Consider the following 288,358-nt stretch of genomic DNA (forward strand, 5'->3'; position numbering starts at 1 on the left):
TTTGTTTTTTTGACTGTTTCCTTTGCTGTGCAGAAGCTTTTGATTTTGATGAAGTCCCAAAAGTTCATTTTCGCTTTCGTTTCCTTTGCCTTTGGAGACATATCTTGAAAGAAGTTGCTGTGGCTGATATCGAAGAGGTTACTGCCTATGTTCTCCTCTAGGATTCTGATGGATTCCTGTCTCACGTTGAGGTCTTTTATCCATTTTGAGTTTATCTTTGTGTACGGTGTAAGAGAATGGTCGAGTTTCATTCTTGTACATATAGCTGTCCAGTTTTCCCAGCACCATTTATTGAAGAGACTGTCTTTTTTCCACTGTATATTTTTTCCTGTTTTGTCGAAAATTAATTGACCATAGAGTTGAGGGTCCATATCTGGGCTCTCTACTCTGTTCCACTGGTCTATGTGTCTGTTGTTATGCCAGTACCATGCTGTCTTGCTGATCACAGCTTTGTAGGAAAGCTTGAAATCAGGTAACGTGATGCCCCCCATTTTATTTTTGTTTTTCCAACATTTCTTTACTGATTCAGGGTCTCTTCTGATTCCATACAAATTTTTGGATTATTTGCTCCAGCTCTTTGAAGAATACCGGTGGAATTTTGATCGGAATGGCATTAAAAGTATAGATTGCTCTAGGCAGTATAGACATTTTAACAATGTTTATTTTTCTGATCCAAGAGCATGGAATGGTCTTTCATCTTTTTGTGTCTTCTTCAATTTCTTTCATGAGTGTTCTGTAGTTCCTTGAGTACAGATCCTTTACCTCATTGGTTAGGTTTATTCCCTGGTATCTTATGTTTCTTGGTGCTATAGTCAATGGAATTGATTCTCTAATTTCCCATTCTGTATTTTCATTGTTAGTGTATAAGAAAGCCACTGACTTCTGCACATTGACTTTGTATCCTGCCACATTGCTGAATTGCTGTATGAGTTCTAGTAGTTTGGGGCTGGAGTCTTTTGGGTTTTCCATATAAAGAATCATGTCATCTGTGAAGAGAGAGAGTTTGACCACTTCATTGCCAATTTGGATACCTTTTATTTCTCTTTGTTGTCTGATTACTGTTGCTAGGACTTCTACTACTATCTTGAACCAGGAGATCAAAGAAGAACTGAAACAATTCATGGAAACCAATGAGAATGAAGACACTTCAGTCCAAAACCTATGGGATACAGCAAAGGCTGTCCTAAGGGGGAAACATATAGCCATCCAAGACTCCCTCAAAAAAATTGAAAAATCCAAAATACACCAGCTGTCTCTACACCTTAAAGAACTGGAGAATCAACAACAAATCAAACCAACTCCACACATAAGAAGGGAAATAATCAAGATTAGAGCTGAGATCAATGAGGTAGAAACCAGAGATACAGTAGAACGTATCATTGAAACTAGAAGCTGGTTTTTTGAAAGAATCAATAAGATCGATAAACCATTGGCCACACTAATCCAAAAGAAAAGAGAGAAAGCCTAAATTCATAAAATTATGAATGAAAAGGGAGAGATCACAACTAACACCAAGGAAGTAGAAACAATAATCAGAAGTTATTATCACAGTTATATGCCAATAAGCTTAGCAACCTAGATGAAATGGATGCATTCCTGGAAAACTATAAACTCCCAAAATTGAACCAGGAAGAAATCGACAACCTGAATAGACCAATAACTAGTAATGCGATTGAAGCAGTGATCAAAAACCTCCCAAAAAACAAGAACCCAGGACCTGACGGATTCCCTGGGGAATTCTACCAAACTTTCAAAGAAGAAATAACACCTATTCTCCTGAAGCTGTTTCAAAAAATTGAAGCAGAAGGAAAACTTCCAGACTCTTTCTATGAAGCCAGCATTACCCTGATCCCTAGGCAAAGACCCTACCAAAAAGGAGAATTTCAGACCAATATCACTGATGAATATGGATGCTAAGATTCTCAACAAGATCCTAGCCAACAGGATCCAACAGCACATTAAAAATATTATCCATCATGGCCAGGTGGGACTCTTCCCTGGGCTACAAGGATTGTTCAACATTTGCGAATCAATCAATGTGATACAACAAATTAATATGAGAAGAGAGAAGAACCACATGGTCCTCTCAATTGATGCATAAAAAGCATTAGACAAAATCCAGCATCCGTTCCTGATTAAAACTCTTCAAAGTATAGGGATAGAGGGAACATTCCTGAACCTCATCAAATCTATCTATGAAAGACCCACAGGAAATATCATCCTCAATGGGAAAAAGCTTGCAGCCTTCCCTTTGAGATCAGGAACAAGACAAGGATGCCCACTTTCATCACTCTTGTTCAACATTCAGGTTGTTTTAAATTTTCTTTTCATAGGCCTTTATTCATATGAGTATTAGCACTTTGAATACCCTTTTGTTTAAAGTGCCTTTTCAAATCTTTGCCCATTTTTAAATTAAATTGTCTATATTTTTCTTATTTTTTGACATTTATCTAACTTATATTTTATCTTTTTCTATTGTCTTATCCTCTGTTCCTTATATCTTTTGTCTCTGTACTTACAGAGACAATTGCTTTGCTAATGGTTTTTAATTCATGAAGATAAATTTGATTATAATTTTCTTCTCTACCAGTGTAATACAAATATTTTTTTTATTTGTAATCTTTCCCATATCTTCAATCATCTGTTGTGGTCATTGTTTTTACTCATAGTAATTTGTGAAGGACCTGTTGTGGGTCTTCTCTATTTATCACTCACATTTGTATAAATCAGTTCTTCCTGGACCAGCTAAAAGCAGTCAGTTGATTGAAAACATCATCTGATTTTAAGGGTTTCTATGAAACAGGGTTTTGTGGATGCAAATGTAAATTTTTAGCCTTAACTTCTTCCCAGACCACCAAGATTGACACCTGTGATCCCACTGTGAGCCTCTCTTCTTAAAATTGTCTCATGAACAGACAATTTCCTACATAAGAGCTCAATTATTTCAAATTCTGACAAGTGGAAATCAAGTATATTCCTGCTTCTAGATCATGCACACAGTGCCTGTTGTTACAAACAAGGGTTTGTTAGTTTTGTACTTAAAGTCCTAGCACACACACATAGGGAAGTGCTCTGATTTGGCTTTTTCTGAGCACCATATTTGAATCTTCCTACACCTTTGTTATGCTGTAATTGTTTAGCCTATTTGTGGTGTGAGTTTTTAGGTGTATCTTAACTCCATCAAAGACTGTGGTTATCCTTCTATTTCTTATTGTCCTAGCTTTCATGAATACAAAATAGACTAATAATATCAACTTTACATCATTTTTTTTAAAGTCAGAAGTGCATCAAAGGTTTAAATATTAGTGATATGCTCAAATTTGTCTTTTTTGTTTGTTTGTTTGTTTGTTTGGTAGTAGGATGGGAAAGGAGAGAGAGAATCTTAAGCAGACTCCACACCTAGTGTGAATCACCTTCCAGGGCTCTGTCTCACAGCTCTGAGATCATGACCTGAGCCAAAATCAAGAGTGAGATGCTTAACTGACTATGCCACCCAGATTCCCCTCAAATTTGCATTTTAATAGTATTTACAAGGAGGTACATGAAAAATGAAGACAAAGTAATGGCCAGTTAAGAATCAGTGTCAGTACTCATGTCAGTTGATAATACTTTGTGGAGCTGAGCTATCACAGACAGCAATATTTAGATTGAAGAATCAATAGAAATTGAAGGACAATTTTATGTGGGACAGAAGAATTGAAAGGAAAAAAATTTTCATGCTCATAGCATATCAGAAGAATCTAGATTTTTTTCCCCATTTTATGGTATTTCGATCAGAGCTCAGAGTATATTTCCATGTATACTCTATAGTCTTCTAAAACATGTGCATATCTCCTGATAAGATGTCATTACTAGCTAGGACTTGAGATATTCCAATAAAGACAATAATTCCTTCCTCAGAATTCCTGAAAGATCAATGATTCTCCCTCCATCTCTGGAATACTCCAACAGCGTAACTACTTAAGTCGATCTCACCTCCATACTTACACCACATTAACACTTATATGTGCAGACATTCCATTTAAAACATAAAGTTTTATCCCATCTCATAAAGATAGATGGGTCAATGCATAGATAAAGCAATGGGAAATAGATCAAAGAGCTCTATAAATGAAAAGTGTGGACAAAGGTTATTTTAAAATTAATTATGATGCTGAGAATGATGGAATAAAAGGACCAGATATATATTGTTGCCTGAAATAATTGAAAATTAAAAATGAATACACAAACAAAATAAATAATATGATAGTTTTCAAGTTACTTCTCAGGCAACATAAAACAGTGATCCTTAATAAAAGGAAAACAAGGGCACCTGGGTGGCTCAATCATTAAATGTCTGCATTTGGCTCAGGTCATAATCCCAGAGTCTGGGATCTAGCCCCACATCAGGCTCCCTGCTTGTTAGGAAGCCTGCATCTCCCTCTCTCACTTCCCCAGCTTGTGTTCCTTCTATCGCTGTCTCGCTCTCTCTGTCAAATAAATAAATAAAATCTTAAGAAGAAGAAGAAGAAGAAGAAGAAGAAGAAGAAGAAGAAGAAGAAGAAGAAGAAGAAGAAAAATAAATTAGTTCAGCCCCAATTTACAACCTTGAGAACTTTTCTAGTCTGATGCAGAGGGGAATCCAGGCAGAGCACAACACAGTTTCCCTAAATTGAAGGGATGGACCTGATATTCTGGAGAGATCAAGGCAGCTAGAGTTTGCAGGACAGAGCCACGAAGAGAGAGCTGTACAGACACAACTTACAAACCTTACAAAGATCTTGTTCCCTATTCAGCAGAGCTCACCAAATGCATGTGAGGAATATCAGAAGCCAGAAAAAAACAATCAGAGAGAATTACAGGAGAACCAGGCTCCCACCCAAGACTGAGAAGAGTCTGCCATAGCCCAGAGTAAATTCTGGGCTATGATTCATAATTCACTCAGCAGTAGGCAGAGTACACACAGGTTCTCACCTTGGTGATGGGGAAAAATTCGCTCTACATTAAATGCTGTTCTGTTCCATCCCACCTAACAAATCATAAAAATAAGACATAAAAAGATCAAACTGTTTCTACAATAACTATGTCTTGGGACAAAGCTCAGGAATATTTACAGAAATACAAAAACAAACATCTAACACTTACCTGGCAGGGTAAAATTCAGAATGGCTCACATCATTTCTAAGATTACCGAGTGTGCAAAAACAAACAAGCAATTAAAACAGGAAAAAATGACTCAAGTGAGAAAAATTAACCAATCACAACTTAAAACTGACAAAGATATTAGAAATAGCAGAAAAGGAGATTTAAATTATTCTAACTGAATTCCAGGTTTGCAAAAAGGTAGAAAGATACATGAAAAATATTAAAAAATCCATATGAAATCTCTACAGATGAAAATCACAATGACAAAGATGAAAAAAAATACTTTGAAAAGGTTTAATGAAAGTTTCAATATTGCAAGGGAAAAATAAAAGATTAGTGAAGTCTAAGACATAGCAACAGAAACTAATCAAAAGGAAATACAGAGAGATAAAACATCAAAAACTGAAACTATTTCCAGTAAGTTCTGTAGTCACATCAAGTATTATGATATATATGGAAGGAAAAGGCAGAAAAAACAAGAAAATTATTTGAACTGGTTCTTCCAAATATGATGAAAGCTATAAAGATTTAAGAAACTCAATAAACTCCAAACATGAGAACATGAAGAAATCATAATCAAATTGCTGAGAACCAGTGATAAAAAATAAAAAAGAAGCCAGAACAAAAAAAAAGCACATTATACACATAGAAACAAAGAGAAGAAAGACACACTTCTCATTGGGAACTGCAATGAAGAATAACAGCTCCCCAAAGACTTCCATACCCTTATCTCCAAAACCTATGAATATATCCCTTTACAGTGACAAAAGAGGCTTTGCAGATGTGATTAATGTTAAGGTCTTAAGATGGTGAGAATATCCCGGTTTATCCAGGTTGGCCCAGTCTAATTGCATGAATTCTTACAATCAGAGAAAACTTCCTGGCTATAATTGGAGATATGAAGTGAAGACTTTAACCTCCTTTGCTAGTTTTGAAAGGAAGGTGGAAGACTACAAATGAAGGAATGCAGCAACTTCTAGTAGTTAAAAGAAGAGCTCTCAGTTCAGAGCCAGCAAAAAACAAACAAAGCAAAACCAAAAAAAAAAAAAAAAAAACAGTGACTCTGGCCCCCACCAACTACCACAAAGAACTTAATTTTACAAACAACCCCAAAGAGCAGCAAACTCTTTCCTAGAGCCTCCAGGCAGTAAAAAAAAAAATTTGCTGACACCTTGATTTTAGCTTGGTAAAACCATCAGAGTTATGATTGACAGACAGAACTATAAAATAATAAGTCCGTATTGTTTGAAGTCCAGACATTATTCTATTTGTTATGACAACAATATGAAACTGATACAGAAACAGTGTAAGTGAGAAGAGAGGAAAGCACTGTATTCAAAGTAATAAAAGAGAGGAAACACTATCAACATAGATTAATTCAATACCTGACAGAACGTTTCAAAAATGAACATGAAACAGATATGTTCAGAGCATTCCATCTTAAAGCAACAGAATACACATTCTTCTTGAATGCACATGGAACATTCTCCAGAATAGATCACATACTGGGTGACAAATCAGATCTCAACCTGTACCAAATGATTGAGATCATTCCATGCATATTTTCACGCCACAATGCTTTGAACTTTGGACTCAATCACAAGAGGAAATTTGGAAAGAACTCAAGTACATGAAGGTTAAACAGCATCCTACTAAAGAATGAATAAGCCAGGAAATTAAAAAAGAATTAAAAAAAATAGAAACAAATGAAAATGAAAACACATCTGTTCAAAATCTTTTGAAATGTAGCAAAGGTGGCCCTAAGAGGGAAGTACATGACAATACAAACCTTTCTCAAAAAACACGAAAGGTCTCAAATACACAATCTAACCCTACATCTAAAAGAACTGGAGAAAGGACAGCAAATAAAGCCTAAACCCAGCAGGAAAAGAGAAATAATAAATCTTAGAGAGAAATCAATGAATTAGAAACCAAAAGAACAGTAGAAAAGATCTAGGAACTGTTTCTTTGAAAGAATTAATAAGATTGATAAACACCTAGCCAGACTTATCAAAGAGTAAAGAAAGAGAACCCAAATAAATAAAATCATGAATGAAAGAGAAGAGATCACAACCAACACCAAAGAAACAAACAATTACAAGAACATATTATAAGCAAATATATGCCAACAAATTAGGCAATCTGGAAGAAATGAATATATTCCTAGAGATGTATAAACTACCAAAACTGAAACAGGAAGATATAGAGAACCTGAACAGACCCATAATCAGTAAGGAAATTGAAGCAGTAATCCAAAATCTCCCCAAACCCCCCAACACTTGTTTCCTGTCTTGTTAATTTTGGTCATTCTAACGGGTGTACGGTGGTATCTCATTGTGATTTTGATTTGTATTTCCCTGATGGCTAGTGATATTGAACATTTTTTTCATGTGTCTGTTGGCCATATGTATGTCCTCTTTGGAGAAGTATCTTTTTGACTGGAATATTTGTTTTGGGGAGGTTGAGTTTGAGAAGTTCTTTATTATAGACCTTGGATACCAGCCCTTTATCTGTCCTGTCATTGCCTTATATCTTCTTCCATTCTGTAGACTGCTTCTTAGTTTTTTTTACTGTGTTTGCTGTGCAAAAGCTTTTTATCTTGATGAAATCCCAAAAGTTCATTTTTGCTTCCCATATCAAAAGAAGTTGCTTCAGCAATGTCAAAGAGGTTATTGCCTACGCTCTTCTCTAGGACTGATGGGTTCCTATCTCCCATTGAGATCTTCCATCCATTTTGAGTTTGTCTTTGTGTATGGTGTAAAAGAATGGTCTAGTTTCATTCTTCTGCATGTGGTTGTCCAGTTTTCCCAGCACCATTTATTGAAGAGACTGTCTTTTCTCCATTGGATGTTCTTTCCAGTTTTGTCGATGGTTACTGGAGCATAGAGTTGAGGTTTCATTTCTGTGCTCTCTATTCTGTTTCATTGATCTATGTGCCTGGTTTTGTTCCAGTACCATAATGTCTTGATGACTATGGCTTTGTAATAGAGTTTGAAGTCAAACATTGTGATGCCACCAGCTACGGTTTTCTTTTTCAACATTCCTCTCGCAATTCTGGGTCTTTTCTGATACCATACAAAATTTAGGATTGTTTGTTCCAGCTCCGTGAAAAATGATGGAATTTTGACAGGGATTGAATTGAAAGTATAAATTTCTCTGGGCATCATAGACATCATAGTCATGTTTATTCTTCTAATCCATGAATATGAAATATTTTTCCATCTCTTTGTGTCTTCCACAATTTCCTTCATAAATGTTCTGCAGCTTCTAGAGTATAGGTCCTTTATCTCTTTGATTGTGTTTATTCCTAGGTATCTTGTGGTTTTTGAAGCTATTGCTGAGGTTGTGGAGAAAAGGCAATCCTCTTACACTGTTTGTGGGAATGCAAGCTGGTACACCCACTCTAGAAGACAGTATGGAAGTTCCTCAAGACGTTAAAAATAGAGTTACCCTCCAACCCAGTGACTGCACTGCTAGATATTTACCCCCAAAATACAGATGCAGTGAAAAGAAGGAGAACATACACCCTAATGTTCATAGCAACAACATCCACAATAGTCAAACTGTGGAAGGAACCAAGATGCCCTACAACAGATGAATGGATAAAGAAGATGTAGTACATTTATACAATAGAATATTAGTCAGCCATCAGAGGGGATAAATACCGATCATTTGAATCAATATGGTTGGAACTGAAGGGGATGATGCTAAGTGAAATAAGTCAAGCATGGTTTCATTCATGTGGAATATAAGGAATAGCATGAAGGACTATGGGGGCAGGGAAGGAAAACTGAATAGGAAGAGGTCAGAGAGGGAGGGACGCCTGGGTGGCTCAGTTGGTTAAGCAGCTGCCTTCGGCTCAGGTCATGATCCCAGGGTCCTGGGATCGAGTCCCACATCAGGCTCCTTGCTCGGCAGAGAGCCTGCTTCTCCCTCTGCCTCTGCCTGCCGCTCTGTCTGCCTGTGCTCGCTCGCTCTCTCTCCCTCTGTCTCTGACAAATAAATAAAATCTTTAAAAATAAAAAAAAAAAAGAAGTCAGAGAGGGAGACAAATCATGAGAGACTCTGGACCCCAGTAAACAAACTGAGGGTTACAAAAGGGAGGGAATGGGGGCATGGGGTAACCTGGTGATGAGTATTAAGGAGGGCACATGTTGCGATGAGCACTGGGTGTAATATGCAACTAATGAATTGTTGAACACTACAACAAAAACTTAAGATGTACTATATGTTGGCTAAGTGAATATAATAATAATAATTTTAAAAATCTCCCAACAGATCATTCCCTGCATATTTTCAGACCACAATGCTCTAAAGCTAGAACTCAACCACAAAAGGAAGTTTGGAAAGAACCCAAATACATGGAGACTAAACAGTATCCTTCTAAAGAATGAATGGGTCAACCGGGAAATTAAAGAAGAATTGAAAAAAATCATGGAAACAAATGATAATGAAAATACAACGGTTCAAAATCTGTGGGACACAATAAAGGCAGTCCTGAGAGGAAAATATATAGCGGTACAAGCCTTTCTCAAGAAACAAGAAAGGTCTCAGGTACACAACCTAACCCTACACCTAAAGGAGCTGGAGAAAGAACAAGAAAGAAACCCTAAGCCCAGCAGGAGAAGAGAAATCATAAAGATCAGAGCAGAAATCAATGAAATAGAAACCAAAAAAACAATAGAAAAAATCAACGAAAGTAGGAGCTGGTTCTTTGAAAGAATTAATAAAATTGATAAACCCCTGGCCCGACTTATCAAAAAGAAAAGAGAAAGGACCCAAATAAATAAAATCATGAATGAAAGAGGAGAGATCACAACTAACACCAAAGAAATACAAACTATTATAAGAACATACTATGAGCAACTCTACGGCAATAAATTTGACAATCTGGAAGAAATGGATGCATTCCTAGAAACATATAAACTACCACAACTGAACCAGGAAGAAATAGAAAGCCTGAACAGACCCATAACCAGTAAGGAGATTGAAACAGTCATTAAAAATCTCCAAACAAACAAAAGCCCAGGGCCAGATGGCTTCCCGGGGGAATTCTACCAAACATTTAAAGAAGAACTAATTCCTATTCTCCTGAAACTGTTCCAAAAAATAGAAATGGAAGGAAAACTTCCAAACTCATTTTATGAGGCCAGCATCACCTTGATCCCAAAACCAGACAAGGATCCCACCAAAAAAGAGAGCTATAGACCGATATCCTTGATGAACACAGATGCGAAAATACTCAACAAAATACTAGCCAATAGGATTCAACAGTACATTAAAAAGATTATTCACCACGACCAAGTGGGATTTATTCCAGGGCTGCAAGGTTGGTTCAACATCCGCAAATCAGTCAATGTGATACAACACATCAATAAAAGAAAGAACAAGAACCATATGATACTTTCAATAGATGCTGAAAAAGCATTTGACAAAGTACAGCATCCCTTCCTGATCAAAACTCTTCAAAGTGTAGGGATAGAGGGCACATACCTCAATATCATCAAAGCCATCTATGAAAAACCCACCGCAAATATCATTCTCAATGGAGAAAAACTGAAAGCTTTTCCACTAAGGTCAGGAACACGGCAGGGATGTCCATTATCACCACTGCTATTCAACATAGTACTAGAGGTCCTAGCCTCAGCAATCAGACAACAAAAGGAAATTAAAGGCATCCAAATCGGCAAAGAAGAAGTCAAATTATCACTCTTCGCAGATGATATGATACTATATGTGGAAAACCCAAAAGACTCCACTCCAAAACTGCTAGAACTTATACAGGAATTCAGTAAAGTGTCAGGATATAAAATCAATGCACAGAAATCAGTTGCATTTCTCTACACCAACAGCAAGACAGAAGAAAGAGATATTAAGGAGTCAATCCCATTTACAATTGCATCCAAAACCATAAGATACCTAGGAATAAACCTAACCAAAGAGACACAGAATCTATACTCAGAAAACTATAAAGTACTCATGAAAGAAATTGAGGAAGACACAAAGAAATGGAAAAATGTTCCATGCTCCTGGATTGGAAGAATAAATATTGTGAAAATGTCTATGCTACCTAAAGCAATCTACACATTTAATGCAATTCCTATCAAAGTACCATCCATCTTTTTCAAAGAAATGGAACAAATAATGTTAAAATTTATATGGAACCAGAAAAGACCTCGAATAGCCAAAGGGATATTGAAAAAAAAAGCCAACGTTGGTGGCATCACAATTCCGGACTTCAAGCTCTATTACAAAGCTGTCATCATCAAGACAGCATGGTACTGGCACAAAAACAGACCCATAGATCAATGGAACAGAATAGAGAGCCCAGAAATAGACCCTCAAATCTATGGTCAACTCATCTTCGACAAAGCAGGAAAGAATGTCCAATGGAAAAAAGACAGCCTCTTCAATAAATGGTGCTGGGAAAATTGGACAGCCACATGCAGAAAAATGAAATTGGACCATTTCCTTACACCACACACAAAAATAGACTCAAAATGGATGAAGGACCTCAATGTGCGAAAGGAATCCATCAAAATCCTTGAGGAGAACACAGGCAGCAACCTCTTCGACCTCTGCCGCAGCAACATCTTCCTAGGAACAACGCAAAAGGCAAGGGAAGCAAGGGAAAAAATGAACTATTGGGATTTCATCAAGATCAAAAGCTTTTGCACAGCAAAGGAAACAGTTAACAAAATCAAAAGACAACTGACAGAATGGGAGAAGATATTTGCAAACGACATATCAGATAAAGGACTAGTGTCCAGAATCTATAAAGAACTTAGCAAACTCAACACCCAAAGAACAAATAATCCAATCAAGAAATGGGCAGAGGACATGAACAGACATTTCTGCAAAGAAGACATCCAGATGGCCAACAGACACATGAAAAAGTGCTCCATATCACTCGGCATCAGGGAAATACAAATCAAAACCACAATGAGATATCACCTCACACCAGTCCGAATGGCTAAAATCAACAAGTCAGGAAATGACAGATGCTGGCGAGGATGTGGAGAAAGGGGAACCCTCCTACACTGTTGGTGGGAATGCAAGCTGGTGCAGCCACTCTGGAAAACAGCATGGAGGTTCCTCAGAATGTTGAAAATAGAACTGCCCTATGACCCAGCAATTGCACTATTGGGTATTTACCCTAAAGATACAAATGTAGTGATCCAAAGGGGCACATGCACCCGAATGTTTATAGCAGCAATGTCCACAATAGCCAAACTATGGAAAGAACCTAGATGTCCATCCACAGATGAATGGATCAAGAAGATGTGGTATATATACACAATGGAATACTATGCAGCCATCAAAAGAAATGAAATCTTGCCATTTGCGACAACATGGATGGAACTAGAGCGTATCATGCTTAGCGAAATAAGTCAAGCAGAGAAAGACAACTATCATATGATCTCCCTGATATGAGGAAGTGGTGATGCAACATGGAGGCTTAAGTGGGTAGGAGAAGAATCAATGAAACAAGATGGGATTGGGAGGGAGACAAACCATAAGTGACTCTTAATCTCACAAAACAAACTGAGGGCTGCTGGGGGGAGGGGGTTTGGGAGAAGGCGGTGGGATTATGGACATTGGGGAGGGTATGTGCTTTGGTGAGTGCTGTGAAGTGTGTAAACCTGGTGATTCACAGACCTGTACCCCTGGGGATAAAAATATAAGTTTATAAAAAAAAAAAAAAAAAGAAAAAAAAGAAAGGACAAATACCCAACTTTTGTAGCAGCATGGACGGGACTGGAAGAGATTATTATGCTGAGTGAAATAAGTCAAGCAGAGAGAGTCAATTATCATATGGTTTCACTTATTTGTGGAGCATAACAAATAGCATGGAGGACATGGGGAGTTAGAGAGGAGAAGGGAGTTGGGGGAAATTGGAAGGGGAGGTGAACCATGAGAGACTATGGACTCTGAAAAACAATCTGAGGATTTTGAAGGGGTGGGGGGTGGGAGTTTGGGGTACTAGGTGGTGGGTATTATAAAGGGCACGAATTGCATGGAGCACTGGGTGTGGTGAAAAATAATGAATACTGTTATGCTGAAAATAAAAAATAAATTAAATTTAAAAAAAAAAAAAATCTCCCAACAAACAAAACTACAGGGCCAGATGATTTTCCAGAGGAATGCTATGAAACATTTAAAGAAGAATTCATACTTATTCTTTTGAAGCTGTTTCAAAAAAATAAAAATGAAAGAAAAACTTCTAAACTCTTTCCTGAGGCCAACATTACCTTTATCCCCAAACCAGACAAAGACCCCAAAAAAACAAGAATTACAAACCAATATCCCTAATGAAAATGGATACAAAAATTCTTACCAAGATACTTGCTAATAGGACCAAAGAGTACGTTAAAAGTATTATTCACCACAACCAAGTGGGATTTATTCCTGGGCTACAATGGTGGCTCAACATCTACAAGGCAATCAATGTGATACACTACATTAATAAAAGAAAGGACAAGAACCATATGATCTTCTCAATAGATGCAGAAAAAGCATTTGACAAAGTACAGCATGCTTTATGGATTAAAACTCTTCATAGTGTAGGGATAGAGGGAACAGACCTCCATATCATAAAAGCCATCTACAAAAAGCCCATGGTGAATACCATTCTTTTTTTTTTTAAATTTCAGCACAACAGTATTCATTACTTTTGCACCACACCCAGTGCTCCATGCAATCCATGCCCTCTATAATACGTACCAGCTGGTACCCGAACCTCCTACCCCCCACCCCTTCAAAACCTTCAGATTGTTTTTCAGAGTCCATAGTCTCTCATGGTTCATCTCCCCTTCCAATTCCCCCCAACACTCTTCTCCTCTCTAACTCCCCATGTCCTCCATGCTATTTGTTATGCTCCACAAATAAGTGGAACCATATGATAATTGACTTTCTCTGCTTGACTTATTTCACCAGCATAATCTCTTCCAGTCCTGTCCATGTTGCTACAAAAGTATTCGTCCTTTCTGATGGAGGCATAATACTCTGTAGTGTATATGGACCACATCTTCCTTATCCATTAGTCCATTCAAGAACATCTTGGTTCTTTCCACAGTTTGGGGACCGTGGCCATTGCTCCTATAAACATTGGGGTACAGATGGCCCTTCTTTTCACAACATCTGTATCTTTGCGGTAAATACCCAGGAGTGCAAGTGCAGGGTCATAGGGATGTTCTATTTATAAGTCCTTGAGGAATCTCCACACTGTTCTCCAAAGAGGCTGCACCAACTTGTATTCCCACCAACAGTGGAAGAGGGTTCCCCTTTCTCCACATCCCCTCCAACACATGTTGTTTCCTGTCTTGCTAATTTTGGCCATTCTAACTGGTGTAAGGTGATATCTCAATGTGGTTTTAATTTGAATCTCCCTGAGGGGTAGTGATGATGAACATTCTTTCATGTGTCTGATAGCCATTTGTATGTCTTGATTGGAGAAGGGTCTGTTCATATCTTCTGCCCATTTTTTGATATGATTGCCTGTTTTGTGTGTGTTGAGTTTGAGGAGTTCTTTATAGATCCTGGATATCAACCTTTTGTCTGTACTGTCATTTGCAAATATCTTCTCCCATTCCGTGGGTTGCCTCTTTGTTTTTTTGACTGTTTCCTTTGCTGTGCAGAAGCTTTTGATTTTGATGAAGTCCCAAAAGTTCATTTTCGCTTTCGTTTCCTTTGCCTTTGGAGACATATCTTGAAAGAAGTTGCTGTGGCTGATATCGAAGAGGTTACTGCCTATGTTCTCCTCTAGGATTCTGATGGATTCCTGTCTCACGTTGAGGTCTTTTATCCATTTTGAGTTTATCTTTGTGTACGGTGTAAGAGAATGGTCGAGTTTCATTCTTGTACATATAGCTGTCCAGTTTTCCCAGCACCATTTATTGAAGAGACTGTCTTTTTTCCACTGTATATTTTTTCCTGTTTTGTCGAAAATTAATTGACCATAGAGTTGAGGGTCCATATCTGGGCTCTCTACTCTGTTCCACTGGTCTATGTGTCTGTTTTTATGCCAGTACCATGCTGTCTTGCTGATCACAGCTTTGTAGGAAAGCTTGAAATCAGGTAACGTGATGCCCCCAGTTTTATTTTTGTTTTTCAACATTTCTTTAGTGATTCAGGGTCGCTTCTGATTCCATACAAATTTTTGGATTATTTGCTCCAGCTCTTTGAAGAATACCGGTGGAATTTTGATTGGAATGGCATTAAAAGTATAGATTGCTCTAGGCAGTATAGACATTTTAACAATGTTTATTTTTCTGATCCAAGAGCATGGAATGGTCTTTCATCTTTTTGTGTCTTCTTCAATTTCTTTCATGAGTGTTCTGTAGTTCCTCGAGTACAGATCCTTTACCTCTTTGGTTAGGTTTATTCCCTGGTATCTTATGTTTCTTGGTGCTATAGTCAATGGAATTGATTCTCTAATTTCCCTTTCTGTATTTTCATTGTTAGTGTATAAGAAAGCCACTGACTTCTGCACATTGACTTTGTATCCTGCCACGTTGCTGAATTGCTGTATGAGTTCTAGTAGTTTGGGGCTGGAGACTTTTGGGTTTTCCATATAAAGAATCATGTCATCTGTGAAGAGAGAGAGTTTGACTTCTTCATTGCCAATTTGGATACCTTTTATTTCTCTTTGTTTTCTGATTACTGTTGCTAGGACTTCTAATAGTATGTTGAACAAGAGTGGTGAGAGTGGGCATTCTTGTCGTGTTCCTGATCTCAATGGGAAGGCTGCAAGTTTTTTCCCATTGTGGATGATATTTGCTGTGGGTCTTTCATAGATAGATTTTATGAAGTTCAGGATGTTCCCCCTATCCCTATACTTTGAAGCATTTTAATCAGGAACAGATGCTGGATTTTGTCAAATGCTTTTTCTGCATCGATTGAGAGAACCATGTGGTTCTTCTCTCTTCTCATATATTCACCTGAGATGAGAATATGAGATGAATATCATTCTTAATGGGTAAATACAAGGAGTTTTCCTCTAGGGTCAGGGATATGGCAAGGATGTCCACTCTCACCATTGTTGTTCAACATAGTAACAAAAGTCCTAGTCTCAGCAATCAAAAAACAAAAAGAAATAAAAGGCATCTGAATCAGCAAAGAAGAAGTCAAACTCACTCTTCACAGACAACATGATACTCTAAGTGGACAACCCAAAAAACTCCACCCCAAAATTGCTAGAACTCATACAAGAATTCTGCAAAGAGACAGGATATAAAATCAATGCACAGAAGTTGCATTTCTATACACTAACAAGAAGACAGAAGAAAGAGAAATTAGGGAGTCAATCCCATTTACAATTGCACGCAAAACCATAATATACCTAGGAATAAACCTAACCAAAGAGAGAAAGGATCTGTACTTAAAAACTATAAAACACTCATGAAATAAATTGAGGAAGAAGCAAAGAAATGGAAAACGTTCCATGCTCATGGAATGGAAGAACAAATATTGTTAAAACATATATGCCACCCAGAGTAAAACTATACATTCAGTGCAATCCCATCAAATTTCCATCAACTTTTTTCACATAGCTGGAACAAATAATCTTAAAATTTGTATGGAACTAGAAAAGACCCCCCAAACAGCCAAAGGAATGTTGAAAAAGAAAATCAAAACTGGTAGTATCACAATGCCAGACTTCAAGTTATATTACAAAGCTGTCATCATCAAGATTGTTTGGTACTGGCATAACAACAGACACATAGATCAGTGGAACAGAATAGACAGCCCAGAAATGGACCCTCAACTCTATGGTCAAGTAATCTTTCAAAAAACAGGAAAGAGCATCTAATGGGAAAAAGACAGTCTCTTCAACAAATGGTGTTGGGAAAATTGGACAGCAACATGCAAAAGAATGAAACTCTTACACCATACACAAAAATAGACTCAAAATGGATGAAAGACCAAAATAAGAGACAGGAATCCATCAAAATCCTAGAGAAAAACATAAGCAGCAACCTCTGTGATGTCAGCTGCAGCAAGTTCTTGCTAGACATATCTCCAAAGGCAAGGGAAACAAAAGCAAAAATGAACTCTTGGGACTTCATTAAGATAAAAAGCCTTTGCATAGCAAGTAAACAGCTGAAAAAACCAAAAGACAATTCACAGAATAGGAGAAGATGTTTCCAAATATTTTATCATTTATAATCATTTTATCATTTGGGCTAGTATCCAAAATCTATAAAGAACTTAATAAACTCAACACCAAGAACATATAATCCAATCAAGAAATGGGTAGAAGTCATGAACAGAAATTTCTCCAAGGAGGACATACAGATGGCCAATAGACACATGAAAAAATGATAAACATCAGTCAACATCAGGGAAATACAAATCAAAACCACAATGAGGTGCCTCCTCACACCAGTCAGAATGGCTAAAATTAACCATTCAAAAAACAGATGTTGGCAAGAGTGCAGAGAAAGGGGAATGCTCTTATACTGTTGGTGTGAATGCAAGCTGGTGCAGCCACTGTGAAAAACAGTATGGAGGTTCCTCAAAAAGTTGAAAGTAGAGCTACTCTATGACCCAGAAATTGTACTACTAGGGATACAAATGTGGTGATCTGAAGGCACACACACACACACAGGGTGCACAAGCACCCCTACGTTTATAGCAGCAATGTCCACAATAGCCAGGCTATGGAAAGAGCCCAGATGTCCATCAACAGTTGAAGGGATAAAGAAGATGTGAGATACACACACACACACACACACATGCAAAATGGAATACAACTCAGCCATCAAAAAAATGAAATTTTCCATTTGCAATGACATGGATGGAACTAAAGAGTATTATGGTAACCAAAATCAGTCAATCAGAGAAAGACAATTATCATATGATCCCACTGATATGTGAAATTTAAGAAACAAAGCAGGATCATGGGAGAAGAGAGGAAGAAATAAAACAAGATGAAATCAAAGATGGAGACAAATCATAAGAGACTCTTAATCATAGGAAACAAACTGAGGGTTGCTGGAGGGGAGAGGAGTGGAGGGGTAGGGTAGCTGGGTGATGAACATTAAGGAGGGCACATGATGTAATGAGGACTAGGTATTATATTAGACTCATGAATCACTGACCTCTACCTCTAAAATTAATACATTATATGTTAATCAATTGAATTTAGATAAAATAATAAAAATTTTAAAAAATAAACATGAAATAAGGTATACTTCAGATATACGAAAGCTAAAAGAATTCATCATAAGTAGACTTGTGTTGTAAGAGATGTTAATGTAGGTTCTTCTTTTTTTTTATTAAGATATTATTTATTTATTTGACAGAGAAAGACATAGCAAAAGAGGGAACACAAGCTGCAGGAGTGTGCGAAGGAGAAGGAGGCTTCCCACCAAGCAGGGAGCCCCAAGTGGGGACCCAGGACCCTGGAATCATGATCTGAGCTGAAGGCAGACTCTCAATGACTGAACCACCCAGGTGCCCCAACACTTCCTTTTTTTTTTAAGATTTTATTTATGTATTTGACAGACAGAGATCACAAGCAGGTAGAAAGGCAGGCAGAGAGAGAAGAAGGGAACCCCAAAGCGGGGTTTGATCCCAGGACTCTGGGATCATGACCTGAGCTGAACACAGAGGCTTTAACCCACTGAGCCACCCAAGTGCCTTAAGTTTCTTCTGATTGAAAATGCAAACTAGCCAAAAGAAGAGAAAAGCACCAAAGATGGTAACTACCTGAGTAACTGTATAAGAGAATTTTTCCATTATTTATATCTCCTTAAAATAAAGTTGATAGTATAAACAAAAATAACAACATATTGTTTATATGCTATTTATTATATTGTGCATATAATATAACCACAAGTAAAATGTCTTGCAATGATAACATGAAAGCCAGGAGAGGGAAAATGGAAGTAAATTCTTTTAAGTTTTTTATATAATATGTGAAGTGATATAATATCACTTGAGACAGACTGTGAATTCCACACAAGAATGAAATCATATGATATTTGTCTTTCTCTGACAGACTTGTTTCCACTTAGCATAATCTATCCACATGGTTGTAAATGGCAAGATTCATTATTTTTGACGGCTGAGTAATAGTCTACACATCTATTATATATTAATAGATATAAATTATATTTTACATATAAAATATACATGTAATATATATAATTTATAGATATAGAACCACATCTTCTTTATGCATTCATCAGTCAATGGACATGGACATTTGGGTTCTTTCCATAATTTTGCTATTGTTGATGATACATTGGGGTGTATGTACTCCTTTGAGTTAGCATTTTTGTATTCTTTGGGTAAATACCCAGTAGTGCAATTGCTAGATTATAAGATAGTTCTATTTTTAGCTGTTTTAGGAACTTCCATACTATTTTCCAGAGTGCCTGCACCAGCTTGCATTCCCACCAACAGTGTAAGAGAGTTCCCCTTTCTTTGCATCCTTGTCAACACCTGTCATTTCCTGTTTTGTTGATTTTATCTATTCTGACAGGTGTGAAGTGGTATCTCATTGTGGTTTTGATTTGATGATGAGTGAAGTTGAGCATCTTCTCACGTGTCAGTTGACCATCTGTACATTGTCTTTGGAAAAATATCTATTCATGTATTCTGCCCATTTTTTTAACTGGATTATTTATTTTTGGGGGGTGTTGAGTTGTATAGGTTCTTTATGTATTTTGGATACTAACCTTTTATCTGATTTCTCATTTGCAAATATCTTCTCCCATTTCATAGGCTGCCTTTTAGTTTTATTGATTGCTTCCTTCACTGTGCAGAGCTTTTTATTTGGATGTATGTAAGTCTTAAATCACTAATTTCTACACCTGTAACTAATATTACACTTTATGCTAACCAACTGGAATTTAAATAAAAACTAAAAAAAAAAAAAGAAGGTAGACTTTATTGTTATACTAGGATCCTAAAGCAATCAACAAAGTAAAGAAAAAGTTGTAAGAAATCAATCAGCTCAGATAAAATGGAACCACAAAATGTAGTCAATCAATCCAAAAGGAGACAAAGAACAAAAAAAAAAGGGGAGGGGGAGAGAACAAAGAGCAGATGAGACAAAAAAAAAAAAAGCAAATGATAGCTTCTCACTTAATCATATCAATAATCACATGAAGTGCAAATGATCTAAATACCCAATTAAAAGCTAGATATTGGGGGCACCTGGGTAGCTCAGCCTCTGCTTTTGGCTCAAGTCATGATCCCAGGGTCCTGGGATCGAGCCCCACATCAAGCTTCCCCCCACCCCCACCTGCCTCTCTGCCTACTTGTGATCTCTCTCTGTCAAATAAATAAATAAAATCTTTTAAAAAAGCTAGATATTGTCAGATTGGATTAAAAATAAAGATCTAGTTAATAGTACTATATTGTGTATTTGGAAGTTGTGAAGAGAGTAGATTTTAAAATTCCTTATCACAGGAAAAAAACTGTAATCATATATGGTGATGGATGTTAACTAGACTTATTGTGGTGCTCATTTTGTTATATACCAAATCAATTTATTGTAGACCTGAAGCTACTATAATGTTATATGTCAATTATATCTCAATAAAAAAATTTTTGAAAAAATTAAAATGTGGAGCTCCTGGATGGCTCAGTTGATTAAGTGGCTGATTCTTGATTTTGGCTCAGGTCATGATCTCAGGTTGTGAGATCAAGTTAAGGAGTGCTCCCCACTCAGGTGGGAGTCTGCATGAAATTCTCTGCCCCTCCCTCTGCCCCTCCTCCTGCTCACACTCTCTCTCTCAAATAAATGAATCTTTTTAAAAAATCAAGATGTGTAATGATATACTATTTATAAGAAACACTATAAAGACACAAATGGATGAAAATTAGAATGAAAATCATATGCCATTCTACCACTAATTGAAACAAAGTAAGAATAACTGTATTAATATCAAAGTGGATTTCAGAGAGAAAAAAATGTTACCAGAAATAAACAATGTAAACCAAAAGCTGGCTCTTTGACATCAATAAAACTGATTAAGTATCTAACTGGACTGATCAGAAATAAAAAAGAGAAAACACACAGTACCCATTTCAGGAATGAGAGAAGTGATGTCACTACAGATACTAAAGATATTATCCATGTCCACCTCCCAATGCTAAAATTGGCCCCCACAACATACACATAATCTGTGCTGGGGAAGCAGTAAAAAATACCATGCCTTGAGGCCAGATGTGGGGAACTTCTCTTAGGGCTCCCAGTGCTGTGCGCACAAAATAAGCTGTACTAATGTTGTTTACAATGCATCAAACAGTGAATTGTTCCATACTGAGCCCCCAGCGAAGAACAGTATCAGTCTCACGGACAGCACACCTTACTGACAATGGTACAAGTTCCATTATGCACACTGCCCCTGGGCCACAAGAAGGGGGCCAAGCTGAGTCCCGAGGAGGAAGAGCTTTTGAACAAAAAATGATCAAAGAGAGTTCAGAAGAAATATGATGAAAGGAAAAAGAATACCAACATCAGCCGTCTCCTAGAGGAGCAGTTCTAGCCCAGCAAGCTTCTTGCATGCATTGCAACAAGACCAGACAAGTGTGTCCGAGCAGATGGTGACCAGCTAGAGGGCTCTAGGAGCTAGAGTTCTGAGGAAAAATCAAAACCTGGAAAAAATAAATCTTCCTCCCTCCTCTCTTTGGTCATGTAATAAAGGTGTTTCTTATTCAAAAACAAAACAAACAAACAAAAAAAGATGCAGTACATAATGTGAAAGTCTAATATGAAAGAAACTGAATTTGTAGTTAAAAATCTTCCCACAAAGCAAATTCCTAGGCCCCTGGCTTCATTTATATTTCTACAAAATATTATATGAGGCAATGATACCAATTCTACCCAAACTCTTCTAGGAAATTAATCAGGAGGGTAATTACCCAAATGCCAATCAACTGTTAACTAATTGTTATATAGTTACATAATGAAATACTACACAACAATGAGAACAGAGGATCTACAATGATATGCAACCTACTAATAATTCTTACAAAGTGTTGTAAAAGAAAGTAGACTTCATGTCTATTTTTACAATGTATGTGTGACATGGTTCAGTTCAGAAAGTATGCATGCAGCCAACACTAATCTGTGCTGTTAGAAATCAGGAGAGTGTTACACTTGGGAGGTATACCATATCACCCGGAAGAAAGCACAAGAGGACTTACTTCATAGCGTGCTGGCAATAGTCGACCTCTCCATCTGGTGCCAGTTGCATGGGTGTGTTCATTCTGTGAAATCTGGATAATGCAGACACTTAACAATAAATACATACACTTCTATGCATGTACATATGTTCAATTAAAAGCTTTTTAAGTGGTTGATTTGCACATCCTTTTTTAGTTTCAGATTTTCCCCCATTGAATTGTGACCAACCATGTTTGCATTTTTCTAAGTATAAGGCAACAGATTTTATTTCATGCTGTACAGAGAAATGGGTTTTCCTTGAAAAAAATAACATTTCCCTCATTATCTCTGTAACTAGATGATCTCTCAGTCCACAAGCAACCCACAGACAATTCTGTAATTTTAATACTTTTTTCCTTTTTCAATTTTATGGATAGTTTTATCTTCTTGCTTTGGCTCTGCAAGAGTTTGCTGCCACACAGCTGTGCTAAATCAGAGAGAACGTGCTTTATCTGCTTAGTAAACACAGACAAAACCAACACAGCTGATGTCCAAGTGTCACAGAGAGTGTTGTGAGCAAGAAATTAAAATCTAAAAATATGAAATAATAAAATTGTACATTAAATTCTTCCTATGGTTGATTGAAGACAAAAAGGAATGATTGTGTTTTCAAACAAACATTCAACTGTGGCCATACATATTTTAGCTGACTTACTTCAGATTTACATGGTGGTTTTGATGAAGAGGTATTTGGGTCCTTTGCAGATTCTCAGCTTGGCTCCAAAGGAGAGCTACTGTGGTCACGGCCACCTCCCCTCCACAGTCCCAGATCACATCTAAGTTCTATTCAACACAAACAGGTACAGAGGATTAAAGCAAGATCAATGTATACAACTATGTGGCTAAACGCCTTAAATCAGTGATTGATAAGCACTACTATTTGTGTCCGAACATTAAGGGCTATAAGTAAAAAGGTAGAATCATATAAATACAATGTTGTCTTCATTCTAGAAGGTTTTCTCTTTCATTTTGACATTACCATATTTTCTGAATATTATGTAACTGAATTTTTAATTATATGGTGGATAAAAGATTATTCATGAGTCCTCATTCTTAGCCCCTTTACAATAATTCATAGGAAATATATGTTTGATCTTGGTATTTCCTTGTATTTTGCTATGCTTTGCACATGGTACTAAGATCTGTATTAGGTGTTTCCACATAATTTCTGGATTTTACAATTAATTGGAATTTTCCTTGTTCTACAGTTCAAAACCCATTTTTAAAATAAATATCCTATAAATCATTGAAAAAAAAATTTTTTAGTAAACCTAAGAATTTTGTGTTTGTATTATGTGTGCACTTACCTCTTTTTTTTTTAAGTTTTTTTTTGTTATGTTTTGTTTTGTTGTTTTTTTTAATGAGAGAGAGAGCATGATCAGGAGGTACAGCAGAGAGGGGGTGGGGGAAAAGAAATCTCCCCAAGGAGCAGGGATCTCAAAGCAAGTCTAGATTCCAGGACTGGAGATCATGACCAGAGCTGAAGGCAGATGCGTAACCAACTGAGCCACCCAAGGGCCCTGCATTTGCCTCTTTAAAATAATTATACAAGCCTCACTGAGTTTGTTTGTTTGTCTTTCTATCATAAAGACTTGTGCTAATCTCCAAAATGTCAGTGGTGGTCTTGTTAATTTATCATTTTTATTTATTTATTTATTTAATTTTATTTATTTGACAGACAGAGATCACAAGTAGGCAGAGAGGCAGGTAGAGAGAAGGGGGAAAGCAGGCTCCCCACTGAGCAGAGAGTCCGATGCGGGACTCGATCCCAGGACCCTGACATCATGACCTGAGCCGAAGGCAGAGGCTTTAACCCACTGAGCCACCCAGGCGCCCCAATTTATCATTTTTATATGATGACTTTTGTTTTATGTGTTGATAGTCATTTTATATGGAAGACTTAATCCTGTTTTCCTATTATTGTGGATTTGAATACTTGAACACCATATATGAAGGTATAGTTTTGAAAATAAAATTCTAATTTGACAAAGATTTAAAAGGTGAAGCCTACTTTTAACATATCTATCTGGAGATAGTAAAAGGTAATTTTACTTCATTTTTGTTCTTTTTATTTATTCAGCCATATTATTTATTTAGCAAATCAAAGTAAATTTTACTTGATGACATAGACTCAAAAATATATAAAGTAAAAATTAACAGCTCTACTAGGAGAGACTAACAAATTTGCTGTCATAATGGGAGATTTCAAGATAAGTTTCTCAATAAATAACATATTAAGAAAACCAAAAAACAAGAAAAACCTTAAGTAGACAGTTTGAACAGCAATGTTAATAAGATTAGTCAACAGACATAGAAAATTGGATGCTACACAGTTTTTTCCATGCAATTTACAATGATAGACTTTATACCACAAGACAAATCTCAGTGAAAATTTATGACATTGGAACAGCTATGTTCTCCAATCACCAAACAATTACATTTGACAATAATTTTTAGAAGTGTAGTGAGAAAAAAAGTATATATACACACACATATATATATATTTGAAATCAATAAATATTTGTAAATAGTGGTTTAAATAAAATTAATATAAAAATTAGATAGTTTTTAGACAAAATATAGTTCAAATACTACACACCAAAAGATGGGATAGACATAAAGCTTACTTTAAAAGAAAAAGAAGAGAATATGAAAATCAGAAATTTACTAGTGTAATTAATGTATTTTTCAAAAAGAAAATATGAACCATATCAATTGATGCAGGAGAAGCATTTCTGAAATGAGACATATATTCATGATTTTTAATTTTTTGGAAAACAAGAATCAAAGAAAAGAAAGCATAAGCTTCAGGCCAAATTGTGTGCCCCCAAATTCACACTGAAACCCTAACTCCTGCTCCCACTGAATATGAATATTTGGAGATAGGGCCTTTAGAAAGGCAATTAAATCGAAATGACACTGTTAAGGTAGGCTAGATTCAATCTGATCAGGGTCCGTATCAAAAGAAAAAATTTGGACACAAGAGGGGACTTCAGGGGTCTTTGCAGACAGAGAGTGGCTGTGGCGGCCCAGGGAGAATGCAGCCCTTCTCGTACAGAAAGCAACACTGCTCGCATCTTGATCTGACTTCTGACCTATGACAAAATAAATTTCTGTTGCGGAAGCCACCCAGTCTGTAGTATTTGGTTATGGTAGCCAAAGAAAACTAAGGCGTCATGTGTTAAAAACAAAACAAAATAGAACAAATATCTTCTTTTATTTTGAAATGTCTAAAGCATTCCCTCTAGATTAGGAACAAAGCAAGGATAACTGCCATCAACTTTTTTACTCTGATTTTACCCAAAGTCCTTGTCAATGTCATAGGGAAAGAAACAAAATGGGCAATGATCAGAGGAGAAGATACAATGCTGACACTATCGCAGATGATAAGAGTTGCATATTTGAAAAATCAAATTCAAGCAAGTAAGAGATTTTAACAGGACTGTTAACAATGTCATGTTTTATATTCAATTAAAAATTGCATATAATTTTATGTTATTGAAATGTAATTTTAAAAATTTACAAATGCATCAAAAATATACTCTACTTAGAAAAAATATGATTAAAATTATTAATTTTTAGAGACAATTTTAAAACTTTAATGAAAGTTATGAAAGAAGAACTAAATAAACAGTGAGGTATACTTTGGTTCTGGATAAGAAAAATCAATGCCATCATGATGTCAATATGCCAAACTGTCTAGTGGAGTTGATATAATTCTAATCAAAATCCCAAAGCCCTGCCCCCATCTTCAGGTACCCAATAAGCTATTGTAAAATTTATAAGGAAAAATAAGAAGCAAGAACACACAAGACATTTTGCAGAACAAGGAGGAAGACTTGTCCTATTTTAATTAAGATGGATTTTAAAGCTCTAATGACTGGAGCACCTGGGTAGCTCAGCGGGGTAAGTGTCAGACCTTTGATTTCAGTTTAGGTCATGATCTCAGGATCCTGGGAACAAGCCCTGCATCGGGCTCCATGTTTGATGGGGAGTTTGCTTGAAGACTCTCTCTCTCTCTACCCGCCCCCTCCACTCATTTACTATCTCTCATTTAAGACAATATGCTTAAAGTGTCCATATTGATAAATGGACATTAGAACAGTATAACAAATAAACAAGAGGAGAGAATTAAGAGCCCATACATAGATTTACATATGTGAAAACTTCCCAAAATGCACAACAGTGAGCATTTCTGACCAGAGAGAAAATTATTGATTTCTTAATGGCCATGGGATAATTAGGTTTCTATGCAAAAAATAGAAAATTGATTCTTTCCCCAAAAAAAGAAAAAAAAAAGAAAATGGATCCTAATTATGTCACTTCAAAAAATACCTATAAGTGGGGGAGGAGTCAAGATGGCGGAGAAGTAGCAAGCTGAGACTGCTTCAGCTAGCCGGAGATCAGCTAGATAGCTTATCTAAAGATTGCAAACACCTGAAAATCCATCGGCAGACCGAAGAGAAGAAGAACAGCAATTCTGGAAACAGAAAAACAACCACTTTCTGAAAGGTAGGACCGGTGGAGAAGTGAATCCAAAGCGACGGGAAGATAGACCCCGGGGGGAGGGGCCGGATCCCGGCAAGCGGCGGAGCAACCGCGCACAAAATCAGGACTTTTAAAAGTCTGTTCCGCTGAGGGACATCAGTCCAGAGGCTAAACCGGGGCGAAGCCCACGCGGGGTCAGCGTGGCCTCAGGTCACGCAGGGTCACAGAAGGATCGGGGGTGTCTGAGTGTCGCAGAGCTTGCGGGTATTGGAACGGGAAAGCCGGCTACAGAAACAGAGCCGACAGTAAGCTCACAGCTCGGTGTTACCTTGAACCGATTGCAGGCTCAGTGAGCTCGGAGCGCGGCCAGAGGTCAGGCAGACGGGAGTGACTGGTGCTGTTCTCTGAGGGCGCACTGAGGAGTGGGGCCCTGGGCTCTCGGCTCCTCCGGGCCGGAGACCAGGAGGCCGCCATTTGTGTTCCCGTCCTCCGGAACTCTACGGAAAGCGCTCAGGGAACAAAAGCTCCTGAAAGCAAACCCGAGCGGATTACTCACCCCGGCCCCGGGTAAGGGCGGTGTAATTCCGCCTGGGGCAAAGACACTTGAGAATCACTACAACAGGCCCCTCCCCCAGAAGATCAACAAGAAATCCAGCCAAGACCAAGTTCACCTACCAAGGAGTGCGGTTTCAATACCAAGGAGAGCAGCAGAATTCCAGAGGAGGAGAAAGCCAAGCACGGAACTCATGGCTTTTTTCCTGTGATTTTTTTTTAGTCTTGCAGTTAATTTAATTTTTTCTTTTTCATTTTTTTTTCTTTTTTTCTTTTTCTTCTCGCCTTCGGGTAAAATTTTTTTTTTTTTTTAACTGTTACCTTTTTCTTTTTTAACGATTTTTTACTAGTTTATCTAATATATATATTTTTTCTTTTTTACATTTTTCTCAGGTGTTTTCTTTTTTTAAAAAATTTTTTTTTTCTTTTCTTTTTTTTTTCTTTCTTCCTTTTTGAACCTCTTTTTATCCCCTTTCTCCCCACTCACGATTTTGGATCTCTTCTAATTTAGTTAAAGCATATTTTCCTGGGGTTGTTGCCACCCTTTTAGTATTTTACTTGCCCCTTCATTTACTCTTATCTGGCCAAAATGACAAGACGTAAAAATTCAACGCAAAAAAAAGAACAAGAGGCAGTACCAAAGGCTAGGGACCTAATCAATACAGACATCGGTAATATGTCAGATCTAGAGTTCAGAATGACAATTCTCAAGGTTCTAGCCGGGCTCGAAAAAGGCATGGAAGATATTAGAGAAACCCTCTCGAGAGATATAAAAGCCCTTTCTGGAGAAATAAAAGAACTAAAATCTAACCAAGTTGAAATCAAAAAAGCTATTAATGAGGTGCAATCAAAAATGGAGGCTCTCACTGCTAGGATAAATGAGGCAGAAGAAAGAATTAGTGATATAGAAGACCAAATGACAGAGAATAAAGAAGCTGAGCAAAAGAGGGACAAACAGCTACTGGACCACGAGGGGAGAATTCGAGAATTAAGTGACACCATAAGACGAAACAACATTAGAATAATTGGGATTCCAGAAGAAGAAGAAAGAGAGAGGGGAGCAGAAGGTATACTGGAGAGAATTATTGGGGAGAATTTCCCCAATATGGCAAAGGGAACGAGCATCAAAATTCAGGAGGTTCAGAGAACGCCCCTCAAAATCAATAAGAATAGGCCCACACCCCGTCACCTAATAGTAAAATTTACAAGTCTCAGTGACAAAGAGAAAATCCTGAAAGCAGCCCGGGAAAAGAAGTCTGTAACATACAATGGTAAAAATATTAGATTGGCAGCTGACTTATCCACAGAGACCTGGCAGGCCAGAAAGAGCTGGCATGATATTTTTAGAGCACTAAACGAGAAAAACATGCAGCCCAGAATACTATATCCAGCTAGGCTATCATTGAAAATAGAAGGAGAGATTAAAAGCTTCCAGGACAAACAACAACTGAAAGAATTTGCAAATACCAAACCAGCTCTACAGGAAATATTGAAAGGGGTCCTCTAAGCAAAGAGAGAGCCTACAAGTGGTAAATCAGAAAGGAACAGAGACCATATACAATAACAGTCACCTTACAGGCAATACAATGGCACTAAATTCATATCTCTCAATAGTTACCCTGAATGTGAATGGGCTAAATGCCCCTGTCAAAAGACACAGGGTATCAGAATGGATAAAAAAACAAAACCCATCTATATGTTGCCTCCAAGAAACTCATTTTAAACCCGAAGACACCTCCAGATTTAAAGTGAGGGGGTGGAAAATAATTTACCATGCTAATGGACATCAGAAGAAAGCAGGAGTGGCAATCCTTATATCAGATCAATTAGATTTTAAGGCAAAGACTATAATAAGAGATGAGGAAGGACACTATATCATACTCAAAGGGTCTGTCCAACAAGAAGATTTAACAATTTTAAATATCTATGCCCCCAACGTGGGAGCAGCCAACTATATAAACCAATTAATAACAAAATCAAAGAAACACATCAACAACAATACAATAATAGTAGGGGACTTTAACACTCCCCTCACTGAAATGGACAGGTCATCCAAGCAGAAGATCAGCAAGGAAATAAAGGCCTTAAACGACACACTGGACCAGATGGACATCACAGATATATTCAGAATATTTCATCCCAAAGCAACAGAATACACATTCTTCTCTAGTGCACATGGAACATTCTCCAGAATAGATCACATCCTTGGTCCTAAATCAGGACTCAACCGGTATCAAAAGATTGGGATCATTCCCTGCATATTTTCAGACCACAATGCTCTAAAGCTAGAACTCAACCACAAAAGGAAGTTTGGAAAGAACCCAAATACATGGAGACTAAACAGTATCCTTCTAAAGAATGAATGGGTCAACCGGGAAATTAAAGAAGAATTGAAAAAAATCATGGAAACAAATGATAATGAAAATACAACAGTTCAAAATCTGTGGGACACAATAAAGGCAGTCCTGAGAGGAAAATATATAGCGGTACAAGCCTTTCTCAAGAAACAAGAAAGGTCTCAGGTACACAACCTAACCCTACACCTAAAGGAGCTGGAGAAAGAACAAGAAAGAAACCCTAAGCCCAGCAGGAGAAGAGAAATCATAAAGATCAGAGCAGAAATCAATGAAATAGAAACCAAAAAAACAATAGAAAAAATCAACGAAAGTAGGAGCTGGTTCTTTGAAAGAATTAATAAAATTGATAAACCCCTGGCCCGACTTATCAAAAAGAAAAGAGAAAGGACCCAAATAAATAAAATCATGAATGAAAGAGGAGAGATCACAACTAACACCAAAGAAATACAAACTATTATAAGAACATACTATGAGCAACTCTACGGCAATAAATTTGACAATCTGGAAGAAATGGATGCATTCCTAGAAACATATAAACTACCACAACTGAACCAGGAAGAAATAGAAAGCCTGAACAGACCCATAACCAGTAAGGAGATTGAAACAGTCATTAAAAATCTCCAAACAAACAAAAGCCCAGGGCCAGATGGCTTCCCGGGGGAATTCTACCAAACATTTAAAGAAGAACTAATTCCTATTCTCCTGAAACTGTTCCAAAAAATAGAAATGGAAGGAAAACTTCCAAACTCATTTTATGAGGCCAGCATCACCTTGATCCCAAAACCAGACAAGGATCCCACCAAAAAAGAGAGCTATAGACCGATATCCTTGATGAACACAGATGCGAAAATACTCAACAAAATACTAGCCAATAGGATTCAACAGTACATTAAAAAGATTATTCACCACGACCAAGTGGGATTTATTCCAGGGCTGCAAGGTTGGTTCAACATCCGCAAATCAGTCAATGTGATACAACACATCAATAAAAGAAAGAACAAGAACCATATGATACTTTCAATAGATGCTGAAAAAGCATTTGACAAAGTACAGCATCCCTTCCTGATCAAAACTCTTCAAAGTGTAGGGATAGAGGGCACATACCTCAATATCATCAAAGCCATCTATGAAAAACCCACCGCAAATATCATTCTCAATGGAGAAAAACTGAAAGCTTTTCCACTAAGGTCAGGAACACGGCAGGGATGTCCATTATCACCACTGCTATTCAACATAGTACTAGAGGTCCTAGCCTCAGCAATCAGACAACAAAAGGAAATTAAAGGCATCCAAATCGGCAAAGAAGAAGTCAAATTATCACTCTTCGCAGATGATATGATACTATATGTGGAAAACCCAAAAGACTCCACTCCAAAACTGCTAGAACTTATACAGGAATTCAGTAAAGTGTCAGGATATAAAATCAATGCACAGAAATCAGTTGCATTTCTCTACACCAACAGCAAGACAGAAGAAAGAGATATTAAGGAGTCAATCCCATTTACAATTGCATCCAAAACCATAAGATACCTAGGAATAAACCTAACCAAAGAGACACAGAATCTATACTCAGAAAACTATAAAGTACTCATGAAAGAAATTGAGGAAGACACAAAGAAATGGAAAAATGTTCCATGCTCCTGGATTGGAAGAATAAATATTGTGAAAATGTCTATGCTACCTAAAGCAATCTACACATTTAATGCAATTCCTATCAAAGTACCATCCATCTTTTTCAAAGAAATGGAACAAATAATGCTAAAATTTATATGGAACCAGAAAAGACCTCGAATAGCCAAAGGGATATTGAAAAAGAAAGCCAACGTTGGTGGCATCACAATTCCGGACTTCAAGCTCTATTACAAAGCTGTCATCATCAAGACAGCATGGTACTGGCACAAAAACAGACACATAGATCAATGGAACAGAATAGAGAGCCCAGAAATAGACCCTCAAATCTATGGTCAACTCATCTTCGACAAAGCAGGAAAGAATGTCCAATGGAAAAAAGACAGCCTCTTCAATAAATGGTGCTGGGAAAATTGGACAGCCACATGCAGAAAAATGAAATTGGACCATTTCCTTACACCACACACAAAAATAGACTCAAAATGGATGAAGGACCTCAATGTGCGAAAGGAATCCATCAAAATCCTTGAGGAGAACACAGGCAGCAACCTCTTCGACCTCTGCCGCAGCAACATCTTCCTAGGAACAACGCAAAAGGCAAGGGAAGCAAGGGAAAAAATGAACTATTGGGATTTCATCAAGATCAAAAGCTTTTGCACAGCAAAGGAAACAGTGAACAAAATCAAAAGACAACTGACAGAATGGGAGAAGATATTTGCAAACGACATATCAGATAAAGGACTAGTGTCCAGAATCTATAAAGAACTTAGCAAACTCAACACCCAAAGACCAAATAATCCAATCAAGAAATGGGCAGAGGACATGAACAGACATTTCTGCAAAGAAGACATCCAGATGGCCAACAGACACATGAAAAAGTGCTCCATATCACTCGGCATCAGGGAAATACAAATCAAAACCACAATGAGATATCACCTCACACCAGTCCGAATGGCTAAAATCAACAAGTCAGGAAATGACAGATGCTGGCGAGGATGTGGAGAAAGGGGAACCCTCCTACACTGTTGGTGGGAATGCAAGCTGGTGCAGCCACTCTGGAAAACAGCATGGAGGTTCCTCAGAATGTTGAAAATAGAACTGCCCTATGACCCAGCAATTGCACTATTGGGTATTTACCCTAAAGATACAAATGTAGTGATCCAAAGGGGCACATGCACCCGAATGTTTATAGCAGCAATGTCCACAATAGCCAAACTATGGAAAGAACCTAGATGTCCATCCACAGATGAATGGATCAAGAAGATGTGGTATATATACACAATGGAATACTATGCAGCCATCAAAAGAAATGAAATCTTGCCATTTGCGACAACATGGATGGAACTAGAGCGTATCATGCTTAGCGAAATAAGTCAAGCAGAGAAAGACAACTATCATATGATCTCCCTGATATGAGGAAGTGGTGATGCAACATGGAGGCTTAAGTGGGTAGGAGAAGAATAAATGAAACAAGATGGGATTGGGAGGGAGACAAACCATAAGTGACTCTTAATCTCACAAAACAAACTGAGGGTTGCTGGGGGGAGGGGGTTTGGGAGAAGAGGGTGGGATTATGGACATTGCGGAGGGTATGTGCTTTGGTGAGTGCTGTGAAGTGTGTAAACCTGGTGATTCACAGACCTGTACCCCTGGGGATAAAAATATATGTTTATAAAAAAAAAAAAGAAAGGACCAATACCCAACTTTTGTAGCAACATGGACGGGACTGGAAGAGATTATTATGCTGAGTGAAATAAGTCAAGCAGAGAGAGTCAATTATCATATGGTTTCACTTATTTGTGGAGCATAACAAATAGCATGGAGGACATGGGGAGTTAGAGAGGAGAAGGGAGTTGGGGGAAATTGGAAGGGGAGGTGAACCATGAGAGACTATGGACTCTGAAAAACAATCTGAGGGTTTTGAAGGGGTGGGGGTTGGGAGGTTGGGGTACTAGGTGGTGGGTATTATAAAGGGCACGAATTGCATGGAGCACTGGGTGTGGTGAAAAATAATGAATACTGTTATGCTGAAAATAAAAAATAAATTAAATTAAAAAAAAAAAATAAAAAAAATAAAAACTAAAAAAAAAAAAAAAAAAATACCTATAAGTGGCTTATGTATATAAATACAAAAGTAAAATATGTTAAACCTACAGAGGTCCTTGGATAGATAAGTGCTTAAGATACACACACACACACACACACACGAACAAATCACAATGAAAAAATTATAAAATCAACTGCATTAAAAATAAGATTCTCTATATAATTGTTGGTTGAGAGTCTGACCCCCATACATGTAGGGCAGGAAGAGATGAGGAAGCAGGCCACTGCAGATCTGGAGGTGGCAAGTTTAACAACCAAGGGAACTTACAAGGCCGGTAAATCTCTCCACCCACTTCCAGAATCCTAAAGCTTTATATAGAGGGCTTAATGGGACTAAGCCTTATATACCATGCAGATGATCTCAAAAACACCTTACGCTATCAAGGCTATGACCTGGGACAGCTCCTGGTGTGGAAGAGTTAGGCATAGCATACATGCCAAGGATAACATAGGAGGTGAGGAGCCTGTGAATGTCAGGGTCCAGCTCCTGGGTCAACTGAAGTCATATTTTTTTGATCTCTTCCAACATTAGTAAAAAAGTAAAAATGTTTGCAAAACCAAAAATAGTATCATAATTAGAAAAATGTAAGAAAATATAAGAAGAAGTCAGGCAACTCAGAAGGAAAAATGTGTGTAAGAACAACAGATGAGGAAATCCAAGGGCCAATAAACATATATAAAAAAAAGTTTCAGCTTCATTTGTTCTTAAGGAAGTGTAAATTAAAACCACAATATGATACAATTTCACTCTATCTCACTGGAAGAAAACTTAAAGTGCACTTATAAAAAACTATTGACTAGGGCACCTGGTAGCTCAGTTGGTTAAGCATCTGTCTTCAGCTCTGGTCATGATCCCGGGGTCCTGGGATCCAGCCCCACATAGGGTTCCCTGCTGGGCAGAAAGCCTGCTTCTCCCTCTCCCTGCTCCTCCCTCCTCTTGTGCTCTCTCTCTCAAATAAATAAATAAATAAAATCTTTAAAAAAAAATAAAAACTATTGATATCATCTCTTGACATAGATATCTTCAAACACAATCACAACCAGCTACATACACTATTAAAACTCGTAAAAGCATTCATTGAGTGAGATGAATAAGAATGTTCAAAGCAGAAAAAAAAAAAACAAACTGGAAATCATCCAAGCATCTATCAAGATCAAAATGGATTAACAAATTTTGGTATATATGAAAATGAATGAACTATAGCCACAGGCATCAATACAGATGATACTTTAAAAAGGAGAGTAAACAAATACACATCATAGAGGATGTATCTGGTTTCATTCCATGTATATAAAGCACAACAGCAGGCAAAAACTGAGCAATATTTAGCTTAAAGATACAAACACATGTGTTAAAAACATAAAGAAATCAAGGGGATGAATAACACGGCCTTTAAGAAATTGTTAACTTGAGACAAGGGCGTAAGAACGTATGTGAGCCAAAGTTCTAACATCCTAGCCCTTAATCAAGGTCATAAGTACACAGATACTCATTTTATTATCTAAAAAATATATACAAAGTATGAAAAAAGGTAAAGACCAACTGCCAACACTTACCAGGCAGAGAGAACTTAGGAATTTAAATACACTCAGTCTTTAAAATAAAAGACAATGCAAACAAAATTTTTTCCAGAGTATCCAAAGAGTAATAATGACCTCCTTTAAGGTAACAATACTCAGGCAACACCAAACACATACCCAGGCACAGTTTAACAAGCAGTCTGTTTTTATGTCGATAACTCAGTTGTCCATTATATGTGTTTAGCCTTCTTTTGAGTTGTTCGTTTGTTTTTTATTTTTTGTAATCCCATGTCTCCATTTCCATAGTAGCCTCATTGGATTGCTTCATGGAGGCTCTACTTTCCTGATATGCTCTCAAGATTCCATTTAGAATGCTTTTAGGACCTATGAAGTAGCAACCTCACAAGTTTTGTATAATAAGGAATTTCAAAAAATATCTTTAAAAAAAGATAGTGAACACCAAACGGGGAGGTGGAAGCGTGGTTTCAGGGACAACCAAAGAAAAGAGTCTGCAACGCCCTCTTTATGATTTTGTCTTACTTTCTCAAAGCCACACTGGCTGCCTGGCTTTCTCGCTATTCAGTATCAACACAAGTCCTAAGCCTTACAAAATAAAGGTAAGATGACAAGGAGAACAAATACAACAAAATAATAACCAGAGAGGAGAGATCAAAAAGAAACAAAACTGTCAACTGAAAATAAAGTAGAAAATTAAAATAATTAGAAGAGAATTTGAAAAACAACCAATGTGTAAGCCCAATGGCAAAAATAATATTAGTAAAACTTTAGAAAACCAGACAAAAAGCTGATCAGGTAAAAGCATATAATAAGAAAGTGAAAGCAACAGAAGATAAAAATAGCTTCCAGAATATTAAGAAATAGTAAGTTAAAAGTGAAGGATTAAGAAGCAAAGGGAAATGCATTATTTCTTAAATGAAATGAAAATGAAAATACAAGTATATCAGGGGTCCCCAAAACCATGCTCAGGCTTCATGATTCCCAAGAACGATTCATGGGACTCAGAAAAGCTGTTGTAGTCATGGTTATTATGGTTGATTACAGCGAAAGGACACAGAATAAAATCAGCAAAGGAAAATGTACATAAAGTCCAATCTTCCAGTTCTCTCCCAGTGGAGTTACAGCGATGGGCTTAACTCTCCCAGCAACAGTATATGAGGACAGGTGCAAAGGTGTCTAGGAGTTTTACTGGAGCTCAGCATGCAGCACCTGTATGACTGACCTTAGCTATCCTGTGAGTACCAAGACCTCAGGCATACAACTACACTCTCATCGAGCAGAATATCCCAAAGGCTCAGAGCTCATTCTCCCAGGAACCGGCTGGTTCTGGCCAGTCTTGAAAACAGGTCTTTCTTGAAAATGCGAAAGTCTGGAGCAACCCTGGCCTGCTGAGTTAACCCTTTTCTGCACAGGATGGTAAGAAAAAAATAATATAAGAAAATGGGAAAGAAGCAGAAAAATTAAAAACCCAAGAGCTAGAAGAATTAAGTGATAAATCTAAAAAAAAAAAAATCAATGAAAAATCAACGTCTCAGAAACTGAATCTATTAAAGCATGCCAAGATTCTCAATTGAAATACTAATAGAGGGAAACAAAAAGAAGGAAAGAACTGAGGGACATCAGCTATAGGCAAGCAAAGTGCTCCTTGTTTTCACCTCTCTCCAACATGCCCCGCATTGTCTGAAGTTCTACTAGCACCCACCAAGGTGAACACCCTGGTCAAAGAAGCCACCCTCTCCAGAGAGGCTCAGCCAGCAGCCAGTAGCCCATGCCCTGTGGTCCTGCTATGTGCTGCAGGTGCCCACCTACCACTAGGAATGTTGCCAGCTCTCCTGTGCTTGGAAATTAGGCAGCACATTTATGTGGGCATCTTAGATCACAAGTGTATGGCTTATTCCATCACTAATCACCTTAATTACATCTTGGCCCTTTCCTCATGGTGCATCACCTGTTAGTCTACCCATCTTCCCCCTCCCCATGTATCTACATATTGCAGAAATGCAGCGATTGACCATTTAGGACAACAAAAAGCCTAATGAACATCATGACACAGCAAATAGCCGATGTCTAAAAGCTTCCATGTTTACCTGTAGGAACAGGACGACAGAAGGAAAGAGAGAGTGCCACAGGCTTTAAGAGCATGTTATACTCCACTGCAACGTGAAAAACACATTTGCTGAAAGCAAACTGTCACCACTTATGAAAAGCTATCAGGGCTCTGAGTCCAATTAGAAAGGGGAAAAAAATCAATAGTGATTCACTTCCTTGTTAGAAGAATTGATTTTCCTGATAAAGTTCACAATATTCTTAGAGTTTGTCTTAATCATTTTCTGGCAGGATGGCACAGCTCCAACTCTCCCTAAATTGTATAGTTAAATTGAGATCAGTGCTTTAGCAATTCATGGAGTTACAAATCAATCTCATCAAAGAGGACAACACATCCCTCGGACAGAAGGTGAGCATAACGCCAGCCGGTCCTCCTGCTCTTGCCAAATATTCAGTTATTTATTTTATCTTTTTTAAGAATCTAGGTAAAGACCAAGAGCTCCCAATTTCCATTCAGACTTTAATATTAAAATGGATACATGGTTTCATTTTTCCTGTGCTAATAAATAAAACTCTGCCCTTGGATTTAGAAGAGCTAAGTTTCTGCATCCCAGCTCCATCTCTTGCTGGCCACATGACCTTGAGAAAATCATTTCACTTCGAACTGCTTTTCCATCTTTAAAAAAGAGGTTGGATTTGACCGTGTGTGTGTTAGATATTTATGTGACCCTAAAGCAGTTACACATTTTCCCTACTGTCCAAAAGAAGAACATTCCTATGAAATCTTTCATAAGCTGAAGTAGCGTAAAGCCGAGTATCCCTTGCTTTTTGAAAGTTCACTTTGCTTTTGCAAAAGATCTACATTAGTAAAGGAACAGCTTTTTCCACCAAAGTGAAAATCCTCTTCGGATTTCTTTTGGTTAGTGAAAATAGGCACCAATGTACCTGTATGTGTAATTTAACAATTACATATAATTAAGCAATTACAGGTCACATGCACTGGGCTAATCCATCAACTCATTGAACCCTTCCAACCACCTCATGAAAAAGCTATCATCATCATTCTTTTTTATAGACAAGGACACAGGGGCTTAGAGAGGTTTAGGTACTTTGCCCAAACTTTACCCTCATCCAGGGTGATATGAAACACAAGCTCTTGACCATGAGGCTCCTAAAATAGGACTCTAGAAACACCCCAACCTATATTCTCTTTTTCTCTTTTTTTTCACATTAGCTTATGAAAGATTCAGGGGGGTGCAACTGGGTGGCTCAGTGGGTTAAGCCTCTGCCTTCGGCTTGGGTCATGATCCCGGGGTCCTGGGATTGAGCCCTGCATCGGGCTCTCTGTTCAGCGGGGAGCCTGCTTCCCTTCTTCTCTCTCTGCCTGCCTCTCTGCCTACTTGTGATCTCTCCATGTCAAATAAATAAATAAAGATCTTTATAAAAAAAAAATGTTTCAGGGGGGTGGGGTTCTGAAGCAAAGGCACCAGTTCATCCCAGCATTTCTCAAGTCGTTGGTTTATAGAACTTGCTTTTTCATGTCCATTCTAGCAACATCCCAAAGGGAAAAGGATACTGGACTAAGAATCAGAAAATATTTGAGTCCCAATCCTAAACATAAGCTACTAAGTATATCACTTGCAAATTGTTTGAACTTTTGTTGTCTCACATTTAGGTCTTTCATCCATTTTGAGTTTATCTTTGTTTATGGTGTAAGAGAACAGTCTATTTTCATTCTTTTGCATGTAGTTGTCCTATTTTCCCAGCACCATTTATTGAAGAAACTGTACTATATGTTGGCTAATTGAATTTAAATTTAAAAATTGCTTAAATTTTATAAGCCTGGGATTTCATTATTGAACCAGTGGAACATCTACCTTAGGAAAGCTATACATAAATCAGATAGGATGCTATATGGAGAAGTTTTTGTAAATAATAAACTACTACACAGATCCTAGGTGATAGTATCATTAATTCAGTTTTTTGAACATGAAACGTGAGGAATGGTTTCCTAACCACAGGCAACACTTGTCACTTGGTCATTCATTAGACTTCTTTTATAAGACCCATTTCTTCCTTTGTCTTTCATTTTTGTAATCTTCTAGTCCATGCCAAAACATCCAAATAGCAAAATAATTGAACCTCATCAAAGGTTCATTGACATGAATCTCTATTCAATCTTGATATTTTAACTGATTGTCCTAACAAATTAATTCCATAAAACCCACAAATGCTATTCGAGACTATGTTTTAAAGTAAGCACAGACGGGTGGTGGGCATTGAGGAGGGCATGTGATGTGATGAGCACCGGGTGTTATATGCAACTGATGGATTGTTGAACGCTACATCTGAAACTAGTGATGTACTATAGGTTGGCTACTTGAATTTAAATTTTAAAAAAAGTAAGCCAATACATAAACCTGGTATCATTCCAACAAATGGATTTACTCATTGCCTGTGGATGGCAAACTCTGTTCCAGCAGCTCACCACCTCACATGCTTTATTATGTTGTTCATTACTTGGTATTTCCCCTCACATTGTTGCTATCATGTTTTACATCTCCTATACATCCCATAAAATACTGCTAATTCACTATGGTGTGATACTTCAAGATTGAGAATTCAGCATGAGAAAAATCTCTCTCCAGACTCAAGGAGTTTAATGTTCAAAGTACCATCAGGCATTCCGTGTGTGTGTCTGTGTGTGTATGGATGTGTGTGTGTGTGTGTGTGTGTGTGTGTGTGTGTGTGTGTGAGAGAGAGAGAGAGAGAGAAAGAGAGAGAGAGAGAGAGAGAGAATTATGGTCCACAAGCCAAACCAAATCCTACATCCTCCTATTTTTATACAGCCTGGGAGTTAAGAGTAGTTTTTACATTTTTAATGGTTGAGAGGGGAGAAAGGAAATATGTTGTGATAAGTGAAAATGATATGAAATTCAAATTTTAGTGTCCTTAAGTGTCACAGGAGTGAAGCCACACCTTTCAGTAGAACAGCAGAGTTGAGAAGTCGGGACAGAGAGTGGAAGGTTTGCAAGGCTAAAATATTTACTATCTGACCCTTTACAAAAAAGTTTGCTGACCTCTGTCCTATGCTCAGATTTTTCATCCAATGTGGATGAAAACCATAGTTACTCCGCTGAGCAGACATCTGGGGACAGATTTGAGGAAATAAGCTTAGTTAGCTTTTAAACTTGGCTTACAAAGGAAGGCAGTATGGGTTAGCAGAAATCTCAGGGCTTTGGGCCTGGGCGAGCACCTTGACTCTGGTTTTCCTAGCTGTCTGTCCTAGGATTATGCTGTTTGAATATCCCCATTCTCTTCTCAATTTCCTTACCTATAGAGTCAGACTCATGAATGTAGCAGAGGACCTAGCACAAAGCAATCTTCCGGTAAATGTCAGTTTCCTCTCTCAGAGTCACAGTAAGACTCCAGGGGACACATTACAAATGGACCCCAGCAATTCATTTTGCAGTTGAGGCCACACGGCAATTGAAAAGGAGGGAGCAGACCACCCCCCAGATTGTTTCCTGCAGCTTATTCACAACACTTCTCAAGTCTAACCAACTGAAAGATAACATAATTCAGACAGATCATTTGATTTCGCCCTTCCATATTAGAAACAATTACCAAGCTGCATGGACTTCTCTGAAAATGGGCTTAACTCTGGACCTCGAGCCAGCACCCTCCAACAGCCCAGCTCAGAGCAAGAACTGGACACCACTGGTGTAGCATCCCTACAAGTGGGGAAAAGGTGGGAGGAGGGCACAGCCGGAGAACTGGCCCCCTCAGTGCTTAACCCAGTTAAATGAGAGGTACATTCTTTCTCTGCCCCAACCTGCTCAGTGCTGGAAACGAAAGAACACAAGGCTTTGCCTGGGCACTCAGCTCAAATATGTTTACACCTACCTACTCACCTGATTCATGGCTGTATTCCAGCAGGGTCAGCAAATGTAAGTGTGGTGACTCCCCCAGAGCCTCTCTGGCAGGATGATATCCATCCCCAGACTTCTGGAAGTGATGGCTGTTGCTAAGGGACAGAGGTGTCCCTGCTCAGGAGAACAGCCCTCAACCGAAAACTTGTGGTTATGCACTCCCCTTCTCACCCAGGAGAAACACTGAGCCAACACATAACTGGTACAGGCTACAAAAGGCTACCCCCTTGCCTCACAATGGGACAATTGCACTTTTCTGTTCGCTCCAAAGCCCCCTTCCATCATCCCTGGGGCATCAGGCCAGAGCTAGATATTTCCTGAAGTCAGGTCCTTGCTCAGCTCCTTCTGCTTTCCTAGCTCACTGCTTTAGTCTCTCCCTGAGGGATATTTCTTTTTTTTTTTTTTTTAAGATTTTATTTATTTATTTGACAGACAGAGATCACAAGTAGACAGAGAGGCCAGCAGCGGGTGGGGTGGGGGCCAGGGAAGCAGGCTCCCTGATGAGCAGAGATCCTGATTTGGGGCTCAATTCCAGGACCCTGGGATCATGACCAGAGCCGAAGGCAGAGGCTTTAACCCACTGAGCCACCCAGGCACACTTCCCTGAGGGATATTTCTGAAAAGTCCTCCCTCCCAAAGTCACAAATCCCTGTCTCGGTCCCTACATCTAAGAGTCTTAACCTGAGGCACCTGAGACACCCAAAAAGCACAGACTGAGACAAATCCATGCCTGGGAGTGTAAGGTCACCAGGACAAGCCCCGGCACTAGAACCAGCAGAGTGGGCTGCACCCCTGAATGCTTCACTCAACATTCAGTGCACATTGGATTGATGGTGGAGCCAGATTCAGATATGGGTGGGCTGAGAAAAAAACCAGGGGACCTCCAGGGATGGAATTCCAAGATTATTCTCTGAAATTATAATCTTAGCATTAAAAGCCTAGAAAGGTAGTAATGGCTTAAAGCTGGCCCAAAGAGAAAGATGACCCTTTTGCAAAGCGAGGCCAAGATGAGGAGGGCCAGGAGAGCAGGCAAATCAGAACAGCCTTGGGAAGAGATGAATGCTTGCAGAAGTTCTGCTTACCCCGTGATCAACCCATGATGCTATTTGACCTGAAGTGTAGCACTAACCTGGTTAAAAAGGGGACTGTGCCAAGTCCATCAGGAGCCTAAGAGGGTAGAGGCAAGAGGGCATTCTCCTCCCCCTTCCTTCACTGGGGGAGAATGATGGGAAACAGTGAGGCGACCATGAGGACGAGGAGGTAGCCACCACATCATTATGGCAGTACCACACACCTTCAGTTGCCAGCCTCACTGGGGAGGCAGGAAAGGCGGTGGGCTCTTACTCCACAAAGGTAATTTAAAAGCCTGCAGGTGAGACTCTTGGCCAGATAAAATGGCTTTTACTTCACTGACTTACGGCTGATCAAGTAATCAGGGAGTAGAGGAAGTTTAAAGAGGATGAAAGGGGAGTTATGGAAATAATATGTCATAGTAAAAGGAATTATGGCTTCAAAGGCAAGACAGGGATGTGTCTGTGAACCCAGGAGAACCATGCAGCAATGGAGACTGAACTGTGATAGAGGACTTAGGTGGGAGAAGAGAATAATGAGAAAATGCGATGAGTCCCCTGGTGTCACCGACTGGGGGAAATTGACAAAGCCCCAGCTCAGCAGAAAAACCGGAACTTGCCTGGTGGATAGAATGTGAGTTACAAGGTAAATTTGTAAATCTAATTCTATGTAAAAAGTTTCTACTCTAGATTGCAAAGGGCAGGAATCTTTTGGGAATGTGAAAATATTCTAGGTCTTAATAGCAGGTAAAGATTTGTCAAAATCAGATACCTGTGCACTTGAAATATGTCATTTTTTTTAAAAAGTGTCAATTTTATGGTATGTGAATCATACCTCCATAAATTTGGTTTTTTAAGTTTGCACAGTGAATATATACTGGAAATATACTAATAAAAGTTTATTTCTCCTAAAACATTGATAAATTAATCAGTTACTCAGTATAGATTAAATCTTGGTCTTGAGATTACAGAATGGTACAAATTGCACTGCTAGCTAATTGAGTAAAAAACTAATTTTCAGAGATATCAGTTCATTTGAGTGAAAGGTGCCATTTTCATTTTTTGCAAATAAGCTATTTTTCCTAAGACTTATTTAGGAAACAATTGTGTATATGTGAACTGGCAAGAGAAATAGTTTGCAATGTTTGGACTAAATGGGTGAGAATTTTGAAACTAAATTTTATTATTTCCAAGATGGCTAATAGTCCTCAAACATACTGAATTGAATTGGGTACACAATGAAATTAAGTAGGGCATCATTATTTATCACATTGTGTTTTTTTTATTATAAACTCTGTGTGTTTTCAATCATTATTTCCTGTATTTCAGGAATAAATTTGTGTTGGAAAGCAATTTATTGGACCAAAGCTGAAAGAGCATATAGATCAGGCATTAATAAATGGCATTGTGTTTGAACAATGGTTGTCAACATGATTTTTTTCCTAGCTGAACATTGGGAGGAATTTTTCCCATTTTTTGGCCTGCTTTAGAACCTCATACTAAAGTCCAAATTCTGTGGCTTTTCTAGGAAAGGCTGATTTTTAAAAAGCAAAAGTTTTTACAAATACAAATTGGAACTGTGTTCTATTTTGAGACCTAACATTAAAAATCTTTTCGTGGAAACCAACAAATTAAAAGGTATTGAAAATATGTGTATTATACAACTTGGCGAGGTAAAACTAAGAAATGCTTTCTCTTACTGTTCCAAATCAGATTAAGAAAAATGTTTTTGGCACAGTGCCAATTTTTTGTGGGCATTAATCTGTTAAAAGTAAAATTATTACAGAATATAAAATTGCAAGGATTCTAAAATTTATTTGACTTTTAACCTTAAATTATTTTGTCTTAGGTGTCCTATTAGCCACAGTTCTCTAGAGAAACAAAAACAACAAAGTGTATGTATACATAGTGAGAGAGGTTTATTTTAAAGGAATTGGCTTCTGTGTTTGTGGAGACATGGAAAGTCCAAAATCTTCAGGGTAGGACAGCAGGCTGGAGACTCAGGAAAGCATCTCAGTTCAAGTCCAAAGGTGGTGGTCTGCTTGCAGAATGTCTTCTTGCTCAGAAGAGCCATACTTTTTCTATGAAGGCCTTCAACTCTCTGAATGAGGCCCACTCCATTATTGAACGTAATCTGTTTTACTCGAAGTCTACTGATTTAAATGCTTATCTTACACATAGAAGAGTACATTTACAGAAAAGTAATGTTTGGCCAAATATCTCAGTACAGAGTCCCAGCCAGACTGATGCATAAAATTACCCATCACAGGTGGGGAGGAATTGAAATATATCAAAAATGACTGGGAATCACACATAACAGTATCAGGGAATAGCTTGGTTTTAGGTAAATGTGGAAAGAGTGCTGAAATATGATGTAGCCACTTGTCCTTGAACTTGTCCTTGAACTTGATGACATGTTTTTGATGGAACACTGCACAGTCAATATTGTCAAGGTCACAGTTATAAGCTGTGTTATGAAAACATTCCCAGCCAGTCTTCTCATTTTAATACAGGCTGTACTTCTCTGAGAGTGGAATAATAATAATTCTATTTTCTCATACTTTCAAATTTGGAATATTTGGCAAAGTGAAAGCTTAGGTAATAGTTACTCTATATACATATATCAAGGCCTCTGGGAATTTGAAATTCAACACTAAACAGTCTGCGATAATTATTTTTAAAGACTTGATAGTAATAGTGGCACTAGTAAAAGCAAAACAGGAATGTGGAGGGAAAGAGAGGCAACAGGTACTGAAGTGGCTCCATTAATTATCAAACCCAGGCAATTGCTCAGTTTTAAAGAACCTTCATCAGACAGACATGTGATTCCTGTTCCTCACAGTGGACCATGAGAAAGGAGAGAAGAGTTTATCTGCCAGTTCCCATCTCCCTTTGATCAAGGGTTTAACATAAAGCCATGAACTCCCCTGCACTTCCAGCTTATGTAAGTGTGGGTGCCAGCAGGCGCCCATGGAGTCTCACGACTCCACGGCAACCGGAAGCCAGGGGTGGCAGGCAGCGTGCAAGAGGTGTGTAGCCAAGTGTGCCTGGATAAAGTTGCTCAGAGCCCACAGAGTACCTGTCACAGGCTGGGGTTCCTGGGAAAAAACCCTGAGATGGAGGGGCACCTGGGTGGTTCAGTGGGTTAAGCCTCTGCCTTCGGCTCAGGTCATGATCTCGGAGTGAGATCGAGTCCTGCATTGGGCTTTCTGCCCCCCCCCCCCCAACGCCTGCCTCTCTGCCTACTTGGGATCTCTCTGTCAAATAAATAAATAAAATCTTAAAAAAAAAAAAAACTGAGATGGAGATTTTCGATATAGGTGGAATGTTGAGGGGTGTGGGTGCTCTTAGGAATAAGACTGGGAAATGATAGAGGGAAGCAGGGTGGAGCTGGGGGTGCAGCTCGCCACAGCCTCCATTTCAGTAAGCACTGTGGTGAAAGGCCACATCAGTGCACAAGCTCCTGGAGTCTGGGCAGGCTGAAAGAACCTGCTTTTTTGGCATTAAGGGATGTGTAAAGAAACCAGTGCTAGGTCTTTATTGCAGGTAAAGATTTTACACGAATAGTGTAAAAGAGGCTCATACCTTTCAGATATGCTCATATTCCACCATTGCATCTGACCCCTATGCTACAATATTTAGGGCCTCTTTTTTTTTTTTTTTTTTTTAGGAGAGGAAGGTGCGGAGGGGCAGAATCTTAATCAGGCTCCACACCCAGTGCAGAGCCCCACGTAGGGCTGGGATCTCACAACCCTGAGATCATGACCTGAGTCGTAATCAAGACTCAGATGCTTAACTGATTGAGCCACCAGGTACCTCATGGCCTCTATTTTTGATAGAACATACAACACTTCTTCCCTGAAAAAATAGAATTAAGCAGCCCTAAGTTTGACTTAAAGGTTGTAGACAACCTCAGTTGTGTAAAACAATAGAATTAGTGGCAATAAAACTACAGTTCCTCCTGCTACAGCATGTCCCAAAAGTCTTCCCCTCCCGTTCTGGATGTATTTAATCTCATTTGAGCACTTCCGATAGCCTGAGTTGCTTGCCAGTGGAATAAACCAGAACTTAATCCTGAAGGGGTTGAGCCTTTGGTTGCTGTATCCTTGTCAAGTGGTGATCATCTTATTTCTCAGCTGCCTTTATTTTTTTTATTTATTTATTCGAGAGAGAGAGAGAGAGTATGAGAAGGGGGAGGGTTCGAGGGAGAAATAGACTCCCTGCTGAGCAGGGATCCTGATGCAGGACTCGATTCCCAGACTCTAGGATCATGACCTGAGCTGAAGGCAGTCGCTTAACCAACTAAGCCACCCAGGCACCCCTCTCAGGTGCCTTTAACTTAAAAACATAAGAGACACAGCAGTGAACTCTGGGTTGAAGACATAGTCCATCCAACCCATCTCTGCACCAGCACGCCTAGCCTAGCCCTTGTGGAAAATTGGGTTTGAGTGTGCCTCTTTGTAGAAGAAACAGACAAATGAAAACCTACAGAAGCCTGAGTCAGGTTCTACCAGCAAAGACAATTCATTCTGGCTTCTAAACAAACTGAATAAACAAAACTCTGTAAACTCCTCCAGCCATCTTTCAAAACTCTCACACTCATGTGCTAGGATCCTCTCAGTGGTGTCTTGTTCTTAAACAGTTGTTAGTATTACTCCTTGTGAGAAACAGTGAAGTTAGGAACAACCTATGTTGCCATGTTGGTGGCACCACTCTCAAAAGTCTTGACTGTCAGTGTTTCTTTCCTCTAGCACTTTGAATATGTCATTCCACAGCTTTCTGGTCTCCATTATTTCTGCTGAGAAGTCAGATGTTAATCATATTGGGCTTCCCTTGTTAATAATCATTTTTCTCCTGTGTACTTCCAGATTTTCTCCTTGTCCTTTGCATTCAGTGTTTTTGCTATGGTGTGTCTATTTGTGTATCTCTTTACTTATTCACTCTACTTGGAGTGTTTTGAGCTTCCTGGATGTGTTGGTGGTTTTTTGTTTTGTGTTGTTTTGTTTTTTAAAGATTTTATTTATCTATTTGACAGACAGAGATCAGAAGTAGGCAGAGAAGCAGGCAGAGAGAGAAGGGGAAGCAGGCTCCCTGCTGAGCAGAGAGCCTGATGCAGGGCTCCATCCCAGGATCCTGAGATCATGACCTGAGCTGAAGGCAAAGGCCTAACCCACTGAGCCACCCAGGCACCCCTGGTGGGGTTTTTTCCCCAATATTTTTCCTTTTCTTATTTTCATTTATTTATTTTATTTTGTTTCCTGTTCTATTTTTGGTACTCCCCTTATGTAAATGTTGGCACTTACCACACCTATGTTTCTCTAAGGCTCGTTCATTTTTCCTCATTATTGTTTCTCTCTTCTTCAGTTTGAGTAATCTCTATTGATCTGTCTTCAAGTCTGCTCATTTTTCCTTCTGCCAGTTCAAATCTACTGTGGAGCCCTTCAAGTGAATATTTTATTTCACTTATTCTCCTTTTAACTCAAGAAATTCCTTTATTATGCTTTCTAGCTTATTGTGGATATTTTCTATTTGATGGACAGCTATCACCACACCTTCCTTTATTTCGTTAATCATGGTTTTATTTAGCTCTTTAACATATTCATAACAATTTTTAAAATATTTTATTTATTTATTTAACAGAGAGAAAAGTAGTAAGAGAGAGAGAACACAAGCAGGAGGAGTGGAAGAGGGAGAAGCAGGCTTCCTGCTGAGTGTAAAGCCTGATGTGGGACTCAATCCCAGGGTCCAACTGAGGCAAATCTGGGATTGTGACCTGGGATTGTGACTTGAACCAAAGGCAGACGCTTAACGATTGAGCCACCCAGGTGCCCCTCATAACAAATTTTTTTTAAAGATTAAATGTATTTATTTAAGAAAGGGAAAGTAGGAGAGAGCACAAGTGATGGGGGCAGAGGAAGAAGCAGGCTCCCCACAGAGCAGGGTGCCCAAAGTAGAGCTCCATCTAAGGACCCTGGGATCATGACCTAAGCTGAAGGCAGACACTTAGCTGACTGAGGCACCCAGCCAGCCCTCATAACAACTTCTTTAAATTCATCTTCCATTGTGTCTGACATCTGGTCTCTCTCAGAAGCAGTTTCTGTTACCTGAATTTTTTTAGGTCTATGGGTCAAACTTTCCTGTTTATTTGCATTCCTCATAAACTTTTTTGTTGGAAACTGGATATTTTAGTTAATAACAATTCTGGAGACTGGTATTATCCTTCTGGGACTTGTTATTTACTTTTTTGTTTGTTTAGTGATGATTTTATTTTATTTTATTTTTTTAGTTAGGTCTATTCCCGTACCTCACAGTGTTGGTCCTCTGATATTGAACCTTAGTGGGATGAAGAATTGGATATGCTCAAAATTACTCTGGAACAAGTGTGATTTTGGCAGGTCTCTCTTTGACTGTTTCTTTCCCTGACCACACCCATGAGCCTCATGTGTGCCAGACACATTCTAATCCATGGCATTTCAACATTGCTTCTCCCCCTTCCTGGAAGACTCTTCCACCAGATACTATCATTTCTTACTTTCTCATTTCATACATATCTTGTGTCAAATGTTATTTCCAAAGAAAAATCTTCTCTGTCATATCTGTAGAAAATAGCAGTCCCTCTTGGAGTGCTTCCTTGTTTTATTTTTTTCCCATAACACTTATACTGACTGTCATAATAACATGATTTATTTTTATTGTCCATCTCATACACTAGAATATAAAATTCACAAAGCATGAATTATGCCTGCCACATTCACTGTTATATTATTTCTAGGGCCAAAGACAGTCCTTGGCATTTAGTAGGCACTCACCAAATATTTATTAAATCAATTTTTGTTAAATATTTGTTAAATAAATTATTTTTTAACTAATTAGTAAATATTGTCACCCTATACTTGGCATTGAAAGTGGAAAGAAGTATGCTCTGAGAAGAAGACTAAGAAAGAGAAAATTCTGGATGCAGAAACACCAAAATCAACCTTCTCACCTCTTCCTTCCTGGTCTTGCTCCTCTATGTTTTGGGGGAAATTATTCCCTATTACTTTACTCTAAAATTTTACACATCTCAAGCTGCAAGGCAGGAGAGAGGAAGAGCTGGTACAGAAGGAGAAAATAATTTGACTATGATTAATTTTTACAGACATACTCATTCCCAGGGTTAGAAAAATATGAAGAAGAGCTCAAGTGCAAAGGGCCACAATCATGATGGGGTAAATGTTATATGCACATTTTTCAGAATGGTTACATAGAGCTCTATGCAGTCAGTTCACTTCTCTGGTTCAAATCCTTCAAATATTCCCCTATTTCCCCCAGAATAAAGACCCCAGACCTCTAATATGTTTAAAAGATCCTGTATGGGGGTGCCTGGGTGGTTCAGTGGGTTAAGCCTCTGCCTTTGGCTCAGGTCATGATCTCAGTGTCCCGGGATTGAGCCCCGCATCGGGCTCTCTGCTCAGCGGGGAGCCTGCTTCCCCCTCTCTCTCTGCTTGCCTCTCTGCGTACTTGTGATCTCCCTGTCAAATAAATAAATAAAATCTTAAAAAAAAAAAAAAATCCTGTAGGAACTGGCCTCGGCCTTTCTCTCTCAGTGCCTATCAATCCACGTGCTTCCCAGCCTTGCTGGGCTTTCTTCACATCCCCAGATGGTTTCCCAGCATCAAACATACATGCTCTTGCACCCTGAAAGCATTCCCCTTCAGTCATGGCCTGGATAATCTTAATCATGTTTCAGGTGTCAGCTCAAATATCACTTCTACCAGGCTTCTTCTGACCATAAACTTAAATAGTTTCCTATGGTATTTAGGGTATATCCAGCTGCTCTAACAAAAGACTTCAACACTAGAATGGCTCAAACCCGTAGAAGTGTGTCTCACACAGGTGGCAGTTCAAGGATAATTCAAGCAGACAGGCTGATATGGTCTCCAACTTCTTCAACACAGGGCTTCTAGGATCCCATGATTATCTCCATTCTGGTGAGCTGGGCCAGGGTAAGACTCTAGAGGAGGATATATGGGAGCTTTCACGGACTAACCCGAAGTTGGCATACCACACATCTTCTCACATTCTACTGGCTAGACATCAGTCATGTGACCATGCCTAACAGCAAGAGAGATTGGGAAATGTAGTCTAGCTGTATTTCCAGGAAGAAGAAGAGAATTTGGATTTGGACAAAAAGGTAGCAGAATCTGCCATAAGGTCCCTTTCTCCTCCCTTTCCGCTATTTTATACCCCTTGTTATTTCTCTATCACAAAGCTATATAAAGTCTACAAAGGTGGGGAATACCCCCACTATATCCCTTGCAAGCCTAGCACATGGCTTTCAATATACATTACACTGAACTATGTGAAATTGCTGTTTTGTTTGTCGTAAAATGTCTAATACCAGTGATTTCAAAGAACAACCTTTGAAGCACACCTTTGACAACCAGTTGTTCAGCAGAGCCTCTCCCACAGGTTAATGGAAACTCACAACGCAAAGGCTTTCCAGCTTGCTTCTTTCCTCTTGTCTTAAGCCTTGTTATGTAATTTAACTCCTTGCCAGGGAAATGCTTATAGAACAAAGTGTTCTATGGACGACCTCTGAGGCCATGTAGCCTGTGGAAGCCCAGGGGAGGAGCTGGGGACTCACACACAGACCTCTTTGGCTGAGCAGAATGCTTTGTCGTGCATGTTAATGAATGACAGACCTTCTGTTCTATCCCAATTAAGCAAACATTTGTTCAGCATCTACTATGGGCCAGTCACTGGATCCAGAGACAAGGACACAAGGACGATTACTTCCTTTGAAGAGCTTATAGACTTGCAGGGGCTCACAGTCAGTTTGTTTTGGAAATACCCCTTTGGCAGTTTTCAGAAGAACAGGCAGGAGAGAAAGGAAAACCATCTGGAAGATGATTTTAATAATCCAGGCAAGAGATGGCGTCGCATATTGTTTTCCTTCACAGCTTTTTTCTTTCTGTTTTTCCCTCTGGCAGAATGAGGGTGGGAGGAGAGGTGGTCCTAGGAAGGGTGAAGGGGCTGGGGAAGACAACTAGTCACAGAAAAAGGCAGTGGTCCTCCCCCTGCTGATGAGGTACCGGGTAAGTAACAGAAAGGGGCCGCCACTGTCTCGATAAACGTTGGGGATGCCTGTGCCTTGTTTAGATGGTGCTTCAGCTGAGAAGTTCCCACTCCTTTCCAATCCCTTTAAATAGAGACATCTGCTTCTAAAATTCGGGAAAAAAATGGGATCACAGTGACATCAGCAACTGAGGCAGTACAGCCTCTCCTGGCATCCTTAATCCTTGGACTCCACCTTAATCCTTGTGAATGTAGTGTTGGAGAAATAGGAAGGAAAACCCACTCCAGAGTGTGTGCATTCCATCATTTGTCAAGCAGGAGTCGTCTTTTTGCTGGGTCTTTGTTGCTCTCAGGCTCAGAGCTAAAAATAGACCTTCCAAAGAAAGCTCCCTTTAGGTGGTCCTACCAAGGCAATTTACATTATCAGCTCCTAGCTTCAAGACTAATTTGGAACACTCCTGCATTTGATGTGCTCCATTTTTTTTTTTCAGGGGTGGCTGCTTTTTCACAACAGACTCCAAGGAAGTGCTCGCCACAGGGATCTCAAATCTTGAGTCAAGAATTAGGACAGGAGGTCGTTAGCACACTTTAGGTGTTTGGTAGATTTCGTTTGGATTCCCGGCACAGGGATATCAAATGCTTCTGCCCATTTTTTCTCCTAGGTGGAGATTAAAAATATCTGCCCAAATAATCATATTCCTCTAAGCTTTCTACTAAACCCAGTAATTTCATGAAGGTACCAATTCCCTTTTACCTTGCATGGGATGACGGGTCAACTGGAGAGTAGTCTGTAGTTGTCACTGTCAAAGCAGATAGAGGATTCATGTCAGAGTGCAGAGATCCTCAAGACTGTCCTCAGATTGAATGGTACGTCCTATCCAGGTCATTCTGAGCAGTGTCAGGGAGCCTGAGCCTGAAACCAGGCAGCACAGCCACCTGCATCATTGTGGAGAATATTGTGGAAACCGTCATGGAGACCATGAAGCTGGGCAGCAGCGGGAAAGTGCCTGAGCTATCAGGAAGTAATAAGCTTTCACTGTTGACCCTGCCCAAGTGACCCCTTTGGTGGTCTCTGACACCGACTCTGACAGGCCTGACTTCTCTTCCCAAAGGGCATGTGTATAACCTGTCACACTATAAAAAGAGCTTTCAAAGCCAATTTTATTATTTAGCCATTTTGACACCTTCATGGAATGACCTAAACTCTATATTAAAGATGAGGAAATGAAAACTCGGGAGGGTTAATTGACTTGTCCGAGTTCAAACTCACCCAAATCTCAAGCATCAGAGTACGGGGAAAAAAAACTGACGCTCGTTTTAGTGATATTCAACATCTATTCAGCAATAATGTCTTACCACCCAGAAGCAAGATACCTGTCACCATCAATTAAAATCTCAAGTTTGTCTTCCACTTACTGACTCAGAAGCTACTAGACTAAGTGCAGCATTTGTGTGTCAGGCACGTAGTAGACTTTGCTGTTATTGTTCTACTTTATTTCTTTCATTATACATAAGTTCTGAATGATTTTATAAAGGCTATTTCTTAATATATTTTTAAAGTATTCTTCCTGCTTGAATGTGATCTTGTTTGCATTATATTTCTCATTCACTCCAGGTAGAGAGGAAAGCTGCTGCCATTTCTGCTTTAGTTTTCACACCAACTGCCCAGTTGAGCTCCCTAATGAATTTTCATAGTTTTTAAGTTAGTTCTCTTGTACTTTTCAAGTACACAGCTATGTTATCTGAAAATAACGATACTATTAATTTAAAATTTTCCTAGGTCTTTCCCTCTTACCACCTTCTTTTTCTCTCTTCCCTAACTACCTTCCTTAATTGGACTATCTTGAATTGGTAAAAATAAAGATGTTCTATGTTGGAATGAGGGTGGTTAGGATTCAGAGAAAAGTTCCAAGTTTCAGTATCTCAGTGGCTTTCAGGAGTTGAGAAGAGGGGCCATGCCTGCTGTAGCCAGGTTCTGAAAAATAAGCTTAGAGGGGAAGGACTTTGTGGAAGAGCTGGAAGCAGTAGCCTATTCTGGGTTCCTTTCTGACAGACCAGAGGACAATAAGGCCCTGAGCCATTGCTGTTCCTTTCAGAACCAGAGAACACCCATCCCCTATGCAGACAAACTCTAACAACAGCAATATGTAGGGTTACCCAGCAAAAGAGCACACCCGTTGCCTAGCACTACACTGACCACCTCTCCAGGTTTTCATATCAGTTGGCTTATCTCCTATGTCTCTTGGTGTTGGCCCACAAGATTAGAACCACCTTCCAGGGGCATCTGGGTGGCTTAGCTGGTTAAGTGTCTGACTTTGGATCTCAGCTCAAGTCATGATCTTAAGGTTGTGAGATCAAACTCTGCCTTTGGCTCTGAACTAGGCATGAAGCTTGCTTAAGATTCTCTCTCCTGCTCCTTATGCCCCTAACCTCTCTCTCTCTCCATATTTAAAAAAAAAAAAAAAAAAAAGAACCCCATAACCCCTTGTAGGCATGTAGGCATGTGAGCTCTGGGCTCAAATGCAGGACTCACCGATCCCTGCCTGTGAGACCACTTGGGAAAATAACCCTTCTGTGCCTAATTTCCTTAGCTATGAAATGGTACTAATACTTATACTTAACTTCCAGGGCTTTAGGAAAGACTAAATTAATAAATACATGTAGAGAGGAGGAGTCAAGATGGCGGAGAAGTAGCAGGGTGAGACTACTTCAGCTAGCAGGAGATCAGCTAGATAGCTTATCTAAAGATTGCAAAAACCTGCAAATCCATCGGCAGATCGAAGAGAAGAAGAACAGCAATTCTGGAAACAGAAAAACAACCACTTTCTGAAAGGTAGGACTGGCAAAGAAGTGAATCCAAAGCGACAGGAAGATAGACCCCGAGGGAGGGGCCGGCTCCCGGCAAGCGGCGGAGCAACAGAGCACAAAATCGGGACTTTTAAAAGTCTGTTCCACTGAGGGACATTACTCCAGAGGCTAAACCGGGGCGAAGCCCATGCAGGGTCAACGTGGCCTCAGGTCCCAGAGGGTCACAGAAGGATCGGGGGTGTCTGAGTGTCGCAGAGCTTGCGGGTATTGGAACAGGAAAACCGGCTACAGAGACAGAGCCGACAATAAGCTCCCAGCTCGGGGGTTACCTTGAACCGGTCACAGGCTCGGTGAGCTCGGAGCATGGCCAGAGGTCAGGCAGACAGGAGTAACTGGGAGCTGATCTCTGAGGGCACACTGAGGAGTGGGGCCCCGGGCTCTCGGCTCCTCTGGGCCAGAGACCAGGAGGCCGACATTTGTATTCCTGTCCTCTGGAACTCTACGGAAAGCGCTCAGGGAACAAAAGTTCCTAAAAGCAAACCTGAGGGGACTACTCAGCCCGGCCCCTGGTAAGGGCGGTGCAATTCCACTTGGGGCAAAGACACTTGAGAATCACTACACCAGGCCCCTCCCCCAGAAGAAGATCAACAAGAAATCCAGCCAAAACCAAGTTCACCTACCAAGGAGTGCGGTTTCAATACCAAGGAGAGCAGCAGAATTCCAGTGGAGGAGAAAGCAAAGCACGGAACTCATGGCTTTCTCCCTGTGGTTTTTTTTAGTCTTGCAGTTAATTTAATTTTTTTCTTTTTCATTTTTTTCTCTTCTTCTGCTAAAATTTTTTTTAACTTTTACCCTTTTCTTTTTTAACGTTTTTTAACTAGTTTATCTAATATATATATATCTTCTTTTTTATATTTTTCTTTATTTGTTTTCTTTTTTTAATTCTTTTTTTTTTCTTTTTTTTTTTTTTTTTTTGTTTTTTCTTTTTGAACCTCTTTTTATCCCCTTTCTCCACCATCACGATTCGGGATCTCTTCTGATTTGGTTAAAGCATATTTTCCTGGGGCTGTCGCCACCCTTTTAGTATTTTACTTGCTCCTTCATATACTCTTATCTGGACAAAATGACAAGGCAGAAAAATTCACCACAAAAAAAAGAACAAGAGGCAGTCCAAAGGCTAGGGACCTAATCAATACAGACATTGGTAATATGTCAGATCTAGAGTTCAGAATGACAATTCTCAAGGTTCTAGCGGGGCTCAAAAAAGGCATGGAAGATATTAGAGAAACCCTCTCAGGAAATATAAAAGCCCTATCCGGAGAAATAAAAGAACTAAAATCTAACCAAGTTGAAATAAAAAAAGCTATTAATGAGGTGCAATCAAAAATGGAGGCTCTCACTGCTAGGATAAATGAGGCAGAAGAAAGAATTAGTGATATAGAAGACCAAATGACAGTGAATAAAGAAGCTGAAGAAAAGAGGGCAAACAGCTACTGGACCACAAGGGGAGAATTCGAGAGAAAAGTGACACCATAAGATGAAACAACATTAGAATAATTGGGATTCCAGAAGAAGAAGAAAGAGAGAGGGGAGCAGAAGGTATACTGGAGAGAATTATTGGGGAGAATTACCCCAGTTTGGCAAAGGGAACGAGCATCAAAATTCAGGAGGTCCAGAGAACGCCCCTCAAAATCAATAAGAATAGGCCCACACCCGTCACCTAATAGTAAAATTTACAAGTCTCAGTGACAAAGAGAAAATCCTGAAAGCAGCCCAGGAAAAGAAGTCTGTAACATACAATGGTAAAAATATTAGATTAGCAGCTGACTTATCCACAGAGACCTGGCAGGCCAGAAAGAGCTGGCATGATATTTTCAAAGCACTAAAGGAGAAAAACATGCAGCCAAGAATACTACATCCAGCTAGGCTATCATTGAAAATAGAAGGAGAGATTAAAAGCTTCCAGGACAAACAAAAACTGAAAGAATATGCAAACACCAAACCAACTCTACAGGAAATATTGAAAGGGGTCCTCTAAGCAAAGAGAGAGCCTACAAGTGGTAGATCAGTAAGGAACAGAGACCATATACAGTAACAGTCACCTTATAGGCAATACAATGGCACTAAAATCATATCTCTCAATAGTTACCCTGAATGTTAATGGGCTAAATGGCCCTATCAAAAGACACAGGGTGTCAGAATGGATGAAAAAACAAAACCCATCTATATGTTGCCTCCAAGAAACTCATTTTAAGGCAAAGACACCTCCAGATTTAAAGTGAGGGGGTGGAAAAGAATTTACCATGCTAATGGACATCAGAAGAAAGCAGAAGTGGCAATCCTTATATCAGATCAATTAGATTTTAAGCCAAAGACTATAATAAGAGATGAGGAAGGACACTTTAGCATACTCCAAGGGTCTGTCCAACAAGAAGATCTAACAATTTTAAATATCTATGCCCTCAACGTGGGAGCAGCCAACTACATAAACCAATTAATAACAAAATCAAAGAAACACATCAACAATAATACAAAATAGTAGGGGACTTTAACACTCCCCTCACTGAAATGGACAGATCATCCAAGCAAAAGATCAGCAAGGAAATAAAGGCCTTAAACGACACACTGGACCAGATGGACACCAAAGATATATTCAGAATATTTCATCCCAAAGCAACAGAATACACATTCTTCTCTGGTGCACCTGGAACATTCTCCAGAATAGATCACATCCTCGGTCTAAATCAGGACTCAACCGGTATCAAAAGAATGGGATCATTCCCTGCATATTTTCAGAACACAATGCTCTGAAGCTAGAACTCAACCACAAAAGGAAGTTTGGAAAGAACCCAAATACATGGAGACTACACAGCATCCTTCTAAAGAATGAATGGGTTAACCGGGAAATTAAAGAAGAATTGAAAAAAATCATGGAAACAAATGATAATGAAAATACAATGGTTCAAAAACCTGTGGGACACAACAAAGGCAGTCCTGAGAGGAAAATATATAGCAGTACAAGCCTTTCTCAAGAAACAAGAAAGGTCTCAGGTATACAACCTAACCTTACACCTAAAGGAGCTGGAGAAAGAACAAGAAAGAAACCCTAAACCCAGCAGGAGAAGAGAAATCATAAAGATCAGAGCAGAAATCAATGAAATAGAGACCAAAAAAACAATAGAGCAAATCAACGAAACTAGGAGCTGGTTCTTTGTAAGAATTAATAAAATTGATAAACCCCTGGCCCGACTTAACAAAAAGAAAAGAGAAAGGACCCAAATAAATGAAATCATGAATGAAAGAGGAGAGATCACAACTAACACCAAAGAAATACAAACTATTATAAGAACATACTATGAGCAACTCTACGCCAACAAATTTGACAATCTGGAAGAAATGGATGCATTCCTAGAAACATATAAACTACCACAACAGAACCAGGAAGAAATAGAAAGCCTGAACAGACCCATAACCAGTAAGGGGATTGAAACAGTCATTAAAAATCTCCAAACAAACAAAAGCCCAGGGCCAGACGGCTTCCCGGGGGAATTCTACCAAACATTTAAAGAAGAACTAATTCCTATTCTCCTGAAACTGTTCCAAAACATAGAAATGGAAGGAAAACTTCCAAACTCATTTTATGAGGCCAGCATCACCTTGATCCCAAAACCAGACAAGGATCCCACCAAAAAAGAGAGCTATAGACCAATATCCTTAATGAACATAGACGTGAAAATTCTCACCGAAATACTAGCCAATAGGATTCAACAGTACATTAAAAGGATTATTCACCACGACCAAGTGGGATTTATTCCAGGGCTGCAAGGTTGGTTCAACATCCGCAAATCAGTCAATGTGATACAACACATCAATAAAAGAAAGAACAAGAACCATATGATACTCTCAATAGAAGCTGAAAAAGCATTTGACAAAGTACAGCATCCCTTCCTGATCAAAACTCTTCAAAGTGAGGGCACATACCTCAATATCATCAAAGCCATCTATGAAAAACCCACCGCAAATATCATTCTCAATGAAGAAAACCTGAAAGCTTTTCCGCTAAGGTCAGGAACACGGCAGGGATGTCCATTATCACCACTGCTATTCAACATAGTACTAGAGGTCCTAGCTTCAGCAATCAGACAACAAAAGGAAATTAAAGGCATCCAAATCGGCAAAGAAGAAGTCAAATTATCACTCTTCGCAGATGATATGATACTATATGTGGAAAACCCAAAAGACTCCACTCCAAAACTGCTAGAACTTGTACAGGAATTCAGTAAAGTGTCAGGATATAAAATCAATGCACAAAAATCAGTTGCATTTCTCTACACCAACAGCAACACAGAAGAAAGAGAAATTAAGGAGTCCATCCCATTTACAATTGCACCCAAAACCATAAGATACCTAGGAATAAACCTAACCAAAGAGGCACAGAATCTATACTCAGAAAACTATAAAGTACTCATGAAAGAAATTGAGGAAGACACAAAGAAATGGCAAAATGTTCCATGCTCCTGGATTGGAAGAATAAATATTGTGAAAATGTCTATGCTACCTAAATCAATCTATACATTTAATGCAATTCCTATCAAAGTACCATCCATCTTTTTCAAAGAAATGGGACAATTAATTCTAAAATTTATATGGAACCAGAAAAGACTTCGAATAGTCAAAGGGATTTTGAAAAAGAAAGCCAAAGTTGGTGGCATCACAATTCCGGACTCAAGCTCTATTACAAAGCTGTCATCATCAAGACAGCATGGTACTGGCACAAAAACAGACACACAGATCAATGGAACAGAATAGAGAGCCCAGAAATAGACCCTCAACTCTATGGTCAACTAATCTTCGACAAAGCAGGAAAGAATGTCCAGTGGAAAAAAGACAGCCTCTTCAATAAATGGTGTTGGGAAAATTGGACAGCCACATGCAGAAAAATGAAATTGGACCATTTCCTTACACCACACATGAAAATAGACTCAAAATGGATGAAGGACCTCAATGTGCGAAAGGAATCCATCAAAATCCATGAGGAGAACACAGGCAGCAACCTCTTCGACCTCTGCTGCAGCAACATCTTCCTAGGAACATCACCAAAGGCAAGGGAAGCAAGGGCAAAAGTGAACTATTGGGATTTCATCAAGATCAAAAGCTTTTGCACAGCAAAGGAAACAGTTAACAAAATCAAAAGACAACTGACAGAATGGGAGAAGATATTTGCACACGACATATCAGATAAAGGACTAGTGTCCAAAATGTATAAAGAACTTGAGTAAACTCAACACCCAAAGAACAAATAATCCAATCAAGAAATGGGCAGAGGACATGAACAGACATTTCTGCAAAGAAGACATCCAGATGGCCAACAGACACATGAAAAAGTGCTCCATATCACTCGGCATCAGGGAAATACAAATCAAAACCACCATGAGATATCACCTCACACCAGTCAGAATGGCTAAAATAAACAAGTCAGGAAATGACAGATGCTGGTGAGGATGTGGAGAAAGGGGAACCCTCCTACACTGTTGGTGGGAATGCAAGCTGGTGCAACCACTCTGGAAACAGCATGGAGGTTCCTCAAAATGTTGAAAATAGAACTGCCCTATGACCCAGCAATTGCGCTACTGGGTATTTACCCTAAAGATACAAACATAGTGATCCAAAGGGGCACGTGCACCCGAATGTTTATAGCAGCAATGTCCACAATAGCCACACTATGGAAAGAACCTAGATGTCCATCAACAGATGAATGGATCAAGAAGATGTGGTATATATACACAATGGAATACTATGCAGCCATCAAAAGAAATGAAATCTTGCCATTTGCAACAACATGGATGGAATGAGAGTGTATCATGCTTAGCGAAATAAGTCAAGCAGAGAAAGACAACTATCATATGATCTCCCTGATATGAGGAAGTGGTGATGCAACATTTGGGCTTAAGTAGGAGAAGAATCAATGAAACAAGATGGGATTGGGAGGGAGACACACCATAAGTGACTCTTAATCTCACAAAAGAAACTAAGGGTGGCTGGGGGGAGGGGGGGTGGGAGAAGGTGGGTGGGGTTATGGACATTGGGGAGGGTATGTGCTTTGGTGAGCGCTGTGAAGTGTGTAAACCTGGCGATTCACAGACTTGTACCCCTGGGGATAAAAATATATGTTTATAAAAAATAAAAAATTTTTTTAAAAAAGCAAAAAACACAGATTCTTTAAATAAATAAATAAATAAATACAGAAAACAAAAAAATAAATATATGTAAAATGCTTACATATATATAATGTATATATGTATACATATGTGTATATGTATATACATATACATATAATGTATATATTACATATATAATATATTAATATGTATGTATCATATACAGATAATGTATACATATGTAATGTTTTGTGTATACATATGTATATACTTACAAAATATATGTAAAAAGACTGGCTTATAGAATGTGCACAATAAATCTTAGCTAGCTAGAATAGTGCCTGGTGAGTGAGTCTCTGGCATGCTCTGGTGGTAAGACTGCAGGAAAGATGCTTCAAATTTCCAATTAAACTCTCTGAGCCTCATTTCCCTCATCTGTGGAGCTAAGAACACCTTTTTTTGCTTAACTTACAGGAGAATTACTTCAGACAAGGTATATAAAACAGGTAAATGGCAATGACCTAAAGTTGGTTTCCTTCCCATTAAATATCTTTATTATGTAATAAGCTCCATGAGGATGGAGACACACCTCTATGCCTAAATACATCAGGGATTTAACCAGATCCAAAGAGGAAGCAAGGTTCTGCACTAAATAAGTTGTAAGGTTAAATTCAATCCATCCTTCACTCTACAACAGAATCTTTTTTTAGAAATACCTTGACCTTGGTCTTGTCAGTCTTCTTTCTTTTTTTAGAAATACCTTGACCTTGGTCTTGTCAGTCTTCTTTCAGTAGGATAATTTAAGGAGGTTCAATTTACAAAGAGATTATTTACAAAGCTATAATGATATTTGAGGTTCTTGCAGAGAATAAGTAACATAGGGCTGGTAAGGTGATTGGGCTGTTTCTAACTCTCAGCCTACAGAATCAAAGGGAAGCACTGGTCCCAAGTACCTGGAAGGAGGGAGTCCCAAAGAAAAAGTCTCTGTGAGAAGCACTGAGCTCCAATCAAGGAAAAAAGCCAGACCAAGTTCATCTCACACAAAGAGAAGCAGAAAAATAAATATTTTGAACTCCCTCCCTGATCTTACATCAGTCTCCTGCTAGAACTCCCCAGTAGTGAAATTCAACCAGAATTTAATTCTAATTTAAATTTAAATTCTAACCAGGTGGGATTAAAGTAGGGTTGCCACATTTAGCAAATTGAAAATGCAAGACACATAGGTAAATTCCAGTTTCAGATAAACAACCAATAAATTTTTAGCATAAGTATATTCCAAGTATTTCAGAGGATATACTTATACTAAAAATGTATTGGTTAGTTATCTGAAATTCAAATTTTAACTCTTTACCCTGCAGATGAGAGATCATTGATGGTTTCGATATAGGTCAGCCTCCCTAAGCCGAGAACAGGATGGAAAGGGATGGAGGGTGGATTTTGAGAGGCAAATGCAAAATAGTATGACACACTCATTAGTTCACTTATTTTGCTTGAACACATACAGTATTTTTTCCTGTCTGGAAAAGTTTGAAACTTTAATATAGAAAATACATGAAATCACAGGAACTGCCAAGTCATCATTGGGTCAATTAGGTTACAGCCCTCTCTAAAACTAGCATGGTTTTCTATATACTTGTTAGTATGGAAAAATTGACTTACTCTTTGATAACGATCTGAGAACAGTGTTTTAGTCACTCACTAAATTTCAATATTATAAATTTTAGACTGTAATTCATAAAACTTGGATTGTAGTTATGGGAGTGAGTTTAGAAACAAAGAATATACAGAAACTAATACATATTTGAAGCATAAAAGAATTGTTTATAAGCAATATTAAGCGCTTTTAACAATGTGTAATTTTAATATATTCTATTACTATAACATAGTTATATCACATGTGTTTGTTTCAAGTTAATAAGCTTGAAATATATGATAAATTTAATAGTATAGTCTCTCTTGATCTCATGGTTCTTGCAAACAAAAGATAAATTCTAAAACTGCATATCTCCAAGAACCATCAAGTAAGAATTACAAAGCCAAACAGTTACTAGCATTTTAGTTTTAGTTTAAGAGGTTATGTCTACTTTTTGAACTTATGGGATTTTACATATCATCTTCTGGGAATTCATCACTGTCTCTATAATTTTGGCAGTGCTGATATTCCATTTATGTGTTCAGTGAATGAATACCATAATTCAGGCACCCACAGAGAAGAATTCTGAAGAATTTTGATAGCACTTTAATGTAATTAACTAATAAGAAAATGGGCACACAGGAGGCTTGCATGGGAAATTCTCTGTGATGACACTGAAGGACTTTTCTACGATTTCAGCTAGACAATTCACAAGGTAGATCATTGTGGGTAGAGAATACATCAGGGACCACATAGAGAATCATAGTGCAAGAGCGATGTAAACAATATCAGAGAACATCTCTCTGAAGGACCTGATTTAGCCAGTAAGGAAGCACGTGCTTAAGACAGTGAACAAATGTGCCAGGCCATGGCAATTTTTTCTGGCTTTATGTCCAGCTCTAAGACCTGTCTAGAACCATTTCAACAAGAGTGACACATGCTCTGGTGAGATTTTAATAATGCCTGAAGAAAAGACTGCCTATAAAATAGGAGTGTTTGACCTGAGGATACTTGGATGTATGTGCTCCAGGAAAAAGAAAAGTGTACTTCATTGAAAATAGGACTTATCACTAAAGTGAAGGGTAGAAGATTCTCTAATGTTTTGCTGATATGCTTCTTTTTCCTGCTTTTGGTCTAATCGCTGGGGTCAGGTTTATCTGGAAGATGTGGAGCAGTAAATGGCTGCCACAAATTCCTACAGGTGACACCAGCAGATCCCACCAAGATAAGAGGCTGTGCCCAAAACACATGGCCAACGCCAGTTTTAAAAGCATCCAAGTGAAATAATGCAACAACATAGCATGGCAGCACCAGTGGCAATGTATGCTATGGAGGAAAGGAACTCAACATCTGTGTCTTTCTGGAAAGGGGAGGTAGACTGAAAAGAAGGCCAGAGCAGGAGCTAGAAAATCTAGATTTTTAGGTTCATCTCAATGTTTCACTGGATTCGTAAAATTGAGTAAGGCACTTGGCTTCCCTCCCTGAGTGTCCAATCAGGATAAGAATGCTGAGAATAGGCTTGTCACAAAATAAGCACTCAAAAGTGTTATTTATAATCATTTGGATTTTATTATTATAATCTTGCAAAACTACTATGTTACATAAAAATGCATCTATGGAAAATTGCAATGCATTATGTATACCCAAGGAGCTCCATAATTTACTGCAGATTGTGATGCTGGTATCCTTTCTAGCAGTTGTTACTTGGACCTTTAAAACTCAGGTGATTGAAATATTTTTCAGGATATAACACTAGTGAAAATTTTAAGACATACACCAGAATCATTTCCTTCACAATGACTGCAGCTAAGGGAAAAAAAAAAACAAAAACAAAAACAACAACAAAAAAAACCTCCTATGTGTATAGATAAGGAATGAACAGGAACAGGAACATGGGAAAATGACAGTAATTGGATTTGTTAAAGGTGGTAGAAATGTGACTTATCCTTTTGTGTTTTTATGTATTTGAATCTGTTCTTTAAATTAAAATAGCTTTAATTTGAAAATAATGAAATGCAGGAAGTTAAGCTAAACCTTGAGATTTACATGAGGGAACTCTGATATCCTAAATAATACTAATATAACAGTAGTCCGTCTTACTGAGCACCTCCCATGAGTTGGGCATGCTGCTGAGTGCTTTCCGTGCACAGATCTGTCTCATTTTCCCAACAACACTGTGAACTGTAGGAGACACATAAGGAAACTGAAGCTCACAGATTACCAGCTTGCCAAGGTCTCCCAGCTGGCAAATGTAGAGTACAGAAGCTCTTTGTGTGTAACAGTTCGGAATAAATATTGGTCCCTTTAATCCGGGGAACACAGATGGGTTCGTGTTCTACCAGCTTTTTGGTGGTATTTGGAGCACTGAAGAGAAGGTTAAGTCACTGATCATGAGTATTTTTCACTTATGTCTCATTCACTAGTGTGAATGCACCAACTTCCCATGGCTTCCTGGTTGCCTGCACACACCTACAGAATGTGCAAGGACTATTCGAACAGCAAATGACAGATGAGGAGCAAAGCCCAGAGAGGGAGGAGTCTGAGCTGGGGGGCAGAAAAGAACTGAAATGGCTTTGGAGGCCTCCTGGAGCCAACATCAGCTGCTAAAAAGAAGGAAAACACAAGCAAAGCAATGGATCTAAATTTAGCCATGGAGCCCTCCAGGCAGTATTTCACAAGGGCACTGCTATTTCTAGGAAAGAAGGAGGGGGCTTCTGAGAACCTGTTTCTCTTAAGGTAGCTGCAAGCATTCTTCTTAAACAAGTGCAGACAAATTGCGGAATCTCGGCTACACCCCATCCTTGATGTCACTCCACTGGATATAAAGATGGTTCAAAATGCCTTTCTTGCTCTCTGCATCTAATTTGCATTTTTCTAAAAATTAATGTTGCTGATATTATAGGAGATAGCCTATAAAAAGAAATTGAGTACTCTTCTAAAATTTTGGAATCAAAAGTAAAATGTTTATTATTACATTTTTTCCAGGGATTTGAGGACATTTAACAGAAGGTGATAACAGTAAGCACAGCTAACTGTTCTGTGATGTCAGTTATGACTGAAACTGATTACCAGTGGGTACATTATCATGACTTTCTTCAGCATGTCATTTTCAAGCACAAAACCTGTACCAAAGCATCAGGGCTATAGATAATAATTAGACATAATCCCTGCCTAGTCTAGAGACTGAACACTGTATGATGATAAATGATTCATTATAATGTGATAAGTGCTCTGTTGGATGTATGTGCAAAACAGGGGTGCACACAGAGAACCAGTGGGAGCTGGAGCACAGCAGGGTTTATCAGATAAAGAGAAGGTAATGTCCTCCAAAGTGGTGCATTATCCTTAAAAACTATGAAGGGATCCTTTTTTGAAAGACACTGTAGGATCAGTATTAGGGACAGACAGAAGTTCTGGAATCAGGGCCAGGCTCTGTCACTTACTAACTGATGTAGCAGATTTCAAAATGCAGCCCAAATCTTCTACTTCCCTCACAACGTGAAGCTAACTCCAAACAAGAGGGAGAATTTTCTTGACTCCTTGAGTCTGGCTTCGCCATGTCACTTGCCTTGTGACAAGCCTTGAGCATCGCATCGTGTCCTCTCTGGGTTTGTTGAACCCAGAGACCAGCACGTGTGCAGCCTTACTACCCATTGTCGGATAAGAGACTGTGAGACCTGGCAGGGGACCTCAGATGTATGAGTGACCCCAGGAAGACTAGCAGAAGTGCCCAGCTCAGCCCACACCAACTGTCTACCCACAGACTTCTCTGAGCTGGAGAAATGATTGCTATTATAAATGCTAAGTTTGGACATAGTTTGCTATAAATAAAAACTAATTGGTACATTCTGTGGCTCTGGATAATTTTCTTCACCTCTTTAAACTTGGTTCCCTCATCTATAACATGGAAATAATCAGAGTAATTGTCTCTTCAGTTGCTAAGAGTATTAAATAAGATAAGGCATACAAAGAATTTACAATGCCTGGCACCTTACAATGCCTGACTAGATAGATAGTGACTAATAGTATGATTATATGCTTATAACCAGAATTGGATTTTTCTAGAAGTCAGGAGGGGCCCTGTGGGATGTTATATGCTCTGTAACTACTAGAACCATAATATTTCCTGTGACATGTTTTAAAAGTAAACAATGGGAGGGATGAGCCTGAGTGGCTTGGTCCTTCCGCTTAACTCTGGGATCGAGCCCCACATCCAGGCTCCCTGCTCTGTGGGGAGTCGGCTTCTCCCTCTCCCTCTGCCCTGCCCCTCCTCCTGGCTCGTGTTCTCTCTCACTCTCTCTGTCTCTCTCAAATGAATAAATAAAAATTTTTTAAAATAAAAATAGAGATTTTTGTTTCTTTGTTTGATGTTTCAGTTTCTTTGGGAGTTTCATATACCAGTTAATAGGTTTTAAAATGCTATTTGGTGAAGTGCTATGTATTTGTGGGTTTTTTTCCCCTAAATCCAACTTCTACATTTTTTTAACCATTGTCTCTGAACCACAATGTTGAGCAGCTGAATCTTCTGCTTTCTTCAACTTCAGTGGCATATAACATCTTCCTGATTCATCTCTCACGGGGCAGTAGGGGGAATGCAATACTTAACTACATCATAGGAAGGATATGTCTATTTGCTAATGGTCTCCTGAAAAAAATTAAGTGTTAAGTGGTTCGATTCTTTCTACTTCTCTATTTTAAACATCAAGTCAAACAGGATTAATTTCCTACAAATTAAAACTCTCTCCTAATGGAACACAATTAGGAAAATACATGAATGTACCCTTTTCAATAATGTGTTTTATATTGTTTATATTCTAAGTGTTTACATTCTAACTGAAGTCAGAAATTGACATAAATTTACACTAGCGGCAATTACTGTATAATACTCACATTTTGAAATTGTGCCTTTTTGTATTTAGTCATATGCTAGTGTTTCACACCTTTGAACTGGGTTCCACCTTACCCTCAGTTCTCCCCTCAACTGTGGTAATCCTTAAATACAAAACCTTGCTCAATGCAACATGTTTATTCCTCCTGATAGAACTTGCAAAAGAATCTTCAGTGATGCCTTTATGAATGGCTATTTCCTGGTAGGCAACAGCATCATGACATCTCCATTCTGAGTTCTATCTGAACGTAAAACATGAATGTTTGTAAGAACATGCATCAGGGCTACAAAAATCAAACCACCAGCCATTCAGACACTTAATGAGGGAGTTTTCAATAATAGTCATGTTTCTGTTGGTAGCATCAGTTCCTCCAATTTGTTTGAACTTATCTATATCATAGGCTGTAATTATATGGGTCTATAAATGAAAGACAAGGTGTTTAAGTCACAAGGATATGCTTGATTTTTCACTTGTATTTTCAGTCCAGCAAGGGGCTCAGGTTGGAAGCAATCTAACACACGAGAGCTTGAGTCTGTAGTCAGAATGCCTTCACTTAATATCTCTGTGCTGGTCACAGTGTCCTCACCTGCAAAGTGGAAATAATAATATTTCTTCCTAGACTTCAGCGAGGCATGTACACAAAAGCATTGGAGGGGTGTCAGGGTGGCTGTCAGTTAAACATCTGACTTTTGCTCAGGTCGTGATCTCAGAGTCCTGGAATCCAGCCCCATGATGGGCTCTGTGTTCAGTGAGGAGTCTGTTTGTCCCTCTCCCTCTCCCTCTGCACCCCACCACCACTGGAAACAGTGTCTGGTGCCTAATAGCCCTCAGTACATGCTTTTTTAATTTGACCTTTGTGGAATGTTTCTTGTGGTGGAAATGGCATGGCTTCTTAGATCACTGTTTCTGAGTAGGACACAATAGTCAATGTTAGGGCTATACACATGGCTCCCTTTTAATAGAAACAGTATTTGAAACCAAGATTTGGGCACTCAGTGTGTTTGTCGCTGCTGAGGTGTGCTTTCTTATAGGTCCTCTATAATAGCGAAAGACAAATATGTGTGCATACCATTCATGTATGTGTGTGCATGTGTGTGTATGTAACAAATATATATATATGCATATTAATAAGTATATTTGGGGGCACCTGGGTAACTCAGTCTGTTAAGCATCCAACTCTTGGTTTCAGCTCAGGTCATGACCTCATGAGTCATGAGACAGAGACCCTCATGGAGCATCTCATCCAGCTCCATGCTCAGTGGGGAGCCTGCTTGAAGATTCTCTCCCTCTGCTCCTCTCCCAACTCATGCACATGAGTGCACTCTCTCTCTCTCAAATAAATAAATAAATCTTAAAAAGCTAAGTTATATATTTTTATATATACATAAAGTATAAGGTATATGAGATGTGTGAATATATATATGGTATATATATAATATATAAGGTATATATATTAATATATCTTTATATATTAGTATTTCTACATGTAGCCATCCATGTCTATATTAGGTTACATATGAGTTCAGATGTCTCCAACTTTTAATCCATTACCATGTGGATCATTCTCATCTCTACCTTTATGCATCTCCCACCAGCAGTGGGAAACTTGTTTCCACCAATAGCTGTCATCCACTATCCACTGATGTAATTGTTCAGTTTCAGTATGCACATATATCCGTATAGAACTGTTAACCTCTCCTCCTGTGGGATCAGCTGATCAGCTAGAGCACAGGGCTTATGCCCTCCCCTCCAGTTCAGACAGGGTTCTGAAAAAGTTGTTTCTCTTGGTGTGTTTGACTTTGTTATGGAGATTGCTCTGGGCCTAAGGCAGAATAGTTATTTTTCTGTCTCCCTGCTCAAAACAGGAGGAAGTTTTCCTGTGATCTTCACTGAGGCGATCTGGTGAGTTTCTTAAAAGTAAAGCTCATAGAAGTGTAAAGTCCCCTCAACACTGGGTCCCAGGAGTTTCTCACTCTGAAGCTAGTCTACCCTCATCCTCCAGCAATTCATAAAAATCTGTTTCTAGTCAATATTTCTACAATTTTATGGCTCCGGTGGTTTTGGCTTCAAAGAAGCCAACCTTAGTTGTGTATAACATTTTTAGTGTTTATTCTATGTATTACATTATATATGCTTGACTTATTATAGATTACGGGTGGTATCATTTTACCAGTTTGAGTGAAATATTAAAACCTTACCTTTTTTACATCCCCATACCCTCCCCCATTCATAATAATTGTCTTAAATATTACCTGTACATACCTTTAGAACCATATTCAGTGTTATTGTCTTTGCTTCAGCAGTCAAACAGAACTTACAAAACTCAAGAAGAGATTCAAAGCCTGCTCTATTTACTGATCGATTTTGCTTACCATGTTTTTCTTCCTTCCTCATGCATCATACTTGCTTTTGTTATCATTACCTTTCTGTTCAAAGAACTTCCTTTAGCCATTATTTATGGTAACCTTCCAGTAATATGTCCTCTTATTTGTTTTTCATCTGAAAATATCTTGATTTCCCTTCAGAACTGAAGAATATTTTCAGTGATCATAGAATTCTGGGCTGATGTTTTCGGTACTTGAAAACAGTGTTACTTCTTTTTAGCTCTCGTGATTCCAGATGAGAAATCCTTGGTCATCTAAACTAATTTTTGAGTTTTTGTTTTATTTTGTTTTGTTCTCCTATGGATAAGGCGTCACTTCTCCTCTGGATGCAGTCAAGATTTTTTTTTTGTCTTTAGTGTCCATAAGTTTAATTATGAAGTGTCTTGGCGTGGATTTCACTGGATTCCATTTTGTGGAAATCTCTTAGCTTCTAAAATCTGTAGGTTTATATCTGTTGCTAAATTTGGTACATATTCAACCATTTTTTCCTAGAGTACTTTTTTAGCCTGACTCAATTTCTCCTCTCCTTCCAGGATTCTGATGATGTGACTGTTCATTTTTTATATAGTCCCTTTAGCCCTGAGGCTTTCTTCACCTTTTCCATTTATTTTTGTTCTGTTGTTCGCACTGGTCAATTTCTATTGTTGTAGCTTCCACTTCACTGATTCTTCCTTCTTTCTCCTTCTTTGTGCTGCTGAATCCATGCATGGAGCTTTTTAAATTTTTTTTAATTCAATTTACCTAACATATAGTGTATTATTAGTTTCAGGGGTAGGATTCAGTGATTTCTCACTTACATATAACCTCCTATGCTCATCCCAACAAGTGTCCTCCCTAATGCCCATCACCCAGTTACTCTATCTCCCTAACACCTTCCCCCCCAGCAACCCCCAATTTGTTCCCTATAGTTAAGAGTCTTTTACAGTTCCCCTCTCTGTTTTTATTCTATTTTTATTTCCCTTCCCCTATGTTCATCTGTTTTGTTTCTTAAACTCCACATAAGAGTGAAATTACACAGTATCAGCCTTTCTTTGAGTGACTTATTTCTCTTAACATAATACTCTCTAGTTTCATCCATGTCATTGTAAATGGTAAGAGTTCATTCTTTTTGACAGTTGAGTAATATTCAATTTTGTTTCAATTTCTGTATTTTGTATGTCTAGAATTTCCACTTGGTTCTTCTTTATGTCTTCTATTTGTTTACTGAGATATTCTATTTCTATGCTGAGCTTCCTACTTTTCATTTGTTTCAAATGTGGCCATATTGGTGTTTGAAGCATTTTTATTGTGCTGTTTTATGATCTTTGTCAGGTAATGCTAATGTCTCTGTCATATCACTGTTGGTCTCTTTTATTTTTAAGATTTTATTTATTTGATAGACAGAGATCACAAGTAGGCAGAGAAGCAGGCAGAGAGAGAGGAGGAGGAAGCAGGTTCCTTGCTGAGCAGGGAGTCCAACGTGGGGCTTGATCCCAAGACCCTGAGATCATGACCTGAGGGCTTAACCCTCTGAGCCACCCAGGCGCCCCACTGTTGGTGTCTTTTGATTGCCTTTTTCCATTTGGCTTGTTATCTTCTAGTTTTTTAATATGATGAGTAACTTTCTGTTGAAACCTAGAGTTTTTGCATTGTGTTATGAGACTGAATGTATTTAAACCTTCACTTTGAGCTAGTTTTCTCTGTCCCTCCTCTTGCAGAGGAAGTAGGGCAGGGTAACACCTTATTGCCAAGTCAAAACTGACATATAGAGCCCCAGGGCCTGTTGGCCCTTTGTTAATGCTGAGTGAGAGTGAAAGCCCCCTGCCCCATGTGGTCTCCACCAACACCACTGGGCATGGGGAGGGAGGAGCTCATTAGCAGCTGATGAAAATTAAAGTCCCAGATCTCTACTCCACTTTCTGACACCCCCCCAGTAGGGATGTTGGGACACCTCCTCACAGCCTAGTAAGAGTGGAATCCTGAGCTCCCCACTTGGTCTTTGCTGACATGGCCAGTGTACAGTCTCAGTTTCTTATGTGGCATTGGCTGCAGCAGAGCAGTTATTGTCTAAAATCTGTCTGCACTTTTGGGTTGACCCTTTCTTGACACTTTAACTAGAAGAAGCAGCCTCTGGCTGGCATTTTCCCCCCTGGTCCATCCCCTTTGGCATTTCTGATTTGCAGGCCTGTTCAGTTCCAACTATGGGATGTATAAGACAAAAAGAAAATTCAGGGAACTCACCACTGTGTCTTCCCTTCGGTCCAGAAATATCAAGCCATTCTGCCTCTTTCTCTCTACCTTTCAAAGTATTCTTAAATTTGGTTTACATAAAACATTCAGAGGTTTTAGTTGTATCTAATGGGAAGACTAGGGAAAAGTATATCTTCTCCATATTCTTATAAGTAGAAGACGACTCACTTTTATTTGGATTGTTTACCTTCCATTTGTAAAATTCTTCTATACTTTATTGAAACATAATATATGGACAGAAAAACTCACAGATTGTTCACATATAGTTCAGTGAGTTGCCACCACCAAAGGTGGAGAGCTCCACTGGTAGGTACCCCCGAAAGTCACAGTGCTTCTTTCTAGTTATGAACTGTCCTTCTTTCCTAAATATGGCCATTGTCCTTGAACTTTACATAAATTATGTAGCATAGTATGTATTCTTCTGTGTCTGATTTCTTTTTTTCTATTTCGTGACAGAATCTGAATGTCCAACAAACATATGACAAGGGGGTTCAACTTCATTAGCCATCAGGGAAATGCCAAATAAAGCTACCATGATGAAATAAAAAATAATGCAGTATCCATGTTGGAGAAAACTGGAACCTGTAACTGAGCTTATGCATCAGCACCAAAAGTCATACACAAGAATGTTCAAGCAACACTATTCATGATAGGGAAGAAATGAAAACACCCTAACAGTCCAGCCATACATAATGGGTTAAATAAATTATGGCAGATTCATACAAGCAAATTCTATACAGCAAGGAAAGAGAACAAATAATCTGCATATTTTACTTCTAAGTTACTTTTAAAAATGAAACTTTTTCCTGCGATAAATTAAAAGGGGAAATATGCTATCATGTAGGATGCTTTATGCAACTTAAAACACTTATACACACAAATTAACGGCATATATTTCTCAAATAAGCATACATGTCTAAGATAGCTATTTTCAAAACATGATAGTGGGTGTCACTGAAGCAAGGGTATTTTGAGCAGGATGTGGGTTAGGTTTGGGACAATTAAAAAACAAATTAAAATGAGAAAGAAGAGTTACAAGGAGTGATGATGACAATTCTAGGTCCCTCCACTTCTCTATGAGTAACAATAGTAAAATAAATAGCTGCAGAAAATGTAAGTAGAAAAGTAGACTCATATTGAAATGTGAAGAATGGCCTTCCCCTTCTCCTCTCGGAAAATTGCTCCTTTTCTTTCAATAATAATGTTTTTCCCCTTGGTGAGCCTTCTCCTAGCTCCTCAGTGGAATTAGAATATTCTTGCCCTGCTGGCTATGACCTCTCTTCATACTCGTGGTTATCATTTGTCCCCAGTTCTGTCTTCCTCGATAAGGTGAATTTCCCTCTGGGTTAAGAAAGAGACATATATCTCTCTCTATCCCTGGATCTAATAAAGGCCCTGGTACATAGCAGTTCTCAGCAACTGTCAATAAATAAATCGGCAAATAAAGTGAGGACTTCATTTATTTAGATATCTCTGCCTTATTTTTTAATGATCTCAAATATCTTAAGCTGAATAACGCCTTACTCCCAGGACCACAGAAGCAGTAGAAGCAACAGGACATGGTGACTCACTGCATAAGATGGTTGAGGAAAAGCAAATGGTAAAATGCTGCAGATTTTATTTAAAATCTGGGTGTTGGAATGCCTGGTGGCTCAGTTGGTTAAGTCCCTGCCTTTGGCTCAGGTCACGATCCTGGGGTTCTGGGATCGAGTCCAGAATGGGGCTCCTTGCTTGGCAGGGAGCCTTCTTCTCCCTTTGCCTGCTTTGCCTGCTGCTCTCTCTCTCTTGTGCATATTCATTCTCTCTCTCTCTCTCTCTCTCTCTTTGACAAATAAATTAGTTAAATCTTTAAAAAGTAATAAAATAAAATCTGGGTGTTTCTCTGATTGACACATCAGCAGCTCTACCTGCAGTCTAAGGAACTCAGGGATTCCATGTCATATAAAACTACCAGCCAGGTTGGGTGACCTCAGAGCCCTAGGCCATTGTTTGGTAGAGTCTGGCGTTGTGGCAGCTTGCATTTTGGGGAGGAAACTGGATAGAAACGGCCAACAACCCCTCTGAGTGTTTGTCCGAATAACACCACCATCAATATTCATTCCTACTCTACTCCACACTGTAATTACCTGTACCCAGTCTCATTATTAACTGAGGAGACAAAGTGGGCCAACTTTACAAGAATAAAGACAGATGAAACAGAGGTAAGCTTCCTAAGTCCAGGTTTTATGGGTAAGTTGGCCTCAGCTATGGAGGGAAGAAAGTAGCATTTAAAGCTTAAGGTCTGAGTCATCTTTTCCAGACCAACTGTCAACTGCCTGATGGATGGCTCATGGCTGCCAAGTGAGTTCCTGGAGGAACAGAGAGGGTTACAGAAGGCAGAAGGACAAAGAGGTAATATAACCCCTCTCTGGAAAATGGTTAAGAGAATCTGTAAGATTCATTTGCCCCCATCATGACACTACAGGCTTTTAGAGCATATTTCAAAGTAAATGCAAAGCTTTAGAGATAAAGAGCAGGAACTATTATCCATTTTTGCTGGAGTTCTTGGTTTTTGTTTTTTGAGAGTCACTCTTTACTCTTCATTTCTAGGGATGTCATTTAAGATACAGAAGGATTAACCGAGCATACATTGAATATCCATAATCCTCTACAGATTGTAAGTGTGCAAGTGACAGGTGTGTGTAAATTTTAGGACCCTGCAAACAGAATACTTTCCTGCTTCAGAGGGAGCCATAGCTCTCCATGTCTGGCTACCAGGCATCGAGAATCTATATGTGTCTCTCGGAACTCTGGATGCTGGTTCATTCTTACTCTGTGACCCATGAAACCCTCCAGAAATCCTCATCATTCTTTTTCTCCTCCCTTTGTTATTAACAAGGCTGTTCCTCCCAGGCTGACTGGGATCCAACTTTCCCCATGGACCATTTATAAAAGTACTTAAAATGATTATTCAAAGGATTTCTCTAACATTTCCCTTTTTTGAGCATCATGTGTGTTATCTTACCCACAAAGAAAAGAAACTGTAATTTTCTAGGAACCAAACCTGAACAGCCCTGCACTAGCACACTCCATGTCTGTATGGACACTGTACATTCCACTCAAGATTCCTTCCACCAGGGACACCTGGGCGGCTGGGTCCATTAAGCATCTACCTTTGGCTCAGGTCATGATCTCAGGGTCCTGGGACCAAGTCCTGCATGGGGCTCCCTGATCAGTGGGGAGCCTGCTTCTCCCTCTCAATCCCCTCCTCTGCCCCGGCACTGCTCATTCTCTCTCTCAAATAAATAAGTAAATCTTTAAAAAAAAAGAAGAAGAAGAAGAAGAAGAAGAAGAAGAAGAAGAAGAAGAAGAAGAAGAAGAAGAAGAAGAAGAAGAAAAAGAAGAAGAAGAAGATTCCTTCCACCAAAACCATAGTCACCTTTCAATTTCCACAAGAACCTTCCTAAGCACCCTTTCCACTGATGGACTTCTTCCTCCCCTGGCCTGTGCTCTCAGATCATGTTGCTCAAGCCCCTTATATAACAGTGATCCCACTGAGTTTTTACAGTTTGCTTATGTGTGGCAAGGAGTCTGAGGTTTGGAGTACAAAGGTGGGAGTTGGAATCTCTACTCTACACTTGCCATTTACCATTAGGGAAAGTCATAAAACCTCTCAGGCTTCTGACGACATCATCTGCAAAATGGGTCTAACGGCACTTAGCTTGCCAGGGTGACATTTAGGAACACAAGAGATAAATGAGATTTTAATTGCCTTCTAACAGTTCCCAGGAAAAGGCAGAAAAGCTCCTTTATAAATAAATAATGGCACATCTATACAGGTGGATACACATTCATTAAAAAAAGGATAATGTACACTTACATTTATTGACACAGAACTATCTTTATGAATTATTAAATACATGAACCCTTGGTGTCCTGAGATCATTTTATGTGAATAAATATACATTTAAAATATACTCATATATACACGTGCTTTGAAAAGGCAGCTTACCAAAAATCTAACAGTTATTACAAATAGGTGGTAGAATTCAGGAAGATTTTTTAATTTCTTCAAGATTCTTTTTGATACTGTTTGAATCATGATAAAGTTGCTGTTTTGGAAAAGAGTATTCAGAAATACTCTGCATAAGGGCAAAAATGAACTATTAGGATTTTATCAAGATAAAAAACTTTTTCACAGCAAAGGAAATAGTCAACAAAACCAAAAGACAACCAATAGAATGGGAGAAGATATTTGCAAATGACATATCAAATAAATGGCTAGTATCCAAAATCTATAAAGAACTTATCAAATTCAACACCCAGTATAAATAATTCAATCAAGAAATAGGCAGAACACATGAACAAGTATTTTTGCAAAGACATCCAAATGGCCAATAGACACATGAAAAAGAGCTCAACATCACTTGAAATCAGGAAAATATCACAGGGAAAACTACAGCGAGATACCACCTCACACCAGTCACAATGGCTAAAATTAATCATTAAGGAAATGACAGATGTTGGCGAAGATGCAGAGAAAGGGGAACCCTCCTACACTGTTGGTGGGAATGCAATCTGTGCACCCATTCTGGAAAACAGTATGGAGGTTCCTCAAAAAGTTGAAGATAGAGCTACCCTATGACCCAGCAATCACACTACTGGGTATTTACCCTAAAGATACAAATGAAGTGATCCAAAGGGACACATGCACCTAAATATTTATAGCAGCAATGTCCACCATAGCCAAACTATGGAAAGAGCCTACATGTCCATCAAGAGATGAATGGATAAAGAATATGTGGTATATATATATATATATATATATATATATATATATATATATATATATATATATATATATAGGAATACTATGCAGCCATCAAAAACCCTGAAAGCTTGCCATTTCCAATGATGTGGATGGACCTAGAGGGTATTACGCTAAGTAAAATAAGTCAATCAGAGAAAGAAAATTTTCATATGGTCTCACTGATATGAGGAATTTGAGAAACAAGACAGAGGATCATAGGGGAAAGGATGGAAAAATGAAACAAGACAAAACCAGAGAGGGAGACAAACCATAAGAGACTCTTAATCTCAGGAAACAAACTGAGGGTTGTTGGAGGGAAGGAGGATGGAATGGATGGGGTGACAGGATGTTGGACATTGGGGAGGGCATATGCTCTGGTGAGTGCTGTGATTTGTGTAAGACTGATGAATCACAGACCTGTACCTCTGAAACAATAATATATTATATGTTAATTTTTAAAATGCTGTTAGAAAAAGAAATATTTTGCATAGGATAATAAATTTGAAGACTCAGGAAAGAAACTCATGCTTTTAGTAGTTTGCTCATATGTTCCAAATCTGAGTACAGCAGTGAGCATTGAGATTGGTAAACAAGTAAACAGACAGTGTTTCATTGTGCCACATATTAATTAATTTGGCACAGTATTTAACCTTTGTGAGTTTTGAGTTTCCCCTCTACAAGAGTTTTTCCATCAGACCTGTAAGTTCGTCTACAGGCTGGCATTTTATCTTTCACTCATTTAACAAATACTCACTGAGCACCTATTATACGAGGACCTAAGCTCCAGAAATAGATGATGAAGAGGAGACATGAGGTCCTCAATGTCACATCCTGAATGTAGGACATCCTGAAGGACACCAAATAAGGAAAGAAAGAAACAAGATTCTTTAGATGGTGGGCTCTGAGTTCTGAAATTGGCGGAAAGCTGTCCATGGGGAACAATGGTAAGGAATTCTCAGATTCAGGAAATGGTGACAAGCACCAAAACTGGAAGAAGGAATAGACCAGACATTTTAAGAAACAAAAGGGCCAGGGTGAAGGGGTTCTCACATCTCCGAAACTATTACCCTGAACCCACAGAAGAGGGTATGTGAAGGCACATGCTAATTACTAATCAAAGGACTAAATTCTGTAGGAAACTGCATCTGAAGTTTCCAAGTAGGAGCTGTCAATAATTTTAGAAATGTGATACCTCCAGCTTGTTCTTCTTTCTCAAGGCTGATTTGGCGATTCAGAGTCTTTTGTGGTTCCATACACAATTTGCACACTTTAGGATTGTTTGTTCTAGCTCTGAAAAATGCTGCTGGTATTTTGATATGGATTTCATTAAATCTGTAGCTTACTTTGGGTAGTGTGGACATTTTAACAATATTGATTCTTAAAAACCGTAAGCATGGAGTATCTTTTCATGTTTGTATCATCTTCAGTTTCTTTCCCCAGTGTTTTATAGTTTTCTGAGTACAAGTCTTTCAACTCCTTGGTTAAGTTGATTCCTAGGGATTTTATTATTTTTGGTGTGAATATAAATGGGATTGGTTTTTTAATTTCTCTTTCTGCTATTTCACAAATAGTGTATAGAAATTAAACTGTTTTGACATTGTACATGCAGTTGGTTGTAATGAGCAGAAAACCCTACTCAGAGTGAATATATTTGAGCAAAAGCATACAACTAATGATGATGATGATAGTAACAATAATAATTAGCAGTATAAGACTAATTTTGACCAGGACTTTAATCCTTTGATCCTTACAGAAACCCTATGAAGTAGGGATCATTATCTCATTTTATACAGGAAACCAAGATTGAGGCAGATCAAGTCAATTGTCTAAGATCTTGTTGTTTTTAAGTGGAAGAGCTGGGATGTTTGAACTTCAGGCTCATGGACCTTTCACTAAGTGTGAAGATTCAAGTCCCCCTCCAATTCCCAGAGGTTAGAACCAACTAGAAGCAGCCCACAAATTTACTCTATAGAGAATAGAAACAGATCTTAACCAGAAACTAGCTCTATGAGGCTGCTTTTTCCAGGTCCTTCCAGTGGGAGACCATTTCAATGCCATCACACAGTGCTATTCAAATATAACCTACCATCATTGTTGCTGTCATTATTATTAATTGGCACGTCCAAAAACAGGTTAAGAAGTCTTGCACTGGGTCTTGTCTGCCCTGATAATGGGAGTCTCCAAATAAAATGATTAGCTTTGATGCTGAGGAGGGAACAGTCAAGAGTTGTTGTGAGGACTGCAGTCCCACATTAACCATTGTTCAAAGCAGGGGCTGGTGGGGTTGTTGGTAGGACTCTGGGCAAAGGGTTGGGTTTCTCTGGCTTCCAGGCAGGTCCTTTAGGCAAGGTGGCCAGAGGTGACAACTAATGCCCCTTCACAGGTTGAATGATAGTGGTTGGTGCCTCCTGACACATTTGTCTTGACTTCTTGGCTATCATCTCCAAAACGTACACCCGGTGATTTTTCACTTTTAAGATACAAGAATGGAGTGGGCAACTCTCCATTCTTTGAGGACTCTCCTATGCTTCTCCTAGGCTTCTGTCTGTCAATCTACGTCACTCTTCTCTTTAAGGCCTGCAGCCTCTTCACCAGATCTGGATTCCACATATGTGCAAGGGACAGCAGAACAATGTAGCCAAAACTTGGCTCAGGAGCAGGATATATCTGAGTTCGAGTCCCTTTTCCCACACTCACTGTAAAACCTAGCATAATTATCTTGCTAAATAAAAGATTAAATGAAAAAAAAAAAAACCACAAAGAAAATGTTTCTAACATAGCAGAAGCCCAGTGCAGGTTAGCAGTTATTATTATCATTGACTTAACTGCCACACTCCATACCCTTCATATATCTTATTATTCACAACCCCACGCATCAGACATGGAAACCAACTTATTGAGACCCCTTTCTCCTTTATCCTTGTCACTTCCCCCTTCTCTCATCATTCTGCTTATCTTCTCACTTCCTTTCCTTGCTATTCTTTTTGGTACCCTTCCTAAGTAATGCATTTTAAAATTTTAAATAGTCTTAATATCTTTCTACCAAATGGCTCCAGAAGAAGCCAAAGCCCACAGAATCAAAGTCTGAGCATTTTCTAAAATGAAGGGTGAGATCATACAGCTGACCTTCAACTCTTAAAAAAAAAAAAAATAAGATCCAAAGATGAAAAATTCTTTGTACTTAAGTTACGGTGTGCTTCCCTACCAAGGTTGGAACTGCCCATGATCCTGGGGGGCTTCACTTCCTCCAAAGATCCTTTTCTGGCCACACACTTGTTCAGTCCTTGCATTTGTTCATAGTCATTAGATTTCTATATTTTTCTTTATCACAGTTCATAAAATCTGTGTGTGTGTGTGTGTGTGTGTGTGTGTGTGTGTGTGTGTATGATTTATTTAATCTCTGTCTCTCTCTCTCACCAGGTTCTCCATTCCAGGACAACAGACTAAATCTATTGATATTTTCTCTCTGCTCAATCATTATTTTCTAGCACAATGTCTGGTACAGAGGAGATGCTGGATAAAGATCCACTGATACTGTTGCCCCTGTCATTGTATGCTCTGGTTGTTGCTCTTGTGATTTTGGCTATTAGAATTTTGTATCTAATGAACAATTAGGAATTGTGTTTTGAGAAGGAAAGAGCTGTGGCCATTTGAGTTAGCCAATCTGACCTGGTCAAATAAGAAGCTAAGGGCCACTAGGGTATTTGGAGCTCTCTGAGAGCTCCAGAAGAGAGCCAAATGTCCATTAAGAGCCTGGCACTTAGAACAGGAGCTTTCAGTTGATGTCCAGGATAGAGAGGGTAATAGGTTCTTCCCAAAGACATGAGCTAAGGCAAACATGCAGGACCAGATATATAATTCACAGGGTCCAGTTCAAAATGAAAATTCAGGGCCCCTTGTTCAAATATTATTAAGAATTATAAACAGAGCCATAAATACAGAGAGAACAAACTGGTGGTTGCCAGAGGGAAGGGAGGTGGGAAGATGGGCAAAAAGGGCAAAGGGGAATAAGAGGTACAGGCTTCCAGTTACTGAGCACATAAATCACAAGAATGAAAGGTACAGCACAGAGAATACAGTAAGCAGTATTGTAATAACATTGTATGGTGACAGATGGTAGCGACACTTGTGGAGAGCAGAGCATAATGAATAGAGATGTCGAATCACTATGTTGGACTCCTGAAACCAGTGTAACACTGTGTATCAACTAAACTACAATTGGAAAAAAATTAAAAATAAAGGTATTTCAAGATGGTGATGGAAGAGCATCAAACCAAGTACAGGGTCCTGGATGAGACTGCACAGGTTGCATACCCATGAAGCTGGGCTTGCAAAATTCACAGATAATCAGGAAAACCTGGAACATAATGTTGCAATTTTCTGTTAGACAATTGTGGGAGTCTTGTGTTTATGAAAAAATAAGATTTTTTAAATATCCAGATGTATTTCCTTTCCGTGCATACTTAACATAGGTTGTGTCTTCAAAACATAATAGATCCTTCTGTCCCTTTATTCAATGGGGCCATCTCTGTTTCCAAAGGTTCTATTAAGGCAGACTGGTCTGCCCCTCCATGAACAGCCCTGAATTCCTTGCTATGCAGAATCACCCTGTGGGGTGTTCAGCCATGCAGAGCTGGCCTCCATCTGAGGCCTCAGAGTTCAAAGGGCATGGGTTTTTGAGCCAAAATGGGTTCCAATCCACTATTTATAGTTCAACGACTTAAAGCAAATTACTTAGCTTCCCTAGAACCTCAGTTTTCTCGTCTATAAAATGTGAGTGATGCTACCCAGACCAAGAGGTTGGCCTTGAGGATTAAATAAGGTTAAAAAAAAAAAAGTCTAGAGGGCTGAGACAAAAAGCACACAACAAAATGAGGACATAGCCTCTTTGCATTTCGCCTCTGCTTTAGTCCAAGGCTGAATGGGGGAGCGTGGAGTGCCTTCAAGCAGGGGAACCCCAGCTCTCCCCGCTCTCCGTCACTGAACCCTATAAATAACTTAGCTAAGTCACCGTCTCCCTTGGAGTCGCTGTTCCTTAGGGTGCGGAATGACGGTGGTGTTGCAGGTGGTCCCTCCGGGCTGAATCCTTCCCGGGTTTTGTCTGCCTTCCACTACCCCTCCTGGGGCACCCCCTAGCTCGGGTCGGCGCGCGCGCGAAGCGGGGTTGCAGGACCCCTCAACTGCGGCCCCCACCCCTCCCCCCACGCCCAGCCTCCCGGCGGCTGCCGCTCAGCCCCGCCCCGCCCCGCCCGGCCGCCCCGCCTCCCCCGCGGCGGGCTAGCGCTCCCGCCGGCTGCCAGTCCCGCCAGTGCGCTGGCCGGCGAGGGGCGGCGGGAGTGCGGGACGGGCGTGCGCACAGGCGGAGTCCAGGGAGGGCGCGTGGGCGGCTGGGAGAGGATGGGAATCCCTGGGACCCGCGGCTGAGTTAGCCCGAGCGGCGGGAAGGCCAGCCTCGCTGTTCCACCGGGAGCCCAACACCGTTCCCGCGCCGCCAGGATGATCCCCCCGAGCGGCGCCCGCGAGGACGGCGTGGACGGGCTGCCCAAGGAGGCGCCGAGCGCCGAGCAACCGCCCTCTCCTGCATCCACGAGCAGCCAGGAATCCAAGGTACCGCGCACACTTGCCCCAAGAAAACATGAACTCACTCCTGCCCTCTCGGTCCGCCTTCGTTTCCCTGGAACCGGCGCCGACGCCGGCGGGAGACATACCCTTAGTACCCTCAGGGCTCCCCGGAGACTAGAATGTCGGGTAGGACTCGCTGTAACGCTGCTGGACCACGTCGTGTGGACCCAGCCTCCTGCCCACGCAGACCCGAGGCTGCGCTGGCTTCTCCCCGCAAGCACACGCTGGTTGGTGCGCCCTGACTGCAAGCTCAGAGACCGCTTTCCTGGGTGCTTGGTGGCTTGGTGGTTCTGTGCTTTCAGCCAGCTGGTGCCCCAAAGCACGTGGAGGTGTTCTGCTGCTTCTGAAGGATGAAGTATGATAGCGAGGGATTCGCCTTCAGAAAAGCTAGGGCACTTGTGGCCAGTAGAGGGGTGTTTGTGTCACAGGGGTCCCCGAGACTCTGTTTAATTTAAGGGCTTACCCCTAACTTCTAACTTTGGAAAAGCTAAGCGAAAGGAAAAAGCCGCGTTCGTGGGAAAGTTGAGGTTCCTCTTGTGGAAGTTAATACTTGGAGAACTTACACTTGCTTTTTATTAGTTACACTAACACACATACACAAAGCCAGCCCCGCAGCACTGTGCCACCGTTCCACTTCCTCTGAAACTCTCGTGGGGGCCAGGCACATGTTTGGAAATCTTGGAAGAGGAGCAAGTAAAATGTGGACGTCAGCAGTGACATGTCAAATGGCATCTTAGCCTGGAGTGAAAATCCTAAGATGGAGTTTGTGGTTATATGGATTTCTTTAAGTGCAGGGTTCCTGGTTCTTTATACAGATCTCCTTGTGAATCCCCCAGGCATCTTTGGAATTCTGGGCGGTTCCTGTATAGGAGTGAAGGGAAGGGGTATGCCGGTTTGGAGGGCAGGGCAGATGGGACCAAAACAAGGCCCATCCCTCTCTCCCTTTAGGTACATCCCTAAAAGCCATTGACAAATCTGCAGGATCAAAATCACAGCCAGGTGGCTCTTGGTTTAAGTGCTGCTGGGCACTATACACATCTCAGCCTCTGAGAAGTTAGCCACCAAAGAGAGCTTTGCATTATCTTTATCTTTTTTTCCCCCTGATAAATGTCTAATCTGGGGCATGTGTGTGTCAACTTTTCTGAAACTCGGTTGGAAATAGGGGCACAAGACCCTCCTTCCAACGTCACTGTGAAGAATAGGTAAAACGACCCATTGCAGTGCAAAGGCTCAATCTGTGTTTATCCTTTTCCTTCCTGGGATCAAAGGGCTCCACCCCACTACAGATACCCATTCCAAAGCTGTTTCATAACCTGCACACACATACTTACCACCACTCTTTTGACTGGAAGTTTCTGGGTGTCTCATGATTGTCTATCATTGACCATCAGCCACCCAAGGGGTATGGGTTAGAGGCCATTTCAAAGATGGTCTCATAGACTGTAAATGAATGCAGCAAAACTCAAGAGTGAAACCGGTACTAAACTTTTTGAATCAGGCCTGTTGCTCTGCAGTAGCTGTGTTCTGGAAGGGGCTTAGCATTTGCGTACACCACGGCATGGTTTAAACACACTATATGGGTTTGCTATTTATAGATATCCTGATGCAAATTCTTTGGCAGAGCAAAAACTACATATGTAATACCCATAATTATCCACTGATTTCTCTGACTAGGCTTTCAAATTTGTACATGCCAGTTTTTCTCCAAGTGGGCTACACACCTGAAGGGCATGTATATGTTCTGAAATTTGTCATGGCTTTGGTGTTCTTTATCAGTGGAGATGGCTCAGGGGTGACAGGGGATGGGCCATGAACGCCAAGAAATTGAATGCAAAATAGTGTGCCCGAATGTGAATTTTTATGGTGTGGCACTGGTGATGTTCTCAAAGGGGTCCAACCCCCTCAAAAAAAGCTTAGCTGCTGGCATGGAGGAACACGTGGTAATGGAGCTGGAGGGCATGAAACAGGAGCAGAAGAAGGTTCTATTTATTCTTCACCAGGGGTGCCGTATCTGAATGTTCACTGCCATTTTTAGGGATTTTCTGCCCTGAAGATGAGAGCATAGAAAGGAAAGCACGAACAAGGTAATAGTAGTCGTTTCACCTCGCTCTGATCGACAGTCTGTTTATGAACCTTCCACATGGGTTAGGCCTCTCTGGGCATTAAACTTTCGCAAGAAAGATTTTTAAAATTACCTTCTAAAAGACTTTTCTAATCTGATTATAAGGGTAGCAAAATATTCTTTGTAAAAATTTGAAAAGCCCAGATAAAAATAAAGGAAAAAGAAATAACCCATTGGCTCACAATCCAAGGCAACTACTGATAACATTTTGATCTATATCGTACATCTTTTTTTTAAGATCTATTTTTATATTTACACAGTTGAAAGAACTCTGGTCAGCATCTACTGAATGTGTACTCTATGTCAGGTACAACTTGATTCTTCACAATAACCCTATGAGGGAGATTGCCTGTTTCTTTGATTTTATGAATAAGGATGCAGAAGCTCAGAAAGGTTGGGCGACTTGCCCAAGATCATACAGCTAGTTGAGTGACACAACCAGGGCAGAGTGCTGGGCAGCAGAGCTACGGAGCCCAGCCCCCCACCACATCTATCCGTCATGCTGTGTACTCTTTCACTTGCTCCTCGTTCCCATCATATCCTAACCACATAGCTCCCATGCCACTCAAAGTCATTTACAGCAGTATTTTCGTCTTCTCTTAAGAAATCTTTGAAAACGAGTTGAGCTGCATGTGAAATGATTAAAGACCAATTTTTGTTGAGCTCTCTGGTTTGGTTTTGCTACTCTTCCTCCAAAACAGACTTATGGAGATAATTAAATGTAATGTCACAGAAATATCTGGAAAAGGAGACCAGAATAAACTCTTTAGAACAGAGAGTCCATTAGGAGTGAAAGAGGATGGTTCCGTGCCCTGAGCCCGTAGCATGTTTCTGGAAGTCCATTTCCTTTTCAGGTTCTTTGGAATGCAACATCATGGCTTAATGGAGTTGGAAACATGAGCCATCATCTGCTCGGAGTATTTTTTAAATCAGGGATAATTTTTGTTGTGTAAATTTATTTTAGTATGGAAAATTTCAATAGGCATGAAAGTAGAGGGAACAGTATAAAGAACTGTCGTGGAACTAATTACCTGCCTTCCCTAGTGACCAATTCTTGGGTGATCTTGTTACATCTGTTATTTCTGTTACCACCACCATCCCTCCCCAGATACACTGGATCATTTGAAAGCAAATTCCAGGCATCAGTTCATTTCATCCAGAAATATTTCAGGTTGCCTCTCTAAAAGATAAGGGCTTTTTTAGTGAGCATGACTGCAGTTCCCTTATCACATGTACCAGGTGTTTTCATAAAGGGTTAGTGTGTTCTTTGGGGGTCCACAAACAGTCTTTGGAAGATGCATGCACAACTAGAATCCGCTTTCATAATTGTGCAGTTATGCACAGAGGTCCATCACCTGGGGAAAAGATAAACAGCTTGTAGGAGATCAGTCAAGTACCTAGAGCCCTCAAAGTTTGCTGAAATGTCTTCTCTTTTCTCTCTTGAGGAAATCAAAGCCAAGAGAGAGACAACGACTTGCCTAAAATCACACAGATTGTTAGTGTTGTTTAAGAACACTCTTTTGGGGTGCCTGGGTGGGTCAGTGGGTTAAAGCCTCTGCCTTCTGCTCAGGTCATGATCCCAGGGTCCTGGAATCGAGCCCCCATAGGCTATCTGCTCAGTGGGGAGCCTGCTTCCTCCTCTCTCTCTCTGCCTGCCTCTCTGCCTCCTTGTGATCTCTGTCTGTCAAATAAATAAATAAAATCTTTAAAAAAAAAAAAAAAAGAAGAACACTCTCTTGGACCTTGGATACCCCAGGACAATACAATTTCCTCAGAGCATATGCCTGTGAACCGAAGTAGTAATGTGGTTTATGTGGTTTTCTTTTTCATAAAATTAGTTGAAGTGAAAGAATGTGAAAACCACTGATGAACCTCACCCCTCTATCTTTCCACTAACTGTTCCAGAAAGACCACAACCTCATTTGTTTTTTAAGTATAGAGACTGTTGAATACTAAGAAAAATGTCATGTTTCAGCATCCCTTATTTCAATGAATATCCCTTCTCCTACTGACTTACTGACAGCATAGAACTCTAACTAAGGTCTAATAGGAAGGTTTTGTGTGGATACCCTTTGACATCACTTATATGACCCAAGATGCTGTTGAGAGATTATAGGTTTCCAGGCCAAACAGAGAAGAATTGAGATCTTTTCTTATTATTTGCCCTATGACTCTGGGCCAGTTGTCTAGCCTCATTGAGTCTCAGATTCCTAATCTCTAGAATGGGGATGCTAATACCCAGTTGACATGGGTTTTTTGTAAAGCCTATAACCTAGTATGTCGTAAGCATATATGAGCATATAACGTTATTTACTTTCCCTTCCTGCTTCACATTAGATGGCTTCTATTCCTAGTCAACCCCACATGTCATCACTGGAATCATTTCAGTAACCCAAACTGATGTTCCAGTAGTATAACTGGATTTGCCTCCTTTTGGACCTTACTTGTGCTGTTGAACATAAGTTTTCGCCTTAGCTGTTTTGCACTCCCAACGAAGATAAGCCATTGACTTACCAGCCTATGGCTTCAATTTTGGAAGAGGGATATAAGCCACCCCATAGCCCATAGGAGCCATGGACCAAGGAGTCCCCTCCTTCCTTCTAACCACAATACGTGAGGGAATAATTTGTAATTAGTCTCTCTTCTTCCCCTTCCTTTTTACCATTCAGTCCAAAGGAATAGCTCTGGCAATAGTGACCAGCTGTTGACTTCCATGTTACCAAATAATCTTAAGCATTTCTCAGACGCAGCTGGTTTTACAACAGTAGCTATGTTTTTACTGAGTTATTGTCATAATCATAAAAATAACAAGTATTCACTGTAGAAAACTGGAAGACAAAAATATAAAGAAGAATTTCTTTATCACACAAAAACCTGGAGATAAGGATGGTTACATTTCTTGCTGTATTTCTTTCATTTACATTTCCTTTATGCATGCACACACACCCTTGAAACAAAATTGGAACAGCGTATATACATAAATGCATGTTGTACTTTTTCTTCCACTTGATGTTATGCAGTTTCCTTATACTCTTAGATAATCAATAACATGAATATTCAAAATGGTATAATATTCTACTTTGTTGTTACACCAGATCTATCCCAGAAGTCCCTTCTGACTGCATATTTAGATTCTTTCTTACCATTTACATATTTTAAAATATTAAAATTTATGTCTTGCTACATAAACCTTTTATTATATTTCTGACTAGTTTCATGGGAAGTAGAATAGCTGGGTCCAGTTATAAATACTTCTAGCGTCCTTTATTCTCATTGACACAGTGCCCTGAAGAAATATTATACCATAGCTTTTTACTTCTTAACAAAGTTTGACTGAAATATGACATCATACCAAAAAAGACACACATTTCAAGATTCCAGCTTAATGAATTTTACAGAATATAAACTTTTTATCTGTCTGCAGCCAATGTAAAATCAAGAAATAGGATGTTACCAGCACCCCAGAATCTCCCTCAGACCCATTTCTATTTCTGCCTTCCCAAAGATAAATAATATCCTGACTTCTAACAACATATATTAATCTCAGTTATTTGAACTTTATGTAAATGGAGCATATACTGTATATTGTTTTATGCCTGGCTTCTTTCACTTAGTATGTTATGAAAGTCATCTATGCCATTGCAAGTAGCACTAGTTTTCCTTTTTCATTGCTGTATAGCATTCCACTATATGAATAGTTCACTATTGATCTACTCTTCTGATGATGGACATCTGGATTGTTTCTTGGGTTTGGCAGCTATAAGTGGTACTGCTGTGATCATTTTTATGTATATCCTTTGTGGCACATCTTTTGGGTGTATACCTAGGAACAACATTGCTAGGTTGTGGGGCATATGTATAGATACTGTCAGCTTTCCAAAGCAGCTGTACCAATTCATACTCCCACTAATGGTTGTTATGCTGTGTTATGTTATGGTTGTTAAGCTTTTCTATGTTCTATTCATGAAATCTTTGCTTACCCCAAAGACATGAAGGTATTCTTCTATATTATTTCCTAGAAATGCTGTTTTGCCTTTCACACATAGATTTATAATCCATTTAGAATCACTGTTTTGGTATGGTGTGAGGTAGGGGTCAAGATTCAGGATTGCACTGCTGCCTTTGCTCTTCTAATAACATATACCACTCAAGAGTGTTTGCTTCTGGGATTCCTGGATGGCTCAGTCAGTCAAGTGTCTGCCTTCGGCTCAGGTCATGATCCCAGTGTCCTGGGGTGGAGTCCCAGGGAGTGCTTAGCAGGGAGTCTGCTTCTTCCTCTCCCTCTACCTGCTTCTGCCCCTGCTTGTGTTCATGCTTTCTCTTTCTCTCTCTATCTCTCTGACAAATAAATAAATAAAAATCTTTAAAAAACACACACACACAAACACACAAAGAAAGAAAGAATATTTGCTTCTGCAGGTATCCCAGGGCATCACTAGCTGAGAATTTAATTTTATATTACTTTTTCGGTTTGGAGGTTCCCAAACCAAATTGTGTTTTATAAATTTGAGCCTTAAATCTATGTGAAGGCAGATCTGTAATTCTGATCTGTAAATCTGTAAATCTGAATTCTCAGTAAATATGTATATATGTATGTATATATTCTGCTTTATGACTATGTTAAGATTTCTTTATCATGAACCTGTGTTGGTGAGAAATTTGTTTCTAGTTCATTCTTTCTTTCTTTTTCAAGTCTCTATTATATTTAGGCATCAAAATCCAACCACCCTAGTTTTTTTTTTAAATTTGTGGTAAAATATACATAATTTATTATTTACCATTTTTACCATTTTTAATTGTACATTTCTGTGACATTAAATACATTCTCATTGTTATGCAACTATCACCATCATCCATCTCCAGAACTTTTGCATCTTCCCAAACTGAAACTCTGTCCCCATTAAAGAGTTATTCCCCATCTCCTTTTGCCTCCAACCCCTGAGATCACTATTCTACTTTCTGATTCTCTAAATTTGACTTCTCTAGCTACCTCATCTCAGAAGAATTTCGTGATATTCATCCCTTTGTGATTGGCTTATTTCCCTTAATGTAAATCTTCAAAATTCATTCATGTCTTGGTATGTGTCAGAATTCCCTTCCTTTTGAAAAGCTAAATAATATTCCATTATATAGATATATCACATTTTTTGGAGCTAAGAAATTTTGCTATATTTTCAATAGGATAATATTTGATATCATTCATAATTTATCATTTTTTATTTTCTCACTCTCTGAACTTCTTTCCCAGTTACACTAATTCACTTACCATCAAAGGACATTTGGGTTGCTTCCATCTTTTGGCTATTATGAATAGTGCTGTTATGAACTTAGGTATGCAAATATCGGTTCAATCCCTGCTTTTATTTCTCTCAGGTGTATGGCATGAAATATGATTGCTATATTATATGGAAATTCTTTTTTAATTTTTTGAGGAATCATCATATTGCTTTCCCCACTGGCTGCACCATTTTAGATACACATCAACAATATACAAGGGTTCTAATTTCTTTACATCCTCTCCAACATTCGTATTTTCTGTTTTTTTGTTTTGTTTTGGTTTTGGTTTTTTGTTTTTATTCAAATGGGTGTTCAGTGGTATCTTATCGTGGTTTTTATTTTGTATTTCCCAAATGATCAGTTGAGCATCATTTCATGTGCTTATTGGCCATTGGTATATCTTCTTTGGAGGGATGTCCGTTCAAGGCCTTTGCCCATTTTTTAACCAGATTGCTTGGGTTTTTTGGTTAAGTTGTAGTTTCATAGTCTTTTAAATCAGAACATTTGAAGGACAAAGATATATGGAATTTTTCTTATTGTTTTAATTACATTTATTTACACAAGGATTATTTTTATGTTTTAAAAATATTTGTCTTTTTTCTTTTGCATATTATCTGATTGTATTATCTGTCCTTGTCCATTTTAATAGAACATTCATCCATTTCCTATTGATTTTTTAAAAACTTCTTTATAAATATTAAAACCATGATCTTTCATATATGTTGTTAACCTTTGATCTTTCATATCATAACCATGATCTTTCATATATGTTGTTAACCCACACTGAAACTTGCTTTTTTGATTTTATGACATTTTCAGTATGAAGATTTCTTTTGTCATGTTGTTAGGTGTCTCAGATTTATTTAGCTATGGCTTCTTTTTTCCATTTATATTTAGAAGGGTCTTTGCCACCCTGGAAGCAGATAAATAATAGATCTTTAATAAATACTTGTTACTTTTATCACCTTAATCCATCTGGCTTTTTTGGTGTTGTGGTATGGGAGAACTCTAATTTTTCTTCCCAATGATTACTGAGTATTTCTAAAACCATTTATTGAATAATTCATTCTTTTTTCACTGACTTGAAATGTTACACTTATTATGTAATAAATGCTAATATGTACTAGGTTCTCCTTTAGAGTCATCTGTTATATTCTAATGATTTTGCATGTATTACTCTACAGTACTTTGGCATGATTACTATAACCTTTTAATCATTGTAGCTTTTTAATAGATAATTGGTAATACAAGTACCTTCTTGGGAGTTTTATTTATTTAGCTGCACACATTTCTCTTTTTCTACCAAGTTATAAAAATGATATTTTGGAACTCACTGCATGAAACTTTTAAGATCATCTCAGTGAAATCTTTACTAGTAATGGGGTATCTTATCCAGGAATATAGTATGTATCGTTAGGTATTGACATGCCTTTTATGACCCTCATAAACACTTGAGAGTTTTCCTCAAATCCTTTCTGCCCGATTCTATGTTAGCTATTGTCTGGGTGTTTTATACTCTGGGTTGCACTTATAAACCATCTCTTTTATATTTTCTGATTGCTGAGAGCTGATATACAGGACATTTGTTTTATATTAATTTTATAACCTAAGATCTTTCATATTCCATTTCTTATTCATCAATAAAGAAATACAGTCTTGCTTAGTAGCTCAAAGCATGGGCTCTGGAGTCAAAAATAGCTGTGTTCACATCCACAGTACCACTCTGGGACACCACTTAATACGCTTCCCTGTCCTTGGTTTTCCTGAGCTTCACTGTTCTTTCTGTAAAGTGAACATAATAATGCCCTTCTGTAACACTGTCATTAGGATTACATTAATTAGTGGATGCTAAGTGCTTAACACAGTGCCTGGCACATAATAAGTAAATGTGAGCTATCATTACCAGATTATCATAATATCTGCAATAATAATTTCACCTCTCTAAATATAATTCTCATTTTGGGAGGTAGTAGATTAGGGTACGTTTGGAACAGGGGCTTGCTTACTGCACTCCCCAAATACAGTAAATGTTAGTGGAGGTATTGAGCTAACGACTGGCTTACTTTAAATGCCACACTGTTTTGCCGTAAGTGTATGCCTTCTGTAAGTGTGCATTGTACAGTGTTGGATGCTAAGGAGTGGCCTTAGCGCTCTTGTTTATCAACCCATTGTGGAAGCCACTGCAAATTTATACACTCAGCCTGAGAAACATAAGGTGGTGCCTTGCAAAGGAGGTCCTTAAGACCTCCTTCTCTACAAATTCCAGACTTCCCACTCATGTTCACAATTAAGCTGAGACAGTCTTTCTTGTGTTAAGATGGGTAATGTTCTTAGCTTACTGAAAATTTCCATCAGGAATGGATGTGGAATGGTTTCAAATGACTTTGGCAAGTATCAAGGTAATCGTGTGATTTCTTTTCTTTTTTATTTATTTTTTGTCCTTTGGCCTCTTTATGTGATGGATTATATTTATAGATAGCCTAATATTAAACCCTTCTTACATTCCTGGAAAAGGTCCTACTTGGCCACGAGGATTTTCTTTCAATAAACTGCTAGGATTTGATTGCCAATACTTTATTATATTTTACATGTATATACATAAGGGAGATTATTCTGTAATAGTTATTTTGTGTTCTTGGTCAGATTTTATTTTTAAGGATATGCCAAGTTTTAAAAAAACAATTTGGAAAGATTTCTATAGAAGCTTTCATTTGTTTTGTTTTTGTTTTTTCCATGGAGCAATTTGTAGAACCCAGATCCCCTCTTTTAATGTTTGGTGTGGGGGAACCTCCAATAATATCTAGACCTAACACCTATTTCAAAATACATTTTGAGAACATTTCTTCGATTTTATTATTCTATTCTTTTTTTAACAAATTGACATGATTCAGATTTGTTAATTTGTATTTTTCCATAAAATTATTCATTTCCTTTAAATCTTACTAAAATTTATAATAACATGGGTTATTATAAAACAGCTCCAGACCTTCCTTCAGTCTCTTCCCATTCTCACTTTCTCTAGTGGGGTCCCATGTGTGCACACCCCGTTATGTAGTTCTCTGTATTTGTATAGCATTAGTCCCTTAGATCTGGGAATCAGAAGAGTTAAACACCAGTGCTCTCCCCCTTAAATCTCTCACTCCATTGATTCCCTTCCTACTGCTGGAACAATTCCTCTCCGGTTCTTTGAGCTATCACTTTCTCCTCCAGTGGTCACTCAAATGTTGGTCTTCTCCAGCCTCCTCGTGTCAGGCCTCAGCTCTTCTCACTCTCCATAATCTCTCTACATCTCTACTGGGACATGTTACCTATTTTAATTTCACCCACCAGCCTATAACTTCTGAATCTGAATCCAACACAAATCTGAGCTCTAGACTGATCTATCCAGCTGCTTTTTGGACCACCTGACTTGAGGTCATCCATGCCTTTTAAATTCAGCCTATTCTCAACCAAACCCATCATGCTTGCTCAACTCAAGTGCCAACCCAGGTCTTCATGTGTTCTCATCCATTGGTGAGCAAAATCCCTCAAGTCAATGAGCCAGAAAACCAGAAGTTATCCTTGATGACCCCCAGGGGGCCAGAGCAGAGAGGTAGCTTGGCAGCAGGTGGACGAGGGACAAAATGTCTGTCAGCCCCCAGAGGGTGCTTCACTGATCTGAAAATGCAACTTGCCCATGATGCCTTTTGGTAATAGCCCCATAGCTGATGTTCCCGTTTGCATGTTTTCCTCACGTCTGACAGCAGCTGTGACCACAGCATAGATGACTGAGTTCAGACACAAAAGAAGGGGACAAGAGGAGGGATCCAGAACACCCTGGGCTCCCAGGAATGCCACCATTTTTGCCCTCAAAACCAACATGAGGGAAAGTAGCAAAAAGAGATACTAGAAATCCATGTGCCCCTGGAAGGGCCTCCTCTCCATCTCCAACACTCTCAGTTTTATCAGAACAGGGCAACATGGAGAACTTGGAAAAGAATCCCAGCAACCCCTGTCCCCAGTAATGTTGGTCACCAAAAGAAGCACAAGATGGCGGAACCCTGTCCTCTCACAGCGCACCCTCCACACAAGTCTGCACATCTGCTAATCCAGCCTGTCTACCACCCTCCCCAGGGTCAGCATTCCCATTTCTACCCTCTGCAGCTCACTCTTCAGCAAAATCTCAGGCAGTGGCTCTTGTCTTCTTCCCTGGGCCTGATAGCTGGGGAGGCACCTTCAGTACTGCTTCCAGACTCTGTCTCTCCTCCTCTGAAACTCACAGTTTTAAAACCCATGTGCTCAGGCTCCTCCTCCCACCACCAGCATCCCCAGTCAGCTGCCAACCCCAGTGGGTCTCTCTGTTCCCCACCATGACAGAGCCATGCCCTCTCTCGCTCATTCCAACATCACTCCTACTCTGATTGTTGGTGACATTCATACACTGCAGATGACTCTGCTAAATACCCTGGCTTCTGTAGCCCTTAAGCTTTTCTCCTCCTAAGGTCTTGTCTTCCATTTTCTTGCACATCACCACCCACTTCCATGATCCTTCCCAGGACTTTGTCTGAGTAGTGGTTGTATCATCTCCAGAATCTCCCTTGCAAGCTTCCCATTCTGGGACCACCATCTGGCATCTTTCCATCTGATTCTTTCTGACACCTCTACTCCAAGAATATTTCAACTGCACCCGAATATAAAATCCGTTAACTGGGGAGCATACCACCTTTCCTTGTCCCCCCACCCACATTAGGTTCTCAGATTCCTTTTTGTCATGATTGTATTTCCTCCCTTGCAAACACCTCAAACTCCCTTGCCCTTCTGTGCCTTTTTTCAGAATCACCTAGAGAAACTTTAGCTCTGCCTGAAGGCAGTTTCCCATCTACTCCATACCCACACTTCTGGAGAAAGTAGAGAAGACAGATAATAAACAAGGTGAAAACATGTATATATTTCAGGAAGTGATAAAGCCACTTAGAGGAGAACAGTATGGAAGCAGGGAGCATGAGGAGCTATTTTACTTCTATGATCAAGGAAGGAGTCTATGGAAAAGTGACTTGAGTCAGAGACTGGAATGGAGTGAGGGTATGAACTGTCATTTCAAGTTCGAAGATAAGAAGGGAGTAGGGGGAATGTCTGGGCAAAGCCCCAAAGTGGAAATAAGTTTGCATTGCTGAGGAGCAACAAGAAATATTCAGTGCTTGTTGAGTCCAGAAAGTGAGACTCACCTCTGAAGAGTCCAAGCACTAGAACTATGCCATCCAGCCATTAACCATGTGTGTCTACTTAAGTTTATATTTATTAAAATTTAAAGTTTAGTTTCTTAGTTATACTAGCCACATTTCAAGTACTTATAATCATCTGTGGCTAGTTACTACATTAAACACTACATTATTCTCATTGTAGAACATTCTTAGACAGCACCAGCTAAACCCTATGGACTTTCCATGGCGGTGCTAAGGAATCTGGATTTTGCTCTAAGTCTGAGAGGCCACCACTTAAGAAAGTCCAGGAGGAAATGGATCTGGACAGTACATGGTTTACATTTTACCAAGATTTCTGTGGCTACTCCCTATAGTAGAACTACAGCATATCAATAATTGATGTAAGGAGGCCAGTTAGAAAGCTGTGGTGGTCCGGATTAGGGAGAACGGTGTGTTAGACCAGGTATTAGTTAGTGAAATAGTTAAGGAGTGATGAGTTTCAGGATATATTTTGAGAGTAGAATCCATGAGATTTGCTATGAATACAGCACAAGGTATGAGGGAGAAAGAAGAACCAGTGGTGCTTCCTAAAAAGTGAGAAGGGAGGAGCACAACATTTTATGATCCGCGAAGCCCTGTGCAAACATGACTGGGTAGTAGTCACAGTAAACTTCAAAAATATGGGGCATGAATTTAATCTTGTGGATGACCTTTCAAAGATGGAGGCAATATGATTGGCTTGACTGATTCTGCATACAGGGATGTTGATGGGGTCAGATTAACATCTTAGAAGCAGGGCAGAGGGAATCAGATTTGAAAAGTGAAGATGAGAGGTGCCATTAATGTTGCCTCAGTAAAGTGAAAGATGGATTGGCATGGAGAGAACCTAAACCAGGGAGATGGGCAATCTAGGCCTGAGAAAATGCAGAGGAGAAATAGGAAAAGAGGAAAGAGCAAGAATGGGAGGACTTTCAAAGTCAAGGGAAAGTGCCTGGTTGCTCCAGAGAGAGCTGTCCTCACAGACTTGCACGGGGTTGGAGGCTGGGTTCACCCAGGAGGACCCTTACACAGTCAGAGACTCAACAGTCAGAACAAATAGCCAGAATAATTGAGTAGCAGTTCCACAATCAGAGCCAGAAACATGGAGATGGGGAGCATCCCAAAGTGTGGGATTAGCAGGCAAGAGAGCATAGAGCTGATGCTAACAGTGAAGAAAATCAGACGCAGGATGGAATGAGGTCCAGAGTCATTGAGAATCAAAATTGTGAACCTCACTGCTTCACTGAAGCTCCACTCTGGTGCCTGGGCCATGGAGGGTATCAGACAACCATCAGTTGTGAAGTTGGGTGTTAGTCACCATGATCTACATTCATATTTCATCATATGACAAGACGATCACCACAGTATACAATGGAATATGACTCAACCATCAGAAAGGATGAATACCCACCATTTGCATCGACGTGGATGGAACTGGAGGAGATGCTGAGTGAAACAAGTCAAGCAGAAAAAGACAATTATCATATGGTTTCATTCATATGCAGAATATAAGGAACAGCATGGAGGACCACAGGGGAAGGGAGGGAAAACTGAAGGGGGGGAAATTAGAGGAGGAGAGGAACCATGAGAGACTGTCGACTCCGGGAAACAATCTGAGGGTTTCAGAGGGGAGGGGATGGGGTTGGGTGAGCCCGGTGATGGGTATTGAGGAGGTTACGTGTTGTAATGAGCACTGGGTACTATCCAGAAATAATGAATCATGAAACACTACATCAAAAACTAATGATGTACTAAATGGTGACTAACATAACATTAAAAAAAAAAATGAGGGCCAGAGTCATCCAACAAGAAAATACTTTGATTTTTGACTTCCATAAGCATGGGCCATCTTGATATAAAACTAAAAGCCAGGTGAGGGGCAAGGAGATAGACCTTGTATTCGAGAGATTTCCTTCAGTCAGGGAGTCTTTCTGGTAAATAATCGTTATTATCTCTGGAATAGAAAAATCTCCCTGATTATAGTTTCAGCAGAAGCCTATTTCTACCCTTCCCCATTAATCTTACCTCTAAAAGCTCAGTGGACGTCTCCACCCTGAAGTTGAATAAGATTAACAAGATTTTTAGACTGGTTTCTTCATCATCTTTTTAGAAGATATGAAACCAAAGTTTCTTCAAGTGGGGTACAGGTGACATAGATGTATGTACAGAAGCCAATTATAAATTATATCTCTGGTAATTGAATGAAATTTGAGATGAAGTTTCTTGGAAAAAGAACACCAAAAAATCATATGATACACATCCAATCTTTTAAATTCTATTTCCTATTGAAAAAGGCTAGGGATGAGTTTCTGATAACATTACTACTGTTATGCAAAGTTAGTTACTACTTTTTGTTCCAGAAACATTTTCTTGGAGCTCAATATTTTGGGAGAATTGTGTTCCTTCCATCTCAAAGCAGCACCAGGAAATCTTAACCAGGCACGGACGCTCAGGAAAAGAGTCATTCTGGAGAGTCAAGCCTTCCTTATAACAGAGAATATGTCCTCTGATGTGCCAAGCATTTCCCAGTTGAGAATTTTGCTTGCAAATCTTTCCGTAATCTGGTTCACATTTCCCTGCTTTCACAAGGAGAATATGACACATGAAATTTCATTCACATAGAACAGAGCTGCAAATGCTTTGTAAATTTCAAAGCAATTATATTGTTTTTGCAATTTACTTTGCCTAATTACTCAGGATTACCATTTTAAACAGCAGCTATTGAACTTTATGCAGATAGCAGAGGTTTTTTTCCTTGTACCAACAACTCTACACTGCTATGCTCTTCTGGATCTTGTGTCTAATTCTAACATTTTTCTAACTCTTCCTTCCACAAGACCATTTCTCTCTGCAGACTATGTTGAGGCTTTTAACGTGCTTCTTCTAATTTGCTTTTGTATTAGAAGCTAAATCATCAAACTAGTTGGAATCACATTTTCCTTAGAATGGAAACTGAACCTAATGGACTACCAGGGAAGTAAATAAAGGGTTTTTAATTTTTAGGGTTTTTTTGTTTTTGTTTTGTTTTTGCTTTTTACTTAGTGATTGGTCTGGAAGTTCATCAGGCTTTGCTTACATATCCAGGTTCTTGGCTACACTTTCTCTAAGTCAGTTGCTGAATTTCTAATATGTTTGCTCTTTCTGAATCCTTGTTCAAAGGGCAAACTGGTATCCATTTGTTTCATCAACACATTTTTACTGGATACTTTGTATGTTGGTCAATTTCTCTGTGATTGTCCTTGGTGGACCCGATATTCCAGTTAAAACATTTGGAAAGAAAATTCCTAAATATAAGGTTTCATTATTGTCAATTTCTTTGGAATGGATTTTTTCTAACTTCTATATTAGAATGTATCCCTTCTATTCAGCTATATAGCCTATAAGTGACACGATCAAGATAAATATTCCATGAATAAGTTACATGAGGCAAAAGCAAAAGAGTAAAAGAAAAAACATCCAGCTTGCAAAATTTAAACATGCAGTTATGGTTCTTCTGATGAATATAAGGAGGAACACAATATAAATTCAGGAGGCTTCATGTCAGATCATGACTCAACCCACTGGAGCCCCTCAAACCATTGACTGTGCAGATTCTTGCTGTGAATGATCTTTTTTCCAGAAGGAATAACTTCAGTCTAGTTCTAGAATTTCATGGCTTTTATGAACTTGTTTGAGAAAGCAATGCGCACTATTTCATATGTGACTGACTTGTTCGTCAAAGTTCTTTGGCAAAGTTGGCAACGTTCTTTTCATAGACTGCTGATAGGATGACTTCGGCAGAGAGAAGGAAAAAAAAAAAGCCTAATTTCATAAATCATAGGGTCAAAGATGGCAGACATTGTAAACTTATAAGTCAGGAACCAAGAACAAAATGCCAGGACCTCCAGCTTCATGGCAGGATAATTCCTTTTTTTTTTTTAAGATTTTTATTTATTTATTTGACAGACAGATCACAAGTAGGCAGAGATGGAGGCAGAGAGAGAGGAGGAAGCAGGCTCCCCACTGAGCGGAGAGCCCGATGCGGGGCTCGATGCCAGGACCCTGGGATCATGACCTGAGCCGAAAGCTGAGGCTTTAACCCACTGAGCCACCCAGGCGCCCCAGGACAATTTCTTATTCTTAATTGGACCTTCACTTGTAAGTCTGGTGACAACCCATTTGGACAGCAACACAGGGAGCCTAAATCTCTTTAGAGTCTTAAAGCCCGTGCATCTGGCTCCCAGGCTCTGGGCAGCAGCTGTGAGACGGACAGAGGTCCACTAGAAGACATGGCTTTCTCTTCCCAATGGTAAGACTCACCATCTTGGACCAGCTCAGAGGAAGCCTGCTTCCAGCTCATAAAGTTGCTGTAGCTGCTGAAGTTACCAAGTTTCTTTTTCCTTATTCCCTTAACTTTTACCATAATTTGGGGTCTCCAAAAGATCCATGAGGTTCAGAAGCATAATTTATTGTTTTTATTTCTTTTTTAGGGGGGTGACACAGAGGGAGAGGGAGAGAGAGAATCTGAAGCAGGCTCCATGCCCGGGACGCCTGGGTGGCTCAGTTGGTTAAGCAGGCCCCACGCCCAAGGCAAAGCCCAATACAGGGCTCCATGTCATGCCCCTGAGATCACAACCTGAGCTGAAATCAAGAGACGATTGCTCAACTGATGGAGCCCCCCAGAAGCATGTAATTTATTGAGGCACACTCTCAGGAAAAACCTACAAGGAGAGAGGAAACAGGAAAGGGCAGAAGACAGAGCTGAAGAAGAATGTAGCCTAAAGTGAAGTCTTCCCTGACCCACAGTGGGGCTCTCAAACACAAGAGCTGTCCCTGCCTTTACAGCAATAGGACAGGACTGTTTTACTCAGTATCAGTCAGTCTTTGGCCCAAAGTGGAGGTGGGGGGTGGGTGTGGGTGCTTGCATAGTCTCCCAGGGGAGACAGTTCCCATTAGCTGAGGCCAATTCTCAAAAGAGAAGAGCCCTCTGTAAACTAAAGCAGCTGTGAGATGGGTGCAGCGGCCCCAGCAGAAAGGACCTGGGTGGGGTACCAATGGCACCTGCCAGCTCAGCTCTCTACCTGTACAATTTCAGCCAGGGCAGTCATTTCCCTCTTTCATGCTTCATATAATTAGGAATTTTGCTAACGTTTTTGCTCAAAAAAAGAGTGCTGAATTTGAAAGAAGTCTGATAGACACCCAGTGGAAGCCTATGAGAGATGTTGGCTATGGGAACTGGTTGCTCACTCCCTAACGCAATACGCATCCTGTAGCAGGAGAGTAAGCCAGGGATCTCGGCAGGGATGTGCCCTGATGGAGTCTTGCATCCCGTGCCTCAGGAAGAAACAACATTTTAAGGTGAAGTATGCCATTTGTTGATATTCCAGTTGGCCAATTTGAAGTGCAGAAATGGCTAGAGGACAGGTGGCCCAGGTGCCTTTCTTCTCCGAGACCACATTGGTGATCTTATCCTCTAATATGGGCATCCGTTAGCCTTGGGATAAAGACCTCCTGAGAAACTGGCCAATATGGGGTAACCAATTTAAGACTCTGGGAAAGATTTTCATGAAGTTGATTCACACATTGGCAGGTTTGTAGACAAGTTCTTCCAACTGACTTTGAAGTCATGGATGAACTGAAGTCCTACCCAGAATCAGTGCCTGGACAGTCCGCCTGGATGGTGTCTCTAGGTATAGTGGGTTTGAGCAGCCGCTGTCAGTTCGCTGCCCCACACAGCCCCACACAACATAGAAGCACTCATTCTCAAGTGCTTTGGGCAGGACTGTTTGGGGAGAGGGATAAAGGGAAAGGAGGGGCTTGTTGTGCTTTAAGAGGGGTGTGAGATAATGCTCAGGTCTATGGGTATAAGGCAACACAGTAACTGTGACTGCCCATTGGAAGCTCTCAAGCTCCAGACCCAGAACCACACACTGTCTGTTCATCATCTCCTCCCTGCAAGGTAGGCGATTTCCCAATCTGATGGATGATAAGTCGCTGGTGTCAAATTCGGGTCATCTGACTCCGTACCTGGGCTACCATGTTCCAGATTCAGATAGAAAATAGAGAGGTAAATAGATACAGAAATAGGAGTATATAAATAGATATTTATCTATTATAATAGCTGTTCGTCTGCTGTGAAATGACCATTTGCCCATGTGTTATATAACTATTTGAGAATGTTACTGGGTGACTTTGAACCCCAGACCATAGAAAATATAATGTGGAAAGAGCATCCAAGATCATCACAGAAAAATCTGATGATTTTAGGGTTGGGGAGACTGAGGCCCAGAGTGGTTGAATTCTTCTCTCACTTCCACAACAGTCACTACAGCCCAAAGCCACAGAACAGGCCATCTAGGCATTCACATTGGGTTAGGAAGCCTTATGAATACCTCCAAAGAACGCCAGAGAGCAGTGAGTTACAAACATCATGTGCACCAGAGTGACCTGAGGAAGGGGGCTATGAAAAAACAGAATACTAGATCCTATGCTCAGAATTTCTGGTGTGGTGGGTCTGGGATAAGGCTTAAGATTTTGCAGTTCAAACGCATGACACTGTGAGCACAGAGATACTCTGAGAACTAGTTCCACTGATGTAACTAGCTACTCCGCATGCTTGTGTACTGTGCTCTACAGACATCACCCTGGCTGTAATTATACAGAGATGTTCTCTTGACTCAAGATGGGCTGCCTGTATGCAGGGTCTCCAGCCATAGCCTCTATCAACCCACAGAGAGCCAGAAGTCATTCCGCTGGCAGGAGGGAAGCCCCAGGATCATGCTGGGTTGACCCAGCCTCTCCCGACCTCCCATACTCACTGCCTCCCTCCCCAACTGTGGACTTGGATAAAGAAGGCAGAGGGGGTCAGCTGCATAGGACTGAATTTAACCTGAAACCTCCAAACAGGTGCGTTCCTTTTGAAACAAGCAGGGAATCAAGCCTCTAAGGTTTCTATCCCTCCATTTTGGAGTCATATTAGCATGTGAAAAACAGTCTCCCTCCCTTCTGGAAATAGAGGAACAGATGGCCCACTGAAGGTTCGTGAAGGAGGCAGGGGAACCTCCCAGCTATGTGTTTCCTTGGCAGGGATTTCGCATCCAAGTCCACGCACAGCATGAGCCTGCTTCCCAGCATATTCATAGAGGGTGTGTGTGTGTGTTTTTTCTTTTATGCTCAAAAAATACTTTTAAAGTCATAAACAAAAAGGTAGTAAGGTGTATCACTTCAGAATCTGACAGAGAGTGGTACCTTAAGAACCCGGACAGAAAAGAGCACGTGTGTCGGACCGGAGCTAGAGTCCGAGCTGCTGCAGGGAACCCAAGGCAGCCTGCAGGGACTGCTTCAGGGACGTGAATAGAAAGGGAGCTGGGCGAGGGGCAGCCACAGCCAGGTGCAGGACTCCAGACCTGCTGCCTCTAGGCACCTGAGCACCTGCTCCCTCTGTCCTCCAGGAGGGCAGCAGGACAGATTCTTCCGTGCATCGTATCACAGCGAGCAAAGCCAGCCACATAACTTGTGGGGTCTAGCGCAAAAATGAAAGCAGGAACTGCTTGTTCAGACATTATGAAGAATTTTAAGACAGCAACAGGAGAGTACGAAACCCTCCTAAGTGCAGACCCTGCACGACCACACACTGGCCCTGCAGCAGAAGCTTGGCGGGGTCAAGGGAGGAGCACAGACTTTTCCCTAGGACTTGCTGTGCAAGGCCATACACGCATATGTCCTCATTTTACAGATGAGGGAACTGCAGATGCCCAGGCTTGGGAAAGGGAACCGGCTGGTCTGGAGGCGTGTGGCTGCTCCAGGCCTCCCCTAAAATTCATCCCCAGTTCTGGCACTAAGTCCCAGTTGGCTGGCTGGTTTGTTGGCTTTTGCTTTTGCCACACCCACTTTCTTAAAGCAGTAATAGGTTGTAGGGGAAGCTCTTACATCTGTTTTCAAATGTTATTCCCCACAAAGCCAAAGTAAACATTTCGTATAGTTTTTCTTAATGAATAAACTGATGAGCGAATTGTACAGATCCGGGTTCAATTAAAAACGACAGCGACAGCAATAATAATAGTGGGAACACAGGAAAAGAAGACAAAGGAAAGGAAGAAAGAAACAGAGGGGGAAAGAGTGAGTAAGAAAAGGGGAGAGAGGGCCAGAAAGAGGAAGCTGGCATGTACCCACCTTCCACGATTTGCCATTCTCCATGCCTTGTTTCATTGAACCCTCATAACAACCACCCCAAACAGACCTTGTTTCAATGCCACCTTACAGATGAGACCCTTACAGCAGTTGGTCAACTTGCCTGAGCTCTCGGCCCCCCTCCACTACCCCCGCAGTCCACATGAAGCTAATGGCCCACAGGCCATGTGTCCTATGTCTGTGAGTCTCACGGTGCCTGACTAGTGGCCTGTCTGCACTTGCCCTCCAGCAATGTGCAGCAAAGTCACATTCGTGCAAACAATAATGGCAGGTACCATTCGCTGAGCCCTGTTTCTGATTGCCGGCTATTCACTGCGTCCTTTGAATCCTGTTCATAATCTTCAAAACAGTTCCCGTGTCGTAGGTTCGTAGGTGACCCAACGGAGACTGAGAAGGTAACATGTCCAGGCAAATAGTGGGCTCTGCTTTAAATGTCATTCAAGACTCATCATTTTGAAACTGGGCCAGGTGTAGGTGTTTCATTTTCTTTCCTTGCAAAATCCCATCGGTGTGGCAGAAAAGGTATGTGAAAAGATGACATAGAGAAGAGTGTGGGACAACCAGAAAAGATAACATTTGTGAAGACACTGTGAAGATTGAAGCAGAAAGCATTGAGGAAATGGAGAAACCAGATGAGAGATAACAGTTGCCCGAAGCAGGTTGTCAAGTTGGTAGTTACAGACCTGAGCACAGATGTTCCCAGCAGAGCCCTGGAGACTGAGTCAGCAGGTGCAAAGAGCAGGAGTGGTCTCAGCAGGGCCCCAGCTAAGCCACAGCACAGAGGACCCATTATTTCTCCTCATTTCCCAAGGATTCAAAGAGCTAGAAACATAGCCTCCCAGCTGGGGTGAACACCTCAGGAGTTCTGTCTAAATAACCCAAAGCATTGGCCTGGGAGGTCACCCAGAATGGATTCGGGGGCCATGCAGAGGAGCAGAGCCCAAGATAATTCCAGACTTCAAATATCATAACTGCAAGAAAATGACAAGAGAGAGCTCCATCCAGGAATAAAATATACAAAGGCCTTCAATCCTCAAAGTAGAACCCACCATACATTGACTTTGGTGGGAGTCTCCATCCTGCCTGCTTAATCCCCACCCATGTATCTTAAAGTAGAGGCTACTTGTCAGTATCCCTGAGTCAGGCAGAATCAGGGCACCACACCACAGCTACCCATATAATCAAGCTCGTTCTTCAGCCGTAGGGATGAACAGACAGCCGAAGCACGAACAAGAAGGACGAATGTACACTAACCCAGAGAAATGAGAGATAACACAAGGATTATGGCTGTGAAAACTTTCCATTTGGTATCTTCAGAGAGATTCAGATATATTGTGATCATATCAAAAGAACAGGTTTCTAGTACAAAAAAATTAATGAATAGGAATCAATTTTTTTGGAAAAATACAATTTCCAAAGTAAATTTAAAAAAAATAAAAACAACGCAAGGTCTCAGAAGTAGAATAAACAAAGGTGAAGACTGAATCAGTAAGATGGAAGATAATGTCATCTCCCAAAAAATACAACAAAAGAAAGGTAATTTATAAAAGAAAAGTCTCATATTGAGAGTAGAAACGAGACCAACCAGTCATTGCCCGTGAGAGAGGGCAGCTGAAATGGATTTGAGGAGATAATTAAAGAAAAGGATAGAGAAGGGAAAAAAAAAGAGAAAATATTTGAAAAGGAAAAGGAAAATGAATAGAAAGTTAAATAAAAGAAGATTAGGTTTATACGTTGAAATCAAAAGGCCCCAATAAAGGCTGGGCATTACAAGTATTTCTCTCATAACCAAGAAGAATATACCCCAAAAAAGCAAGGGCAGTGAAACACAAATAAATATATAATCCCTTTCTTTGATAGAAAAGAGGAGAAAATTGCCTGGACTCTACTGGTGCAGAATCAACTGGAATTGCTGATTATCAAAAAGATCCCTAGTAAGCTGGGATTTATTTACCTGTTGAAGAGTATCTACCAGAGAACTGTAGCAATCACCCCATGAATGCCTTTAAAGTAAGGGATGCAGTCATGCCTGTGTTATTCAGCGTTGCTCTGGAAGTTCCAGGATGGGAGACATAAGCAAGAATAAGTATTAGAAGCGAAGAGACAGGTGCCTGGGTGGCTCAGTGGGTTAAGCCTCTGCCTTCAGCTCAGGTCATGATCTCAGGGTCTCGGGCTCTCTGCTCAGTGGGGGGCCTGCTCCCCCCCCCCCCGCTTCTCTGCCTACTTGTTCTCTCTCTCTCTGTCAAATAAATAAATAAAATCTTTTTTAAAAAAGTGAAGAGACAAAGTCGCTATTACTAAGCAGTTGATAAGAAAGTCTATCTGTTCAAAATAATCAGTGAAACTCCTATAACTCACAGGAGAATTTGGTATGCTACAAGCTCAAAATCAAAATGGGAAATCCATTTGTTTTCTTCGAACCAGCAATAACAACTATGCCAAACCTAGGAATATGTTTAGCAAGAAATATGTTATCCAGTGTGAGGAATATGCAAGCATTATAGAAAGACAAATGATATTTAAATAAATGAAAGGACATGACATTGTTTCGATGAGAAGACTCAATGTTGTAAAGATGTCAGTCCAACTCAAGTTAGTTCCAATCATATAAAAACAGGACTTTTTTAAAAAATGGCAATGAGAAATTCCATTCCACTATCCTTCTTGGGGTATTAGTTGCAGGTTGCTTAAACTCTCTTAGGCACCATCTCTTCACTTGTAGTATTGGGATCATAATGAAACCTACTTCAAAGAGTAATTGTGAGAATTAAATGAGTAACACATATAAACACTTTAGCACTGTGCTCGACCCACAGCAGACCCATGAAATTAGTTTTAATAATATTACTGAGTGCACCTGTGCATTTGTATATGCAAATATGCATGTGGTAATGTTCATTTCAGCAGTAATAGTTGTTTTAGCAGTGTTTACAACAGCAAAAACTAGGACAGCCCCAAATTGCCATCAATTTTATAATGATTAAATACAACACACTGAATCCATAACATGGAAAAGCATTTGTAAAGTTGATGACATACATGTCTGATCCGACATGGAAAAAGCAAGTCACAGAACAAAGTGTGTAGGATAATCCATGAGTTTTTAAAATATTGAAATAATAGATCAATAGATGATAGATGTTTTTAAGTACAAGTACATACTAGTAAGTTCTCAGAAATTGTTCTGGGATGCACACCAAACTTTTGCCGTTCTGAGATCTTGTTTGGTGGAATATTAAAAATGGTGATAAAAATTACATAAAGTGGTTTTCTTTCTTTATTATAAACACCCTTATTAGGGGAGATATATTTCAAGAGCCCAGTGGATACCTGAAACTGTGGGTAGTACCAAACCCTTTATATGCTATATTTTTTCTATACATACCTATCTATGACCAGATTTAATTTATAAACTAGGCACAGTAAGAGAGTAATAATAATAACTGACAATAAGCTTGAGCAGTTATTGCGATTTGTTAGGATGAAAGTTATGTGGGTGTGGTCTGTCTCTCTCAAAATTTCTTGTTGGCCTGTACTCACCCTTCTTCATGTGATAACGTGAGGTGATAAAATACCTACACAGGGGGAGTTGAAGTGAGAATGACGTAGGCACTGCCACACAGCGTTAGGCTACTGTTGACCTTCTGAGGATCAGTCAGTGGGAGGAACATCTGCTTCTGGACCACAGGGGGCTGAGACCATGGAAAGCAACACCCTGAATTAGGGGGGCTACTGTATAGCCATATTATTTGAATTTTTTTTAAGATCAACTATTACTTGTTTATTTTTTAAGACTATGAAATAGGAAAGCACAGATGGTTTTTTAAGGGTCTTGTTAGGCTTTAGGAGGTCTTGGTGCCAGGCCCTTTCCTTCCTTAACCCCCAAAAGGCAAGCCCTTCCGGCCACACGCTTTTCCTTCTGGCTTCTCTGCATTCTGATCTGAGCTTGCTATCCCTGACCTGTGGTGTCACTCTCCAAGCCCCAGATTTACACTGTGTCCTCTGAGATCTGGAAGCCTGGGGACCATACTTCTACTGTGAGGGTCTTCGGATTTCCTCCATCGGGTGACTCCCTGAAGCCAGATATGCCCCAAGACACACAGCTCCCCGCAGCCCTCTCCTTGGAGAGTGCTCCAGCCATCATACCCTTGACCTAATGGTCAGAAGGTAGAGAAGGGCCCTGCAGACACCTGGGGCTGCTTCTTGGCAGTTACTCCCGCCTCCGATGTAAACCTGCTTTTCGAAGCCTTACGTGATCTAACTCCTGTCCCTCCTCGCCTCAGATTCAGCTAATTCCTTAGCCAACCATCACATCCCTGCAACAATGAACCACATCTGATTCCTGGAATCCATCATGAGTCTCTTGTTTCCGTATCTTTGCCCATGCTTGGCCTTCTCCGTTTCTCCTGCAACCCCTCTCCCTACTCACCTGCTTACCACTGCCTCCTGCACACAGACTCTGAGAGATGGAGAATCACCTGCAGGGAGTTTCCTGAGAGGCGTACTTGAGGACAGCTCCTGGAAGAGACTGGAAAGCAGGAGTGAGCAGAAGGGGGTGTTCAGCATCAGTGCGGTGACAACAAAGGCCTCAGCCACCTCCTCGGGGAGCTCTGGAGCTAGGGTGGCCCATCACGGTTATTCCAAATTGAGCAAAGAGGGTGGGGGCTCTACCCTCTTGTGCATCAGCCATGCTTCAGAGGGGAAGGAAGGCCCCTCCATGAGGGAGATCCCTCCCCTGAGAGCCTGCAGTCAGCCGTGTCCCAACAGCAGGGGGATGAGGCAGCTAACCAGGCCGTCCATGCCCACAGCTGCTCACCAGACCAGGGTCCGCCCATGACAGCCCACAGGCCAAATCTAGCCCACTGCTGTTTTTGTAAGTAAAATGTTACTGAAACACATCCGTGCTCATTCATTTACGTATTGTCTACGGTCACTTCACTCTGTATCCCCGAGTAGCTGTGACAGATATCCTACGGCCCCCACAGTCCAAAGTGGTTATTAAATGGCTCTTGACAGAAGGAGTTTACCAACCCCCATTCTTTATCTTGCTCCTCACACCCTATCTGGTGCCTGGAGACAGAATTTTGGATGAAGGACAAACAAATCCATGGATGGGTGATTGAGTCAGGTGGCCTTGAGTTTGATTCTCTGCTGCACCATTCAAAAGCTGTGACCTTTGGCGCATTGTTTAACCTAAGTCTCAAGTTTCACATGCAGAAGATGAGATTGACATTACTTCCTTTTCAGGGTTGTGGTGAACACTAAGTAAGAAGGCACACCTGGATTACAAGCACAGTACCTGGTATATACTCTGTGTTCACTTAAATGAGAGCCATCAGGTGTGTTCAGAAAGCGTTATGACATTTTTTAAAAGCCTGGAATCCTACTAGGGTAGAGTAGACGTTAATGTGTTTATTTCATTAAATAAATAAATAAATAAATAAATATTTTTTCAGAAATAAAATTTAAAATCCTTAGCACCTACCAGAAATGCAGAAACTTTTCTGCTCCATAAAGGTGATGATTCTCAGAGGTATCACGCTTTATGTATCTGGCCCAGATCATAATTAATTGGAGCAAACTAGAACCCAAAAATGAAAAGGAATGTAGTTTGGAGGTGACAGCTAGTAAATTGTAGCTGTTCAGAATTCCGTTTCATTAGCAGGTAGAACCATGCTGCAGACCAGCCCCAGGAGACAGTCCCCATGACGAGACTTCCAGAGGAGACAGTCCCTAAACATTTGATGGGGGTTTTATTGCCTTTCTGTGAGCAACCTTGTTAATATCATCATATTTAGATAATGGAGCAGTACTAGCTGTTATAAACCCCCAAAGCTTAGTGGTGTAACATAAAAAATAAGTTCATTTCTCGCTCATCCACAAGTCCAAAGTGGGCGTATTTGTTTCTATTGCTGCATAACAAAATACCACAAATTCAGCAGCTTAAAACAATATACATTTATTATCTCCCAGGTTCTGTGGGTCACAAGTGTATTATATAATAATAGGGCTCCTATTAACATATAGGAGGTAGTTAAGATAGGGCTTAACATCTTAGCAGAACAAAACTGAGGGGTTGGCCAGCTCTGTCATCTGAGGCCCAGGGTCCTCTTCCAAGCTCACTTACTGTTGGAAAAATTCAGTTCCTTACAAGTGTATGGCTGTGGCCCCATTTTCTTGCTCAGCAAAGGGCAGGGATTCTTCCCAAGGTCAGGAGCACAGCCTCCCTCCAGTCTGCGAGGATGGAGTTTAAGATAACATCATAATCCTGGGAGTAATGGCTCCATCATCTTTCTCCTATAATGTGTCCTAGCCAAGATGGTGCCTCGTCATAGTCACAAGCCCTGCCACCACCACCCCCTCAGGGGACAGCTGATGTACTTACATCCCTAAGGTTGTGCCTTCCTCTTCTGCATCTCCCCTACTTCCCATCATTCTCTACCAGGGGTCTCTGTCTGTTTACGAGACCATGGCGGTCGCCTACCCCATAGTCATTTACCCTCTTTCACCTTTCTAATGAAATGCTCATTTTGCCCTAGTATTCACCCTTCTCCATGCAGCCCGTTTTTTCAGGAAACGCTCTGCTCAGCACTGGTACTGAGGAGGTAAATCCTGACTGATCGAAGCCAATCTTGGCAGTTTCATTCTCCTTGCCAGTGTTTGGTGTAGGAGGGAGTGTGTCACAGTTCTGGCCAACACTGGGAGGAAGTCTGAAGATGAGCTGCTGGGAAAGGTTCTCCAGGCCAGGGAGAACAGATATAAGGGAAGATGCCAGTACTCTTTGCTGCTCAAGATTTCCCAACAGGCAGCTGTTTTTTGTTATTGTTGTTGTTGTTGTTGTTGTTGTTGTTGATTATACTGCTAGGGAAGCCAACTTTAAGCCTGGGATGAGGAAGGCAAAGTAAAATGTTGAAAAGAACTTGAGTTCTTTGTGATGTCATTCTACTGCTGAATTAGCCGTCCTTAGTGTCTCCCTACATTACAACCTCTTGTTCTATAAAACAATATCCTTATTGTATAAGCCAGGTTCAATCTCGGTTTGCTAATACCTGCAGTTGTAGGTACTAAATAATCTGTGTGTGTGTGTGTGTGTGTGTATTAGTCTTAAATTGTGGCACCTACACCAGATTACAGTGAATCAGTGCAAAATACTGATACTAAGTATTTAAAGGAAATACTAAGTATTTCCTTTACTTACTGTACTATACTTGGAAATATTAATAACCATTATGATGATGACAACAGGTACCTCTGTCCAGGGAATATTGTCAAAGTCACCAACATGAAATTTGCAAAGTCCATTGCTGCTGATTTTACTGAATGGCATCTAGAGGATATAATTGTAGATTTGGCCTATTTCCTGTAGTCTCCCATATTCAGGGCTCCCCAGTTTGAAAATCCAGAGTAAGTATGTCAAGATAGACTTTGGAGGAGCTGTTAAAGATACAGTATTTACATCTTGATGGAATGCCTCCTTCCAATCCAGAGCAGGAAAGCACAGTGGTCCAAATTGGAATTTAATTGGTTTATGCATATTAAAGTTATAAGGAGGTAAATAGAAATCATGCTCAGGTTCTATTAGCATTGGGCCAATGGTGTTGATTTTCCCAGTATAAAATGCATTCTAAGTGTGGTAGTGTTTTGATTTGGGGGAGGAGGGGTGTTGTGTTTCTTTTTGCCACAAACCTATGCATCACAGCAGTGCAGGTGATGTGAGCCATGTAGTCCATGACCCATAAAGTCAAGCAAACTCTTGAAGAATCATGTCTATCAAAAAATTGTTTGGCTTGTAATGCTGAAAGCAATTCATCTGCTTCTGCACAGTGACTCTGACTTGAAAAGTATCTTATATCCACTCAGTTCATTCAGGTGTATCTGGAAGAAGAAACAGAGAAGTCAAGACATACATTAAATTATCAAGGTAAAATACTCCAGGTAAACAGCTCCATAAAGCCAAACAGAATGAACATTCAACTGGCAGAACATGGAGAGAAGTGTTAGTCTTACATTTATATTTTATATAAATCCAATAAACAGGTGGAGCAAAACTAAGGCATTTTGCAAAAGAAGAAAAAAACATTGTTCATTTTCATAGAGTCGTACTACTTGGGATAGATTAGCAGTAAACCTCTAAAAAGAAAGGAATTTTTCTTTTCAAGATGTATGAAAATGAGAATTGAGGGTAAAGATCATCCGGATGGTCTATTTTTAGAGAAAGTGATTTGCTGAGTGTACTTGTCATTCATTCAGGAGGACAGCCAGCTGTGAACCATGGCAGGCATTGGTAGTAAAAGCCAGCTCTTGGGTGTGTGTGTGGGCGGGGGGGGGGGTAATAAGAAAGAAAAATAAAATCTTTCCATTCTTGAAAAGCATTAAAAAGGAATGTTATCAAGTCAAAGTCAGGCGAGACAACCGGTGAGGGAATGAGAAAATTTTAAGGCATTTTCTGTAAATATGTGTGCATGTACTATAGATGGAGATTTACTGGTATGTGTTTATCAGTGCATGGATGTGAAGATATGTGTTCAGTGGATTATGAGTCTCTGTTTTACATGCCTCTGTGAATGTAAGTGAATAATGGCTCATATTTATTAGGTTGATACATTGTACCAGACTCTGTACTAAGAGCTCAATGGAGATTATGTCTTTGAATTACCCCACAGCCTGCGTTATCCAACCACCAAGAGGTTAAGGAAGCTATTAGAACTGAAAACCAGAATGTAGACCCTGGCAGCTTGACAGTTCGGGCAGTCCCCTCCCCAGAGCCCTTTGCACTGGTTCCATTACCATGCTGCCTAACGGCCGTGTTTACATGTGTGTTTGTATATTTTTTGTTTGTTTCAGAGAAAATCTTAGAGGGAGGCAGTTCTCTCTGTTATCTGCAGTGAAATGTAATCAGTATGTTTCCCAGGCTGAGGCAATGGACCAAACAAGTAAATACACCAAACTTTTTGTCACATATCGATGGGCTCAGCTGCAAAATGAGGCGTAAAACTAAAATCTCAGAATGTGTGTTTGTAACTCCCGACGGATATTTGTCTTTGTCTTCAAGGATATCTTGTAACCTATCCAGTTTACTCTAGAGCCTTGCCATCTGGCCCCTGGCTCATCAGAACACTTTAGGGTGACGTTTGGGACTGTAAATTTAGTGGATTTGAACTCTCTCTGGTTACCACATCTTCACATGGATGTGTGATAGTCATCTCAAAATTAACCCAGCAAAAACAACTGTCGTGTGCCATCCTCCTCTCCCTCAGATGTGCTTCTCCCCACTGTCTGTCATCTCAGTAGATGCCTCAAACGGACACAGCTCAGGGCACGACCTTATCTGCATCTTTTTCTCCTCCTGTCCTTCCCTCAGTATGTTCCGCTCACTGATGCTCAAGGTCCTTGGCATTCCTCAAACACACATGACGTACTCCCATCTCAGGTTGAGAGGATGCCAGAAGGGTGCTGGTGGCTGATTTCTAAAGGTGCTTTTAAAGAGATGTCCAGGAAAGGCAGGCAGGGGCGCCTGGGTGGTCAGTCAATTAGGCGTCTTCGGGTCACGATCCTGGGGTCCTGGGATCAAGCCCCACATCTGGCTCCCTGCTCAGGAGGGAGTCTGCTTTTCCCTTTCCTTCTGCCCCTCTCCCCCGCTTGTGCTCTTTCTCAAGTAAATAAAATCTTAAAAAAAAAAAAAAAAAGTCTGGCCGCATTTGGCTAACAGAGTTCAACCCCATTGTAGGAAGTGAGACCATGGTAACTAAGCCCAGGAGAGAGTATGCACCAGGGTGAGGTCTTCCGAGGTCCATGTATCTTCATGAGGCCAAGGCATGTGGGTTTTGCAGGCAGTGCATACCATGCTTATGCCCGGGAAGGCATAAGCATGGGCTCTGCAGTCTTGAGAGACCTGGGTTTGATTCTTGACTCTGCTGCTTCCCATCAGTAGACACTTGGCCTCTCTGAGCCTCAGTCTCTTCATATTTCAAAATTTTTCAGTGATTTGCTTTCCTGCGGTAATATTTTGGGTTTGCCAAATATCTGCATATAATCTTGGGAGTATGGCAAATACACGCTGTACCAGTTAAAGATATCAGCTGGATGAGTTAAAGATAATTTTGGCTAAAAGTGACACACAAAAAAACTGACTTACAGTGATAAACAGCTCTGGGTTTGTTTTTCTCACATTGCAAGAAATCTAGAGATAGGAAGTTGCTGGCCTTGGTCCAGCTACTCAACAAAGCCATCAGGATTTTCCTCTTCTCTGTTCTGTCACCATAGCCTGGTGGCTTATGTCCTCCTATTTAGGGTCCTGAGATGACAAGATGGTGCTATAACTTTAGACATCATGTCTGTGCATAAGATGAGAAGGAAAGAGAGGCCAAACGAGTCTTCCCTCTTTTATCAGGAAAAGAACTCTCGGGAGACATCCATATCGGATGTACATTATCTTGGCCAGAACCATGTCACAGCCATTTCCAGCTATAAGGAAGGCTGGACACACTGCTGTTCCATGCAGAATGGAGATTCTGTAAGAAAAAAAGAAGTAGAAACCAGAAGTTGGGTATGTAGTTAACAGAATCTGCCAGCTAAAAGTCCTATAGGGGAAAAAGACTGAAAAATGCTTTGGGAGAGGTTCAAAGTTGATTGAGACTTAATCTAATCCACAAGAAATTTACAAATCTTGTGGTGGGAAGACATAAAGAGAGAGTGGATTTTAATAGCTACCTGGTAAAATAAGAACTGTACTTAGAATACAAGCATCATGTTATAGTAGATCCAAGAGGCAATTAGTTCTTGTCAGAACAATGGAAAACTCTTCATTGATCTGGACAATAATCTTTGAGTACTTCCTGTGTACCAGGCATTTCTTTTTTTTTTTTTTCATTTTATTTTATTTTATTTCTTTTCAGTGTTCCAAGATTCATTGTTTCTGCACCACACCCAGTGCTCCATGCAATACATGCCCTCCATAATCCCCACCACCAGGCTCACTATTAATTGCTAAGGTGTCCCCAGTGAATGAGGCAGAAAGCCTGCCTGCATCTGTGGAATTCACATTTTAAGAAGGACATAGACAACAAATGAGTAATTCCAACCACGACAATCCTGACATAGCAGATGGCTGGCTTTTTGAAAGGGTGAGAGGGTGTTCCCAGGCAGAGGAATAGCATGAGCAAAGCTCAGAGGCAGGAAAGTGCACCCTTGCTAGTCACTTGCAGCCAAAAAATAGAGTGTGAGGAGGGAGGGGCATGGTGAGACTGGGCTGTCTGCAAACGTCCAGCTTGGTCAGAGTGAGCAGAACTGACTCCTGGCTTCACCACTTGTACCACATCCTTTCCCACTCTGACCCTCAGTATCAGCATCTATGTATTGGAATAGTAATCTGTCATAGAGTTGTAGAGTGATTTTAATGGGAGTGTGCATATAATGTATCTGCTACACAGTAACTTCTCTGTGAAATGAACAATAGCTCTTCCTTTGAATACTGCTTAATTAGGCATCCCCACTGAAGCCCCTCTCTTCCAAGTTCATAGAACCTTTTTAGTTACATGTAATGATATAAGACTGCACAACAAATGGAAAAAACTAATTCATGCTGATTACAAGAGCCATTTGGACGAACATGCTTATTCATTCTTTTATCTAGCATCTTTTAGTCCTGTAATATTCCACTCATTACTCTAGACAAGCACTGTCCAATGAAAATATAATTCAAGGCACATATAGAAGTTTAGATTTTCCAGTTGCCATATTAATGTAAATTTTTAAAGAGCAGATGAAATTAATTTTAATAATATATTTTTAGGGGTGCTGGGTGACTGCCTTCGGCTCAGGTCATGATCTCAGGGTCCTGGGATCGAGCCCCGCATTGGAGCCTGCTTCCCTCTCTCTCTCTCTCTGCCTGCCTCTATGCCTACTTGTGATCTCTTTCTGTCAAATAAATAAATAAAATCTTTAATAATAATAATAATAATAATAATATATTTTTACTTAACCCAATATATCCAAAATATTACCATTATAATATGTAGTGGATGGAAAAAAAATTATTGCTAAAATGTTTAACCTTCTTTTTTTTTCTTTGCACCAAGTCTCCTGAATCAGGGTGCATTTTAATGAGCATCCCTCGGCCATGGATTGCAATTGGTTTCATATTGGGCAGCACAGCTCTGTGCACAGGAATGAACAAAACAGACAAAACTCTGCTCTTGAGGACTTTCCATTCCAGTGAGAATAGCCGGCTTGCCTCTCTGGATTTTTTTTTTTTTTTTAAGATTTTATTTATTCGTTTGAGGGGGAGACATAGCAGAGTGAGAGAAAGAGAGCATGAATGGGGGTGAGAGGGAGAGGGAGAAGCAGACTCCTTGCTGAGCAGGGGGTCCAATGTGGGGCTTGATTCCCAAGACCCTGGGATAATGACCCCAGCCGAAAGCAGACACTTAACTGACTGAGCCAACAAGGCGCCCCTAGATTTTTTTTCATTAATTGGTGTACAGACTTTATGCAAGGATTTTGGTAGGGTCACACCAAAACTACACAACAGAGAACATGTTCTTCATCTCCTACGGTTTCCAGCAGATTAACCTGCTCAATTTTCATTAAAATTCTATTACATTGATCCAGCATTTCACTATTAGACATTTATAGCTCTATTTTACAAACAGAAACCCCAATCTCTTGCCAGACCCCCTGCAATTAATACCAGACATAAACCACACTGACCTTCTCTGTTTTGGTGTGCTAGTTGTCCTGCTCAGTTGTGTAACTAAAAAACCCCAAATCACATTGGTTTATTCTCACAAATGTTTACTTCTCGTTCACATCAAACAACAATGTCAAGCATGTGCCAGCAATTGTTAAGGTTGCAAAACCCACCAATATTGTCTCATATGGTTTATGATGACTGGGTCTGTTTAAGAAATTTTCCTTACCCAGGTGCCAAAGATACTCTCGTATATCCTCATTTGTTAGCTTTCTTCTTCCACATTTAGATTTTTAATTCAACTGTGAATGTGTGTTTGGTACAAAGAGAGGAAGGAACCAAATTTGTCTGTCTCTGTGTAGTGCTAATGTTTTTCTGACAAACCGTTGTAACACTCACACGGTTCTACACACGCCCACACCTTGTTTCAGGGTTTTGTGTTTAACTTGAGTCCTTTGCTTTATATAGTTCTACATAAATATCACATATCTTTTTATTCCTGTGACTTTGTAGTATGTCTTCAAATCTAGTTAGGATATCACCATCTTTACTCTTCTTTTTTAATAGTGCCTTTACTCTTTATTCTGGTATAGGGTAATTTTTATATTCAGATGTTAATTTGTTCAAACTAGCCTATTGAAATTATATTGAGTGTTTACAGTAATTTGGAGAGAATTAATACAAAATGTTAGGTCATGCCATCCATGAACATGGAATATCTTTCTATTTATTCAGGTATTTTTATATGTCCTTTACTAAAACACTTAAAATTACCTACAGAAAAGTATCCTTGCTGCTATCAACCTTTCTCTTGAGTTCCTTATAACAACTCATATTTTTATATTCAGTGTTTCCACATCTCTGAAAGCTTGCTTATTCCTGCACCATGCTAACGTTGTCCCTTCATGCTTTAAGATTTTTATTATGCCTGTGTTAAATTCGTATTCTGTTCTGGTCCATTAACTTTCTTCTCTGTGTTATTTTTCCCTGTGAGCTAATATTATCCTGGGAGTATTTACTGCCTTGGCTAGTGATCTGTACCTGATGGGAAGTCCATCAGGTATAAAAGCCCAAGCTGTACAGCATGTCCCTGGTGAGTTTTAGGGGGAAGGATACACCAAGAGCAGCCATCCTTTTGTATTGTTATGTGGACTCAATCATTCTCTGTTTATAGTCCCCCTCTCCCAACTAGATCACCTTGCTCTTCAGGAGACGTCTCTGCACTTCCACTTCTCTTATACCAAGAGCTGCCATAGAGTTTACATGTGGGGAGAAACCAGGAAGGAGTTTGGGCAAGTCTTTGGCTTGCCCCCCATGGTACCAGGTATCCAAAGATCCTTGGTGTTACTCCATGGCCCCTAACTGGCCCTCAAGCTGGCATTACTTCTTCAGTCTCCGCATGAATATGAGTGTAGGGAAAATGAGCTTCCTAAAGCCATGTAGGAGAGGAAAAGGTCCAAACAAAAAGTGTTTCCCTATGCATCCCATGGTGTTCAATTGTCTTCCAAGTTTAAGCTGTTTTTTCCAATACAGTGGAACCCAAAGACCTACTGGTTTCTCTGTTACCTCCTTCCTGTGTATGTGGTGTATCCAGGGGTTGATTCAGGAGAATCAGGTAGCACACCCTATGTTTAGTCTTCATTTGGTGAGATATAGTGTATTTTATGCACACACATAGACACACAGTGTTACACACATACACCCTCACAAAAATTTTCTATTGTTTGCTTTACTATTTCTGGCCAGAATTTTTCAAAAACAATGTAATAGTCTATTCCTAGAATAAGCCCTCTCTGACTATGAGATATAATCCTTTCAACACATAGATTTATTTGATTTCCTCAAATTGTATTTAGAATGTGCCCCCCCATATTCAGAAATGAAATTAGTGTGTAGAATGTGGATTTTTGTATACTTTTGGTACCATTCTCCTCATCATCTAGCAATGATATTTATAATACAGTGAGGAAAGAATGAATTAGAAAGTCACCTATTTGTATCTGTTATGATATAGCTTATAAAGTATAGAATTTATTTGTTCCTTAAATTTGAAGGGGAACTTGCCCATAAAACACTGGATCCAACCACATTTTGCAGATCATTATTTAGAAATTTTTTCCCATATTTCCTATGGCAGTTGAGCTAATTCTCTACACTGCCAATAGCATAAATCAATCTTAGCAATTTATATATTCTTGGAAGTTACCTTTTTAAATTTAAAGAAACGTTCAAGTGTATTATTAGTAAAGGATTGCAGATCTCTTACATTTGTGATTATGCCTCCTTTCTCATTCTACATTTTGTGTATTTAGTGCAGATATTTTCTTTTCCTCTTGATTAGACTAAGTATTTTCTGTTTTCATATTTTTCAATAAAGTAGGTCTTGAATTGATCTAGTCTCTGATTTTTCGTTAACTTCTGCTTTTATCTATTAAACACTCTCCTGATTTCTTCATATTCACTGTCTTGTTCTTACTACTTTTTAAGTTACATTCTTAGTTTGTTAATTTTCACTATTTTGTTGTAACAATAAACATAAACATAAAACATAACTCCTTTATGGCTTTGGAGTCACTCCTGAATATAATTGTGATTATATCCTCTACATTTTTATAATTATTAATTTCATCATTATTTTCTGAGTACTTCAAAACAGAAGCAGATGTATATGCACCTGCAAGCTGATGAGATGGTGGAGGGGATTCATTTCCAAATGTTTGGGTGTTTTAATATTATTTATTTAACTTCTGGTTATTAAATTCTTGTCCTATAGCTCTGTGTTCATTGTCTATGTCCTGTGTAGTTATCTATGTTGAGGAGCTCATTGAGGATTCCTTTGTGGTTGCTTATAAGCTAATGTTTGTGCTTCATGGGCCCTTGAAAAGAAATGTATTTACTAACATGTAGAGAACTTAATACTCTCAATTAAATCAACATTATACATTTAACTCTTCCGAAATTTTATGCTTTCTTTTACAATGTTACATGTATTATGGACTGAAGAAAATCAGGTATTTTAACTACTGGATCATTTCAATCTATTGCTTTTTACAATTTAAAAGTTTTATATATTCTAATGTCATATTATTTGGTACATAACAGCTCACAACTGTTTATACTTCATTATGGATTGCACCAGGCACCTGTAACTTCCCATTCTGTCCCACTGACTTTTTTCAACTTAAATTCTCCTCTATGAGACAAACCATAAGAGACTCTTAATCATACGAAACAAACTGAGGGTTGCTGGAGGGGAGGAGGGTGGAAGATGGGGTAACTGGGTGATGGATATTAAGGAAGCATTGTGATGTAAAGAGCACTGGGTGTTATACAAGACTGATGAATCACAGATCCGTACCTCTGAAACCAGTAATACATTATATGTTAATTAATTGAATTTAAATTTTAAAAAATTCTCCTCTGTGTAATATTAATACTGCAAATATCCTTCTCCTTTGCCGGCATTTGCTACTCTTTTTGCTCCTTCATTTATTTTATCTCCAGGAATTGTTTTTGTTTGGGTGGGGCTCTTCTAAAGTACATTTTATATTTATTTAAGAAGAACAGAATCCATTAGCATTTACTGACATGTGTGATTTCATCTTTGTCATTTTAATTTCTGTTTCTGGAGGTTTTCATGCTCTTTGCCATTTTCTTTTCTTTTTCTTTAACTATTCTCTACTATATAAATAATTTTTCTAATAAATTGAAGATAATACAAGTTTTAGAATGTACTAATGGTTACTTTTTAAATTATGCTTACATAGGGGTGCCTGGGTGGCTCAGTGGGTTAAAGCCTCTGCCTTTGGCTCAGGTCATGATCCCAGGGTCCTGGGATTGAGCCCCGCATCCGGCTCTCTGCTCAGCAGGGAGCCTGCTTCCTCCTCTTTCTCTGTCTGCCTCTCTGCCTACTTGTGATCTCTGTCTGTCAAATAAATAAGTAAAATATTTTAAAAAATCATTTAGAAAAAAATAAATTATGCTAACATTTATTGAAACTATATGCTTTGAATTATTACTATTTAGAATAGAATAGCACATCATTGACGCTCCTTTTTCTCCTAATTGACAATAACAATAATAATAGCACCGACCTGATAGGGTGGATTGGCAGATCAAAGAGATGATAGATGTAAATTTGTGTGACAACATAGTAAGACTCAAATGTCAGCTGTAACTAATACCTTTGTGGTCCGTGTTCATTTTCCTCCATATAAAATGGGGAAATTAACACAACCTGATTTCCTCTTCCACATCCCGTCCCCCACTGGCCTCCTGGCCTGTTTTGTTACTACAAGTCATGAGATTTTTATTCCTATTAAAAACATTTCTAGAGGTGCCTGGCTGACTCAGTTGGAAGAACACGTAACTCTTGATCTCAGGGTCATGAGTTTGAGCCCTACATTGGGTGTAGAGATCACTTAAATAAATAAATAAACTTAAAAAAAAAAACCTTTTTAATTATGTGTCATCTCTTTCATTATGTATTTATAAGAGGTGAATTTTCTCTGTGAACTGTTTATACCAGTCATTCTAACTTAAACATGTTCAAATTATTTCAAGCACAAGTCCTTTCATGCCTCGTGTTTTCCAGATTTTCTCATCCTTTGTTTTCTGTGCTTATTAATGGTAATTTGTCTGGGTTGTTTGTTTGTTTTCATTTGTCTGGTATAAGAATACTTGGATCATCATTTTGTCTTCAAGTGTTTCATGTGGTAAAACAGAGATTTGAAGTGAGACTGAGGTTTCTTTCTTCAGAGATGACCCCTTTTCCTGCCTGTGTGCTTGAATGTCCTTCTTTACTTGAAACACCCTCCTATTCTGACAGGATACTTCAGCCTGCTGGCAGCAGGAGAGATGTCTGATCTGGATCTGTTTACCTCATTTAGCCAGGGAACGAACTCTTATCTTTGAGCAATGCAGCTGCTCTAGTCTTTCTGGAGTCTCCTTCAGGATTCAGTTGCTTCTTTATAGCTTCTCTAATACGATCATCTCTAGTGGTTTTCAAATTACTGTACCCTCACTTTGTACTGTGTGGGAGATCCTCAAACTTACGCCCCCACATCACTCAATCACCTTTCTGCAAAACTAGTCTTTCTTGCTTTTACTTTTCCTGTTGTTGTGAACTTTACTGTGCTATTACTGGTTGTTAGGCATCTTCCTTAACTTCCAGATCCCTCCCTTGCTAATCTACTTTGGTCACGTCTGTGTGCATATCTTGTTTTGCAGTATTTGCAGACATTCCCTCAGATGTATTGAGATCCCAAAGTAGAGAGTACATAAAATTTTATTTTTATCCCAGTAGTAAGCATTTTTATAATTATGTTCTTCCTTTACTACCTGAATGTTATAATCTTTACTCATTTTATGTTTTAGAAGTTTTCAGAGGCTCACCGTATTATTAGTTTGTGTTTTATGTCCTTTCATTTCTAAATGAAAAGAGTTTTTCACAATCTGGAATTTGTACCTAAACAAGTGAGAAAAGTTTCCTATGATCACTTTAGTATTCCTGTTGATGTTGTTAAGTCCTTATATTATATCTTAAGCTGGAAGGGAGGACAATGTAAGTATATATCATGAGTTAAGTGATACAACAGCCTCAAGGACCACAGAATAAGCAAGTACGAAGTCAGTACGTGTTGGCCCTTATCAGCAGCAGATGATAAACTTGACTCCAGAAAAAATGTTAATTCATCCACTGTAAACACATTCTGTGAATGAAGTCCAAGATAAATGACAAACGGAGAAAAATGTTTGCTATTCAAATATAAAATCGATTTACAAATCTACAAAACATTTACATATCAGTAATGAGATTTGTAACCTACTAGAAAAAAATCATCTTGAGCAGTTAGTTTTTGTTCATTTATTCCATGGAAATTAGCTTATCAACATATAAAAAGAAATTCAGTCCTACTGATCATTAAATATGGAAAGTTTTTAAAGTTTGTATATCATTTGCTATCCATAAAGTGGGCAAATACTTTAAAAATATAATAGGTCTGGTTATAGTATGGAGAAAAAGACACCCTCTTGTACCCTCTTGTACCAACTAATGGGACTGTGAATTTGAAAACATATATTTGGCCAAGCAACTCTACTTCCAGCACTAAAGCTCCTAAGATGTATGTGCAAAGTGTTCACTCCAGCATTGTTTATAATTGAAAATATACTAGTGAGGATAACAATAGACTGCTGTAATAATGAAGTCCAACAAATACTTAGTGGCTCCAGAAATATTTATTTCTCTCTCCCACAGATTTCAGGGAAAATTCTATTCCTTATGGCCATTCAAAGACCCATTTCCTCCCAAGATGCTGCTCTTTCATCCTCTAGCATGGCCATTATCTTCGTGCTGAAAAGAGGATTGACACCACGTGCATATTGCAGTTGGTGCGAAAGGGGAAGAGAGGACAGAGCAGACAGGCAGACAGCCTAACGTCCTATTTTCAGAAGTGACACATACAATGTCGTTATATTCCATTAGCAAGAATGCTGTGCCATTTGGACAATTATGTGCTGAAAGCTTTGGGAAATACAATCTAATCATACACCCAGGAAGAAAATGAAAATGGATTTTGGTAAACAAATGCAGGTCTCTGCTTCAAGAAAATGCTAGAAACAATCAAATGTCCATCAAAAGAGCAACAGTCTGGTACCTCCATTGGATGGAATATTAGACAGCAAGTAAAGAATAGGTTGAATCTCCCATATTGTTAGATGCATATCATAGGAAGATCCCAATACACATTATGAAATGGAAAAGCAAGTTACAGAAAAATGTGCACAATATATTCACATTTGTGTTTTTCAAATGAAAATGTGCTACATATACATGCAGATATATACACAGAACAGTTCTGGAAGAAGTTGTTATGGTTCAACTCAGAGATGAGCTAGGGATCTAATGTGAGAAGAAAACCTACTTTTCAGTAAGTCCCTTTTTCTATTGTATGATTTGTTTTTTACCGTAGGTATACATCTTTATTAATATTGCAAGGTGTAAATATATAAATATGAGTAAGTTCTTCCCTTGCTTAATACTTGCTAGCAATTATCAGTTGCTATAAGATAGTGTCCAGGCTGGGGCACCTGGGTGGCTCAGTGGGTTAAGCCGCTGCCTTCGGCTCAGGTCATGATCTCAGGGTCCTGGGATCAAGTCCCGAATCGGGCTCTCTGCTCAGCAGGGAGCCTGCTTCCTCCTCTCTCTCTGTGATCTCTTCCCTTCCTCTGTCCTACTGTGATCTCTCTCTGTCAAATAAATAGATAAAATCTTAAAAAATAAATAAATAAAAATAAAAAATAAAAAAAGATAGTGTCCAGGCTGACTAACCTATTTTTCAAGCTCCTTTTTTTCCTCAGGTCCCTTTGTACCTTTTTATGCCTTAGACTTGAAGCTCCCTTCTTGTGCTGTTCCTCATTTTCCTACCTTTGCTCATTGATTGTCTATCAGCCTAAAATACTCCTCCAAAAACCCCAGTACACTGTATTTTACATTATGCTTTTTTTTTCTTTTTTTTCATTTGGCATGTAAGACTGAGTTTTTTAGTACCATAAAACTAATATCATGTATTTGTCTGGGTATCTCCCCAAGAGGAGAACAAGGACAAGGGGCAATGTTCTGTCCCTCCTCGTCCCTAGCAGAATGGATAACAAATAATTAGGGAGTCAATAAATATGTCTTAAAGTGAAAAAATCGTTTCAGCCACTTAATTTAAAAAACATTTATTAAGTGACTGCCATATTCCTCTCTTAAGTAGCTTCTCTGCTCCTTCATTTTTTTTTTCTGATTTTTCTCTTTTGTCCTGTATATTTTCTTCCAACTAATTTCTGTCCCCTCTTCCTTGAGGACACGAAATGTAGAGTCCAACTATGCACATATTAACCGGGGGGGGGGAATGAAGCATTTTTAAATTAATAAAGGAGTACATCTGAATGAAATCATGGGTTTTAATTGCTATCCAGATAGAAAAATAAATATAGATAAGTGTGTAGGGGTATATGAGTATTCCAGAATGTATTTCCTAGTTCTGTCAATTGAGAGAGCCGTAGGTCAGTGACACCACAGTAACAATGAACACATCTAGTACCCAAATATCAGCTTGTAAGAACCATTACAAAGTAAAACTAACCAGGCTTCTTTGGAGAAGTGACTGGCTACGAGGACCAGAACAGGGAAAATATTATAAGATCTGTCCAGAGAGCCCTGTAGTGTTAGAGAGTAATGAGGTACTCAGAAAGAATTGGGGCATGTTGAAAAGGACACAGATGTCAGTCTAAAGGAGCTCACGGTGACCAAACCTGGGACAGTTTGAGCAATAGTAGTGAATTGTAACTCATAGAGTAGACGACATATACATCAACCCACACTAATAGAAATGAGTAATTGAATGGATGAATGAATGAGTAAATAAATAAATAAGTAAATAAATGAAGGAGATTTCTACAGAAGACTGCTGATTAATAAATATAGGACTGATGGAAATGAACACCACCATTAAGCAAATACCATGTATTAAGTTTTACAGGCAGTAATCACCAAAAGGTATTTGAAATTAGAAGGCAAATATGGGATGCAAAATAGGATATTTTCACCATCACAGTGTGTTTTTCCTACACAAAACTCATTCACTACAAATAGAGAAATATGCAATAATTTTACAGTGGAGCAGTCTGGCCAATATCACTTTAACCTAGCAATCAGAGTTAGTACTGCCCACAATGGGACATGCTTGACATCAGGTACTTCTTAATATGCGACAGTGAGAAGAATGCATCGTTTTTGTTCTTTTGTTACAAGCAATATATAAAGTCAGTCTAAGGAGGAAGCCTCCGACACACCCAAATTAAAAGACATTCTACAAAACACAGGCCAGTAGTCTTCAAAAGGTTCAAGGTCATGAAAGACAGACTGAGAACCTGGTATGGATTGAAGCGACCAAGGAAACATGACTAGATGCAATATGGGATCTTGGATAGATCCTGGACGAGAAAAATAGATCTTTCGGGACAACACAAAATTCCAATAAGGTCTGTAGATTAGTTAGTTATTTTATATCGGTGTGAATTTCCTGGATGCAGGCAGTCTTAGTATGGTTATGTAAGATGTTAACATTAGGGAAAACTGGGTGAAAGATATATGGGGGGCTCTACTGTTTTGAAGCTTTTCCGGAGAGCTAAAATTATATCTATTTCTTTCTTAAGAAACATGGTTATTTATTTTTTTATTATGTTCAGTTAGCCAGCATATGGTACATCATAAGTTTTTGTTGTAGTGTTCAACAATTCATTAGTTGCATTTAACTCCCAGTATTATCAGCCAGTTACCCCACCCCTTCTCCCCCCTCCCTTCTGTAACTGACTGATCCACCCAGGCACCCTGCTAAAATTATTTTTAAATACAAAGTTGAAAAAAAAATAAAAAGAAATAGAGCATGCAATTTATCACTGGGTTACTCTTTTGTAAGTCAGGGGACCCAGAGCACTGCTGAAGTAGACAGTTCAGAACAATTCTCCAGCACTTAATGGATAATGTTTAAAATCAGTAGGGTTTTTTCCCCTCATTTAGTGTCATTGAACACTGAGGTTTTTTTCTTAATTATCCAGAAGAAGCAACATATTGGTTGTTTATTTAGTAAAGGAAACTGCCCTAATCTAATCCTTAGCTAGATACATGGCTAAACCCAGAGAAAGTGCCAGATGAGGCTCTTACATGGAGTTGAGATTCTTGCTAGGTGCTGCTCTGAGTCTCCGAGCCACCTTTACAGCTGTGAGCTATTTAACTGAAAACCATTTCTCAGGTTTCTGTAAATCTGACGTTCAGGTTTAGAGGTACCCTGCAGTGGTCTGGGAATGCAAAGTCAAGGAGAATCCTCAGTGTATGAAATATACAAAAGATTCAGGAAACAAACTGACTTCATCTATTAGCCACTTTTTTCAAGACTTAAGTAAGTTTTTTCCTGAGTAAGTCAATACGTAAGAGCAGAAGCAGGCTGTGGGAAAGGTGTTCAGATGGGAATTCAGAGTTTGGGTTCATGTTCTGATCCTGCCACAGATTATATGGTGTGTCTGAAAATACATCTGGAACAGGGATAGGGGCACCTGTATGAGGGGTGCGGAGCCCCATGCGGTGCCCTCAGCTATCGGTTTTATGTTTCTTCTTACCCTCCTCTAACATGGTTGGTGGGAATTCTGTTCATCGCCTCTGACAACATTTTGGGCACATGTCACAGCTTTCCTTGCCGGCCCTAAGGGTCTCACTTTCAGGTAATACAAGTTCACTCCATCTGAAACACAATGTCCGTCTGACCGTTACTTCACTGCCCTTTCTGCTCACCTGCCACCATCCACCTCCTCGCCTCCACCCACAAACACCCCCACTCAGGCCTCAGGCTATTACTACGGTAAGGTCCTGAGCAGAGCAATAAAATGACCTGACTTTCATCTGCAACAGTCACTTTGGGTAGCCTTTGGTAGAGAACCAGCCTTGGGAAAATGAGCTGTGCTCCCTTCTTCCAGTCAGCGTCCGTCTCCCCTGATTTCCTCTCCACCTTTCACCCTCACTCCCCCACTCCTAAATCAGCAGGGAGTTTAGCACACAGGAGCTCCGGGAGGTCTCAATTATGCCCTACTCGAAAGGTGAGGAGTAGAGCCCACACTTCCAGTGCTCTGACCGCTCCTGTGACAGGGAGTCTGTGAGCCTGTGGAGCACCTTGCCTCCCTCCACAGCCATGCATGCCACTTGGCACGACTGCTCCCCTGGCACAGCCTTACCCATCCCCTCCCCTGACCAGCAACACTATGGCTCCCTGCCCCTCCACCCCACCCCGCTCTGACAGCCTCCAGCCGGTCCAGGGACATTCCCTCTGGGCTAGCCTTAGAAATAAGTGCCTAAGAGCCCCCAAGGATGGATTTGCAGGCCTTAACCTGGCTGCTCAAGGTATCTTGAGGCTGCCTGGCATGCTGTAACTGCTCAAGAATACACAGGATAAGGAAATGTTCCAGAATTCTCTAAAGGATGCTGGGTTAAGTGTTTTTTGTTTTGTTTTGTTTTGTTTTGGCTTTTTTGTTTGTTTGTTTGTTTGTTTGTTTGTTTGTGGTGGTTAAATGCATCGGAGCTTTAGAGTCAGCCACAGCTGGTTCATTCTTTGGATATTTCTTGAGCACCTATTACATGCCAGGCTTTGTTTGAGGTTCTGAGACACAGAAGTAAACAGAACAGCGAAAATTCTTTGTCCCTCCCCCATGGAGACTACCTTCTGGTTTTGGAAGCAGATAGTCAACAAGTAAATAAAGGAGTACATTATATGAAATAGAAAGAAATCAGTATCATATATGCCTCCTGATATGATCTGTTGAGAAGTTCACAGCATCACTTTTGTAAAATTTCTGCCAAAAATGTGTAACCCAAATCTGTGAAGAAACATCAGACAAGCTGACATTGAAGGACATTCTACAAGACATAAAATAAAAATGTCATATAAGACAAAGAAAAGCTAAGACACTATTCCAAATTAAAGGAGATTTAACTTATCACAGTGAGCACAGAGTAATGTATGGAACTGTTGAATCCCTATGTTGTCCTCCTGAAACTGTTATGATAGTGGATGTCAAGTACACTTCAATAAGAAAAAAAATTACATGAAAATCAAAAGCAGTGCATAATCCTAGATTAGATACCAAAGCAGATTTTTCATACCCTGAAAGACAGTATTAGTATAATTCTTGAAATTTGAGAATGACTAGCATGCAGAGTAACAGAATCTCATCAATTTTAATTTATCATATTGAGTTTGCATAACAAAATATCTTTGTTCCTGGGAGATGCACACTGAAATATTTAGGCATAAAAGGTCATGACATCTGCAGCACATTCCCAGATAGCTCAGTAGTGAAAACAATAGCACCAATGACAACAATCATAATAATAGCTGTTACTTTAGAGAGAATAATAAAAAGCAAATACTGCAAAACATTAATAATTCGCAAACCTGAGCATAGGGCATGATCAGCATTTGTAGAACTATTCTTGCCAATTTTATGGGGGTTTAAAGGTTTTCAAAGTAAAACCTTAAAAAAATAAATAGCAATAAGCATTCAGAAGAAGGTAGGGGAGATGGAGAGTGGAGGTGGGAATGTCTCTTGTGACATGACCTTTGTGCTGATGGGAAGAAGGAGTTCGTGAATTCTGCAGAGGGAAGAGCACTGCAGGAAGAGAGGACAGCAGCCCCCACGTGGCAGTGTTCCTGGTGTTTTTGTGGAGCAACATGGAGATGAGGGGCTCTGGGGCCCTGGGGCAGTGTAAATGATGAAGGTGGGTGGTAAAAATGGTCCCAGGTCAGCTCCTGGAGGGGCTGGGAGGCAACAGAAAAGTTGTGAGGTGTGTTTTAAGTGTGATGAGACACTACGGTAAGGTCCTGAGCAGAGCAATAAAATGACCTGACTTTCATCTGCAACGGTCACTTTGGGTGATTTTGCGGCAAATAGAGTACAGGGAGGCAAGAAAATTGATTGCTGTTGATTCATTTTTCGGGATGGCCTTGAAGAAGCGGGTGTGCAGGTGAGATAGGCTGTCAGATCGCTCTGGGATAACGGTGGTGGAAGTGATATGAAGTGAGTAAGTTCTACACGTATTTTGACATTCTTGTTTGGCTAATGTATTAGCCCATGGACCGGATATGAAGTGTGAAGGGGAAACTGGAGTCAAGGGCAATTCCCAGGCTTGAGGCCTGATAAAATTAGATAAAGTGGGTGATGCCATTACCGACTGGGAGCCCGGAGAGTGAGGAAACTAGCTGGAGGACTGCCTTCTGGGCCCTCCAGGGGCACAAGGGTCATCAGCTCAGGGCCTTTCTCTGTAAGAGTCCAGCTCTGGAGCACCTGGGTGGTTCAGTCGGTAAAGCAGCTGCCTTCAGCTCAGGTCATGGTCCCAGAGTCCTGGGATCAAGCCCCACATTGGGCTCCCTGCTCAGCAGAGAGCCTGCTTCTCCCTCTCCCTCTGCCTGCCGCTCTGCCTACTTGTACTATCTCTCTGTCAAATAAATAAATAAATAAAATCTTTAAAAAAAAAAAAAAAGAGTCCAGCTCTTGCCTATGTTTTGCCAAGGCCCCACCATCAACCTCTCAGTTCCCAGTGCTTTCTCCATACAATACTTGAGAGGGAGGCTGAGCAGACAGGTGCTCCCTGTGACCAGCACCTACCCTGGCTTCATCCACCACCAGGGGGCAGTCTCAGAGTGCTAGAGTACATTTTAGAACCTGCTCAGGGTCTTCAGGACTCTTTTTCCCTCTGTCCGTGCATGAGGGTCGACATACATACCATAGAAGATGTTCCCGCCCCTTGCATGTCCTTCGGTCATCTAAGTTCTGTCTCCCGGTTTTCTGATGTGGAGAGTAGAACTTTTCCTTTGGTTTTGGGTCTAAGGACAACAAGAGCACACTCATCTGTTTCCTTCTGTTCCAAACCTTCACACAGGCCTGATGTGCTCCCATGCCCATCTTTGACCCCCCACTCTTGCCAAAGCCAGGCAGGCAACCCTGCCTGACTGCTGGAAGATAAGCCTGCTAGAATGGGTACAAAAGGAGAGACTTGGGGCCATAAGATGGGGAAACAGAGTTGGCATGGTCTGGAGAGAAGAGGGAATACAGGAGACATTTTCAAAGGAAAAGGAATTAGCCTTGGTTACTGGCAGAAAGTAGGGTTTAAGAGTAGAGAGAAGGAAAACTCAAGGAGTCTTCTGCCAGCAGATTGTTCCAGGTCAAAAGTCTGAAAGTATGACGCCTTTTTCATTTTGTCACTACTAAAGGAGAAGAACTCAGACACACTTATATCATTCATTCAATCACTTATTCTACAGAATGCCCATACCAGACCAAAACCCATAGTGGTGTGTCAGAGATCCGAACCTGAAAAGCGTTGACCTCAGTGAATAAAATGAAAGTATGTGGAAGGTTAGTTGTGCTGATGTATTTCTGCTGCAGGTTATGGCGCGCTGATGCTAAGTCTCCCAGAGCACACATAAATGGAGAAGTCAGGGAAGACTGGGGATGGGCCTTGGGAGCCGTCACTAGAGCTGTGACTTAGACAATAAGCAGAAGGTCCCCAGGGATGTGTGTGAAGAAGGACATTCCTAGCCAGACAGCACGGACAAGACAATCTACCAAGGCTTCCATTCTCATTACCCAGCGAAACGCATGGCTGGGCATATTGTCATGTGGGACATTAGAGACCCTGCAGGAAAGGCTTCAGTGTAGCTCTTTCTGATTGGAACTGACAGCTTTAGGAGCACCATGTTTCACCCTGACAAGCTTTAACTGAGCATTGTATAGTTTGCTAGGGCTGCCATAACAAACTAGGAGGGACGGAGTGGCTTGAGCAACTGAGATTTCTCTCGGAAGAAATCTCTCAGAAGAAATCTCAGACTGAAAGTCTGAGATCAAGGTATCCGTGTCTCTGAGCCCTCTCCCCTTGACTTGTTGGTGACCACCTTCTCCATGTGTCCTCCCATGGCCTTTCCTCTGTGCGCATGCATTCCTCGTGTCCATGTGTCCAAATTTCCTCTTCTTGTAGACACCAGTCAGATTGGATTAGGGCCCACACTGAAGGCCTCACTTCCGCTGAATCACCTACTGAAAGGCCCTATTTCCAAATACAGTCATGTTCTAAGGTATGGAGGGTTACAGCTTCAATATATTAATTTGGGGGCGGGAAACACAACGCAGCCCATAATAAGTACCTCCTGCTTGCAAGGCACCAGGGAAAGTGGTATTAATAAATGAGGCCCAGCACAGTTCAATGTAAATACTTTCGTTTCTTGGTCCATCACTTAATCAGAAGAATCACTTAATATATGAATCAGAATATTTAATTCTAAGCTCATTTGCCCTTGAAACAGTTTTCCCTTTTAGAAAGCCTGCACTTTTCCATTTTCTCTGGGTTCATTGGCCCTTCTAGGGCCCAGTCCTCTCCGTCTGCTCGTGGGAATAGATAATAATAATAATGTGGTCCCTGGGGCTGTATCCCTCCTCCGAATCTATCACAACAGTGACAACAGCAGAGAGGGGACTGGCCACTGCTGGATCTGTGAGGAAGGGTGGCCACAGCATCACACAGTCCAGTGTGACCCCCATTTCATGGGCCACATTGTTCGACTCCAGTACTCTCAGTCCCTGCCTCTGTGCCTCCTCTCTCTGGCAGGATTCCGGGGCTAAGGAGTATACTCCAAAATGGGCCACAGAATCCATGTCAATCCACGTGGTCATGCCCATGTCAGCATTCTCCCTGAAAAGGTACCCCTCACGGGGTGTCTGGGTGGCTCAATTGGTCGAGCATCTGACTCGTGATTTTGGCTCATGTCATGATCTCATGGGTTGTGGGATCAAGCCCAGCATTGGGCTCCATACTCAGCAGGAAATCTTCTTGGGAGTCTCTCTCTCTTCCTCGCTCTTGTCCCCTCCCCCGCTCTCTTGCATGTATGCTCTCTCTCTCTCTACCTCAGATAAATAAGTCTTAAAGTACTCCCTCACCAAAGCATTAGTGAGAAATGTAGACTTCACTGAAGATCTTGAGAAGAAGGAAGAGATTTCTGTGGCACATACTATTCAGTAGCTTTCTGACTTAAAAATCCACACCACCTCTAAATTTGTCTTCTCACTGCCTTTTCTTGCACACCTCCTTCATGGCAGCCCGCCCCCACTCCCAGCTCATTTCCAGTGTACATTGTAGTGTGACTCCATCCCTCAGACAGCAAACCTCACCCTTCTCAGTGCTTCCCAGAACTCAGTGCCATATTGTTACTATTATTGTTGTTGTTAAGTTTAGTCCATGAGGTGCCATCTTCCCTTGCCTTTGGCTTCTCTAAGTATTTCTTCTGAGCACATATAGTACTCTTGCCCAAGAGGAATCTTAACGCATCCCTGAAAGTGATGCCACAGCCCAGGATTGTGACACTCACATCCACATGCATGGGAAGGTTAAGAGCAACTCTCCCAACCTCAGGTCAACAAGAAGGGATGGTAGTGTGCTGGGGATTCTGGGACATTGAGAGGATGTGTCCCTTGAGGGCCAGGACTGTGCCAAGGGCTTCGGAGTAGCTCCATGCTACTACATTTTTCCTTTTCTGGAATCTGTGAACTTGGGAGCTACACAGAAACATCTTTAGAAGAAATATGGCTGAAGGGAGCAACTGGCTAATTTGTCCATCCCAGGGCATGTCTCTCACATTACCTCCTCTAACACCTACCACAACTTGATTATCAGGACTTGTCTCTTCCTTCTAGAAAACCTGCAGTGGGTCTCTGTGGATTACCATACTTCACACTCTTTCCACCAGGCTACCGTCATCACCTGGGACACCTACCCACATGGACTCACACATATTTCCTTCATTACCCACTTGCCCCTCATGCCAGCACACCTAGGGTACCAGGCAGGCCGGCTTTTCAGTCAGGGTTTGCTGCACGTATGTTGAGAGTCTGGTTGTAAGCACTGCCCCAGAGCACGTGTTCTTGGTACACTCATTCCTGCCTCCATATCCAAGTCTCCAGTCTGGATGTGGCTCCTCCTCTTCATTCAGTCCACCCGCCAGTCTGTGCAGCAGTCATTTAACAAATGTGCACAAAGGCTAAGACTTGGATTCTAAAGTCATCTGGTTGTTGGTTCTAATCCTGACTCAACCACTTCTTCCAGGTGTATTTGGGCACATTATTTCACATTAGTTCAAGGTTAGCACAAAGGTCGAAAGACATCTTAACATAAACCGTCAAGATGGAGTGTGGTGTGTAATAACAGCTGAGTAATTTTTTGCTAGTCTAATTAATATCATAACTACATGCCAGGCACTTGTTAGGAGTAGCCTAATGGTCTGAAGAGAAGGCCAGAGCAGAAGGCAGGAAGGACACATCTCCACTCTGCACACTTGGGTCACACACAAGAAACAGTCCCTGTCCACCTGCAGGGAAGATCAGGCAAGAGGCCAGAAAAAATCAAGCAATTAAGGAGAATCAGGCATTTTCCGAGTAGAATGGAATACCATTTCTGGGCAGAATAAAGGCACTGAAGGCTTACCTATCCCTGAAAATCTTTGGGCTCCTCTTGATGTGTCTGTGTGCCTAGGCTGGCGGAGGTGTGACTAGAGGTCTGCTGGCAAGTATAAGGCCCTCACCCATCAGGGAGGGTCTTGTATCACACAGTGAGGGACAGGGTACAACCTAAATGTATGGAATGCCATCAAAGCACTTGTACAGTTCAATTATTTGTTTTAAAGTCAATTCATTCTTTAAGTTTTGAAAGAATGTCTCTGACTCTTCGAGCCCCTTAATAGCTCCCTTCTCTGACATATTAGAATAGGCAGCAAATAAAACACTCTTCTTATCACTTGATGATCTAAACCTAGGGTCTTGTGTCACCCTTGGGTAGTCTTAAACATTGCTACTTGTCTCCAGAATTAGATCTTAGATTTCCTGTATGTAGAGACTGCTTCAAATCTTTTGTATGTCCTCACTGTGCTGACTTGCCAGAGCAGGAAAGGACCTACCAGCCGCTGAGCTGTTCCTCTCTGTTTATGGATAGAACTCAAGCTGAGGGGCTTGAGGTCCTGCCCAAGCTAGCTATGTTCCTTACTGTTACTTTACCAACATATTCATTAGCAACAGTTTTTGCAGCTGTTAGGACAAAGCCAGGTAGATGTAAGAAGACTATTTCTGACTGTGAAGTCCCATCCAAACAGAAGCTAATCAGGACCTGGCATATATTGTGTCTTAAAAGAAACCAGGCCATGAGTGGGTAGAAGGATGGTGAGAAGGTCCTCATCGTGGCCATTACATTTCTCAGAACCCCAGTGCTCGCTCTCTGCCTGCAGTCACACATAAAATGTTAGGGGGTGAGTGTGGGAGGAACCAAAGCATCAGCCAGACTTGCAAGAGAGGAAGTGAGTCTGTGTGGCTGGCGGAGAGCGAAGGGACCGGAGTTTCTGAGGGAGTGCGCCAGACTGTCATACCACGGCAGGAAAATAACTCATTTCCCGAGTCTTCGCTGTCAGCAGTTGGTTTAATAATACCTTTTCATAATTGGAAGGGGAGGTGAACCATGAGAGACTATGGACTCTGAAAAACAATCTGAGGATTTTGAAGGGGTGGGGGGTGGGAGTTTGGGGTACTAGGTGGTGGGTATTATAAAGGGCACGAATTGCATGGAGCACTGGGTGTGGTGAAAAATAATGAATACTGTTATGCTGAAAATAAAAAATAAATTAAAAAAAAATAAACTATATAAGTAAAATAAAAAAAAAAGACTAATTATAAAAAACATTAAATCAAAAAAAAAAAATAATAATACCTTTTCAGGAAAAGAAAATTAAAAATGAATATTTCAGGGATACCTGGGTGGCTCAGTTGATTAAGCATCTGCCTTCAGCTCAGGTCGTGATTCCAGGATCCTGGGGTAAAGTCCCATGTTGGGCTCCCTGCTCAGCAGGGAGACTGCTTCTCCCTCTCCCTCTGCCTGCTGCTCCCCCTGCTTGTACTCTCCCTCTGTGGCAAATAATTAAAATCTTTAAAATAAATAAATAAAAATTTAAAAAAGAGTGAGCATTTCAATTAAAACACATCCCTATTTTAGAAAAGTTAAAATACAAACCAAGGATGTAAATCACATGTGGGCACCAAGGATGAGACACAACCTTGCAAATGACCTCATTTCAATCCAGAAACAAAAGGCAGCACATTATTGGTGGGGTCTCAGAGAGCAAAAGAAATGATCCTCGAGGAGACTTTGACAGGAAACAAATGGATGCGGCGACTGTGCCTCCTGACCTATGCCTGTGTGGACGGGGCTGCGTTTGCTCCAGACCCACCTCTTTCCCACATAGCACGACTTCAGGTCCTGGCTGAAATGACCAAGCACATGCTGGTTAATTAACCTGACATGCTTCTGCAGAACAGACCAGCAAATCAGGCGAATGCCTCTGCCATCACCTACAGGCTGTAATTCTCTGTGTTCCGTTGCTCTAATGAAGCCTGATTTCTTTGTTCCCCAATTGATTGCCATGGAAGTATTGCTCAACATGGCAACCACACAGACTAGGGATAATTCCAGCTGGCGCCAGAAGGTAAAGCACACCAAACAGAGGGCTTTCCCTAAAAGGAGACCAAGGGTAGGAAACCTTGTGTTTTGTTTTGTTTTGTTTTTTTAAAGATTTTATTTATTTGTCAGAGAACGAACACAAGAGTGCACAAGCCAGGGAGCAGCAGGCAGATGGGGAAGCTCAGCGGGGAGTCCGATATGGGGTTCCATCCCAGGACCCCAGGGTCATGACCTGAGCTGAAGGCAGACGCTTAACCGACTGAGCCACCCAGGGGTCCCAATAGTAGGAAACCTTAGGGGACTTGGAGTTAAGGGGATTTGGAGTTAGCCCTGGATGTGGATCTTCATTCTGCAACTTAACCAGCTATTTAAATTGGAATTTCAATTGTCTCCTCTATAAAATGAGGTGATAACCTAAACAGGCCCTCCGTACAACCCACACCCTTCCACGGTGCTAATAAATGCACTGAAACAGCTCTTCTCCATCTTCTCACCTCAGCTTCCAACTCTTTCCCTTTTCCCCTCACTCAGGAGATGTGCTTCTGTTTTCACTGAGAAAGAAGAAGCAATCAAAAGAGAAGAAGCACATCCGACGAGCACAGACTTCACCAGTTTGTCTGCCTCTCTCTCTCTCCATATGGATCAACCACCTCATTCCAGCCCAAACTTAACTGTTCCTCCAGTGAACTGGGTCTCACCTCCTCCCATCTACTCGAAGACATCAATCCAGCATTTTCCCACTCTCTTCTACAGCATCAGATTAATAACATGCTGAAATAATCTCCCAAATTTAAATAAAACCAAACTCACCCATCATACTGCATCCCCTTCCCCTGTAACTATCCCTCTCTAGAGCAGAACTGCTTGTGCTCACCACCGCCATTTTTTCTTGAAATTATCAGCTAGGTCTTCACCCCTACCACATCATTACATCTGCTACCATTAAATACCCCCCCCTTTGGTGCACCTGGATGGCTCAGTCAGTTAAATATCCAACTCTCAGTTTGGGCTCAGGTCGTGATCTCAGGGTGGTGAGACTGAGCCCCGCATCAGGCTCTTTGCTCAGCATGGAGTCTGCTTGAGATTCTTTCCCTCTGACTGCCCCTCCCCCACGGTAGTGTCCCTCCTCCCCGCTCACATGGGCGTGTATACTCTCTCTCAAATAAACAAACAAACGATCCCCCAAAGACATTCTCCCTAACCCTCACATTACGTGATGTATAAGCTTCATTGGATGATGTGGGTTCTTCTTTCTTTCTTGAATCAATTTATTCCCAGAGATTTCACTCCTTCCTCACCAGTCTCTCCTCAGATTCCTTTGTTTTTCTTTGATTGTCTTGGCTCGAAATATTTCCTTAATTTCCTTGACCTTCAGGTCTCCATCCTCAGAGCACTTCTATTCAGTGTCCACATTAACTACATAGTGATCTCATCAAGCCTCATGGCTGTAAGTACCACCTGTGCCTTCATGACCCTCACCTCTCGCCTGAATTCCAAGGTCATATATCCAGCTCCACATGAATTAATAAGTATTTCAAACTTACTTTCTCCAATTCAACCCTTCATCCCCACCCCACTTCCCCATACCAACTCTCTTCTTCTCCAGGACTCTTCCTTTGAGTAAATGGACCTTCTATCTACCCACTGCCTCAAGCCCAAAACCTTGAAACCATTCATGAGTCCCCTTTCCTTCATATTCCATATCCAGTCCCTCAACAAGCCCATTCTGTTCTACCTTCAAACTGTACCCCATATTCAACCATGTTGCATCCTAGCTATGGCAGGACAAGACAAAATGAATTCTCCCTGGGATGATTGCAAGAGTCTCCAACTGGTCTCTGGGCTTCCATCTTGCCCTCCTCTAATCTGTTTTCCACATAGAAGCCAAAGGAACCCTTTTAAAATTCTTTACTCAAAACCATCACCCTTAGGATAAATTCTGAGGCCCTTGCCATGGTCTGCAAGGCCTGGCATGAAGCTAATCCTTGACTTCTCTGCCCCTTTTATCTATCCCTCAACCTTCTGCCCCAGACACACTGACCTCTTGGTATTCTTCAAACACACCCACCCCTTGTCATGGCCTTTGCCCGTAGTTTCCCCCACTACCTAGAATGCTCTTCTCCAAAGTAGCTCATGCCCTCACCTCTCATGTGTCCTTGCTCCAGTGTCACCAGTCAGAGAAGCCTTCCTCATCACCTTTTTTTTTTTAAGATTTTATTTATTTATTTGATAGAGATCACAAATTGGCAGAGGCAGGCAGAGAGAGAGGAAGGGAAGCAGGCTTCCTGCTGAGCAGAGAGCCCGATGCGGGGCTCGATCTCAGGACCCTGGGATCATGACCTGAGCTGAAGTCAGAGGCTTAACCCACTGAGTAACCCAGGTGCCCCTCCTCATCACCTTTTAAAGCCTGGCTCCACTTTTATTTACTTCATTCCTCTTATCCTTAGCCAAACTTATATTATATACATCTTTGATTATTTATTTACTTTTTATCTCCTTAAACCCTTAAAACCTTAAGGGGAAGGATTTTACTTTTTTCCACTGCTATAGCCTCAAAGCCAAGGCCAGTGCCTGGCTCATAGTGTGACATAATAAATACTTATTGAGTGAATTATTGAATGAGTGAATGATCTCTTACTCATCAGATCACTAGTATGATTACATGAATTAAAATATATAGAGCAATTTCTAGCACATGGCAAAATACTTGAGAACATATGTTTCTTCTCCCATTATTATTATTATTATTATTATTATTATTATTATATTATTTTAAAATGGAGCTGGGCTGTAGCAGTGTTGCCACAGCTAATCATTTTGTGACATCTGCTATTATCAAGGTTTGCTTCTATTTCTGTATTTTATATGTTCCCATCTGGCCTCTACTCTTTGAGGAATAATTTGAGAAAATGTATTCCTTTGAGCTCACTGCTCAGACTTTGTTTAACTTGTAAGCATTTCTTTTAAGCTATCCACTTGAATAAGAAATGTCACAATGGCTTCCAAGGCAAATTCTCCAGCTCTATAGGCAGGGAGGCTCTGAAAGTCTGAAACAGTTCCAGCTACATCCCACAGGACAAGGAAAATGCTACAGGTGTCTTGGCATCTTGCTAAACTTCCAGGGAACACTGAATACCATATATGGGAAGTTCTGAAGTCAGAAATAAAGCACATGAGCACAGGAAGGAGACCAGACTGGACATACATAGACAGCACCCCATGACCTTCCCGGCATATCAACAGGGTCCATAGAGTGTGAGAGAAGCCCCAAAGGGGAGTCTGCTGCTCCCCTTTGTTAAACGGGCATGCTCTTTTATTTTTAAGAAATTTGAAGTCTGTAAAACAAGGGAAATAGCTCTCCAAAAATCAGATTTGCTTTCTCACTGCACATCCTTTCCCACTCTCACTGTCCACCAAAAGTAGTTCTATCCCTCTCAGGGGTGAGGGGCAAGATCTCCTCCGTTCCCTTTCCATCACCAGTCAATCACTGTCAGTGCAAAGAGTGTAGGCTTAAAGAAAAGTCAATTTAATTCTGATCCCTGGGCTTGACTCACATGAGCTGTGTGACTTTGGGCAAGTCCCTTAACCTCCCTCAGCCATTTCTCCAGTAGTAAAAACAACAGTGCCTTCACTGGATGGTTGGGAAGATGAACAAGGGTCACCTGGGGATGAACCTGCTATTATTAAAATCAGGATAGATGCTTTTTTTTTGTTCTGCTTCTGAGACAAGGGAAGCCAGTTTATTGAACCATCTAAACTTCATGGCAAGCAATACGCAGGACTTCATTTCTCTATATGATGATATTTGCTCAGATAAATCACCCTCGCCCTGGGTTGCACAACCCATGACAAAATCTTAGCACATTCCTTAATTTCCTGGTCACTTTATTAAAATCTGTCCACAATAAAACTCTAGTCTTATCTATTTAAACCTTCCCCTGCCTCCAGCATCAGCGCAGGTGATAGCCTGAAGGACAGGAAGTGAAGAAGTTCTGTTCTCCTTTCTAGCTTTCTGGCCCTCATGCTGGTGTGGGTCCATCTCAGTGAGCTGTTTCATGCCCCCTCTCACTTAGCTTTGCTGGAGATGGAGGGTCCCTTTCATAATAAATGCGGGGCTCCTAAGAACGCATGACCCTGCTCCCCTATATCCATCAGGATAGGCTAGGTTATGGTACAGTGACAAACAGCTCCAAAATAACTCATGAGTACCTCCTTCTCTTCCTTCTTCAGTGTCTGCAGAGCCTCTGGTGAGTTTGGGCTGTAGGGCGAAGGGAAAGAGACAGGGTTCTTGGCCGACCCATTGTTTCTGACTTTTAATGTAGGGTGTTGTTGCTCCTCTGGCCAGCCCTTTCTGGGCTAATGATGCTTCATTGCTGACTAAGTGGACCTCCTCTGTAGGGCCTGCAAGTTCTTCTCCCCAGCCAGTTCCCTGAAGTGGGGTTCTGCCTTCATATAGCCACAGCCAACCTCACGTGGGCAAAGAAGTAAAATCCCAGCCCATGGCAGGAAGGTGAGAAGAACCAATGTATTGCTGTGTACAGACAATAGATACCCAACTTAATGGTTTCAAACACCAGTCATCTCTTCAATTGATGGTTCTGGGAGCTGACAATTTGGATGGGACTCCGCCTGACAGTTCTTCTGGTCTCATCTGGATGCTTTCATTCCTGGCAGGGAAACAGGGTGGCTCTGCTTCACTGGTCTCGCACACATAAAAGGAGGTGACTGGACTGGGGGTGTGTCTCCCATCATCTTTCGGCCAACATTGGGTTGGTTCCTGTGGCAGTTTGGCAAGTTTCCAAGAGGGAGGATAGAGCACACAAGGCATGTTGAGGGCAGGCCAGGCACCTGCTTAAACAGGATTGGAACCGGCTTTTTTTTTTTTTTTTTTTTTTGGTCAAATACCCTAAACCCACGAGCTCCAAGGAGTGCAGAAACATGCTACCTTTGGTGGGTGGGGCTGTGAAGTCACATTGCAAAGGTGAATGGGGAAGGGTAATGGAAGAAAATTGTAGCATTTTTGCAGTCTGCCCCAAGCATGAAAGGCCACAGCTTCCTGATCCTCTGAGGAACAGGTTGGAGGGTTGATGCAGAAGTGATGTGGCTTGACAAGGCCAGATCAGCTCATCTTGTGTGTCTTGGAGAGGTGTTTGACTACTCTCGATTGGGGCCTTTTTTAGACTCGTTTGCTTGGCCCCTTTTTGTCTGCAGCTTTGGGTCAAAGACATTAATTCTAGACAACGGGCAGAGCCCCCCTGGATATTCAGTTACAAAAGGAAACTACTTTGAGGGTAAAGTGACCTTTTGCAGGTCATGAAGCTACTAAGTGCTTTATACCTTTATCTGGGCAGAGGGAGAAGCATGCACAAAAGGTGGGCAACGAGAAAGCATAGTAAATACCACAGACTTTCAAAGAACCACTGTGGCTGGCATGGACAGCAAGGTTCAGTTTGCTACAAGGTGTCATGGGGACCCAGAAGCCACCAGTCCCTAGAGCCCACGACAAGGAGCTTTTCTTTAGATTTAAGAACAAAGGAAACCTTGTGAAAAATTTAAACAGCAAGTTCAGCAACTCATAAATACGGAAATCCGTATTTCCAAAAGATCCTTCTGTCTCCAGTAGGAAGGCTGGGTTGGCAGTGCAGGCTGGACCAAACCCGGGCCTTTCAGTATTTACTACTTTTCCAAGCCCATGTTTTAATTCTCCCTAAGTTCCAAGGCAAAGGAGAATAGGATCCAGTTTGCCATGACTGACAACAAGAGACAAGGCAAGGAGAAGAGCAGAGAAAGTCCAAAAATCCCACACTGTGTCCTCCACGAACACACACACACACACACACACACACACACACATTACTCATCCATGTGCCTCAGACCCAAGTAGGCTTGAGAGTTTCTGGCTCCCATTCTGTGGAGCCAGATGAATTCGAGTCAGACAGTGGCCTCTTCTGCTTTGCCGTGTGTAGGGACAAGTGGCTGCTAAGTGACAGTCAGAGAGAAAGACCAGCAGAGGCCCTGGCCTGGCAGATGCAGCCATTGAGCCCAGAAGGTCGTATGCTTCATATTTCCAGTTATTCCAATTCAGAAGGCAAATGGTGTCGAACGTCTAGTGTCATGGGCCGTTTTGATAGCACATTTGATAGCACAAGGAGGCAGGGAAGAGGAGCAGGGCCAGAAGCAGAAGCACCTTGGAGCCTCTTTGGGCAGTCTGGCTCAGCACGGGGTGGAGAAGGGGCTGCCAGATACCCACTAGGCACAGGAACATCGGGGAACCTCCTTGGGGTGGAGGGTATCAGCGGAAAGAGGGAAGTACCTGGAGCAGACCTCACCCCCACAGCATGAGTCTGCATGACTGATCGTAAGAGAGTGTTCTGTCATTGCATTGCAGCTCCAGAAACTAAAACGATCACTTTCTTTCAAGACCAAGAGTTTACGGAGCAAAAGTGCTGACAACTTCTTCCAGCGAACCAACAGCGACGTGAAGCTACAGGCCGACATGCTGGCTGAGGTCAGCCCCAGCTCCAGCCCACTCCCTGCCTCTGGAAGCCTGACGTCCACACCCACCAGGGCCAGCCTGCACCCAGGGGCTGGCGGCAAGGCCCACGCCTTTCAGGAGCACATCTTCAAGAAGCCCACTTTCTGTGACGTCTGCAACCACATGATCGTGGGTAAGGCCTCCCCCACCTCCACATCCAGGGTCCCTGCCCCCCTGGAAGGCAAGTGAGAGTGGTATAGCCTGAGTCCAGGCCCCAGGACATATTCTGAGCCTCACAGATGTACAGGAGAGCAGGTTGTTTTGGGAATGTTCTGGAGAACAATAGTTGTGCACGGGGAAGGAAAGTAGGACTGGGCAGAGGGAGAAGTTTGATGGTGATACAGTTGGAACTTCAGCCATCCCCCCCAGGGAGCCCTGGACAGTCAACTGCACAGAGGCTAGTGGTCTGGGACTTTGTACCACTGTATCAACTCTCGCTGTGGCTGGGCAGCCCCTGGGGAAGGGACATAATCTGGACAAAGCAGCTCTTCAGCCGGGGCAGTGGGCAAAGAGGAAATCAGTGGGAGGCAACCAGGATGCTGGGCAGGTGGGCACGGAATGCTTGGATACATCAGGGGGACCTGAGGGACACTATCCCAGAATCCACCACGGGGCATGTGGCACTGTCTGTCTGGGGCAGCCTGGGCAGGGAGTCTGTAGCTGGGTGCATTACAGGGGAAGAACCCAGATAGGCAGGTGTGGGAGGATGATTCTGCAGGGGAGGCACTGAACCAGGCAGGAAAGGTGATTGAGCCACCATTCCGTACAAGTCTGGACCTGGCACGGACTCACTCACAGTACCTCAGAGAAATGGGGGCAGCCTGAGAGTCTTAGGGGTTGTGCCCAGATGAAGCAAATGATCTATGACATGTCCCAGCCACAAGGAAGAGGTAGGCCGTTCCGAGCCACATGCCTACTCTTCTGCCTCTCCTATGTCAGGAACCCAGTGACCAAACAGATGGAGGAAATCATAAAGGCAGTTTGGGGTTGGGGGGTGGGGCAGGACTCAGAGTGAGTTTAAACCAGTTGCTTCAAGAGCAGCTATCAATCCTGGTAATTGACTAGTGGCCACAGAACACAGACAGGCCTGTGTGTGCTATCAGGGCACAGAGAGGGTGTTACCCAACCCACACCCCACCCCCAGTAGGAGAAGTTAAAGGGCATCACGCACAGAAATGAGGCCGAAAAATGAAAAATGCAGGGCTGATCCAGATCCAGATGTGGACTGTCTTCCCAAGATGGTGCTGACCCACCAGATGTGTAGCCAATCGAATTCCTGGAGCACCTGGAAGCACCCTGAGGCCTTCCCCACCCCCTTGCAGCCCAGATGCTACAGGGTTGGGTTTTGACATGAATGCTTTAGTGAAGGACACTTTTTTTTAAATTTATTTTTTATTTATTTTCAGCATAACAGTATTCATTATTTTTGCACCACACCCAGTGCTCCATGCAATCCGTGCCCTAATACCCACTACCTGGTTCCCCCAACCTCCCACCCCCCGCCCCTTCAAAACCCTCAGATTGTTTTTCAGAGTCCATAGTCTCTCATGGTTCACCTCCCCTTCCAATTTCCCTCAACTCCCTTCTCTGAGAAGGGAGTAGGGAAGGACACTTTTATGATCAAGTTGGCCCCAGGGCCCAGTGAGGACCCAGGCAAAAGCCAATAAGCCCTGCAGTCTCATGTTCCAGATCTTCTACCCTGACACACACCTCCCAGCCCCACCCCTTCCCCACCAGCTTCCTATAGCCTGGCATCTCTTCCGAGGCTAACTGTTGTCTCGAGCCAGATTCCCTAGAAGCAGAACTTGAGAGAGGAGTTAGGTGCACTGTGATCAGTTGAGGGGGCTGAATAAGAAAGTGGCCTTAGTAGGGTCCCACTTCAGCCAGCTCTGGAGGGAGCTCTGCATGGGTCGCACAGCTGGTCCTTCTTTGAGGCAAGCCTTTTGTAGCCTGCTTTCAGTGGGCCTCCCTCCTCCTCCCACGATGGCCTGGGCCAAGTGGCTCATGTTCTGCTGAAGGCAATTTTCTGGAGAAGGAAGGTAGCTGTGAGTCATCAGCAGCCAGCACACACGCCTCTGGTATATTAGGGGCTTTTTGCTACTGTGAGAGAATATCACAAACTTAGTGGGTTAAAACAACACAGATGTATTATCTTATAGTTCTGGATGTTGAAAGTCCACAGTGGGTCTCACTGGGCTAAAATCAGGGCTTCAGGAGCTCCATTCCTTTCTGGAGGCTCTAGGGGAGAATATATGTTCTTTCTTCCTACAGCTTCTACAGACGCCCCCCTACCTTGGCTTGTGGCTCCTTCTGTGTTCATACAAAGTTATAATGACAGGTTGCATCTCTCTCACACAGCCATCTCACTGGTCCTGACTCTCCCTCTTGTGCCCACTGGGATACTCTCCATCTCAAGGCCTCCTGATTAGCCACCTTACTCCCTTCTGCATCTTTGACTTCCCCTTGCCTTGTAACATAACATGTTCTTCAGGTCTGGAGATTAGGAGGTGGACACCTATGGGGAGCCATTCCTCTGCCTGTGCCAACCCCATAGGAGTATCTGGGCAGAGTATCAACAGTGTCCACCACAACAGTGGAAGAAAACTGTGGTTGAAGATCACAAGACTGGCCTCTGTTGATTCCTCTCCATCCGGGCTTTGGTACCAATCACATGATTGTCGCACAGCTGATGGCTCTGTCATGTGATGTGGTGAGAGGTATTTTCATTCAGCGTAGGCAAAGAGGCACCTTTCTGTTCAGTGCACAACGTGTGGACAATGCTGACCCATGTTTTGCTTGTGGCTATTACCATGGCATCATTAGCCTTTTGCTTTCCAGATAAAATGATGAAAGAGAGTGAGGATAGGAGAAAGTATCAGGTGCATGGAATCAGGCTGGATTTGAACCCCATGCAGCTATGTGACCGAGTGCCAGTAACTCACCTTCTCTGAGCATGTGTCCTCATTTTATGTGGAGAAAATAATAACACCCTCAGGGGGGGTTGAATGGTCTAGTGAACTGGCAGAGGGAAAGTACCAGGCATCAGAAGGCTCTCAGTAAAGGGGGTCCATCGGAGTTGGTATTATCATTATCATTATTAGAGGAGAAAATAGTCATTGCTGTCCTGAAGCAGAGAAACATACTCAGAGGATAGACCAAATTAGCTTTACAGAAAAAAAAAGTTAAATTTAATAGGCATAAATAATCGAAGTAAATAATGTCCAGCTAACAAGAAGTAATTAGTCCCTCATGTATGTGGCAATGTTTTAGGGACATGTCAAGGATTGTCTATCATTCTGAGTTTCATATTTTATGAGGAATATGGACAAGCAGGTGGGTGTCTGGAAGAGAGTGATCAGAGTGGTGAGTGGTGTATCAAAATAAAATCGTGAGGAAACTGGGAGTTTGGTGTGTAAAAGATTGAGGATGTGCAGCTGTGTTTGAAAGTACCATGTTTGAAGTCAAGAGACTCATGCAATGTGACTTTAGAAGGGAGGATTGGAAACAAGGGGTAGAGTAAAAGGCAAACTTCAGTGGGAATGTAACCATTTAACCCATGCACTTGAGCTATGAATAGTGCGTGGTTTAACTTCTGTCAGGCAGAGGTCATCTGAAGGTCTTTTCTTACTTAATTATCTGATAATCTTCAAAATGTTCGTGCTTCCCAAAGAAGCCAACGTCTCTCATCACTGAACTTGGACGTATCAGTGATTTCCAGTATGACCAGGAAGGCGGGATTCTGCTGTCCCCTTTACTCTTGGCCAAGGCCCAGTTAAGGGTGGGATGTTCAAACAGGGGAGCAATGTCTGCCTCTCTGGTGATCATGGACACAAGGAGTGTCTTCATCATCATCTTCAGAAAACCGTATTCTACTCACACTCTCACTTCCCAGTCATTGTCATTCACGTCCTTCCTATGACCAAACCTCATTTCAGAGCCGCGTTTGTGTAGCTCCAGGATTCTTCAGTTTTGCTGAGTAACGAGTGCTCTTGAGCCGCAGCTTTCTTGGACTCTTCCTTGGGCTTCTTTGGAACCACTGAGGTTGGGCTTCTCTTGCATGTTCTCCTGCTCGTCTCTTACCCTTTCCTCTGACAAGTGGGCCAGCCAGGGTGTGTTCTTCCCATGGCAAGGACAGGGGGAAGCACATAGAGCTCCTCAGCTTCCTGGAGGAGGCAGGCCGTCCCATCTGGTGACATTCCTCCAGGCTGTGGGCCCAGCCCATGTCAAAGGGTGGAGAAACGCACTCTCTCCAGGGACTGCAAAGCCACCTGGCAAAAGACACACGTGTGGGCCGGGGCAAAGATGGGGTCAAGAATCTAACCTACCATAGTACCGAAGGTGACCTCTGCATCATTGAACCTTTTTGAAAGTGGGTGGATGGCACCAAGTCTTGGGGCTGTCCCACCCTTCCGCTTCCCTTTCCCATCTGGAAGTAACGCCTCAGGACTGACTGCGAGCCTGGCGGGAAGGGGGTCTTATGTCCTGCGCTCAGGATACGGAGGCTGCTTGGCCTCCAAGCTTGGTTTCCTGTCTGCTTAGCTGTCTTCCAAGGCTGCTGTGTCACTTTCAGTTGCCTATAAATTCCCACCAGGCCTTTCAAGGCAGTGCTATTCGTAATCCTTCAACAGGTGACAATGTGTCACCTGTTTTAATTCTCAGTGTGATGAGTGTGGTAAGACAAAGGAACATGTGCTTTTTAAATGAGTAATGGAAATGAGTTTGCCTCTGAAGAATATCACAATCATTAACCTCAGGGGGGATTTTAGGAGCTTCTCAAGTACAGCCCAATTTTGAAAGACTCCATTTTGGAAAAAAATAAAATAAAATAAAATGCCCTGTGCTAAAGAGAACTTTACTATATTTTTCCCTTATTAGGATTAAATTGATATCGTAGCTACCATTTTATTTTTTAAAATACAGAGGGAAAAAAGAGGTCTGACAGGCATTCTGTTGTTTTCAAAGATGAAAGTGAAGGAAAGCAAGCAGGTTCCTTCTAGGGAAGAGGAAGGAGAATTAGTGAAGGGCTCTCTGTGAGGTGAGGTGAGGTGAGGTGAGGTGAGGTGGCAAAGGAAGGAGGTGAAGAGAGCAAGCCACAATGTGAAGCAGAGACTGGCAAATGTTCTCAGTTCCCGAAAGGAGGCGTCGGGTACCATGGTCAGTGATCCCAGAGCACAGGTGATCTGCCCCCCTTCCCTTTCCTTGCTCTTCAAATTTAACCTCCTGTCTCCACACATATTACCTGCAGATTCGCTTCCTTCAAGCCCCATCTCATCTCCATATCCCGAATTCCAGGGAAAGGCCACCTGCAGCTATCTCCTGAGAGTGACATTTCAGAAAATCTGTTAGAGCAGTTTTTGTTTTCCTTTTAACTGAGAACCAAAGGTTATACAATGATGGCCAAGAAAAGTCAAAAGTCAAGTGTGAGGTTCCTAGCTGATGGATGTTTGTTTAAAAATAAAAGGAATCTGTCTGGCTTTCTCACTGTCTAAGATTTCTGAGGTAAAATGGACACTAAGGGTTGGGTGGACAGGGCCTCACATTTGTTCCTCGCCTGACTGCCTGTGCCCTAAAGCTGGAAAGGCTACACATTTGCCACAAGAAAGTGACCAAGAAAAGGAGACCAGGACCCCAGCCTCATTCCCTGTTTCTATGTTTCTAATTTTCTCAGCTCTCACACTCTATAACTCATTACCTATTGCCAGCTTCACCCTTGCCCTTGGATTTGCACCTCCCCCCTCCGATGTGGCCCCCAGGCCCTTGGGTTGAGCAGACACTGTGGCAGGCTCTTCTTCAAGTCCAATCTTGCCTCCAGGACATGGCCATCCTTTATGATCACTTCCTCAGACTGTCCCCTTCCAGAAAACCTGGTCAGCTGTGCAAGCCAAAGATGGTCATCCCAACCATTTGTGGAGACATGAGAGAAATAGGCAGCTATGTGTCCCTCAGCCCCAGTTGTCGCGGCCAGCACAACGAATCGACCGGGGTAACCGTCGGGGCTAAGAGGATGATGAAAAAAAGTTAAGAGACAAAGAGATGGGGGCAAGAGGGACACTGAAGAGGATGTCCAACAGTGCCAAATTTATTCCACGTCTTACAAGCATTTATAAGGCAAACGAGAATAGGAGAAGCATTACATCAGTACCTAGTCAGATGACCGCAAGTTCCTTTAACAAGTTTACATTAACTACAAGCAAACCTCGTGACGCCAGGTAGTTTCAGCTAAAGCCATTAACAAGACAATCAACCAGGGAGTGGATCATGGGAGGTACAGAAAAACAAGGAATAACTAAAAAACTCAGGACTCTGGCCACATTGTTCCCTACTAAAGGGAGAGTGTGTGGGAAGTCACGTAGGCAAGCGCATGACACATGGCACAGACCCTTTCTCAGTGCACTCAACTTTCCCATCCTTAACCTTGTCAAGGTGTCCGGACTTTGAAGGAGACACAAGTCAGGGCCTGGTCTGGTCCTCGACTCCAGCCGTGCCGTGGCCTCCAACACCCAGTGCTGGAATTTCCAGCCCTTGAGTCAAGAGAACTGAAGACCCAGTCTTAGGCTAGGAGAATCCTCTTGGTTTGAACGTCCTTTCTCCACCAAGCAGATCCACTCTTCCAATCCCTGGGCCTTGGGGCTGTCTTGATTGGGGCTGTCAGGGGTGGGGACTCACCTTCATTGTACATCAACTCAAATGTATTCCATCTGTGGCAGCCTCATTTCAGGAAAGCATTGCAATTGTTTGTGGTCATCTGCCACTCCTTAAAATTGCAGAGATCTGAACAAGCACTATTAACATAACTGACTCAATGTATGACTCTACTCCATCAATTAAGGAGGATTTTCCAAAGGACTTTGTTCTTCCATTACTGTCAGATACCTTGTTTCCTTAATGATTTTTACATTAACTACATGTTCTTAGTTGGCATCCACTTAGAAGACAGCGTATTAAATGGGCTCATATTTCTAAACATGCTCATAGTTACTGCACAAAGGATCATTCACTTTCAAACTGCCCACGTGGCAACCACGGAGGAAAACAATAATGACTTTGATTTAGGCCAGCATCCCTAAAACAGAGCCTGAGATAGAGATCCTTGTGAAAGTGGTTTATTGGGGGGGGGGGTGCCCTTGGGAGAGGAGGATTGAGATTCTGCTGCTCTCAGCAAAAGAGGCAGGGGAAGGAGCCAAGCAAGGATGTGCCCTCGGTTGGAGATGGCTCAGATTGATGCCACCCATGGCAAGCTCTAGGACACAGGTTGTTCTTACCTGGTATTCCCACCCTGGGATGAGGGTGCCCAGCCTGTATCTCCTGTCATTCAGTCTTTAGAACGATTTATTCTCCATAAAAAGAGCACCTGCGGGCCAATAGCAGTCCATCATCACAACATCAGCATGATAAACCAGATGTGGACAAGGCACCAGCAGTATCACCATATCTTTACATGTAGATGCAGCATCAAAACATCCTCCATTATGAGTGAATATAAAATACAGATGGACCTTGGCATTGTTGTACCAATAACATCATGCTACCCCATCTTAATGAAAGGTAATATGGTAACATTATTAGAAAAGGAAATATTACATTACCCTCAGTCCAGGAGCCCTCTGCTATGCTCTTGTTTGACCATTAGTTTAACTGTTTTCTGACCTCATGTGATTGCTCGGAAAAGCCATAAAACTTTAACCAAATCTTAAATGGAAAAAAAAATTGTAGACACACACACATATGTAGGTACATAAAACTAAAAAGACAAGGCAGTGTTTGCTCAGCAATGAAGTGTCTCTTGATGGGAAAGACCAAACAGAAATCAAAGGGAATATTGAAAAGTAAATGTCAAATCTGTGTGTTCTCAGAATAGAATTAAAACTCTAAGGTACCATCAATCACTTAACCAGACAATTGTTTTAGAAGCTGTACAACCAATAGATAAGAAAACACCAGTGCTCTCTAGAATCTTTTTCTTAAGTTTTAAATAGATCCTTTCTGTTGGGTCATGGTATGTATCCATGTTAAAGTGCAGTATCCAGACCTCAGTGCTTTGTCGGAAAGGATTCTTCGCCTCTGGTGTCTTCACTACTTCCGAGTAGCACAAACTTAACTGCTACTTTTCTGTAGAGGACAGAATGCTAATATAATGCCCAGTCCAAAAGAGGTAGTTTTCCTGTATTCTTTGTTCCTCTGGCCCTCTTGAGGGAATCCTATTGACTCTAGCAACAGAAAGTCAGTAACACTAGCACACAGGCAGGGTAAGGAAATGGTGACCCTTCCAGACGAGGAATGCTTGCAGGACATGGCAATGTTTGGCTTGGAGAAGACTTTGGGGAATACGGTCAGTGTCCTCAAACAGCTGAAGAGATAGCATTCAGAAGCAGATTAAAACTCGCTCAAGATCCCAAGTGCCAGGTGATGGAAGACACTAAAAGGGAGAGCTTTTAAAGATGATCCCAGAAGCTCTACAGATTTGGAAAGGTGGGGGTTTCACATTAACGTATATGTTTGGAAAATGCTGTATACTGTGTTCCCTTTAGATACTGATAGCACACATGAGCATTTTGTAGTTCCGCTCTTCTGAAAACTGCCAAGTGTTATCAGTGGAGAACAGGCAGTGGAGCAAATGGATTATAACTACAGTTCTCTCTCCCAACATCTCATTTTCCCTAATTCCACTTGGCTGCTGTTGAACAGTTTTTCGCTTGTATCTCTTCAGTGTATGTAGTTCAGAAAGCCTTTTCAATGCCCACAAAGGCAAATTCATTAAAAAGTTATAAAGACTTCAATTCAGGTCCAGTGTCCTCAGAGAACATTGTACCCAGCGCCTTTCAAGGAAAGGGGTACAAAACACTTTAAAGGTAGCATCTTCTCTTGGCTCCTAAAATGTGATGCTTGCCACCACATGCTAAGGATTTTATGAAATATCTCACTGGAAATTACTTATGTGAGAAAGTAATCCACATTCCTTCCAGGAAACACTGAGCAGAAATGGATGCTTGTGGGCTCCAAGAATGGAGGTTTCTTGGAGTCTCACACAGAAGTGGAAGCAACTATGGTGTAGGGACCAATGTTAGGCTCTGGGGTATCACATGGGACCTTCATATCTTTGCCTTGAAAAGGTAAAGATCCTTTAGCAGAAAGAAGATAGGACAAGAGGAGGGAGGTGGAGAGGATGTGACCATATTTCCCACCACCCTCCCTCAAATGTCTACTCCCTGGGGAAGGTCCTAATGTGCTTTTGGAGCCCATTTACAGTGTGCAGGCATTTTGACACTCCTTGAGGAACATCCGAATGCCCTTCTTTCCTGCTTCTTTCCATCGATTCTGGTCCCAAAGCTCTCAAGACCCAGTTACAGGGCTTCCTCAATTTCTTTGGTGACCATCGTTTCTCTGAACTTGCATATCATTCTTCAAACAGACTAGACATTGGTAAGCAACCTGAAGACATGATCAGGTCTCATTTATGTGCCCATTTTTATGACAGCTAGCACACACCTGTACACACTGAGTATTTAGAAAATAGTAGTTCTTGGGTGGGAAAAAGACCAGTCTGCCCTCAAATACCAACCAACAGAAATAGAAGCCAATTAAAAACAAGATAGGAGAGGTGCCCAGGTGGTTCAGTCAGTTAAGCATCTGACTTCATCTCAGGTCATGATCCTAGGATCCTTGGATAGAACCTCACGTCCATCCGTCTCTCTGCTCAGTGGGGAGTCTGATTCTCCCTCCCCCTCACTCTGCCCCTTCTCTCTCATGTTCTCTTTCTCTCTCTCAAATAAATAAATAAGTAAATAAATAAATAAATAAATAAAATCTTAAAAAAAAATAGGGGAAGTACATGGAAAATCCCTAATCCCTCTTGAAAGTTATGTCCAGGTATATTAAGTCTTCAGCCTGCCCAAAAAGAAGCTTGTCACAGAAGCCCTATTTCCTCTTATGTGATCTTCCTCTTCATTTCCCTTTGTGTTGCGTATTTTAACACAAAGTTACTCAGTACACAAAGGGTCATAACAGGGGTATCTTCTTCATTTTGAATTATATCCAGATACAAACACAGTGCCATCCCATTCTGTTTAACAGTTGTGTCCTGAGCTCCCACTATTAGTAGTAATACTTCCACCTTAGTTTTGTTTTTGTTTTTGTTTTATATTTTCATTTATCTACTTTCTATTTTAAACATTTTTGATTGTTTGTCTAAGTGCTGCTTGCAAATAAACATAATTGGATTTTAGATTTCTCCTTTCCCCAACCTGAAATTGTATTCTTAAATAACAGAGATTTTTGGATTCACATTCATTGTTATGAGTGAAATACTTGCCTTTCCATCTTAAAGGAAGAAAACTAGAAACTATGCCTCTGTAGTTTCTATTTTGTGTTTTCTGCTTCCTTCCATTTCGTGTGTGTGTTTATGTATCTCCTTGTGTGAGTGTTAGTCATGTGTGGTTTGTGTGTTCCTTCCTTGTACGATCTCCTGTGTATTTTGGAACATGTATAATACACTCCTCCTTCTGATTACCTTTGAGTAAACACTCTTTTTTCTACATTTCTCAAGTTATTAAAAAGTCAAAATAAATCTTGTATAGACTTCTCTGTTATTCCAGATAACTTACCAAACTTTTTTTAAAGATTTATTTATTTATTTCAGTGAGAGAGAGAGCAGGAGGGGAAGGAGCAGAGGGAGAGGGAGAGAGAAACCCAAGCAGATTCCATGCTGAGCACGGGGTCCAATGTAGGGCTTGATTTCACAACCCCAAGATCACAACCTGAACTGAAAGCAATAATTGGACACCTAACTGACTGTATCACCCAGGCACCCCATAAAATACTGAACTTTTAACCTTAACCCAAGTATGTCACTCTTGTCAATTCAGACTTTTACCATTCTTATAAAGTTTCACAAGTCATACTATTGAGAATAAATACTAAGATAGATAAGCACTTTATAAGATTTATACATCTATTTAGACATTTCTAGTTCTGATTTCTGTATTTACCACTTGTTCAATTGTTGCATAACATCTTTATTCTTCAGCTCTTGTTTTTGTTTTGTTTCTCAGTTGTTTGGTGTATATTTTTCGCACCAAAGGCATATCGGAGTGAATTGCCAGGGGCCCCACTTACTTAGCTAATGAATCTCTTGCAGACTGGGGCAGACTAGTGAGCCACTGAGGGCTTCTTGCAGTTTCTATGAAATGTCCCTCAGCCATGCCCTGTAGCTCTGTCTCCCTACCCACTCCGCTTCCTTTGAAGCTAATGGCACACTCTCCCCTTTCCTCTTAGTTTAGGAAGTCAAAAAGTCTGGGAATTGCTGCTTTATGACAGTAATTAGATCATCTGTAGGGTCACTTCTGTCCAGCACCATCTCTCCTAAGGACTTTGATGATGAAATTTTATCTCTTGCTTCCCTATATTCCCCACACTATTCATCTGGGGTTTTGTTTTGTTATTTCATTTCATTTCTTCTCTTGACTCCTTTATCATAATATCAGCTCTCATGTATTTTGTTGTCAACCCAAAGCAAATGCTGTCTATAATTGTCTTTTGTTTAATATAGTATAATCCTCCAAAAGATGTCCTCCCCTAAGTCATTGTGGAAAGGAGGCAGGTTATGAGACGTGGTCACATTCATGGACAAAGGGCAAGTGAGACCGCATAACTTCCAGAGAGTGGACGCTGTGGTGCGGGTATTCTCTGCAGTATCCTCAGCACCAAGCCTGACACCCATCCTGTAGGGTTGCTCAGTGCAAATTTATTAAAGAGTGAGTGAACAGATAAACAAGTCCTCAGCCAATCAGAAATAACGGTATCAGAATTATGAGTAAGATCACTTTTGTTATACACAATGCAAAATATTCAGAAGTAAGAAGGTAGAACTACAGATAATCTCAGTAACCATGTATCCATTAGACATTGAGCACCAGCTGTGTGCCAGGCCCTGAGCTGATATCTCACATCTTCATTTATTTAAGTCAAGAGTCTGGGAACTAGCAAAGGAAAGGGGTCAGCATTATCCAGAAACTGGAGAAATTGAGAGGGAACCCCTGCCACTTTCAGCTGAAGGTGCCCTGGACCTACTTCAGTGACAGACACTAACATTCAGTGGACAGGGTGGGTTTAACAGGCCTCATGATGCTGTCAGTAGCCTTCCAAGGCCCTCTCCCCAACTCCCTTCCAGGGGACCCAACCGGGATGCCTTGTAGCCTGGTCACTGCTGGGAGAATATTTGAACTCCATTTGGGGGCCAGTTTGGGGAAGTCAGGAAGCCAGAGGAACTGTCAGAGTCTGGTTTGTCTAGACATGAGTATGATATTGGTCACACTTACACAGATGTTTTTCATGTTGTACACATAAGTTGGTATTAGGAAGACATGGACACTGCCTCCCTCCTCTATCCCATCCTTAAACATCTCATGACTAGGAAGAATAAGAAAGGAACCAAGTGGTGAAGGGATCATCTTTATATGCATAAAGGTCTCCAGAAAATAAAAAGTTCTCAAGTGCCAGACACTGACACTGTTTAATCAGTGTTACAGAGAAAATGTGAGATGTTATTCCTGAGAACTGTTTACCTTACTAGTAATGGACCAAAGTCTTACATGTTACAGTTTGGAACAAAAGTCAGCCAAAGGACAGAGACTGTCCCTCTTAAATTATAGATCATGATATTTGAAAACATTTGGTGATTTCCTTTTTTTTTTTTTAAGATTTTATTTATTTATTTGACAGACAGAGATTACAAGTAGGCAGAGAGGCAGGCAGAGAGAGAGGAGGAAGCAGGCTCCCCGCTGAGCAGAGAGCCCATTGTGGGGCTTGATCCCAGGATCCTGGGATCATGACCTGAGCTGAAGGCAGAGGCTTTAACCCACTGAACCACCCAGGCGCCCCACTTCGGTGATTTCTTGAATCATGGTATAGCAATGATCTCCTAGAAGAATAATGTTTTCTGTGCCCCAAAGAAGAGACTTGTATTTTAGGAATCTTTTAAGATCATAACTTAGCAGAAAGAAGGGCAACACAGGACAGTATTTTCCCTGTGTAGATAACCCACCAGAGAAGGGAGAGTGATCATTTTAGGTGGCCTTTTGTTCAATGTGTAGTCCTTCCTATGGATCACCAACTAGGTGTAGTAATATAGCAAATATATTTTGAATATGTGTGTTTCCATGTTCCCCCAAGACCTACTGTGCTTCACACATTTTCTCCTTGGCCCATCCACTAAGAAATAAAAAAGGTGCCTAGGGCAGCAGGAAAGGAGGAAGAATCACCCAAGACAGAGTTTGAGCAGTCAGAAAGTGGGACCTGCTGTGAATCCTGGCTATGCTCGGAGAGTTATCTAAACTTGAAGCTGCAAAACCTTTTCTTGACTGATGCTGCTGATTCGTGCCTTCCTGCTTGAGGTGCAGACCAAGTCCTGACAGACATAAGTAGAGGTCACCTGCCTTTGGGCCCATTATTACTTCTGTGTTTGGAGGCTGGGAAACCACAGGAATAAGCCATCTCCAGTTGTAAACCTGGGAGATGCAGACCCGTTGGAAAGTGTGTAACCCGCACTTCCATTCAGCTGCCTTATTGGAGAATGTTCCACTGACCTACTTTAGAATGGTCCCATTGGTTCTCCCACCACCATAGATACCGCATCATAAAATAACAGAATGAGACTGGTAGAATATAGGGCAGGTCCTTGTATGTGTCTGGGGCTCAAACCATCAAGCAATGTGTGTCTGTGTGTGTGTGTGTGTGTGAGAGAGAGAGAGAGAGAGAGAGACCTGTGCATTGTAACCCAGCTATTCAGGACTGAGGTTTGGAGGGTGCTGGGCAAGGTGTGGGGGACATTCATTGCTAAATGCTACTAAAGCATTTACTTTGTAGCTTATCAAACACTGCCTGGTTGTTGAAGGAGATTAAAAAAAAAAAAAAAAAAAAAAAAAAAAAAAAAGCATAGACTGTTCTGTCACATGCTAAGCTTACCTGGAAAGAAAATCCAAAAGCTGATTGTGACCCTTTCCTCCACACCCCAACAACCTAACAACAAACAAATGAAATGTGGGCGTGCACACATGCACACACCACGCACGCACTCACACCTTCCATCAGGGAAATGCATCTTCCGTTGCCAGAGCAAGAACATTGTCTAAATCCCTGTCACTTCAGCCTGTCCACGATAATCCAAGCATCACCTCTACTCTGTTCTAAGGCCATAAAGAGAAGCAACCAGAATGACTTACTGAAACTGAGGAAGAATAGTGAACCAGCCTGAGTCTGTTTGATCCAGAAGGCCTCTATCACTTTGCATGAGATCAGCCTGCTTTCCCTGTTTGAAAAGGACATTTCAAGGAACATTTTCTGGGCATCCATTTTCTTATTTTAAGAATAGAAATAAAAAATGTTAATCTGGCAGATTTGGTTTAAAGTTTAAATGAGACAGTGCCCGAAAGCAGTAGTGTCCTCTTACAGTAACTTTCCTTGCTTCTCCCTGTTTCCGGTCTTACCACCCCAGAGAGCAGGCGCTGCCTCCTGCCTACCTTCTCTGCCCAGGCCCAGTCTCTCACTTCAACAGCCAGAACTTGGCTTCCCAGATTCGTTGGCAAAGCTGACATGCTTCAGTATGTCGACAGTGGCACTGTTGGCATCTCCTTTCCTTATAAAACCTGTCACATCACTGAGGACCTCTCCTGCTGGGGCAAGTGGTCTGGCCATCTTCGACTCCTCCCTGGCCCCTTTGTCCAGAAACCCCATCCGTGCATGCACTCTGGTTTCTCTGTGCTCAGGTCAGGCTTCTCCCCCTCACCCACCCTGCTGCTCCCACCCCAGCCCAGGCTTCATCCAGCACATCTCACGTGAACTCTTTCAAGAACTACCCCAGTCATGTTTTCTCTCCATCTCTACCTCCTCGTCTACTTTACATACTGCTGCCAAACCTCGTCTGAAAACAAACGGACATCGAATTACTGATTTTCTCGGGAATGGTTCTCTATCTCCTTGCCTAAAGAATTACACTCAAGCTTCCCTGACTTGACTCTTATTCTGAAACCTCCTGGAGTCCATAAAAGCGGAGAAGCAATGGGGCTTGTCCCATCAGATCTGCAGAGGTGAAACTTTGTTCGCTACCCCTGACAGTCCTTGTCAGTGGAACGAGCAAACATCTGTAAGTGGGTCATTTGCAAACAAGCTCAAAATGCAGGCCTGCGGGAGAGAGCAGTAGAGAGACCAAATGATGTCCAGGCGTCTGGGTGGGTATGCATTCTGGTTCTGCGCTTAGCAGATCAAGTGACCTCAGACAGCTGATAGACCTTCCCTCAATCCCAGTGTCTTTCAAACAGGATTGAAAATTATAATACCTATCTATTTCTTGGAATTTACTGAAAACTACATAAAGTGACACACGGGAATATTCCCTGTGGACTATGAAACATATCTTTATGTACAGAAGGTTCATATTAACAGTATGCCAAATTCCTAGGCAAGCACTTGGGGGATGGAGAGGAGTAGAACCTAGACCAGCCAATCCATTCTGGAGAGACCTGAGGAGAAGTACAAATTCGCAAGACATAAGCTAGAACAGTTATGAGGAAAGCAAGGGGCTTTCTTTAAGGGACTGTAAAAACCCCACACCTAAGGCAAGGGAGGAGACAGAGCAGCAGTGATCATCAATATCAGGGTCAGGGGTGTCAAGTTCAGATAGTTGCCAGATGGTCATGGGAAACTGGTCATTGAGGAGGATGTCTTCACTCAACATTTGAAGCCAAATACATGTAATAGAGGGAAAGCTTGGCGGCCACGTATTCCAGTGTGAACCAATGACCCAGAGGGCAGAGGCTGTGGTCTCCAAACACAAAGCCCTGAGCCAATCCAACTCCCGTTGCTATTTTTAAAGCTCAGTGCGGGTGAGGGGCGGGGGAAGTAGGGAGAGTTTTTCCACTAGCAGTCAGGAACCGAAATAGGAAAGATCAACAGAAGCATTTATAAACAATGAATGCCATTAATTTTTTTTAAGCTAAGAGGGGGTTGGAGAGATGTAGAGAAGCAAGGAGTGGGGACTAGAGGCAAGGAAAGATGGCCCAGGGGTCTTCCCATTTTTTAGTGGTCCTTTCTGCTTGCTTAATGGCATTTCAGGCCATTGGTGAATTACTCTATTAGCGAGTTTCCTGGAAAACTTGGAAACTACCTTGTTCAAGTAAATTAGGGGAGAGATAGGAAGGGTTATTTTTAATCAGGGTCCCATGACTAGAGTTCAGCTATGATGGAAAATATGTTCCCTTTTTTCCCCTTTAGCAGAAAACTTTCTAAGTATTGAGTGTTAATCTAAAGTTTGGGAGCAGTTTAAGCTGTCTTTCTCTAGGTCCAAAAGTCAAGCTAGCTCTTTCTGGTACACCACATTGTGAGGACAGTGACAGGTAACCTAGGGCTCTTTTGGGGATGGTGAGAAAGAACTGTAAGTCTCGGATTGCGCTATGTCTGCCTCACTTCCCACTATGGTGCGAAAAGAACATTAGAACAGGGAGCTGGACACGACTCATTAATACAGCTCTGCTGTGAAGGAAGAGTGTAATGTTTGTCAGATCACTTTGATTCTCTAAGCCTGTTTCTTTACCTGTAAAACGAGAGAGTTGGCTAGGTCAGTTGCGGTGGGGGGGGGGGGTGCACATTGGTTTCCATTCTAATGGATTGGCAGTGATTGTCGAGAGAAACTTCTAACCCTTCTCGATGAGAAAATTGGTATGATTGATAAGTGGTGTCTGCCATGTATACAAAATGAAGTGCTTCTTCAGTACCTGTACTATGTATTTGCCGTCTTCAGGCTATGGATCTCAAAGGCAGGACTTTGCAGAAATTGAATATGCATGCCCATCACCTGAAGTCTTGGTGAAAGGCATTTCCTGATTTAGTAGGTTTGCATTCTGCATTCCTCCCAGGGTCTTAGGTAATGTCAGTCATGCTGATCTGTGGGCCACACTTCAAGTTACAAGGCACTGAGGATCTTTCTGACTAAATTCTGTGACACTTTTAGGGTGCCTGGGTGGCTCAGTCAGTTAAACGTCTGCCTTCGGCTCAGGTTGTGATCCCTGGGTCCTGGGGTCAAGCCCCGCATGGGCTCCTGGCTCAGCAGGGAGTCTTCCCCACCCTGTTCCTTCTCTCTATCTTGTGTGCATAATTAATTAATTTTAATTTAATTTAATTCTCAAATAAATAAAATATTTTTAAAAATTAAAAAATTTTAAGAAGAAATACTCCCTTGTTAGGAGTAGGGACACCTAAAAGAGGAAAATGAAAATTAGTTGATTAATTCTGTAACACTGTTAACTCAGCAAGTCATGAAGATTTATGTGGGTGGCCTTGCCTTAGGTACCTGGGAAAGAGAAGTGAGGTACAGAAAAGAAGAGAAGAGCTCGTTTTAAATTTTCATGAGATTTCTGACTTTGTCTCTTGCATAAATATTCATCTTTCTTCCCATAGATAATAAATACGGAAAGCTTACTAAGCAATTGTTGATACACATACACATGAAAATACATGCACCAATGCATATAAGAAGTGCTAGGAAAATCCAACTGAGAAAACAGTAGTTCTACCTGGGGAGAAAGAGGTCAATGAAAGTCCCGTAGAGAATGTGACCTTTCAGGTGGGCATTGAAGGATGAATAAGAGTTTACCACTTCCTACCAAACTTAATATATTATGTTAGACCTCCCCATTGAGTATGTACAAGAGCCAAAGTGTGCCATATTTTCTTTAAAAAAAAAAATGTTAACTGAGAGTCAACTCTTAATTTCTCAAAAACTAATGATAAAGCCTACGGATGTGTCCAGGTTTACCACAGCCTCTCTATTCTTTTGGTAGACTTCTCTCATGGGAGGCACCATACCAAAAATCAAACTAGGGGCTTCATTACTTGGTTTTTGTCTGAAATAGTATTTGAAAAGAGTTCTGATAGGCACTTGGGTGGCTCAGTCGGTTAAGCATCTATCTTTGTTTCAGGTCATGGTCCCAGGGTCCTGGGATCAAGCCCCACATAGGGCTCTCTGCTCAACAGGGAGTCTTCTTCTGCTTCTCCCCTCTGCTCATGCTCCCTCTCTCATGTGCCCTCTCTCTCTCTCTCTCAAAATAAATAAAATAATTTATAAAAAGAAAAGAAAAGATTTCTGAACCAGTTCATCCTTTTATCCCTGATTTTCAAATGCGACAGATCAAACCTGGTACCCAGATGCACCCAGAATATACAGCTAAAAGATTTCAGTTAGACCTAGTTGATTGAGGGGAAGAAATAAATAAGCAAAGGACACCAGCCAGAGGTACGATGTTGAGTATGGACCAAGACCTGTTTTACAATTGCCACCTTACCACTTACCAACTAAATAGACTTGGGTCAATTGCTTAAACTCTGATCCTTAATTTTCCATCTATTAAGTGTGGAATAATAATAACTAAGTTCAAGGGATTGTTGTATGACAGAGAACATATGGCAAGAACATATGGTGGTCCTGAGCACAGGGTAGGTATTCAGGGGCCCTGATCCCTGTGGCCTCCCAGTTTTCAGTCTCCCAGGAGAATAGACAAGCAGCTCTGTGTGCAGGAAGGAAGAGGGAGCTTGTAATCACAATAACTGGGTTCAGATCTCCTCTCCACCCTTGTCTCCATAAGGACTTTAACCTCAAACCGAGGACTTCCACCCCCCAAAGCTTCATTTTCCTCGCTATAAAAGAGGGATGAAAATAACTGATGCCTTTCAACCATGGTTCTCAACCTGGGGGCAATTTTTGCCTTGCAGGTAGGAATTCAAGATTCAGCAGGTAAAAACACAAGACACTCCATTAAATCTGAATTTCAGAAAAACCACGAATAATTTTTTAGTGTAAGTGTGTCACAGGCAATATTTGGGACACGGTTATCCCATGAAATATTTGAAATATTCATATATTTAAAAATAATTTGTTTATAAAAAATAAAAAGTTAAAAAAATAATAATAATTTGTTATCTTAAATTAAAATTTAACTGGACTTTCTGTGTTTTATCTAGCAGCCTTATCTCCAGGAACATTTGACAATACCTGGTATTGTTTTTGATTGTCATGATTCTGGACAAAGTGTGCTAACCAGCCTCAGGCAAATAGAGGGTTCTGATGCTGTTGACCATGCTTCAGGGCATGGGACAGCCCATCACATCCACGTAAAGTGAAGAATTATCAGGCTGCTAAGGCCACTAGGGTAGAGACTGAGAAACTCTGCTCAGAAAACTTGGATTTGAAAAAAAAGACTTTGAAGGGCCCCTGAGTGGCTCAGTTGGCTAAGTGTCTGCCTCTTGATTTCAGTTCAGGTCATGATCTCAGGGCCCTGAGATCAAACCCAGAGTGGGACTCAGCACTCAGCAGAGAGCTTGCTTAAGATTCTGTCTCCCTGTGCCTCTGCTCATCCCCCACTCATGCCCGTGTGTGCACAACTTGGTGTCCCTTGCGGGGGGGAAAAATATTTTGGAATCTAAAAGGCAATGAAATCTATCCACTAAAATGGGGGGGGGGGTTGGGGGTTGGGGGTCGGTGGGTGTTGAGAGGCACGTTTCCCTTGCAAACTAGAGATAATTGAGATGGAAGACTCTATGAAGTCTGCAAGAGAATGTGCTCTGGGGAACCCAGAGGAAGGCCCCACCTAGAAGAACGTTGTTCCAGGAAAGAAAAACAAAGCCTGCTGTGCATGTTAGTATGCCCGGCAAGCCGCATGGGAACGAGTGGGCAGCTAGGGTCTGGCAGGTCCGGCAGGACTTGGCATCTAGGACAACACTTTCCATTCTACCCGAGTCCAAGATCGTGGTGAGTGCAGATGGAGGAGAGTTGCTTTCACCTTATTTTCCCTCCTGACCCCAACCACAAATTCCCCATAGTGGGAACTCCCAAAGCCATACCATCAGGGTGATCCCTCTCATCTCAACGTGACCTTACTTTTATAATTTTTCAAAAATAATTGCACTTCCTTTCAACAATAGGTGCATCTTATTTCTCATTATAAAAGGGAAAGGTACTCCATAGAGAAAATGAGAAAATACAGATTAAACAAAAATAAGAACTAAAAAGCATTTGTAATTCCACCATCCAGATAGAAATACTATTAATGTCTTGGGTATGCCCTGCCAGACTTTTTGACGTCTATGTGATGTTAATTTAAGAGAGGGTTTTCTGAACATTGTGGAATATCACCCGTGTTTTGACACTTTACCATTATACTGTGAGTATCATGTCAATCATTATTAAATAAAAGATTGCCTCAGTAGCCAAAAGGTATTTTGGTTATGGGTTTTCAAGCTTTTATTAACTAATACCTTATTCTGTGATATTTTAGTTATTTTCTGGTTTGTAATATTCACAAAGCAATGGCAAGCATCTTTGTAGTTAAATCTTTGTAGACATACTTAGTTATTTTTTTTTTTACTTTTTATTTTTTATAAACATATATTTTTATCCCCAGGGGTACAGGTCTGTGAATCACCAGGTTTACACACTTCACAGCACTCACCAAAGCACATACCCTCCCCAATGTCCATAATCCCACCCCCTTCTCCCAAACCCCCTCCCCCCAGCAACCCTCAGTTTATTTTGTGAGATTAAGAGTCACTTATGGTTTGTCTCCCTCCCAATCCCATCTTGTTTCATTTATTCTTCTCCTACCCACTTAAGCCTCCATGTTGCATCACCACTTCCTCATATCAGGGAGATCATATGATAGTTGTCTTTCTCTGCTTGACTTATTTCGCTAAGCATGATACGCTCTAGTTCCATCCATGTTGTCGCATATGGCAAGATTTCATTTCTTTTGATGGCTGCATAGTATTCCATTGTGTATATATACCACCTCTTCTTGATCCATTCATCTGTGGATGGACATCTAGGTTCTTTCCATAGTTTGGCTATTGTGGACATTGCTGCTATAAACATTCGGGTGCATGTGCCCCTTTGGATCACTACATTCGTATCTTTAGGGTAAATACCCAATAGTGCAATTGCTGGGTCATAGGGCAGTTCTATTTTCAACATTCTGAGGAACCTCCATGCTGTTTTCCAGAGTGGCTGCACCAGCTTGCATTCCCACCAACAGTGGAGGAGGGTTCCCCTTTCTCCACATCCTCGCCAGCATCTGTCATTTCCTGACTTGTTGATTTTAGCCATTCTGACTGGTGTGAGGTGATATCTCATTGTGGTTTTGATTTGTATTTCCCTGATGCCGAGTAATATGGAGCACTTTTTCATGTGTCTGTTGGCCATCTGGATGTCTTCTTTGCAGAAATGTCTGTTCATGTCCTCTGCCCATTTCTTGATTGGATTATTTGTTCTTTGGGTGTTGAGTTTGCTAAGTTCTTTATAGATTCTGGACACTAGTCCTTTATCTGATATGTCGTTTGCAAATATCTTCTCCCATTCTGTCAGTTGTCTTTTGATTTTATTAACTGTTTCCTTTGCTGTGCAAAAGCTTTTGATCTTGATGAAATCCCAATAGTTCATTTTTTCCCTTGCTTCCCTTGCCTTTTGCGTTGTTCCTAGGAAGATGTTGCTGCGGCAGAGGTCGAAGAGGTTGCTGCCTGTGTTCTCCTCAAGGATTTTGATGGATTCCTTTCTCACATTGAGGTCCTTCATCCATTTTGAGTCTATTTTTGTGTGTGGTGTAAGGAAATGGTCCAATTTCATTTTTCTACATGTGGCTGTCCAATTTTCCCAGCACCATTTATTGAAGAGGCTGTCTTTTTTCCATTGGACATTCTCTCCTGCTTTGTCGAAGATGAGTTGACCATAGATTTGAGGGTCTATTTCTGGGCTCTCTATTCTGTTCCATTGATCTATGGGTCTGTTTTTGTGCCAGTACCATGCTGTCTTGATGATGACAGCTTTGTAATAGAGCTTGAAGTCCGGAATTGTGATGCCACCAACGTTGGCTTTCTTTTTCAATATCCCTTTGGCTATTCGAGGTCTTTTCTGGTTCCATATAAATTTTAGCATTATTTGTTCCATTTCTTTGAAAAAGATGGATGGTACTTTGATAGGAATTGCATTAAATGTGTAGATTGCTTTAGGTAGCATAGACATTTTCACAATATTTATTCTTCCAATCCAGGAGCATGGAACATTTTTCCATTTCTTTGTGTCTTCCTCAATTTCTTTCATGAGTACTTTATAGTTTTCTGAGTATAGATTCTGTGTCTCTTTGGTTAGGTTTATTCCTAGGTATCTTATGGTTTTGGATGCAATTGTAAATGGGATTGACTCCTTAATATCTCTTTCTTCTGTCTTGCTGTTGGTGTAGAGAAATGCAACTGATTTCTGTGCATTGATTTTATATCCTGACACTTTACTGAATTCCTGTATAAGTTCTAGCAGTTTTGGAGTGGAGTCTTTTGGGTTTTCCACATATAGTATCATATCATCTGCGAAGAGTGATAATTTGACTTCTTCTTTGCCGATTTGGATGCCTTTAATTTCCTTTTGTTGTCTGATTGCTGAGGCTAGGACCTCTAGTACTATGTTGAATAGCAGTGGTGATAATGGACATCCCTGCCGTGTTCCTGACCTTAGTGGAAAAGCTTTCAGTTTTTCTCCATTGAGAATGATATTTGCGGTGGGTTTTTCATAGATGGCTTTGATGATATTGAGGTATGTGCCCTCTATCCCTACACTTTGAAGAGTTTTGATCAGGAAGGGATGCTGTACTTTGTCAAATGCTTTTTCAGCATCTATTGAAAGTATCATATGGTTCTTGTTCTTTCTTTTATTGATGTGTTGTATCACATTGACTGATTTGCGGATGTTGAACCAACCTTGCAGCCCTGGAATAAATCCCACTTGGTCGTGGTGAATAATCTTTTTAATGTACTGTTGAATCCTATTGGCTAGTATTTTGTTGAGTATTTTCGCATCTGTGTTCATCAAGGATATTGGTCTATAGCTCTCTTTTTTGGTGGGATCCTTGTCTGGTTTTGGGATCAAGGTGATGCTGGCCTCATAAAATGAGTTTGGAAGTTTTCCTTCCATTTCTATTTTTTGGAACAGTTTCAGGAGAATAGGAATTAGTTCTTCTTTAAACGTTTGGTAGAATTCCCCCGGGAAGCCATCTGGCCCTGGGCTTTTGTTTGTTTGGAGATTTTTAATGACTGTTTCAATCTCCTTACTGGTTATGGGTCTGTTCAGGCTTTCTATTTCTTCCTGGTTCAGTTGTGGTAGTTTATATGTTTCTAGGAATGCATCCATTTCTCCCAGATTGTCAAATTTATTGCCGTAGAGTTGCTCATAGTATGTTCTTATAATAGTTTGTATTTCTTTGGTGTTAGTTGTGATCTCTCCTCTTTCATTCATGATTTTATTTATTTGGGTCCTTTCTCTTTTCTTTTTGATAAGTTGGGCCAGGGGTTTATCAATTTTATTAATTCTTTCAAAGAACCAGCTCCTACTTTCGTTGATTTTTTCTATTGTTTTTTTGGTTTCTATTTCATTGATTTCTGCTCTGATCTTTATGATTTCTCTTCTGCTGCTGGGCTTAGGGTTTCTTTCTTGTTCTTTCTCCAGCTCCTTTAGGTGTAGGGTTAGGTTGTGTACCTGAGACCTTTCTTGTTTCTTGAGAAAGGCTTGTACCGCTATATATTTTCCTCTCAAGACTGCCTTTGTTGTGTCCCACAGATTTTGAACCGTTGTATTTTCATTATCATTTGTTTCCATGATTTTTTTCAATTCTTCTTTAATTTCCCGGTTGACCCATTCATTCTTTAGAAGGATACTGTTTAGTCTCCATGTATTTGGGTTCTTTCCAAACTTCCTTTTGTGGTTGAGTTCTAGCTTTAGAGCATTGTGGTCTGAAAATATGCAGGGAATGATCCCAATCTTTTGATACCGGTTGAGTCCTGATTTAGGACCAAGGATGTGATCTATTCTGGAGAATGTTCCATGTGCACTAGAGAAGAATGTGTATTCTGTTGCTTTGGGATGAAATGTTCTGAATATATCTGTGATGTCCATCTGGTCCAGTGTGTCGTTTAAGGCCTTTATTTCCTTGCTAATCTTTTGCTTGGATGACCTGTCCATTTCAGTGAGGGGAGTGTTAAAGTCCCCTACTATTATTGTATTGATGTTGATGTGTTTCTTTGATTTTGTTATTAATTGGTTTATATAGTTGGCTGCTCCCACGTTGGGGGCATAGATATTTAAAATTGTTAAATCTTCTTGTTGGACAGACCCTTTGAGTATGATATAGTGTCCTTCCTCATCTCTTATTATAGTCTTTGGCTTAAAATCTAATTGATCTGATATAAGGATTGCCACTCCTGCTTTCTTCTGATGTCCATTAGCATGGTAAATTCTTTTCCACCCCCTCACTTTAAATCTGGAGGTGTCTTCGGGCTTAAAATGAGTTTCTTGGAGGCAACATATAGATGGGTTTTGTTTTTTTATCCATTCTGATACCCTGTGTCTTTTGACAGAAGCATTTAGCCCATTCACATTCAGGGTAACTATTGAGAGATATGAATTTAGTGCCATTGCATTGCCTGTAAGGTGACTGTTATTGTATATGGTCTCTTTTCCTTTCTGATCTACCACTTGTAGGCTCTCTCTTTGCTTAGAGGACCCCTTTCAAGATTTCCTGTAGAGCTGGTTTGGTATTTGCAAATTCTTTCAGTTTTTGTTTGTCCTGGAAGCTTTTAATCTCTCCTTCTATTTTCAATGATAGCCTAGCTGGATATAGTATTCTGGGCTGCATGTTTTTCTCGTTTAGTGCTCTAAAAATATCATGCCAGCTCTTTCTGGCCTGCCAGGTCTCTGTGGATAAGTCAGCTGCCAATCTAATATTTTTACCATTGTATGTTACAGACTTCTTTTCCCGGGCTGCTTTCAGGATTTTCTCGTTGTCACTGAGACTTGTAAATTTTACTATTAGGTGACGGGGTGTGGGCCTATTCTTATTGATTTTGAGGGGCGTTCTCTGAACCTCCTGAATTTTGATGCTCGTTCCCTTTGCCATATTGGGGAAATTCTCCCCAATAATTCTCTCCAGTATACCTTCTGCTCCCCTCTCTCTTTCTTCTTCTTCTGGAATCCCAATTATTCTAATGTTGTTTCGTCTTATGGTGTCACTTAATTCTCGAATTCTCCCCTCGTGGTCCAGTAGCTGTTTGTCCCTCTTTTGCTCAGCTTCTTTATTCTCTGTCATTTGGTCTTCTATATCACTAATTCTTTCTTCTGCCTCATTTATCCTAGCAGTTAGAGCCTCCATTTTTGATTGCCCCTCATTAATAGCTTTTTTGATTTCAACTTGGTTAGATTTTAGTTCTTTTATTTCTCCAGAAAGGGCTTTTATATCTCTCGAGAGGGTTTCTCTAATATCTTCCATGCCTTTTTCGAGCCCGGCTAGAACCTTGAGAATTGTCATTCTGAACTCTAGATCTGACATATTACCAATGTCTGTATTGATTAGGTCCCTAGCCTTCGGTACTGCCTCTTGTTCTTTTTTTTGTGTTGAATTTTTACGTCTTGTCATTTTGGCCAGATAAGAGTAAATGAAGGGGCAAGTAAAATACTAAAAGGGTGGCAACAACCCCAGAAAAATATGCTTTAACTAAATTAGAAGAGATCCAAAATCGTGAGTGGGGAGAAAGGGGATAAAAAGAGGTTCAAAAAGAAAGAAAGAAAAAAAAAGAAAAGAAAAAAAAATTTTTTTAAAAAAAGAAAACACCTGAGAAAAATGTGAAAAAGAAAAAATATATATATTAGATAAACTAGTAAAAAATCGTTTAAAAAAAAAAAAAGGTAACAGTTAAAAAAAAAAAAAACTTTACCCGAAGGCGAGAAGAAAAAGAAAAAAAAAAAAATGAAAGAAAAAATTAAATTAACTGCAAGACTAAAAAAAAAAAAATCACAGGAAAAAAGCCATGAGTTCCGTGCTTGGCTTTCTCCTCCTCTGGAATTCTGCTGCTCTCCTTGGTATTGAAACTGCACTCCTTGGTAGGTGAACTTGGTCTCGGCTGGATTTCTTGTTGATCTTCTGGGGGAGGGGCCTGTTGTAGTGATTCTCAAGTGTCTTTGCCCCAGGCGGAATTACACCTCCCTTACCCGGGGCCGGGGTGAGTAATCCGCTCGGGTTTGCTTTCCGGAGCTTTTGTTCCCTGAACGCTTTCCGTAGAGTTCCGGAGGACGGGAACACAAATGGCGGCCTCCTGGTCTCCGGCCCGGAGGAGCCGAGAGCCCAGGGCCCCACTCCTCAGTGCGCCCTCAGAGAACAGCGCCCAGTTATTCCCGTCTGCCTGACCTCCGGCCGCGCTCCGAGCTCACCGAGCCTTCGATCGGTTCAAGGTAACACCGAGCTGTGAGCTTACTGTCGGCTCTGTTTCTGTAGCCGGCTTTCCCGTTCCAATACCCGCGAGCTCTGCGACACTCAGACACCCCCGATCCTTCTGTGACCCTGCGGGACCTAAGGCCATGCTGACCCCGCGTGGGCTTCGCCCCGGTTTAGCCTCTGGAGCGATGTCCCTCAGCGGAACAGACTTTTAAAAGTCCTGATTTTGTGCGCGGTTGCTCCGCCGCTTGCCGGGAGCCGGCCCCTCCCCCCGGGGTCTATCTTCCCGTCGCTTTGGATTCACTTCTCCGCCGGTCCTACCTTTCAGAAAGCGGTTGTTTTTCTGTTTCCAGAATTGCTGTTCTTCTTCTCTTCGGTCTGCCGATGGATTTTCAGGTGTTTGCAATCTTTAGATAAGCTATCTAGCTGATCTCCGGCTAGCTGAAGCAGTCTCAGCTTGCTACTTCTCCGCCATCTTGACTCCTCCCGAAACCATACTTAGTTATTTTTTAAGGCCAATTCTGAAATTAAAATTGCTGTAGCAAAGAATTATGCATCTCTTTTGGTACATGTTCCCAAATTAACTGGTGCATGTTCCCAAATTAACAAATTAAGCCCCCAAATTAAGGGCTACCATTTGCCCTCCTAGCAATAGTGTGTGGGAGTGCCAATCATCCCACATTCAAACACTGAGGGTTTTCTTTTCCATTTTTTAAATCTTTGCACATTTGATGAAGGAAAAATGGATATCTTGCTATTTTTATTTCCAGTTCTTTGATTACTAAGTCTGCCACTTAATAAATGTTTAACTTTTAATTCTGTTTCTTTCATAAGCTGTAAGTTTATGTCCTTGCACAATGCACATTGTAGTTTATTTATCTTTCCCTTGTAATTGGTAAGAAATGTTCATCAACCCCATATAATACAGTATAACATCCTAAATTTTATAAGGCACATAATTTCCCCAATTTATCTGCCTTTTTTTAATTACTGACTATATTTTAATGTAATCAGATTTATCAATCTTTTATATATTGTTTTCTCTCATAAAATCATACTTAAAATGAGCTTCTCTATTCAAGAATAAATAAGCTAAAATTTATATTTTCTTCAATTAATTTAATAGTTTCAACTTTTTAAGGTTTGATTGATTGATTGATTGATTTTAGAGAACAAGAGTAAGAGCAGGGGGAGGGGCAAAAGGCCTGGGAGAGAGGATTCTGAGGCAGACTCCCCACTGAGCATGGAGCCCAATAGAGCAGGCTCAATCTCAAGACCAATGACCTGAGCCAAAAATTAAGAGTTGGGGGGGTGCCTGGGTGGCTCAGTCGTGAAGTGTCTGCCTTCAGCTCAGGTCATGATCCCAGGATCCCGGGATCGAACCCCACACCTGGCTCCCTGCTCAGCGGGAAGCCTGCTTCTCCCTCTCCTACTCCCTCTGCTTGTGTTCCCTCTCAAATCTGTCAAATAAATAAATAAAATCTTTTTTTAATAAAATGAAGAGTTGGATGCCTAACTGACTGAGCCACCCAGGCATCCTTAATAGTTTCAACTTCTTTGTAAATTCCTTAACCCACCCAAACTTTTTTCAGAATTTGTTATGAATTAAATGTCTGGTCTTTTTTCCCAAATAATTTACCAGATTACTCACCAAAATTTGTTAAATAATCCTACTTTTCACTGCTGATTCAAAAATCACTTTTATCAACCATTAAATTTTTAAAGATATCTAAGTATATTTCTTGGTTTTTCAGGTTTTTTTGGTTATTTTGTTTGTTTGTTTGTTCAGCACCAGTATCTCTCTGGCTTAATTATTATTGTGGGTTATCATAGATTCTTTTTCAAAAATGTTTTGCTATTCTCAAGCATTTATTCTTCAAGATTAATTTTAGAATCACTTTAGGAAATCCCCCATCCAAATCCCAGTGAGACCTCAGCTGGAATTCTGGTGAATTTGCAAAACTATTTGGAGAAAATTGGCATCTCTTCAACACATATTTTTTTCTTTTCTTATTTAATATGTTGAGTATTCATGACCGCAGGCATCTTTGTCTTCTTTCAAACGTAAAAAGAACTCATTCAACAAATATTTGTGGAGTATCTCCTCTCTTCCAGGTTTTGTTCTAAGCACTTGGGATGTAACAATGAATAAACCTGGAAAAGATACTGGCCCTTGTAAGGTTGACATATTCGTCATGGAGACGGACGGATGGATGGTTAGATGGATGGATGGGTGAATGGATGGATGCGGGGGGATGGATGCATCGGTGGGTGGATGGATAGATGAACGGATGAGTTTTCTAATGTTCTAAGTTATGTGGAAGAAAGAACAATGTAAAGCAAGGTGAGGAGGATCGGGAGTTCAGAGGCAAGGGACGGAGTACAGTATCACAGGAAGTGGTCAGTGTAAGCTTGTTAGGATAAGACTTGAGCAAGACTTGTGAAAGGTGGGAGAACTCTAGGGAAAGGGCATTTCAAGTGAAAGGAACAACTAGAGCTAAAGCCTAAGGCAGGAGTATGCCTGGTATGATCAGTAACAGCCCAGTAGCCAGTGTGCAGTGGAGCAGTGAAGGATGGGCAGAAGAAAGGAGGGCAGATCTCTTGTGTAACTCTGTAGACCATTGTGAGGACTTTCGACTGTAAAGTAATTATAGAACTTGAATGGTATTTGCAAAAGGTGGTTTTAGCTTCTGTGTGAAGAATAGCAAGACTTTGGAGGAATGGGACATGGATTGAAGCAGAAAGGACGGTCAGGAGGCTGTCATAGCAGCACAGGTCAGAGGTCAGGGAACAGTGGGAAGAACTGAGAAGAGTCCGGACTCTTGATATATTTTGAAGGAAATGCCCAGCAGGATTTTCTGCATGTGGGCTGCATGAGGAAATTAGCATACAGGGATTTTTCCAACAAGGTTTCTGGCCCAAGTAACTGGAAAAATGGAGTTGCCATCAAGCGAAATGGGAAAACTGCAGATCGAATAGGTTCTGGGGTAGGTGCTGAAGGGAAAAAATCGCTAATTCAGTTTGAGACATGTTGAAGTTTGAAATGTTTATCTGGCAGCCAAGTAGAAAAATATCAAGAAGTCAGGTGTGTAAGTAGATTTGGAATTTGAGGGCCTTTTCTAGGTAGAAGATAAAAGTATGGAGTTCTAAGCATGTAAATAATATGTGAAGGGATAGCGTGGGATGATATGACCAAGGGAGTAGGTACAGACAGAAAAGAAAAGAGGACCAAGGACTTGGCCTAGGTAAACCTTAAAATCTTAAAAAGTTGAGTAAAAGGGGAAGAACCAACAAGAGACCAGGAAAAAGTGCCTAGTGTGGTAGAGATAAGCCAAGAAGATACTCCATCTTATAACCCAAGAAAGAAAATGTTAGAGAATGATCAACCTTACTGAATCCTGCTATCGGTAGATCAGTTATGGGATGAAATCCAACTACTGGATTTAGCTAGATGTTGGTGTCTGGTAACACAGAGAGCCGTTTACTGGTGGGAGAGAGTTTCTAATGTTTCCTCATTAAGTGTCAGACAGACTCATTTCAGATGTGCATCCTTTATTATATTATAGAATAGCATATCCTTCTATCCCACCTTCACTAAGAGCTTAAATCAGAATGAGAAATCTATTTCTATGAGTAATTAGATTAATGGCTATTTCTAATAATAAACTAGACTACATGTAATGGAATATTCAGCCATAAAAAGGAATGAGATACTGATACATGTGGGTAAACCTCAGAACCAAACTATGTGAAAGAACCCAGATACAAAGGTCACAGATTGATGAGCTATTTATATGAAATAGCAAGAATAGGCAAATCCATAAAGACACAAAGCAGTTTGATGGTTTCTAGAAGCTGGGGAAGGAAAGAGTGGGACATAATTGCTTAATGGATATGGGATTTCCTTTTGGGGTGATGAAAATGTTTCAGAATTAGATAGAGGTGGTTGTCACACAATATTACAAATGTACAAAATGCCACTGAATTCTTCACTCCACGGTGGTCAATTTCATGTTATGTGAATTATACCTCAATTTTAAAAATACTGGGAAAAAGAAAAAGCTGTGTATGGCCCACTGGCCAAATTTAGCCCATGCCCTATTTCGAGCCAGGAATAGAAAAGGTTTTTATTTTTTAATTCTTTTTTTTTTTAATTTTTATTTTTTATAAACATATATTTTTATCCCCAGGGGTACAGGTCTGTGAATCACCAGGTTTACAAGAAAATCTAGAGAAGAATATTTCATAACACATGAAAATTATATGAATTTTAGTTTCAGTGTGTCTAGATAGAGTTTTATGGAGACATAGCCATGCTCATTTGATTACTTATTATTTGTGTCTACTTCATGCTACAACAGTGAATAAATGCAATAGAAACTGTAAGACTTGCAAAGTCTAAAATATGTGTTATATGCAAACAGTGAATCATGCAACACTACATCAAAAACTAATGATGTACTGTATGGTGACTAACATAACACAATTTTTAAAAATGTACTCTCTTGCCCTTTACAGAGATACTTTTCAGGCTCCTAGTCTAATTCCTCAGGAAGAAAAAACAAAAACAAAAAACAACAACAACAACAAAACTCCTTTATGACCAAGTTTTTCTTGGTGGACAAGTTTTCTTCCAGAGAAATGCTCCATTTTGCTACTAGAATCTCCAGATTCTTGAAATATAAAGTGTTTTTCAAAGAAGGAATTGGAAGTTATCTGCCTTCCTCCTGGTAATTATGCCTTCACTTGATTAGCTTGTAAGCTACAATTTGAAAAGACTACACTAGATGACAGGAAAGCATTTCCAATGCTGTGGTGGATGTCGTAAAAATGTCATTGGTGGCATGCTCAGCATGGGCGAGATTCTTAACAGAGAGTAAGGCCAGAAGAGTAATTTTGTCCTGAAAGGGTAAACTCCAGAGGAGGCTAAGCAGCATGGTCCTCCCCGGCACTCAGCTGCTTTTTTTCTCCCCTGCAAAGTGGCAGATAAGTCAAGGGAGGACCACACCCATGTCAATGGAACTGACATTCTCAGTTCTGACAGATTTTCTCCACAATCCCTGCCAGGGCTTCCCAAATCCTAGTCAAATCTGAAATGTGAAGCTTAACATCTCAGTGGCCCATCTTTCTAGAGTGTGGATGAAAGTGTCTACCCATTCTTTTTGTCTTGCTTTGCTTGGGGGATGTTTGTTTGTTTATTGGTTTGTTTTAATATTCTCTCCTCAATCTCAAACCTCTTCCAGTATAGCCCTTTTATACAGATCCTACAGGATATATGTGGCCCTTTAATGCAGAGATGCTCCAGATGAAGGCCCAGTTTTGCACTGCAGACCTTCTCCCAGAAAGCTGAGGGATCAGTGTCATGCAGCTGACAGTCCACCTGGGCTTTAACCATTAGTTCTAATTCTCTCCCGTTGGCCACGGCTGCTAAAACTTCCATCAGCTTGGTCTTCATCAGGTGTTAGAAGTCCTTAAATGGTTAGCTTATTGAGTTAATACATTAAAAAAGTCATTATAGGGGCGCCTGGGTGGCTCAGTGGATTAAGCCGCTGCCTTCGGCTCAGGTCATGATCTCAGTGTCCTGGGATCGAGCCCCGCATCAGACTCTTTGCTCAGCGGGAGCCTGCTTCTCTCTCTCTCTCTCTGCCTGACTCTCCACCGACTTGTGATCTCTCTCTCTGTCAAATAAATAAATAAATAAATAAATAAAGTCATTATATATTATTGTATTTAAATGTTTATTAGTTAAATTAATCAGTAACATAGTTAATAAATAAGTATGAATCTTATTTATAAAAGATCACTGGAATGAATTCTTCTATAAATAATACATTCTTTAGTATTTGATGCCATAATCCTGTTTCAAGGGTATTTGAGGTAAACCTTTACAGAGCAAGGGTCACTTGGTTAATTTCTAAACTGAGTGTGGCGATTTGGGTGTAGTACACACAGGACAGGAGAATGTAGTTGGTGCTGTAGCAGAGTCATGCCTCATCAAATCCTGAGTTTGGAATATCCAGCTCAGCCTTAAGGAATCTGGAAATCATGACCTCAGGGAAAATTGTCATTTAGAGCAGCAGGTAACGCACATTTAGCCCTGTGACCATTTACTTTTGCATGTTGAGTTGTGCTTCTTAAAAAGAAGGCTCTTGGTTTTTCCACTTGGTGCTCGCGACACACTTTCTCAGATGGAGAGACTGAGGTCCGAGGACAGGTGCCCATCCAAGGTCTCAGACCTAAAGACTAAGATCTAAGTTTTTGATACCTTAAATCCAGCTTCTTCTACCTCGCCATAGTACATTTATTACGTGTGCATATATATACACACATATCCAGATCAAACATAAAAATAGAAGACAATTTATGCATGGAAGTCATAATCAGTTGTAGAACAACTGTCCTGCTTTGGTACTTTTGTCTTCTTACGTTTGTATTTCTCCACCTTGCCTCCACTCCTCCTTTTTAAAAAGAATCAACCAGGATGAGAACATTTATGACATCAGTGTCATTTTCGAAACAGAAACAAGTCCCCAGATAAGTGCATAGGAAAACTAGAAACATCAGGGTACTCTGATATTGGCTAATGCATTTGCAGCCTTGATTCCTAAGGTGTTATTGATCGCATGAGTCATCACCAGCTTAGTGGGCTTGGCAATATCTGCAATGGGAAATACTCCGTATTGCCCACACGTTCCTTCTGTGTGAATTCAAGAGCCTGCCCTGAGCTGCAGAGCAGTGGAGCCTGTAATCCCTTCTACATATCTGTTACATGGATCCGTATCTCTGCAGTGGCCAGCTCATGCAAAAAATTCCTGTTCACCTCTGTCCACTATGAGAGCCTACCTGTCACCAATCACAAATGTGATCGGAAGAGGATGTTGGGACAGGAACCAATGCTGACCCAGAATCTCCTCAGGGAAAACTTTGGTATCTAGAAACTCCTGACCCTTCTCCTCCAACCTTCCAACCCTATCTTCAATGGCTGTGGTAACATATTTGTATTTTTATTCTACGATTATCATAAACAGAGCTTGGAGGACCATGAATGCCTTTGGAATTTTTCCCTTTCAGCTTCAATAGGAAAAATGCAGACCAGGCCAGGGTAGAGATCTGCTGATGTGTGGATGTCTGGCAGGAGGCAGTGGGGATTAGGGAAGAGAGCCAAGCTTCCAAGTTGTATAGACAGGGACCCTCATCCTGTCTCTGTCCCCACTTGCTATGTATCCCTGAGCTTCAGAGATAGTGCCATCTGTACTGTATTTAAACTACTCTCGTGTCCTACTGTGGCAAAAAGCAAAAACAATGAATACTCTTATGCTGAAAATAAATAAATTTTTAAAAAAGCAAATGAAAATGAAGCTGTTGGCGCCTGGGTGGCTCAGTGGGTTAAAGCCTCTGCCTTCGGCTCGGGTCATGATCCCAGCGCCCTGGGATCGAGCCCTGCATCAGGCTCTCTGCTTGGCAGGTAGCCTGCTTCCCTTCCTTTCTCTCTCTGCCTACTTGTGATCTCTGTCTATAAAGAAAATCTCTTAAAAAAAAATAACAACGAGAGAATAAAAATCCCTACCTCACAGGACTGTGTGGATAAAAACAGGGGGAAAATCACAGTATTGAGTTCACAGCTAGTGAATCACATATTCAACCCAACTCAACGTTAGTCCATTCTTTGCCATTGAAATTATTGATTACCCCCGCCTTCTTCAATTAAAATGATGCCTTGCATACAACAGGTAACAAGTATTAATAAAATGAAGAAACATACAGGAAACTGCCCAAGAGTGCACAAGAGCACAATAATTTTTAGTTCCTTCCTGCTGCCTTTCTTTCCAGAAGGATCAGGGTGAGAATTCATTTATGACTTTTAGTACAATGTTCTTCGATCTCAAATACGTGTGTGCAAGTGTGTGTGGGTGTGCACATGCAAGTGTGTGTGTGTGTGTGTGTGTTGACCGCCGAACTCCTTCCATCTTAATTATGCTGATTTTTTCCTCCGTTCATTTGTTTTTCTCTCAAGTCACCCTCTGTCCATAGGAGATGAGAAAGGATCCTGCCCAGTGACTCTGTTTGGCTTAGCTGGTTTCACGTGGCCTCACAGTCTTAAAGATCATCTCCATATCATGACTTGACATCAAAAAGAAGTAACATGTGAAAGTCACAGAAACACTTACCATGTCCTGCATGTATCACTTTTAATTCCAGGGAACCATGGCTGAAGTTAGGCCTATGCACTCCTACAATCAGGCAGGTTTAGGTATGGAGGGACTGGCCTTTCTGAGTTATAGGTATGAGATGAAAGCAAGGATGGAAATCTGAAGCTTCTCTCTCAGGACAACAGAGCACTCACAGACACTGTTGTAGGTCACCTGAGAGGTGTCATGGGAGCTCATGCCAGAAGGAGGACTCAGAGGCCCATGTAAGCTGTTAGCTGTGAGGTGTCCACAAGGAAAATGACAGAAGTCAAGGGGTACGGCTCATAGGATTCCAGTGCAGATAGTTGTCAACATCTGTAGACCAATAGCAGAGACAAAGACGGTGGTTCCCAGAATCAGCTTTCAGTTCACTTCCTAGGTCAGGCAGGCAGTATCTGGCCTGGATCGTACAACCACGAGGACCTGGGGAGTTCTGAGTCCCAGCAAACCAGGATTAGTCACATTGGATCGTGGATATGAAAAGTTAGACCCAGCCAGGTGGGGGCTCATACAATGCAGATCTGCAGGTAGTTTAGAATCCAGTAGTCACACAAGCATCCAGGATTTGGGTCCACAAGGAGAAATCTGTCTCTTTGCATAGAATGAGGGGGGTGGACCCCCCGCATTGGACCCTCATTCTCCATGTTATTTTCCTGATTAAGGGGTCTTGATTGTAAACCCCTGGTATATCCTGTTTTATTTTTAAGAGATATAATATGAAATGTGACTAAGAGTTAAGCAATGCTTAAATGGCCAAATGTTATCAGAATGATTCTTGCCAACTCTTTTATAGATATATATATAATTAATATTATTTTTTTTTAAAAGTAGCCTGCCATCCAGTGTTGTTGATTAACCATTCATATTGAGAAAACCCTTTTTATATTTCTCCCAATATCTATATAGAGACTCCTTTATTCACAAGAGCTTCAACACTTTGTTCCTCTAGGGACAGCTTACTTATCCATAATGGTAGACCCAACCATGCTCATAAAAGAGCCCAATGCCAGGAAGTTAGTCATTGTTGTCCTGGCTTGCACTGATCCATTCCAAACTCCATCTGAGTATCATAACTAACATTCTTAACAATTTTCCACTATAATTCATAGAACTATCTTAGTTTATCCCAGAAGTTCAAGCCCCAGGGAATAACTGATCATTACATGATGAGCCAGCTCCCTATTTTCCCTGTATCTCCATATACCACAAACCATATCAATCCAAAGGGCTGATAGGACCCAGCTTCCAGCAGCTTCACTTCCATTTGCTTTTTGCCACAGTAGGACAAGTAGTTTAAATACAGTACAGATGGTACTGAAAATACTTCATTGGAAACTTTCTCATCCTACAACTAGGACACTTCTGAAAGGTAGCTGCTTTCATCCTCTGCAATTGTTTCTTTGGCATTTATTTCAAAATGTCTAAATGCTGTACTTACTCTTTGTTGATTAATGAAATATTTATTGACTTCTGGCTGCCACCCTCCAGCACCCCCTGTTTGTTCTATGCCTCACTCTCACCTTCCCACAAGAGTTACATTCAGCACAATCTTTGCTCTCCCTTTGTTCTCATCTTCCCAACTGGTTTTGTCACAACTTTGTGTGAACTTGATAGTCTGTGTATACACTATTGTGACTATTGCTAGCTTCTGATTCAAATATTGTATTAGGATTACATTTCTATTCTTACACAGCTTTTATATTTCCTCAAGCAGAAATCACCTTTTTAATTCTCTTGACTTTTTAGGCATCTATAATTTTTTCAAATGTTTCTATCAGGTGCCATATCTATTACAGCATCCAAACCTGAAAAACATCAATAAACTTCTAAGTTCCATTTTCCCCCCAAGGATATGGCCTTACTTCAGGTAAATTATCATTTACCTTCCCTCTGTGTTGGTTCCTCTGTTGTGCACTGGATCCAACAATTTCCTCTTCCTTGACTTATTCCCTGATCTCTCTGAGGCAAATTTTTCATTAGTGTTCTGAGAAATGGTGTATGGAAAGCAAATATTTGGAGTCCCTGAATATGTGTCTGTTCTGCCTACTTAATTGTTACAAATTTGCCTGGGTATAAAATTCTAGGTTTGAAAGTCTTTTCTCTCAGAATTTTGAAATTCCACAATTTTCGACGGTCCCTGATCCCCCCATTTCCAAATTGCTCTTGGGAACTCTGTCTCCCCCTTTTTTGTGAAATTCCTTGCCCTTCCTCCAGTTGCTTTCTATCTTCTGAACTCTCTTCTATGCTTGCCACTCTTCCTGGTAACCTTGTTATTTGGGGGTTATGTCACTTTTTATTATTTGACTGACATTTTAGTTGGCTTTGGTATGAATAAATGGGACTCTATTGTGGCCAGTCCACCATGTTTACTCAGAGTCTAGTGACATCTTTATGTTTCCAAGTATTTAAATCCATGCAATCCCCTTTGCATGTATTTTGACACTATTACTGTTAGCAACCCTGGGAGGACCTAGAAGCATTGCCATTTGAGGAGGAGACAGCTGAGGCTCTGGGAATGTTAGTAGCTTTCATAAGTTTAAGGGGCCAGCATGAGACAGATTCTAATATAAAACCATGTTTTTCCCACTCACTGAGGCATAAGGGTCACATTCAGTGATACCTTTGTGATGGAGGTCACTAGTAATGGACCAGACAGGAGCTTTCCCATATCCTGCTACAGTAAACTAACACCATTGAGTGATGTGAATTATCCCTTTGAACTATTCTCTGAACCACAGAATACAGGCTTTCCTCTTCAGTCACACTCGTGCTATTCCACTGTAGAAATTGGGACACCTAAAACCAAATTATTGCTGGTGATCTGACTCATTCAAATAGTGGAGCATATTAGAACGGACAAGGAAAACTGAAATTACAGTGTTCAGGTCTGAAGGAAAATATACCTTAATACGTAAAAGTGCTATTTCAGAGTCCAGCACACAATGAAATAACTCTTCTTTGAAGCTTTTACTTACATTCTCTCATAGGGCACAAATAGCATTCTCTAATTTGAAAACAAAAAATGAGTGATTGTTTTCAAAGTCCAGTGTTTAAAAGGCATTGCAATAACCACTCTCAAAAAAAGGAAAAGAACCTTTCCAATTTAGTATTTATGAACAAGCAAACATACCCAGTAATTTATGGTTTGTTTATATGTCACTTTGCCTTTCTGTGGTTGTATGAGCAGACACAATTTATGTTAAATGATACCTTCTTGAGGGCAGTTTTCAGGTAATACCTCCTGAAGGGTTTGTGGATCTTTGTCCAGACAAGAGTTTGCCCGTGGCTTTTCCCAGCTGAATATCTGGTTCTTGTACTCTCCTTTTTTTTTTTTATTATCTAATTATCCCCTTTCTTATCTTCATGTACTTTACTCCCAATAAAGGGAGGAAGTTTTAGGGTCAAGCGGAGGAAAAGTGATACTAGGCAGGACCCCGACCTGGTACCTCAGCCTTCTCATCTGTAGAATAAAATCATGCCTACAGTTGATCTTCAAGTCCTCTTTCAGCTCTGGAATGCTGCTTCTACACCATCAATGAATCAACTCCACTTAATTATCTCAGTTGGTCACTCCTGTTTGAGTACTTGTGTGACTGTGAGAAAATTTGTTGGTTAATGTATTTAGCACATATTATCGGACATTGTGCTCAGAGCTAGGTACACAGTGACAGATGAACAAACATAGCCCTTAGCCTCATTGGGTTCACAGTCCAGGAGGAAAGACATGTAAAAGCAAACTCTTGATAAATGCTGTGAAAAACAACAGAAAGCTGCAAGAAAGATTAGTTTTAAAGAAAAAAAATATATTTAGACAGGAAAGGAGAAATGTGGCCAAGAAAGCTTGATGGGAGGAATGACAAGAGACCCAAAACATGAGGACCGACCAGCCAGGTGAGGAGTGATGTAGACAACATTCCAAACATTTAGGGCTACATGTCTGAAAGACCCTGAGGAATTAAAGAGCTCATGCCTTCAGGGAACTCGCAGAAGGCCTGGTGGCTAGAGCATAGCGAACAAGTGGGTTGGCCAAAGATAGGAGCAAGTATGGGCTCCCACCAAATCATACAAAGCCTCCCCACCATGCTGAGCATTTTGTATAATGCCAGAAAGGCAGGGAGAACCTACTGAAAGCTGTTTACACAAGAGAGGGAAGTGACTCAAGTCATGTTTAAATGATTGTTCTGTTTCCTGCGCATGCATTGGAGGAAGACAAACACAGATAAACTAGTTCAGTTAGGAATTAGTATGGACAAGGGCCAATGGTGGTTGGATGGCAGAGAGGTGGGTGGTTTTCACATATGATCCTCATTTTGCTTCTGTAGTCAGCTGTGTTTGTAGCGGGGGCTATCTGTGGCCTCATGTCTCCCAGCATATGTATGAATTAATGCCTATGAGATGTTGGGAGTCCCATTGCCTGTCCAGCAGTGTTCTTGGTCAGCATTCTTCATGTGGGTATAGCCACAGCTGTGTGTCCCACAGTCCCCAGGGGATATAAGCCAAGCTTTTAAAATAATCTCCTTGAAGCTTCTCTATGTAGGACTGAGTAGAGACGGTCCCACCCTTGTCGCTATGTGGGAGGAGCAAGATGAAAGGAGTAGGACCTCAGCAGTTCCACAAGGAAACCCTCTCCTGTTTCCCCTTTCCTCACTTTTCTTATGTGCTTCATGTGCTTGGCCATCTAAGAGCTATAAACTCCCATTTTGGCAGCCCATGTTTGGGGGTGTGTGAGGAACCTACCAGCTCACTCGCTCTGTCTTGCACGTCTTGTCTTGGGCCTAATGGAGACAAAATGTCCCACCCTGACATCGTCACCTAACCTCCCTCTAACTGCTCTGCATAACATGAATGCAGGTGGCCAGCACCCTCCATACCTTTGAGGCCATCCGGGCCCTCCCTTGTGTTTGTCCCCCAACACTGCTGCCTTGAGCCTCACTTCTGCAGCATAGGCTCCAAGGGACCTCTCTCTTCTGTCTCCTTTCTTCCCAGCCTGTCACAGCACCCTCTCCCGGGAGGCTGGATGACTCCCTGAAACAGTGCTCTCATGGCCTGCTCCTCACTGACCCTGCTCCTCTTCCACCAGCCAGGAGGTGGTGTTGGACCCAGTCCTCCATCCCCACTTTAAGTACCATCAGCTTGTCTCTCACACAGACTGTGCCATTCCCCCTTTATTGGCCATTTTCCCGAGCATCTGTCCAACTGCTCAGACTCTGTGACAGAAACTCCGGTAAAAATGGGCAAAACTGCAGCACTTGCACTCCTTGGCAAGACTTACAGAGGAGCGGAAATAGGTGGCCTCTGTGAGGAGCAAGAAAGTGGCATTTGCTAGCTAGAAATGAATGAACGGTGACATGGAGGAGACAGATTTTCTGGAGTCATGAAAAGGAAATGAGTGGAAGGAAACCAGAGCTGGTACCTGAAGTGGTACTAGATGTGGGAGAAGGTCAAAGAATGTACCATAAGATCTTGTCCATTTCAAAAGAAAGCATCACGCGGCTTCAGAGTGTGAGAAAAGGAGAATTACCTGGGTCTGGGGATTAATCCCTCTGTCAGGGACTTCTTGCTAGCCACCAGGTGAAGGCAGGCTGTCTCCTAACCAAAGCTCACGCATGTCTGACAGGAGCAAACGCTAAGCATGGGCTGCGCTGCAAGGCCTGTAAGATGAGTCTCCACCACAAGTGCATGGATGGCCTAGCACCCCAGCGGTGCATGGGCAAGCTGGTAAGGGCCGGTGCCAGGAGTGAGCCCAGACCCCCCTGCCTATCCGAGCTCCTCCACCCTTATAGCCAGACAATAGAGAGGCAACCCCCAAGTCCCTGGCCTACCAACCGGGCTTCCTTGTTGGCCTAATGACAAAGCAGAGGAGCAGCTTTATCATCCTGAAAGACAAATGTTTCCCATGTAAAAAAGACTCTGCGCCCTTAACAAGGTGACTGACTTGTCCCGGGCTGGAACTTCTCCAGCGTTAGCACTGCAAGGCCCACATCCTGGGACTGTCCATGTTTTGAAGTTGAAAGAGAGGCATCCCTGGAACCCTCTCTTCCCAGAAAAATGAGGGTGACTGGTCACCTCAGTGTTAAATTGGCTCAGCGGACATCAAGAGAGGGAGAGAGATTAACCACCACCCTCAAAATGGAGCAAGTAATAAAATTCAATGTACCACTTTAAGAGATCATGGCAGCCGAGCCAAGGAAGATCAGATAGCCGTGGTCCATTCTAGGCTGGTCTTAGCATCTTGGGAGCATGGGCTTCAGTACTGCGGCAACATGTGGAAAAAAAGGAACCCAGAGCATTTTTGAGAGTATTGATACTAGGATGGCCAAAGAACTGTCAAAGGGACCAAGAATGTCTAGCCTAGAGACACTTGGACTGTGACAGCTGCCTTCAAAATAATGTAAGGCCTGTCATACAAAAGAGGAATTATCTCCTGTCCTATGGCTCCAGGGAAAAGACCTAGGATCAGTAGATACCAAGTCTGAACAAAGAGATAAGGTTACCAAAGACCTGCCTCCTTGGTTGGTGAGAGCTCCTCCCACCCACACCTCAGAAATGGCAGTGTTCAGAAAAGGAGGATACCGCTTGCCAGGAACAAGGGCAAGGATTCGGGAATTCCAGTAGGGGCTGGGCCACAAACACAAACTTCCCTTCCAGCACTGGGACATAGTAAGTCAGGGTTCTTAGAGATTTCGTCTCCTTTCTCTGATTGGCAGTGTCATCTTCTCTAAAACCCCTGCCTCACTTGTTCCCCTCCTTCTCTTCCAATGGTGATTCCCATAAACCAAGGCAAAGACTATGAATGAGAGATCAGAAAAGCATGCTAGAGTCTAGAAAACAAGACAAATGACTCTGGGGTGCCACATATACAAGATCCTTTGGGCTTTCCTCTGAGGTCTGCTTCCCCTGGCCCAGGACTTTTATTATTTTAATAAGCCTTAATCGTGAAGTGCTATGAAATAATGCATGCCAGTCCATTTGTATTGTGGGAGATAATGGGGAGCCTAGACAAAAGGGAGGCTGCTAAGGTTTGCTGAAGGAGGAGAGGCAGGAAAAGGAAGGGCAGGGTTGGGGCTTGCTTTCTGGGTGGAGGGTAACTTGCTTATTGCCACCTGTACCTCCCGCCCTATCCCCCAACCAGGGATAAATTTAAGGACAAGTCAGCATCTTCAAGGGTGACAGAGGGGTGCCCCCTGGAAAAATCAGCTGGTATGATTCTCAGAGCTCTTGTGTGGTTTTCTCCATCACCTCTGTGACATTAAGCCTTTCTCTTTCTCATTCTTTCTCTAGCCAAAGGGGTTTCGGCGATACTACAGCTCCCCCTTGCTCATTCATGAACAGTTTGGATGCATTAAAGAAGTTATGCCCATCGGTGAGTTGGGACGCTGATGAGTTGAGTTGGTTTTGGGCAGCAGTGTCAGCCTTAATAGCTGTTACTCTTCTCTCTTGGGACTGCAGACCCAAAGGGCTATGTTTGTGCATCTCTCTGGTGGCTGATTGCGCTATGATTGTTTGCTTTGCTGGAGAGGATATTTAAGGAGGAGCAAATTCTCTCCCCGATGAAGCTTGAAAAACACCCAAGTCCCAAAGGCTGCTGATATGCTATTCCAGCCATCAGCAGCTTGGCAGAGTGGGAAGAACGTAGAGCCTAGCATCCCACACACCTGGCTCGGAGCCCAGCTTCCCCACTGACCCACTAACTGTGTGTCTGGACAAGTTACTCATCCTGTCAGACCCTACAAGTGAAGAAAACCAAAAGCTGCTTTTCCTAATTGTTGCAAAAAAACAAACAAACAAGCAAAAACCATAAATTATAGACCAATGCTTGGAAGGAACTCTGAATATCAGTTTTTCTTTAATGAGGACCAAAAAATGTCTTATATTTATAGATATTTCTGGCTTCAGTTTATTCTTTAACAATATCTTTCAGTTTATTTCTACTTTTCTTTCCCTCTGTCTGTGAGAATCTCTACATATTTTTGCCTTTGGAGGGGGGCAAGTTTTAAACTTAGAAAGCTTTTAAACAGAAATTCACAAGACCTGGTAATGTCAAATTCCTTCAAAAACACTTGCCTCCTACAACAAACTTTAAGTCTTGCTTAAGGCTTTGAACCTTGGTGAGTAGAACCTCACACTAGGAGAAATAAAGCTGGTGTCTGGGAATAAGCTTGATATTGGAGTCCTGAGGCTGGATAACAAAAGAGGAAAACCAATAAATCAGGAAGCATCTGGGAGCAGAGAGTTCTGGGTGTAAGTGGTCGGTGCACCGGAAGGACATGGTCGATGGGCACATATTGTGGGGGGCCCATCTGCCCAATGAGCTTGACCACACACAGCTCCTTTTTTTCCCAGGGGTTACTAGTGAGCTGGCACAGAACCTTCTTCTTAAGTGCTGTTGATCCATAAGGTATGATAAATGCTTGGCTGCCCTCCTGATGGTGAATGGAGGAAACCCGTCACTCAGACGACCTTTCTTTTCCATTGCAGCCTGTGGCAATAAGGTGGACCCTGTCTATGAGACCCTCCGCTTCGGCACCTCCCTGGCCCAGAGGACGAAGAAGGGCAGCTCCGGCAGTGGCTCTGAATCACCTCACAGAACCTCTGTAATTATCCTCTTCCTCCCTCAGTCCACCTGCAGTGCTCTGGGGAGGGCAGACCCCAGGCACAGCAGCGCAAGGGGGTCCCCATAAATGTATCATGAGGACAGGTCTTTGAGAGTCAGGCAGCCTCTGAAGGGAAATCCCAGGTGCCTTGGGCCACTAAAGGTTAACTTCCTGTTTGTGGCCAACACCCAGGGATCATTGTACTTTTGCCCTCAAAGACTATGTTCTTGGTTTCATGCACCTCGATTCTCCATGTACTTCCCCTCCCTCCCCTCCCACCAATACCCGATGGCATGGCAGTCAACAGAGAGAAAGGTTCACCCAAACAATGGCAGAAGCAGGGAAGTCCCAGCTGTGGCCATTTCTCCTTCCGGCTACATCCCAGTTCAATACAGCTCTTTCTCACATTTTCTCATTCTTTTCTCTCAGAGACAAGGTACTCTTCTTGCTTTCATACAAAAGCTGCCCTCCCCAGAGGCGCTGGACTGGTGACTTAACAGGGTCTGTTTCCAAGGGACACTCACCCTCCCAGACACCTCTCCCACATGTTTTTTGTTCTAAAATGATTACCCATGGCTCTCCTTGACATGCTGTCATCATTCTGTTTCTGGTGGTCCCAACCAGAATTTCTATAAATGCCCCAGGATGCCACACGACTCTGCCGTTCATGCTGAAGGCCACCATCTGTCCTGCAGAGACAAGGACCTTCCAGCCAATGTTGCCAACTAGGATGGCTCGCACCCAGTTACTGGTTCCATTGTTGCCACCCATGTTAAAATGGGATTTCAAAGCAAGGCACAGATGAGCCGCCAGGTGGTCTGCCCAGCTGGGTCCTGTCAACATCAAGTGATTAGGGTGGATCATGGGAGAAGGAGGGGTGCGTACCCATCGGAGGGGTTCTCGAGCTGAGTGAAAGCAGCTCCCTCAATGGGTGCAGGTCAGTCTACAGGATAACTGAGATTATAGGCTGTAGGCAGGTGTGTAGGTCAGGTGGGTGAGTAGGTAGATTTGAAAGTCTTCTGATTGATGCCCCATTATTATCCTAGATGCCACCTTTTTTAAAGATTTTATTTATTTATTTGAGAGAGAGAGATAGCGTGAGCAGGGGGGAGAGAGAGGCAGACTCCCTGTTGAGCAGGGAGCCTAGCATGGGCCTCTTGTTCCCAGGACCCTGAGATCATGACCTGAGCTGAAGGCAGAAGCTTAACTGACTGAGCCACCCAGATGCCCCCAGAGGCCATTTTACATTCACCAAAAACCCTGTTCTTCATGCATCCCACCAACTTCTAAGAAGGAAGAACCAAAACTTGTGGTACACTTATTCCTTGCTGCCCCTAAAAGTGATGTCAGTTTTACTCTCAGTTTGCAGTTAGCAAACATGAATTAAGTGCCTACAGTCCACCAGCGTAGAGGACACAGACGAAGGGGAGGACATGACTTCTTACCCTCCGAATTCACCACTTATTTCAGAAGACCAAAACAATAGAGCGCAAAGCAGATGGTGACAGCATTGTCTGACACTTTTTAAGGAACATATTTTATGTCTTGTACTATTTTTATTATGAATCGGAACATAGCATACACATTATGAGTATTATAATAGCTATGTTATAGGAGCACTGCAGGATTTCAGAGTAAAGAGGGAAACAGTTTCAGTAGACATTGCTCTCAAAGCAGTGCAGGTATAAGCTGGGACATTTTAAGGTATCTGATCCTGGTGATCTCCCTAGGAGGCTATACATCAAATTGGCAATCCTGATGATAATATTGGGTCTGGTGATGTGGGTTAGATGACAGTAAGAGTATAAGTAATTTTCTAGCACAAAGCCTGGCACTCAATAAATGAAATTTGCTGATGTTTTATTTCGATTAAGCATTGAGCCCTTGGCTGGGCTTTCTTTGAGTTTGAGTTATGAAGAAGTGAAACAAGGGTGTGATCCATTAGAAAGGTAAATACATTCTCTGAGAAGGACATTTCCCTGGCCATTCCTTACTGGGGCCCATTCTTGGGCTCTGTAAGAGGCTGGACCCGCTCCAGGGTTCCACCCTGCTGTCCTCTTCAACCATTCTCCTCTCATGTGTCCTTCAGTCGCTCCTTAAGTCAGGGATGTTCCCAGATCTCTACTTTGGTTTGGCCTTCATGTGCTACTGGTTCTTCACGATCATCTCATTCACAGTCCTTTGGTCCAGCCATCATGCCCAAGATGATGACTCCTTAGATACTTCTAGTCCTAACCTTCAGATGGGTCCTAACCTCCAGCAGGTCCTTGCTCTAATGGTGCTCCACTGATGATTGGGTCCTCTAACTGAGAACTCAGAAATGTAGGGGTGCCTGGGTGGCTCAGTCATTAGGCATCTGACTTTGGTTCAGGTCACAATCTCAGGGTTCTGGGATCAACCCCTGCATCGGGCTCCCTTCTCAGCAGGAAGCCTGCTTCTGTCTCTCCCACTCCCCCTGCTTGTGTTCCTTCTCTCGCTGTGTCTCTCTGTGTCAAATAAATAAGTAAAATCTTAAAATACAAAACCAACAAACAAACAAACAAACTCGGAAATGTGCATCAGAAGTGCCCTTTGTCTCTGCCTGCTGTGCTGGAGGTTTGAATCTCATCATCTCTCACCCAGACTATTTCAAAGGAATAGCTGTGTTCCCCTCTTCCTCTTGAGTCTTCTCTTATCATTCCCTCCAGAGTTATCATCATTTAAAGAACGACCTTTGCAGTTTTCCAAATCAAAAGTCTGTATTGACTTCCTTATGCCCAAAAGACATGTGAACTGTAGCATGGTGTGAGAGGCCTGTCACTGCCCTAAAGATCCACCTTCCCTTGAACACACCAAGCTCTTGGCATCTTTGTACCTTAGGACATGCTGTTCCCCCAGCTGATGTTCTTTAAGACCAGCTTTTTTTTTTTTACACAAACCAGGAAGAGTTCTCAGACTCCCCCAAGCACAATGGTTGCTCCTCTCACAGGCCTTCAGAAAATCCTTTTCTTACAGGGTAGGGACAATTGCAGCATAATTTTCTGCTCTCTTTCCTGTACTAGGTACTGAGTGGCTATACAGCGGGGCCCTGTTCCCTGTTCATCTCATTATACCAGGGTCTAGCACCTCATGCTCAAAAAGTGCTCAAAGAGTGAGGAAAAGTATCAGGGATTCTTAAAGACTGACCTCGGAACCCTCAAAATCGACCTGACCTTTTGATGTTTCTGCCCCCAGTAACATGCACACTTTGTAGCTCTCTGGACTGCCATATTCTGCCCAGTAGCTGGGTCTTGCCCCCATCTTGTTTCTACCTCTATACAGACAGCATCTCTTTTGGGTCTGGGTTGGGGTGTCCCTTCTGTGGACACCCACAACAACCAACTCATCAATCATAGTGATTTGCAGATTCCTTGGTATTTTTTCACTTTTGTGTTTCACTTTTCCCTCTCTCCTTTAGTTTCCTCCCCAACTAGATGAAGCTGCTCAAACACAAGGACTCTTGGTTCCCTTCTTCTCTCTGTTGTTTTACACTAGTGATTCTCAAATGTTGGTGGGGATCTGGATCCACGGAAGGGCTTTATAAAGACAGAAAGCTCCCTGTCCTACTAAGAGTTGGGCATCTGTGTACTTGATTACCCCTCCAGGTGATTCTGATACCCACCGAAGTTTGAGAACCTCTGATCTGTAGAGCATGTCCTTAAACCCATTTACCATGTTAGGTCTTCTTCCGTAGGAGTGTGAGGAGGGCCATTGTTTCCCCCAAGGCCACACAGTGATGGCTGTCAACCTGTAGCCATCACCTCTTACAGATCAAGACTTTCTGCCAAAAAGAAGAACAGACTGCTCTGGTCACTTGCCCTGTATGCTGAATGGGCCTTTCTCATGTCACTGGGGAGAGCTGGTCTATACCCTCATCTCCTCCAGTGCCTACATCTCCCATGCTTGTCTGAGGACAGCATTCGGGGGAAGGCCAATGAAAGCCAGCCTGGGCAGGCAAGAATAAAGAGGGGGCTCCCCGGGGATGGCCCTCAGGTACACATCCCGGCAGCAGATAGCTGGCCCTGCATCCGGGGCTGTGGTGACCCCACGATGAGGAGACGTCCTCAGACCCTCTGTGGCAGGCAATGACCATGTTAGCCTCCATGGTTTGTTCTCACGTAGAAGTAGCAAGAATGTCAGAGAGACAAATTAAGGATGTCCAGTTTGCTTTTCTGTCTGAAATGGTTTTGTTTCTAGCCATGACTGGCTCTGACAGACTGGTTCTCAGGGCGGAAGACACGGTTTTCTGAATGTCAATAAGGTATCCATTCATCACAGTCCATTTAAACTTCCTGACACTGGTTCTATCAGTAAATATTCTCGGAATTGTGCTCTGTGAAGGCATTGTTCTCAGGGCTGTGGGGAGACAAACACAAATCAAATTGTCCTTAAATATCTGTCACTTCACTCTTTCCCCAGAGTCCCTCTTGCTTCAATGAAGAAAACAGAAACAATTGATTGGTACTTGAAAATGCTTTGGCTTCCTCCCTGCAGGGGCAGATGGTAATGAACTTCAGCCACTTGCCATTCTTGCAGTTTTGTTATGTCCTAAAGCTAACATATTCCCACACAGCAAACTCTGCTCTACACATTTATTTTCTTACAGGGCTGTGGGGCCATTGGCTTTACATTGTCGGGCAGTCACCACCTGGCTGTTTCTAAATCATTATGTTTCTTTTAATGTGTTTTCAAATATTCTGGAATATAAAAGGTTGGATGGCTTTGGGAAGAAACTAAAAATTTTGGGAAGAAATTCAAAAACTTTCTGGGAGTGGTTTGACCAGTTTGGGAATAATCTTCAGTTTCCTAAGATTAAATTAACATAATAATAGCAACTTTTGTTCAGAAATAGCCAGCTTCAAAGGAGCAGGGTATGAGTGACCTAGAGATCCTGTGACTTTTTTTTCCCCTTCTTTCCGATGTATCATGCAAGTGAGAATGGCTGGGGAAAATCTTTAAGCCGGATTATATCAAAAATCAGCCTCTCAAGGGTCGTGCTAAAATGCTCTGAGCTGACTGGGAGGGCTAGAGGGCTGGGAAGGCAAACTTGTTCCTCTGAAATAAGATGTAAGCAAATTGTTTTCAAAATGTGACCCACAGCACCTTGGCGGCTCAGTCGTTAAACGTCTGCCTTCGGCTCTGGTCATGATCCCAGGGTGGTGGGATCAAGCCCCACATTGGGCTCCCTGCTTGGCAGGAAGCCTGCTTCTCCCTCTCCTACTCCCCCTGCTTGTATTCCCTCTCTCCCTGTGTCTCTCTCCATCAAATAAATAAATAAAATCTTTTTAAAAAATAATGTGATCCTCTTCGGAGGCCCCCTAAATTCCTCTTCCAAAGAGATGGGGGCCAACCAGATGAAAGCCGGGGCATCTGGCCATTTGATAGACGCAATCAGGGGTATGCTGATAAATGTTTAACTACCAACTGGGGCTGGACCCTGATATGCAGCATTTGCCAATTTCTATGGTGTAAGTAGTCCCACGCAGGCCTGTTTCACTCTCCCATTATGAAGGCCATCAAAGCTCTCACCAGCCCGCATGAGCCCTTCCAGCACACCGTTGGAAGAAGCTCAGTCACATGAGCTCTGAAGAAAGCACCTGAGGTTCAAACCCCAGTTCTGGCACTTAGTGGCCATGGGACCTCAAGAAGGACTACTGATTTTTCCCTGGGAGTGGAAAAGTATGCCTGTCACAGGATTACTGTGAAGAATAAACAGATACATATATGGTACATAAAACAGCACATGATAAATGATCAGGAACCATCAGCCATTTAGAGTAATGATGTTATTTCTGTAACTGAAGCAGAAGAATGGCTGTGGCTTATCCTATTAAACGAAAAGAAAAGGCAGACAGAGTAAGAATTACGTAAATAATTATGCAGCCGGGGAAACGACATTTAACTCATACCTAGGTCATGCACCCCTCGATGCTGCATCTTGTTCTCTATAGTCAATACAAGTCTTCCTCAACTTGTAATGGGGTTACATCCTAATAAACTCATCGTAAGTTCAAACTATCTGAAGTCAAAAATGCGTTTGCTACTGCTGCCCTCGAAAACATCGTAGCTCAGCCTGGCCTAACTCAAATGTGCTCAGAACACTTGCATTCCCCTATGATTGGGCACAATCATCTAGCAGAAAGCCTATTTGATAACAAAGTGTTGACTCTCTCATGTCATTGATTGAAACTGTGCTGAAAGTGACAAACAATGGCTTCATGGACGCTGCCTTCGTGATCGTGGGACTGACCCAAAGCCCCGGGTGCCGCTCAGCATCCTCTGGGGATAAACTCCCATGTAACTCCAGCCCGGAAAAAGATCCAAACGCAAAATTCGATGTAGCTTCTACTGATGTGTTTTGTAAAGTCAAAAAAATTTTTAAAAAAAATCAGAAGGAGACCATCTATATTTATTTATTTTTTTATTGTGTTATGTTAGTCACCATACAGTACATCATTAGTTTTCAATGCAAGGTTCCAAGATTCATCGTTTATGTACAACACACAGTGCTCCATGCAATACGTACCCTCCTTAATATCCACCAACAGGCTCTCCCCATCCCCTCACCCCCCTCCCCTCTAAAACCCTCAGTTTGTTTCTCAGAGTCCACAGTCTCTCATGGTTTTTCTCCCCTTCTGATTTCCCCCAATTCACTTTTCCTTTCCTTTACCTTGTACCAGTTAGAATGGCAAAGATTAACAAGACAGAAAACAACAAATGATGGAGGGGATATGGAAAAAGAGGAACCCTCTTATACCGTTGGTGGGAATGCAAGCTGGTGCAGCCACTTTGGAAAGCAGTGTGGAGGTTCCTCAAAAAATTAAAAATAGAGGTACCCTATGACCCATCAATTGCATTACTGGGTATTTACCTTAAAGATACAGATGTAGTGAAAAGAAGGGCCATCTGTAATGTTCATAGCAGCAATGGCCATAGTCGCCAAACTGTAGAAAGAACCAAGATGTCCTTCAACAGATGAATGGTTAAAGAGGATATGGTCCATATATACAATGGAATATCACTCAGCCATCAGAAAGGATGAATACCCAACTTTTGCATCAACATGGATGGGACTGGAGGAGATTATGCTTAGGGACCATCTATATTTAAAACTTACCTCTAAAAGAGCTCTAGTGTCAGTGAGAATTTACATGACAGGGTACGGGCATGAATTCTGATTTCTCTCTGTTGTGTGTCCCTGGGCGTCTAGAAATTCATTTTACACTCACTGAGTGCCGCTCATGCGCCCCCTGCTGCCCCCTGAGCCTGCAGACAGACACACTGGAAGGGAGCCACCGCCCCCATGAGGAGACACACAGCCTCTCTGAAGTGAGCCAGACCACAGCATGATTGGGTTCCTCAGACAGTGTCAGGCAAATTCTAGCTTAATTCTACTGACATTGAATTCTACTGACATTGAATTTCTCTGCTCAGTTGGCCCACTGAAAGGGTTTTGCTCATTTCATGTCGCTCCCTCTGTTTTCTAAGACTTCAGATCTTGTGGAGGTTCCTGAAGAAGTTGATGGGCCAGGAGGAGGATATGACCCACGGAAACGCAGCAACAGTGGTGAGTGCATGAGCCCGGAAGCAGGCATCGCCGCAGCAGGGATGTGAAAGGCCTTGCCCCGCCCAGTCCGCAGCCAGGGAGCGTTGACTTCCAGTTCTTTTCTTTCTGTCCTAGCTCTGAAATTCATTCTGAGCAAATGTACAGTATTCTCGAGGGAAACTAGGCCTAATTCCTGGTGGATCTCCCTGATTTGACCGCAAAATTCCCTGAGTTCTCACCCCTTTTTGGACTTGGCTACACTGGGGTCTAGGAGTCACTTCTGGACCTTTTTGTCAATACATCATTTCCCTCACTGACCTACATTAGATTAGCAAACGGTTCTGGAAAGAAGCCACTCCCCACTACAGCTGAAGTACCCCAGAGCAGGTGGGTGGTGGTAAGTAGGGACCTCCCGCAGGGCTCCTCCCAGCACGGATAACTGACACTCAAAAACTGATCTGTATGATGGAGCCAAACACTCTTGCCTAATGTTATTTAATTTTCTCATAGCTTAGGCCCTTGCTACGATAATTTCTAGAATTTTTATTGAATGCTAACTACATGCTGTTGCTTGCTAACGTTAAGAAAGAACAGCCTCTTAAACCAGAGTTTAAAGACACAACCAACCCCTTATGGAGGAATCTTGCCAAGCCTCTCTGACATCAGCAACTACTTAACCACACTCATTTATGCAAAAGGTATTTATGAAGTATTTACTATGAACAGCAAAATGATACGAGTCATTAGGCTGTCCTCAGGTCCGCTCATAACCTAGCCAAGGGGTAGGTTCTGATTCGAGTTGCTGACCTGGTCTGAATGTATTCTCCTGGCAGAAGTTATCCCTGCATCAGAGGTGTGGGGATGTGGCACGTTGGGTAGATTTTCCACTCAACTGGTCACCTCTGCCCTTCCAGACTGGAAGCAGAAGTTCTGCATTCAGTACCCCAGAGCTGCTTTCGCAGCAACTGTCTTGTAAGGCATCTCTTCCATTTCCCTAGCTCTAGGAGCTCATTTATGTGTCTTCTCTAGTTAGGGCAGTGTCTCTGTGATTCCGCATGAGAATCCTCTGTGATTCTCCTTCCTAAATAAGCATCAGTGTTCACCAGGCACCCCCCCTTGCCAAGCCCACTCACATCTGCTAGAGCGCACTGTTAGGCAAAGGATTCTTTGGCATCATCTGGGGAAAGCTGCACTTTTAGATCAATGCAAACATTCACTGAGCACTTAGCAGTGCCATTAGACGAATTAGAGTGCTGGCTGCCAGGGGAACCTCACAGCAGGGCAGTAATGCCACAGGGCCCCCCAGCCCATGTCTGTCTAGCCCTACAGATACGTTAACTGAGTTTGGTCAGAATTCGTCAGCATCTGAGCACAAACTTATCAGACATGGGTGTTCAACCAGACCTTCATGTTAACACTTCAAGCGTGGTTGTCTGTGCAGTCCTCTGAGTCTGCCTTCTGCCTTCTGCCTGCACCCTTCCCTTCACCCAACTGCTGATGGTCGGCTCATGACTACCTGCAGGGTTACATTTGGTCCTCAGCCCCTCCTTGCTCTGGAGACTGACCACTGGGCTTCCCTCGGTGGTCACATGGCCTCAAAGCAGTGACCTTGATCTCCCGGCATCCATCTCTTCATCTCTGAAATGAAGGATGTGATCATACTGAATCCATAAGGTGTTGTTATCATTCAGTGAAATAATGAATGTAAAGGCTCTCCGTACACTGATGACTCTGAAACTTCAGCCCCCTTTGCTGCCTCCAGACGCCTGCCGCCCACTGGACGTGGCGATCTGAATGGGGAGTAGACTTCGTGAAGTTAACAGACCTAAACTGGATTCTTGACTTGCTCACCCACCGACCCACCCGCCACAACCTGCTCTTCCCCCATTGTCCCTACTCAGTAAATAGGAGCTCTGTTCTGTTAGTCAGTCTTACTCCAGGTCAGAACTTTTGGTATCAGACTTGACTCCCCCTTCTTCTCATGTCTTGTAAATCTTACTTTCTGCTCTTCAAAATCATTCCCAGCATGTGCCCACCACTCATCTCCCTGCCTCAGGCATCCTGACCAGCAGTTTTGGTGCTCTTGCTCACCTCTTCCTCAGTAGCTAAAGTCTCTGTTTGCCTTGGAGATTTCTTTATGCAAAAAGTGGTCTTCAATAAGTTTTTATAATGTGAAGGAGCTATATTAGGGAATCATCAAAGTGAAGCACGTTTCCTTCTAATAAACCCATCATGAGGTCATCAGGTGTCAGAGGCACAACCCAGAGCCTCCCCATTCTCAAGTGTGGCCCATGGACAAGCATCCTGGACATCCCAAGAGAAGTTGTTAGAAATGAAAAACCTCAGGCCTTTCCAGAACTGCAGAAGCAGTGTTTGCATATTAATCTTATTAAAGTTCAAGAAACAGGATGAGAAGTCATCTAGTCCAACTCCCTCCCTTCCAATACATACAACACAGACACATATGTATGGATAAGGAAACTGAGGCACGGAGTAATACACTCAAAGACACAAAGTTGAATATTTGCTATTTCTTTTATGTTAAGAGGCATTTTTAGAGCCTAATTCAAAGAAATCTGTTGAAAGAACTTCACAAGCAATAAACCTCTATAAAGCTTTGGGGATCTATTAACTATTCCTTTGATCAGCAATAGCTTTCTTTACAATGCACCCTTGGAAGCTGGAGGGATTAATTATACAGCAGTTTGCTTCAAAACATGTTCTTGTGATTGGACTTAATCCCCTGTCCACGCAATTTGGGAAACAACGCAGAGAAAACACCCTGCCTTTGTGTCCAGGCTCCCACTGGTCTCCCCACAGTCATGGCATGGAGGGTCCTAGCCTTTCAGAAGTAGCACTTGGCTTCCAGTCACAAGCTGTTCTGCATGACATGTTTCGTTTATGTTCTAAAAATTACACAGTGCATACAGATGTTATTTCTAACAGCTAGGTGTCAGGTCAAAATCCTTGAGGAAGATTTCCAAAGGCTCCTTGAAAGAGGATACAAGTCATACTCCTTTCTTTCTTACCAAGTGTGCACTCTCTGTTTTCTTTCTCATGAAAGATGCTGGGCTGCTCTATCTGTTTCTGGTTGTTGTTTTCAACACTATTTGTGGATGCATCAGAAACTTAGAGGGAAGAGTTGTTGGTCTTCATCTTTGGCCAGAAACTCCACTTGAAACTATGTGGTGAGCAAAGGGAGAAGTAAAAGCTAGGTTGCCTATTGCAGCTTAAAATGCCAAATAATGACATTATTGGCTGCCTTCAATAATTGCATTTCAGTATGACTCTATGTGATTATAACTTTCCTGGAAGAGAAGCAGAGGGAAAAGAACATAAGTAAGACAAATTCCTAGAAATATTCTTCAAAAAGAACTGGGTTAATCACATCCACTGGAGAATATTTTGAAGCCCAATGATACCTTACTTTTCACTGAAGCAAAGAAATTTTGCCCAGAAAGGAAAAAGGAAGCTAGGATTTGGAAAATTTTAACATGCACTGATTTTATATCCCACATTTTGATATGTCACCCAGAAAATGAAGCAAATATTTTAATGTCTTCTTCAACAGATACCCTAATATCTAGATGTCTCATATCTAAAGCAAGTAAAGGTCTTTTTAAAAGCATAGAGGACTCTCTTTCCTTAGAGAAGTTTTTTTTTTTCCACTTTAGCACACCTAAAATTGCTGGGGAAAAGAATTTAAAAAAAAAAAAAAACCTCCAGTTAATGCATGGCTGAGCTGGAAGCAAAATAAGACAATTCCTTGGGGTCTAGAAATGACAATAAAGCATGAATCCAGAGACATAAGCAGGTGAGGGCCATTGTTTATTCTGCACATCACTGGGGCCTCAGATGGGAAGAATAAGCCCCAGGTATGGTCAGTAGAGAGCAAGACCTGGCAAGCAGGCATAGTAATAGGTACAATGAGAGGCCCTTTGGGAAAAAGCTGATACCCCAAAAGGCACCTTTAGTGGCACTAGGAAAAATGAATGTCCTGCAGAGAAATTTAGTAAAGAAAAATGTTATATTGGCCTTAACTCAAGTGGGGAAGAAAAGAAAGAAATGAAATAGGAGCAGAGAGGAAGGAAAAGAAAAAGCAAAGGAGGGAAGAAACTCTTCTTACTTGGATTTAGGGCCTGAATTCATACTACCTCTGTGGACAAAGTAAAATAATATAAAATTTTAGATGAATTTATTTAAAGTGGACTTGTTGGATAAATGCATAGGCATTTGCCAGAAGTAATACAAATGGCCTCTGGAGAAAGAGAATTTAAACCCAGACCTCAGACGTTTCCACAAATTAACTTTCCAAGGACATGAACTAAACATTGAAATAAGCCAAATAAACAAGAAAATGAGCTAGCATGTGTAAGAGTTAGTCAAAGCCCACCTTTTTTATGATCAGACTTTAGAAACTGTATACGTTAGAATTATCAAATAAAGAAATATCTAATTGTATAGTTAGATATATTTAAAGATACAAAAAGTGGACTAGCACATATAACAAAAGAGTAAGACACTATCAAAGTTGAACAGGCAAATTTTAAGAAAACCAAACAGAACTTTTAGAAATTAAAAAAAGAAGAAGAGGGGTGCCTGGATGGCTCAGTCCTTAAGCATCTGCCTTCAGTTCAGGTCAAGATCCCAGGGTCCTGGGATTAAGCCCCTCATCAGGGTCCCTGCTCAACAGGAAGCCTGCTCTCAAACTCCCCCTGTTTGTGTTCCTTTTCTTGTTGTGTGTGTCTTTCTCTCAATAAACAAATAAAACCTTAAAAAAAAAAGAAGAAGAAGAAATTTGATTGTTGGATTTAATAGCATATTGGATATAACTGAAGAGAGAATTAGTGGTACGGAATACACAGGCAAAGAATTTTCTTACAGTAAAGCCAGGGAGACAAAGCAATAGAATTCATGACAGTGAAAGAGACACAGAAGATGAGCAGGAAAGTCCAGCCTGCATCTAAATGACACTTAAAAGGTACATAATGAGAGAATGGGGGAGAGATAATATTCAAGAATATAGTGGCTAATATGTTTCAAGATTGATTAAAGACACCATTCCTCAAATTCAGAAATTTATACTTAGACCCATCTTTGCAAAACTGCAGTTACAAATGTTAAATGCAAAACGAAAGACAGATTACCTGCAGAAGAATGAAAACTAGAAAGACAACTCTTTCTTGTAAGTGACAAGAGAACCAAGTAACAGTAGAACAATACGTTCAGTAATCAAAAGGAAAAGCAAGTCTTAAAATAGAACTGTAAATGGAGCAAAAGCAAAACTTTCAAGAATATATATTCAGACAAACACTGTGTCTACAGTGCAGTGAAGAAAGAGCCACTCAAGAAATTTTGAAAGGATGTAGTTCAGAGAGGAAAGTATGACCTCCAAGGAAGCACCAAGAAGCAAGGAATGAAGCACAAAGAAAGAACCAAGTGAACATTGACTACATAAAAAGATAACAATGTCAGAAAAAAGTTGTTAATGAAACACTAACTGAAATACTGGATATTTAAGAAAGAAATGGACATTTAAAGGCTCTCATACTAATTGGAAGGAAATTAAAGATATTCTTTCACTTTAGATTTTATTAAGTTAACTATACCTCATAAAATTTTTAGAATAGCCACTAGAAGATTAAAAAATAGATTTAACCTTATAACTTTAAAGGAAGAAAGGAGAAAGAGTACAGAAGGAGAAGAAAAAGCATGGGAAATATGAGATAAATAGAAAATAAAAAATAAAATGCTAGAAGAGAATCTCAATTTATAAGTAATCAAAATTAATATAAATCAACTAAGCCCTAGATAAAAGAGTTTTACACACTGGATTATTTATGACTACTTATAACAATCTAAAACATAAAGATATAGAAAGTTTAAAAGTAAAAAAAAAAACATATAATTTAAAAGGCAAAAGAAAGATTGTATAACTGTATTAAAGTATGAAAAATGGACATTAAGATCAGAAAAGCATTACTAGAGAAAAAAACATCACTACATGACCATGTCCACATCAACAAAAGATATGAATCCTAAACTTGTGTTTACTTATTATATAGCCTCAAAGCGACAGGAACTCAAGGAGCAATTGATAGAAGTATTAGGGAAATTGACATACCCCTTCATAGTGAGAGGTTTTTAACATACCTCTGAAGTCATTAGAAAGCAGATGCATAAAAAGATTCAGGATTTAGAGGATTTGAGGACACATTTGACAATCCTAGTCTAATTGACTTAAAAAGAACACTCCATCTAACAAATGGAGAATTCACATTCTTTTAAAGGACACAGAACAATTTAAAAAACTTATCACTTGCTAGACCATAAATCAAGCTTCATAAATTTTCACAGAATTAATATTCTGTGAAAATTATAGCTAAATTGTGACTAGAATATTTTGCTTTAAAAGTATTCTATGGGCACCTGGCTGGTTTAGTTGGTTGAGCATCTGACTTTGGCTGGGGTCACGTCTTGGTATGCCACATCAGGCTCCCCACTGAGCCAGGAGTCTGCTTCTCTGTCTTCCTCTGCCCCTCTCTCTGCTCCTGCGTGTGTGCTCTTTCTCAAATACATAATCAAACCTTTAAAAAAATAAATAAAACTATTCTATTAAAAAATAAAAAGGCTGAAATTCATAACCTAAGCATCATATTTGAGAAATCAGAAAAGAGAAATAGAATAAGCCCCCAAAAAGCAATAGGAAGGCAATAAAAAGATAAGAGCAGAAATTATCAAATGACTAAGATAGGTCAATCAATCCTAAGAATGATTCTTAAAAAAAGGATTGCCTGGACAGCTCAGTTGGTTAAGCCTCTGACTCTTGGTTTTGGCTCAGGTCATGGTATCAGGGTCCTGAGACTGAGCCCCATGTCAAGTTCTGCACTCAGTGCAGAGTCTGCTTAAAGATTCCCTACCCTTCTGCTCTCCCCTGCTCACACGAGTATGCTTTCTTTCTCTCTCATAAATAAATCTTTATTTTAAAAGAAAGAAAGAAAGAAAACTCAAAATCACCAAGAATTTTTTTTTTTTTGAGAGAGAGAGAGGGCATGAGCAGGGAGAGAGAGAGTCTTAAGCAGGCTCCACACCCAGCCCAGAGGCCCATGAAGGGGCTCAATCTCATGACTATGAGATCAAGACCCTAGCTGAATTCAAGAGTCGAGTCACTTAAGCAGTTGAGCCACCCAGGCACCCCTACAATTACTAACAATATTTTTAAGCATAAATGAGATGAAGCAAAAGGTAATAATGAAAAAGGATGACTTTAACAGCGATTGAAAGAAAATAAAAGAATCCCATGACCAACTTCATGCCAATAAATTTTAAAACTTTTTTTTGAATGGGCACATACCATGAAAAGTATCAACGATCAAAACCTGACTCAAGAAGAAATAAAAAAATCTGAGAATTTGAATTTGCTTCTAGTCATGATAGAAACTGAATCAAGTATCTCAAATTCTGCATGGCGAAAATGCAGACAACTTTATGAGTAAACTCAACCAAACATTTAAGGACTGAAAAATTTCCAGATTATGTAAGCTCTTTCAGGAAATTGAAAAAGTTGCAGGGAAGAAGGGCTGCTACATTCTCTAACTTAGTTTATGAGGCTAGTCTAATGTTGACTTCAAAATCAATTGAAGGCACCTTAAGAAAGGAAAAATCACTGGCTAGTTTCCGTCCTGAACATGGATGCAGAAATCTGAAACAGAATGTTAGTATACTGAATCTGATAATTTTTTAAAGATTTTATTTATTTGAGGGCACCTGGGTGGCTCAGTTGGTTGGACGACTGCTTTCGGCTCAGGTCATGATCCTGGAGTCCCGGGATCGAGTCCCACATCGGGCTCCCAGCTCCATAGGGAGTCTGCTTCTCCCTCTGACCTTCTCCTCACTCATGTTCTCTCTCACTGTCTCTCTCTCAAATAAATAATAAATAAAATCTTTAAAAAAAAAGATTTTATTTATTTGAGAGAAAGAGAGTAAGAGAGAGAGAGAGAGAGAGCACACACAAACTGGGGTAGAGGCAGAGGAAGAAGCAGACGTCCCACTGAGGCAGGAGCCTGATGTGGGGCTCGATCCCAGAACTCTGAGATCATGCCTTCAGCCAAAAGCAGAAGCCACCCAAGCACTCCCAATAATTATTTTGTAAAGTAATGCATAATTACCAAGTTAGATTTACTTCAGGGATACAAATTTGTGTTTGTGTTAGATAAGCAAGTAACACAACTTTTACATTATTTTCTTCTTAAAGAAGAAAAACCAAATAACCATCTCATTGGAAAACGAAGTTGTGGACATGGTCCTCACAGGACTACAAAGTGAAGGAGAAAGAATATGAAAAAGGAAAAGAGGAAAGTCCTTTGTGGATGTGGCAGAAACTAAAGATTCATTTGCTTCCGTAACATTAGAAAATATGTCTCCACGATGGATATATTCTTTGAGTACTTGTCCTGGGTGATATCAGCAACCTGATTATTTTTAATAAAACAAATTTAAAGCACCAAACATAAAAAGTATATGATACATCTGTAGTAAAATAGTTACCTTTCTTTATTCTTTTCCCTTCAAGTCAAAGTCTAAGAAATAGCCCATAGGAATAGGTTTTTAAATCTTTTTTTTTTTTTTTTTTTTTTTTTTTTGCAGTGGTCTGCTTTCAGTCTAATAGTTAAAAATATATTTGGGGTCAATTCAAATAATGGTAAACAAACAATGGTAAACAAAACAAAAAATGGTAAACATTTTGGCTAATGGATATTCAATAAAAAGCTTAAAATATTGTGAAACTGCAAAATTGTGAAATCAGTTCAAACTGATATGTAGCCTATGAAGTCTCCCTTTTAAACTCCAATCAAGAATTTTCTAGGAACATTCTCCGCATTTTTCCTGCAGATATTCAATATTCTTTTTTTTTTAATTAATTTTTTATTTTTTATAAACATATATTTTTATCCCCAGGGGTACAGGTCTGTGAATCACCAGGTTTACATACTTCACAGCACTCACCAAAGCACATACCCTCCCCAATGTCCATAATCCCACCCCCTTCTCCCAAATCCCCTCCCCCCACCAACCCTCAGTTTGTTTTGTGAGATTAAGAGTCACTTATGGTTTGTCAATATTCTTTTAGAAGTATCCAGTTTTATTCTTATGGGATCAAATATTTACACCAAGCTCTTAGGGAATCACATAATACCAATGAAGAGTATTGTTGGCTTCCACTCAGTTCAAATTGGTAAGGCGAGTATCCAGATATTGAGGCAGACAAGGTCCATAGGATCATTTTCCACTTACCTACAAACCAGAGCTCCTCCAATGACTGCATATTTATGCCTAGGCTTCCAAGGAATCATGGAATTTCATGCACAGGCTCTGGAACTATAAACTGTGGAGAATAGATGTTTACTAAGCATCAGTACGTTTACAGAGGCTCTTGTTCTGAACCATGTTTTCTGCATCCCATTTATTGGGGTCATTTTAAGGATAGTGGAGATGTCAGTGCAGTAACTGATACAGGTTATAGAGTTTTCTGTGGAGTGTTTCTCCTCCTTTACTGATACTAACTTACAATCTGAAGGGAGACCAAAGGGAACAAGAAAGCAGCAATGTGCTCTTTTTAAACGTCTCATCTAACTGGTAGGTTAATTTAGACACCAAAACTCTATTGTACAAACTTGGAAACACTTGCCACCTTTTTGTTTGAGGCAGATATATGTGGTGAGAATAAGGCTGTCTCGTTGGTCCCTGGGTAAAGGCGGCTGATGAAACAAGTTAAGGCAGAGCCCCCCTGCAATACCCACCAGGGATCTTCCCCAGCCATGCATCTGGATGGTGAAAATCCCTGCCCATTTGAGGAAGCTTTGTTTTTTATTTGAGACCACAGGGTGGCTACTTAAATGCAAAAGGAAGAGAATTACATATTTCAAAACCCAACTAAATGAAAAGCCATTATTTGTTTTCTATTCTGAGTAATAGTCCTAATGCATTGATGATAAGAGATGGAGGAAATATTTTGAATTTCAAAATTGGTGGCATCTAGGTGACTCAGTTGAATGTCTCACTCAGTTTGGGCTCAGGTCATGACCTGAGGGCGGTGAGATCAAGCCCCAAATGGGGCTCTGTGCTCAGCCGGGAGTCTCCTTGAGATTCTCTTTCCCTCTTCCTCTGCCCTTTCCCCCATTTCTCCAATACACAAATCTTAAAAAAAAAAAAAAAAAAAAGAAAAAGAAAAAAAGCTAAAGCTTTAATGTACAAAATATAATATAGATACCAAGAAACTGAAATCAAAATATTGAAAATAGATAAAAGAATTTGGTATTTAGAAATGGTCATTCAAATGCAATTAGGCCATACCTCACCCACCGTTCCCTTAACAAATGATCTGATACATTCAACAGATAAATAACATTGTTTCAAAGATGAATGAAACGCTGTGCCAAATAAGGCTTTTTTGTGAACACAACTGCCAAATATTCAGGAGGCATGCTCGCTGGAGGCATGGGCACGGGTGTGGACACGCAGAGAAGGTAGAGCGAAATGCCACTTGGGAGGCAGGAAAAGCCTCACGTGGAAGATGACATGAAAGCTGTGTAACTAAGATGAGGAAAAGGCAGTGAGGAAGAAAGTAGAAGCTATGGGACAGGGAAAACATAAAGCCACATCTTCTAGGCATGATTCCAAAACGTGGTGACTGGATTCATAAAGCACCTGCTTTTTCTTGTCTCCCTCAGTGTTTACTTATCCAGAAAATGGCACTGACGATTCCAGACACCAAGCAAAGAACATAAACCAGCAGGTATTTATCACTGTTAACTTTTAAAAATTGCTTTACCAGCAAAACACAAATTTATTCAGAGACAGCAGAAAATGTCAATGCAAGACAAGTACACTATGGCAAAACCATAGACAATCCCACCAAACAAAGCAGGGAAAGGCTGTTTGTAGCTACAAGGCGGGAGTTGGGGGAGAATGCTATAAACAAAAAGTCCATTGGAGGAAACTAGGAACACTAAATATGGAGGCTTTTCATTGGCTGAGCTGAGATTGTCTCTTATTGGCTGAGCTGTTGGCTTCCCTCTTCCTGCTGGGACAGTAAAGTAGTAGTTACATAGTATCCGCAGCAAGGTCCCTGTCTTTCTGCTGGGTCTAAGCTGACTACGAGTTACAGCCAATAATAGCTCCCCCAGCCCAACCCCCTGATTCCATTTTAGTGAGAATTCCCTGTATTTATATTCATAGATGTCACAGAAGATAGACCAGGCATGGTCCCTAGATCCCATTACAGATCACTACCTAAGTGGATTATGAAATTTAGTTAGTAGGTCCCAGAACAGAATAGGGTGTAGAATAGAACAGAAAAGAACAATCTGTGGTAGCATAGGTAGCGTAAAACCATGCATCACAGTGCATCAAAGGTAAAAAGGATATGTATTGTGTTGTATACTTTTTGCTACCATTGTATATATTATATACAAATTGATGCATAGTGTAAGGTGTGTACATTACATAATTACATAGGAATTATGACCATATTTTATAGTATATAAATATATATTTTATGCTCACTTATATATAATACTATATAATTATATCTATATAATTAGAACAGGATAGACTAGGACAGAAGTATGTAACTTAAGGTACTTGAGCTTTGGATAGAAGAGTGAATCAAAGTTGTGTACAACTTTTGTTTATGTCTTATATAGTATGTGTTTATCATATCATGTATTTAAATATGTTATACAATTCTGTATATCATATAATTTTATATACACATATATAACATAATGATATGTATATGTTATGTATGTTTTATTGTATTATATAATAGTAATATGCAGTTGTATTTTGTATGTTATGTAATTTGTGTTCATTATGTATTATAAAGTGAAAACATTTATATAACATTGACATATATTTGGATAATAATGATGGGTAATATTTACATAACACTTATAAGACTCTTGGATAATCTATAAAGTGGGGACAACAATTGGGGGCTGTTCTGAGTATGCCAATGCATGTAACATAATGCCTGGCACACACAGTAAGTTATCAAAAATGGTAGCCTTTATTACCATTATTGCAAGGTTTCTTGGTCAGGAGATGGTGATTCTTTGATACAAACTAAATCAGTCTGATGTCAAACACTATGCTTCTGTCACAACATGCATGAACTAATTGCTCTTGATTATACCAGAATCCCTTTGATAGGGTAGGTACCAAATTTTAGGCTGATTAAAAAGTCAATTTTAGGAAATGAAAGCTGTTGACTACTATTCATATGTCCCTATTTCTATAGTGTGAATATTCCCATTCTTGGGGCCAAGCCTGTCACCTTTCATGAACAACTGTAGCAAAGAAAAAGTTTATTTGAAGACATTTGTAGTTATTTCTAACAGATTTACACACTATTGGTTTCGGTTTCTAATGAAATCAAACTTAGCTTAGAAATTTAAAATAAACCTATGGTTGAAACAAAGCCTGAATAATAGCTTGATATTTTAACACTCACTGTCCTTACACTAGAATTACATTGCATTCACTTACTTATTTTCTGTTTTCCTCCTTCCTTCTCTCATTTTTCTATTATTTTCTCTTTCAGGGATCTCTTTCCAAAGAACCATTACAGATGAACACCTATGTTGCCTTGTACAAATTTGTACCACAGGAGAATGAAGATTTGGAAATGAGGTAAAAAAAAAAAAAATTTTTTTTTAGAAAAAAAGAAAGAAAATTTAAAGTCAGTGTTTTTCATGTGAAAAAAAGAATTCCATTAGTGCCACATCCTAATGCCTTGGAGCAGTGACTGTCACACTGCTCCAAGTGTGACATAAAAGAATATACAATGAACTCTTCACCCTGTGATATTTTTGAGGGTGAAATGAACGATGTTCTTAAGCAGTGAGCCAACATCCAGTGACCTCTGGGGCTGGTTAGCAGAAAGATTATTGGATCCTGTCCCTGCAGTTTCTCATCCTGCAGGTCTGGGGGCGGGGTTAGAAAATTTGCATTTCTAACTGGTCAGCAGGTGCTTCTGATGCTGCTGATCGGGGACCCGCTTTAAGAAGCACAGTTTTACTGCATCAGCAGCAGAACTGCCAATGGGTGTTTGCGTGCAGCATGAGCGTCAAATGTTCTTGGCATCTTGCGTGGTCTAATAGGGAATCAAACTGAATGTCTTGATTTTTTTTATTTTAGATAGATTGGTTGGTTGATTGATTGATTGATTGATTGATTTGACAGAGAGCTAGAGAGAGAGCCCAAGTAGGCAGAGTGGCAGGCAGAGGGAGAGGGAGAAACAGGCTCTCCACTGATTAGGGAGCCCGACTCGGGACTCAGTCCCAGGACCCTGGGATCATGACCTGAGCAGAAGGCAGCCACTTAACCGATTGAGCCACCCAGGTGCCCCAAAATCATTGTCTCTAGTGGCCAAACTGACACAGGTTAAAAGATCAAACTAAAACCACTTGTTTATCCTGGCAGCTTCCCCTTGCTGCACACCCTGAGCTGTGCCTTTGTTTCAGGATCCTTCCCACTTCATAGTACCTGAAATACGGGAAAGGATAAGGTGAGCTTTGGGACCCTCATGCAATCCAGGGAAGCTGGAGAGTCCGTGCTGGGTTCACATGCTGCTTGTTGTGTGACCTTAAGCAATGTATAAACATTTCATTGCTCTGATTTCCTTACTTATAAAAGAATAACAATGACCTCTTCACCCTGTGATATTTTTTAGGGTGAAATGAACAATGTTCTTAAAGCATATAGCACAGTTCCTCGTCATTATAAACACTCAGTAATTGACAGTTATTACAATTTTTATAACGTGGCGTTCACTGACCTATCTCAGAGAAAATGCTTTATTCCTTTCCTCCATGTATTGACCCTAAAACATAGGAGTTTGGTGTTTTTTTGACCCTAGAACAGGATAGAAGGGGTTGCTTTTCTAGTCAGATGTTCCCTCAGAGATCAGTTCTTTCCTCTTCTGAAGAGAACAGAGAGATAAAACTATTGAAATGCCAGAGCATTAGGGATTTAGCCTCCTTTTTGAGGTGGACTCCACTTGTCTGTCATGGAGGTCAGGCCACCAGTTGCTATTCACTCCCTTAACATGGCTTCTGGAAGGTGTCGTCTCTCCACCCTGGAGCTCTTTGGACTTCTCCTTCTCAGACTGTACCATTTCCCAGGCATGATCCCTGTCCTGCTTGCCTGAGCTGGTTTCCCATTTCTTTCACTTTACACAAAGCCCCATAAAAGGAAAGAGCTACCAAAAAGTCTCCAGCTAGCCCCCCTTTCCCAGGTTCCATGTGCCATGAGGTCAAGCCCAGCAGTCTGGCTGCCCTTCATCCAACAAGACTCCATAGCCGCTGTGTGTATCCTGCCAGAGTCTGGCTCATACCCAAGGTCAGCTTGGTTTCAGTATTCATTTGCCATCTTCTTCCAAGTGATTCTTGGGCCTTTCCAGAGCAGAGTTCAGGGCCTGAATCCTGGCGCCTGGGATCTGTTCAGACAAGGAGGCTCTTGTAATCTGAGTTGTCTCCATCGTTGAGCTGGACTATCCATGCTGAACTATAAACAGACCCAATAGTCTGGCATCCGTGCAGCAGGAGGTGAAGGCATTTACGAAGTGAAGCTCTGTTCTCTCAGAGATAGAACCAGCCCTAGAGTCAGAGCCTGCCTGGGAGTCATGGCTGGAGGGCTGCATGTCCAAAGAAATGTGGACAGAATTGTGTCCTTCCTGAGACCATCATTTGGATATCTAGACTTTAAACTGGAACAACTTCCCTGTGTGGCAGTCCCACCATTTTATACCGGAAGATTGTTCTGAAGTCAGCAGATGAAAGGAACAATTCCAAAGAATGATAGGATATTATTAGGGTACTAAGGAATGATGTCTAGCTGCCTGGTGTGGTGGTCATAAATTTTTGTGCTTATTTTAGACAGTTGCAGGTCATTAAAAGTCAAGTTGTCTGGTCACGAATCAAACATTTACAGTCTGCTCTGAGGCAAACAGGACTATTCATTCCCAGGAGTGAAATGCCTGCATTACATAGACTGCAAAATTGGAGTGATAAATCATAGTTTTTCCTTTTTTTTTTCTTTTTTTCTTTTTTTCTTTTTTTCTTTTTTTCTCTTTTTCTTTTTTTCTTTTTTCCAAGAGATTATATGTTCCCAGTTTAAAAGCCAGGCACTTGATTTAAAATGTGTAAAGCAATTCTTTGGGGATTTGATACAGTTCCTTGAATGAACTGATGCTTTGTGAATTATCCTTTCCTCCTCATACCATAAGGTAGAAAAAAATTCCTTTTAACAAAATATCATTCTTATCCACCTACATTCTTATCCAGGGGAGCACACGGGTATTGTCCTCAGAGCAGAGGACAAATGAGGTGAGGGCACAGGGAATGTTTGGAGTATAAGCTTGAAGGCAAAGATGTCCCAATCGGTGAAGCCAACAGCTGTAACTCAGAGCGGCTGAATCATTGCTTCAGCAAACATCAATTATGTATCTTCTCAGGAGCAAGGAAAGCTTTTCAGCCAACAGCTAACAGTCCAGACCTGTCTACTGACCTCCACAGAGCTCAACTCAGGTTTCGCTTCCTCGATGCACCCTTTCCTGATACCCCCAATCTGGGTGCAAGTCCTCTGTTATCTCCTTTCATGACACCATATTTCTTTTCTTTAAAGCACTTACCTCAACTTGTGTTTATATATTTCTGGAATTATTTGGTGAACCTCCATTTCTCCTATAAAATCCATGAGAACAAATCTGTCATTGCTAGCCTGTCTAGCATAGGACAGTTCTTGAAACACAATCATGCTCAATGAATAGGTGATGAGGAAATGGAGAGTATCCGTGGAGATGAAGTGAACTAATGTTGTGCCTGCCATGCACAATGTGGGAATGTCAAGTACATGATAATATCCCAGGAATGATAAAAGGGGAAGCAAACGAAGCTCAGAGGGCTTAGCCCAGACCTCTTTTCTGGAGGAGATGGGCCTTAATCCCATGATGAATATCATTTGTCAAGAAGAAAAAGTAGAAAAGGAGATCAAAGGGTTTCCCATGGTTGGGAAGAAGCCCTGGTAAGCCCTTACTGAGCACTCACGGTTGAGAGGTGGAAGAGTAGGCCTCAGAAAGGAACCTCTGGAGCACTGCCCCCTCAGTCTTAGGGCAGTGAGTCTGCCTCTTAGAAGTCCCACGGTCCTATCATTGGTCTCCAAATGCTGTCCATAGACAGAGGCTTTCATGAAATCATCCACTACCTCCCCAGGTTGCTGGAGCTCTCATGATAGTAGCTCTGTCCATCCAGCATGAGCTTGAGAACCAGACAGAGCAAGGCGGCAGGGCGGAAAAGCACTGTTGGGGAGTCACAGAGACGGAGTCTGTTTTCCGGTGTGATCCTTCCCAGCTGCATCTATTTCAGCCAATGGTGCAATCTCTCGGGGGCCGGTGGGGGGAGGGGGAGAGAGTTTTCTCCTTCCTAGGGAGACTGAGTATTAAAACCAGATGATGTAACTAAAAGGTGGAATATCTTGCCCAGTACAAAGCGAGGTGCACAGTGTATTTTAGATCCTTCTTAATTTGCCTCTTTTCACAATATGTCTTATTTCCAAGTCCTCTGAATCCCATCAACACTACCCTAAGGATATAATAGTTGAAAAAAAAACACAAAGTCTCTCTCTGGCCTTTGCGCATGTTCAGTAGGACTTCGTCTAATTTGTCCAGTCAAAAGGAGACTGTGAGACCCTTCCCCTCATCTTCTGAGTCCATGTTGCAGTTGCTGACTTACAGATACGATATTTTACCCCTGACATGAAAGACGTGGTGCCAACATGCACAGGATCCCTGGACTATCATTGACCACTCAAGGTCTGATAACATCAAAGAGCACCCCATTCCTCCGTCTGAGTGTAATGATCTTGTATAGTAGATAAACTTCTGAAATTACGGTCTTAAACAGCTTCCACCAATGACACTTACTATCAAATTTTTTAAGAGCTTTGTAAATTACACTTTACGGATGGCCAGCTTAATACATGAGCCAAGCTTTTTGAAATGTTACTTGAAATACAAACCACTATCATCAGCACTGACACTGTTACGGTATATGCTACCTTGTGAGGGCATATAGTGTGTATCCTAGTGGGTGAGTATATGCATGTGAGACATTTAATATGCTCATACACGCCCACGTGCTCACAGTGAGATACACACACACATTCATATGCCCATGCACACTCAGATACATGTTTATTCACACACACATAGTTAGCAAGAGCTTGGTAGCACATGCTTAGCTTTTCTCCTTCCACATTTACAGTGTAACCAGTCCCATTATCCTTGCCAATTTGGGGTTAGAAATCTGCAAAATAGTCTTAGAACCATTGCTTATTATTCACACCAACACGCCTTTTAAAAATCACTAAGAATAGGGGCACCTTAGTGGCTTGGTGTGTTGAACGTCCGGCTCTTGTTTTCGACTCAGGTCATGATTTCAGGGTCGTAGGATGGAACCCATGTAGGCTCTACACTCAGCACAATCTGCTTGTCCCTCTCCCTCCCCCTCTGCCCCTCCGCAACCCCACACAAACCTGTGTGTGCATGCACTTGCTCTCTCACTTTCTCTCTCAAATAAAGAAAATATCTTTTAGAAAGTAAAAATAAAAGTCAATTAAGAGTAATTTTTATGGCTTTGCCATGCTGGTATATCTTGTAAATAAGCAGCAGATGTAAATAAATGCAAGTAAACACAAACCCCTAAAACACCTTAGGGGCTCTGAAATAGAGAATGGGGAGTAAATAAAAGACTGATGTGTTCAGATGCATATTCCAGTGACCATTTAATGCCTATTCCAAAGAATCCATCTTGCCTTCCCACATCTAAGTCATTTTCATTTTTATTAGTTCTCCCCAAACAAATTTATATGATAATGGCCATGTTTCATAAGGGGGAAAGAAAAAGGAAAAAAGAAAAAAGCTTAGGAGCCAGGAGAGGGAAAGAGGAAACTGCTTTTCCAATGTTATTAAATTCTAAGATACAGATTAATCTCCACTTCAGTGTGTGCCTGAACACCTAAACTAGGGGGCTTCAAAGAAAACTGTATTTTCTTTTATAATCCCAAATAAGGATTTAGGTTCTTGACTAGTCAGCCTCTTTCTTGGGAAGCAGTAAGTCTCGGATTTTTCCGTGGTTGAGTCTGAATGAAACCAGGCAACCATTCGTCTCATTAGCTAATATTCACGAGAACCTCTGGAGATGGGATGGCCTGAATTCATCTCTTTCTGATTTTTTTCAAAGCAGCACTTGAATTCGAGTTAAAACTGATTTTAACCCTTCTATGGCTGTTCTTACGATTTGTTTCATCTCTTCACTGCTCACCACGTGGTGAATGAGCATTGACTGGCTGCTGTGTGAAGTTTGCAGGCCCTGCCCTCGAAGAGCACAAGTGGTCCTCGGGCTGGAGGGATTGGCATGCAGAAGAGTAGACAAGAAAGCATGCTCCAATGTGAGATCTTGTGAGAAAGAAGGCAATTCAGGATGCTGCCACACCACCTCCAGGCAACATCAAAGCAGCCACAGGAGGCCAGGGAAGGCTTTGCAAGGAGGCAGCATCATAACCAAGCCAAGTTTCCCAGCAAGAGGGGACCGGGGTGCCTGTGCAGTTTGCTTAGTGAGCTGTCATTCTCTCTTTCCAGTAAGGAAAGGATAAGGAAGAATGGGTTCAATGGCAGAATATGAGAACAACTTTAAGAGGTAGGAGATGGGGGGCAAATGCCAACCCCATTACAAAGAGGTGTGCAAATTCATTGCATGGCTGGGAGCATATTTTCATGACTACATGCATTCCAGTCCTCATTCTGAAAAGACTGTCTTCAACTTCAGTAGAGTTTAATGAATGGACACCTAGCTGTTTTAGTTCATGTTCTATTGAGACAGTTTATGGTTCTTGACCTTTTGTGGTGGGTAAGTTGGGAGAACCAAAGCCAAGAACTGACAGGTAGAACGTAGAGGCTCAGGCTGGAAACTAAGGAGACATACTTCCAGTTCACTGGTCTTTTTCCTACCCCAAGCTTCTCATCTTGCATTGACTGTGTGGGCGTGTCCTCCAGTGAGGTTGACAATTTCTTCTAATCAGTAGACTGAGACAATGTATTAATTTATCCCATGCGGGTCATTCATAAGCCTTTCTTAGGAGCTTATTAAGATTGTTCAGCTTTGTTTTTAAGAACAGGAAGCTTGTGATCTATAGAATGTGTTCATGAAAATTCACTCCAGTTCATTAATAATTTTTTTTAAATTAAGGTAAAATCATGAATCCATACAAATATAGAATGAATACATGTCAGAATTTTTATTTGACTCATTAATTAATGAGAGAACCAGTATAATGTCCCATCTGGTACAAAGGAAGAATTCAAACATCTCACATATGTAGGCGATCAGGAGCGATGACATGAATTTATGAATGCGTACCAAACGGGTCAGTCCTCAGGGGCAACAACTGATTACATCCCACCAGACATAGTTCACTTGCATTTCTAGGGACAAGAGGCCTTTGCATCATCAACGGTTTTCTACAAGTTGTAGAAAATATATAAAACAGCCCAACAACAATGAAAGGGGGAGATGGCCGGAAAGGTGAGCTAGACACCCAGATCTGTAATATTTATGCCTGTTTCGAAGTCTTTCATAGTTTTCCCAACTTTCCCTTACTTCCCCTTGAGTTCTTTTCACATATCTATGAGGTCACCCAAGCAATTCGTATTTGACAGCAGAGAAAACTATGGTTGGGTTTGTTAAAACACTTGTCACCAGCCCTAAGAACCTCTTGGAGAATATTATTAAAATAGAGATTCCTGGGCTCTGCCCAGGCCTAGAGGGTCAGATCCCATTTGGAGACCTGAACAGCTAAGCCTTCCCCTGGCTTCTGAGTATCATCAGACTTGAGAACTGCTGTGACATCCAAAGACCCGCAGTGGGCCAGTGACAGACCCAGGACTACATGGCAGGCTTCCTGCTCTTCAGTCATGCTGGATACTCAGGTCCACATCAGGGTTCTGGCCAGCTGCTTGCGTGGCTGTGTCCTTCACTCTGTAAGGCTTTCTAAATCCTTCACAATATGAGAAAAGGAGAGCCCTTGAGACAGAGTAAGACAGAATAAGCCTCCCTCGGTGTCTCGTTTCCATTCTCTAAGTACATTACCGCTTGGCAAATGCATCAACTTAATTAAAACTAAATGTAATTCTAATGCACCAATTTGATTTAAAAATAATCTTCACAGTCACCAGGACATCAAAATGCAATTAAGGCTATTTGAGGAAAGTCTCTGATGCATATTATGTTCCGAGGCTGCACCATGTCAGGAAACCCAGACCCTCCTGAATGCCGCTAATGTGCTCAGCAGCCATCCTCTCACTCAGATGCCTCTTCCAATTAGGTTCTGGAGAGCGTGATCCATGACAGTTCAGGAACATTTACCAAATCCATCCAAATGGCCCTTTAGCTGAATGCTTTTTCTCCTAGCTGCTCCCCAGACTTGGGGAAGCGCAGGCAGTCTCACGGATGTCAGGATTAAGACAAAATTAAACTGCAGATTCAGGAGTTCCTCGTTACCTACCCGTGTGCTCAGACTGTAAAAGGCTCTGGACCAGGACTATGGAAATTGAGAAGCAGGTCTAGCGAAAAATTAAGCAGTAGATCTGAAGTTAATGGAGCCATTTGGCTCCTTTTTATGTTCCCCTGAGCTGGTTTTTCCAGGACATCTCTTTTGGCTGAGTGACTCTGGTTGCTATAAGACTGACTTGGTTTTTGTTCATTTGTTTGGCTTTGGTTGGGTGGGTGGGTGTTGTTGTTGTTTGGTTTGTTGACTCTTTTGTTCCTAATGAAGAGAAAAGGGTAAAAAATGCTAAAGGTAGCTGAAAAATACTTGGCAGAGTCAAATGGGAGTTCTGATGAGTTTCACAAGGCTTGGGTGGTATGAGAGGCAGCTGGATTTAGTTGTGTAGTCGTGGATTCAGATCCTGTTTTTAACTAGTGAACCTTCTTACCTTCTTACTTGTGTGCAGAAGGGTCTGGCTGTGCCCGCTTCATTCAGTGAACCCACTGTCCCTCTCCAGCCCGTTTGGCTGTCCTCCTCCACTATTCCAACAGCTCCGTCACAGCCAGCAGCTGGCTGGGGAATACTAGCTCCAGCTGCCAGCCCTTGCCACAGCTTTCCCGTCACTACCTGGGGTGGAGGGCAAGAGAGAGGGGCAGATGAGAGAGAAAAGCTTTTTCCAAAGCTCTGAATAACACTGAGGCCACTTAAGAGGCAAAAGATGATTTCATGAACCAACCATCCCTGCCAAAATCCTAAGAAAACACCCATTTGAAGGGTAATAATCACTAGATCTTCTCATTTCCTAGTGAAAAAAATTACACTTTCAGGAAAAAATTAGAACTTTTGAGCCCTTAAGGTCAGGGCTAAAGCGTTCCACATAGGCATTCTCATCTAACCCACACAGCAACTATGCAAAATAAGAAGAGTTTATTAAGTATTTATTATGTATAATATGTAGTTGTATAAACATCATTGATGAAGCTGAGTCTCAACAAAGCATGTATGTTGGGATTTTGGTGGGAGTAGGGGTGGGGAAGTCAATCAATTCCACGCTTGCTTGTCCCCTCCACCCCTAGCATATTTCTTCTTGTTCAGCTTCCACGTCTTTCCCCTTTAAGAGTACCAGCACCTTAACTAAAGTAAAATCTCTTAACTAGTTGGAATGAAAAAAAAAAAAAAAAAGTACCAGTATCTTGAGGGTAATAAATACGTCTTAACAACCATACCATCTGCTGTGGGCTTATCTAAACATGCTATACAAGTATTACCTCACCCAATCCTCAAAAATATTGATGAGGCAGGTACTATTCTCTTCCTCACCTTACAGATAGGAAAACCAATGCTTCAAAGACTCTTCTCATCTTGTACACTCGACACATACCTAAACCTACCACAAGCATTCAAAAAATACCTGGATGTCCTATAATTTCCTTTGGCTCAATAGGCAAAGATGGAGAAATAAAGAAAGATAAATGTCTTTGGCATTCCAGAATATACAGTATAGCCAAAACATTGTGAAAAGAGACCAGAACATCCTTCCTTCTCTCTGTGCCTCCCAGCTGAGGGCCAGTCTGAGGTCTCAGGTTGTCTGAGTGGAGAAGGGACTTCTCAAATGCTGTGACCTCATCAGGGGTGTTAGCATCTAAACTCCTAGGAATCTGTGGTGCCAGTGCGGAATGGAGAGACTGGGCAGGGGTCCTCAGGACAACTCCCTTCCCACCTTCTAGAAGACCAAACCATGGCCATACACCTTGCAGAATAGTTCTCTGAAGCTGGTTGGGCTCAGTGGGCATTATCCATACAACTCTGTGGCGCCATGCCCTCTAAGTCATTAAAACCAGTCTCCCTTATGGTGAAAGAAAGAGGTTCCTCTATCCACATGAAAAACTGAGAAATGAGGGAAGCAGAGGACTGCGGAAAATGAACCAGATAGCAGCCATCCTGTTCTCACACACAGACTCAAACGCACACACTCATGGTCCCCTCACTGTTGAGCCGTGATTCTGCACTTAGCTGTTGTTACTCTGTTCCTACTCGTGATGGTAGCACAGAGTTCCCTCATCATGTCAAGACTTTCTGAAAATCATCCTCTGGATCCAAGACCTATGTTACTGAGCAAACCAAAAGAAAAAGCCAGCTGTGGTGTTCTGATCAGTCCATGCCAAAAGGGAAACTTATCCCTTTATCATTTACGAATTGCATTATATTGTAGACATGTATGATTCTTGGGTACAGCAAAAGGCTTACCTGAACTTAGGATGCTCTGATTGAATTAAACAAAGGGAAACTTTTTTAAAATATTTGGAGACCTGACAAGTTCATCTCCAGGAATTTGGAAATAGAGCTAAATTATAAAATCTGCACATTATGGATTGGGAACATAAGGTCTCCTGGAAGAAAGAGAGTGTTAGGCCAGCACAGGACTTTGAAGTGTGAGAACCCAAAATGAGAAAGAATTGTTCCATGAAGAGGGGCCTGGTCGGCCATAGAAACCTGAAACATTTGGGGGAAGAGAGTCACTCATTGGCAGTGTCCATCCTAAGACCAGCCACAGGAAGGAGGATTTTTAGGCGTTGGGCTTCCATTCCTCCAGGAACCATGGACAGGCTCTCCCTATATGGAGCAAGGGAGCAGAATGTTTGGACTTAATTCCTTGATGGCAGAATATCATGCACCAAAACCACAGACAGGAGAAGAGAACAAAGCTGAGAACCGGTTGAGTGGAGGACTCACAAGTGATAAGGAGGGGTGGCCACATTGGGCCACCCAAGCTTGCAGCTGGGAATCTGCACACCCAGGCTATAGGGGCAGCTTATGTATGGCAAGCAGCCAGGGTTAGCTGGTTTCCCAGAATCCCTGTGGATTAGCAAATCTGAATAAAATTTCACATGTTCCAGGGCATAAGGGCTGTCCCTAGTTATCTGGTACATGGCCTCAGGAGCAGACAGGGGTGGGGCATCATGGCCTGGACTGTGAGAGTCTAAAGGGAAGAGGTTGGGGTGTTGGCTTAACACGTTGCTTAAGGGAAACTGACTGGCCTCTAATGAGAGTCTCAAAACTAGGTCAAGACAAAACATATTGTTCATATTGTTTTATCTTGCTTGCCTCCTTAGATCCACAGGCCTGGATCCTATCTTGAAAAGGAGTCTAAGTCTGAGTGAAGGTGCAGTGGAATGAGTGCCAAGATTGGTGGGGAATGTGGGGTAGGGGCAAGGAGCAAGGCAAACCCCATGGGCCATGGGTTTGCTGACTGAGATGTCAGAGCATTGTTATCTTGGATTCAAGTGCTGCCTGGGGCAACTTCCTGCCTACAGTGAAAAAGAGACATTAGCTGTCTTCACCAGATGATTAGAGTAGTTGGCTAATATCAAGAGTCTACCCGTATGCTTTATATCTGCATCCTATCTATTCCCTTCATAGCCCTTATGACAATTTGCAATTATACATCCATCAATTAGAGATACAATCTTCCTGTTAGTATTTATAACCATATTCAATGTTCTATTTTCTGTGTGCTTATTTGTATCCATCTCTCTCACTAGAACATTAACTCCAGTGAGGACATTATTCTCCAAAGATTACCCAGAGTCAGTATTCTGGAATATTTGTTGAATGAGTGGGTAAACAAATAACAAAAAAGAAAAAATATATATTTGAATGTAACTCTCCTCCCTCACTAGGCAGTTTTCTGGTCCTGGCAGTGCTCTTTTATAGGATAAGACAATCCCCATCACGCTGTCAAGAGGATGTTTGGTATTGCTCATAAAATTATAGCTTGTGTTCCAGTGAGTGCCTTGTTCTAATATGTGGTTTAGTTACCATGGGTCGTATGCTCAGGGACAGCTCACCTATGGCCATGGTAAAGAGTGACTCCCTATCTAAATTGTAAAACCAGCAGTTAGATCCAGGCAGTATCCTTTCTCACCCTTAGGAAAAGGTGCCTCCACCCCCACCCTCACCTCCACCTTTTTTCCTTACTTCCTATTTCTACCAAGCCATCAGTAAAGTCACTGGACTTGATGCTAACACATTGTTTCTTAGGTTATTAGGTTAAGTAAAATCTGCTGGAGTGAGAAAGATTTTTCTACATAAGCTTTCATCCTTGCTGCTTAATTAAATCCCTCACCTGGGAAAAGAGTGATTTTCAGCCATCTCGCTTTCTATGGCATCAGCACCGAACTGTGACTGTTGAAATACCAAAATGCCACTTGTGTTTAATGCTTCAGGTGTAACAAGCCTGTTCTATTTGGAGTCCCCTACGAAGATAGATATTAACTGAGAATTGAAAATGACAGCAGAGGAGATTGAATCAGAATACCAAATGAACCCCTGGATCTATTTCCTCTCCTGTTTCAATCCCTTGAAATGTCCAAAAATATATTTTTTTTAAAAACCCTCCATAAACAATACTAGAAAACAAGAAATAATACTATCCAAGACCCCAACATTTTGAAAAGTTCCTGGCAAACTACAGCAACTAGAATTGAGGACAGTGAAGATGCCTGGAGACCAAAACATGCTCAGGAAAAAGTAATTTTTAGGTATAAGTAGGGGGACATTCAAGGAGACACTGAACTCCCAGCAAATTCATTGAAGAACATGAGGGTTTCGCCAATAGCTTGATTGCATTAATGACCCAAATTCTTCACCTTTTCCTATACTCCTATCCTTTGCCATGGGACCTTACAGTTCCTATCATCACAGAGGTGGAGCCGCTGTCCCATCCCTTGAATCTGGACTGGTCTCATAGCATGCTTTGCCCAATAAAACAAGGCAGAAATGGCAGTGTGTCAATTCCAACCCTGGCCTTGAAGGCCTTACGTGTTTTGTGTGTTTCCATTTGCTGCTCTTAAAATTCTGGCATTGGTATGAATGTGCAAATTAACCTTCTGGTGTATGAGAAACAGGAAATAGGGCCAAGTCTCCCCAGTCATTCCAGCCAACAGCCAGCCGACACTCAGGTATGGGAGTGAGCCATTGTTTTGTGGCTGTATGGTACACAGCATTATCACAGCAACATATAACTGACACAGACTCCCAGCTGTGTTCATGACACCACATTACTGGTTCTAATGGGCAATAGATAGCAATGGTATTTGACCCTATAATCAAAGGAACAGCTGTATTCAGAAGAAAAGGAACCTATGCCTGTGTGAGTGCAGAAGTCTAAGAAAGACAAAGAGCTATGTTTAGGTAACTCTTGACCCCAGACCATCTAGAAAGCAAGGGGAGGGAAGGAAAAAGACAGGTGTACTTAACAGGAGAATAAACTGATCTTCCCCTCACAAAGGTTAAGAAAGCCCTCCTGTTTAAGCCATTGGGGTAGTGGTAGGAGACCTCACACTGCTTGCCTGCTACGTTTTCAAGCATCTGAAAATGATAGGCCCCAATTGAGACTCCCTGCTCTTTTAAGCAGAACTAGAAATTACCCCTTGCACTTGGGAGAGAGAGAGACAGTGCAGACTCAGAAGCATGTAATAGCAGAGAAGCTCACCCAGCTGCCCACACCCAGCTACCTCTGTTTTCAGCCATTAATATAAAGAAACAACCAAGAAAAAAAGAGAAACAACCAAGAAACACAGATATTGAAGAAAATCCCTTGACATGAAGATAAAGCAATAAAAGAGGAGGCCAACCAATTCTAGGGGAAAGAACTCAATAAAGGAAAGAAATACTGTTTTTAAAAACAGAATATAATATTCTTAGAAATATCTATTATAATATCACATCCATAACAGAAGTGGCAAATATGAATAGGAAACTTCCAGAAATAATAAAGAACCCTTCTCTATATGTAAAAATAAAGCTAATATCGAGGTACCTGGGTGACTCAATTGGTTAAGCACCTGATTCTTCGTTTTGACTCAGGTTATGATCTCATGGTGGTAGGATCCTGTCCCAAGTCAGGCTCTGTGCTCAAGCAGAAGTCTGCTTGAATTCTCTCTCTCCCTATGTGTCTGCCTCTTCCCCTGCACTCTCTCCTTCTCCCTCCCTCTCAAAATAAATAAATCCTTTTAAAAAATAAGGCTGTATTATTTTTTCAAATACAACATGGAAATAGTATTTGTTTTGAATGTATAACAAAACTATTTTCTTGGGTGGGAAGAACTGAGAAAAAGTCATGTTTATTTTACTTCTATTTATTTTAGGATTATTTGTGTAAATGAAAGACTGTTACTTGTGAATCTGAAGTGTCATCTTCTTTTTTTTCCCCCCTCTCCTTACCCACTCAACCCGTTCACTCTTCATTATAGGCCAGGAGACATGATTACTCTTCTAGAAGACACTAATGAAGACTGGTGGAAAGTAAGTATTCCTCTTTCTTAAAAAAAAAGAAAACAAAACAAAACAAAGAATCACTTGGTAAATGTAATTACAACAAATGAAACAATTGTGGACTCATGTGTCCTTTTTCCTTCCAGGGGAAAATTCAAGACAGGATTGGCTTCTTTCCGGCCAACTTTGTTCAGAGAGTACAACAAAATGAGAAGATCTTTAGATGTGTTAGGACCTTCCTCGGGTGTAAAGAACAGGGGCAGATGACACTGAAGGAGAATCAGGTGAGTAAAGCATGCAAGCACATACCAGGTACCACCAAAACAGAAAAAAACCACTAACAAACATAATGGCACCCATAAATCTGAATGAATGGGGTCATAGTCCAAGTGTTCACTTTGAGAAAAGAGAATACTCACTCTGGTGGTATTATGTAGTGTAGCAGAATCTAAACCTGCAAAACCAGAATGTTCAGAAACTCATTTAGTGCTATGTGTTCACAAGAGGAAATATACATAATGTTATGGCAGCAGGGTAAGGGCATCTATCTGGGCCTGGTCCCTTTTCTCTGACGACTGCTAGTCTCTGATGTGGACACCTACTCCAGTTTTGGTTCTGTGCTGGCCTGAACCAATGCATGGTTAATTTTTTGTACTCTCTTGGGAATACTTTGCTATTACTTCCTGAGTGTTCCACAGTTCATTGCATTTACCTCCAGTCACAGCAACCCTTCTAAATAAGGTCTCCTTGTCCAGACTCCAAGTTTCTGCCTTTTCACTGGAATCCAAGACACCTTCACATTGCTGCATAAAACATAATCAGGACAGAGGTAACCACGGATTATCTCACACCAGTGCCTGGATGTCTCCATACATCTAATCTAGAGGTGTCTGTCACCATCTTGCTCTAGAGCCATTTTGAATGTGAGGGTCAACATGCAACAGCAAATGAATGATGCTGTCAGTTTCCTAAAAAGTGAGGAATGAACTCCTTCCATATGTATGTCTTTAAGCTCCTTGCTTCTTGCTCCCCCATCTCACTCTTGGAATGCTGACAGACACAAAGTGACAAGACACACAAAGCTCAGCTCTTTGTCCTAACTCTGCCTCTCTTTGCATTCTTCCAGCAGAGAGAGGGCTTCCTACTGCCCCTACTTCTCTGACTCCCAACTTCTCTCACCGGAGATTCTGTATCCTCACTATAAAGTAAAAATAATACGTGAAGACCTCCACATTTGCTCTTGGTGTATTTGGGGATGATTTGAGAAATCAGACACTAGAAATTTCTTCAGTCTCCTAATAAAGTTTCACCATTAACTCTAATGGTGTATCCATTACTTTCTGTATCCACTTTTGGTATGGTAATTTTAATATTTCCTGAGGCAATTTATGCCTCTAGTTGGAAATGATGAGGCCCACCCTACAAAGAAGTGAATGAAAATGAAAAAGAAATGAACAATGTATTAGTAATTTTAATACTATCCCAAGGTGCCTGAGTGGCTCAGTTGGTTAGGCGGCTGTCTTCAGCTCAGATCATGATCTCAGTGTCCTGGGATCGAGACCCCCACATTGGGCTCCCTGCTCAGTGGGGAGTTTGTTTCTCCCTCTGTCCCTCCCCCCAGTCATGTGCTATTTCTCTCTCTCTCTCAAATAAATAAATAAATAAAATCTTTAAAAGAATAATAATAATTATTTTAATACTATCCCAGTTCGATAGCATTGCCCAAAAGACATCTTGAATGTCATTTTTGCAATTGCCTACAAAGACAGTTTCTAAGTCCCATAAGACTTCATATTATTTTATATTTACCTTACTTTATATCTGACTTAAAATTTTAAAAAATTGGTTTACCTAACTTGATCAACAATTTTATGTGCCACACATAGTGCCAAATACTTGATCATCTTCAAACTAACAAGTATACTCTCAAAGAATAATGATTTACCTTTTCTTTACGACTGTTTAAAAGAAAAATCTTTATATCTAGCCCCTGGTTCACAGAGAAGGAAAGAACAAATTAATACAGTCCTGGACATTTCCACAGTGATAATTATCACAAGGATCATCATTATTATTGCTAATTATTTATGTCATATATATATTTATAGAGTATATATACCTACAACATTTTACTTGAGATCCCACACATGTCCTATGAATTTTTTGAATAATTAACCACTATTTATATTTTATAAATGATGAAACAAAAGCTCATAAAGGTTATATCCCTTGCTCAAGGGGACAAAAACCTGGTAAGTAGCTAGGCTGGAACTTTTTTTTTAAGATTTTATTCTGGGGGAGACAGAGTAGCAGGCTCTGCTGGGCAGGGAGCCCAACATGAGGCTTGATCCCAGCACCCTGAAATCATGACCTGAGCAGAAGACAAACACTTAACCATCTGACCCACACAGGCACCCCCAGGCTAGAACTTAAACATTGGTCTGCAAACTCCAAGCCAAAATGCTTTCCATGTGCCCTGGACAAGGTGGCACCAACTTTGAGCTGTACAGCACCATTTGCATAGTTTGGCTCCCAGGGAAGGGAATGTCATTAAGGCAAGTATCCTGGGACCAGAGAACTCCTTAGAAACAGTCTTACTCCTGTAAGTGCCCTCTTGGGTTATCTTTCATTTCAGGCAATGGAATCATCCTCATCACACTGAGACCTCAGCTCTAATGCCACACACACCCCACACAGCAAACGGACACTTTTCCCAGCTGGGTTCCCCGTCAGGAACCAAGTGTATCCAACTGTATCCTCCCTGTTGCAAAAATTTGGAAAGTCTTTTGAAGGAAATAAATTCAAGAAGAATATCCATCTTTATTGGCAGAGTGTTAATAATTTTGCTAGCATGTTTGATTTTTCCCTCAAAATAATCTTATGCTTCCTCACTTTAAATTGAACATTCTCTTTATGTTGTTAATATACAAGTCAGTGAAAGCAGAAGGCAAATTAAAGTTTGCTCAACTTGATCAATTTCCAGAAGCAGAACATCAACTCAGTGACTCCTACCAATTCCTTGACTGTTAGTCTCCAAAACTGTCTTTTCTGGAAATGGGCTCTCACCTATCTTCTCCACTCCCATGGTTGAAGTACAGTCTTCCAGCATGGGGTGGGTGGCGGAGAGGCATACAACCCAATCTCTTCAATTAGACATGCTCAAGACATAACACAGCATTTCAGCCTGAACCAAATGAATCCACCCATGATTTTTTTAAAAAGTTCCATAATCCCCGGTATTTGTCTAGCCTGGTGTTTCTGAGAACCAGAAACAGAACCACCTGAATCATAATCACCTGGGAGATCGTGGAAAATGCAGATTCCTGGACTCCATCCCAGACCTGTGGAAGCAGATCTTTTCAGGGCAAAGGCAAAGAATCTCTCTCTTTACAAACTCCCCAGGATCAAAGCTGAAGTTTGAGAATGACCTTCACTTCCATTCTCTCACTTTCAAATCCCATGTAGTCCTGTAGCTACTGAAGGCATTTTTATGTCCAATGACATGTGGGTCAACAAAGGCACTGAGGTCTCTAGCCCTACACAAATTCTTTATTTTCCATCTTTGGCATCAACATGGCAACCAGTCTTGGAAAAACGTCAGCCACTTAAGAGAAAATGTACATTTTAAAGATCTATTATTGTGGACATTGCTGCTGTGAACACTGAGGTACAGATGGCCCTTTTTTTCACTACATCTGTATCTTTGGGGTAAATACCCAGTAGTGCAATTGCCGGGTCATAGGGTAGCTCTATTTTTAATTTTTTGAGGAATCTGCACACTGTTTTTCAAAGTGGCTGTACCAACTTGCATTCCCACCAACAGTGTAAGAGGGTTCCCCTTTCTCCACATCCTCTCCAACACTTGTTGTTTCCTGTCCTGTTGATAAGGCAAGCAGAGAAAGTCGATTATCATATGGTTTCACTTACTTGTGGAGCATAGGAATAACATGGAGGACATTAGAAGAAGGAAAGGAAAAGTGAATTGGGGTATATCAGAGGGGGAGATGGAAGATGAGAGACTGTGGATTCTGAGAAACAAACTGAGGGTTTTGGAGGGGAGGGGGATGGGGTTTAGGTGAGCCTGGTGGTGGGTATTAAGGAGGGCATGTATTGGATGGAGCACTGGGTCTGGTACATAAACAACGAATCTTGGAACATGAAAAAATAAATAAATAAAATTAAGATGTTAAAAAAAGAGAGCATTTTAAAAACAAACAAACAAATAAATAAATAAATAAATAAAAACAAAGATCTATTATTAAGAAATGTTTTTAAAATTTGGCTCCGAATCACTTAGTGTCCTAAATTAGTTTAGGTGTAAAATTTCAAAACATATTGGTCAAAATGAGGAGAGCTTAACCTAATAGCATACTCCGTGTGATTTTTGCAAAGTCACTTCTGAATGTCAGCGTTCTTATCTGTAAAGTCGGCATAGTTGCACCTCCCTCTTGACATGGGTAAGGGTGAAACATGATCCACTGTGTAAAATGCCAGCACTGTGCCTGACCACCGTCCAATGTATAGCAAGATCCCCATGCAGCCGACACCATCTAGAGTGAGCTCCAGATTCATCTGCAATGGCCAGCACTGCCTAAAATTACCTAGTAAACATCAGAAAATAGCCAGTATGGTATTTGCAACTCTAAAAATATAGACAAATGCTCTTTAACAGGGAAATAGAAGAAATTCAATTCTGAAAACAAATGCAATGCATCTCTTTGATCAAATCACATTTCTGCCTCTGGGGTTAATTTATCTCATAATGATTATATTATTTTTTCACAGAGCTCTTATTTCCAAAGAGAATCAAGTTATCCTTTCGTTGTGAACACAACTAGAGTTTGCACTAATGCCAAAGTTTGTTTTCCTTATTTTTAAAATCTAAAAAATATTCTTATTAAACCATAAAAGTATTTCTTGAAATTCATCCATAGTTCTGCCATCCCAATAGAACTGTTTTTATTGATTCTTTGTATTATGTTGAAGCTTTTAAAGAAAAATAAGCAAATTATTTTTAGATTACTAAACTGAAATGTATTTATCGTGGAGAAATTTGAAAATTACAAAAAATATATAAAGAAGAAAATAAAAATAGCAGGTAACTCAAGCATCAAGTTATTATTGACAAAAACAATTTGGTATATTTTCTACCAAACTTTTCTTATAATTAATATTTTGGTGTATCATATTCTATTTAGTGTTCTGAGTTTGTTTGTTTTTTTAACTTAGTCATTAAATGTTTCTCAAAACAGTTTTTATCAGTTCTCTAACATTTTATCACATTCATTACGGTTTAGCAAACCATGGCATATTGACTTATGGTCAAATTTGGTTCTGTTTTTAAAACAGAGTTTATTGAAACAGAGCTATATTCATTCATATGTGTATCATCTGAAGCTACTTTCACACTAGAACAGCTGAGTTGAGTGGTTGCAACAAAGACCATATGGCCTGCAGAGCCAAAAATATTTACTATTTTCTTCTTTACAGAAAATGTTTGTCAACCCCTAGTCTGGATGTAGAAGAATGCATTTCAGTATTCTCCTGTTGTTAGATATTCCATTTTAATTTTTTAATTTTATTTTTATTTAACTTTTTAAACTATTGATAATGCAACAAACATGTTTAAACTAAAATCTTTTCTCCGTAACTCTGATTACATCCTTATGATAGACTTTAGAATTTATAGAAAAACAGATAAAAGATTTTTACAGTTCTTGATGCATATGACCAAATTGCTTCTAAAAAGTGTGTGCCAATTTCTACCCACATATGTTATTGGTTTCAGAGGTACAGGTCTGTGATTCATCAGTCTTATATAACATCCAGTGCTCATTACATCACATGCGCTCCTTGATGTCCATCACCCCTTTACTCCATTGCTCCGTCCTCCTCCCTTCCAGCAAGCCTCAGTTTGTTTCCAGTGATTAAGAGTCTCTTATGGTTTGTCTCCCTCTCTGGTTTTGTCTTGTTTCATTTTTCCTCTCTTCCCCCATGATCCCCTCTAATTTTAACCTCTTGACTGAGTTCGACTCCATGACTCTCCGCTTCCTGCTGGAGAACATTTTCAGATAGTGCCCCAATTCCTTTAATATTCTGAAGTTTCAATCCAGTCTGCCACTGCTTCTAACATAGATTGAACTGAATGTGTATTGCCTGTAGTGTTTTCTTCACCAACCCTCTTCTGCCCACAGAATGTTTACTTTGCCTCTCTTCACATCCTCTCTCCACCTGGAGATGCTCTCCTTAAAACGTCAAGGCTGAGTCTTCCTTCAACCTATGGCATTCAAGAATAACTTATTCTTTCATACATATGCATGTATTGCCCACAGAACTTTTTAGTGTTTGACAGTAATAGTTTTGATCCTTTCGCCTTGTGGTAGGCAGAACAACAGCCCCATGTCCTCATCCCCAAAACTGAATGTGCCACCTCTCATGGCAAGAAGGACTCTGGAGATGTGGTGAAGTCAAGGATGGTGAGATGGGAAATTATTCTGGATTGTCCAGGTGAGCCCAGTGTCATCACAGTTCCTTAGAACAGGAAGACAAGAGGGCCAGAGTCAGAGAAGTAAATGTGAGGATAGAAGCTGAAGTAAGAAAGAGAGATAGAGAGAGATTTGAAGATGCTATGCTGTTGACCTTGCAGATGGAGGAAGGATCCAGGAGCCAGGGAATGCCTCTTAGAGGCTGAAGGTAAGGAACCAGATTCTCTGGCAGCGCAGCCTTCACCTTCACATTTAAGGACTTCTGATTTCCCAAACTGCAAGATAACTTTGTGTCATTTTAAGCCATCAATTTAGTGATAATTTGTTACAGAAACCATAGGACACTAATCCAGATTTTGTGCAAAAGGGACTTTACAGATGTGATTAAGATTATGGGCCTTGTGATAGGGATATATCCTAGATTGTGTGGGCTGGCTAGCTCCAGTCAATTTCAAGGGCCTTGTGTGCAAGGCCCTCCAATTTGAGCCCTTAAAAGCATTGAGATATATCCAGCTGGAGTCAAAGAGAGATAGCAGGAGACGGAAGAAAGGTAGATCAGAGAGAGATTAAATGTGAGAAGGAATCAAACTACACTTACTGGATCTCAAGATACAGAAAGGGACCACAAGTCAAGGACTGCAGGCAGCCTCTAGAAACTGAGGATGATCCCCGACTCAGCAAGGAAACCAGGACTGGACTTCAGTCCTACAACCTCAAGGAACTGGATTGGACAGCCTAAATGAGCCTGGAATTAATCCTCTCTTAGAGAAAAAGAAGTAAGGAAGGAGGGGAAAAGAATAAGCCCTGTTGTTGACTCATTGATTTTGGCCTTATGAATCCCAGAGCAGAGAAAACTAGCCAAGCCCACCAGACATCAGACATACAGAAATCTAATGTAATAAACTGGTTTGTTTAAAGGCACTGAGTTTGTGGTAATTTGTTACAACAGCAGAAGCTGTTACACATCTCAGGTTACTCAAATTGAGTCAACCTCATAAGGTGGATTTTACTCACATAATGAGAAGCCTGGATACAGGGAAGTTCTAGGATTCATAATTCAACAGCTTGATTCCATAGTCAGAGATCTAGATTCTTCCAGCCTGATGCTCTGCCATCCTTGAAATACTAGCCACCTTTTCTAGTGGTCACAGATGGCTGCAGCCACCCCAAGAATCCCTTCCAGATGAAGAAAGAAATTTTCTTCTTAATGTATCTCTTTCAAGAGGAAAACACACTACCTCAGAACTCCCCATGCTATTTCATTAGCTAGAACCGGGTCCCATGAGAATCACTAGCAAGGAGAATCAAAACAGATTCAGACAATTAGGATTCACCCAAGTCATGTAGGGTAAGGATGGACAACAGAACAAAAGTTAGGGCTCTGCTGCATGGGAAAAGAACAGATTAACACCATTGACATTAACCAACAGTGTCTAATGCAAATGATTTACTTATCCTAGAACAAGGAATGATTGGTGCAGAGTGGAGGGTTCCCAGCTGAAAGATGAGTGGACCAGAGTTGGTCCAACTCAGAGCTCACTCATGGGTTTTCAGGTATCCTCAGCTGGGGGAGCAGGTAATTATGCATGGCTCTTACACTAACTTCAATTATCTAAGAGGCCTTTATCCAATGCTGGTCTGCCGGGTGAAGTTAGGATTTGCTATTGCCATTGCTTTTTTCCTCAACATTCTCAGCTCTGGAACACGTGCAAAGCTACCTCCTACTTCATGCCAGACCCCGTGGTCTTTCTGTCTCCATTCCCACCCACTGTTTTATCTGATGAGGTCTCACCTCCCAGGAGATACTGGTGTCTCCTAATGTGCTCCTACTTCCTGTCATTTCCTCTTCTTAGAGGACCACTCCAATAAATGCATCAATAAATATAGAAAGAGAGGTATTAATTAGGACAAGGAAAAGATGTATTTTGCCCACATTAGAAAGTGGAGCCCGTAGTAGTAAGGGAACAGTGGCTGCCCAGCTTTCTGCTCTGGGCAGTTGCAGAATCTCTGTGGCCTGGGCAGACCTTGGAGAAGGAGCTATCTTTCAGCCTTGAATATTCATCCTAAATCCAACAGAACAACTTGCTTCAGGCATCAAATGAGTTCTCTACAACTCAGTGGTTGTAGAGAAGTGCCTGTCAGCCTCCAAATGGCTGCCAATCCCAGTGCTCAGGACATTCCACCCTCTATGTCCTATCTCCTCATAGGTATTTTGAGGGAAGACTGAGTCCAGAGCACTAGGCAAGAAATCCTTTCAAATAAAATGACTGCTCATCTGTTTTAAGTTGCAGCCCAGTTGAATGTTAATGAGTTGAGAGGCAAGGCCAGGGAAACCTTAGATGTTATTAGCAGATGTGCTCCCCAAAGTGGGTTAGATTGTAGGACTTAAGCTAGGCAAGACTATGAAGGGACTGAGCCAAGAGGGGCACTTAACTGGCAGGGAGCAGAATTAGAGACAACATAGGAGAAGAAGCAGAGGGCTAGGGAGTGGGTCAAGGACAAGATATCAAGTAGAGACAAGAATGGGGAAAAATCTAGTCTCCTCCCATAGGAGTAGGGGAAGTGAGAGGAGGAGAGTGGTAAAGCCATAAACACAGAAACCAGAGCAAAAACATGGGTGAATGGGGTTATCATTAATAACAAACACTAAGTGGTATGGCTGAGTGTCTCAATCAGTTGAGTAGCTGACTTGGGTCAGCTCAGGTCACAATCTCAGGTCAAGATCTCAGGGTTTCATCTCGGGTCACAATCTCGGGGTCCTGGGATTGGAGCCCTCATAGGGCTCCACTCTCAGTGCGGAATCTCTCTCTACCTCTGCTGCTCCCTCTCCCCCCCCCACCACCCACAAGTGCATGCATGCTCCCTCATCTCTCAAAAAGAAATTAATTAATTAAAGAATGCAAAGTCTGAGTGATGCTCAGGGGCTGGCAATATCCAGGCTGCATGTCTAAGTAAGCACTAGGCTACTGGAGATGCTCTGTTGAGTATGGTGGGTGCTAGTGCTCTGTATGTGCTATACTCACCTTGGTACTGAGATGCCCAGACCATCCCTTCTGCACACGTGGTGTCCACCAGGCAGTCGGCAATGCTGTCAGCAAGCAGAGTGGACAGGCCAGGATTTGTCAACAATGGGAAGGAAATAGTCCAGTCTTCAGAAGTCTGGCTGGCAAGAGAGTGAGAGGGAAAGAGGAAGGAAGGAAGAGAGGGAAAGAGGGAGGAAGAAGAGAGGGAAAAAGGATATCAGGTAACGAGGAGAAGAAGGGAGAGGAGCGGACAGGAGAGGAAAAAGAACCAGTTTTTATAAATCTTCCTTTTTCTACTGAAAATCGTCTAACACCCAACTGTTGGTTGGTACCAGTAGTCATCTCTGCCCTTTCCCCATTTGGCAGAGCCCTGATTTTTGTTCTCTTGTCCATGTGTACCTCCCATGACTCAGGTGAATCCTAATTGAATTAATTCTTGCTGGTGATGTTTTCAGTGGTTGGCCAGTGCCCCAGTTCCAGTCAAAGAGATAGGTCAGAAGGTCAGCAAAGGGACCCTTTCCGTCATGAGTTCATTCATTCAAAAACTTAATGATTTATATTGTCAGTGTACTAAATAATCAGGGATTAAAACACACAGGGCCCTTGCACTCATCACACATGTAATTACTCATGAAATATCTCTCCTTCCAGTTCTGCCCAATAAGCTTCATGAGAGCAGGCATCTGCCTTTATTTCCCAGCTTCTAGAGTGGTAGCTAGCACATAGGGGCCTCTCAATAAAAACTTGGAAAATGAGTGAGTGAATGAATGAATGAATGAATGCAGAAAGTAGGGAATCAAGGGACCGCAGACACTTGGAGGTATCTTTCACATGGCCTGGCCAGTAAAACATTTGCTGGCATAATCAATTGTCTCCTTTATCTGGAGCTGAGGAATTTCCTCGGATGTGGGACTTTTCAGTGCAAAGACTGAGAATGTCCCGGGCAAACCAAGACAAGTTGTTCACCCTATTTGTGTCCCTGCGAAGCAAAGGAGTTCTGCCTTTGCCTCACCTCCCACCCTCCTCTACCCGTAATCTTCTGGGCTCATCTTTCCACTTCATCTTGAAAGGAAATGTTTCAAACTTTTTTATCGCTTCCTAAAATGGCAGGTTCTCAAACCTGGAGAGCGATGTATTTCTACCATCAGAAATTTAAATCCTAGACTCTTCATTTCTAGGAAGAGTACAGCTGCTGAAACCTATTTTCAACCCTTTGTATTCATCTTTTTTGACTTCCTTTAGCTTCCTCATCTGTGTCCCCATTGTCTTCCCCCGAGACTATCCAAGCAGTGCGTGGTGGGTATAGAACTCCTCGTCCTTTGGAAGGTCTCCCCAAATCAAATCACTGCAGGGATGCCAACTAGGAGGTGCAGAAGAAATAAGTGCATGCAACAAAGTACAAACATTTGTGCATCTTGGCCTCCTATTTTTGAGACACCTTCAAACAACTCTTCCATTGCCTCTACCAAGCACTGTTTCTCTTCCACACTGAAATCTTGAAAAAGAAAAAGGGAAAATAAAGGTTTGGGGTATATATATATGGACATGCATCTGAACTGTCAGTGGGCTTCTGCTAGAGAGACTGAAATTTACTACTAATGTAAATCAGGAAAACTGTGAAAATGACCCAAAAAACTAATGGAGACCCCAGACTGCAGTCATTTTTTTGGTTTGTTTGCTTTATGACTTAGGCTAATGGCATAAGGCTCTGAGCTCTGGCCAGAATTTCTGTTTTCTGATTTTTGCCCAGTGTTCTCCATATTTGACATCAACATGATACAACATCTGTGTGTATATATGTCATCAAACTGTTTTCATGTTCATTTCTTCATTTAAATATTTCAACTGGAAATTTTTTAAATAAGCATCTAGAACAAATCTGCACAAGGGATCAGTTTTAAAGTTTTTCACTGATGTGGATTGGTTGGTCTAATAGTAAGGATTGTTGAATTTCAGGCATATTTCAACAATGAAGAAAATTCTGTCTTTGTCACGGTTTTAAAGGTAAATCGTGCTCTCAAGGCATTTTTATGGGTTCTTTTCAAGACATATACTCCCTGCCCATCACTAGGGTCCCTTGTCTGTGGTGTTTCTGGCATGGTAATGACAGGTCTTAGCTTTTGAAAATCAGGTGGTTCACTTTCCCTTTGGCAGCCACCTTTCCCATCATGCTCTAGCAGGATCTAACATGGCACCAAGGCTATTTCTTTCTCACAGCTCACCTCTGGCCTTCAGGAAACAGTCACCACATCTTCTGTTCTTACAGATCAACTCCTTTTTACTTCCCCATCTGAGCTTCTTTCCAGTCAAGCTTATCATAGCGTTAGGATTCTGAAACTTGAACCAGAAACCAGTCCCTTGTATATCCTAAGCGCTGGGAGTCACAAATGAAGCTCAGCTCTTTTCCCAACCCCCTCACTAGGTGGGTACACCCATCTCCTGGTTGCTGTGTTGATGGACAACTCACAGCTGTCCCTTATCCAGCTACTGCCCTTCTGTGGACCAAGAGCTGCCTTACCTGACAGGTCACACCTCTTACACCCAAGTCAGCCAGTGGCCAATGACTGACAGGGGGCCCAAGAAGCCAGACCCCTTGCCTCAAGGTGGGAACACTCCTCAGCCCACTTCATACTCCAGAGCTCCCTGTTGAATCAGCCTGAGGCTCACCTCCAACTGAGTCCTCACCCTTGCTCAGCTCCTTCCCCGCCCTCCTGCTTCCCTCACTTCCCACCTCCTGAGAGCACACCCTCAACAAGCCACTTCTCATGCCTCAGGCTCTGTTTCTAGGGACTCTAACCTAAGATCTAACCTACCACGCATGGAAGCAGGTCAGGTGGCTGAAACTCACAGAACTTTGCAAAAAATTCTTATTTCCATCTGACTCTCTCCACCCTTCAGTCTTTCAGTGGTAAATGGCAGTGGTGATGACAAGGGCATACAAACAGATTTTTAACCACTTTCTTGTTCAGTCCCACACAGCTGGGCAAGGGGAGGTGTTAGCGTCTGTTTGCTTTGCTAGGGGCCAGGAATGGTATAGCTTCCTTTGACTTCCTGTTATCATATGTATAAATTTCCAAACACATGACCGGGGCCTGCTGAATGGTAGCTATTAGTCTGTATCTTTTAAAATAAAGTATTGAGGACTCATTGTGTGCCACATGCTAGGTTCTCTTGTGAGCATTATATCGTTCTGTCCTCACAGTGACTCTTCAGGAGGACACAATCTGATTAACCCCATTTTATTGATCCTCATTTGTAAAACTTCATTCCTAAAACTCAGAAAACATTCAGCACCTAGGCCTATTTCCAAACCCAGGTTCTGCCTAATATTTACTCAACCTTTTCCTTACAGAGCCAGCCTCTCCCCTCCACCACCCCACTATTTGAAACTGCTCTCCCTTTTCCAATTTGATGCTCCTGGCCTCAGTCCACTGTGATTCAAGCAGCTCATAATTTCTTCCTTGTTGACACTTTGATGTTTCTCCTTCCTTGGCATTCAGATCTGCGTGACTTCCGAAGAGGAGCAAGATGGATTTATCAGAGTCCTCAGTGGAAAGAAGAGAGGCCTTGTCCCCCTGGATGTCCTAGAAAACATCTGATTGCTGGCCCCTCCTGCTTTGGCAGTGGCCGGGCTCTGCTGCGATGCCTCGTCTCACACTGTGTCCACGCAGAGGAGCTGCCACACTGACCCACCCTCCTCCCTGGGAAACAGTGAGACAAGACTCATGGGTTTGAGACTGGAGTATCAGCCACAGACAGAGGGGCATCTCACCGCATTGCCGGGCTGCCCAAGGTGAGGGCGAGGCTGCCCAAGATGGGGAGCTGAGTGCCATGCAGGCGGCGGCTGAGGCAGGGTGGCAGCCACAGCTGTCCTTGAGGGCTCACCTCGTCCCCGTCCATGTGATGTAAGTTAGCCCACTGGAGGGTGCTCCAGCCTGCAGTGTGGGCCCAATGCGAGGCTAGGATCCCCACGGCCAAGTGTGATTCTGGTTCCAGACGTGTGTCCCCAGCAATGGCCCCTCCGCATCATCACATTTGCGGTCTCTCTGCAGAGCATCAGGAAGTCCTGATCCCCAGCTCCCGAAATGCCAGGGCTCCCCGCAGCCCCCCTCGCTTTGTTATTGCACTGTCTCTTCTGTCCTCTGATGGAGTCCTGGGGGGGGGGTGCTGTGAGATGGGAGGGCTAAGCTGGTGGCACTAGCCACCGGGACCTGATCTGCCCAAAGGTGACCAATAGGCAGCCACTGCTGCTCTTCTGGTTACTGGCAGAGGTGACAGAGAAGGACACAAGGCATAGGTACAGAGAGCAAAGTGGGAGTAAGGTGGGGCAGAGAGCCCGATTTACTGCAGATTATGCAGCCCCTTCGGTTAGGAAAGCATTCTCTGCAAAGGTGAACCTGGGGAAGAGAATGGGGCAAAAAGTCTCAGTGATGAGCCTATTTCATTTCATGTCCTTGGTACTAGGGGCAGCATTTTCTGTCAGGCCATCCTGGAGGACCCCCTTTTGGAGGCTGAGCCCACCTTGCAAAGAACCAGAAACATGGAGGAGAACCAATATCACCTTGAGACAAGTAGCCAAATCAGAATCCATTCTTCTTTAGGGCAGTCTATTATACCCTAGCAGACATAACATGGAGACGAATCCTTAGTGCTTCATCCCTCAGAAAGAGAGGAACTTGGGTCCTATCTAGCATCAGTAGGGGAGTCTCTCTTACTCTATACTTGTACTAATGTTTACAAGCATTCAGTATACTGTGATGCCTTCCCCGGCAAGCCTCCTCCTAGCAGTCAAACTTGCATTACTTATTAATATGGTTAAATATCAATTCACAATGACCTTGGAATCAATGTCCGCTCCATTTATTTTGTGACAGAGCAATAAAAGCTTTAGAACAATTGGTTTTTAAAAGACCTAAGCGGGTGCATCTTAAGCATGTGAGCATTATTTCCCACACCCTAGTATTCGTAGTCTCCACTTATTTCTTTTGTTACTGGTCAGCATGATGGTGGGAGCTGAGACGGGGGAGCTGCTAGTTTCACAGCAGTCTGGATGCCTTACTATCATTTTAAAGCCTGCATCCAGAATTTCCTCCCTCTCTGGTACAACCTGAAAAACTGAGTGTACAGAGCCAAGATGGGTTCTCCGAGAGCCAGGGCGGATAGTATGACTGCCATTCTCTAAAATGGAATGCCAGAGGACAAACCCTCTCTGCCTCTAATTCAGTACTCCATTGAATAAAGACAACACAGTGGCTGGAAGGAGCATAGAAAATGTGTGTCCTGATCTCTTCTTTCTGGTGCGTATCCATGGAAGCCTTTGGGTCCAGTGGTGTCAGATCCTAGACAAATTTAACTTGCAATAAAAAGTCAGTTTGCCTGATCTTTGGAAACTGAATAGAAGGGGGCTGCCGTAGCCAGCCAGCAAGGTGGTCCCTGCGTCCTAATAGTCTCGCCTTTGTATAGCCCACTCCCACATTGAATCAGTACTGGTCTTATATAGCCAATAAGATACAGCAGGAGTCATACTGCATGACATCTGAGGCTAGGCCAAAGAAGTCCTTGTAGCTTCTGCCTTGCTCTCTGGAAACACTCGCCCTTGGAACCCTGAGCCACCTACTCTGAAACCACCATGGGGGAGAGGTGCAATAGACAGACCACGTGTGTCTGCAGCTGGGATCCCGGACATCACAGAACAGCAGCCATCCCTGCTGGACCTACCCAAGTGATAACTTTACAAACAAAATAAATAGGATTTGGTGGTTTTTAAGTCATTAAGTTTTGGAGTGATTTGTTTTACAGAAACATGTCACAAGCAGGGACCTCATAATTTGAGCCAATGTTAGGAGGAAAAAACACATCTTCTGCACAATGAGGCCCAAAAGTTTTGACATATATCAAGTATTGGTGGACAATGAGCCCTCCCAATGCAAGATAGCTAGTATTCCTGAAAGATCTCAGGTCATGCAGATAGCAGAGACAAGGCTGGTCCTCTGTGCAGGTTGCCGCGGATATTCACACACACACACATACACACACACCCAGACTTGAGGACCCACAGCAGTTATTCTCCTCTTACCTGTCTGCAGAAATGGCAAGAACAAGGACAACCGTGACCTACCAAAGTCCTGAAGGTTTCCAAGACTCACGAAATGGCTGGGAGAAGATCCAGAGTTTGGGAATGGGGATGAGATGATGGGGAGACAGATTCTAGAGAGGGGGCAGGGATGGAGAAGAAGTGCTAATATGAAGGAAAAAAAAGGGAGGCCAGAGGGGTATTCTTCATAATGTGAGAAAACAGCCTATGACCCCTCCTGCCCCTGCCTACAGCCAAGGGAGGGGGCATATCTAACTGAACCAGGGACGACACTGTGCCCTGTGCCCCACCAGCGGTGCTGTAGAACTTGGATTCTATCAAGATGAATTTGAAGTGAAAAACTGATTAAAGCTTCCTCAGGGTCTCAGGAGGTAAAGAATACAACTTGTTTTACCCCATCACTAGCAGACAACCAAGACACATTTAGTGTGGGCCATGGGGGGCAAAGAGAGCCCATGTGTAGATGTTCAACTGACTGCTAGTAGGGTTGATTTCACAGAGAACCTTCCTCTTCACCTCTACACACCAAACACACATACACACACACACTCCCGTTGAGAAGAAGAGTCCAGCATCCGGGTTATATTTTTAAAACAACCAGTGAGATGGTACGTGGTAGGCACTTATTAGAACTAATGTTCTTTTTATTAAAGGAAGAAAAAAATCAATGGGAAGATCACAGTACATGTAAACAGTCTGGTACTGAATACTGTTAAAAGGTCAAAAAGCAGCATGGAGGTCCAAAAGCTGGTCCAGGTCACCGGTTACTCCAAGGAGAGGAGGGTCAGGAAGGAAACCTACTGGTTAGCCTAGAACCAGGCCCAGCCTAGAACCAGGCCCAGCCAGCTATGAAAAAAAAAAAAAAAAAAAAGGGTTGTGTGCTCAAATAGCTTACATTTAAATAAAATAAACCAGGCTTCTTTACTCAGGACTTCCCATAGACTTTAATTTCTGAATTTTCACAGTAAATCTGTAAAAGGGGATTTACTTTTTTAAGACTTTTATTTGTCAGAGACAGAGAGAGAGAAGCTGGCTCCCTGCTGAGCAAAAAGCCCAATGCAGGACTTGATCCTACGACCCTGGGAGAGTGACCTGAGCCAAAGGCAGCTGCTTAACTGACTGAGCCACCCAGGCACCCAGGCATCCCTATAAAAAGGGATTTAGATCCATGGAACACCTATTAGGACTGACTATTCCAAGGCACATAGTTTGGAAAATGCGGTGATAGAGAATTCTTATATAATATTGGATCTATCTAATACCTTCTCTTTCTTCCTATATCTCACTAAGATACCCAGGAAATACTGAAAAGGACAAAAGTGCATAATCATAGTAAAAATGGAGGCTGAAAGACAATCTACTCTGGAATCAGTATTTAGGAAGTAGGAGAAAGTGGGATCTGTGTCCCCAAGGGGTGAAAAGCTCAGGAAGAAGATCAGCTTTTTCATGCTCTAATGGCTTCAGCAAGTACTGACCAGCAGGGCGTAGGCTGGTATAATACTGGGAGTAAAAAAAAGTTCAGCATTGCCCAAAATAGCCTCCCCAGGAAACCAAGTGAGCAGGTGCATTCCACAGCTTTAACACAAAACAAAATCCTAACAACTTGGACAAAAAAAAAAAAAAAATTAAAACTGGTTTAATGATGTCCTGAAAACGGTCTCTTAGATTTTGCTGAGTTGTTATTCTGTTGTGTGTTTTGTAGAACACCTGGTGTTTTTGACCCTTAGAACATGTGTTTTTTTCTTAGCTTCCAATAGTTTTAAATAGTCCTCAATCTTTCCCTGGGTAATAGAAATGTAATTAACTACACCTCAAAACATGAACAAGATAATAGCAATTTACTTTATATTTCCTTTTTAAAAATGAAAAAGTAGCAGACTTTTTTATCATATCACCATCAAGCTTAAACAGCTGTGGAACATCTTTCCTGTTTTCATGCAAGTTAGGGTGTACTGAAATCCTGAAAATATACCCTGGGAAAGTATAATACCTATTTCCAAGAAAAATGGTGGATCCTCTTTAGATTTCCTCACTGGCCTCATTTACTCAGATTCTCAGGTTACACTAGACCCCATCTGTTTTTATCATGGCAGTATTTTTCTTTAACGTCTCCTTTTAAACAAGTTTCCTAAAAAAGTGTTTGCTTAATTTGCTTTTATTATTTACTCAGGTTAAAAAAAAAATCACCCAAGGTTATGACTTTTCCTCTGAGTTCAGGTTGGACCATATGAAAGTGTTCCCATTTTCATTCATTTCTAAATACTTTGTATTTAGAGTTTTGATTTTTTTCTCTTATATTTTTATTTAGTGTGTGTGTGATTAGTTATGCATTGTGGTCAGAAAATATGATCCACAGGGTTTCTGCTTTGAGGAAATCAATTGGCATTTTGTGCTCTAATACATGAGTATTTTTTAGAAATTTCCAATGGATACTGGTAAAAAAAGAGAAGTCACATGTGCAGTATACAAAGTTTAATATGTATCTACTAAATAAACAAAGTGTTCAGGTCATCTGTGTTCTCATTTATATTTACTAATATGCTCTCTCAAAGACAAGGAAGTCAACAGCAAGCAACAGTAGACTGAAACAAGAGACATCTTGCAAAGAGACCTCCAGTTGCTTGTTGGTGCCAGCCCGTGGAGGAAGGAAATGCTCTTCACCACAGCTTCCCCTTTCACACATAGATTGAGTCACTGAAGTCAGTTCTTTTTTTTTTTTTTTTTTTTTTTTTTTTTTTTTAAAGATTTTATTTATTTATTTGACAGAGAGAGATCACAAGTAGGCAGAGAGGCAGGCAGAGAGAGAGGAGGAAGCAGGCTCCCTGCTGAGCAGAGAGTCCGATGCGGGACTCGATCCCAGGACCCTGAGATCATGACCTGAGCCGAAGGCAGCGGCTTAACCCACTGAGCCACCCAGGTGCCCCCTGAAGTCAGTTCTTAAGTAAATATTATCTTTAACTCCCTGGAGTAGACTGTAAAGGACCCACTTTTACATGAAGAGGTTCCAAAAATATTCTTGGAAAACTTTAATATTGGGTCAGAGAGTTTTGCTAGGAAAAAAAAAAAAATTACAGTGAAATCAGCAGTCACTATTGGGCTAAGACCTCACAGCCTCTCCAGTGTGTGCCACCCACCGGACCGGGAAGGGTGGAATTCACCTCATAAACTGATGAAATGTATTCATACCTAGAAATCTAAATCCCAACATGGTGAGTCACAAGCTGCTGGTTTCAAATACGCATTTTCTTCAGTCATTAGATGGCTGTCCTGTTTGCAGTGAACTCAACAAATACTTGTTGGAGTCTACCGGGAACGACTGTCGTCAAACAAGCAATACTGAAAATGTGTAATTAGTGGTACAATAGAGGAAGAACAGTGAACCACAAGAATATGCTGCAACTATGCTGCTTCCATCAGGACCAGGGTCTATAAAAGTTCAAACCTCTCACTCCAAAAACGCCCTGGCTTTCCAAAAGGCGATTTTAGACTAAAAATGCTAAAGCTGCTTTTCAGCCCTCTCTTTTATAACTTACCAATACTTGAAGCACTCTAGTTCCACTAGAATTTATGGATGATGAAGGAGGAGGACATTTTACGGAGATAAGTTGGGTTAACCTTAAAGAGTAAAACTGCCAGTTATTTTACCATCAAAAATGAATTTATTCGGAAACAGCAGAGAATTGCAACCCCAGACAAACAAGCTACAGCACGCGTGCCTGCGCGCGCGCGCGCACACACACACACACACACACACACACACACACACACACGACTGCTCTTTTATAGAGGAAGGTGATGTTGGGGGGGGGCTCTAATAAACCAGAAGTCCATTGGAGGAAACTGGGAGTTCTGAGTATAGTGGCATTTCATTGGCTGTCTATCATCATGACGATCTCTCATTGGCTGAGCCATTGTTATCGGGGTGGTAGGAAGCCTTCCTCTTGCTGGGATACTATGGTAGCATCCAGGTGCAAGATTCTGGCTCTTCCTGTTGGGGCTGCGACTGATGAGGAGCGTAGGGCATGACGGCTTTCCCTGATGACCTCCCAACACCATTCTAAATAAGATTTTCTTTTACTAATTTTCTCAGGTGAAGCAATATGTTATAAAAGTGAGCCAATTCTTTTTAAGTTTTTAGTAGGTGATAGAAGGAGGAGGCTGCTTATTCATCTATGCCACCTTTTGTCCCAAAGAGCATTTACGTTCTTGATCTCATCTCCAGAGAAATGCCCCAAGGAGAGAAAGCCATCAGGTAAAACCTCATCCATCCCACATCAATCTTGATGTCTAGGACCTTAGGAAAAATATTTCAGAGAATAATGTTTTAAACATCTTCAAAATGGGAACACAATAGAGATTTCTCCACAACGGGGGAAACAAGGTTTTTGTTGTTTGTTTTGGTTTTTTTGTTGTTGTTGTTGTTTGTTTGTTTGTTTTTAATCACGGGTCCTGTGATTCGGGCCAGATGTCTACCATATACATGATGAACCCCACAGGAGTCTTCTTTCTATAGAGAGACAATGAAACCGTTTGCCCTAGTGCTGGAAAAAGCCCTAGTTACTTTTTCCTCTTTCAATCACAGGAAAGAAAAGGTAAAATCTTAAGTATTCAGAAATCGGTTTTATAGAATCCATAACTCTTACACACATGTGATATTAAAACCATAAAATTCAATACAATGAAGCAGTGTAAGGCAAATCCTTTTGAGCCAGTGCTGGAAATAAAGAAAACTGTGGGCTCTGGGGACCAGGAAATGTTACCTTGAATCCAGGACGATCAGCCATCCAAGGAGTATCATGTACTCTGTGCAAAGGGCATTGGGTCAGTGAGTGCACCAGGACTTGGCCAGAAGGGAAGGAGCTGGAACAGATGAGATTCCAGTTGGGGCACTCTGTAGAGTAGGGACGGAGCAGCAGCAGGAACTAAAGGCTCACGAGCAAAAAAGGAGAGCCTTGTTGGCTATATTTCTCAGAATTCTGCGGGCAAGATCTGTGTTGGCAGAGGAAAGAAATTCTTTACAAGCCCTAAGAGTATGAGACCTTCAGGAATGAGCTGAAGTAACAACAGATTGATATTAACCTGACTTTTAGAAAAAGTAGATCCCGATAGCTATAAGACTTTACTTTTGCTCCTGGAGCCTGCAATCTGGACCCGCACTGAGCCTCCTTGAATTTAAAGAAGAGAGCCATTGGGCCGTACACACTCAGATTTAATTAATATTATGCTGTGATTCAGATTTAAGCAGTTATAGATTCTTTGATCCAGTTTGTTGGTTTCAAAGCTTTTCCTAACCTGTTTTTTACACATGAAGCAGAGTCTCATTGTCCAGGTCTCTGGAAGAGTCCCCCTGGACCTCTCTTTTCTTGCAGCTGACTTCAATCCCTTCCTCCTCCATAGTCCGTATCACCATCACTACCCCAGACTCAGTCCGCCAGAAAAAATCCAACCTCCTTAAGGAAATAATACCTCTCTTGTATGTTGTAAATTTCATAGCATCAGGAGATGAATGTGAAGGATTTTCCCCACTCCCAGTTTCTATCTTCCCCAGAGGGGAAGGGTGGATTTTGGTCTCAGTGACCTCAGGCTTTGTGTGATTAGGAGGTAACAGGAGCAAAGGCGAGTTTGCCTTGATAAGGAAACGGTTAGATGATGGAAACTTCACTCACAGCTCTGATTTGTTTTTCAGATGCACTTTATATCTCAAGACAGATCAATCTTGAATGCAGCAATAAGTAATTTATAAAGCATGAGGAAAAGAGATGTCTAATCAAAAATGGAATTGTGGAAAATAAGAAGAATATAAAACAATTGGGGTGAGTCAGGCAGATGAAAAAATCCTAGGAGGGTTATGAGACATCATAAAATGTGGGTGATACCAATATTCTGTAAAGGTTGGGATGAAAACAATTGGTGCTGGGAGAGGTGAAATGGAAGGGAAGACACTTCTAGGAGCGAGAGAGGGGGCAGGCTACAGATGAGGGAGGCCCACGCCTGAGTGGCAGAGCCTGGAGCCATATAGGGCAACAACAAGGGACCCATGGCCATGCAGCAAGGTCAGCCAGCCTGCTTGGTAGCTTCATCCCAGCATCCTGTGTTCACAGCTCCTCCACCGTTGCAAAGTCTTTTTTGGCGGTGGCTCTTTTCAGAGGCGATCTCAAAGCCAGAATCATCTTCCTAACGCATCACTTTGATCCTGTTGCTTCCCTGCTCAAAACCCCCCAGTGGCTCTCCACCCCTCCAAACCGTCCCCAACCCCATCTCAGTCTACAGAAGCAAGAGCAGCTTGCTCCTACAGTGGGGTCTTCTCTGATGGCCCCAGAGCAACCTCACTACTCCTGAAACTGCACAGCCCTGACCAGATCCACTCGATTGGCATCATCCCGTAACATTCAACTGCTGGTAAATTTTAAAGTTTATTTCAGTAAATAGACTCTACACCCCTTGAGGGCAGAATGCTAGGGTGGATCGCCCTGGAAAAGGAAAACACTCTCTTTGTGGTAGTTCAGGATACCATAGAGTCATTACTCTTCCCCAGCCTGTCCGTCATGACCAGCCCACTGCCTCACCTCTTAGCATATCTGAGACATGATACTGGATGACCATGACCTCTGCCTAGCAGGTTGTATTAGTCAGAAAATGCCACCAAGATAGAGATCAAAGTGGAGACCTGGACTAGAGATTGGGTTTTGCCCCGTCCCTTGGCAGGGAAGGCAGCTGCAGCCCCAGTCACAAGGTAAGTGTGTCGTGTTGCTGATCTGTCCCCACCTCCAGACAACTCAAAGAGCACTTGTTCACAGGGCTGCCTCCACGGCCCTGTATTGAGTGTACAGAGGAAGTCTGTGTCATGCATTAATGGTAAGACTGGCATTAGTGCCCAGAAGGGGAAACTGTGAGCCTTTTTCCCAGATGTTCCCACAAATTGTCCCAGGCCTCCTGCAGTGTCGTGTCAGGTGGGGCTCTGTGCTCAGACTGGTTGTTCCCACCTAGGTCAGTACCTCTCAGTTGGGTGAACTTAGAACCCATTTCCTCAATTGTGAAATAAATACCAAATAATGCCCATCTCGTGAGACTATTTAGAGAATTAAATAGGAAGATCTTAGCAGAGGTTACAGTACATAGTAAATACTCAGTAAAATGTATCTATAAATATACCTCATACATGCTGTAAGGATAACCTCCCTGAATCTACTACCCATTTAATTGATTGCTCTCTAGCTCTCTATACCTTCCCAAAACTTCCTACCTCATCTGCTTTGTAAACTAGATGCTTGCTTGTCTCTCTCTCTGCCTAGATTGTAAGCAACCTAGGGGAAAGGACTCATTTTTCTCACTTTCAGCAACACACAATGTGAAATGTCCAGCGGAATCTCTCTTTTCCTTGCACCTGACATGGTTCTTTACATATAGTGAATGATCAATAACTGTTTTTCAGGTTAAAATGAATTTGTCTCCAAAATAGAGGTGCTCTCTGAGGTCTTTTCAACCTTTGAAATCCAAGGAGGGTTGTTGGGGAGTCTCAAGTCCATAGCCCAGAAAACTTTAAAGCCTCCATTACTGGGAACATAACTGATACAGCCACATTGAAAAACGGTATGGAGGTTTCTCAAAAATTTAAAAATAGAACTACCATATATGATCCAGCAATCCCACTTCTGGGTCTAGATATCCAAAGGAAATGAAAGCAGCATCTCAGAGAAGTATCTGTACCCCCATGTTCACAGCAGCACTAAAACAGCCAAGACATGGAAAGAAACTAAATGTCCATCAACGGATGAATGAATAAAGAAAATATGGTATATGTACTCCATATAAGTCCATTATAATTCTAATATTCCAATAGCATTCCTTGTGTGTCTGTGTGTTTATATGTGTGTGTATAATTAAACCTCCATCACAATCTCCAGAAACTCCCAAAGTCTTATGTTCTTCTGGACTCTCATTCCTTCCTTGTTCCCATTCCCTTGCAAAGCTGTTTCTGTTTCTGCACTACCTCAGACTGGATGCTGAACTCTGTCATCTCAGCAGTGTTTACAAGAAATCCACTCCCATAAATCATGGACTAAGGCTCATACACTTGACAAGATGATGTCAGCAAGAGACCCAGAGAGGAGTGCCAGCCCATGACACTCCATCAACTCACTGTCCCCTCACCCCCACCATCCTCCTTGCTCTTCTGCTTCCTCTTGCCTTGCCCCCAGAAGCTCCAGCATATCCAAATGCTCAGAAGGGCAAGAGGTCTTCTTTCTGACAACACCTACTCTCTGTAGAAAGACTTAGATGACATAATAAAAAGAAAGAAAGACTTAGATGACAGTTAAAATTATAATAATAAAAAGGCAATCTTCAGTTACCAAGGAAAGCCTTCATTTAGAACAACACATAAGAACAGCTCCAGAGGTTTCTCCCCTCCAGGCCTGTGGCCTGCCACCGGCCCTAGAGGTCCCAATTCCATCCTCAGCATCTTAGAAGGACACTTCACACATTCTCAACTTGTGCCATGTGGCCAAGCCAACTGCCATTTATCTTCACTGTTTCTATGTCATCTCTTTAACACTTACTTTTTGAAAGGCTCTGCATGTCAATTCCTCGGTTGACTGTTGATGTGAGCTAAGTGCATGCTCAGCTGTTTATTAATGCCTTCCTTTCAAGCTAAATACAAATGATTTTCACTGGGTTTCTGATTTGAGATATGGATAATCACTGAAAACAGACTACTTGTGGGACGTCATCTTTCCAACATACCACAGACAAGAAACAGGGATTCTTGGTGATGCTTCATTCTTGGAGAAATAGAAATTATACCCCCAACTGAACAGCATAAATGGGATGGTCTGGTCTGAAACACAATGATTTTACTGCACAAATACACTTTAAAAAAAAAAATACGCTTTGTTTTTTTACATGTATGCTTCAGTTCCCTAGAGCTTTCTTCCCAAAACTGGATGTATTTGACCTCCCCTTCACAAGAATTCCCATTAACACAAACTTTCTTCCAAGGAGTATAATCTGTTTCACAAATGGGCAAAATAGTGACAACATTTTTGCTCTTTTATAAGATTAGGTGTGCTACTAATCTAACTGCATACTCTAAAATGCATTAGCTATAGTCCTTCAAAGATTTTTATCTTCTATTACCACCTCATCACATAGGAACATAAATAGTCAATGCTTAATAGTATAGCTGTTGAATTTAAAGACAACTATTAGGATTTGATAACAGAGTGAGAGAATATGGATTTTTTTTAAATACAAACAACCTAAGTTGGAATCCTGATTTGGTTCCTTCCTAGCTTGTGGACAAAGTGCTTAATCTTTCAGAGCCTCAGTGATAATAATACTTATTTGGAATAATTGTTGAAGGGACAAAGGAAGATATTTATGAGAAAGGATATATTGTAGTGACTGGCAGAGAGAAGGCTCTCTCTGAATAGTTAATAGTTAATAAACCAGTGTAGTGTATACTGATCTCTAATTCTCCACTTAAACTTGTCTGGACACAACTGTAAACAGAACACACCAAAGATTGGCCCACACCCCTGTTGACTGACCGCAGCCTCCTTCAAGAGCTATGGGCAAAATTCTTTATGCTTATATGGTCCCTATGTCTGAAACACTCAAAGCATTTTTCCAGAGATTAAATCAGAGCTTTCCTATGACCCTGGTTAATAAATGTCAAGTCTCCAATGTGAAACCTCAGAATATCCTTTTGAGGAAGGTGGTTGACAACCTTATCTCCCATACAAATAAACTGAGGCATGGAGGGATAAATCAGAGGGCTTGTCCAGGATTCTTCCCTCCTCATGTATGTTTTTAGTTTATATGTGAAGACCAGTGTTCATGGGAATGCACAGTGTCAGCAGGGATCGGCAAAGAACCTGGTTGTGGTTTCTTGGAGAAAAAGATCTTATGATTCTCTGAACATGGCTGGGAGGTTTAGGGGATATAGGGGTGGGGGTGGAAATGCTGAGGCAGGGACTGACCTAATTGGGTAAAGAGTCTGAGTCAGTGATGTCAGCACAAGTAGATAAGCCAGAACTCCAAAGGTGAGTGGAAATAGCACCTTTCATAGAAAATCCAAAGTTCCCATTTTGAGCTAAGTTCCTGTGGCTACTGTAAGTCTCTTCTTAGGAAGAAAGAAGAGCTCAAGAGGGACTAAAGAGGAGGTCTTTTGTGCACAGAGAGTGTGAGAGTGCTCTGATGAGCAGTTGTGAGGGGACTGAGGTCCAAACTGCCAGCTTTAGGTAGTGTCAGCAACTACAACAGGAAGAAACAGGATGATTTCCACCTCCCAAAGTGACTATCTCCATGTCATATCCTTGGGGATCACCACCTTCTGTCCCATTATTGGTTTTCTCAGAAACTGTCTGCTTCTCATAAATCAACCACACCAATATGATGCCCACTCTTTAACTTGTTACGTTAGCTTTATAGGCTTTGTGCTATAACAACATAGCTAAGCTGGAACCACATCTTCCAGAATTCCCTTCCCTGAATGGTTCCATGTCAGGGTAGGCCACAAGAGAAATTTTGCTTGAGACTCAAAAAGCAGAAAGAAAGTGGCCTCCATATTTTGTATGCTCTGAAGGTCAGAAATAGGCAACAGGCACTATGGCACCTGGCTCATGTCATCATTGTCACTTACTCCAATCCCTACTCTCTCCCCTTCTGCAACTTCCCTTTGTGCACATGTGGCATCTTGGGGGAAGGCACAAGCTACCCCTGCAAGTCAGCCATGGCATGGACTTTACGGGTGGGTCCCAGTTCGTCTTCATGGGTTCCAGTCTGTCTTTACCTGTGACCACACCTGGCTTTCTTAGCTTACTTGGTTAATGCCACTATAGTCTCAGCACTAGATGAAGAGACAACAGCCAAGCATAGATGCCTCTGCCAGTTTCCACAATGACAGAGTCTACTGTTTATGAGGATTGTTTCTCTATTACTTAGAGTAATTCACTTCTCTGATTGAAACCTGAGTGATACATGTACATTGTCTCAGTGAATCCTCACAGCAGTCCTAGAATATAAGCACTACTTTTATCCCTATTTCACCGGTAAAAAACTTGAGAAATGAGGATATTGTCCTTTGTTGCTTAGCTAGTGTGTGGTGACACTGAAATTTGAACCCAGGCAGTCTGAGGTCAGAGCCTTAGTTTCAACTCTTTACACATTTTTCCCCCAAATTCCATGTAATCCTACTTCTGTCTTTACACTTTTTTTCTTAAGAGGCATGTTTTCAACACTTTCAAAACGTATCTCATTTTGAGAAAACTTTTCCCTACTCTTTTCTTTGTTGACCTGATTTTTTTGGTTGTTATTCTTTCCCTCTGACTACACAAAGTTGTCTTTTACGTTTCTTTTCCTGGCTTTTCTCCTGTTTTCTGTTGTATAGCACATTAGCACACAGGTGTGACTGTGTCATCTGTCTTCAAATCACATGCTCATGTCTTCAGAGTGCTTGCCCAACATGACCCATCAGCCTCTTCAGCCAACCCAAACCTCTGCCATCTCCTACTGGGGGCTACCAGAGACCCCACCCCTGCCACCCTAATATTAAACCAGAAAAGATCAAGCATAAAGCTCACAGAAGGACAGATACCAAATGGTAAAGAGACAGAACAGAGAAGGGAAGAGGGGAGGCTGAGACTATCAGCCAAAGTAAGGCTACCAGAAAAGCAGGGTAGAACCCAGTGAAGTCTTCAAAGACAGATATAAACTTCCAGAGGGAAAAAAAAAAATGGCCCGGATGCTTTTATGGCTTTCATAAAAAGAGAAGGGGCCAGGTCATAAATCATAGAGACAAGGGAGAAAAGATTTTCCAGAGAAGAAAAACAAGAAGGACCACAGCAGGATAGTTGGCAGGATCAACTGAACAATAAGAACAGTTTTAATGTAAAGCTAATCAACAGATATAGAACTAAGAGATATTTTATTCATCCTTAGAGCAGGAACTAGAGCTGGACAAAGCCAGAAACACAAGGGATAGATGTAATGTCTGGACCTGCTAACTCAAGAGAAGTGATCATCCAGGAAGGAACTGTTAAGTTCTGGGAAACTTTGCTAAGTCAAGAAGCTTGAACTGCATGTATGAATGATCTCAGCAACCCTTGAAAATAGTCAGGGATGACCCACCCAGGGATCTGTCTTTTATTGAAAAATCTCCACCTCCACCCTATTTTCCTCTGGGAGTGGGAAACTGCTGTTTTCCAAGAATGAGACAGGGTCTTGTGTCTATTTTTCCACATACATACCAATATGAGAGTCGCGAACACCAAGAAGTAAACAATGAAACTCAAACCAGATCCAGGAATAAAACTTGACTGTTTTGACTCCGTAAACTTGGTAAACCTTTTTGCAGAGGAAAACTTAGACAAGAAACTTATGAAGGCATCCAAAAGAAAGGCAAGTGTGAAAAAAATGAAATGTATAGTTATTAAACCCAGTGAACTTGGACCTACGATATTCTATTTCAGAACTGAAGAAATGGTAAAATACTAAACAGATAAACAACTTTTTGCCCAAGGTTGTTTAACTAAATGTTACTTATAATAGCATAAAATTGGAAACTCTCTATATAGGGCACAAAGGGGAATGGCTCTATAGTAATTTTATAAATAGTTTATTTTACAAAAAAACTACATTTCCCAGTACTCCTTAGAATTAGATGTGGCCACATTTGCCAGCATATAAGCAAAAATGTGAACCACTTCCAGGTCAAGGATTTTCAGAGACAGTGAGCCACTGCCACATATTCTTTCTCCTTCTACCAGGGTCACCCTGGATATGGGGACCCAGGATTACTTATTTATAACAAAGACTACAAAACAGAATTCCTGAATTATAATGGGGAAGAACCCACCTGGAACTGATACATAAATGAGAAATTAACTTCTATTGTATTTGAGCCATTAACTTTGGGCCTATATACATGGATGTTTATAGAAGCCTAACTTACAATAGCCAAAACTGGAAAGAAATCAGATTTCAATGTTGAATGGCAACTTAGATTAGTCTAGCTGCCCTTAGATTAGCTTAGCTAAAATATCTAGTATTACCTCTTTGTAGGTTATGCCAATCGATGAACTCAGTATGTGTCTCCACTTACTTAGGTCATCTTTGATTTTTCTCATCAATGTTATGCAGTGTTGTATAGTTTTAGTTTGGGATATCTTTGTCATTTCTTGACCTAATATCACTCATTATCTCATAGAGAATGTTAAATTTATTGTTGTACATGCTACAATGTTTTATTTTTTCTCTCAGAACTGTTATTTGTTTCTGACTATAGCATTTTGAGCTCAAAGTATTTTCTTTCACTAAGAAAATTTTTAAATTTTAATTTTGATCATATTTTAAACTTAAAAGAAGTTAGTGACAACAGTACAAAGAACTCTTACATATTCTTTACACGAGTTCACTAATTTTGCTGCATGTTTTCCTTCATTTCATTCCTGTGGTTTTTATATATTTTAGAGTAAATTACAAACAGAATTCTCCTTCATTCCTAAATATTTCAGTGTGTATTTCCTAAAATCAAACATACTTACTTCCATCACCATGTACAATTATCAAGGTCAAGAATTTCAACCATCAAATCTTATTTAAATTTACTGCTTGTCCAAATAATGACTTTTAAAATGGGGGCTTAAGTGGGTAGAAGAAGAATCAATGAAACAAGATGGGATCAGGAGGGAGACAAACCATAAGTGACCCTTAATCTCACAAAACAATCTGAGGGTTGCTGGGGGGAGGGGGGTTGGGAGAAGGGGGTGGGATTATGGACATTGAGAAGGGTATGTGCTTTGGTGAGTGCTGTGAAGTGTGTAAACCTGGCGATTCACAGACCTGTACCCCTGGGGATAAAAATATATGTTTATAAAAAATAAAAATTTTTTAAAAATTAATTAATTAATTTAAAATAATAATAATAATAATTTGTCCCTTAACATTTAATGTAAAGTCTGATGTCAGACTAATTTCTTAAATTCCTTTTTAGGTTCTTTGTTTGCCTCTCTGGAAGGTTTGAAATTTTTCTCTTTCCTCTTAAAGGTTTAAAATTTCACAAGACTTGGACTAGATTATATTTTTTTTAATTTTTTATTTTTTCAGCGTAACAGTATTCATTATTTTTGCACCACACCCAGTGCTCCATGCAATCTGTACCCTCCCTAATCCCCACCACCTGGTTCCCCCAACCTCCCACCCCCCCCCCGCCCCTTCAAACTCCTCAGATTGTTTTTCAGAGTCCATAGTCTCTCATGGTTCACCTCCCCTTCCAATTTCCCTCAACTCCTTCTCCTCTCCATCTCCCCTTGTCCTCCATGATATTTGTTATGCTCCACAAATAAGTGAAACCATATGATCATTGACTCTCTCTGCTTGACTGATTTCACTCAGCATAATCTCTTCCAGTCCTGTCCATGTTGCTACAAAAGTTGGGTATTCGTCCTTTCTGATGGAGGCATAATACTCTATAGTGTATATGGACCACATCTTCCTTATCCATTCGTCCATTGACTAGATTAAATTTATCTTCTTTAATGCCAGTTAGAAAAATACAGTCTGAAAAATTGTGCCTTTAGCCCGATACATGTTTTACCTTCAATTCTTATAATATTTCTTGTCCTCTACTTTCTCTGCTCCTCTGAAACTTCTGGTCTCTATTCTCTCAACCAGAATATATTGGGTGCCCTTCATATGCCAAACACTGCCCGATTTAAAAGAAAAAAAAGGTAATTTAACCTCAGACTAAGCAACTGGACTGATTCTTCTCCAGTGAGGATATAATACTTGGTAAATTGCAAAGCAGGATGCCCATCCTTCCAGGGAGTCCCACCCCTAGACCAGAGGCTGTGTGTCCCAAGACAGAGGAGAAGCCATTCAAATATCCTTGCAACTAACTAAATAAGGTATTTTGAAACATAAAGGCTGACAATCCAGAACTTTTCACCAGCGCTTTATCACTCAAAATAAATTACTTATATTTATAGTCATTAAATACAGACAACCTGGACATCAGGAACCTCTCTCAAGAACTTGCTCTGTGCACTTGAAACTAATGTAATATTGTGTGTCAACTACACTTCGATTAAAATTTTATATATAGGAGGGGCGCCTGAGTGGTTCAGTGGGTTAAAGCCTCTGCCTTTGGCTCAGGTCATGGGTCCTGGGATTGAGCCCCGCATCGCGCTCTCTGCTCAGCAGGGAGCCTGCTTCCTCCTCTCTCTCTCGGCCTGCCTCTCTGTCTACCTGTGATCTCTGAGTGTCAAATAAATAAATAAAATCTTTAAAAAAAAATTTATATATAGGGTGCCTGAGTGAGTCAATCAGTTAGGTGTCCAACTCTTGATTTTGGCTCAGGTCAGTTCTTGGGGTCATGGGTCACGCCCCACATTGGGCTCTGCCCTGGGCATGGAATCTACTTAGGATTCTCTCTCCCTCTCATTTTGCCCCTCCCCTCCCTGCTCTCTTGCTCTCTCTTTCTCTCTAAAAAACAAACAAACAAAACAAAAACAAAAAGAAAACTTGCCCTGGCATTATCAAATAGAAAATCCTTTATTCAAGGGACACCTTGATGGCTCAGTCATTAAATGCCTGCCTTCACCTCAGGTCATGATCTCAGGGTCTGGGACCAAACCCTGTATTGGCCTCCCTACTTGGCCAGAAGTCTGCTTCTCCTTCTCCCATTCTCTCTGCTTACGTTCTCTCTCTCTCTCTCTCTCTCTACTGTGTCTCTCTCTCTGTCAAATAAAATCTTAAAAGAAGGAAGGAAGGGAGGAAGGAAGGAAGGAAGGAAGGGAATCTTTTATTCTTTCTGGTGTGGATTATCAAATCCCTGAAAGTAGTCATACTATAAATATGGAGTTTTTGTGGATTTAAGGACAAACAACATTTTTTTTTTAACAGAACTTCCCCCAGATCACTTTCCACTTGCTACCAGAGAGTTACAAACACTCCAATAATGATTTTCTTCCTTGTCTGCCCCCTGGAGGTTTGCGATGTTAAAGCTAGAGAAAGAAAACGGCTGAGATTTCTTCTGGTAAAGATGGAGGCTGGATCAGGTGGCCAGCGGGGACCACCTATCCAGACCCCATGTTTCAGCTTTTCAGATCCAAGAAAGCTTTTTCCTGGTCTCTAGAACTGGTCAGTCTCTCATGGACTTACTCAGACTGATCAACCCACTAGCATTTGAGATGAAATAGGTAATTACTGTACAATGAACAATGAGAGCACCAAGACTATCTCCACTCTTTGAAGACTAACAGACCTGATTTCACTTCTCAGCTCTACGCCTTAAAAGAATATGATCCTGGGCAGTGATTTAATTTAACTCTCCTGAATCTTGATGTCTTCATTGATGAAATGGGGACAATAAAAATACTACCACATAAAGCTCATGTGGGAAAAGCTAGGATAACATATATTAACATATTCCTGGCACCATGTGAGGCATCCTATAAATGATGACTGCTAAAAAAATTCATACTCATATTCACAGATAGATACATTTTCCCAAACAGACAAACTTGTACAGTAATATAAGTCATAATCATAATATTGGGGGCACCTGGGTGGCTCAGTCTGTTAAGTGTCTGACTCTTGATTTTGGCTCAGGACATGATCTCAGGGATGGTGAGACTGAACCCATGTTCAGGTTCTGTGCTCAGCAGGGGGTCGGCTGGAGAGTCTCTCTCCCTCTCCCTCTCCCTCTCCTTATACCCCTCCCTGGATCTCTCTCTCTCTCTCTTTCTCTCACTCTTTCTCTCAAATAAATAAATAAATCTTTTTTAAAAATCATAAGGTTGTACAATGCACAGAAAAGCAGGGAAAAGAGATTGTAGTAAATCCCAGTACCTGACGTTCCTATCCTCCAAAGGCAGCATTGCAGCCAAACTGACTAGAATAACTTGTATTTATAACAAGCTTACCCCTTCCTGGAAACTCCTTTCCAGACCTTGAAGATGCTCTTCTTCTTTTCCTTGTCTCCTTACGACCCATCAGTAATGGCAGATAGGCCAATAGTTAAGCTGGCTCTATGTAGAAGGCTCACAACTATCAGTTTACAGTGATCCTCAAAAAATCATAATGTTCTGAGGTTGTGAAGATCCTTCACTTGACCCACCACTGAGTCACCACAGCTAAGGGGTTATTTTTATCCATTGCCCAAATCTTCATTTTTCTATCTGTTGATCCATAACTTTATGAAGAACTGTTCATTATGAAAAATAATAAATAATTTTAAATAGGTGTCTCATAATCATTCCCTGGGTGTAGAAGAACCCCTAGTATACATTTGTAACATGAATGATTTTACAGAAACACAAAAATATAAAGATAAGCTTGCCCAGTGATGATAAAGAAAATTCAAAACATTAGGGGTTTTTTTTCCTTCCTTTCTTCTTACATTTCTGAAATATCTTAAACTCTTTTTGGAAAAGGTCTACTATCTGCTCTTTTGGATGAATTACAATGTATGCCAGATGCTGAGAAAAACAAGCTTATTTCCTTTATTTCATAACTAACATAGCAAATGAAGGAAGAGTGTGGATTCATAACACGAGAACACTTACAATAAAACTTGACTCTTTTTTATTAATTTGCCAATCAGCCAAAAAATGCTCTAAAATATATAAAGCACAGGACAAGTTCAATACATACAATACATTATAATTATTAATCACCAAAAATGAAACTCCTATAAGCATTTTGTCAGGGAATAATACACAACGTTATGTACACTCAGAAGTAAAATGAGAATTTTAAAATAAAGCTTTATGGTAGTTTTCAGAAATTCCAATAAAACTCGCCCACACTTGTAATACAATCTGTTTCTTCCAAAAGGTATAATCATGTGATAGCTTGCGTAGTAAATGCAGAGAAATGTCTGCCCTGCCATTGGCTTTTGGAAGTGTATTTTTCCTGAACGGTTTAGAGTTATATAGAAATTTAGATCCAGTAAACAGATAACATTTCTGTTTTCTTTCCTAAAAGTTGTACCACACAATTTAAGAACATTTTGTATGCCACAATTGATGATTTCTCTCTTCCTATCTTGAAAAAAGGCTGTATTCATAGATGTCAAATCATTCCTATGTTCCCATTTGAATTTGCCTTCAATTGGACTTTCTAAAATACTTCTCTTTCTATGTTTCCATAAACAGAAATATAGCATCATGTTTAAATTTGCTTCAACTTTGAGCCAAGATGATAAATATTCAAGCCAGAAAGAACACTCTGGATTATAACAGGAAAGAAAAGGTGACTAGGAACGAAAGAGAAAGATCAAATTCTCCTTTCTAGTTCTACCATTAACAGACTAGAGTCTCATTTTCTTATCCATAAGTAAGCTTTTACTAAGTTTGTTTTCTTTTCTTTATTTCTTTTTTTAATTACTTATCAGTGTTCCAGAATTCATTGTTTATGCACCACACCCAGTGTTCCATGCAATATGTGTCCTCCATAATACCCACCACCAGGCTCACCCAGCCCTCGACCCCTTCCCTCTAAAACTCTCAGTTTGTTTTTGAGAGTGCACAGTCTCTCATGGTTTGTTTCCCCCAACTCACTTCTCCTCTCCATTTCCCAGTGTCCTCAATGTTCTTCCTTATGCTCCACAAGTAAGTGAAACCAAATGATAACTGACTCTCTCTCCTTGACTTATTACACTCAACATAATCTCTTTAAGTCCCATCCATGTTGATACAAAAGTTGGGTATTCATCCTTTCTGATGGAGGCATAATATTCCATTATATATATGAACCATATCTTCTTTATCCATTCATCTGTTGAAGGATATCTTGGTTCTTTCCACAGTTTGGTGACTGGCCATTTCTGCTATCAACATTGGGGTACAGATGGCCCTTCTTTTCACTACATCTGTATCTTTGGGGTAAATACCCAATAGTGCAATTTCAGGGTTATAGGGAAGCTCTATTTTTAATTTCTTAAGTAATCTCCATGCTGTTTTCCAAAGTGGCTGTACCAGCATGCATTCCCTCATTCTAATGTTTTATGAGTATTTCTTAAAATAGGTTCTTCCAAACCCAAGACCCTTGTCACTGCATTCTTTAGATAGAGATGATGCTTAAAAAAGAAAAAAAAAATGTTCTGACTGATTCTCCTATAAACTGCACCTTTGGTACAAGTCAGTTTTCTGGAAATTTCTGCCTTCTGTTGGGAGTTTACAATGGAACACTGGCCTAGATAGGACAATGCTTGTCAAGTACACTCTCCATATCAAGAGCATTTTTATGATAGGCAAATCCCATTTCATTCCTGTTCATGACATGCCATCACACCAAAAGGGAGCACTGTCCTAAATATTTATTCTCTGTCTCATGTGTAAGCATGTACCGTGTTATAAAACAGTGAGGTCATTCCTGGGCCAACTCTCTTAAATTGAGTGGTTTCTGTCAAATGGAAGGGATGGTAAGGTTTCTCATGGTACCATGCTGAAAACCTGTATCAGGTTTCAGCTCCACTTCCAACTCCTTGTTGGCCCTTCCAAATAGAGTGGGAGGGGTGAGGACACCAGGAGCACCGCTTTGTTCTAATGGTCTTTAGTAAGCAACTTCTGTTGAAGCAACTTCTTTAAGAAAATACTGACACTTCACAGCACTCACCAAAGCTGTGAAGTGTCAGTATTTTCTTAAAGAAGAAACAGACCTGTACCCCTGGGGATAAAAATATATGTTTATAAAAAATAAAAAATTTAAAAAAAAAAAGAAAGAAAGAAAATACTGACAATAGAAGTGCCCATGATTTTCTAAATAAGAAAGCTCCACTATTATTATGGGACCACATGACTTATGGGCTAATGATCTCACTCAGTCCCTAGCACCCACTGAACACAACCCCCTATTCTGCTGTTTTGCTCACTGGATGGAAAAACTACAGCCTACTGACACATGACTACCACTTCTGCTCTTTAACATGGTCCAGCACAACCTGCCACAAGCCTGTCAAGTCACACAAACAGGTGTCCAGCCGGTATCAGTTTCCCTAAGGTGCTGAAGTCCTATTCTTATAATACACAGTAGGGTTTCTCTAACTTTCAACATTTTCCAATGACCTAACTGCAATGTTGAAAGAAAAGAGTATACTAAAACCTGATCTTTAAAAAAAAAAAAAACAGGGTGATTTGTGGCAACATAGATGGAGCTAGAGGGCATCATGCAAAGTTAAATAAGTCAGACAGGAAAAGATAAATCCATGATTTCAGTCTTATGTGGGGTCTAAGAAACAAAACAAATGAACAAAGCAGAAATAGACCTGTAAATACAGAAAACAAACTGATGGTTGCCATGGGAGGATAGGCATGGGAGGGATGGGCAAAATAAGTGAAGGGGAGGGAAGGTACAGGTTTCCGTTTATGGAATGAGTAAGTCACAGGGATGAAAGCATGGGGAGTCCAGTCAGTGGGGCTGTGTAGCGCTGTACAGTGACAGATGGAAGCTAGACTAGTGATGAGCAGAGCATAACATAGAGTGTTGTTGAATCACTGTGCTGTAAACCCAATGAAACATTGTTCGCCAACTATAGTTGAATTTAAAAGAAGCAAAATAAAATCAAAAGACTGCTGTCCCCAAACAAAATATTGTAAAAGTTATTCAATTCTAATACTTCCTCAGAAAACAAAATGATACTCTTTTGATGGGAAAATTACATTTTTCTAGAAATAAATGTCTGAAGAACTAAATATGTATGTAAGGACCCTCAAACTTATAGAGGAGTAATTCTCTTTTAAACAATCTCCTAAGAAATGTAGGCCTATCACCACAGATAGAGAGAGCCCTGGGCAATCTGTTCAGCAAGGAAACTGGCACCTGAGACCTAATACCCACATCTCTATCAACATTTTTTATTAAGTAAAAACTGTTGCTGTTCCCCCATTAAAATGGGTTCAAGATTCCATTTCAATTTCTTGTGTCAAATGCCAAAGTAAGAAGGAACTTTTAATGTAGTGAGAAATTGACAGAGTGAAGTTTCTTTTAGCTCCTTACATTTACTGAAACCTGCCTAAACGCACGGACATGTTTCACCTACTCTCCTCTTAGGAGGTGGCTGTGTTTTTCTCCTACACCTCAGGTGTCTCAGTACCAGGAGAATGAGGCATATTGGTGTCATTCCAGCAGCTCCTTGTTATTTCTAGAATTTTTTTCTCTCTTCACATTCAGAAGCCTCCTCTCTTTTGCAGTGGATGCCAAAAGTTTCCGTCACCTGCCATTCCTGTCTCCGGCAGCCACATCCTGACTTCTCAGACATTCTCCCTTACTCATTTTCTTCTTCTCAATTATTTTATTATTCTTTGCTGCTTCAACATCCGTGTAGACAATCCAGTCAATGCCATGGATAGTTTCTTGCCTTACTTTCAATGATCTTTTGCTGCCCTCTTCCTCACCCACTCATTTCTTGTCAACCTCCTAATCTCAGTGTCAACCTTCTCATTCTCCACACACCATCTCAATCATACTTGTTGGGAATGGCGAGCTAAGCTTTCCAGCCTCACCAGGTTATAATATAACAATGTCCCCCAAGAAGATGACATGGAGTAGAAGAATAGAAGAGAAATACAGAAGATAGTATTAGAGATCAGAAGGGACTTTGAGATACTGAGTAAACCATAAGAAGAAAAAAAACCATAAGAAGAAAAAAAGATGCCTGCTAAAAACTTCGGATTCTCCTCTCCTGACATACCCTCCTGGGAAATAGATTTCTCATATGTATGCCTCTGCCAAGAGCGTACTGGCCAAAGGAGAGAAAAAATCAAAACAGCACCTTACCTGACATTACTGAAGGATCCCCTCCGACATTTAAGATCCAAGGGTCTGGGGAAAAGGGACACTACTGAGGTGAGACATGGATTTATGGATACTAAAGGAGATCGAATATAACCGGGAAAGATGGAAAATACTCCCCTGAACATAGGAGTCCCTTCAGGGATATGTCATATATGCCAGCACGAGAAGAGGTTGAGCATTAATGACTGAGAGTGAGGAGAAGAATTGGAAAAGGATATCTCCCAGTCTGGATACCACTGACATGCCTAACATTTGGAATACATTATCTATCAGCTCTGCAAATTTCTTTATACTCTTGTCTCAAGAGTACTTTTTAAATTTTTTATAATTAAAATCAATAATTTTAAGTGTAAAATTCAGTGACACAATACTGTACAACCACCTCCTCTATCAAGGTTAAAAATATTTTCATCACCTCACTAGAAAATCTCACACCATTAAATAATCACTCCCTTTTCCTCCTTGCCCTGCTCCTGGAAACCACCAATCTACTTACTGTCAGTATAGACTTGCCTATTCTAAGTATTTTATACAAATAAAATCATACAGTTTGTGATATTTGGGGCTGGCTTTTTTCATTTCACAATGTTTTCAAGGTCCATCCACAGTGTAAAACATATCAGTGCTTTATTCCTTTTAAAGGTTGAATAATATTCTATTACATGCATATAAACAGACTTGTTGGGATGTTATTCCCTAGTTACCTGGGGAAGTGAGGTAAAAATATATGGCCTGAACAAATGAGCAATTCACACAGATAGGGTGTATAGCCCTGGGTCCTGGTCAACAGAATTCAGTAAGTGTTCACTACCATCACTATTGTAATTATTGGGATGATCATTTTTATCATCATTTGATGAAATTTCTTCCCCAAAGTCTGCAAATTCTAACCAATTTAAGGGCAGCTCATCTCTTTAATCCTCTGTGATGGCTAATTTTAGGTGTCAGCTAGGCTAGGCTATGGCACCCAGTCATTTTGCCAAACACTATTCTCAATGTTGCCAGGAAGGTATTTTTTGGATAAATTTTGAGGAAATATTAACATTTAGGTCAATAGATGAAGTAAGCAGTTTACCCTCCATAATATGAGTGGACTTCATCAGATCAGCTGAAACCCTAACAGCAAAGACAGAGAGTACCATAAGAAAAGCGAATTGTGCCTCAAAACCATTACACAGAAACTCTGCCTGAGATTCCTGCTTGCTGACCTACATTACAGGTTTCAGACCTGCTAGCCCCACAGTCATGTGAACAAATTCCTTACACACACAGACACACACGTTTTCGTAGTGTAGTGGTTATCACGTTCGCCTGACACACAGACACACACACACACATGTATGTGTGCATGCATGTATGCATGTTTGTATGTATATGCTGGCAGAAATATATATATATGTATTATTTTATATAGCTTCATATATATTATCTTGCCTATAATATATGATATAGATTTGGTTTAGCTTCTCTGGAGAACTCTATATCCTACATACATCCTACCTTAATGAAGAAGGCATCTTAGGGTCCCTTATCTCCCAAGAGTGAGCAGCCTCCCATCCTTATTCTAGCAGCTTCTCTTGCTCCCCAGCTGTCTTTAGACCTACTTCATCTCACCTCATTCACATTAATAGCATTCCAAGTAAACATCATTAGATGATGATGCTGAGGTTCAGAAAAGATCAACAACCTCCCCAGGCTCCTACAATTTGTCAGTTACAGTACCTGATATGTGCCCATAATTATGTAAGTGTAAGACTCATGCTCTTCCCAATGACCTTGCATCTAGTCATCATTGTAAGTCATGTAATATCCAGCACAAGTTTTGACAACTCTTAGACACTTAACATGTGTATCTTTTGGACTATACCAAAACTGTAGGGTTAGTTCCCTCACTGGAGAGTGTCATTCTAAAAACTCCTCTTTGGGCGCCTGGGTGGCTCAGTGGGTCAAGCCGCTGCCTTCGGCTCAGGTCATGATCTCAGGGTCCTGGGATTGAGTCCCGCATTGGGCTCTCTGCTCAGCAGGGAGCCTGCTTCCCTCTCTCTCTCTCTGCCTGCCTCTCCGTCTACTTGTGATCTCTCTCTGTCAAATAAATAAATAAAATCTTCAAATAAATAAATAATTAAAAACTCATCTTTATGCTATCTTGAGCTTCTTTCGTGAACTTGAAAATTATCCTTAGATATTTTCTATACTCTCCACCAAGTAATCAAGTGTTTATGGCTGTCACACAATTCTCTGATACTTAGTCCACTATAGATGAACCAAGTTTTAATGTCTAAACCTTAGTAGTAATGATCTAATACACTTATTTGCCCCCCCAAGAAGTAACCATTGGCTCAGTTGGTTAAGTGACTGCCTTCAGCTCAGGTCATGATCCTGGAGTCCTGGGATCAAGCCCCGGGTCAGGCTCCCTGCTCCGTGTGAGGAGTCTGACCCTCCCCTTCTTGTGCTATCTCCCTCTCATTTTCTCATTCAAATAAATAAATAAATAAAATCTTTTAAGAAAAAGTCATCCATATGTTATATCATAGACTTCAGGAATTAAAAATATTAACCAAGAAAGCTGTTCATTCAAGTATTGATCTTTTCCTACATATTTAATAAGTTTGGACTTTGAATATACTCTCTTTGTCTTTCCTCTGAGGCAATGATCTTCTAGGATTTACATTTAGTGGGAAATATGTCCCCTCATCTGGTAAGTTTTACATGTTTGTGGACATCAATAAAGATGTAATTCATAATTGGTTTTCCATGAAAGGATCCAGTTTGAGTTTTAAGTCCACTTCAATTAGTGGTTTCCTTCGGCAAATCACTGTTTGCAATGGAAAAAAATTTTAAATTCCACTGGCAATGAGTGTTTAGTATTTCTGGGTCAATGGGAGTCTCACCTTTTTTCTTTGTACTTTAATTGTGAAGCCATGTTTTACCCCCGAGATTCTTTGAACTGCAACTTTCTGCTAGTTACAGATTAAACAGGCAAGAGAAGCTCCAAGAGTAGTTTTTACCTTCTCTGGATAACAGTGAAGCATTAGGAGTCTATATATATATATATATATATATATATATATATATATATATATCATTTATCTAGCACAGATCATTAATGGTTTGCCACAATTAAAACCTTCTATGTGCCAGAAACTAAACTCTGTGGCTACAGAGAAGTATACTGTCCTCTTCTGCAGAGGGTATGAAAACTGGAAAGAGAAATAATGTTTCTAAAAGATAACTAAAGAACCAAGAAGGAAGTATAAAATTGTCAGATGGATGGTGTTGAGCAAAGGTGGCAAACATAGGGCCATCACTGATACCCATGGCTGACATGGCTAATCATACCTCCTTTGCCCTATAAGCGTGGAGAGAGCCTCATTTTAGTATCTCCTCAACACAGTATCCCTGGTAACCACTACCAATCAGATATGGGAGGATATGCAATGACACCTCTTTGCCATTTTTATATAGATATGCTCTAGGAGGTTTTTTTTTTTTAAAAAAATAAAAGGGAAGACACATAAGAATGGAACGGGCAGAGAAGACTTCTTCGGGAGACTAGGATGTGAGTTTGAACTATGGATGGGACAGTTTAGTAGAAAGGGGAGCTTAAAGCATTCAAGCTGAGGGATTGGTGTGAGCAAAGGCATGTCAGTACGCATTAATTCAGTGGTTTTGGGCTGGTGAAGAGAACTTGCAAGTGAGAATAGAAACTTTATCAGCCTAACTCAATGATTGTTTTCCTATGTGGGGAAAGCAAATAGAATAGATATTAATTTCCTGTCCTCCTCACTTCTACTGCCTCACAGAATTTTAGAATCAGAAAGACATAGCCAAAAGAAGTCCTGCCTCAAAACATAAAAGGGTAACATTCTCAGAGAACTATAAACCCCCCAAAATACATACCAGATTTAAATCATTTACTCTCACAATATCAGACATGAAATAGTCACATAGTTGAACCTTCAACTCTGCAAAAAGTTATATGGGAATTGTCATGGTGCCATGATTCAAACCCAAAGAGGATCGGTTTTCAGGTCAAACTTCAATCAGGATCACTTCAGGGGCAAAGAAAAAAAAAAACTGTAATGCAGAACAAAATGGCAAATCTACAGCATATGGCAGTGGGTTCTCAGCAGTTAGCAAAACAAACAAACAAAACAAACAAAAAAACACCAAAAGCAGAGAAACATTCCCCAACCATAAAGATCCAACACTAAGCATTTTTCCAGTCATTTGACAATATTGAAAATAAACTTCAAACAAAGATTTAAGAAGAGAATGAGACTCAGCATTCTGATATGAAAATTCTGCTTCCCTTGCATTCCTGCAAAAGGCAAAAATGATATAGGCCAAGAAGAGTGATTTATACTCAGCAGAACATGGACAAAGGAAGAAAAGGATGTCAAGGCTGTGTGACAAGAGAGAAGATGCCCTTGGAAAAATCTGTCTGGTCAAGGATTCTAACCAAAGTTTGAGTGGAAAGGGAATTAGAAATCAGTATATGTATATAATGTATGTACATGTATAATGTGTGTGTATATATATACATATATATAAATACATATTATATGTATTATAGTATATGTATAATTATGTACAAATTACTTTATAAGCATCATTAAAAGTACCTATAGCTGTTGCATTACTTATGTATGAAATAACTTTTTCAAAAATGTCTGTATGATTGTTATTCTATAAGTGGTTTCAGTTTTATTCTCATATAGTCTTTTTAATGTCTCCTAAAATCCACTAAATGACTCCTTCAGATACTATTATGGATGTCTAATAGAATAATATAGACATTGCTCAGCTATCGCATTAGGAGTCTATGCTCAGGGTGAACAAAACAGGTGAGCAGTCGATCTGAGGTCAATGCCCTGAGAAGTAGAGTCTGAGACAAGGATTCAAGTACACATGGTTTCCTGGAAAAGCACTCTCAGAAGAAATCCAGGAAGGAAGGAGGATAGCAGGGGAAGGCAAGGGGAGGGGACTGAGCAAGACAGTGGTATCTGGTATAATCTGACCTGGTCCTGATCTACAGAGGGACTGTGGGAGCAAAATCCATACCCTGGAGGTCTTCATTCTTAAAACAAAATAGAGTACATTCCCATATTAGTCATTCCATAGCTTTTAAGGCCAGTAGCTTCCCTCATCCCCAGACAATTTTCCATCTATGAAACACTAGCAGCCAACATTCACAGAAGCTGGAAGAGTGAGTACACCAACCCAATACAGAGAATCTGGGAGGGGCACCACACAGTTCCTCTGCAAAGTATTGTCTTCTTTGGCCTCATTTTTATCTAGCAAAAGCCCATAAGCAGCAATGTTGGCAAACCTTATTCCACCATCTGCAGACTCCTTGTAAGGTCCTTTGGGAATTAATCCTGTACCTGGAACTCCTCTCCAAAACTCCATTTCTGAAATGTTCTGAGGGAGAAACAACAGCAGCAATACAGTGGTACAAATTAATGCTATCAGATCAGTCTTTGATATGCTAGAGAAACACATTAGGACTTGCCACTAAGTATTGTGAGACTAGGGAAAAAGAATCCGAGAGGAAATGGAACAGGGGATCAGGCCTGGCAATTCCACAATGAGGCCAGGATTAGAAAAATCACATCTCCTAGAGTCAAGTATATCCAGTTGCATTCCAAGATCTGGAAAATTATGGATACGCTTAAATGCATAGTTTCTCCATTGGTTACAATACAGTAAGACATGCCTGTTGGAGGGGAAAATGTTTCAGAAACCACTAATGCAGTGTTTGTTTGGCTCATTGTGTGCAGAGCTCAATAAATGGTATTTTATTGCAATGGCATATAGCTCTGCTCCCTGCTCCCACTCACTGAGCTTCTTCATCCTTTAAGTCCAAACAGTTGGATTGGATTTATCCACTGCAGGACCCCCCAAAAAACCACAAACATTCAAATACTAACCAAAGAAACCATGGGCCAGGGTACAGATCAAAAAAGTAGAGTTGTATTCTTATACAGCAACTAACCCTATCAGAAAAGAGAATTTTAAATGACACCAAGCCCTGGGGAAAACGGGAGGAATTCAAACTGGGCAGAACAGAGAGGGTAAAGTGGAGTATCTTCAAGCCACATTTGAGGTTGAATTAGCTCAGTATTGTAACACCGCATTGAAGAGTTTTGAGTAATGACGGTGCTAAGTTGTCCTTACCATTGCCTTCTGATAAGGACCAAAGATTGCCAGCTGCCAGCCCATTGCTCTTTGTCATCTAGTGTGGAGTAAGACTTGTCTGATTCTGGAGACTCTTTCTAGACTCCCTCCAGACAATTTCATATGGACGACCACCATATTATGACTAGGGTTCCTCATAAGTCTGCTGCTCCCATCCCCAGCATGGCTGAGGATGGTGAGGATGAGTATTAGGGACTTTGGAGGCATGAATGGAGATTATGAAATGCACTTCTCCGACATGTCCTTCTGTCTTATGCACGGTTGGCCCTTTTGAACTTCACATTTACTCAGCAGGACTCCAAGAAGCACCAAATGCAGGTTAATCCCCTACAAGTCCACCACCCAGAGGGAATTTGGCCAACGTGCCAGTTCTATGCTGCCTACAGAGTTGTTTGGGAGAAGATCAGTGGGATGTAACAATTTACACTTGGATTTTTCTTTTATTTGTTCAGAATTTGGTGTCCCCTTCCATTTCTCCTCCCTCTTCTTTTACCCCAGCTCCAATTAGAAAATTCCATTGTACAAAGTCCCACTCCACAGGAAACTATATCAAATTTAGGAAGCCATTGGTGTATAAAGGACATTCATTTCAAGAGGGTAGGACACAGTGTGCCATGTAATCAAAGGAAATTAAAGACATTCAAGCAACTGTGAATATACACCCTTTGCATACACAATTATGGAGAATTGTTCACAAAGCTTACACACTGTGGCACTGGATGGTTTCCAAATGGCACTTACGGCATAAGAAGTGTTTATTTAGGGCTTGCAAACATGAGTTTTGTTTGTGTTCTTATGCATGTTTGGCAAATACAATGCAGGCTTTGCTTTCAGAACATTTGGCCCTAAATAAAAAGAAATGTTGTCAGCAAATCCACCAAGAAGTACACTAAATCTAAAACTTCTTCTGTTGGATCCAGAGGGAGGCTGAGGTAGACTCTGTTCATTTTCCAGCTAAATGCAACATCTGGATGCAATTGCCAAGAGTTCTGGCTGCTTTGGCCACATCTAGCAGAGAGGCAGAAAGCCTTACCAAAGGCCCCGTGCATTCATTGTGAGGCTGCCCACTGCTTATAGCACACCTGGAGTCAGTTAGGAGGGCAAAATGTCCCTGGGAGCATGATGATCTCACCCTGTGCCTCTCAGTGACCTCCAACATTTGCCATGTACTCCAAGACACACAAAGCACTACCTACATGCATATTAGATTTCTTGGATGGGGGCAAAGGTGAGGAAGAGAAGGACACTTTTCTACCATCTTCATTTAGTAAATAAAAAACAAGCCAAGTTTTTACAGTCCATCTACTAGGCTAAAGTACCAGCTCTGCTTGCTCTGTGACTAAGCAAGTTATATAGCATCGGCCTCACTGTCCTCTTTGGAAAAACAAAGGTAATAGTACCTGCTTCTAGAAGCTGTAATAAGATGATAAACATAAAGAGGCTGCACAGAGTAGTCCTTCAAAGAATGTAGGCTAGAGTATTAAATGATTTTATCATATTCTCCTTATTCCTTCTCTTTGACCTCTATGCAGAAAAGTCTCCTCCATTCAAAACAAAAACAAAAATATTTGACCTACCACTAATCTCCATGTTTCACCATGCCTCCATTTCCTTAAATGCCAAGTTCCTTAAAAGAGGAATCTGTATGTGTTGTCCTTCCCTCACTCTCATTCACTCTCAGCGCCTATTCCTTCCCCCACAATGGCCTATAAGGATAACTCATCCACAGCCTCTGCCACCTGACTATGGGGGTTTTCCAGGCTACCCCACTGACATGCTACCCACATAGCTGATGTCAACCAGTGGAATATGGACAAACATGATAGTTGCCACTTGTGAGCAGAAATTTTAAATATGCTTACTCTGTACACTTGCATTCTTGCATTCTTACCTCCTTGCATGAGAATGGTATGGAAAAGAAAGGCTATTCTTTAACCTGAGACCTGCAATGAGAAAGTGCCTTGAGCCCAAGACTCCACAGCCAACTCTCAGCCTTCATTTAATGTCAGAAGGAAATAAGTGTTTGGTTTTATTCTGTTGAGAATTGGATTGGTTGTTACTGCAGCAAAAGCTAACTGGTACCCAGAATCTGTTCTTCTCCCTGCCTAAGTATCCTCACTATAATGATCAATAAAGGATGATCTGCCAAGGATTTCCCCTCTTTATGGAACTCCCCCTCTACCCCCACTTGCCACTTTGTATACATGAGTCCCCTGAATATTCCCATGTTTGTAATTGTTGACTCCCTGGCCAGCAATTATTGACTTATAAGTTGGTATCTGACCCAGTGTGCAGTGGGGAAAAGAACAAAGCCACCATACACACAGAAACAGAATGAGAAGGAGCACCCAAGAGAGCTTAAGCCACTGGATAAGGTTGTTCTGTTTCTATTGCTAAAGGTCCATGTATAGGAAAGAGTTCCTGGCTAAAAGGGGCAGGGCCAGGATGACTACACACATGGATAGGAAAGAGCAAGGTCCTATGTTCACACAGGAGGGACTTACCATGAGCCATTTGGTGGTTGATGTACAGTAACTTGAAGAGTCAGCTTCAGAAAGAATAGGTTGGTACTGAAATGGTTTAGAGCCAAGTCTTTCTTTTCAGACACGGTCTTGACCAAAGACTCAAGGAGACATCCAAAATTCTCCACATTGTGAAGCCAAATCTAAAGGAAAATTATGAGGGCCTTAGAAAAACTGATGCCCCTCGGGATTGGGAAGATGATCATCAGGCAGTCCTGGGACACCAGAGAAAGCATCAGAGCACCAGATTTCTGACAACCCTACCCAAGATTGTGAATAAGAGACTTTCCCACCCTCAACAGCAGTTTGAGAGCTAATCTGGGACCCTACCTTCAACTTACTTCCAGCAGAGCAAATCTAACCAGAATCCAAATTGCTCTGACCTCCCAGACACCACTCTGATAGTTCAGAGGAAGATATTCCAGGCCAAACATAAGAGTTTTCTGGTCTTTAAGAGTAAAACAGCCCTTCACCCCACACCCCATCTGTTTTTCAATTGTGGTCATCTGCAACAATGGAGAAAAGTATTTTACAAACCCATCATCTTCTTCCTTTTATAAAGATGGAGAGGCTAAAGCAGGCAGGGCACCCACCAATGTTAATCCTTAGCAGGGTATCCTGTTCAGAAACCTGTGGGCTGTTGGGTTAAAGACTGATAGGGGTTTCTTCCCGTTGGCTTGTTCCCTGCTGACTCACTTGAGGCTGTGGTACTCCCTATGACAGTTACAATGTGCAGATCCTCTTCCTAAGGTGCCTAGAAACCTTGGACATACTTGGACTTAACACAGGACAAGCTATTTTTGTCACTCAAGATGACCTGCTAGAACATCTGAAGAACCAGGTGAATACAGGCAATAATGTGTACAACTGGGTTGGATTATAGATCATAAAGTATGGCAACACAGTCTTAAAAGCCAACACCTCTTGGGTGATAAAAGATACACAATGATCTAAATATGACACAGAAGATTTATGATAATCCTTATACCACCCCTGCGAGATAGATGCTATTTAAAGACCCATCTTACAGATGGGAGACATGCAATAGAAGAGAGTTCAACTAACTTCCCTAAGATGTATTAAGGGGGAATGCAACAAGATAGACACAAAGTGTGCCTGGGTGGCTCAGATGGTTAAGCATCTACCTTTAGCTCAGGTCATGATCCCAGAGCCCTGGGATTGAGCCCTGCATTGGGCTCTTGGCTCAGTGGGGAGCCTGCTGCTCCCTCTTCCTCTACTGTTTTCCTGCTTATTCTTTCTGACTCTCTCTTTCAAATAAATAAATAAAATCGTTTTTTTAAAAAGGAAGTAAACACAAGACTATTCATTACAGCATTATTTTTAATAATTGTAAGGTTTCCATAGTGATATTTTAGGCAAAGTTAAATGTCAACAATAAGGAGTGGATTACATAAATCACAATATACCCACACTACATCAAAAATAACCTTGTAGGTGTGTGCTTTGGAAATTAAAGTCTGTTTATCATTTATTATTTAGTAAAAAAAAAAATCAGGGCACAAAATAAATTAAGGCATAATCCCATATTTTGGCAAATATATATATATATATATATTTCTATTTCAAAAAAATGCTTATACATACATTTATATGTATGTATAAGCTTTTGTTTTTTGAAGTTCTGAAACAAAATGCATCCAAGAGTTTCTAGCAGTCCACAAATGGTAACATTGTAGAAGCTTTAGGTCACCCTTTCTTTTTTATTTATTTTTTATTTTTTTATTTTAAAGATTTTATTTATTTATTTGAGAGAGATAGAGAATGAGAAAGTGAGACAACCTGAGATGGGGGAGGGTCAGAGGGAGAAGCAGACTCCCCACTGAGCAAGGAGCCCAATGCAGGACTAAATCCCGAGACTCCAGGATTATGACCTGAGCTGAAGGCAGTCGCTCACCCAACTGAGCCACCCAGGCACCCAGGCACCCTTTCATTCATGTAAATCTTCTAATAAAAGTTAATTGACTTATCATGACAGAAGAGTTACATTAATTTTAAAGATAATAAACTAGAATTGCAGATTACCTGGGCATCAAGATCAGATATGTGGAGGACACTCAATGCCATGCATGTCAAATGCAAGGTCTCTGGTGCAAGTGAAGTTAGTGTGATCCAGCATTTTCCAGAGTGTGTTGCTGGGAAAAAGGGTGTTTCATGGTCAGGTAAACTGGAAAATTCTACTTACTCTTCTCAAAGATTCACAGTGCATAAATTCTATTAAAAATAAAAGAAAAAGAGAAAAATCTATTTCAGTTAGCTTATTTTTTAGATTTTTTCATTATAGTTGATACATGCCTATATTAGTTTTAGGTGTACAACATAATGATTCAACATTTCTATATATTATGTTATGGTCACCACAAGTGTAGCTACCATCCATCTGGGTACACAGTGGAATATTACACAGCCATAAAAAGGGATGCAGTCTTGCCATATGAGACAACATGGATAGCAGCAGGTTTCATGCTAAGTGAAATAGATCAGACTGAAAAAGACAAATACTATATGATTTTATTCACATGTAGAAATTAAAAAACAAAACAAATGAATAAACAAGCCAATAAAAAGCAGAATCAGACCTATAAATATGGAGTATAAACTGATGTTTGCCAGAGGGGAGGTGAGGGGAAACATGGGCAAAATGGTGAAGGGGAGGAGGAGGTACAGGTCTCCAGCTATGGGATGACAACGTCATGGGAAGAAAAGGTTAAGCATAGAAACTACAATCAATTGTGTTGTTTTACTCTGCTTAATCCAGAATTTTCCAATTTCATTTAATCATGAAGCTCCATTAAATAATACTTATGGTTGAAGAAATGCTCACAGGTTTTGGAAGCAATAGTGTATTACTTATCATTCATCATCCTGCTGAGTGTAAAACCCTTATATAGAATAATATATATTTGTATATCATGGAGCTCGGAAATACCACAGAGTCTGGGGAATTGAAGCTAACCTCCTCCCTCTGTTCAACCCTCATACCCTCCCTTCTTTACAGGTGTGGGTCACAGAAGAATTCCTGGAAAACCTCTTAAAACCATCACCTCAGAGTCTATTCCAGACAATGACATACGAAAAAATTAAATAGAATAAAAGATAGGTATATCGAGTTAGAAAACACAAGAATCATGCTTACTTAACTACTTATTTTCATGATGATTAAAAAATCAAATTTTAGAATTAGATTTTTTTCTTTCTTATTCATTTCTTTTTAAGATGGTTAGTTTTTGAAATGCCATGAGGAAAAGCAACATAGAATGATTACAAAACTGTCTGCACTTTTTTTTAAAAAAGACTTATTCATTCATTCATTCATTCATTCATTCATTTGACAGACTGAGATCACAAATAGATGGAGAGGCAGGCAGAAAGAGAAAGCGGAGGAAGCAGGGTCCCTGCTGAGCAGAAAGCCCAATGTGGGGCTCGATCCCAGGACCCTGGGATCATGACCTGAGCTGAAGGCAGAGGCTTTAACCCACTGAGCTACCCAGGCACCACTGGCCAAGACTTTTTTTCTATTTTCCCCTTACTGAGGCTTTAGACAACATTACTGGATCCACTGTTTCCTCGATTTGTCTTATTGGTGCCTTTCTGACACCTTTCTTATACTTTGGAAATTTCCTACTCGGTGAGATCCACATGTGCAAGACAGATATCAGGGAACATATTTTCCTGGACTCCCTTGCAATTAGGGCACAAGGAAGTGAACCAGACACACCCTCACAGATTTCAATGACAAAAAACAAGACAAGGAAGGATTGAGCACCAAATCCATTTTATTGGAAAGGGAGAAGGAGCTTGGAAGAGAAATACCAGGATTTCAGAAGTTAGAATACCAGAGGCATTCACATCAGTGTCTCAGGTCACTGTTTTTGTGAAGATCAGGCAATGAATGTCCAGCCATCAAGGAACTGTATGAGTGAGGAGTCCTGGGGAATATGATTTTGGTTTTCTTCCTGACTACAGAGACTCAAAGCCTGACTCTCTAAGTACTCAAAACTTCCTATTCTATTTAAGCTAGCTGGAATGGGCAAGCAACGCATTGTTCCAGAACCAGATGTTTAGACACACTACAAAATCCCCTATACGCATCACTCAGCTGCTCTACCCATTGGTCTAATGCCATCAGGCTACCCCTTCTCACAGGATGAATGACAGATGTTAGAGAGGAGACAGGTTAATTTTTTGCTGATATTCCAGTGTTAACTAGATCGTTGTTCACTTTATTCCATCCAGTTAGTGTTCATTTTACATTGGGCTGGGTAATTGCACTTACTCTAACAAATCCAGATTGTCTACATGGCTAAACCAGTGAGAGTAGCCTTCAGCACTTTTCTTTTGTGCATCTGTAGCATGTCATATTCTACCTTTCTTCCTACATAATTAACCCCTCCTCTGCTTCTTTGTACACTCTTCATCCTTTACCCAAAATGTCAATGTTGTCATTTCTCAGGACTGGGTCTTTTCTCTCTGTATACTCTCACTTGATAAACTCAAGCACCCTCTAGTTTTCAACAGGACCCCCATATAAGTGATAACGGCATTTGCAACCCCAGCCTCAAACTGCCTCATGGGGCTGATACTTCACATATCACCCGAGGATTATCTAAGTGCCATCTCAAACTTTACATATCCAAAATGGAATATTGACATGACGTTGTCACTCACCTGGTTGCTCACCCCAAATACCTGGAGACTTCTTTCATTCACCTTTATCCCTGTGACCTACATGGCTCAAAGAAATACCAAGCATTCAAAAGAAGCTGCTATGAAACACAAAAGTAATTCTCATGAAGCATCTAATTTGTGCTCTCTATTAAAATGTAAGAACATATCAACTCTATTTTTAACATACGAAACAAACTAGGAAATGCATAGACTAAAATACGGACTGAGATTAAAAGCTCACTCAGAGTTGCTGGAGGGCAGAAGGGTGAGGGGATGGGGTAACTGGATGATAGACCTGAGGGAAGGCATGTGATGCCATGAGCACTGGTTATGACATGACCACTGAACCACTGAGCTCTACCCCTGAAACTAATAATACACTATATGTTAATTAATTGAATTTAAATTAAAGAAAGCTCACTGGAAAAAACAAAGAAGACTTTGAGAAAATGATGTAGGAAACCAAAGGCACAAAATCAGAATAGATTTTGATGCTCATGAAAAGCAGGATCACTTTGAAAAAGATGGATGGTACTTTGATAGGAATTGCATTAAATGTGTAGATTGCTTTAGGTAGCATAGACATTTTCACAATATTTATTCTTCCAATCCAGGAGCATGGAACATTTTTCCATTTCTTTGTGTCTTCCTCAATTTCTTTCATGAGTACTTTATAGTTTTCTGAGTATAGATTCTGTGTCTCTTTGGTTAGGTTTATTCCTAGGTATCTTATGGTTTTGGGTGCAATTGTAAATGGGATGGACTCCTTAATTTCTCTTTCTTCTGTCTTGCTGTTGGTGTAGAGAAATGCAACTGATTTCTGTGCATTGATTTTATATCCTGACACTTTACTGAATTCCTGTACAAGTTCTAGCAGTTTTGGAGTGGAGTCTCCATATAGTATCATAGTATCATATCATCTGCGAAGAGTGATAATTTGACTTCTTCATTGCCGATTTGGATGCCTTTAATTTCCTTTTGTTGTCTGATTGCTGAGGCTAGGACCTCTAGTACTATGTTGAATAGCAGTGGGGATAATGGACATCCCTGCCGTGTTCCTGACCTTAGCGGAAAAGCTTTCAGTTGTTCTCCATTGAGAATGATATTTGTGGTGGGTTTTTCATAGATGGCTTTGATGATATTGAGGTATGTGCCCTCTATCCCTACACTTTGAAGAGTTTTGATCAGGAAGGGATGCTGTACTTTGTCAAATGCTTTTTCAGCATCTATTGAGAGTATCATATGGTTCTTGTTCTTTCTTTTATTGATGTGTTGTATCACATTGACTGATTTGTGGATGTTGAACCAACCTTGCAGCCCTGGAATAAATCCCACTTGGTCGTGGTGAATAATCCTTTTAATGTACTGTTGAATCCTATTGGTATGTAGAGGGCACCTGGGCAGCTCAGTTGGTTAGCAGCTGACTTTGGCTCAGGTCAAGATCTGTGGGTCCTGGTATGGAGTCCCCGCAGCAGGGGGTCTGCTTCTCCCTTTCCCTCTACCCCTCCCTCCTGCTCATGCTCTCTCTCTCAAATAAGTGAAGAAAAATTTTTAAATAAATAAATGCATTTTTAAAAATGGTACATAGATGTTAAAAGTTAAATGATGGACAAGAAAAAAAGTAATAAAGAAAAAAGCCCATGATGGTAACATAAACACCAAATTAATCGGAATTACAGGTATGAAAAGGGTCATTTTCTAGGGTATAGTTTGTAGATTAAAATTAAGCAAAATCATGAACCCTTCATAATAGCCTCAAGGTTTACGAAAGAAAGTTTCTGTTCTTGGTCTGGCTGGGTTTGTGGTGTCAGTGCTGCGCCAGAGCCCTCATGACTTCTACCTCCCTCTGATCATTCTGCATCAAATTGCATTCTGCAAGAGTAAGGACACAACCTCCAAAAAGAGGGACAGTGCAGTCTGCAGAAGTAAGGTCCCTAAAAAGGAAAGCTCCAAGCGCTCTGGCAGCAGTAGCTTATAGAGACTAAAGATTGTCATGAATTCCATTTGTTTAAGAAGCAAAACAACAGTATATATTTTTTAAAAATAAATATAAAAATATATATTAAAAAAATAAAAAATTAAAAAAATATTTTAAAAAATAAATAAATAAAATATCCCTTTTTCCCCTGGGGCCCCAGGATGAACTGGGGCTAGGAATTGTTCACATCAGCTTCGAAAGGGAACTCAGGCAGAACCTGCATGGATTTAGAATGGGACCAAGTGTATTAAGTCCCACTCCTGACGGAGAGGAAAAGACCAAAGTCAGAAGGCTCCCTACTCCAACAGCAAAAAGAAAAAAAACCTGAAAATTTACATGGAAAATGTAAGTGAATGTTTATCAAAAGACAAAAAGAGAATCTCGTGGTGTTCCCTGAAAAGAAAAAGAAAGAAAATATGTGTGCACACACATTGACTGATCCTAAAACAAAGTCTCAGCCTCATTCTGCCAACACTAAAGCATATCACCTATATATAAATATATCATATCTATATATAGATTATATAGATTTACATATATATGGATACATATAGATAGATCCATATATATGGATATATATATTTATATATATGGAAGGATATATATATATATATCCTTCTATATATAGATTATATATATATGTAGATTGAACCAAATGAAGAAGACCAGCCTGGGGGCTAACACTCAGCTCTTCACTCATGTACACAAGGCAGTGGGTCAGTATACCCTGAGACAGACTTCTCCAGTTTTCCCCTGGAGTGGGTACCTGTTGGGAGCAGGAAACAGGATCAGGAATGGAACAGGAAAGGGACAATAAATAAGGTAGTTTACAGCAAAGAGTGAGGCAGCGCAGAGAGTAAGGACGTTTGTGTTCTATATATTGAGGAACAGGTCCGGATCCTTCCAATTCTTCATGCCAGGGAGGGAACAAAGTCTTCCATCCAATGCCAAGATAATGTCTCTTTTAATGCTTACAACAGTCTGAGACACACATTAGCCTCACTTTACACTGGAGTGAAACAGACGAACTTAAGATAGATACCCAAGGTGCCCAACTTCGCTGCATTGACAAATAGGGATTAAAATCCAACCCTCACATAACTCCACAGCCTATACCCCAACCATGGCACATTTTTCCTTCTCTGATTTTCATGCTGAATGTGAGGGATGTGAACTTTGGTTATATTTTTTTTGTATGTTTACATAGACTCTTCCAAACAGGTCTTAAGAAGGAGCTTCCTTCCAGATCCCAGACACATATATGCAATCTGGTTATAGGAGGAATGCAATGTGCATTTTTTTTCAAGATTTTTATTTAGGGGTACCTGGGTGGCTTGGTTGGGCGACTACCTTCAGCTCAGGATCCCAGATTCCCAGGATCAAGTCCTGCATCCAGATCCCTGCTCATCAGGGAGTCTGATTCTCCCTCTGACCCTCCCTCCCATGCTCTCTCTCTCATTCTCTCTCTTATTTATTGTGTGTGTGTGTGTGTGTGTGAGAGAGAGAGAGAGAATAGGAAAGACAGGGAGAGAGTCTGAAACAGACTCTGCACTGAACACAGAGCCCAACGCAGTGCTGGATCCCACAACCCGAGACCAGGACCCAAGTCAAAACCAAGACTCGGATGCTCAACCAGCTGAGCCACTCAGACATCCTTGAATGTGATTTTCTACATGTCCTGTCTTTGGTTGCACAATATCATGGTTATGCTAAAGTAAAGGGCTCTCTGCCAATACCCCCCTGTGGGAGGCGGGCACATTGCATTCCTCCTATAACCAGATTGCATATATGTGTCTGGGATCTGGAAGGAAGCTCCTTCTTAAGACCTGTTTGGAAGAGTCTATGTAAACATACAAAAAAAAAAAATATAACCAAAGTTCACATCCCTCAAAAAGAATTTCTAGATAATTTGAGGGACTATATTAAAACTTTCACAGGCTACCTCACCTTGGTATAAAAACTGCTGTGGAAACCTGAATACAAGGTCTTTGTAGAAAATCTGTACTGTGTCTCCTTACAACTCCCCATGGTCCTTCCAAAAAGAAGACATTTGAAAAGTCTTTGGGTTACCCACAATGAACAAGCCCCATCCTCCTCATAAATCATGCTATTGTTTAGTGATGCACTGTCAAGACAGGCCACATTTATCTCCCCACAGCAAGCCTGGCAAAAATATGTTCAGAAAATATTGGTCATGTTATCTTTCCAAAAGGTTAAGAGAAGGATTCGCTTATCTATGATGATTTATGGAACTGACAAGTGGGTGCACAAATGTGGCCAGGAAATGCATAAGAATAGAGAGACTGGCTTAGAACAAAATTATGGTGTCAGGGCGCAAGGTTGATAGCTGCGTTCTATAATGGGACCGAAAAAAAAAAACTGGGATTTATAAATCACATTTGTTAAGAATAAATTTAAAAAGAGAAGGGGATGAATCCAGTGCCCCTTGTTGTTTCTATATCATAATTTGCTGGCCTGCCCTGCCCTGCCTCTGTCAGAGATAAGGACTTCTATTGCTTTCTATCTCCAGATTAAGTCTAAACACCAATAAATGAGACACTCTGGCTCCTGTTCGCGTGTTCTATCCATACCTGACTTACCTAGTGACTCTTAAATGATTTTCAGTGACTGGATGGTTTACACAGTTGAGCAAACATGTCTGACTCCCATCCAGTGACTAAGCCTGCCTCCGTGGCTACAACAAGAACACCCCAGTTCCAGTTCTAGCTCTGAGAGTGCCCACCTGCGTGACTCTGGACATGTTTTCTGTTTTCACTTCTTCCATTTGTGACATGGCTGAAAAACACCTCATCCATCAATCTGAAAAGCTTAGTTCATGATCCAAAAGAAAACAAAAGAAACTGTATGAAGTCATCCCAATCCTCTGGACCCCAAAGCTATTCCATTGCCAAGCATACTTGGGGGCGGTGGGGAGGGTTGGTGAGAGCGAGTCAATGTTTATAAAATTGACTCGAAAGACATGTCTCGTATCTCTAAGTGGCAAAATGGAATAGATAAATGTATATGAAATTTGTCAGTCTTTTTAATTCTGGAATTATATCATTGAACTTGCAAAGAGGAGTAGCTAACCATCTGCTGATTTAATTAACATTTTAGCACCGACTGAACTGTTCTGGAATAAAAATATTTTATAACTTCCTGGGTTTTGCAAAACATTCTCTCCTTGTGTTTTATTGTGGCCTTAACATTAATTCAAAGACGAACAAACTTCAGTACAAGCCCCCTCCACCCCCAATAGTCCCTTGGGTTATTTTAAGCTCTCACTGCACCATGGTAGCAGTGGTATGAGCACCTTGCCAGAAAAGCTTTGTTTTCCCTCCCTAGAGAAGATGCTAACAACCAGGTGTTCCATTCAGTGGCTACTGTGTGTGCCGTGAGGCATGCATGCTTGTTTTTATCCATTTTGAAGCCTGAATTTGGAACAAATACCATTTTAAGACCTTTGCAGGATTAAAATACAGAAGGTATCATTAGATCAGGTTCTTATCCTCTGCCCCCTCTCTCCAGCTTCTCCTCACCAAGTAACCCACACAGCTCCAAGGAGGCAGCACTGCATGACCCCCTTCAACCTCGTGCTTAACCTCTGTACTTGTTATGTGGATCCATGCATTTTTCAAGGATGCCACCCAGTCCTGGCCTGGCCCTCTTGGTCTAAAAACATGGTCCTCCCAAGTCCACTAGGAGGAAAGCAGAGGCAGTTATTTATTTGTGACTGTGGGTGAGCTACTGCAGAGTATGGACACAGATGCCGCCCACACCACCCCACCCTTCCTCAGTTCTCTGAGCAAGGAAACACAGAAGGTTAAGAGTCAGGAGAGTTGTCAAAGATGGCTGATAACTCAGGTCAGGGAAAACCTGACATATATGGAAACCTGTGATCTTTTTAAGTAATTTTTTTAATTGAACTGTAGAGGCGCCTGGGTGGCTCAGTGGGTTAAGCATCTGCCTTCAGCTCAGGTCATGATCTCAGGGTTCTGTAATTGAGTCCCCCATTGGGCTTTCTGCTTGGCAGGGAGTCTGCTTCCTCCTCTCTCTCTATCTCTCTCTCTCTCCTTGCCTCTCTGCCTACTTGTGATCTCTCTCTGTCAAATAAATAAATAAATAAATCTTTAATTGAACTGTAACCTTTGGAGAGAGAAGTTCAGAATAATACACATGCAGGTTGATGGCCCATCTTAAAAAAAAAAAAAGGAAAAAGAAAAAAGAAAAGAAAACTATCTGTCCACCACCCAGATTTCAGAAATACAACGTTCCCAGCCAGAAGCCACCTTCATCTGCAACCCGTAAGAAATCCCTTCTGGGGTGCCTGGGTGGCTTAGTTGTTTAAGCATCTACTTTTGGCTCAGGTCATGATCCCATCCCCATGTTGGGCTCTCTGCTTAGCAGAGAGTCTGCTTTTCTCTTTCCCTTTGCCCCTCCCCACCCCTCCACTCATTCATGCTCTCTCTCTCTCAAATAAATAAATAAAATCTTAAAAAACAGAAAAGGAATTCTTCCTTCATCCTCAAAAGCAACCAATATAATGATTTCTGTCCCCAGACATCACTTTGCTTGTGTTTGAATTTATATAAATGGAATTGTACCTCTCATATGCTTTTAGGTCTGGTTTCCTTGGCTCAGCATTGTTTGTGAGACTGATCCGTATCATTGCATGTAGATCATTTTCATTTTTACATAGTATTCCCCTGAATGAATGAATGTACCATAATTTATTTATCCATTCTAGTGTTAATGGACCGTTGACTTTGTCGTTTGGAGCTTTTACAACCAAGACTGTTCTGAAATCCTTGCATTAATTCTGAGTAGCTGTATTTGCATGCTTCTGCTGGGTGTATCCCTCTAGTAGACTTTCTGCTATGCAACACTATCTCAGTGTTCTATCAATTTATACACAATTTGTTACCAGTGGTAGTTAACAGTTCCAAAGTGCTGTTTCTCACCTATACTTCATTTTGTCAGTCTCTTTAATTCTAACTCTTCTGATCTCTATATAATGGTAGTGCTACCCTAGACCCAGGCAAGAGTGGGAACCTTCTAGGTCATAGGCTTTGAAGGCCCTGCTGGGCCCCTTCTAATGACATACCGCCCCTGGAAGTACTCTGGGCAAAGGCAAATGGGACAAAAAAAGACCTAACTAACAGAACTAACATGATAAGCCTCACTGATGTATGAACTCTACTTCCTGAAGACAGAAAATGGATCTTTATTTTTCCCCAAAAAATGTACAAAAATGCTTTTAAAGAAATTTTATTATAAAAATGCTTTTACCAAAAAAAAAAGGGTTAAGTATAAATAACTAGAGAAAGAGAGAACATTTAAATATTAACACTAGACTGTATTACTCAAGATTATAAAAAACCAAATGAAATGTATATTTTCCTAGGAGAGTGTAAGTTACCAAAACTAATGCTAGGAACGATGGAAACTCTAAACAAAAAGCCATCAACTTACCAACTTCCAAAAAAGCCTCAGGTTCAGAGGTTTTCACAAGGAAGTATTACTTCAGAATATAGAAAAAAAAGAAAGAAAATGTTGACATTTTTAAAACTATGTGATTATCATACTGATATCAAACCCCAACAAAGATTACCCAAAATAGAAAACCTTAAACCACTTATATGTGTTAATACAAAAATCCTTATTAAAAAATTTTAAAAAGCCAGTGACACACACTAACAACAATATATCACGACCAAGAAGATTTGGTCAAAGATGGTCCAGTATTAGAAAGTCTGTTACTATCAGCCATCATATGTATATAAATAAAAACAAAAAGCATGTAATCCTCACTATAGACCATGAAATCACACTTGAAAAAATTCAACAATCATTCTTGATATCAAAAGAAATAACAAAAACATTCAATACATATGTATAGATGGAGGTTACTTGACTGAATAAAAGGTGTTCTCCTCAGCCCAAATGGCAGCCTCACGCTAATAGAGAAACACCAGAGACATTCTCACTAAAGTTGGGAACAATACAAGGATGTCCAATGGCACCCTGACTCCACCCACTATTATCACAATAATACTGTTAATAATACTGTTCAATACTAGAACATTATACTCTGGTACTACCTAATGAAATCAGAAAACACAAAGATATTACAGGATTAAATTGAAAAGACTTATTGATATTTTGCTTACAGATGATATGGTTGCACACGTGGAAATTCTTCTCCCCTAAACTGACTGAAAACTGCAACAAGTCATTAGAGATGTCATAAGTTAGCAAGGGGCAGACTTAAAATGCTGAAACCAATGGCTTTCAGTTATATAAACAGCCAACAGTGAGACGATAAAATGAAAAAAGAAACTCCATTTAAACAAGAAATCTATGACAAAAAATAGTCTTGGTTTGTTTTTTTTTTAAATAGTCTTGGTAATAGTTTAACAAGACAACAATATTCAAGGACTATAAGACAGAAATTTTCAAAACTAGTAAAAGAAGATTTGAAAAAATGGAAAAGCATCATATTGTGTTCCTGAATAAGATGATTCAACATCATAACGTCAAATCTCACTAAGCTAATTTATAAATTTAACAGGTTTCCATAAAAATATCAAAGAGTGCTTTTAGAAGTCAATAGGCTGATTTTCTAGTTTAACATAGGAGAAAAATGTTTCCAGGATAAGTTGGAAGACCGATGAGCAAAAAGAGACTATCTTCCAGATACTAAAAAGATATTACAAAGCTACTGTATAAAATAAAGCCACTATGTGTTAGTGATGCGTGGATATATGGAAAAACTAAAGAAACATAATGGGAAGCATAAAAATAGACCCAAATGATTTTAAGAATCTGATGTATGATAAATGTAGCATCTCAAATCAGTAAGGTGAATGTGGATTACTTGATAAATGATTTTAGAATAAAGTTTCCCATCTTTGGCACTACTGGGTTGGAAAACTCCTTGTCCTGGGTGGCTATCCTGGGCATTGGATGCTTTTTAGTGGCGTTCTGGACTCTATCCAATAGATGCTAATAATACCCACCCCCAAGCTGTTATGACCAAAAATGTCTCCAGACATGGCCAAATGGCCTCTGTGTGACAAAGTTGCCCATGTCTAAGGACCACTGCTTGAAAACAACCAAGTAACCCTCTGGGGGCAGCGGGGTGTGGGGGGTAGAAATTGAGCTATATTTCAGAAAACAAAGTAAAGTCCAAATATGTTAAAGACAAAATTTTTTTAAATAATATCACTTACTTGAGGAGCATGAGGAATAACACAGGAGACATTGGGAGACAGAGAGAAGTGGGTGGGGAGAAATCGGAGGGGGAGACAAACCATGAGAGAGCGTGTGGACTCTGAGAAACAAACTGAGGATTTTGTAGGGGGATGTGGGGAATTGGGTTATGGAGGGCACGTATTGCATTGAGCACTGGGTGTGGTACATAAGCAACGAACTTTAGAACACTGAAAAAAAATAATTTTTAATATGATATAAATGTAATTCAAGGAAACATGGGTAAATTACTTTATAATCTTAAATTAGAAGAGCCTTTTCTAATTTTGACTCCAAATTCAGAATCCTCTTCTCCATCTCCCCACAAAATTTTAAGCAATATATGCAATTCTCAAGAGCATGTTGTGGAATCAGAGTCATTTGGGGGATACAAGTTAGTGAAAGTAATGGTCTTAAGATTGCCACTAGGAGACAGCCATGGGCCATTGAGCCATGGGATATATTTTTAGATTCTTTCTTAAAATAAAATTCTGACAACTACTGAGTATGGAGTCTACTTCTATAATCCAAATAAGGAGGAACAGGTTTTTTTCATGATAAAACAAGGAAATTGAGAAGAGGATTTGGGGGGAGGGGTTGGAGGGATGATTAAATTCAGTTTCAAACATATTTCCCTATTCCTCAATAGTGAACTATCAAAAAAAAACTACAAGAGGGCCACAATTTGACTCAATTCAGTCGTTGAGATTGTCAAGGCAAATAGCCAATCATATTAATAAATGCTTTGGCTATGAGCATTCTCTCTAATATTTGGCAATTAACTGCCAACAGTCCATCACACTGGGCATTTACATTGGCCACAGTCACAAAAATAAAACTGAAAGACTATGGTCTGAAACAATGTTTCTCTAGGTACCACCTAGGATTCTATTCTTGTCTAGAGTTTGAAAATTACCTGAAGATCAGTTCTGAGTAAAGCAGTCAGGGATGGATGTGGTACTTCTAAGACAATTCTGCTTTCCTTTGTATGTCAGCTCTCCAAGAATCCTAAAATACAGAACTACCTAGTGCAATGCTTATCATATAATACACAGACATGTTATAGTCAGCTCTTTACCAAATTCAAGTAAGACTCAGAATACCCTAGGTAGCTTGTGTAAATGCTTGAGGCTGTTCCTGGAGATTCTGCTTTGGGGAATCTGCATCAAGAGCCCCAAAATGATTTGGATGTATTTTTTGTTCTATGGATCTCATTTGAGAACTACTCCTACAGAATTGATTCTCTTGTAGTAGAAAACAAGCAAACAAACAACAACAACAAAAAAACCTTTTTCTTTAAATTCCAGTCCATCACCGACTTACAGTTTTTTTTTTAATATAATTTTTTATTTTTTCTAAACATATATTTTTATCCCCAGGGGTACAGGTCTGCGAATCACCAGGTTTACACACTTCACAGCACTCACCGAAACACATACCCTCCCCAATGTCCATAATACCACTCCCTTCTCCCAAACCCCCTCCCCCCAGCAACCCTCAGTTTGTTTTGTGAGATTAAGAGTCACTTATGGTTTGTCTCCCTCCCAATCCCATCTTCTTTCATTTATTCTTCTCGTACCCACTTAAGCCTCCATGTTGCATCACCACTTCCTCATATCAGGGAGATCATATGATAGTTGTCTTTCTCTGCTTGACTTATTTCGCTAAGCATGATATGCTCTAGTTCCATCCATGTTGTCGCAAATGGCAAGATTTCATTTCTTTTGATGGCTGCATAGTATTCCATTGTGTATATATACCACATCTTCTTGATCCATTCATCTGTTGATGGACATCTAGGTTCTTTCCATAGTTTGGCTATTGTGGACATTGCTGCTATAAACATTCGAGTACACGTGCCCCTTTGGATCACTACGTTTGTATCTTTAGGGTAAATACCCAATAGTGCAATTGCTGGGTCATAGGGCAGTTCTATTTTCAACATTTTGAGGAACCTCCATGCTGTTTTCCAGAGAGGTTGCACCAGCTTGCATTCCCACCAACAGTGTAGGAGGGTTCCCCTTTTTCCGCATCCTCGCCAGCATCTGTCATTTCCTGACTTGTTGATTTTAGCCATTCTGACTGGTGTGAGGTGATATCGCATTGTGGTTTTGATTTGTATTTCCCTGATGCTGAGTGATATGGAGCACTTTTTCATGTGTCTGTTGGCCATCTGGATGTCTTCTTTGCAGAAATGTCTGTTCATGTCCTCTGCCCATTTCTTGATTGGATTATTTGTTCTTTGGGTGTTGAGTTTGCTAAGTTCTTTATAGATTCTGGACACTAGTCCTTTATCTGATATGTCATTTGCAAATATCTTCTCCCATTCTGTCAGTTGTCTTTTGATTTTGTTAACTGTTTCCTTTGCTGTGCAAAAGCTTTTGATCTTGATGAAATCCCAATAGTTCATTTTTTCCCTTGCTTCCCTTGCCTTTTGTGTTGTTCCTAGGAAGATGTTGCTGCGGCTGAGGTCGAAGAGGTTGCTGCCTGTGTTCTCCTCAAGGATTTTGATGGATTCCTTTCGCACATTGAGGTCCTTCATCCATTTTGAGTCTATTTTTGTGTGTGGTGTAAGGAAATGGTCCAATTTCATTTTTCTGCATGTGGCTGTCCAATTTTCCCAGCACCATTTATTGAAGAGGCTGTCTTTTTTCCATTGGACATTCTTTCCTGCTTTGTCGAAGATTAGTTGACCATAGAGTTGAGGGTCTATTTCTGGGCTCTCTATTCTGTTCCATTGATCTATGGGTCTGTTTTTGTGCCAGTACCATGCTGTCTTGATGATGACAGCTTTGTAATAGAGCTTGAAGTCCGGGATTGTGATGCCACCAACGTTGGCTTTCTTTTTCAATATCCCTTTAGCTATTCGAGGTCTTTTCCGGTTCCATATAAATTTTAGAATTATTTGTTCCATTTCTTTGAAAAAGATGGATGGTACTTTGATAGGAATTGCATTAAATGTGTAGATTGCTTTAGGTAACATAGACATTTTCACAATATTTATTCTTCCAATCCAGGAGCATGGAACATTTTTCCATTTCTTTGTGTCTTCCTCAATTTCTTTCATGAGTACTTTATAGTTTTCTGAGTATAGATTCTGTGTCTCTTTGGTTAGGTTTATTCCTAGGTATCTTATGGTTTTGGGTGCAATTGTAAATGGGATTGACTCCTTAATTTCCCTTTCTTCTGTCTTGCTGTTGGTGTAGAGAAATGCAACTGATTTCTGTGCATTGATTTTATATCCTGACACTTTACTGAATTCCTGTATAAGTTCTAGCAGTTTTGGAGTGGAGTCTTTTGGGTTTTCCACATATAGTATCATATCATCTGCGAAGAGTGATAATTTGACTTCTTCTTTGCCGATTTGGATGCCTTTAATTTCCTTTTGTTGTCTGATTGCTGAGGCTAGGACCTCTAGTACTATGTTGAATAGCAGTGGTGATAATGGACATCCCTGCCGTGTTCCTGACCTTAGCGGAAAAGCTTTCAGTTGTTCTCCATTGAGAATGATATTTGTGGTGGGTTTTTCATAGATGGCTTTGATGATATTGAGGTATGTGCCCTCTATCCCTACACTTTGAAGAGTTTTGATCAGGAAGGGATGCTGTACTTTGTCAAATGCTTTTTCAGCATCTATTGAGAGTATCATATGGTTCTTGTTCTTACTTTTATTGATGTGTTGTATCACATTGACTGATTTGCGGATGTTGAACCAACCTTGCAGCCCTGGAATAAATCCCACTTGGTCGTGGTGAATAATCTTTTTAATGTACTGTTGAATCCTATTGGCTAGTATTTTGTTGAGTATTTTCGCATCTGTGTTCATCAAGGATATTGGTCTATAGCTCTCTTTTTTGGTGGGATCCTTGCCTGGTTTTGGGATCAAGGTGATGCTGGCCTCATAAAATGAGTTTGGAAGTTTTCCTTCCATTTCTATTTTTTGGAACAGTTTCAGGAGAATAGGAATTAGTTCTTCTTTAAATGTTTGGTAGAATTCCCCCGGGAAGCCGTCTGGCCCTGGGCTTTTGTTTGTTTGGAGATTTTTAATGACTTTTTCAATCTCCTTACTGGTTATGGGTCTGTTCAGGCTTTCTATTTCTTCCTGGTTCAGTTGTGGTAGTTTATATGTTTCTAGGAAAGCATCCATTTCTTCCAGATTGTCAAATTTGTTGGCATAGAGTTGCTCATAGTATGTTCTTATAATAGTTTGTATTTCTTTGGTGTTAGTTGTGATCTCTCCTCTTTCATTCATGATTTTATTTATTTGGGTCCTTTCTCTTTTCTTTTTGATAAGTCGGGCCAGGGGTATATCAATTTTATTAATTCTTTCAAAGAACCAGCTCCTACTTTCGTTGATTTGTTCTATTGTTTTTTTGGTTTCTATTTCATTGATTTCTGCTCTGATCTTTATGATTTCTCTTCTGCTGCTGGGCTTAGGGTTTCTTTCTTGTTCTTTTTCCAGCTCCTTTAGGTGTAGGGTTAGATTGTGTACCTGAGACCTTTCTTGTTTCTTGAAAAAGGCTTGTACCGCTATATATTTTCCTCTCAGGACTGCCTTTGTTGTGTCCCACAGATTGTGAACTGTTGTATTTTCATTATCATTTGTTTCCATGATTTTTTTCAATTCTTCTTTAATTTCCCAGTTGACCCATTCATTCTTTAGAAGGATGCTGTTTAGTCTCCATGTATTTTGGTTCTTTTCAAACTTCCTTTTGTGGTTGAGTTCTAGCTTTAGAGCATTGTGGTCTGAAAATATGCAGGGAATGATCCCAATCTTTTGATACCGGTTGAGTCCTGATTTAGGACCGAGGATGTGATCTATTCTGGAGAATGTCCCATGTGCACTAGAGAAGAATGTGTATTCTGTTGCTTTGGGATGAAATGTTCTGAATATATCTGTGATGTCCATCTGATCCAGTGTGTCATTTAAGGCCTTTATTTCCTTGCTGATCTTTTGCTTGGATGATCTGTCCATTTCAGTGAGGGGAGTGTTAAAGTCCCCTACTATTATTGTATTATTGTTGATGTGTTTCTTTGATTTTGTTATTAATTGGTTTATATAGTTGGCTGCTCCCACGTTGGGGGCATAGATATTTAAAATTGTTAAATCTTCTTGTTGGACAGACCCTTTGAGTATGATATAGTGTCCTTCCTCATCTCTTATTATAGTTTTTGACTTAAAATCTAATTGATCTGATATAAGGATTGCCACTCCTGCTTTCTTCTGATGTCCATTAGCATGGTAAATTCTTTTCCACCCCCTCACTTTAAGTCTGGAGGTGTCTTCGGGCTTAAAATGTGTTTCTTGGAGGCAACATATAGATGGGTTTTGTTTTTTTATCCATTCTGATACCCTGTGTCTTTTGACAGGGGCATTAAGCCCATTAACATTCAGGGTAACTATTGAGAGATATGAATTTAGGGCCATTGTATTGCCTGTAAGGTGGCTGTTACTGTATATGGTCTCTGTTCCTTTCTGATCTACCACTTGTAGGATCTCTCTTTGCTTAAAGGACCCCTTTCAAGATTTCCTGTAGAGCTGGTTTGGTGTTTGCAAATTCTTTCAGTTGTTGTTTGTCCTGGAAGCTTTTAATCTCTCCTTCTATTTTCAATGATAGCCTAGCTGGATATAGTATTCTGGGCTGCATGTTTTTCTCGTTTAGTGCTCTGAAAATATCATGCCAGCTCTTTCTGGCCTGCCAGGTCTCTGTGGATAAGTCAGCTGCCAATCTAATATTTTTACCATTGTATGTTACAGACTTCTTTTCCCGGGCTGCTTTCAGGATTTTCTCTTTGTCACTGAGACTTGTAAATTTTACTATTAGGTGACGGGGTGTGGGCCTATTCTTATTGATTTTGAGGGGCGTTCTCTGAACCTCCTGAATTTTGATGCTCGTTCCCTTTGCCATATTGGGGAAATTCTCCCCAATAATTCTCTCTAGTATACTTTCTGCTCCCCTCTCTCTTTCTTCTTCTTCTGGAATCCCAATTATTCTAATGTTGTTTCGTCTTATGGTGTCACTTATCTCTCGAATTCTCCCCTCGTGGTCCAGTAGCTGTTTGTCCCTCTTTTGCTCAGCTTCTTTATTCTCTGTCATTTGGTCTTCTATATCACTAATTCTTTCTTCTGCCTCATTTATCCTAGCAGTGAGAGCCTCCATTTTTGATTGCACCTCATTAATAGCTTTTTTGATTTCAACTTGGTTAGATTTTAGTTCTTTTATTTCCCCAGAAAGGGCTTTTATATCTCTCGAGAGGGTTTCTCTAATATCTTCCATGCCTTTTTCGAGCCCGGCTAGAACCTTGAGAATTGTCATTCTGAACTCTAGATCTGACATATTACCAATGTCTGTATTGATTAGGTCCCTAGCCTTCGGTACTGCCTCTTGTTCTTTTTTTTGTGTTGAATTTTTCCGTCTTGTCATTTTGTCCAGATAAGAGTATATGAAGGGGCAAGTAAAATACTAAAAGGGTGGCAACAGCCCCAGGAAAATATGCTTTAACCAAATTAGAAGAGATCCAAAATCGTGAGGGGGGATAAAGGGGATAAGAAGGGGTTCAAAAAGGAAGTAATAATAAAAAAAAAGAAAAAAGAGAAAAAAGAAAAAAAAATAGAATTAAAAAAAAAAAGAAAACACCTAAGAAAAATATAAAAAAGAAAAAATATATATATTAGATAAACTAGTAAAAAATCATTAAAAAAGAAAAAGGTAACAGTTTAAAAAAAAAAATTTACCCAAAGGCAAAAAAAAAAAAAAAGAAAAAGAAAAAAGAAAAAGAAAAAAATTAAATTAACCGCAAGACTAAAAAAAAAAAAAAAAAAAAAAAATCACAGGGAAAAAGCCATGAGTTCCGTGCTTTGCTTTCTCCTCCTCTAGAATTCTGCTGCTCTCCTTGGTATTGAAACCGCACTCTTTGGTAGGTGAACTTGGTCTCGGCTGGATTTCTTGTTGATCTTCTGGGGGAGGGGCCTGTTGTAGTGATTCTCAAGTGTCTTTGCCCCAGGCGGAATTGCACCGCTTTTACCCAGGCCCGGGGTGAGTAATCCGCTTGGGTTTGCTTTCAGGAGCTTTTGTTTCCTGAGCGCTTTCTGTAGAGTTCCGGAGGACGGGAATACAAATGGCGGCCTCCTGGTCTCTGGCCCGGAGGAGCCGAGAGCCCAGGGCCGCACTCCTCAGTGCACGCTCAGAGAACCGTGCTCAGTTACTCCCATCTGCCTGACCTCCGGCCGCGCTCCGAGCTCACCGAGCCTGCGACCGGTTCAAGGTCACCCCGAGCTGCGAGCTTACTGTCGGCTCTGTCTCTGTAGCCGGCTTTCCCGTTCCAATACCCGCAAGCTCTGCGACACTCAGACACCCCCGATCCTTCTGTGACCCTGCGGGACCTGAGGCCACGCTGACCCCGTGTGGGCTTTGCCCCGGGTAGCCTCTGGAGCAATGTCCCTCAGCGGAACAGACTTTTAAAGTCCTGATTTTGTGCGCGGTTGCTCCGCAGCTTGCCGGGAGCCGGCCCCTCCCCCCAGGGTCTATCTTCCCGTCGCTTTGGATTCACTTCTCCGCCGGTCCTACCTTTCAGAAAGTGGTTGTTTTTCCGTTTCCAGAATTGCTGTTCTTCTTCTCTTCGATCTGCTGATGGATTTGCAGGTGTTTGCAATCTTTAGATAAGCTATCTAGCTGATCTCCGGCTAGCTGAAGTAGTCTCGGCCTGCTACTTCTCTGCCATCTTGACTCCTCCCCTCCTCTCGGTCTTTTAAATATACATAAGTTACCGACTTACAGTTTTATAAAATACAATAAAAGTGAATTACTAGAAAAATGAAATTTTGAAAAAACAGACACTTATGTACAAATATAAGTCCAAACGTTTTATGATTAGATTCAGCAGGTACAAAATTACATAACAATAAATATATCAATTCATTGACAAATATAATCAGAACCAATAACACAGGGGAAAGAACAAAAATCTGTGTATCAAATTCATTGGAAGCATGCCTAGAAGCAATGAACATAGAGAATCATTATTATAGTTGTAACGTTGTCATCTCACACTTACAACTAAACCAAAAATTATGAGTTAGCAATTCCCCACATTAAGCACCTAGTGCACCTTTTGAACAAACACCATGTACATCACCATTTAAAGGTTTTAATGTAACAAATGGATTTGGTACCCTAAATTGGATTGGCCATGCGATTTACAAGGAATAAAGTATATCCAATTATTTATCTGTTTTGTTTTAATAACATTCATAGACTCATAGTAGATAAACCTTTCCCACAGAGATATGTTGACAGAAATGTAAGAAGTTTTCAAGTAATTTCAACAGGTTCAAGTTGCTCCTTTCCAAATTCTAATGGGGCCGTACCAAGCAGGTCTAGTTTGCTCCACAAGCACATGTGACTCTGCGAAGCACACCGTGAAACTGGTCTATAGTCCATTCAAAGACAAGACCAGTGATCATTGCTTGGGTGACAGCAACGTCGAGCTGACTTTTTTTTTTTTTTTTTTACTTTTAATTTTTTATTTTTTATAAACATATATTTTTATCCCCAGGGGTACAGGTCTGTGAATCACCAGGTTTACACACTTCACAGCACTCACCAAAGCACATACCCTCCCCAATGTCCACAATCCCACCCCCTTCTCTCAACCACCCTCCCCCCAGCAACCCTCAGTTTGTTTTGTGAGATTAAGAGTCACTTATGGTTTGTCTCCCTCCCAATCCCATCTTGTTTGATTGATTCTTCTCGTACCCACTTAAGCCTCCATGTTGCATCACCACTTCCTCATATCAGGGAGATCATATGATAGTTGTCTTTCTCTGCTTGACTTATTTCGCTAAGCATGATACGCTCTAGTTCCATCCATGTTGTCGCAAATGGCAAGATTTCATTTCTTTTGATGGCTGCATAGTATTCCATTGTGTATATATACCACCTCTTCTTGATCCATTCATCTGTTGATGGACATCTAGGTTCTTTCCATAGTTTGGCTATTGTGGACATTGCTGCTATAAACATTCGGGTGCACGTGCCCCTTTGGATCACTACATTTGTATCTTTAGGGTAAATACCCAATAGTGCAATTGCTGGGTCATAGGGCAGTTCTATTTTCAACATTTTGAGGAACCTCCAGGCTGTTTTCCAGAGTGGCTGCACCAGCTTGCATTCCCACCAACAGTGTAGGAGGGTTCCCCTTTCTCCGCATCCTCGCCAGCATCTGTCATTTCCTGACTTGTTGATTTTAGCCATTCTGACTGGTGTGAGGTGATATCGCATTGTGGTTTTGATTTGTATTTCCCTGATGCCGAGTGATATGGAGCACTTTTTCATGTGTCTGTTGGCCATCTGGATGTCTTCTTTGCAGAAATGTCTATTCATGTCCTCTGCCCATTTCTTGATTGGATTATTTGTTCTTTGGGTGTAGAGTTTGCTAAGTTCTTTATAGATTCTGGACACTAGTCCTTTATCTGATATGTCGTTTGCAAATATCTTCTCCCATTCTGTCAGTTGTCTTTTGATTTTGTTAACTGTTTCCTTTGCTGTGCAAAAGCTTTTGATCTTGATGAAATCCCAATAGTTCATTTTTTCCCTTGCTTCCCTTGCCTTTGGCGTTGTTCCTAGGAAGATGTTGCTGCGGCAGAGGTCGAAGAGGTTGCTGCCTGTGTTCTCCTCAAGGATTTTGATGGATTCCTTTCGCACATTGAGGTCCTTCATCCATTTTGAGTCTATTTTTGTGTGTGGTGTAAGGAAATGGTCCAATTTCATTTTTCTGCATGTGGCTGTCCAATTTTCCCAGCACCATTTATTGAAGAGGCTGTCTTTTTTCCATTGGACATTCTTTCCTGCTTTGTCGAAGATTAGTTGACCATAGAGTTGAGGGTCTATTTCTGGCTCTCTATTCTGTTCCATTGATCTATGTGTCTGTTTTTGTGCCAGTACCATGCTGTCTTGATGATGACAGCTTTGTAATAGAGCTTGACGTCCGGAATTGTGATGCCACCAATGTTGGCTTTCTTTTTCAATATCCCTTTGGCTATTCGAGGTCTTTTCTGGTTCCATATAAATTTTAGAATTATTTGTTCCATTTCTTTGAAAAAGATGGATGGTACTTTGAT

The 288,358-nt window shown here is 40.9% G+C and overlaps 1 protein-coding gene across 1 annotated transcript; it reads left to right on the plus strand.

Moving 5' to 3' along the window:
• Positions 1-81,279: 81,279 nt before the first annotated feature.
• STAC (SH3 and cysteine rich domain) lies at positions 81,280-232,980 on the plus strand. The gene is made up of 11 exons (XM_082728578.1): positions 81,280-81,582; positions 140,542-140,821; positions 180,780-180,880; positions 182,444-182,525; positions 183,641-183,756; positions 191,263-191,341; positions 202,051-202,115; positions 203,925-204,013; positions 218,179-218,230; positions 218,347-218,484; positions 231,209-232,980. The coding sequence occupies exons 1-11, from the start codon at positions 81,472-81,474 to the stop codon at positions 231,305-231,307; spliced, it is 1,212 nt and encodes a 403-aa protein (XP_082584704.1). The 5' UTR covers positions 81,280-81,471; the 3' UTR covers positions 231,308-232,980.
• The last annotated feature ends 55,378 nt before the right edge of the window (positions 232,981-288,358 follow it).

This window comes from Mustela nivalis, assembly GCF_964662115.1.
Source record: "Mustela nivalis genome assembly, chromosome: 1".
NCBI classification, from domain to species: Eukaryota; Metazoa; Chordata; class Mammalia; order Carnivora; family Mustelidae; genus Mustela; species Mustela nivalis.

Bases quoted from the DNA above. Each gene is read 5' to 3' on its own strand.
- STAC (XM_082728578.1), top strand. From the start codon at position 81,472: ATGATCCCCCCGAGCGGCGCCCGCGAGGACGGCGTGGACGGGCTGCCC. The intron at 182,526-183,640 runs GTGAGTTGGGAC...TTTCCATTGCAG, and splicing joins TAAAGAAGTTATGCCCATCG to CCTGTGGCAATAAGGTGGAC. The intron at 218,231-218,346 runs GTAAGTATTCCT...TTTTCCTTCCAG, and splicing joins CTAATGAAGACTGGTGGAAA to GGGAAAATTCAAGACAGGAT.